This window comes from Phoenix dactylifera, chromosome 14 (genome assembly GCF_009389715.1).
Source record: "Phoenix dactylifera cultivar Barhee BC4 chromosome 14, palm_55x_up_171113_PBpolish2nd_filt_p, whole genome shotgun sequence".
Classification (NCBI taxonomy): domain Eukaryota; kingdom Viridiplantae; phylum Streptophyta; class Magnoliopsida; order Arecales; family Arecaceae; genus Phoenix; species Phoenix dactylifera.
Genome location: NC_052405.1, coordinates 9495190 through 9706430, shown reverse-complemented (window position 1 = coordinate 9706430; position 211241 = coordinate 9495190). Strand labels below are relative to the sequence as shown.

Here is a 211241-nt window from a genome sequence, read left to right as displayed (position 1 = left end):
CGAATCTTGGTGGCATTTTTTTTATTAAATTGCATATTTGGGATCCTCAAGTAGAAAACTTACGCAGCCATGAAACAACATCAGAAGTACAAGCAATCCTACATTTGATTAGGTTTTCAATCAAAAAATGTTAAACAAGAGATTTTTTTTTTTATATATCGCCACTGTATCAATAGACGACTCTGTCATGTATTTAGATTTAAATTGAGGATTTCTAATTTTCGAAATGTGAATACGAGAGAAAGGAAGGAGAAGTATTATTAAAAGAGAAGACTGGGACCTCGTGGCGGTGGTTGTTAAGAGTCGCCGTTACCGTCTTGGACGCAAGCCTTCTGGAAGCTTTCAAGCCTCCTGTGACGTGTGGATTGACGTCAGTATCAGACAAACAACCAACGACCACAATGGAAGAGTCTTAGATTCTTGGAAGTAAATGCTGTTCCAATTTCCCTTCCTCTCTGTCTTCATACCAACTACTCCATTTCGGCCGTCAAATTAGAATCCAGGATTTAATTTTTCAGACCAACTACTTGGGCCCTGCTGCCATCTTCTATTTGTTTATATGTTTCTTGTTTGATCTCCACTTCATTAAATATATATATATATAAACTTATAGGTTATAATTGACTGACGGTTGACTGCAAACCCAGTTCTATAAAGTGCAATAAAACTTATGAATTAGACACTTAGAACACAAGAACATAAAAAATGGGTTGCAACAAAACAGGAGAGAGGGGAGAAAAGGCGGAGGAGAGGGGGGGAAGAGAGACAGCAGAAGATATCCCTCTTCTCACTCCATACCAGATGGGAGGATTCCTGCTTTCGCACAGGTCAGTAACCCCAGAGCACTTGCTTGATTACTAGGATTCCTGTTTTATTTTTATTTCTTTTTGAGGAGTTGGAGTTGATATGATTAGACTACCTGATGACCATGTAGATATACTAGAAAAGGAGTTGCAGTGAACCCCAAAAGAATCTCTCTAGTTTGATGTTATGCTTTGGATACTGAGATTAGAGACTGCAGAATTAATTAGACTGCTCATATCTAGCATCCATGAATATGTTGAGGTGGATGCATGATGAGCTGGGATGGGTTCAGCTAGGAAAAATAATGCCAATGGAGGGTTCTTGGAATGGATTGAAGATTACTTCGGTAGATTTGATGAGACTGTCTTAGTTTTTCATGGTTTTGTTGTCCTGACTGCTCAAAAGTTGTAATCTGGAATAAGTCTTATTGTATAATAGTTTGTAATTGTGTTTAATGAATTAAAATCTTCTCAAGAGCCGAAACTTGGGACTTGTTTGAACTGAAACTTCGAATTTATTAATCTTCAGGGTAGTTTTGGCACCATTGACAAGGCAGAGATCCTATGGATATATTCCACAACCACATGCTATTTTGTACTACTCCCAGAGAACTTCCAAAGGGGCCTTTTTGATATCCGAAGGCACTGTGGTATCAAACACAGGCATAGGGTAAGATTTAGAGACCTCACAATGCTGTCTCAAAATTTGTTCCTGAGTCCTGATCATGTGATTGGCTCCAATTCATTTTTCCTTAATCTCCCTTATGTTTTGAAGGTATAAAGATATCCCTGGTATTTGGACTGGAGAGCAGGTGGAAGCATGGAAACCAATAGTGAATGCCGTACATGAGAAGGGTGGTATTTTCTTTTTACAGATTGGGCATATGGGAAGGATCTCAAATTATGGTATATATCCTCCTACATCTTCTCCCATCCATTAATCCTACCACATCTCTTCTCCATTCATTATATTTCTCAAACAAAATTTATTGCTTTCTGCCAATGCCTAAAAACTAAAATGACTATAATTTGATGAATCCTTCAATTCTCCCTTAACATTCTGTCTCATGTATAGGTTTCCAGCCTAATGGACAAGCACCTATCTCAAGCACTGATAAGCCACTCACTCCTCAGACTCCAGAAGATGATTTCTCCCCTCCTCGACGCTTGAGGACCGATGAAATTCCTCTTATAGTCAATGATTTCAGAGTTGCTGCAAGGAATGCCATTGAAGCTGGTGAGTCTTCATTTTGGTCACTCTGCATCATTGTTTGAGAACAATGCACATCCTTAACTCAATCATTCTCTGTTAAGTCCATTTGGTACCATGCTCCATCTCCTAATATGTGAAAGTGGACCTATAATACCATGCTTAGACTGTTCTCTCTATACAATCTTAGGCTTTGATGGAGTTGAGATCCATGCGGCATTCGGTCATCTACTCGAGCAGTTCATGAAAGACGGCATCAACGACCGAACCGATGAATACGGTGGAAGCTTGCAGAACCGCTGCCGCTTCGCCTTGGAAGTAGTTGAGGCAGTGGTAGATGAAATTGGAGCCAGTAGAGTTGGCATGAGATTATCTCCCTTTGGAGACTTCATGGAGAGTGGAGACTCAGACCCTGAGGGTCTTGCACTCTACATGGCTGAGTCGCTCAACAAGTTTGGCATTCTCTACTGCCATGTTATCGAACCAAACATGGAAGTTGTGGATGGAAAGCAGCAAATACCACATCTGCATCTTCCCATGAGAAAGGCTTTCAATGGTACGTTCATCCTTGCCGGGGGATTCGATAGAGAAGAAGGTGACAAGGTGATCAAAGAAGGTTATGCTGATCTAGTCGCATATGGCCGCTGGTTCATAGCTAATCCTGACCTGCCCAGGAGATTTGAACTCAATGCTCCTCTTAACAAGTATGATAGGTCTGCATTTTACACATCAGACCCTGTTGTTGGGTATGTAGACTACCCATTCCTTGAATCCTTGAAGTAGTGTTCATTTTTCTTATTTAGTGAATTGGATGGAGACCCCATAGTTTTCCTTTCTAATTTCCAAGAAAGAAACAGAGAATCAAATAAATCAATTGGATGACAGTGTTTGTGGTACCAGTTCCACAAGAACAGTTTACAAATACAAGTGCTCATAAATGTGCTGGCAACACTGCGAATTATCTTGGGAGCAATAGCTCAAATTTTATTTTACTTCAATTATTCTTATTCAATTTAAGCCTCACATAATCAGCATGTCATCTCAACTTGAACATAGCTCAAACTTGGAAACAGATATATCGTGGGATAGGCTATCTCCTTTTTTTTATGTATAATAATTAGATGCCCAGCATCTCGTTGGTAGGTGTCATGATCTGATCACGAAGGAGAAAGAATTCTCTTAATCCACTTGACTTGAATCTCTCAAAAAGATATAGAAAAAAATAAAAAAATTTGGCAGAAGTAAGACCTAAATTCTCTCTTGTTTAATTGATAATCTTAAACTAAGATACATGATCTCTATTTATAATAGTAAGATCTACACTTACACAACTTGGATCAGATTTTTTTTTCTAGTTCGAATAGGGCTCAATTTTCTAAAATAGACATGTTCAGTAAAAACAAACGCAAAAAAAAAAAAAAAAAAAATCTACAGGAGATAAATGTTGATTTTTATATCAACTCTTCCTTCAGTCGTTCACCTAATTCTTCCTAGTTTTGGAGATACGTTCGTTTAAATTGTTTAAATTTTTTTTTGATTTGGTCGGCCTACTTCATAGCCCAAACAATGAAATTTGCGTCTGATTGCTCAGTGCATCGCACCCTTTAGAGGATGGTGCCCTATCGTATAGCATGAAGAGTCACCATTTTTTTTAAAAGAAAAATATATCGATCCGATGTTGTAAGCTAAATATTGGTCTCCAAAATTTGGTATGTAATCCAACTTTTTAAGATAGCAGATCTTGCGACTCTATCCAATTTTATTTGTAGTGGTCAAATGGTCTGCATCGAATTCGTTGGTCCTTTGAGCTTAACGGGCCAATGAACAAGTATAAAAGGTCCATTTTCTACATCAGATCCTGTTGTTGGGTGCACAGACTACCCGTTTCTGGAATCCTCAAATTAAATTCCTTTGCCATTGAGGGCAAGAAATGAGTTGCCATTGTTTCAAATGTAATAACTTCAAAGGAAGAAACTAGAGACTAAATGTATCAGTAAGTTGAGAATGTTGTTTGTGATACATGAAGCAATAGATTTTTGTTCAGCCCTCTAGATATATATGTATCACCATTTTGAGGAGGGGTTTTGAGACGTGGCTTACAGCGTAAAAGAATACAGGATTCTGGAGTTTTAGAGTAGAATCTTGGAGTGGGCAACAGATTTTGGCTAAAAAACTGTCACAACCCAGGACCTCACCGAAAATGGCTAGCCGGAAGGTATTATTTGGGTTCTTCGATCCTGTATAAGTATCCAAGATCTACCCAGCGAATAACCGATGTGGGACTAAACACACGCCCGCACGGGTCCTGACATACTCTCCTTGTTCAAGCCCTAACGTCTTCGTCAGGCTAAGGGTTCAAATCTAATCACAAACAGCACGATTGGCCCGTGGTCAGCCCCAATGGATCCGTGTTGTAGTGTCCCCAAGTCCACATAAGTTATGGGTCGGGTTCGCTCTGATACCATTTGTAATAACCAGGATCTCATCCAAAATAGCTAGCTAGAAGGTATTATTTGGGTTCCTTGATCTTGTATAAGTACCCAAGATCTATCCAGCAAATAATTGATGTGGGAATAAACACATGCCCGCACGGGTTCTCACATACTCTCCTTGTTCAAGCCCTGACGTCCTCGTCAGGCTAAGGGTTCAAATTTAATCACAAAAACCACGATCGGCTCGTGGTCAACCTCAATGGATGCGTGCTGCAGTGTCCTCTAGTCTGCATAGGTTATGTGCCGGGTCCGCTCTGATACCATTTGTCACAACCCAGGATCTCACCGAAAAATGGTTAGCTAGAAGGTATTATTTGGGCTCCTTGATCCTGTATAAGTACCCAAGATCTACCCAGCGAATAACTGATGTGAGATTAAACACACGCCCGCACGGATCCTCACAAAAATATTAGAGGTTAATTATAACTTCTAGCTTTTTTTTTTTTTTTTTGGGTGAATAACTTCTAGCTTAACAAGTTTTATAAAAGGAATGGAATTAATAGTGCATGGAGATAATGAAGCAGATGAGAAATCAACTCGCCCTACTTCAATGGCCTACAAAGAAGATAGGCAAATGTAAACAAGCGGTAGCTAATGCTAGAATGCTCAAATTTCTTTAGAGGAGACCGGGCACTAGACATCCTTGTATTTTGTGTGAGATATCAAAGAAAAATGGCCGAGCATCTCTTCTTAGATACATCATATCGTCATGGTTAACTTATCATACATTCTTTTAAAGTAAAAGGCCTCTATCAAAAAAAAAAAAAAAAAAAGGTTCTCAAGGCCCAGTGAAATTTCTTTGGATCCTGTAAAGAGGATGGTTAGTATCACAACTCAAAATAAGGATGTTGTGGAGCAGATTCGGTACGATTAATAAAAAAATCAAAACTGAAATTAAAACTAAAATCAAAATTAAATAATTTTTTAAAATATAAAATTATAATTGTCGCCGAAAAAAATCACAAAACCAAAACCAACATTAAAAAAAAACTGAAAGCCATTAATTTTTTTATTCATTTTAAATTTTTAAATATATATAACTAGATTAAAAATATTATCCATAATTTTTATAATACAATTCATAATCTAACTAAATTTGTTGTATAATATTTTAAATTTATACAAAATATAAAAGATATTAAGGTGGTGTCGGATACGATTCCAATCGGAAAATTACTCAAATTGTAACAAAAATTACAACCGGATAGTTTTTAATTTTTAAATTTATCAATAAAACTATTTTTAATTTTTAAATTTGGTGAAAACCGCCCCAATCAATTTAGGGATGGTAAAATATTCAGATACCTATATTCTTTGACACCTCCGATTCGAAAGATTGGCATGGGGCTGTCCACCGTGGCAATGCAATGCTGTCTCACCATGCGGATGTTATTTATTTATATTATACTGTACCCATCTATCTTTTTTTTTTTTGGTTAAAAATAGGAGGGGAGTGGGAGGGGCAGAACCCCACCCGCGTAGCAGTTTTCACTGGGCCCCCCTTTCACCAAGAAATATTCAATGCGGATCGCAAGTTTTCGCGTGTCCTTTCCAATCCGTGGGAAACTCCATTGGATCATCCACGTACGAGTACGTCATTCCAGCGCCACCTCAGTACTGATGGAAGAAAAGCATATCCACATAGAGCCATCCGGGCGTGGGGCATGCGGTCCCTTAATTTAATCGACGCCTGCGCGTTTCGAACCGGACAATTTAGATAGAGTCCTAGCTTCCCACCAGGCTACCATTAGAGATGGGCACTGGGCCGGGCCGCCCATGGCCCGGCACGGCTCGGCACGAAGCGGGCCGTGCCAGACGGGCCGTGCCTAGCACGGCCCATAAAAGGGGGCCGAGCTGGGTTACCACTTTCTGGCCTGCGGGCCGAGCCCGGCACAGCCCATAAGGGCCTGGGCTGGCACGACTCGCAGGCCAAGCACGGCACGGCCCGCGGGCCAGCCCGGCACGGCCCATAAGGGCCTGAACCGGGCCTAGGCCGGGCTAGGCACGGCCCGTCACCCTTAAAATAAATGAAAATAAATTTTTTTTAATAAATTAATAAATATTGAAAACTAAGGATTTATTAATATAAAAGCCACCTTAATGGTGGGGGGTTTGGCATAGACCCCTACCAGTTTATTAATTTAAATCAAAATGGTACATGAAGGGAGGTTTGGATTTTGGACCTTGGTCTAACCTCCAGAACACAATAAAAAGGGAGAAAAAATAGAGATGACTCACTTTAACAATTAAAAAAATAAAAATGTACAATTATAAAAAATTAAGAAATCTTACTAATCATCAGTGATTCAGTATTCACTATTCAGTAGTATTTGTATCATCATCATCAGAGGATGTTGTATTATGTCCACCTTTATCTTGAAGTCTCGCCTCAGCATTCAACCAATCTTTGAAGCAGAGAAGCATCTCAACCGTTTCGCCAGTCATCCTACTTTTCTTTTCGTCAAGAACACGCCGACCTGCACTAAAAGCGGATTCCGATGCTACTGTGGACATCGGCACAGCTAAAATATCGCGTGCAATTGCAGACATAACAGGATATTGATTTTTAACACTCTTCCACCAAGATAATACATCTAGACTCTCTATTTGATTTTCATCATATGCAGACTGAAGATCATTGCGTAAATAAAATTCTAGTTCACTACTTAAAGATGAAGAAGATGAAGATGAACTTGAAGCATGTGTGTGTTTTCTCTGTGCAATGAATGAAAAAATAGATGATGAACGAGAACTACTAGAAGAAGAAATAGAGCTTTGTACGGAGAATCTAGATCCACGAATTTTTTCATCATATATAGCATAAATATCATAAAGAAGTTGTTTTACCTCAATTTTAGCAGGTTCAGGATCTTGAATCATATTTTCACAGTATGCATCAAGTAAAATTAGCACGCCATTCAATTTAACTCTTGGATTAAATACAGCGGCTAAGTTATGCATAGGACATGTCTTGTCCCAATACTCATTCCATTTAGATTCTATTTGTTCAATAATAGGCATTAAAACATCATCAAATCTATGTTTTGCAAATTTTTGACTAATTATATATGTTTGTTTTAAAAATGAACATGAAGTTGGATAATAAATACCAGAAAGAACATTAGTAGCATTATAAAAACTAAACAAAAAATCTTCCAAAATTTTTCCTTTATTCCAATCAGTTTCAGTCAATGTAAAGCCTAATTCACGATCATTAATATATGCACTTAATAAGTTTTTATATGGGTATGCATCATGTATCATGCTATATGTTGAGTTCCAACGAGTAATTACATCAAGTTTAAATTTTTTAAAACGTTTACCATGATTTATACATAATTCCTTAAATTCTTGAAGTCTTGATCTTGAAGCATGAATAAAAGCTGCATTTCTAATTTTTGAAATCACATCTTGAATCATGCCCATGCTTGAACAGAAAGATTTAAGATATGACATGCACATCTAATATGCAATAAATTTCCATTTAACATGGGATGCAATGAGTCTTTTAATAATGTAACAGCAGAATTATTATTAGATGCATTATCAAAAGTAATAGACATAATTTTATCATTAATATTATATGAACATGCAGTTTGATAAATGGCATTTGAAATTTGTTGCCCAGAATGTGGAAAATCAAAAACACGAAAAGCAAGAATACGTTTATTTAATTGCCAATCATTATCAGTGTAATGAGCAGTAATGGCAAAAAAATAATTACTACCTACAGATGTTGACCAAATATCAGAAGTTAATGAAATTTTTACATTTAAAGTAGAGAGTGTTTCAATTAAACTTTGTCTCATTGCTAAAAAGTTAGTCATAGCTACTCTTCTAAATGTACGCCTACTAGTTCTTTTGTAAGCAGGTTGTAGGTTTAATTGAACATATTCTTCAAAATTAAAAAATTCACATAAACTAAAAGGTAATTCATCCTTAACTATCCATTTTACAAGTGTTTTTCTTTGATTTTCATGATTATATGCAAAATTACCTACAAGTGATCCTCCTTGTATATTAAGGGTACTTTGAGCATGAGAATCATGTATCCTATGACTCTCTTGATGTCTTTTTAAATGGCCTGTTCCCCCACTACTACTACAACTATAAAGTTTGGCACATTTTTTACATTTTGTTTTCCAGACTCCATCAACCATAATTCTATCAAATTCATTCCATACAGCACTAGTCCTTTTACGAGAAGAGGTTTGATCTTCACTCGGTTCACTAGTTCTAGAGGAACTAGGAACATGGGGTTGAGGATTAGTTTCTTCTCTCTCAAAAACAGGAGGAATGCCAAAATGACTTTCCTCAAAAAATGACATATCTAAATTGATGAATGCAAAAAATAAAAACTAACCACAAGGAGAAATTGAGTAGAGGGTCAGAGGGCAGAGGTAGAGCCGAGATTTCTGAGCTTCCTCTTGTGTTCTCAACAGGAGTGACCTTCTCTTCTCAACAAGAACCTCCTTTTGTGTAGCACTTGAACACTTGCTAAATGCAAACTAAAAATTAAATTGCTAGAAGAGCACTTTAGAAGAGAGAAATAGTAGTAGTAGAGAAGGAGAGAATAGTTGGTTTGGTGTGGTGAGAATGAGGGAGGAAAGGGGTATTTATAGGACTCCAAATATTTTTTTCCCAAAATACCCCTCAAATTAGCCGTTTTTGGACTGTTGAGAGGGGTATTTTGGGAAAAAACCAAAAAAATAGCCGTTTGGAAACGGCTATTTTCTTCTCCCTGCTAGACGGGCTGTGCCAGGCACGGCCCGTAACGGGTCCAAACGGGCCGTGCCAGGCACGACCCGTCTCGTGCTAGGCACGGCCTGTAACGGGCAGATTTTTTCTGCCAGACGGGCCGTGCCAGGCACGGCCCGTTTGGACCCGTTACGGGCTGTGCCTGGCACGGCCCGTCTAGCAGCCCGTGATGGGCCGTGCCGGGCACGGCCCATCTCGTGCCGTGCCGGGCACGGCCCGCCACCCCACGGGCCTAGGGCCGGGCCGGGCTTAGATTTTAGGCTAAGCGGGCCGTGCCAGGCACGGCCCGTTTATTCTGTGGCCTGATGGGCCCGGACCGGGCCGGCCCGGTACGGCCGATGCCCATGTCTAGCTACCATCTTGGTGGCTACCAATCCATCCTTGCGGGCGTGACTGTTGCATTGATTCGGAAACTGTAATTTTTATTGGGCGTGACTGTTGCATTGATTCGGAAACTGTAATTTTTATTTTCTTTTTGGTAAAACGTGTCCACGAATGACGCTTGCTTTGATGGAATTATGGTCGTTGATTTTGCTCCGTCACTTCCCCATGACGTATGCGATGACGGAAGGGTCGAAGTAATAGACGGCGGCCATCGTGCGCGGATCTACGAAAGGAGGAATTGATAACGGAGAGACAAACGGCACCTAAGTCAATATGGTCAGTCTTGCTCGAGTGACGGAAGAGAACTTTGCCTTTGCGATGTTGTTCGAATATCGCTTAGCATCCATCCTGCTTCTCTATAAATACCACAGCACTCGTGGGAGGCAAAAGAAAGAGAGAGCGAGGAAGAGAGTCTTGTCTACATATTTTTTTTACCTTAAGATGGCCGCCATCCCTCTTCTGACTCCACACAAGATGGGAAAATTTGATCTTTCTCACAGGTCAGCATGCCCCTTCTTCATTTCTCTTCTCATCGGTGTTGTTATTGTAACAACCCAGGATCTCATCTAAAATGACTAACCGAAAATTATTATTTGGATTTCTTGATCCTGTATAAATACCCAAGATCTACCCAGCGAATAACCGATGTGGGACTAAACACATGCCCGCACGGATCCTCACATACTCCTCCCATTCAAGCCCCGACGTCCTCGTCATGCTAAGGGTTCAAATCTATTCGAATATAATCACAAACACCACGATCAACCCGTGGTCAGCTTCAATAGATTTGTGCTGCAGTGTCCCCTAGTCCACATAGGTTATGGGCCGGGTCTACTCTGATACCATTTGTAACAACTCAGAATTTCACCCAAAATGGCTAGCCGGAAGTTATTATTTGGATTTCTTGATCCTGTATTAGTACCCAATATCTATCCAGCGAATAACCGATGTGCAACTAAATACACACTCGCACGGGTCCTCACAGTTATACTGGTGAGAAATTTTTTTAGGGTAACATTGGTGAGAAATTCTATGTATATAGAATATTCAGAAGTATAAAAGATTTGTTGAGCTCTTATCATATAAACTAAACTTTAGCTTATTTTCAAATATTTTATAATAAAATATTATTTTTGTTTTCATTGCTCAGGGTTGTTTTGGCACCATTGACGAGATCAAGATCCTATGGCAACGTTCCACAACAACATGCTATCTTGTACTACTCTCAGAGGACAACTAAAGGAGGCCTTCTCATAAGCGAAGCCACTGGGGTCTCGGATACAGCCCAAGGGTATGAGATCCTATTAAAAATTCTAATTTCTATGATTGAATGGTTTAAAATTCTTCTCTTGATCTTCTATGTTTGAAGGCAAACAAAACTCTCAAAAGTCTAGTTCTCATTATTTCTCTACCTTTTCCCCCTAAATTATTTGTTAGATACCCGGCCACTCCTGGGATATGGACAAAGGAGCAGGTGGAAGCTTGGAAGCCAATTGTGGATGCCGTCCACGCCAAGGGTGGGGTCTTCTTTTGCCAAATTTGGCATGTGGGGAGAGTTTCTAGTTCTGGTATTGTTCTTTTACCACCTATGATGTATTTTTATGGTATTCTTTGAGAAAAGAGAATATATATATAGAGAGACAGAGAGAGATATATAGATATAGATATAGATACAGATATACTAGCTATATGCTCCTAATATATTTGTGGGTTGCATAGGTTTTCAACCTAATGGGCAAGCACCGGTCTCTAGCACAAACAAGGGGTTTGGACCTGTTACCCATCTCGACGGCAGTGTCCAAGAGTACTTTCCTCCCCGCAGATTAAGAACTGATGAGATCCCTTGCATCGTCAAGGATTTTAGACTCGCCGCGAGGAATGCGATCGAAGCTGGTAAGTTTTCTAAAAGCTCTCAGATAGCTATGTATAATCCCTAGAATTGAAAAAATCGACATCCGGAGCTATATCCATACAAAACACAACCCTGTTAGTGAGTATAAAGTTGGTATATGAAACATGTATCTTTGTCGATTATGAAACATGGCCCTGTCACGGGTATAAAGTGACCGTAGCATGAATATCTATGAATAATATTTTGAACTATGATATGACTAAATGACAGAATGATGATTTATGAATTTATTTGCAAAATAAACTTAGAACCATATTTATGAAATATAAATGATTTATGTATGCATGATTGGTTTTATGATTTGTTTTAATATATTGTACTATGAAATACTTTATGTTGTAATATTCGTCATTTTTCTTAAATGATGCATTGATATGGAAAAACTTATGCTTGATCCGATAAAATAGTGTAAGATTTACTTACTGAGCTGTGTCGTTCATATATCTCTATTTTTATTTTTTTTCTTGCCATACGAATAGAGTTGATAGGAACGAAGAATGTTCTAGGCTTGGACTTCATGCTAGCACGCTTAACAATTTTGTAGAAGAATTTTAGTATTTTAAATTGACTATGAATTTGGGGTTAATGATTTTCTGAATATTGAGAATTATGGGTTTAGTATTTATGTTTAGATTTAGACGCTCTGAACTAGTATTCTAGTATTGGTTGCATTTAATGGATAATGAAATTGGACTTTTATTTATTATATTTTGTTTAAGATGAATTTGGAAGTTAAATGAAATATTTGGCTTTGTTATCGTCGGTTGTACCGCTCGGTAGCATGGTTGTGTTATGTCACGGATTTGGGGCATGAAAGAAAAAGCTGGAGTTTTCCATGAATATTAGAAGGTTGCGTGAGATACCTAGAAAATTGTTGACAATTGATATGTGTGAACTAAAAAGAATTTAAAACACATAAATGTTCATATAAGAAGTGTTGTTAAGTTTCCCTAGTCAGTTGACCATGAAGGATCATCATCTCATGTAGGTTCCCCATAAGAAGTTAGATTCAGTTTACAAATTCACTGCAACACATGATTTAAGCATAAAGTTCTCTGCTGCGCTTGCATTTAGTACGTCTGAGAGCCCCAGTAATAAATATAAAGTTCTCTGTCCCACTTGCATTGAGTATGTCTGAGAGCCCCAGTAATCAAAATTCAGAACCATGCAAGCTTTCTAACCCTATAGTGACTGTCACTTTATCATGATTTTTAAGTTGCACATATATTGAAGTGGTGTACCACATATTGGCTAAATTTGGTGGAAGAGATTTTTTTTTCTCTGTTTTTTTGGGGGATGAGGGGAGGGGGTGTGGGGGGTTAAAGTGCTTGAAGAGTTATTAATGGAGTAGACAAAGTCTTAATTCGAAATTTAGCTATTTCACCTGATAAAGAAATAATTGCTTTAGAGAATTATTCTTTGGATCAAGTAAATAATGACATCTTTCTATATTCCTTTTGCCAACTTTAGTACATGCCCTACAGGGATTTTTTGGGATCTTATTGCTTCTTAATAAATTTACTGTTCCCATCTATGTTCTCTGTATTGGTGTTGCCCTGGACATTTCCTGAACGCTTTAGATGTCTCTTTGCCTATCTAACATGGTAATTTATGCAGCATGCTATAAGCCTTCAATTGATCATCATTCACATGGTAGCTGCACTGTCTTTGGACTAGTTTAAATAGTTAAACTGATTAGGCATCAATCTGATGGTATTCCACCATTCATATTATCAGATAAAAAAAGAAAAAAAGAAATTGGTCTTCATCCATAAAGTTCTCTCCAACTTATCATTATCGTTATTCCTTGATTCATAGGTTTCGATGGGGTTGAGATCCATGGAGCCCACGGATATTTGGTTGATCAGTTTCTGAAGGACCAAGTCAACGATCGGACAGACCAATATGGTGGGAGCCTGGAGAATCGTTGCCGCTTTGCACTTGAAATAGTACAAGCTGTGGTTGATGAGATTGGAGCTGACAGCGTTGGAATAAGGCTTTCCCCCTATGCTGACTACATGGAATCAAGGGATTCTGATCCAGGTGCTCTTGGTCTCTATATGGTCAATTCTTTGAACAAATTTGGGATCTCGTATTGCCATATGATAGAACCAAGGATGGTTAAAGTAGGAGAAAAGGTTGAAACTCCTCACTCTCTTCTTCCTATGAGGAAAGCATTCAAGGGAACATTTATTGTTGCTGGAGGCTATGATAGAGAAGAAGGCAATAAAGTTGTTTCTAGTGGCTATGCTGATCTGGTTGCATATGGACGCCTGTTCTTGGCTAATCCTGATCTTCCTCAAAGATTTGAGTTGGATGCTCCACTTAATAAATATAACAGGAGCACTTTCTACATTCCTGATCCAGTTGTTGGATATACAGACTATCCATTTCTTGGTTAAATACTTGGTGTGAGGGAGAATAGCAAATATGACATATATTACCATATGTTTGTTACTGATTAAGGTGATATGATAACAATAAATCATTTGTCTTGAGCACTCTTTGTTTCATTGTGCTTGTCCTTATGGATTTTGTTGCAGTTCTGCTTATATGCTATAATAATGATTTACCACCCATCTCCTTCTAGCATAACGGTTCCCTTGTTGTCTTCTGCATTTGGCTTCTATGTTACTGCAAAGAGGGCTGCCTCCAATCAATTTCTAGTATATAATTCCTTCTTTCTTTCTTTTGTTTTATTTTTTTTGTTGTTTTGTTTTGTTTATGTTTGTGCGTTTGTGGATATCCTGTGTGAAATAATCTGTTTCATACCGTCAAGTAAATGGAATATTGATTTCTGGTCTGTTTCATGTAACTTGCTCAAATATCCAACGCCAGATCCTCTATTGTAGTAATAGCTGCTGATCATATGGACAATGACTCATATAAAACGTTAAATATTTAATTTCCTCTTGCTTGTTAGCCTGGTCCTACATGAGGGATATTTCTCTCTATTTCTGACAATCTCAACAAGTCTGCTTTCTGCTCGTTCTCACTTTGGTTGTCTTGGGTATCTACCTTCGCAAATCCTTCAGCTCAGATTCAAGATCCTTCAATTCTTGTTCGGATTTTTCTACTTGGCATACTTTCTACCTTGCTGATTCTTCTTGGTTTCTTTTAATTTACTTGTTTCTAACTCCATTTATTTTGCCACAACCATTTAAGCATCCTCATCTCTGTGTCATTTTTCTTCTACGGGTAGTGTGCAATTTAAAATAGGTTTTGCCTAGAAGAGTAGCAGTGTTCTTTCACTTGAGTGATTACTTTGTTTCTTTCACTATTTCAACCTCCAGAAGTATAGGTTAGACACCAAATTTTTCGTCTTCGTTTTTCCAAGCATTAGGTATTGATGAAGCGTATAAGGAGATATTCAACTGAAAAATAGCGGTACAACTGATTGCAAATGTCATACAATATGGCTCATTAGTCAGGTATGCTTATAGTCATCAAAACTTGCTCGATGAGACGCGTTCCAATCCATTTAGTAGTCCCTCGACCTGTGAAGCATTATCTTTTAGACTTAGTGTATTAGATTACATGAATCCTCACCACTTTCATAAGCTAGGCTCAGGTCTGAGAAATCAGATGAAAGGAAACTTCGGTATATCAAATTCATCTTGTATCTCAAATTTAATTTTTGTATACTTCGAACCAAATTTAGTGGACATCAGCTTGTTGTGACTCTTGCTATTACAAAAGAGTTTTTGTGCTTTCTTGTTAAAAAAAAAAGATCAAAATGCGGGCTTAGTTATAAATTCGGGGTCCTATCATACCAGAAAGCGTCTTAAGTTTGTCTTGTATTGGATATGTCTTCGGGGATCAGTTGCCTTCCCTTACAGACTCCATGCTCAAACAGAGATCAGCCTGTCTTCTGGGATTCCTTCGGCAAGGAAGGCTTTCAATGGAAACACTAATGGAGTGTACAATGAACATGCTACCTGCAAGAGCAACCTCAAACTAAAGTAGCCAATGCTATCGGTAGAGGAAATAGGGAAGAGGGGGTTTTCGATTGTCTGCATTCGATTAGAAATTAGTGGTGCTAGGCTTTTTCTATGTATGCATTCTTGTTTGGTGTTTTCTAGTCAGTATCCATATCTATACTAGGTGATTATTTGTGTAATCCTTGTGCAAAAATTAACCCGTTCCTAAGCAGACATTTGTTCATTTCCTCTTTGATCATGATGTACCATTTGCCCAATCAGGCCTACTGAAAGTTGATGAGAATTGTGTCTATGCCACGTCGATATTCGATATAACTGCCATTCGAGACACGTTGCATGGATTTATTGATGCAATGCTCTAGACTAGGGAAGCATGCATACAGGGACCTAAATTGGCAATTTTAAAAAAAATTGGCAGAAGTAAGACCTAAGTTCTCTCTTGTTTAATTGATAATCTTAAACTAAGATTCATGACCTCTATTTATAATAGTAAGATCTATACTTACACAACTTGGATCCGATTTCTTTTCTAATTCGAGTAGGGCTCAGTTTTCTAAAATAGACATGTCCAGTAAAAACAAACGCAAAAAAAAAGAAAAAAAAAACCTAAAATCCTACGGGAGAAGGATCTTGATTTTTACATCAACTCTCCCTTCAGTCATTCACCTAATTCTTCCTAGGTTTGGAGATATGTTTATTTGAATTCTTTAATTTTTTTTTGATTTAGCCAGCCTATTTCACAGCCCAAATAATGAAATTTAGGCTTGATCGCCCAGTGCATCGCACCCTTTAGAGGATGGTGCCCTGTAATATAGCATGAAGAGTCACCATTTTTTTTAAAAGAAAAATATATCAATTGGATGTTGTAAGCTAAATATTGGTCTCCACAAATTTGGTATGTAATCCAACTTTTTAATATAGCAGATCTTGCGGCTCTATCCAATTTTATTTGTAGCAGTCAAATTGGTCTGCATCAAATTCGTTGGTCCTTGAGCTTAACGGGCCAATGGACAAGTATAAAAGGTCCATTTTCTACATCTGATCCTGTTGTTGGGTGCACAGACTACCCGTTTCTGGAATCCTCAAATTAAATTCCTTTGCCATTGAGGACAAGAAATGAGTTGCCATTGTTTCAAATGTAATAACTTCATAGGAAGAAACTAGAGACTAAAATATATCAGTAAGTTGAGAATGTTGTTTGTGATACATGAAGCAATAGATTTTTGTTCAGCCCTCTCTATTGTCGACGGCAGGCGCGAAATACCTCACAGGCTGCTTCCAATGAGGAAGGCTTTCAAGGGAACTTTTATTGCTGCCGGAGGGTATGACACAGAGGAAGGGAACAAAGCTGTGGCTGAAGGTTACACTAATTTGGTGGCCTATGGTCGCTGGTTCTTGGCTAATCCTGACTTGCCTAAAAGATTTGAGCTCAATGCTTCTCTGAACAAGTATGACAGGTCCACTTTCTACACACAAGATCCAGTTGTTGGGTATACGGACTACCCATTTCTCGAGTCTACTGCATAAAGATCTCGAACCTCTACGTTCTCTGTAATGATTTCTCCCATTGTTTATTTCTGAGGTGCTCACGATTTCTAGCAATAAAAAATGCAGTATGGTAGTTGTTTGAGAGCAGTATTGTGGTACTTTTGGTATGTAGGCCGAAAAACCCAATTAGGATTTTGGAGCCTTTAATGAGAAGGCTCCTCTATGTTTCCTATATATAGGCTAGGTCCTCCTCTCCTCTCTATGTGGTTGATAGCTTGCCCCATTGACGGCCATCTTTTGTGAGGAATAAGGAAGGAAAGTTCCAGCCGCTATTATTGCAGGTGATTGAAGATCGTATTCAATATGTCTTCCGCAGGTATATCTCTCAAACTTGAATACGGTAATTATGTGATTCTAAATCTTAGCATGTTATTATTTTCTTACAATTAATATATTGCACTTGAGAATTGCTGCGGTGACTGAGAAATCTTACTGCAAAATAACCACTCAGCAGTCTTTCACCTATCACGCAATGCCAATTCGAAGAAATGCAACGCCATTCAACCAAATCAACTGAGTGATTTTTCGAGCAACAACTCTGGGTTATTGTAGTATTTTTACTTCTTTTGCTGATGAGAGAGGGAGAGAGGCTCGCCAATTGTTAAACTAGAATCCAGGAGAGAAACATTCAAAATTATTTTCATAGTTAAAGAGAAACGTGAGAAACGCATTTTGAAAAATTACTCATCACATATACCAAGGCATGATGAAGATATCATTACAATAACATGCATTAATTAAATTACATGTTGAAGCCCAGTGAAATTAATATATAGATATATTTTAAGTTTCCTGTGTTGATTGATGCACTTCTTTTATTTCTCTCCTATGTTAGCTTCTATCCTAGTTGTTTTTAAATTGGATAGGTTCTAGGTGTTGCCCCCCATCCTGCATGTGTTTAAATTAGATATGTTTAATTCTACATCATCTAGCGTCTATGTATTAATAATGACCTTACATATTTTTCTCTACCCAACCCTCCACTATTCTAAGACCCATATATAGCGGGTTGACTAAACTAAACCCCTTCAATCCAGCTACGTCAAAATTAGATGTACTTGTCAAGATTTAAGTCAAGATCCTCCTTACTCTCTTTTTGGTAAATCGAGTTTATTAAACTAATCTAGAATAAATACAACTATAGGAATCAGCAAATAAAATATTACAAAATTCAGTAGAAATGTTTGACAAAGTCGTCTATAGAGTAGATCCAATATGATTAGCTTTGTATGATGCCGGTGATGTTTGTCTCTCTATAAATATGTGCGACTTTGAAAGATTGTAAAGCTATCCTTATTTTCTAGCAAACTTATCGCAGTGGATGAGAACAAATCTCAAAAGGAATCGTCGACCTAGATAACCATCTAATAATTGTTAAAGAATCTCCTTTAAAGATCTTGGCCAAATGGATCAATTTTGATGAGTATAAAAAAATTGAGTGTGATACTAATAATTGTGTGTTCTTGGAATACTTAAGTTGTTTTGCAAGGAAGCTAAATAAATTGGAAGTGATTTGAATGCTTGGAGATACATTAGATTTAAATTTTCTAGGTTGGAAAGAGTTTTTATAAGATTAGTAGAGTTATGCGGAGTTGAGTGGAGCCAACCTCTAGAAGACCACAAGCTTAAGTAGTGAAGTAATAAAATTCATAGTCTTAGAAGTTGACCCCAAGCATAGTGGAGTTGACCCCAATGTAGATCAGGAGTTGACCAGCACAAACCAGGAGTCAAACTCAGTCAAGCAGGATACGATCTTAGAACTACCACGAGGTAAAATAGAAGAGGCTGAAATTTTGGCACTTTAGAAGTCGACCCTTATAAGTCAAGCAGAGTTGAAATCGGATAAGATACTAGTATATTCATATCCATATTTATTTTGTTTGATGAATATAGATACGAATATAGATATTAGTGAGATGCAAAAATTTTATATCCATATTTGTTTTAAATAGATATGAATACAAATCGATACCGAAAATATGAATATAAATACGGATATAAGTCGGATAATTAAACTTTATGATCATAAATTCAAAGATATTACAAAGTGAATGATAAATCAAGTTAATAGAATATTAATATGATCATTTATTTTTTAAAAAGTTTATGAGTGCTATAAAAAATTAAACAGAGGTACGATTAGAATCGGATATTCGGATATAGATAAGATAATTGTTTGTCCATATCCATATCCATTTTTCTTTGACGACTGTGGATATGAATATGGATATTTGTTGAATGCTAAATTGTTATCAATAGCCAAATATTTTGGATACAAAAATAGAACTGAATTGATATTAATTGATCCACTTTCACCCCTAAAGTCGAGAATTGACTGCAGGAAGCCAAAAGTTAGCCCCAGGATGGCTATAGGGTAAAGATAGAAGATTGTGATTTTCAACCATTTCAGGAGTCATCCCGAGCTAAGCATAAGTCGACCCTAGCCTATCAAAAGTCAACCCTAGGTGATTTAATAGCCTCCAATGACTAATTTTAGCCCTCCAACGGTCAAAAGAACTCTTCCGAACTTTATTGAACATATAAATGCTTCCACATACAATTGGAAAACAAGAGTGAAGAGGATTGAAGAGAATTGAAGAAATAAAAAAGAAAAATAAGAGAACAAGTATCTAACATTGATTAACCTTTAACAACTACTCCTTGTACATCAAAACAAGATTTCTATTTGAAGTATAATGCCAAAAAAGTTTTCCTCCAGCAAATCAAAGAACACCTTATTAGTTTTAATTTATCACATAATACTTTAGATTTATACAAAATATAAAATATATTAAGGGTGGTGTCGGAGTCGATTCGAATCACGAGACCATTCAAACTGTAACCAAAATTAAAATCGAACCATTTTTAATTTTAAATTTATCATCAAAACTATCTTCAATATTTAAATTTGGTGAAAACTCCTCCTTTCAATTTGGGGATGGTAAAATATTCAGATACCCATATTCTTTGACACCCCGAGTTCGAAAGATTGGCATTGGGTTGTCTACTATGAGTCTATGGCAATGCAATGCTGTCTCACCATTTTGCGGATGTTATTTATTTATATTATACCGTACCCATCCATCCCTGAGGGCGTGACCGTTGCATTGGTCTGGCAACAGTAGTTTTTATTTTCTTTTTTGGTAAAACGTCTCCGTCAATGACGCTTGCTTTGATTGAATTATGGCCGTTGATTTTGCTCCGTCACTTCCTCATGACGTTTGCGATGACGGAAGGGTCGAAGTAATAGACGGCGGCCAACGTGCGCGAACCGCGAAAGGAGGAATTCATAACGGAGAGACAAACGGCACTTAATTCATCGGCACTACATGTAGGGCTGTTAATGAGCCAAGCTGCTCGGGCTCGGCTCGGTAAAAGCTCGGCTCGGTAGTCAAACGAGCCCGAGCCCGAGCCCAATATGAGGCTCGTTTACACTTGAGCCCGAGCAGCTCACGAGCCCAAACGAGCTCTAGTCTTCTACTGAAAAATCTTATTTCAGCACCATAATTCATAAAAATCTAATCACATAGAGAAAAATAGCTTGTTATCGAGCCCGAGCTTGAGCTCGAGCCCGAGATCGGGCTCGTTTTAGAGTTCGTAATTGAAACGAGCTTTACGAGCTCAAGCCCGAGCCTTTGCTTTGCCAAGTAAGCTCGAGCTCGAGCCCAAAATAGAGCTCGTTACCGAGCCCGAGCTTCTGTGAAACAAGCCGAGCCGAGCTCTCCCAGGCTCGGGCTCGGCTCGGCTCGTTGACAGTCCTTTTACATGGAGCTCGGTTACCGAACCCCCACTGCTATTAATAATATTAATAATAATATATTCATCTATCATTTAAATTTATTATTAAATATATAATAGAAGTTAATAATTACAATATTAATATACTCAACCGTCATCGAGGCTCATTGCTCGACAATTCTCAAATTCCCAAAGTTAATTCATTTCATGCAAGTCCGTATTAATATTACTGTATTCTCAAATTGCTTCCATAATTTATAATAGAAGTCACATGGAAGCCGGATTACAGTCATAATAAATTATGAGCATAGTCACATGGAAGTCGGACGGACGCTATTATTAATAATATTAATAATAATATATTCAACTATTATTAAAATTTATTATTAAATATATAATAAATGTTACTAATTTTAATATTAATATACTCAATAATCATCCAAGGAAGTTGCTCGACACCATCACAATAATCAATCATGGCGTCATGGGCATAATCACATGGAAGTTGGTCACCAAACAACCGCTACTATTAATAATATTAATAATAATATATTTAACTATCTTTAAAATTTATTATTTAATATGTAATAGATGTTAATAATCTCAATATTAATATACTCAATAATTACCAAAGCTCATTGCTTTGACACCATCACAATAATAAATTATGGGCATAGTCACATGGCAGTCAGTTATCCGCCGCTATATTAATAATATTGGTAATAATGTATTCAACTATCATTAAAATTTATTATTTAATATATAATAGATGTTAATAATCTTAATACTAATATACTCAACAATCACTGTAGTTCGCTGCTTTATATCGATTAAATTTAATTATTAAATTTAATATTTATATTTATTTTGTTTGACGAATACAGATATAGATATAAATGTTAGTCGGATGCAAAAATTTCTATTCATATGTGTTTTAAACAGATATGAATACAAATCGGATATCAAAAATATGGATATAACTCGGATAATTAAACTTATACTTTTTATAACAAAATAAAACTAGTTCCATCCCAAACACCTCTATAATTAATTAGAGAATGAACAGTTCCATGGTTAACCAAAACCATCTATTTTCATCAGATATGGAACATAAAATACTTTAAGGTTGCATTGGAGAGATCCGGTCCAAAATCAGAGACTGAATTGTCCATGATTAGGCAAAACCATCTATTTCGAAGTATATGGAAGATATAAGACAACCTATGATTTAGAGCAGGACCTCTCTAATTTAAGTATTTAACCTACGGTTTCAGATCCAAAACCGGGCCGGGCCGGGCCGGAACAGGACCCAGAAAAATTTCATTGATACCATACCCAGGCCCGGTCTGAACTACCAACCCCTCGGGTGTGGAGGTCGTTGCAGCACGTTGCCCATGGCGATACGGTTTCCGTGCGACGACCGGAGAAGACAAAAGGGTTGTACCGAAAAAAGAGAAGACGAAAGGAAGCAGGGCGAAGAAAGGCCAACTTTCTTTATTTTCTCATTCCTGCTATTGTGTTAGTCTCTCTTCTTGGGGAACGAGAGATGGCTGCAATTCCTCTTCTCACTCCTTGCAAGATGGGTAGATTCGATCTCTCCCACAGGTCAGTGAGCAGTTTCATCATTTGATATCTGGGATTTTTGGGCATTTCGATCCATGTTAGGTCGGAAGACTTCTTGTTCTCTATTTTGAATCTCTAGTTAGGGGTTCACCTTTCTCGTGTTCACGATAATCAAATTTTTTTGTACAAAAAAAAACAATAATCAAATTTTAGCTTTTTATCTTCTAAATAGGCTTTGATCCTCTTTTCTTCTTGAGGAAAAAAAGGAAGAAAGAAAATTGGACCAAGCAACACGAATTCAAGCTAAAAACGCTTGTAAATAAGCAAAATCTCCACCAAACCATAAAAAAGAAAGGAGGAGAAAAAAGGTCGATTCACCTTCTCTCAGAAGCATTTATCTAAATGAAAATAGTGCCGACAAAATCCATCAAGAACTTGATTAAAAAATGATGAATTTCTCACAGGAATGCTGTTACAGCTAAAAGCATCTCCAAATTATAATCCTATCCATTATACGTTGGTTTCTTTGTCTGCTCTATAAGTTGTTTAACCCAGGTTGCTATGATTTTTTTAATGTTTTTATTTTTTTCGTTTGGAAACTATTTAGGATAGTTTTGGCACCATTGACAAGACAGAGGTCCTTTGGCAACGTTCCCCAGCCTCATGCCATCTTATATTACTCTCAGCGGGCCTCCAAAGGTGGCCTTCTTATAGCCGAGGCCACCGGAGTTTCAGACACTGCTCAAGGGTAAAATCCTTCAGTCCCAAACTCGGTTAATTTTATACCTATGTCTTTTAATTGAAGATAATACTTCTTGATTTTTTTGTTTTAATGGCTGAGGATACAATCTTTTTTGCGACATTAGGTACCCACAAACGCCCGGCATTTGGACAAAAGAGCAGGTGGAAGCATGGAGACCTATTGTGGATGCAGTTCATGAGAAGGGCGGCATCTTCTTTTGCCAGATTTGGCATGTGGGAAGAGTTTCAAATTATGGTATTATATCTATCTGACCCTTCTACCTTTATCATTTATCTTGTACATCTTCTATTGGGTTGATGCAAACTCATAGGCTTAATCTCGAACACCTTATGTAATATGTTTGTGTAATTATGAAATACTTATTGATTCAATCACTTTGTCTAGCAAGTTCCAAATGTTTGAAAAAATCAAAAAATATGTTGACGACAATGTGGTTATTGCTTCTATGTCGCTTTCTAGTACAAGATGTGAAGTCGGAACTCAGCCAATACCCTTTAATAATAAATGATCATCTCTTTTGATATGCAGCCAGAACTCATGAGTTCCTTTGCCCTCTAATCAGCTCTTCTGTTGTAAAAAATATTGTTAAATAAACTCCAGATGCAAGCTACAGAGCCTCTTATATTTATCGCCAAAGCATACCTCCCATGAGTAAATTCAATGCTTTATACTGTGGATACTCCTATTAGTTCTCTTCCCAACTCCAGAAGCTGTTGTTTCCTCCCTCATTCTTCCATGCTGGTCCATGCTGGTTGTGCCATGCCATGCCAGGTGCATGTTGTCATGTGCCATCTGTCATTGCATGCAGGGGCTGTGCAGCAGTAATGAGCCAACTGGTCACCAGGACTGACACTGGTGCTGGCTTTTAAAACCTTGATTAAGTGTATGTCCATGCATGGCATTTTATGATTGCTTCAAGTATTACACTATTCAGAAAATTGAAACATACTGGTACCTTATATTTCATGGAATGATAAATAATTTGTTGTATCCCTGCTGCAAACACTCCCAAAACATTAATCATAAGCATCTGCAAGAGGTTATATGAATGCAGAAAAAATACAGAGAAAATTGTCTTGGTGGAGTTGTTCTGCTGTACTTCTTTGTAAGTTACTTTTGATAAGGTCCAGTTTAGTTTTCATCTGATGCGCTCATTTGCTTTGTTGTAGGTTTTCAGCCTAATGGGCAAGCTCCAATCTCATGTACTGACAAACCACTAGCATCTCAAGTGCGAGCTAATGGTGTTGACATTACACAGTTCTCACCTCCTCGGCGGTTGGCTACAGAAGAGATCCCTTTGATTGTCAATGATTTCAGAAATGCTGCTAAGAATGCGATAGAAGCTGGTAACAGTCATGTACTCCTTTCAGTTTAAATTGGTGATCAAGTTACTGTCAGATAGGAGAGCAAGTATTGTGAATGGACATGGAGTCTTTTGCCAAAACCCACTGTGCCCAACCTAAGCCAGGTTCCAACTTTGCAATCATCCCTCAGATCAAGAAATTAGTACAGCTTGTCGTAGGTAAAATATGCATTTATAGTCTGTCAATCCTTTGCCTCTTAAGGCTACCCATAGTACTCCATACCGTACCGAACATTTGGTGCGGTATAGAACGTACCATACCGTACCGGTTTGGTACTGGTACATGATAGGAGGGGCACACCGACACTTGGTACGTCGAGCCGGCCTCCGTACTGGATGTACCAATATGGTAATAGGGTGGCACTGGTACGGGGTCGAGTACCAGGATGGCATGCCTTGCAGCTACCTAATTCCTCTTTCATCTGCACATTGGAAAATGTGAAGGCCCGTCTGAACCTGATCCATTTGATCGGCCCGGCCCACGTTGGCCTGCACATGATTTGGGCTGCAAGCCCATGTGAGAAATGGCTCACACGACCGTGCACGTGGGAGTGGAAAGAATCGGACTCCGAATAGGGTCCTCTTCTTCCTCGATTCCATTGGGAGGAGGAGACGAAAGGAGGCCAAATCCTTTCATGTTTGAGCCGGTTTTCCTCTATATAAATGCCTCCCCACCCTTCTAAGCTCTCCACCGATGGTCATCAATTCTCCTTCTTTCTCTTTTTCCATTGAGTTCATGGTTTTCCGTGTGCTCGCCAAAAATCGGGGTCGTCGATGCCTCTAGAGTCGAGGTAACACTGTGATCTTTTTCTCATGACCCAGAACACGACCGACGACTGCGAAATCGATCGGAAATCAGACCTACTATTTTTACCGATCCTTCTTTCCCCTTTTCCGACCACCGCCACCGTCGGCACTCATTACTGAAGCTCTCGGCCTCTTCCCTGCATCGACCTCTAGCCGATGCCGTAGCCTCAGCCATCGGCGAGCGGGCTAGGATACGAATCCACCGATCCAAGAATGCCTCTATTCTGCTCCTATTTTTGATCATCCTCTCCCTTTTCAGCCGCCGGTGGCCGCCGCTACCTGCCACCACCTGCAATCGAACCTCCGACTGCATTGCTGACACTCCGGCATTAACCCTCACCATGACCACAACCACTGGTCCACTCCTTTTCTCTCTTGTTTACCGAGAAAGAAAGAATGAAAGAAAGAAAAAAAGAAGAGAAGAAGAAGGTAAGAGGAGAGATCTCTCTCTCTCTCCAAAAGACCTATGGATTCCAGTACAGAGTCTTGTCGACCTGATCTATGAACCCGAACTGACACTGCAAAAGGCTCTGATCTGCCCTGGTGCCCAGGCCGCCTATTGTACCGATCATCCTAGCCCTGTTAAGTGCCAATAAAACCCATTATTGATGAACCCTATCGAATGTCCTTGGCCCTAATCGAGCTTGTGCCTCATGATTTATTGACCGAGTTGCTTAAACCAGATCCGTGCGGTGTCGTCGTACTCTGTCATCCGACCAACTGTCTCCTTTTTTATTATTTTAATTCAATTAAAATCATCAAACGGTAATTAATTTTGCTATTAATATTTTTAAATAAGGTTAATTAAAGTTTGATAGTCTAAGGCGAAAGAAGAAAGTAGATCTTACAGTCTTTATTGTTTTTTCAAATTATCATGTTTTCCATGCATATGATATTGCCGACAAAGATGTTATATTTTCTTAAAATTATGAAACATCATATGTGTTATGAAAATTATGCTTTATTATAAAAAATAGTTTCATGAATGTTTTAATGAAAATAGCTTTGCTATGAAATATAAATTTGATCATGCCATTTAGTGTTTTTATGTATTTATGTGTATGTTTTAAGAAAAAGATATAAGTTTTCTAAAAGCTCTCAGATAGCTATGTATGATTCCTAGAATTGAAAAAATCGACATCCGGAGCTATATCCTTATAAAACACAACCCTGCCAGCGGGTATAAAGTTGGTATATGAAACATGTATCTTTATTGATTACGAAACATGGCCCTATCACGGGTATAAAGTGACTGTAGCACGAATATCTGTGAACAATATTTTGAATTATGATATGATTAAATGACAGAATGATGATTTATTAATTTATTTGCAAAATAAACTTAGAACCATGTTTATAAAATATGAATGATTTATGTATGTATGATTGGCTTTATGATTTGTTTTAATATACTGTACTATGAAATACTTTATTTTGTAATATTCGTTATTTTTCTTAAATGATGCATTAATATGGAAAAACTTATGCTTGATCTGATAAGCTAGTGTAAGATTTACTTACTGAGCTGTGTCGCTCATATATCTCTATTTTTATTTTTTTCTTACCAGACGAATAGAGTTGATAGGAACGAAGGATGTTCTAGGCTTGGACTTCGCGCTAGCACGCTTAACAATTTTGTAGAAGAATTTTAGTATTTTAAATTGACTATGAATTTGTGGTTAATGATTTTCTAAATATTAAGAATTATGGGTTGGTATTTATGTTTAGATTTAGACGCTCTGAACTAGTATTTTAGTATTGGTTGCATTTAATGGATAATGAAATTGGACTTTTATTAATTATATTTTGTTTAAGATGAATTTGGAAGTTAAATGAAATATTTGGCTGTGTTATCGTGGGTTGTACCGCTCGGTAGCATGGCCGTGTTATGTCACAGATTTGGGGCATGACAGAAAAAGCTGGAGTTTTCCATGAATATCAGAAGCAGCACCTGAGAAGCGTGAGATACCTAGAAAATTGTTGACAATTGATATGTGTAAACTAAAAAGAATTTAAAATACAAATGTTCATATAAGAAGTGTTGTTAAGTTTCCCTAGTCAGTTGACCATGAAGGATCATTATCTCATGTAGGTTCCCCATAAGAAGTTAGATTCAGTTTACAAATTCACTGCAACACATGATTTAAGCATAAAGTTCTCTGCTGCGCTTGCATTTAGTATGTCTGAGAGCCCCAGTAATAAATATAAAGTTCTCTGTTCCACTTGCATTGAGTATGTCTGAGAGCCCCAGTAATCAAAATTCAGAACCATGCAAGCTTTCTAACCCTATAGTGACTGTCACTTTATCATGATTTTGAAGTTGCACATATATTAAGTGGTGTACCACATATTGGCTAAATTTGGTGGAAGAGATTTTTTTTTTCTCTGTTTTTTTGGGGGATGAGGGGAGGGGGGTGTGGGGGGTTAAAGTGCTTCAAGAGTTATTAATGGAGTAGACAAAGTCTTAATTCGAAATTTAACTATTTCACCTGATAAAGAAATAATTACTTTAGAGAATTATTCTTTGGATCAAGTAAATAATGACATCTTTCTATATTCCTTTTGCCAACTTTAGTACATGCCCTACAGGGATTTTTTGGGATCTTATTGCTTCTTAATAAATTTACTGTTCCCATCTATGTTCTCTGTATTGGTGTTGCCCTGGACATTTCCTGAACGCTTTAGATGTCTCTTTGCCTATCTAACATGGTAATTTATGCAGCATGCTATAAGCCTTCAATTGATCATCATTCACATGGTAGCTGCACTGTCTTTGGACTAGTTTAAATAGTTAAACTGATTAGGCATCAATCTGATGGTATTCCACCATTCATATTATCAGATAAAAAAAGAAAAAAAGAAATTGGTCTTCATCCATAAAGTTCTCTCCAACTTATCATTATCGTTATTCGTTGATTCATAGGTTTCGATGGGGTTGAGATCCATGGAGCCCACGGATATTTGGTTGATCAGTTTCTGAAGGACCAAGTCAACGATCGGACAGACCAATATGGTGGGAGCCTGGAGAATCGTTGCCGCTTTGCACTTGAAATAGTACAAGCTGTGGTTGATGAGATTGGAGCTGACAGCGTTGGAATAAGGCTTTCCCCCTATGCTGACTACATGGAATCAAGGGATTCTGATCCAGCTGCTCTTGGTCTCTATATGGTCAATTCTTTGAACAAATTTGGGATCTCGTATTGCCATATGATAGAACCAAGGATGGTTAAAGTAGGAGAAAAGGTTGAAACTCCTCACTCTCTTCTTCCTATGAGGAAAGCATTCAAGGGAACATTTATTGTTGCTGGAGGCTATGATAGAGAAGAAGGCAATAAAGTTGTTTCTAGTGGCTATGCTGATCTGGTTGCATATGGACGCCTGTTCTTGGCTAATCCTGATCTTCCTCAAAGATTTGAGTTGGATGCTCCACTTAATAAATATAACAGGAGCACTTTTTACATTCCTGATCCAGTTGTTGGATATACAGACTATCCATTTCTTGGTTAAATACTTGGTGTGAGGGAGAATAGCAAATATGACATATATTAGCATATGTTTGTTACTGATTTAGGTGATATGATAACAATAAATCATTTGTCTTGAGCATTCTTTGTTTCATTGTGCTTGTCCTTATGGATTTTGTTGCAGTTCTGCTTATATGCTATAATAATGATTTACCAGCCATCTCCTTCTAGCATAACCGTTTCCTTGTTGTCTTCTGCATTTGGCTTCTATGTTATTGCAAAGAGGGCTGCCTCTTTTTTACCCAATCAATTTCTAGTATATAATTCCTTCTTTCTTTCTTTTGTTTTTCCTTTTGTTTTATTTTTTTTGTTGTTTTGTTTTGTGTATGTTTGTGCGTTTGTGGATATCCTGTGTGAAATAATCTGTTTCATACTGTCAAGTAAATGGAATATTGATTTCTGGTCTGTTTCATGTAACTTGCTCAAATATCCAACGCCAGATCCTCTATTGTAGTAATAGCTGCTGATCATATGGACAATGACTCATATAAAACGTTAAATATTTAATTTCCTCTTGCTTGTTGGCCTTGGTCCCACATGAGAGATATTTCTCTCTATTTCTGACAATCTTAACAAGTCTGCTTTCTGCTTGTTCTCACTTTGATTGTCTTAGGTATCTACCTTCGCAAATCCTTCAGCTCAGATTCAAGATCCTTCAATGCTTGTTCGGATTTTCCTACTTGGCATACTTTCTACCTTGCTGATTCTTCTTGGTTTCTTTTAATTTACTTGTTTCTAACTCCATTTATTTTGCCACAACCATTTAAGCATCCTCATCTCTGTGTCATTTTTCTTCTACGGGTAGTGTGCAATTTAAAATAGGTTTTGCCTAGAAGAGTAGCAGTGTTCTTTCACTTGAGTGATTACTTTGTTTCTTTCACTATTTCAACCTCCAGAAGTATAGGTTAGACACCAAATTTTTCGTCTTCGTTTTTCCAAGCATTAGGTATTGATGAAGCATATAAGGTGATATTCAATTGAAAAATAGTGGTGCAACTGATTGTAAATGTCATACAAATATGGCTCACTAGTCAGGTATGCTTATGGTCATCAAAACTTGCTCGATGAGACGCGTTCCAATCCATTTAGTGGTCCCTCGACCTGTGAAGCATTATCTTTAAGACTTAGTGTATCAGATTACATGAATCCTCACCACTTTCATAAGCTAGGCTCAGGTCTGAGAAATCAGATGAAAGGAAACTTCGGTATATCAAATTCATCTTGTATCTCAAATTTAATTTTTGTATACTTCGAACCAAATTTAGTGGACATCAGCTTGTTGTGACTCTTGCTATTACAAAAGAGTTTTTGTGCTTTCTTGTTAAAAGAAAAAGATCAAAATGCTGGCTTAGTTATAAATTCGAGGTCCTATCATGCCAGAAAGCGTCTAAAGTTTGTCTTGTATTGGATATGTCTTCGGGGATCAGTTACCTTCCCTTACAGGCTCCATGCTCAAACAGAGATCAGCCTGTCTTCTGGGATGCCTTCGGCAAGGAAGGCTTTCAATGGAAACACTAATGGAGTGTACAATGAACATGCTGCTTGCAAGAGCAACCTCAAACTAAAGTAGCCAATGCTATCGGTAGAGGAAACAGCGAAGAGGGGGTTTTCGATTGTCTGCATTCGATTAGAAATTACTAGTGCTAGGCTTTTTCTATATATGTATGCATTCTTGTTTGGTGTTTTCTAGTCAGTATCCATATCTATACTAGGTGATTATTTGTGTAATCCTTGTGCAAAAATTAGCCAGTTCCTAAGCAGACATTTGTTCATTTCCTCTTTGATCATGATGTACCATTTGCCCAATCAGGCCTACTGAAAGTTGATGAGAATTGTGTCCATGCCACTTCGATATTCTATATAACTGTCGTTCGAGATACGTTGCATGGATTTATTGATGCAATGCTCTAGACTAGGGAAGCATGCATACAGGGAGAAAAGGTCAGGATTCTCAGAAGTAAGAAGAAAGGAGACTGACTTAAAAGCACTACGGTAACCAAGGTCCAATACATCAAATTAAGTAGAGATGCCTCAAAAGGCAGAAGCAACACTGCAAGTAACTAAGGCCAAACTAAAAGGAAATTGATGATAACTAACAGCTGAAAGCATCCATAAATTCTTCTAGCTCCAACAAGCAAGATCGGTTCCCTTGAGAGCCCTTCCATCATCTTCAGGCCCTTGCAAGTTGCTGTATGTTCATCGGGTATGCGTCGGATTTCGACTTGGAAGAATATGCTTTCCGGGCATAGATAACATTGGCGACCTCTGTAGGGTGGAATGCGTCCCAAAACAAGTACTTGGTCCGATCAGAGCATGGTGTTTGATATGGTAGACATGTTATCTGCCCATTGTTCCGCCCGACACCGCAGCATCCCCTGTCGACCACTTTGAATCCTGCTCCATGACACCATTTTAGAAGATGATTATCCAATAACTTTGGCTTTTTGGTGATGTTTGGAACAGCAACTTACCATAAGAAGCTGCATTCGCAGCGATATCCTTCGAGGTCTGAAAGGTGTTTACATAGATAAACTTCGCTCCAGATTTCTGTTTGTTGAAGCGATTAACCATCTGAACAAGGCCGTTGTTGAAAATTGTGATGTCTTTGTTGATCGTCTCATTGCATTGGCTATTATTTCTGCCGTTGTTGCTGTTGCGGTTTCGGGCTAGCTCGTAAGGTATGCAGCCAACCTGCCCGATCCCAATTATCGCCACCTTACGTGCACCCAAGTTATATAATTGCTGAAACCAACGAATAACCGAATCATCAATGGTCTGAATGGTTAAGATGATGATGATGATGATGATGATGATGATGATGATGATACCTACCATTAATTGCTGCGAGTAGGCTTGGAGGAGGAGTGTTGCAAAAGTTGAGGGGCTGTACTCGTAGCTAGTAGGATAATAGAAAGGCATGAAATAGTTATTAAGGTAGTCATTACTTCCCATTCCCACAAAGTAGATGCATTTGCTTAGATGATCTCTCAGCTTAGTGGTGTTCCCCTTGAAGGTCCTCCTCATGTACTGCACTGTGTTGCGGAAATGGTTTATTTGTTCGGCAAAAGGGTAGTGCTGTCCCTGTTAGCACACAGAAAAACCAATTGATTACTTCTTCGATACATAATCACTGCGCTGATGAACTCTCAGGTTGGCATGGCTTGACAAAAAATTGTGCATGGCTATATATGGATTATAAGATGAGATTTCCTGCATGAGGCCTGAGATGTTAAAGGTAATTAACTGATCCTTTGTGCATTACTAAATCACCACCTGAAAAGAACTTATGCATTTATGGTCATTAATAAGATGCAGACAGTGTTGTAGAACCAAAGCAAATGTCCCCCAGTCTCATCGCTAATGCAGTATATATAATTTATACAGCATATAGACTCAACAGAGAGAGTGTGTGTGATTTGTCAGAGGATTACCAAATTGCTCCCAGTCTCAGATCTAAGGCCAGCAGCTCCGGATGCATAATTCAAGCCTCTGAGCACTTCATCCCCCCGAGCTGTTGCATATGGTGGAATGAAGCTTCGGAAACCTAGAAATTGTGCTGACATTATATAAAACAAACAGAAGTAAGACCAACATTGTTATGTAATGCATGGGCATGCGTGTGGCTAGTGAAACTATAGTTGATGCATGTTTGTACCTAAAATATCGACCATCGTCCGGCCATTAGTAAACCTCCCAGATGCACCCTGGGGGAAGTCGACGCCATAGGGTCTGTAGTTAGCCCTAGCGAGTGACAGTATGCCATTGTTGTTGCCATTGTCCACAAGTGAATCTCCAAAGATGAAGAAGCAAGGAACCTGAGGGTCTGTCGACCATGCACTTGTGGCTCCTACGAAGACTAGAGTGACAAATAACACTAGCTTGCCAAGGTTTCCCATGTTTTGGCCTTGGGCTTGTGTGAGGGACAAGTGAGGGGCGAGCACCATTTATATATCTTATTGGTGAGGGGCGTCTGGCCCACTCGTGCCATGGATCTTGATGAGCGTCGGTCCCAGGTTCGGAGAGGCAAAGAGCTCGTGAGGATGTTTGCAGTGACTAGGGGTGGTTCATGCATTTCCCTTACGTTGTAATAAATGGAGGTGGTGGAAATGAGAAGTGGAGATTGAGAAACAGTTCATGGTGCTTGGACTTCGCACTGAAGAAAGATTTTCCGCAATGGAATACTATGAGCATTATTTGTAAGTGGTGTAGATTAAAGAAGGGGTGCAAGTAATTAAACTCAAGATTTTATGGCTTAACAATATAACTAAATTGCAAAACAAAGTTCTTGCAACATTTCAAGGCATCTCAATCATCATTAATGGGGGCTACCTGCCTATGCTCTGAACTATTGATTGAATAATTATCCACCCCCCCCCCCCCCCCCCCCCCCCCCCCCCCCCCCCCCCCCCCTCTCCAAATAAAAAAGAAGAAGAAGAGAGAGAGCTAATTTGATGGTGCCTGGTTCGGTTATTGCTTGAAGAAAGATGATGAGCAAAGGCATATGGTTCATTGCCCTGGAGAAAATATCTGATCGATCCCATGTAGCATGGACTTACACAAACTACCCCATTGAATTACTGTAGACCCTCATGATATTCTTTGAGTCACAAAGATTGTTTTATTGATTTTTTTTATTTTTTTTTTTTGTCTTGCAAAACAGCAGGAAATCGAGAAAAGGTGAAAGACTGAGCATTGAGGAAGGTCTTCTTGTTGAATTTGATCAAGGGACCCTGTCAGCCAAGCTAACTACAGCCAAAGTTACTGGATAAGTGTATAAAATCTCTCGTGTTCTATTTTTTTGGATGTATACAAAAGTCATGGAGAAAAAAAAATCTATTTTAATGATTTTCAACTCTTGATCTGATGGTTAAGGAGAAAACTAACATTTTTTTTTCTTTTTTATTTTTTTGATGTAAACACCACTTGATTGTTTAGGCAGGGACGTAACTATTCATTAACAGTATTGAAGAGAAAAGATAGGACTTCACCCCCTACTTTGAAACCATCCAACGATTTATGAGCTGGACCGAAGTCCCTTGCTATAGCCATCTCTAAGGAAGACAAGTGCTTTTTCAGAAGAAAATGAATTTTTGATAAATCAGTGAAAATAAAAAAAATAAACTATGCACTAGAAATATCTTGGATACTTATATAAGACTTAAAAAAATTTAAATAATACTTTCCAACTAGTCTTTTTGAATGAGGTCTTGAGTCATAAGAATCCGTACTGACCTATATTTAGTCCCACATCTATCATATACATAGGAGATCTGCAAAAGTGGGAATCATAGTCCTAATTTTCAGCCACGAAGGAGCTAGCATTACTTGCAAGAAAGTATAAATTTGGAAAGATCATTCAAAGGAATGTCCCAGTTTTGACCATTACCTACTTTGTGTTTCAAGATCCACTCCAACATTAGGCTATAGACGATGATCATCTATATATGCTAGTTTTACCATCTCGAGAGATGCGATAATTCTATAGAGGATGCAAGTCGATATGTCTCTAGAATTACTAGTCTTGCACGACCAATTCAGAAGGTTAGATACTTCAGTTTAACCAAACTAATCCCTTTTGCAGTGGGTAAGACCCTTTGTCATGTTCAAGTTGACCGATATTTTGAGTTTTCTAGACGTTGTTCTAAAACTTCTCTTGTCCTTTTTTTTTTTTTTTCTTTTCTGCGTAGAATCTACATGGGAGCATGCATCACATCATATAGCATGTCATCGATCTATCAACCCGAAGAAAAGTATCAAAGCATGAGTGGAAGGTACCTATTAACATGAACATATGCATCACACCCAAATCTCTGTCTTTGAATCCAGTATTGAATCCAAGACCTTTCTTATTATTATTATTTTTTGGAGAACCGGCGTCCCACTTACACATAGATGTGAGTGCGCCACGAGAAATCAAAAGCTAAAACACGATCGAGACCTTGTGGAATGGGGCTACTGCTATTCTATATAAAGATCCTGAAATGATGAGCTGCGGAAGAGGCGACCCAGCTAAATTTGTGCAGAGTACACTAAACTAGCTAAACTAACCGCTGTTGATAAATGAGCCGTGCAGCTAATTTTGTGTTAAGCTAGCCACTATTATATCCTAACTTCTTAGTGGATCGGTTTGCACGCTCTCCAACCAACGCACACCCACCTCCCTGTCTTTGGCCCTTATCATGTGCAGCGGCACATGGTACCAACCAAAAAAAAAAAAAAAAGACAAAGTTTACTCCATAGCGACCCATAGCCAGCTGCATGGATGAATTGTTCCTGGGCCCCACCATCCCCTTCACGGCATGACAGCCTCCGATCACGGAGGCGTCGGGATCTTTGGCCACCGCCCTTCCGCCCACTTGACCGCCGAACCATTACTGCATATTTAAATTCAAATCTGACATGACCCTCCCCAGACTAGACCCAACTGAACCGGACCGGACATTACTAAACCCAGATGTTGGTATTCCATTATAATCCATTATAGTCCCTAATGGTGATTAAACCGCTATAGTTTGTCCGCATCAAGATTATTTTTCCAAACTAAAATTATGGTTTTTAAGTCAAGAATTTTACTATAATTTAACAGTTTTTCAAATTGAAATGATGATATTTTTAGCTGGTCTTTATTTATAGTATATATATAGGTCATACTTATTTAAAAGAAAAATATTTAGGTAGAGTAAAGGTTACAACTCGAGCATTTCGGAGTCGTCGCGAGCTGCCAATGCAAGTACGATGATTTAATAATGGTCATTAGTTGATTACCCGTTATTAATAAATAGAATAATGGACCGTCGGCGGAAACCGTGACGCTTTTCCCGGACTTCGGTCTAAAAGTTAGTTCCGGTCAGGTTAATTAAATGGACCTAGACCGACGCGGTCCAGGCGTCGTACTGTCACCCGGCGGTGACACGTGTGAAGCAAACAAAACATAGCTGGCTTTGTCTTCATGTAGGAGGGAGTTTTCTAGGGGCGTTTCGGGAATAGAAAAACAAATTAGTTTCCTTCTGGATACCATTCCTCTCAAGTCTCATCACTCGCTCGAAAGACGTGTGCGCTCGAAAGAGACTAGAGGCGCGCGCGCGCGAGAGAGAGAGAGAGAGAGAGAGAGAGAGGGAGAGAGGGGAGAGAGATGGCGGCGAGGAGAGCGGAGGAGGAGTACGATTACTTGTTCAAGGTGGTATTGATCGGCGATTCCGGGGTGGGGAAGTCCAACCTTCTCTCCCGATTCACGCGCAACGAGTTCTGCCTTGAGTCCAAGTCCACCATCGGCGTCGAATTCGCCACCCGCACCCTCCAAGTATCTCCCTAATACACGCGCGCGCGCACACACTCTCTCTCTCAGATCTTCTGCTGCTTATGCGATTTCTTTCTTGATTGGATCTTTTTTCTTTTCGTCTGTGTTTTTTCCGTGATGTGATGTTCGTTCTTTTAGTTTTTGATTTTTCTGAATAAGGATGGGTTTTGGTTCTGTCTGATCCTTGGTTTTCTTTTCTTTTTTTTGAATTGTGAGGATTCTTCAATTATCTGGATTTTTTCGGAGGGTTTGAGCGGATGATGTTTTTGGGTTGAATACCGCATTTTCTTTTTTCTAGGAGTTTTATATATTAAAAAAAGGTTTTCTTAGGTTCTTGGTGGGTTTCTTTTAGTTTAGTATTTTGTTGGATCATAGTATTCTGGCTTAAGTTTCTTGCTCTGATGCTGCAGATCTGGATGGGTTTTTGTTGGCCGTTGTTATGCCAATGTAAATTAAAATGTGTTTAATGTCTGGTGGCTGTTTGTGTTTGATGCTGGGCTGTTGTATAAAGATACGGAATTCCAAGATCTGTCTCGGTTTCTGTTGGATTTGTGCCTGAATCATGGCTAAGGAGTGTAAAATTGGAGAGTGTAAATAGACTCAGTAAGTAGGTATCGACACTCCCTTAATTCCATTAGTACATTATGAGTTGATCTCATTGGAGATCTGGATTTCGAATTAAATGTCCCATTTAGTTTGCTTGATCTTCTCTGGGGTTTTAGAATGATTGTTTGGTATTATTATAAGGTGGTGGAATTGCCTAAGGTGGTGATATTTTAACGACTGTGGCTCCATGTCATGAGCTCTGTTCGGCGAAATATACAAGAGCAATTTTATAAAGGGATATAAATTTTCTTTTGCCTGCAGCAAAATATTATATAGCATTTTAATTGCAGTAACCGACCATCTGCAGATTCAGTGGATGCATCTGAAATTTTCTCAATTGTTCTAATAATAAGCTCATTGGAGTTGTTACATAATTTCTTGCAGTCTCCTGACAGATTAACTTAGTATCACGTTGTTTGTAGTTGAACTATTTCAAGACCTTCCAGCCATCTATTTATATATCACAAAGCTTGGATGATTAAGATGTATTCTGACTTGGTCAAAAAAATACATTTCTTTTGGTTGAGTGATTCCTTGTAGTTTTTCAAAGAATAGAGTACTTGATATTTGTGCCTTTGGTGATGAGACAACAAGACAGTTAGAAGGGAAATGGAAAAAAGAATGGTGGTAATCATGAATGTGTTAATCTATAAGAGAAGAAGATGCGAGTTGGAGAGGTTAGCTGTTCTGCATTTGCTTGTGGAAAGGGAAGAACAAGATGAGGAATGAAGGGGTTGAACCTTCCTTTAGTGCCGACAAAATGTGTGTATGTGTCTGTGATTTTTTGAGGGGGTGCTAAAGAATATTATTTTGTATCAGTACTTATGATTTATTGGTAGTAAAGTCAAAAATGCATTATAATAAAGAATACAAGTATTTTGCATGTCAAGGCATGCACTAGTCATACATTGGCATATATATGTTTTTATACACAATAATTATTAATTTAATATGTATTTCATGTGGAAGTAATAGATTGTGCGTATAAAAGATAACAATTTAGCATTTTAGACAACTTTGGCTCTACAAAAAGATTATTTTTTGGGTGAGAGGTGGGTGGAGATATCAGAGACAATTAGTTTATTTAATAACAATGAAAAGGGAATCCTAATGGAGTCTAAGAGCCAAATATTGAAGGTGGCACTAGGGGTGGCAAAATATGACCCAACCCGCCAAATCGACCCGTGTTCGACCTGTCATAAACAGGTTGGGGTTTGGCCTAAACAGGTTCGGGTCGTAGACAAGTTGACTCGTTTAACCTGTTTATTAATTTGGTCGGATACATATTTTAGATGTATGACCTGTTTAACCCATTTAATATATGGGTCGGGTTATATCAGATAACCATTTATCCGTATAACCTGTTTAGGACTGATGGATAAGGGCCGCAAGGCCCATCGCGAGTGCAGAGCGGAGCCTATCGCGAATCGCGATTTCAAATTCTATTAGACGCTCGGAAGTCCACTTTCTATTAGAGGCCGTCAGATGTGGTATCCCAGCCCAAGCCGTGGACGAAGAGCTTCCGGTGGGCAGGTCCAGGTCAGCGAGGCAGTGGATCTCGGCAAGGGTGCTACTTCGAGAGGGGCTCCAGGAGCTTCCCAACGTCCTCCTCTTCGTCTGCCTCGTCGTCCTCCACGGCATCCGGAGGCGGTGCCGTCGTCCCACCGGCGCCGACGGCTGTAGCGGAGGAGTCAAGGGATTGGGGGTCAATGTCGTGGTTGGGGCGGAGAGGAGATCTTCCTCTTGGTCGACCTTGCACTTCTTGGTGGCCATGGAGGGAGAGGGAGGAGGCTTCGAAGCCATCGTCTCGTCGGGAAAGAGTTTGCTCTAGGGTTTTAGAATATGGACTTCCGGGCGTCTAATAGAATGAGTGCGAGGGACCTAAACAGGTTACCTATTTATTAAACAGGTTAAACGGGTCGGATCGGGTCGGGTTACCTGTTTATTAAACATGACTGGTTCAGGTTATAATTCCTGACCTGTTTAATAAACAGGTCGGGTTCAGATTTATGATTTTTTGACCCGACATGCATCCGACCCGACCCGTTTATGTCCGACCCGACCCGATTGCGACCCCTAGGTGGCACCAATGTAATCTTTAAGTAACCAAAGTGACCTTTAAATTCTTGGTCAATCGAAGTGGTGTTTTGCAGAATGCAACTAAAATGACAAGCAATGTATGGGTAAAAGAATGTAAAACACTGTAGGTCAATTCTTTAAGTGGTCAGATTTGGTATTTTTCTGCTCAAGATTTCTTTTTGTGAAAAGCAGGATTAAGATTTACAGTATGGTGAACTACAAGGACTTAGTTTGGATCATTATTTAAGTCATGGTGGTCTGAACTTTCATGATGGACCATTGCTTAAATTGCATTGACCACTCAAAGTATGGAAATTAGGGCGGGCTGTCATGTTATTGAGGAAGACCTTTTTTACCTGAAAAAGATAAAGATATCTGTAGTACAATTGTAAGAAAGAAAGAAAGAAGGGCATGTGGATTGTGGAGTCATAACATCATAACTGCCAAGCTTTGTCCCAATAGTATGGGATGGCTTTATGATTCCTCATTCACCAAACTTGGATTTGGATTTGTTTTAGAGTTTGACATACTTTTATGACCGGCTATCAACTTAATACCAATATTCTACATTTTTCATCTGAGCTTGGGATCAGCATCAGCAGTGTCAAGGTACATGCATGGGTTAGGCGACAGGCCTCATGCACACCACGTGAATAAATGACACTCCTCTTTTATTTTGCTTTTTTGCCCCCATGGGATTGAGATCCATTATATCAATAGTGGCTAACAGGCTAAGGTTAATATCCGTAAAGCATTGGATGTGTGGCATATGGCTGGCTGGCTACAATAATGGAAACTGTAAGCCATATTGAATTCTTTTTCGTTTTGAAGTATGTGGATCTGGATAGGAGCTATTGGCAAAGTGGAATCCATATAGTAGGTGACACATTGAACAATTCTATGTCTTGCACATCAAAAGCAATGATGAAGGTTTTATATATTTCTCCTTGTAAGCTAATGTCATCTGCACTACATAATGCTACTATTCCTCCTAGGATGCCTTTCAGTCTGAGTATAATTATGAATGTGGTGTTCTACCTGCTCTTATAATTTTAGCCTCTCACAAGTTTCTTATGAATTGGTGTTGTGCTGCCCTTTGATTGTCTTTTAAATCTCATTTTGGCTGTCTCTTCGCTCGATCACAATTAATGAGCTCAAAGACCTTGTTTAACATTTCCTGAAGGAAATTCACAATATATCCTTTGTGGGCGGTAAGGTTGTTGCTGGAGTAGGATAATATGGATAGGTTAGTATCAAGAAAGTCAGTTTTAGTTGACAGGCTGTTTTTGTTTCTATATTTCCTTTTGATCAGCAAGATCCCTTCCTTCTGATCATAATGTATATGATGTGACCAGTGTCCTGTGCTTTTCGGAATTAGTTTCTTTGAGTCTGGGATGCAAGTATAGCTCTCTCTGGATAATGCGTTAGGTTCTATGTGAGGGCTAATACTTTTTTGCTGTGATTTAATGTGCTTCTCCATCATGTGTCAGTCTCCAATATCCTTTTTTCCATCAACAGTCTGTAAATTGGAGATGTTTCACAATTACATTATCTCGATTTAAACTCCAACTAACACTCTACACTTTCGTTTATCCTTCCATCCTGACAGAGTCTTCATGCATGCACCTGTAGAAGAAAATTGACTGCTTGATCTCATTAATGATCAGTAGACCATACACCCAGGAAAGAAGTTAGTTTACTACAAATGGCTGCTGTTGCAAGGTTAAAAAAAAAATCACGTGTCAATCTTTATATTGTATTGCCATTTTCTTTACACAAATTTTTATGTTGGGCCGTTTGTTCTGATCCCAGAGACAACCAGGCGTGCAAAGTGCGTATAAAATAAAAATAATTCTCTATCTGATGGAAGAAGTTAAGAACTCAGCACTTCATAAAGGCTGAAATAAGCACTTACAAAGCTCTCATTGTGATGTCTTTGGCAGAGTATCCATTTGTCAGGTGTCCTTTAGCTTGTTCATCTGGACTTTAAAAGTTTGACATTCTTGCTTAGACTACATCCATTAATCTACGTAAGACAAGGCTTCAAGGATCTAAGGAACTGGCCCAGACCCCATTCCCTGCCATTAATCTTTGAAGAAGGTTCTAGAAATCTTGGACTAACCATTATCTAGATTTTTAAGTTTCTCGATTGGAATAAAGTATGTATGTCCTCTCTGTTCTTTTCCTTTATAGATATGAACGGCATTCAGGACTTCCGTTGAATAAAGCACATCAGAAAATCAACCATGCTTTGTGAATTTTTTTTTTTTTTTTTTGACTTTTGATTGTAAAATGATGAGAATAAAGAACAATGGCTTTAGCAGAGTACATCTTGAAGAAATTAGTCACCATAAATTCATTTTGTAACTTAATCAATAGTTGGAACCTGGGAACCTTGTGGTCTGAAAAGTGCCTTGATCTGCTAATGCCTTGATAACAACAGTGATCACGTTATCTTCCAGGATTTGATTTTGCTGAAATAGCTTGTAAAAAACTCAGAAAGCAATTTTTATGCATCAGAATTCCTTCTGAGTTTTCACGCCTTCTATTTTATCATTCAACATGCATGCAGAGAGCAGTAGCAGACCTGTCTCCAGGATTCAATTCATCTGGAGTTATTCGAGACTTTTTATGTTCTACTTTATGTGCGCATCTTCTTTATATTCTGTCTTGGTGGTAATAAGTGAAAGTGATGCATATAGGCTGTTGATATTCATCCTCTCAAGTTTGCCATGTGGTCATTATGCATATGATCATTTTGAGGATTGATATGTCAGAAGCCTATGATGAAGCTAGATTTGTACAATCATGTCTCTGCTGCCTTTGTTACCTGTATGCCTTAAATGTTTTTTTTTTCCTGTACCAAAACTATATCATCTTCTTGTTTTGCAACCCCATCAATTCATCTATGGATTTTGTTGTGATTACTTGTCTTCTCAGATACCTTCTTGAGGTTTTTAGTCTGCATATTTCAAGAGAATGCCTTGCATATTTTGAGTATCTCTTGTATTCTTCATCAGAACTGGAACATATGTTCTTTTGCCCCCTTTTCCTTGCCTAATGCTTCATTCTTTCCTACTCTAGGTGGAGGGCAGGATAATAAAAGCACAAATATGGGACACAGCAGGCCAGGAGCGATACAGGGCAATAACCAGTGCCTATTACCGTGGAGCCCTTGGTGCCCTCTTAGTCTATGACATGACGAAGCCCACAACATTTGAGAATGTCAGTCGGTGGCTCAAGGAGCTTCGCGACCATGCTGACTCCAACATTGTGATCATGCTCATTGGTAACAAAAGTGACCTCAGTCACCTCCGTGCGGTCGCCACTGAAGATGCGCAGAGCTTTGCTGAAAGGGAGGGGCTATCCTTCATTGAGACATCTGCCCTTGAGGCTATAAATGTGGAGAAGGCCTTCCAATTGATTCTTGCTGAGATTTATCGAAGCATCAGCAAGAAAAACATCTCTTCAGACGAGCCTGGGCAAGGACCTACTGGAGGCATCAAAGAAGGGAAGACCATCGCAGTCTCGGCATCAGAGACCAACAGTACCAGGAAATGCTGCTCAACATAGCATGGTGATTAGCGCCACCCATTCTTATGCGTTTATGGGATGTAAATTTTGGGATTTAAGCTTCTGGACTGTGTTTGTTGTGCTTCATTGGGGTCAGGTGCTTGCTTGAGGCTGCCTTCTTTTGTTTTTGTTGGATCTCACTGTACTTTGCTTTCAGTATTCTGTTCTATTCCTTAGAAGCATTGATGGATAAAGATTCTTCCCTGAAAGCGGTAAAATGTGAAAGGTTTACTATGAGATTGTTTTACATGGTACTGTTTGATATCAAGGAAACGCTCGCTACTTAGAGCACATTATACCGATTTATTCTGAAGATTATTGGTCTGGTTAAATTTTTTGCACGGAAGAATTCTTGCTAAATTTTAGTGAGATGCGATAAGCTAATTTAGCTTTCCCATTCAGAAAAGATACGCCCTAATGCCCATGGATTTGGTTTGTTGCCTAAAGCCCAGAACTAGCTTGCATGCAGATAGATGCATGTTCCCCCTGGTTACCTTCCAGGTTGTCCAGTTTCTTGGTAAAACGTTACAAAGTCATTGCTGCAATCGAGAACGTATACCTCTGGTTGTGAAGTAACGTGATTTCTCTAACAGATATGCGGCATGGGCTATTTTTATTTTTATTTTATTTTTTTGATGAAAATGGCAATTCATATAGCCCTAACATGAGTATATTCTACCAAATCAGAAGAAACCAAAAAATACAAATAGGATGGAAGCTCTACTGTGGATGTCCAGCGGAACTCTTCGGAATGCCGTGCAACATAGGAGGCGACTCAGTCTGCTGCTTTGTTCGCCTCCCGAAAGACATGTACTGCCTAAAACTCATCCATCTCCATAGCCAACCTGCGAGTCTCCCGAATAAGTGGGTAACCATCTCCGTACCTATCCGTACCTCGGATCAAACTATAACAATAGAAAAATCCCCCTCAAGGTACACCCGCTCAGCCCCGAGCACCCGCCTCGCATAGGATATACCGGCCCAAGCTGCCCACAGCTCTGCTCCAGCAATAGTGAGACCTATCATGCCCCGACCACCCGCTGCAATCAACCTTTGATAACAAATCCATCCAACCCCTCCTGACCTTCCATCCATCGCCACACTATCATCAAAATTTACTTTGAGATAACCAGGGGTGAGGACACCCAAGAAACAACGGACTATTTTTATCTTTTATTTGCATGCAGCACCCAACATTCTTCTAACATGTCGCGTATTGAACTTTTCTTTATTGATATTTTTAAATCGATCCAGAATATTGTTATTTATTTCCAAAACGGGCCTTCGTCCCCAACCCCCATCCGCGATCTCCGTCGCTCTCGGCATCTTTCTTGGTCACTTTTTGCATCTCCTACATATACCCAGGAGTCGCGGTTTACCATCCCTTGCAGCTCCCCTAAAATCTTCCACCAGAATCTCCTGCGAAGGCTGCAACAACTCCTTCAGTTTCTCATCAGAACCAATCTCTCTGGCCCCACCGTGACCTGCCGCGCCGAACAAATAATCAGTTCACAAGCTAGCTCTTACCTCCGGGTCAACGAGCGTTGCGGGGCTGGAAGCAGCTTCCAAAGACTCCAACTTCGTCTTCCCTCTGCCGTCCATCCTTGCGGCCCTAATCCCTGCCGCCATTGGATCGGAGGGAGAGGAGCCCAATCAAATGCTCTCCTTCCTGGCTCCCCGACCCCGGCTAACTTCGACGTTGCCACCGGTAGCCTCGTGCACGGAGCTCCATCCGGCAAGAACGGCAGCGATGGCACTAGGGAGCCCCGCTTGCCGTTCGTCGACATGCTGTGGACTGACAGATCACCAGCAATTTTGCCGGGGATGGCCAGGGCTGCATCTTTCGCGCCGAGGGAAGGATCATCTTCCTTCGTATGAATCCACCGTTCGATCATCGGCTTCTCACCTTCAGTTTTCTGCCAATGGAGGAATGACGGATTTCAGATCGCCTTGAGAGCCGTGAGGTGGGGTGATCCGATGGTGGTTTCGGGCGAAGGATACATCCCGATCCCTTTCGGTGGAGTCACCGCCTCCATCTACGGTGCCATTGCCATTGCCATTGCCAAATCCGTAGACTTCCCGAACCAGGTAACCTCTTGTCTGAAGATTTTTCTCTCCGCACTCTGCTCAAAACAGCCGAGCCGAGGCCCTCAGCCCAGGAAAGCCTGATTGGGCCAATCCCACCTCCACTAGAAGTGGGTGCACGGTAGCGTCGTCCTCGCCGGGAGGCTTCTCATAGCGGCGAGCCGTTGCTCGTTCTTTGGCAGAGTAGGGAGATCTCGATCAATTTATAAATAAGGACAAGGAGATGTTTAATATATAATATTGATCAAACAAAAATATCGACACTTGTTTTTATTCAATCCACATATTTTCTCTCATATTTCCCGATTCTTTGGTCTACGACGGTTTCAGAATCAGGAAATAGATTCTCTGTCGTTTTTTACACCGAGAATGCCTCTCCTATTTATCTTAAAAATACTTCATTATCTTTTCTCTGTTAACTTGCAAGCACTTTCTAATGACTTCACTTGTTGAATATAAATATTAGGCTATGAAGACCAACCAACCTATAAGGATAAAGGACCTAATTTCATCCAGGTAAACACTCAAAACACCTGGACCTGAAAGGGGAGAATACCTGGCCTCGCAAGGGACGAATACCGAGCATACATGATGTGGCTCATACTTGGTCCGGTCCATAATGAATATTAGCTGAAAAGAAATATTGCAGGTGATGATCCAAGGCTTCCCCTAGGGCATATAGTAACCCAAAAGTACCAAGAAAGAGTGTACTAGCCACGGATTTGGTCTCCTTTGCATTACTTAAAAAACTGGATGTAGACAGATCATACAATATCTTGACACTGGCCATTCAAAGTCTTCAAAGATGCAGAATGTGATGATACATCGCCTTTTCATGCACATTGCTTGCCTTTCCGCATGTGGCTGCCCTATACCGCAGAATAAGTTTTCCAATAAATGCCTAGCTGCAACAGTTGCTCTTCTGCTGAATAGGTCGGCCCTTCACCCGGACTGTGCTTGTGGAACTTGTGTTTGAGGTATGTTGATTTCCCATTCTGCACCAAAATGAGCAAGACAAGCACGGGAATTTCTCAAGGAAAAATGAAAACCGATGACTGGCGCTTGTTTAATGAATTATTTCTCTACAATATAAATGACATATTCACAGCACTGAACTCTTGGATATGGATGAAGACTGAAGCACACTGACAGAGATTACGATTCATGAGATTACCTTTTCTTAATTTCAGCAGACATGGTCAAGAAAGCTTGCTCCACATTGATCGAGTCCTTTGCACTTGTCTCAAGGAAAGGGATACCAAGCTCATCTGCAAATGCCTGCAAGGCAGCATTATAGAACCAATTGAGTCGTTGATGCGGAACAGATGATTTAGGGTAGAAAATATAAACAGAAAGGAGAGGGGAGGGAGGTTCTGGAGTCCACCAGATGTCAAGACAAAGTTTTCATTTCATATTACTCTACCCACAACAATAGAAATGAGGGTTTCATATATAGCCCCCTATGCAACTACCCATGATTCCCACAAATGATCATGTAACTACCCATGATCCCCACAACATCATGGATCACTATAATAGCTAAATACAGTCATAACAAGTCAATAACTAACAAAGATGAAAATACATAATAAATAAACGAAAATACACAAGAAAATAAAACTAGGGCGGCCAAAGTGTTATGCACGCCGGCGACGCCTATACACATGTTGGAAACGGTAGTCTGTGTCCCCACCAACTCCCCTCAGCTGAGAAGAGTTCGCCTCTGGCGAAACGGATGTCTGGTAATGTTCCAACAGGTCTGAAGCAAGTCGCTGAAGCTCATCTCTGCTAATCCAAGTATCATCTGACGGAGGTCGACCATGCCATCTGACCAGATATCGCTGATAACCACCGTGCTGTGTACTGACAATCTGATCGTCCAAAATCTGTTCCACTGTGTCTGTGATCTGCGGAGAAAAGGGTACAGGAGGCAAGGCAGGAGCAGTAGATATGTTCTCAAAGTTGGGTGTGAGGTCAGTGTCAGGCTCATTGAATGGGTTTGCAGGAATAGTTGTCGGACCTCGATAGGCAACTAAGTCTTCTACATTAAAAACTGGATTAATCCCAAAATCACTTGGAATATCCATCACATATGCATTAGATCCAATCCGTTTCAGAATTTTGTGTGGACCCATACTTCGGGCGTGCAATTTCCTAACGGTTCCTGGTGGAAACCGTTCAGGTCTGATTCTAATCATTACATCATCACCCACTCGAAATTCTTGAAAACGTCGACGTAAGTCAACGGCCATTTTATATCTCGCATTATTGATTTCAATTTTCTTATTAATTTCTTTATGTAAATTTTGCATGTGTTGCGCAAAGGACTCAGCAGTCTCAGAGATTCTATTGTTAGGTGCTACTGGAATAAGATCAACAGGTTTGCGCGGAACATAGCCTAAGACAATTTCGAAAGGGCTCAAACCAGAGGTCCTATTCACAGAGCTATTGTAGGCAAATTTAGCTGTGGATAGTAGAAGATCCCAATTACCCGGGTGGTCTCCCACTAAACATCGTAGAAGGTTTCCTAGGCTGCGGTTGACCACCTCAGTTTGCCCATCTGTCTGAGGGTGATAGGCTGTGGAATATTTAAGCTTTGTACCCATGAAATTCCAGAGGGTCTTCCAAAAATAACTAACAAATTTGACATCTCTATCAGTCACTATCGATTTTGGAAGCCCGTGGAGTCTAACGACCTCATCAAAGATGATCCTCGCAACTTTGGAGGCGTCAGAAGTCTTGGAAGTGGGCAGAAAATGTGCCATTTTAGAGAACCGATCCACTACCACGAGAATGGAATTATGCTTACTTCTAGTCTTTGGCAACCCTAACACGAAATCCATACTAATATCCTGCCAAGGACGATCTGGGACAGGAAGGGGGGTATATAAGCCAGTGTTTTGTTTGCGCTGTTTGGATAGATGACAAGTACGACACTGACTAACAATTTTTGCAACGTCTCGTTTTAAACTAGGCCAATAAAATCTTTGTTCGACCATATCAATGGTCTTATTCCTACCAAAATGGCCAGCTATTCCTCCCGCATGGAGTTCCCAAATAAGAAAATCTCTAAGGGATGTTTGAGGGATACACAGCTTGTTTCCTCGGAACAGGAAAGCATCAACCACAAGGTAGTCACTATTGTCCCTGGTGTGACTTTCTAACACACTAGCATAGATCTCAGCGAAGTCTGGACAAGTTGCATAATCGGCAATCATACGATCAAATCCAGTAACCTTTATGCTTACTGACAAAAGTAATGCGACACGTCGGCTTAGGGCATCAGCTGCCTTGTTGTCAATTTCTGCTTTATGACACAACACGAAGGTGTATTCTTGAAGAAATTCAGCCCACTTTCCGTGTCGTGAACTCAATCGTTTCTGAGAATTCAAGTACCTCAAAGCTTCATGATCGGAATATAATACGAACTCTTGAGGTAACAAATAGTGACGCCAGTGACGCAGCGCTTGTACAACTGCATAAAATTCTTTGTCATAGGTGGAATATTTTCGTTTGGCATCATTCAGCTTCTCACTGAAGTATGCGATAGGATGTCTTTCTTGGCTTAAAACTCCACCTATACCTAGACCAGATGCGTCACAAGAGACTTCAAAAACTTTAGTAAAATCTGGAAGGCGCATTACCGGAGCTTCAGTCATTCTAGTCTTGATCTCTTGGAATGCCCTTGAGGCCGCAACGGTCCAATGAAATTCACCTTTTCGGATACAATCCGTAATCGGTGCAGTGATCGTACTAAAATTCTTAATGAACCTCCTATAAAAGGTAGCTAGGCCGTGGAAGCTTCGCACCTCAAATAATGTAGTGGGTTCAGGCCATTCAAGAATAGCTTGGACCTTCTGTGGGTCTGCTGAAACACCCTCAGAAGACACAACAAACCCTAAGAAGATTACATGATCAGTCATAAATGAACACTTCTTAAGGTTTGCATATAGACTTTCTTCCCTTAGTGAATTGCAGACCAAACGTAGGTGTTCAAGGTGTTGTTCCTTGTTTTTGCTATAAATTAAGATATCATCAAAATAGACTACAAGGAGTTTTCCCATGAAAGGTCTTAATACTTGGGTCATAATTCGCATAAATGTGCTAGGTGCATTTGTCAACCCAAAGGGCATGACTAGCCACTCATATAACCCATCCTTGGTTTTGAAAGCTGTTTTCCATTCATCACCAGGACGTATACGGATTTGGTGGTAACCACTCTTAAGGTCAATTTTGGAGAAGATAGTGGCACCTGCCATCATGTCAAGCATGTCATCCAATCGTGGTATTGGAAATCGATATTTAACCGTTATCTTATTAATTGCCCTGCTATCCACACACATTCTCCAAGTGCCGTCTTTTTTGGGCGTTAGAAGCGCAGGCACCGCACACGGGCTAAGACTTTCTCGGATGAACCCTTTTTGGAATAGTTCATCAACTTGCCGTTTCAATTCAGCATGTTCAATCGGATTGAGCCTATAATGAGGTAAGTTCGGGAGAGTCGCCCCTGGAACCAAGTCTATGGCGTGCTGAATGTCACGCATAGGAGGAAGCTCATCAGGAAGGTCCTCAGGAAAGAGATCCTTAAATTCTTCCAGAACTTGACGAACTTCCTTCGGAAAATCTACTTGAAAATCAGGAACAACTTCTTTGGATACTAACACAATGATTATGGATTCTTGGGCTGCTGCTTTCTCAAATTCCTTAGGGCTAATGATGTGAAGGCGCTTTTCAACCTTCACATTTTTCTTTCCAGCAATAGGAGGTCTAGGAGGTAAAGGGTTTAGTCGAATTTTCTTTCCTTGGTGAACGAAAGAACAGGAATTGGATTTGCCATAAATGGTCACATCCAAGTCATAAAGCCACGGTCTACCAAGGATGATGTGTCCAACGTCCATTGGAATAACATCACACCAGACCTTATCATTATATTCAAAAAAGTTGATTTGGACTAGACAACGCTCAGTGACTGGTATAGCAGTTTTATCCACCCAAGACACATTATAAGGGTTAGGATGAGGCACTGTCTTTAACTGTAGCTTCTTGACAGTTCTTGTGGATACAACATTGACACTACTCCCACTGTCGATGATAACCTTACAGCTATATTCGCCACATTTGATATAAGTGTGAAATATGGATCGACGTCTCCAGTCATCATCTTCTTGCTTAGGTTGTGTAAGGACACACCTAACTACTCCTAAAGGAGTTGAACCCTCAAGTGAGCCGGGTTCCTCACCTTCATCTGACTCTTCAGGGTCTATCTCTGGTTCATGGACCAACTCATTCTCTTCATCATTTCTATCTTCTTCGATGACCAGTGTTTTCTTAGTAGGACATTGACTAGCTCTATGCCCAAAACCAAAACATCTGTAACACTGATCTCGAGAAATTTTGGGTGGTTCACTTAAAATTCCCTTATTCTTTTGATCATTAATTTTTGGGGACTCGGTCGCTTGATTTCTAATAGTAGGCTTACTCCAAGTATTAGTTTGACTACCGTGGGTGAACTTATAATTGGTCTCCTTAAGATCAAATCGCCTAAAGGTTGTCTTATTAGTATAACGCTCAATGTCTTGGACAAGTTGATAGGCATGTTCTAATGAATTGACCTCGCGTAGAATAAGCTCTTTTTGTAGATCATCTCGCAATCCAGACCTAAACCTAGAAAGGGTCAATTCCACACTCTCGCGTGCATCACATCGCATGAAGAACTCATCAAAGCGAGCGATGTACTCAGACACAGGTTTGTTTCCTTGAATCAGTCGTTGCCACTGATCTAACAGGCGACTCTTATAGGATGTTGGGAGATATTTTTCTTTTAACTTCTCCTTCATTTCATCCCAATGTATCACTGGGGGTTGTCTAGCTCTAGCAAGCATATTTTCTATTGTGTTCCAATGCAATTTTGCAGGACCAGTGAGCTTCATTTTTGCAAAACGAACTCTGCGATCTTCAGACAAGCTATACCATTCAAAGTAATGGTCCATATCAGCGAGCCAGTCAATGAAGACTTTTGGATCGAGACGACCATCATAACTTGGTGCATCGATCTTAATACTGCGCATTACATGCTCATCTGGTGTCTCACGTGGTCTTAAATAGTCCCTTTGGTGTTGTGGCCCAAGGCCTCTAGTGCGGTGTGGTTCAAACTCACCAAGTTCAGACTCTCCATCGTTGTGAGTAATTTGGAGGTTGGTGATTGAATTTTCAGCCATAGTCAAGCGAGTGTTCAGCCTAGTTTCAAGGTCAGTGATTCTTGCCCCTAATCTGGTTTCTAATGCTGCTATGGCATCTAACACCTGTTGGTTTGGGTTGGTCGACATCTCATGTGAGTAAGATGTACCGCTGCGAGTTGTCATACTCTAGAATTCAAAAATCTTAGATATATAATTAACATTCAGAATAAAATCAACAATCTTGAATAAAAGACGACTTTTGACAAGGTCTTGGTTACCTTCGAATTAGCACAGATGATAACAAAATATCAGGACCTTAGGTACTGCTATCCTTGGTTTGGATCATGCAAAATCTTTGCAGGTTAATCTAATGAAAGTGGGGTCCTTTAAATTGATTTGGGTTTCACCAGATTCAAGTAAAATTTCCTAGTTGCCGTTCGAGGATTTGAAAATAATTTGAAAGCTCAATATGTGTTGTCAAGGGGCATAGGTCTTTATAAAATTAAGGTCCTATCTCAAACCGACAACATGAAGTGAAAACAATAATAATCTAAAGATAAACTAGTTTATAGGGAAAGGCTGAAAAAAAATTATTTAAAGGAAAGATACGACCTCTTCTGACAGATCTGAGTCAGTGGATGAGTTTGGATGTCAGAGTGTAGGATGCAGAACCGGAGCTCGACGGTTTGTAGAAAATGCTGCTGAAAGATGGTCGACTGCGGATATCGTTGTGGAAGCCCAACTCACTGCAGGGTCTGGATCCAAGTACAGAGGCCTGAAAACTGGGCCCGCAAGTTAATGGGCGGGAGGATCAACTAGGCTCGCGTGACAACGGGCCAAGCACTGGGCCGGCCCGCTCACCCGAAAGCAAAATAGTGATAGGGGACCCGAAGCTTCGAGACTAACTTCGGATCCCTCTATCAATGGGGAAAAGGGCTGAGGGATTTGGGGGGGGGGGGGGGGGAAGAAAGAAAAGAGGAGCGATGTGGCGATCTTCGTTTTGGGGAGCGAAGGAAGCGGCGAGGGCGGACGATGGAGTCGGCAACGGAGGTGGAGGTGGTGGCGCAGGGGAAAGAGAGGCTTCGGTGAGATGGGAGGGAGAAGGGTCTTAGTGAGCTGAGAGGAAGAAGAAAATGGGAAGAACTCAAGGGTTGGTGGAGGGTGTGACTGAAGCAGCGGTATATGCGGTCGCGGAGGTGAGCGGCGTCGGCGAACGAGAGGCGGCTCGGCGGCGGAAGGGAGAGGCGGCTCAGCGGCAGCAACGGGGAACCCAAGAGGGGGAACCCACGATCGGTGACAGCGGCGGTGGTAAGAGCGGCGACAGCGGCGGTGGTGGCGTGGCAGCGATGCGTCGACGGCGGCAGTGGTGGCGGAACCCTAGATCTAGGGTTCTTCTTCGTCGGACGACAGGTACACTCTTTCTTTCTTTCTTTTCTTTCTTTTTTTTTTTGAATAGCACGTGCAAGTCACGTGCTTGCGTCTGGAGTTGTCACGTGTGATAGTCACGTGCGAGACTCACGTAAGGGTCATGCCCTTTTTTTTTTTTTCCGGAACGGATCCGGGTTACTGACCGAAGGTTAACGGGTTTGGAGCCTACCCGTTTACCAACTTAAAACTCTCCAACAGTTTCAAGTGAACGTGCCGAGATTTACGCCCACGGTTGCTGGCAGTTCCCGGCGGCCGATCGTGCCGAAGTTCACGCTAGCAGTGCGGGTGGATCTCAGTGGTCAGTGGTGATGGCCGGCGACCGGTCACCTGCTCCGGCACTGGGTCTCTTCACACTAGAAATGTCTTCCCGTCTCTCTTCGTGTGCGCGGTGGCCGGCAGGTGCTTCAGCGGGTCCGAGGGACAGATCTGAAAAAAGGGCAGCGATGCTCCTCTTCTTTTTGACAGAGGAAGTCACTCGTGGTCCGTCAGCACGCTCCGGCGTCCGGGGTCGGGTTACCGCGTAGATTTCGTGTGCCCACCGGAATCCTGGGATCCGGCGGTGCTCCGCCATACACTTTGTGGTGCTTCTGTGGAAGGAGAACCGGCTGAGAATGGATGTGGAAGACCAGCTGCAAAGGCTTCTGTTCTTTTTTTTTTGTCTGAAACCGAAAGGAGAAGAGACAGTAGGAACAGTGGAAGAGACAGGAGAGGGATCGAGGCTTTAGCAACAGTGGCAAGCCTGCCTAGGCTCTGATACCAAACTGATGCGGAACAGATGATTTAGGGTAGAAAATATAAACAGAAAGGAGAGGGGAGGGAGGTTCTGGAGTCCACCAGATGTCAAGACAAAGTTTTCATTTCATATTACTCTACCCACAACAATAGAAATGAGGGTTTCATATATAGCCCCCTATGCAACTACCCATGATTCCCACAAATGATCATGTAACTACCCATGATCCCCACAACATCATGGATTACTATAATAGCTAAATACAGTCATAACAAGTCAACAACTAACAAAGACGAAAATACATAATAAATAAACGAAAATACACAAGAAAATAAAACTAGGGCGGCCAAAGTGCTATGCACGCCGGCGACGCCTATACACATACTGGAAACGGTGGTCTGTGTCCCCACCAGTCGTCCCAAAGGGCCTGGTCAACAGGCAGCATTCTTCTGTCTCACTGACTTCCATTCATAACCCAATGGTACAACGACTCTCATAATTACAAGGTGCTGTAAGGATTTCATCAATATCTGAATATTATTATGGATGCTCGTATCTCATTAAATCCTATACTAGATGCTGTGGGGAACATAGCGTGCCAGACACATATTTGCTTTATTCAATTTCTTGCATGTCTCTAAGTACCTATTGTTTCCTTTACTATTATGTTCTTTTACTCCTTCCAGCCCTTCTAACAAATATGACTTTCATTAAAACCATGATCACATTCAACTGCTCAGACACACAAAAAGGAAACCATATGTCAAATCATCCATACTCGAATGATCTAATGTTAATGCCAATATGCAGCCAAAGAGCGGTGATTCAATCATTCAAGGGTAAACCAGAATTTAAACAAAAAAAAACAAAAAACAGACTTTATTTACAAAATCAAGCAACAATATTACCTTCGCCTTCTCTGTCTCCACAACTTTATTCTCAACCAAATCGCATTTATTTCCAACAAGAAGCTTGCATACACTGTCATTTGCATACCTATCAATCTCATTTAGCCATTGCTTGACATTGTTGAAGCTCTCCATCTCCGTAACATCATAAACAATCTGAAAAAGTTTACCGTCATCAGATCCAAGCAGTTAGTAACAAAAACTCATGATTTGATGGACTCCAAGGCACATATTAAATATATGTATTAAAAGAAATTCTTGATTTTGCTTAAACTAAGAAATTTGAAGTATATTGGCCCATCATTTGTGCAAACATATCATGTTTCCTTACGTTGAAATGCAAAGTACTAGACTAACAACAACACTTACAGATAATCCTGAAAAATCAAGGTTAGCACCCCAAAAATCTCATATAGGATGTCCTGCCAGAAGGCATGTGGCTTTATCCCTAAACTTGATTATTTGGGCGTTAACCTTGATTTTTCAGGCTGTCCATGAGAGTTGCAGCAGTTGCTAGCATTTTTCTTTTTAAAAATTCTAAAGAGACAAGTACAAGTTGCACCAATTTTGGTGTTGGCAGGGCTTACATGAATGGAGACCATGTGCACATTTTGATTACACAAACATCATCTTCCAGGTTGATGTAGTACAAGTTGGAACACTCATAATATGATGATAAATGCTTTGCAATTCCAAGCTGAAATTATGAAGCCTCTTAAGAAAGATTTGAACATCATAGATCAAGTCTTACAGAAGGAATTGCACGTACTATTGGTTGTTACCAAGGCAAAAAAAGAAAATACCCAAAGAAGCATGATGATTTCCTTAAAAAGATGAAGTTTGATGAGAAGGTGACCAGACTGAGAAGAAATTCTTACGATGATCCCATGTGCACCTCGGTAATAACTGCTTGTTATGGTCCTGAACCGTTCCTGTCCAGCCGTATCCCACTAGACAAGTAAAAAAGATTGTTACCATAGTAATATTAAATCAGACCACAAAGCTAAATATACATACATAGCAATTCTGTATGTCATCTCGTGAGAAAAAAATCATGTGCCCTATCCAAGTTTTTAAACTAACATAGTATGAAGTTCGGCAGGGACATGCATGAGACTAGTAGATCTTATCCATTTGCATGCAGTTGTTAGGAGCCTTTCTTGACTAAGCTACAGAACTAACAATGTAATCATGAGAAAGATTATACATGTTTACAATACTCAAACGACAAGGTTGTTGTTTCTCGTGCAAAGCTGATCTATCACATTTTTTATGCTAGAAAGTCATTTCTACGCAGCTGAGAAACTTGGGATAGGACTAACCAATTATGGTTACTATATACATCTATGGTTTTAAGATAACATAAGAAGTAGTAGTGTCAGAGAATCTATAAAGATTATTGAAAGGCAAGGTAATCAAGGGCACTTGTATGTCAACTTCTACTAGACTGGATTTATAGCATAGTGGTTGAGAATAAAACTGTTAACCATCAAATGCTGGATAGTACAGGACCCACTCAAACCCAACAACGCAATCAAATCTAACAGGCCTTGAGGCTTTGAGATAGGCATAAATGGTGCAGTGAGAGCCAAAAATCTGTAAACCAATCATGAAGTCATGCAAAATTGCTGATGGATATCACGAATGGGGTCACAGACACATGTACATTGCCATAAACTTCCCAGGCTCATGTAAAAGCAGAAAAACCATGAACAGATTGTAAATTAGGTGGTCTTGTGCAAATAGATGAATGGTGATAGATCTAGAATAGTAGCAGACAAAGAATTATCACTTTTCTATTGATTAATGTCTGACAATAGCAGCACAGAAGTCCCTCGTGACATGTCCGAGTAGGTGAATGCTGCTGGAAGATGCTGCAAAGCAAGAAACATAGGTATGATATCATGCAGTTGCACTCTTGAAAATGACCTTACTACCCAAAATAGCAGGTTTTGGACAGCGACTCCCACCTTTTATTATAGTTGATTTCGAACACAAGTTTGGTTGTTGAGAGTGGTCCAAACTCTCACCTCCTCAATCCCATTCCCAACCCCCTATCACCTTGCAATCACCCAATTTTAATGACATAATGACCTAAACAATATACCATCTCACCAAACTGCTTTCTGATGCATATTATTAATATTTTTACCGTAAGAAATCTTTTTGTAGCACAATTTATCTAATAATCCGAAAACCACTCACAATCTGCAACTTGATCGTTTTTCCATCCAGCTCCACCGTTCGAATTTTCTGCACATTATAACAATTTAAGATGAAATAGCAATATAAATCATTCAAATTTCAAATGAATAAACCAATGCAAATGTTGCATTACTAAAGGCAAATAAATCAACAAAACTTACAAAATCCACACCTATCGTGCTGATATAGCTATCAACATATGAATCATCCTGAAAACAAGTCCCAGATTAGCATGCCCCATTAGCATTACTGTTATAAAAATGGGATATGAATCTCCAAATCGAAACCCTAATTTCCGAATTCAGCGCAACTGATCGCGATCAAAGAAAACCACAGCCTAATCAAACCCTATAATTCCAACAAGAAAGAAGGATTTTGAAAAGCGAATTCTTTTGGGGGGCAGAACTTTCAACTCACAGCGAATCTGAGGAGGAGGCACGACTTCCCGACGGAAGAGTCTCCGATCAAGAGGAGCTTGAAGAGGTAATCGCTGCGGAGAAACAGTTGGAAACGATCGGATTAAAACAAAAGCCGAAAATATCCAAAGACAAAAAAAAAAAAAAATGGGAGAAATCGAGCGGAAATTGATCGCCGATCTTACTATTCGTAATTGCTCATGTCGACGGATTCGAAGGAAAGATTAAGATTTCTCTTCCGAGAGCTGTGCACCTGAAGTTTGGGATGGATTTATAGGGTTTGGTCGAGGGTTTTGGCATAGGAAAGAGGGAGGGGAGAAAGCAGTAGTCGGGGAAAAGCTCTCCCCTCTTTTCCGCCTGCTCCTCCGGTGTATACCCTCAAGTCAAGGGTACATACCGCAAACGACAAGCTCTATACGAAAATAGAACGGTCTGCAGCAAAACATTTATAAAAAATTATTTACTATTTATTAATTATATTTCTAAAATGCTATGGCACTCTAACATATATTTAGTAAATAAACTAGCAAAGTATTTTTATGTAACAAAATGACTATAAAGAACATTATCAGTATTATACAACAGAGCATAATAAAATATAATATGTATTAATACATAAATATATGATATAGTGTAATATTAATGTAATATAATATAATATTATTATAATATAATATTATAACATTATGTATTATAAAATAATAATTTAATATAATATTAAATTATTTAACATAACATATCAATATATTATGATATAATGTAATATAATATTATATTTATAGTATAATACAATAATAAATATATAAAATATTATAATTATTAGTGTAAATTAATTTTTCATCCTTCTAATGACTATTTATCTCTCTAACAAATTTTCTAGCTAGGTGATAAAATTGGTTAACTAATTACTAATATTTATTTTTTATTTATTTATTTATTATTTTATTTTATTAAAATATAGAGGGGTAGCCGGCCATGGGTGGTGGCCAGCATGGTGGCTGCCACCATGGGCAGCCACGAGCTCCCAAAACAAAAAAAAAAAAAGAAGAAAAGAAGAAGAAGAAGAAGAAGGAACAGATGCGGCGGTGTTGAGAGGAAGAAGAAGATAGAGAGGGGGGAGAGGATGGGTGAGAGAGGAAGAGGCGGGATGAGATTTTTGGGGAGAAAAAAGTGTGATTTAAATGGGGGTATTTTGGTCCAAAAAACAGCTTTTCGATAAAGCTGAAAACAGTATTTTCGGAAAGCTTGAAAATTTTATCAAACACTATTTTTTATCTAAAAGTATTTTTAGAGGGTCAGAAAGTACTTTTTGGCCCTCCAAAAGCTCCCTCAAACAGGACCCAAAACGTCCTCAAACCGTGCGTGTCGGTTGATCGCCAGGTATATGTTCAGCCTTTTTTATTTCTAGAAAATTTATGCAGAGTTTGATTATCTTTCTTTGGTAGATTAAACTTTATAAATAATAGGTCATGTATGTCCTATGAGCCGTATTTTAATTTTTTTTAATTCTATAATTTTGAAAATTTTAATTTCTTTTCTTCCTTCTTGTGTGTTTTTTTTTACTCTTTTTTTTTCTGCTGTGGCATCGCATTCTTCACAAATTCAAAGGATTCTCGTGAGAGGATGTGAAATTTTTATAGAAGTTGTTGAAGTATTGTAAACTAAGAAGTCGCATATACTTTATTGTCTTTCAATATTTCATCATATATATATATGCTGCTAAAGCGGAATCATATCAGACAAGTACGGATACACCCAATAAAAGCAAAAAACAAAATACTTCTGAGTGTATAGGGCAACTTTCCATCTCCAGCCCACAGGTACTACTGAAATGACTGGCTACATAAGCAGCCGCTCAGTCCATAGCCCCGTTATCTTCACGAAAAACATGCTTGGCCTGCAAGGCCCCTCCATCCTATATTTTTTTTTCAATTCTATTTATGAAAACTTTTCTAAAACTAACTTTTTTTCTCTCTTTTTCCTTTATCTTTTTACCCAAAATTTCTTTTCTTCAATAAAAACCTTTTTAATGGTTGTGGCATTGCATTCTAAATAAATTCATAAGATTCTCAGTTATCGATATAATGCTATCATCTTGGATTCATAAAAAAAGAAAAGGTGAAACTTTTGCAAAATTTATTTTAGTGTTATAAACTAAGAAGTCACATATACTTCATGCTCTGAATGTTTCCTTCTCTATATGTTTTTTTATTTACCAAAATTTTTCTAAAATAAACATTTTTCTCTCTTTCTCCCTTTATGTTTTTTAACCAAAATTTCTTTTCTTCTATAAAACCCTTTTGATGGTTGTGGTATTGCATTCTAGACAGATTCATATGATACTCATTATGGAAGTAGTGCTATCCATTTGGATTCATGAGAGAAGAAGAGGTGAAACTTTTATGGAAATTATTGAAGTGTTATGAACTAAGAAGTCTTATATACTTCATTATCTTTGAATATGTCCTTCTCTATGTTTTTTTCATAAATGAACAACCAATATCTATGATGATATTGTCCAATAAAAAGAACCAGCATCAACAAGCAATGCTGCAATCTCCTCCTAAAGAAGATTATTATTTTTATTAGTATTTTTCTATGCAATGTACCCAACTTTGTCTACACAAAACCGCCACCAACTCTTTTTGTGTCCTAAATCAACATACTCACATGGCCATGACCGAAATTCAGATGTCACTCTTAGACCATCATGCTTTTATATTAGATTTTCATCTTATATATACCATTTCTTTAATTATAATGATTTTTATAAGTTACATAATTCCTATAAAAGAGACTTGTAGTCTGAATTTTTCCTTGATAACTTATACTATTACGTAGTTAAATAGAAGGCTAAAATTCTGTATGTGCAGTGTGTGACTCACTCGTTTTTTTATAATGTTAGTAAACTAAGAATTATATATCTCTTATCATTATGATGCTTGATTTGGTACCAATTGCCACGCCTTTTGCTCTAGAATTTAATGCTTGTGTTTTGCTTTTTGCTCTTAACTATTAGAATGAAGCTCTTGATGTTAGATTTTTAAAATTGTTTTGGTCACTTATGTGTGATGGAGGCACTACTAAATGTCTAATTCTCACAAACTTAGACATTTGACATTTTCTAAGCCTTGATCAATTTTGCATGTCTAATCTCTCATCACTATGAGTTGAAGAATTGTCACTTTCAAGTAGGCTAACCTTGGTTAGCAAATTCATTTTGTTTGACTATTGGTTTGGCTAACAAATTACAGTCCTATTGTTCAATAAATGACAAGAAAAAAATGGGAGATGAATAATGAACTAGTCGCTTGACATGCTTCTTAAGTAAAAAAGTCTGCTCAATAAATTATAGTTATTGTTTCTTTGGAGTTGTTAGAAATGACCATTGCAAATCATATTCTTTTCACTGCATTCATTTCATAGTTTATAGTATATTGTCACATGAAGTCATCAAGATTAATTTATCAAATTCCATAACATTAATGGGTGGTAAAGTGTTCAGAGAAAGAGCTTAAAAGGTAATAATTATCTCTTCTCATAGCCTTTAAGGGTCATCTAGATATTTTCTGTTCTTACCTCATACCATATGTGAAAAGCTACAACTTGTGAGCATTAGAAGTCATAGTCTTTATGTACTCAAAAAAAAAGAAAAGGTCATAGTCTTTATATGAACTTGGGAGATAGAAATCTTGATTTGAATCACCATTTATTCTTTGATTCTTTACTTTTCTTTATATGGTAAATGATCCCAAATGAATAGGTGTGGAAGCTATAATTGTAAACCACGATCGAATCTATGGAAGCATTGGTTTATACATATAAAATTATTGATAATGATAAGATACGATACTTTAGTACTTACTTCGGAAATAAATATACTTCCACGTATCCTCATGAATCAGACAATACTATGCTATTTCCTGTGCTTGTATTGGTACTATTTACTTTGTTCGTTGGATCAATAGGAATTTCTTTTAATCAAGAAGTAATGGATTTTGATATATTATCGAAGCAACGACTGGAGTGGGAGAGTCAGAGTCGAAAAGAGGGTAGGCATGAAAGAGCTAAATTAGGTATGTTCTTTTGTTACATATGTTGATAAAATACTTACCTAAGTTTCAATTTTTCCAGATACAAGAGTGATGGGAAGAAAATACAACGGATACACTAATCAGTAAGATTGATGAAGTCGCAATTAATACAAATATAGCTAATTGGAAAGTAATAGTCATGTTTGTGATCCTCCAAGCTACCAAGAAATTTTTGATAATAAAGGGATCAAAATCTTATTCCAAAGAAATTCGTAAAAATGACTTTCTTTTCAAAAAATACTTCATTTTCGGAAAGACCATTAAACAATGAACTTCTTTTGAAGATTCCTAAGAAGAAATTTTACCAAACTCATTCCATCCACAGGTTGCAAGTGATTGCAAGTATATAAACTTGTGAGTCAGGTGTCATTAAATAATTAAACTTCCATTAGAGCATCTTGAAAAGTTATTCCACAACAAGTAGAGGCTGCAAATTGGTTGATGTATTTATGAAAGTTTTAAACTTAAGCAACACAAACTTCAAATCCGTCAAAAATTAAATTACTTGCCTTACGTCCTTAAACTATATAAAAATGACTTTATCTTTATGAGTTCTTAATTTAAAAAATAACCATAATTAGATTTTTTTAAAAAAAGTTTAGTACATGGTAAACTTCTAGAAAAAAAATTTAAATACTTTTTTTAGGGGAAAAAGCAACAAGTTTAGCTTGGATAGTACTACCTCTTACCTCAGGCCAATAATTCAACCTTATGGCGCGTCTCTTGCTTCAGTTTTCTTTTTTTTTTTTGAGATTTTTATGTGAGGTTTAATTAGAAAAATTATTATTATTTTTTAAAATGATATCTTAATATATGTGGGACCCTAAAAAATTTTGAGAAAGGATGAAAAAGAGATACTTCATTTAATACATAAAAGGTAATTATATTTTTTAAAAAATATTTTTAACATATTTTTTATTAAAATATTTTAAATCTAAAATACTTAGGAGAACGTGTCTCTCACGTGCGTACCAGTAAACGATTATTATCCCATGAATAGAAATCTAGTCCTGCAGCTCTGCAGTTAGGGTGGCCGATGTCAGCTATGCAGTCCAGGATGGTGAGTAGCGAGCTGTGAACTTTGGCTAGATATGACGATTTGGGTTGCACCCCAAGATGGCCTTATTTCTTTAGAAGGTCGCTTGGGGCTGCCTTCCGATGAGGCTCCTATTATTCGAGAAGGGCATGGGTGTTGCCCCCTAGTGCCCTGATGGCTAGACAAACGAGTTGCTAGATCATGCTATATTCCAGTGCCATCAAGCTAGGAGGAGCTGGAGACGAGCGAGATTCCCTGTGGAGCTTTGGTGTCATGCGAAGTCCTTTTTGCAGGTATTGGGACGTTTGGTGGGGCCTCGTAGACCAGACCAGAGGCGATGAGGGCGACTTATACTGCCTACCAGATATGGCTTGCGAGGAACGCTTGGACGTTTGAGGAGTCGAGCCCCACTCCGAAAATAGTGGTGAGAGCGAGGATGCTTGCAGTGGAGGCCCTTCAGGCGGACCACTCATATAGACCTTTGACAGCTCGGGACATCTGAGGCTCTACATCTGCTCGTAGAGCGTTCGGTACAGTGTTTTTTACCTAGGAACCCTCACCTCCAAGTTTCCTCAAGGTCAATTTCAATGATTGTGTCCTGCAGGGCGGTGTGAGGGGAGGTGCCGGCTTCGTGGTTAGAGGTCCAGACTCCAGAATGATTGCTGTTGGGGGCTCCCAGTTATTTGATACCTTGGTGCCCGGGGCAGAGCTGAGAGCGGCTTGGGCTGGACTGTATTCTGTGCGACATGCGCTACAGGCTAGGATGGTCCTTCTAGAGGACGACTCCGCGACGATTATCGAATGGATTCTGCAGGTTTCAAAGGGAGTTGGGATATTCAGGCCATAATTCAGGATGGGTTGGCTATTCAGGCATGGCATATTTTTTGAGAGGCCAACACTGCTGCTGATTTGGTGGCTTCCTTTGTAGCTCACCACTTGGGGGTACACCTTTGGGTGGGCGAGGCAGAGTTCGAGTGTGCTCCGAAATGTACTGCATTTTGACTTTTTTGATTGTATTCGTATATGTTTTGTACGATACTCCCGTTTTTAGTAAAAGAAAAAAAAATCTAAAATTAATTATTTCTCAGCCTATTCCCACCGGAGACTGCAGAGAAGTCGCAGGTTTTGTCTTTGTAACTTCAAAATAATCTCTCCCTTCCCGTCTTCCTTCGCTTCTCCTCGGCCTTCTTTTAGAATTCATGGCGACCGCCGCTCTCCCCCCCGAATCCAGTCCCGCCTCCAATGGCCTCCCCGTCTCTCTCTCTCTCTCTCCGGTCCCGGGCTCGAAAAGTGGCGGCTCGTCTCTGACCACGAGGGCGATCTCTATTAGCTCCATTCATGCCTCAGGAGAGAGTTTTAGCGGCCAATAGTATGCGGAAACGGCGGCCAAATCCTGCCCGTTAGCCATCTTCCACCCCCAGGTCTGCAAGCCGTTCCTTTTCGTTTTTTTCCTTTATAAACATCAATCATACAAGATGATACATTCCTCCTTAATCTGAAAGTTTTGAAGTAGATGTTGGTAAATGCAATCATTGGCGTTCCTTGATGCTCCTTTCTACTTTCTTGGAGATAAAAATATAATCTTTGGCGTTTTGAAACTTGTTGCTATTGGCAACGTAACGTCTTGTATAAATTTGAATCTCTAAACATAAAGAAGATGTTTTTTTGATATACTTACTTGCAAATTTCTGCAGATAAAGCCAAAATGAACTAGTGATGCTGAAATTCCCTTCAAATTAATATGATCATATTAGTTGTTTTAACTACATGCATCAGGCCTAGCAATTATTAATATCCTCTTATAGTGTCTGTGGAACCCCCAATAACTCCTTTTAAGATCCACACCCAACTCCAATGAAGCTACGATGCAGAAACATTGGTGTCACTCTCAGTCCATCATACGATTTTTTTGTTTATTAATTTTCTTTTTATTGATGTCCTTATTCATCTGTTTTGGATCATGACTTCTGGGTTATATAGCATTATGGAACCATGGAATTTTAATGGTCAATTAAAAATGTATTATTCTGTCGAACACTTTCCGTTGTTGCATTGTTGAACAGAGGACTGAAACTTGTACATAGTGTGGAATACCTTTTTTGTTACAATTATCATAATTGCTGAGTCATGTACCTCCAGTTTATATCGAAGACAACTGATTATGAAACTATCCTTTTTCCCTAGAGTGCAATATTTGCTTTTTTTTTTTTCTCTGTTCTTATTAGACAAAGCATAAAATATGTGGTCTTTGAAATTGGTTTTTAGTCCCTTATGTGTCATGGAAGCACTCATGAATATATGATCCTCTCACTGTTTGATACAGAGCATGTTTTTTTCATCTGGTTGATCAATTTCGCATGCTGCTCACATTGCTGTGAGTTGAGGACTTGTGCTTTAATAATAGGTTCGCCTTCATCACAGAACTCATAAATGTCCAGCCACTGGGTTTTGTCTTTATTTAGAATTCAACAAAATTTGATTTTGCTTTTGAGACATGTAATCAAATTGTCTTCATAGACTTGTTCAGTTTCCAACACCGAGTTATTAATAGTTCTAGTTCTTATGAGTGTGACTTGAAAAAAGGTGATGATTATGTCTTTAGTTATTTAATTCTATATAATGCTTGCTTTCGTTATTTTGCTTGTTTCTAATCCTTATCTATGATTGTTTGATGCTTGTGTCTTTGGTGATTGAGTATATTAACATGGCAGATTTCTTTTTGCAATGGTAATAATAGAAGGCTTTTTATCTGGTACTTTCCCTTAAAGAAAACACCCTCTGAGCTTTGCTGAGAACCATTTCCATATTCAACAGTTATCAAACTATCATTTTGTTAGGTATTCCAAGATTTTAGGTTCAGACAGGATGTCAAGAAACAAATTTATGTAACATATTTCACTGATCATGTGGAACATGCAATCTTAAATTCTAAACCCCATCAGAGTTTCTAGTTTCATATTGCAACATGTACCTATATGATTGGATTTTTATCAATTTGGCTTGCTTCTTGGTCTCTTTCGCAGCCCAAACTATTGTATCTATTTTTGTTCTTTCATATTTTATCCATGTTCGCAGCAACCACATGTAGGTTCAGATGTTTTTGTTCAATATCTCAACTTTCCCCATTTGTTTATCGATAAAATTTATTTAGTTTCTTAAGCTTTCTCCATGACCTTTGGCTTGAGTTTACATATTGTCATTGTAGTGCAGCTACTAATGTTTCTTTGGAAGGTTAGGAGGAATATGTGAACATGGTTAAGGAGGTAAGGGAAACTGTCCTTTAAAAAATAGTTATGTAAGAGGGGAAGACTGTTACGTCTAAATGGTTATATCTTCTTACATTTAATTATGGACGCTTATATATAAAACTCATAATATGGAAAAAAAGGTTTGATGACAACTACATTAAAGGAAATTATTTTCTGGATTATCCTATTTAGGTTAGAGTTGTTACATACTAACAATAATAAAGAAGGAAAGTTGAAACTATTAAAAACTTTAAAGTCTAATCCGATCCAAAAGGAGAGATAGCAAGTGCTTATGACCTTGGTAATTAAATGGTAATAAGTATTTATTAGCCATTTTATGGTTAACCAAGCAATGGACCAATTGCTGCAATATATCAGAGATTGTTAGCAACAGTAACAGCTAATGTCTTAGAGTAAAAATGCATAATATAACTCTAACTCAGATGCCCTATAGCTCAAAAAAGGCTATGCTTTTATCCTCCAAACCCTTATCTCTATCTTGTGTATTAACTGGTGCACAAGAATGTTAATGGATAAGTCTAGTGGTTATATAAACTACTGTTGCTTCGCATAGTGTCTTAAAATAACTAATTATTTACTTGATTTCGTCTTTGTGTTTATATTTTGTGTCATAAATACTTGTCTTCGGCATTAATTGAATGTTTGTTTTCTTCGATGCAGTTTACAATTTGTATCACTTTGTTGGAGGAGGGAAACTTTAACCTTAATGTTGAAACATTGTACAATACAAAAATTCACCACAATGAAGGCAAAATAGTTGCTATCAATTCTATTTGATAGTTGAATAAATGAATAATTATGTTAGTCCTAAAAAAAAAGATGACAAGAGTTTAGGATTGTTACATTTAAATTATGTTTGAGCACTTTTGAGATGTATGCTCAAAGACTTAGTTAATTTTGAAATTAGGATTTTTTTTTTGATTCTTGAATATTTTAATTAGAGAGAGAGACCCTTCTAAAATTCACATAGAAATGAAGTTTGTTTTCATGCACTGCATTAGACTCATAATATGGTGATGATAGAATCCAACAACCAGACCAGAGAAACAGATCTCGCAATAGACAATAGCAATTTTAGCATAAATATATTTAAAGGGTGCCAGCTAATGCAGTTTGTAAAGTGTTTAGGTGTTGGTACAAAGTACCAGGGTTCATCCTGGACTTTGGCTGGGATTTCTCTTATTCTAATTGCCAACTTTAGTTAGTATCTGCCAGCTTTGAATTCCACTTGGACTATGTATTTTCTTTGATATTCTTTCGTGCTGGTTCTTTTGCTTTGTTGTTGAAGGAAATTTTCGAAGAAACAATAGCTCTTTTCTTTAATTGCAACATCAGAAGTAGGTCTTAAAAGGAACAATTTAAGGATCACTGTAATGACCCCATTGTGGTTATGGTCATGAAAAGAAAAGGCTGTTCTCTGAATGCAGATCTAATTATCCTTGATGTATGACAGAAATCCTGGAGTGATCTTTCTGCCCCGGCATTCTACAAAGTCTAACTCTGTATGATATTCACTTGCTAATCTCAGCAGTCCTAGTCCATTAGCTGAGACCATACTCCCTTTAACTAGAAGTTCAATCATAAATGTGTCACCTCCTTGGACCCTTTTAGTATTCCAGCAATTCCTTTGTCACTATGCTAGCACATTTCCATGGTCATCTGATTTGGGTCTATCAATCTTCATTTAATCAACAGGGTCCAAGAATTTTAAACAAAATAAAGAGCTTAGAAGAAACAAGAAAATTTATATAGTTTGATGAAATGATTCTGGATTTTTACATCAAACAGTTGACTGCAAAAGATGGATCTTTCAGACATCTTAAAGATCATGACCTGCAGCAATAAATTTGTAATAAATAGCTAACTTTCTTGGGTAGAAAAATAAATTCTAACTTGCGGTAATTATTCTAAGCTAGATAATTGAAGACAAAATCAGCAAGGCATGTGAATTTTTAATGAAGAAAGAGAAATTCATATGGAGGTACGGAATGGAAGAAAATAATAAGCGAAATAAACCTCTAGTTTACACCAATCTCATCAAGATAAATGTGATAAAATCCATAACAAAATGGTGAACCCTTTGCATCAAGATCCAAATAGCCTCGTGCCCTTCAACAACAATGCTGAATTATAACCCAGAAAACAGTAGCAGTAAAGATCTCTTCCTACATCCCAAGCTCTTTCTTTCCTCCATCAGGGACAGAAGGGCATGTCCGAGCCAGTCCTGTGGCTGGGAATGATGAAATGCCTCAGCCTGCCTTGCTGCTCTTTCAGGTACCCCTCACACAAGAAGGTCTTCGAGAATTTGTCCTCCACAACTCGATCCACATCATGCACGAAGACGTCGGTCTCCCCCTCGCTCCTCGCCCTCGCAGCCATCCCCGCAGTGTATATTGCTCCCATCCTCCCTGGTGCCTCCGGGATCCACCCGGTGGGTGCATCCACCATGATCAGGTCCCACTCCACCTCAAAGAACACGCTCGGCATCCTCTTCAATGCCAGATGACACTTGGAGAATTTCATGTCGCCGACCGCGGTGCACTCTGGCTTCCTCCTCAGCTCCAAGAGATCATCTGCCTGGGTCACCTTGGTATCATACGTCACATGGTGTGATTCCAACATCGGGGACTTCTGTCGGACGATCTCCATCCATGACTCGTCTTCCTCGAGGAAGACTGTGCGGCCTCCATGGTTGAGTGCGCTCCACATGGCGCTGTCATGGCCGAGGCCAAAGACCAGGAGGTTGCACGGGGCCTTCTTTTCCAAGACTCTGGCTGTTACAGATATCTCCTCGAAGGTCTGCTGGGGAGTGGTGTTTGAGGTTGCATAGTGGATGATGGTGTTTGCCAGGGACTGTGGAAGCTTTGTGCACGAAGTTGCTGTTCCTACATTTGATGGGCTAATTTGGCTACTTTCTGTTGTGCTTGGTGGAGCTGGAGAAGATGAGTTGGGTCTTAGTAAGAGGAGGAGGAGAAAGAGTAGGACGAAGCCTAGGAGGAGGAACTTTAGGTTGAGGTAGTTTGGGACCTTGGCCTTCATGGTTGCCATTGAATGGGAAATTGGCTGCGTACCTTGTTTCAATGGAAGGAATAAGAGAAGAAATGATGAGAAGCTGAATTCGTTCAGGAAATTTGGGTAGGTGACATAAAGCTTTGGTGCTGATGCCTGTGTAGTAAGCTTGGGTTGATGAGAGGAGTCACTTGATCATTGCAGTGGAAGAGATGCACATGAAAAGATGACAAAGGCTTTGCTATTTGGCAAGCTTTGGCTATGGATGACGAGTTATATTTCTTTGTGTCTTGGGGGAGGATGGTGGGTGGCTTATGAACAAGGAGGAAAAGGAAGTTGGCTGAGTTGGTCTTTTCCGGATTCTTAAAGATGCAGCAATGGAAATGAGGAAATTGATGAAGACAGGTGACCCACTCGTTTGGTGAAGCAACATGTTTGGTGGTACAATTGCAAGATTTTTAAAGCCATGATACTGCAGGGCTTAAAAGAATCTCATATATGAAATGGTGGTACATTGGTAGTTGTAATCTGTAATTTAATAAGACAATACTATCTCCAATCGTATAGTTTTACATATTGAATCTGGCAGGGGTTTGGTTGAGACATTATGGAGATTAGACTTTAGTGCTTCTGCCAAGATTTTCTCCCAAATGATGAGAGATGGATGAAAAAATTAAGATACATGGCACAATATAGTCGTCGTTTGGGATTTATATAAATCTATGTGCAAAAAATTAAGAGACATGCACTGGCTTGAAGATGGTTGTTAGCCAAGCTCTGGAAATTAAATTTTAGGTAGCATATTTAGTTCTACTTTTGTATAGTCTATTCTTTAATTATACGAGTGAATCACGTTCCAATAGCTCGGACATAGACAGCTCATCTGTGATGGCTTGTGGGGTTACAAATAATCATATAAGAGAAATATGATGCTATAGCTCACTATTCAATTGCTGGTAGGACAAGGGGTTGTATACTTTGTGTAAAAGGACGGCGGTTATGAATGATTGTGTAAATGGAAGAATTCGTCTTCCTTCGCATGAATTCACTATTAGATCGTGCAATCGTGCAATAGCCGCTTCAAGATCTAAGCAGATGGATGAACGAAGAAATTTGAAGTGCTTTAAAATCTGTGCATGTTACGAATGTTTTTTTTTAAAAAAAAATTAATCATTCTTTTGCACGAAAGATACAACTTAAACCCTACTGAAGTAGATTCTCTTATGTACAGCGTGCCAAAACAATGAACATTAATGAATTATGACATTGTATCTCCCCTTAAAATGGGCAGTCGCATTGATGGTTCTAATTGGCTAGAGAGTTTCTTTATTCTTCGGAAAAAAACACATTTTCTTATGGAGTATCTAGCAAACTGGTAGTCTCATGTGAATCCCATACCATAGATAGGGCTGAGGCATGGCTTACATTGCATTATATAATATCATATATTAAGACTATCTAGGTCAGTTCCAAACGAAGAGTCAGGTTGACAGCCAGTCGTAAAAATAATCAAAGATTATTTTAACTAGAAAAACTTGACGAATGAGAATCCGTGAAACCAATTCTATTAAGTGAAAAAGGATTTGATGACTACGATTATGACATAACATCTTGTAGTGAATTTTCTTTGCCTTCTATCTTTTGTGTTCAAGAAAACTTCAGCTATCATACCAATAATCACAGAACTTGCATTTGTGTTCAAGATCTCTTTCTCTCTCCCTCATTCTCTCTCACTTTTTGCCAGGAATAAGTTCCGAATGAGTCCCATCAAAACTGCTGCAATCGCATCTACTACCCCTCGTATAGCAGCAAAAATACCACCATATCAATTTAATGTGAAATCTGGACTAGTAATTATTTCAATGAGCAACATCCACGTTCCACTTGCTAGCTATTAGCTTAATTCACAAAATTATCAAATAGCGTATGCTTGTGCTTGTTAAACCTAATATATATTGTCAACCCATTTTTTGTTATCTCATGTCTTGATTCAGTCTTGACGGCTTGTTGATCAAGGAAAGCAAAAATTCAGTCTTGATTCGGAATAGCAATTCGAAATTTTAGGAAAAGACTTGATTTGTTATCTCATGTCTGCAAGTTTTTGGATCAATTTATCATTAACATATCACTAAACTTAAGCTTTGATGGTATTGTCTCTTACCATTCGAGCAAGAGGTCGAGGGTCTAATTCCGATTGGAGTCACTCAAGTAAGTGGAGGTAATAAGGATAACAAGACGAGGATTAATCTTCTTATTTTTTTAAAAAAATATTATTTAACATGATACTAGAGCTCAAATTTGCGGGAGGTTATAAGTTCAAATCCCACCAGTTTACTTATTTATTTATCGCCTGTTATTCCAATTTTTGTCTGTTTCGAACTCAATAATCTCTCCAAATACATGATTAATTTAGACTGTATGTAAGGAGTATTGTATATATTGTTGACCTATTTTTTCTTCATTTAAACTTTTTAATTAAATGATTGCTAAAGAGCATCCATCTTTTTTTTGTTAGGGGAGGGACGAAGAGACCGGAGGTGTCACCAGAAATGTTTGTCATTGGAACTAGCAAAAGGAATGCACAATAGAATTAGAGGCGAGAGGGGATATGCAACTTTTTAGCCTAGAGATGGGGGAGGACTTAAAAAAGATCAACCTCCAATAACATCAGAACAGGTGCATTATTGCAGTCGTTAGATGGTTAGAAATTCGTAAGTTAATAACGCTTCAACACTTGTTTTGCACAATACTTCCATTATAACGAGGATGACGTCGCAACATGTACCTATAGATGTCCTGCACAAACTCCAAGGACTTTTTGTATGTCTTCCGTCTAATATTTTTCATAATCTCTCAATTTTTTCTTGAAACTTTTGTTTCCATATCTCTTGCAAAAATCTCCAACTATTCATCATTTGCAAATATCAGATTTCCAACTATACACCAACAAAATTAAAAGTATACATTCAAGCCTAGTACCACATGCATTCAAATCTAATCATAAGCATAAAGATTCTAATCACAAGCATCACAATCAGTCTATAGTCAAATAGGCTCATACTGCAATATCCTTAGTTTACGTGGATCAAGAGCTAGATCCGCTCAAATACAATTGTAATAATTCACGATTTCATCTTAAAAGACTAACCAGAAAGCCATATTTAGATTCGTTGTTCTTTTATAAGTATCCAAAATCTATGCAAAAGTTCTGGGCCATTTTCTTGGCACTTGAATTGCATAGGCTGAGCCTTAAAGTAATAACATAAAATTTACAAATACCTTCCCTGTGGGATGTATACTCGTGCATTTGGGGAGCATCAAATCAAACGTTCCACGAAAATATTTTTTTCTTCGGGTAGGAAGAAAACATCCATGTTTGAACAACCGGAAAAGCCTGCCGGTGGGTAAAACAACTGAGGAGAGAGTGAGAGAGACGTAGAGGAAATTGCCGTTCCACCAACCGAGCCAACAAACACTAAGGCCTTTAGCCAAAAAAAAAAAACAAACACTAAGGCAGCGAGTCTAGTTGACTGCCTTCCAGCCATTAGCAGGATAGTTTCATATAAATGAGAGCAAAACAGAGTATCGTACTTTCCTGTGTATTATAACTAATAATCATTTTATCTTAACGAGTTAAAAAATCAATCATTACTCTGGAACCTGAAAAAAAAACAATACCAAAATATAATAATAATAATAAGCTCCATAATTTATCTAAAATAAGAACCATCCTTTTGTGTTGATTTCCTTAACCAGTATTTTACATGACCTAATATTCTGTGATATTGACAAGTATTGGTGATCTATGCCCAGTTTTTTTTTTTTTTTTCCAGTACTCAGGATGGATCCAAAGCCAATGACATGGCACGGCTTAAGGGTTCTTTAATGGCATGATAGAGTAGTAGCACTGAAGCGGTTGCATCTGCTAGGAGACAATTAAGCATCATTTTTTTTTTTGAAGGAAATGGAGGAAGCAAAGTGCTTCCCCCAAGGAACAGAATTTATAAAGCAAGAAGAACAAGATTACGGAGTTTCAAAACAACCAAGGTGAATATTTGAAAGCAACAGGTTATAACCAAGAACAATTAAGTTGCCAAAAAGACCCCGCAGAGATTGGTTGCTGTCTTTGGTTTTCTCACAGCACAAGCTTTCCCACTGAGTAAAAGAGAGCAGGACTTTTTGCAGGGTCGCATTGATGGAAGATTGTTTCTGAAGAAAGACTTGAAAATTTCTTTCCAGCCAAATATGCCAGCAAACGGCCATTGTCAACCGGTAGAAAAAGTCCATGATTGCATAGAAAAATAACTTGCTGGCAGTGATCTTTCATACGTAAATTCTCAAAATATATGCATATGAAGGTAAAACATGAAATCATAGTTCGTCGTACCGATCCGAATCAGATAATATAAAATGTACCATACCGTACCGATTCGGCATTGGTATCTGATATGAATAGTGGCGTACCAACACTCGGTACGCCAAAAAGATTCCATACCATATCGTACCGATACAATACTAATATAATACCGGTATGGGATTCGATACTGAGATGACGAACTTTGCATGAGATAGATTTTTTTTTTTTAATCTATCAGAAGGAGCTAAGTGTCAAAATGCTAAATTTTCGCAGGCTCTCACTTGGACTATCAGAAATACTTATGAAACCTAGGGATGACTATGAAAAGTTTTGAATAAGCCCAACTCAAACAAATGAGGCTTGCACTGACATCCCCAATTAGCCCAAGCTAATGATTGATTACCGGATTATATGACTCAATCTATATGCCCACACAAATAGTCCATTATAGCATACGTAGCAAGCATGCTTCAAGCCTTGAAGTGCAGCTGGGAGAACATGGCAACATTTTGTACTTTTCGATGCCAACATGATTCTTATTTTCCCAATTATGACACACTACTTTGTTTTATTAGATAAATCAGCGTAAATAGGTTTCACTTTTTTGTTTTTGATGTTACCCGTGCCGTATCCTACAACATTATCATCAATCATTTCAAAATTTATGGAAGTGCATAAAAAAAATATGAACAGAAACAAGTAACGTGAAAATAAGGAGATGAAAAGCTAGGAGGCTGTTTGACGTTGCTTTTATTTTTCTTATTTTCTAAACTAAAAAAGTCAGTTTATTTTTAAGAATATAAATTTAATTGATATAATTAATTATTTTTAATAATATGAACATGAATACAACTGAGACGGCGACAATGGTGGTGGTTGCAGCAGAGGTTCTAGTAATGATAGCAGTGAACGGAGTGCTAGTGATGTGGCAACACGGGGCTTGGGGCAACCGCGAGAATGGTGGTACGAGCTTTGATAATATGATAGTGGTGGCAACAATCATTGTGGCAGCGATGGAGCATGGACGTAGCAGAGGTTATGGCGGCAACAATGATGTGGTGGCGCAGCACATTTGGCGGTGGTATTAGTGGAGACGGTAGTTATGGAAATGATGATAGTCGTAATGATGGTGCAATGACAGCAGCAGTAATAGTTATAATGGTGATGAAATTGGCGTCAATGATAGCAGTAAAAGAAATAAAATTTTTATCTTTAAAAATAAAAAATAAAAATAATAGCACCAATTGTGTTTTTTGTCTGAATTTATATAAAATAAAAAAAATAAAAAATAAAAGTGATGCCAAACAAATATTAAATATATCTCGTTATTTCTTGCTATCTCTTTATCTCCCTATAATTCATAATTTAATTCCCATAAGTTTCTTGGGTGTATCAAGGTAGTGATTTTTTCTTAGCGGCAACCATTTGTCATCCATCATATTTTTCCTTTTTATTTCTTTTTTTCTCCTTTAGACTCGTAATTACCTGTTAATGTGACATACACTTCAAAAGCAAATGTAATGTATAAACACTACCTGTGTCCTTCCGACCTACTAATCCGAAATTAACAATGAAGTCAGATAACTAATCATCAAAAAGTGTAGCTGCTTCAGATGCCAGAATCTTACTAGAAATATAAAATGCTCTTTCCCAGTTATGAAACCAGCGTTGCTTCCTCCACATTTTGAAAATCGTTTCAACACCGAGCTCTATATCAGTATTATCTTGTTACTACATCGGTATGCCTGGTACAGAAGCTAATTCGGCATACCAAGAATCGATATACCCTCCATACCGCATGGCAATATCAAATCAGTACGGTATGTTCCATACCGTCCGGTTCAGTATAGTATTACATATGTTGGTACTAAATGCTGTTAAACAGGGATTTATGTGAAAAAAATAAAGGATAATTTTTATATATTGTTGCCTTTCTTTATAAAATTTTGCACCTAACTTGCATTTTCCTGTGACACTTTATTAGCGACCGTTCCTTGTATCCATACACAGTAACACAGTGCTTGGATTATTCCACTATTGTTCAGTTATTCATAAACTTCCTTATGCAGGTGATTTGCAGAAATTTTCCCAAATAATTTTATTTTCAGAAAATGCAATGAACCGTGAATCTCATTAATCATTCATGAGTTTTTTAGACCATTTCTTCTTCAATCATTTTTATTTTTTCTAGCTTTCTTGATGTTTTGAAACATCCTCCAGCTTGAATGATTTTATATATGCTGTATGATATCTTTTGCTACTAACATTATTTTTGATATTAAAGCAAAAAAAAATTGCACTTTATACATAGAATCAAATTCAACGGCAGTTAGATTCAGGCAGCAGATGGTATTTGCCTTGCTGCTGATAAGCCTCCAAATGCAGCCAACCAAGCAAGTCAGCAGAAAACTCATTCAACAATTCAGTTCATCATATGCAACAGCCATCAGATCATAGCAGGGAAACAACGAAAGTTTCCACCAGCTCTTCTTTTCCAACAGGTTCCTCTTGCACTGAATGAAAACTGAAACTATGCTGTTTCCTTGGGTATGGAAGTGTCCAGCCATCGGTCGATGCAGCAGCACACGATATCACAAGCCATAGGTTCATACTGGCTATGTCGGCTTGTAGGATCATAGAAGAATTGAGCGCAGCATGAACGATGTAAACTGCAGAAGAGCATCCAATCAAGATGCCTTCTGATTGCCCTACAGCTTTTGAATACCATGATAATTTCACAATTGCAGTGCTTGATTTATAGGAATATGAAGTTTCTGACAGGAACAGAGGAAGAATTTCTGGAAAATATAACACATAAAATTGTTGATGAAATGTTTACACTTTACAGTGTATCTAGTTGAAATGTTACAAAATTTCATCCTATTGCCTATCTAAGTGACGGTGAAGGGCTCAATGGCATAGGCTACCTAGAAGAAGTGAATAGATGTATCAAGATGCCTCGCAACATGGCTCTTCTGAACTGATGGAACAAACAAAGGCTAGCTGCTGGTGGAGTATGTCTGAAATAAGTAAGACAGGATCTTCTTGTAGTCACCCAGTCTAAACCCAGTGTTAGGATCAATAAGATAAGGTACCTAGAAAACAGAAATATGTAATATCAGGATCAGCTGGAGTATTTGTTAAAACCATAATTTTATAGCCTTAACCCAACTATCCTGGGTCAGTTTGACTGTAGCGATCGATTCCATTAGCCTCTTTATGTTACAAATCAATCCAACTTACTACTATCGTAACAACTGCTTGATTAGTTTGTGAAACCAATTCCTCACAAGAAAGTTTGTGATACCAATTCCTCCAAAAAAAGTTTGTGATACCAATTACATTTATGGATGCATTTTTCTGGCTCTCCGGAAGTGATATTGCAATGGGTGATTGGCTTAAAAATAAAGCAAATGGTCTGCATGCTGGTCTTATGAATTCTCAGGTTGCCTTGAGGGAATTACTTTGTTTTATTATTACTGATGATTGCCTATCCAAACAAAAAATCCTGGCAGTAAGTATAATACACTGCAGCAGAAGGTTATAAATTTTGGCAGTCATCAATAATCTTATTTTTCTCTCTCTTTTAATGCCTTGTTTTTGATAGTGTACTTCCCAATTCATAACAATATTTTAGTTGATTAATCTTATGGTGATTTTGGCCCTTTTAAATAAAGCTCTTTTTTCCCTTTTCAAGATTTTCTTTTTCCTTTGAGAAGAAAGGAAGAGCAAAAGCCATGCCTAATTCATTGAGATAATTAAAAGGGATTTCTGTCTATTTTTTGGTTGTGGGAAGTTTTTAAAGGATCACCTCTTTAGAACCAGATGCCTTTAAGAGCAACTCAGAATTTGATGACCCCTCTCCCACATTATGGAGAATGTAAGGCATTTCCAATTCACACAGTGCTTCACGTACAAGCCTTGCATACTGCAAAACATTAAAAAGATTAAAAAAAAAATTGCAGAATCATGTCATGGTTGTTTTAAATTAGACAAAACAAACATAACTTTACCGCATTGTTTTCATATGAGAAAAGCTTCAACTTCTTTGAAGGTTCTAATCCTGCTCTGTGCCATAATGTCATTCCTCTGCCGGCTCGAAGAAGAGTAGGCACCCATCCTGTGAACAATGTGCTACACCACCACAAAAGAAAACGAATTTAGCTGTAGAAAATTCAAACCCCATATATTTCAATGTATTATATCGCCAATGGTACTTAGAGCAATGCAATGAACCATCAATTTCTGTCTGCGCTTTCATAGTGATGACAACAACTGAAACTAAAACATGTGAAGTAATTTAGTGATGTGGTATACTAGCAACTTGCTTAAGTTGCATGCTGACTTACAGAAATTTTTGTTTACAAGTTTCTCGATATCTATAATCTAAGAATGCTTTTGATTCATGTGAAAATCCAAGCAACACAATTTTCCATTTGGATGACTTTCCCCGCTTATTATAAGGTAATTGAAGAAGCATTACTGTTGCTTCAACTCTCACAACATTTTTCCTTGAATACAAAGGTTAGAACAAGCGAGTTTAGGCAAAACTCACTCTCACAGACAGCTTTGTAGGGCCAATAGGAATATAAAGAAAAACAAATTCAGTAAGGGTGCCCTGTTAAACAGTTTCTTCAAACATGCCTGGGCATATGGGTACTTCTGTAGGTATCAGCATCTAAACATATAGAATAACAAGTAATTACGGCATGACCTTTATGTCTTTCAACGATGCACACTTAAGAACCTTTCTCTTCTAGATGGGATGCCCCTCACAAGCTGCAAACAAGATCTATATAATTGTCTTGACTGTTCATTGGTTTTCTGGAGTGCTAGGAAGTTGATTCAGTAGCCTATGGCCTCAAAAATCTTTCTTCATCATGCTGAGGAAGTCTATAAGCAATACCACCACAGCTTCTAACACCTTTGATACCATTTCCAGCTTTAAAATATTTACTTTCTCAAATAAACTCCTCATGTTTAAAATGAGCATTTTTACCACTCCGTTCTTAAATTAAGTTTTTTTTTCCTAGGGATTATCTTAACTATGCTGTCTTCAGTTAGTGCCTTTCTTTTTCTTTTTCCAACATTTGAGTTTATTACTCGTATGTCAATGACATGCATATCAGTAGTAATGATGATTCCCCCTCTGCATCTCCAATGTTAATTTTATATTTTTAGACCTTTTCTTATCTCTTATCTCTAGAATTCTAGTTTGCCTTTTTTTACTCCATGGGTAATTGTTGTTATCAATAGTTTGTCCAAACTTACAGTGCATGCTCATCAGATTCATGCCCGGGTAAAATAGTGATGAAGCTTCCTGTGTTGATGATGTCTCACTGATGGAAAACCTTTCCTAGATCCTAATTGCTACTTTTAGCTGGCAGTGACTTGTCTACTTGACACTTTCATAGGCCACCATTGTAAATGAAATTACTAGTACCAGCTTTGTCAAAGCTCTTGCTTTATTCCCTGTGCCACTTTAGTTCACATTTTTTGGCCTCTTCCTAGGACCCTCACTAGGCTATTATAATTTTGCCTTGCCTCCATGCTCAACCTCTAAGACTATATTCCAATTGATTGAACTAATGATCTTGCATGTTATCCATGACTCCTTGCAAAGGTTGTCTGATCTTTCAAAGTAATATGTCGTTCCCAAATACTATCCTTGTACTGTAAAAGTGATATGCTACTTGGACAGCAATCTAAATGATTACATTCAGATGAAGCTTTAAGAGAAAGATGTCACTTTGTTACAAGTTACAAGCTTATTGCCAAGATTTTCGTTTTTCTATTTTCATCTAGAAGAAATTCATAAACTTCTTAACAAAGCACACATAGCAACAATGTTATTAGCTCTCGTGCAAACTCACAATTTATGTGCCACCAAGAGTATAAGAACGATGTTTAAGTTGTTGCTATACTTTTTCTTTTTCTTTTTTTTTCTTTTCTTCTTCTTCTTTTCTTCTTTTTCTTCTTTTCTTCTCTTCTTTTCATACTGCATGCACTTTCCACATGGGAGAATCAAGGCCTATTGTAATTGAATACTTTAGGCCATAGCATTCAATTAGCAAGCCACTGCACATTTTGACATTACAGCTCTTGCTTATCAACTTTCATATGATACGCACAGCCATCGATGAAACACTTTCGCTTCAATCCCTCAGTCTGCATATTGGGAGATTGTAACTTCAAAGTCATTTTCCATCTTTTCCTTAAATCAGAACATTTTGATTTTGAGAATCAAAATGATTTAGGAAGTATTTGGTTTTCTAAAGGATAAAGTCCAAAATTGGAAAAGTATAAGATGGCAGGAAGGGAGAAAACATGAGCTTGTAAAATTTTACTCAAACTACACATTTCTAACTTCATAATTTCATGGATTTTTTGAATTTTATTATACAACAAACACAAGTTGATATAAAACTACAACTTACAATTTTGAAACATATGCAGAATAAAAAAAAAATCAACCAAAAAGATCCCAAATGAAGGTCAATTAAGAAAAAGGAAAATCAATAAGCGTTGAGAAGCACTGTAAAGTGTAATACCTCTCTAGGAGCCCAAATGTGGGGTTTGTTCCTTGACCATATTGTTGGAATAGGTATTTAACTATATCACCTATACAAATAAGATATCATTTAAAAAGCACTTGTAGAGCAATAACTCTTGCAATTAAATCCATAACAACGACCTCATGGTGATAAAAAATGGCAGGATGAAGTTATTCGGAATTGCAAAGAGAAAACCAATGCAAAAATTTTTGAATAAGGTTTTCTTGGATTATATATGAAGCCACTCATAAATCAATTAAAAAATTCTGGCATTGGCTACAAAAATTGCTCAAACAAGAGATGCTTGTGTATTACTCATAAATGAAAAACAAACTCAGTTAAGGAACCTTGTGCTAAAGAACAAAATATCTGACAAGTAATATATGTCAACACAAATTTCATCAGTGAACTTTATTTGGAGATGGTTACATGTTAGAGGAAGAAAGTCTATGGACCCCACTCCTTAGTTTCCACCTCTTATCAAGGACAGGCACTTACAAGTTTAAAAGCTGCAAGAGTTTCTTCTACATGAGAAAAACATTTGAACAGCCATATCTAAATGGCATTCAAATTCTGGTGTCATCCATATATTTAAATTAGGACTTTTTGAAAATTGTTTCGAAAAAAAAAAGAATTATTGGATACAGAAGTACAACCTTCTGTATGATGAGGAAAGCCTTTAGCAGCACCGAGTGGTTGGAATAAATGCATACAAGCTCAACAGGAATGCTTGACTAAAAATTTTTACATTAAATTACAACCATGACCCAAAAAGATGTTCTAGCTTGATGGCTTACCACTTTCATACATGGAGATACCAGTGTTCAAGTCAACAAGAAACGGAAACCTGCAAGAAGACTTCTCAAAACTAGTAAGCTGGCAACTTCAAAATTTAGTGGTTTATACCAGTCAAACCTATTGAAGATACATATTGATCAGACGGGCATGCATAATTTAAATACTGATGCCAAAATCGGCAGGGATAAAACTCATCTGAGAACTGATACAAGAATATGTATTTTTTCACATCAGAGATTATGGTAGTATAATTTCATCACAGAGTTTTATCTCCACGAATAACATATTTCAAAATTTATTGAATAGACAAACCACAGAAGAACACATACAGCTCCTTTCCACCAATCTTTCGAACAATTTCTCTATGTCTTAATGATCCTTTTGGGCAAGGATACACCTGAATATAGTTCCACAAATAACCCCATCAGATAATATAGGAAAATATAGAAAAATGTGGACACAGAAACATATTATTTTCCAACAATCACTTTCATCAAACACCGCTAATCCAAGATTCTTGATTAAAAAGGCTGCTCCAGTAAATAAGCGTTCCTTTTGCTATCACATAACAAGAGCTCTTAAGTAAACCATGGAGTTTAAGAAATTGCATGCATTTGTCTTTAATTCATTTTTCAAGAATACAGGATTAAATTACTCTTTGTATGAAATAAGAAAAAAAAAATGAACTTCATTATCAACTTTTGGTACCTCTACAGAGAGATCCAGCTCAGTCATGGCCTCTCGGACTCTCCTACAAAAAGGGCATGCCTCTGTTGACAAATAATATTTAGAACATCCACTTGTGAATCATTGAAATCCCTAAAAGAAGAAGCAGTCTCTAGATTAAAGGCAACGATATCCAATCAAATAAGGCAATCCTAAAGTTAGAACTCCACATCCATATCATCTAGCAATGCTGCACGTAACCTTTGTGAATACATTGTAAAGGACCAAATGGAGATGAACAGAATCTAAGGAGATTATCTAGACCAACAAGCAATAATTTGAGAACTTGGAATGAATACAGGAGTAAATAGATTGGTGGTTGTAGGTAAGAAAGATAAACTTTTAAGAGCAAAAAAGAATGTTAATAATTATTATTTAGGCATATTCTACCACAAGCAAGATTGTAAAAGACTAAAACAGCAGCCATTGAATGAGATGGATAGTGCAATTAAGAACTTCAAATCTCCGACAAGGACACATATATAAACAGCAGTTAATTGTATAATCAAATAAGACATGATCAGATACATGGATGGTTGTCCATAGATGAGAGATGGACGAGATCATGGTATACTGTCCCATCGGTACCGGTGCATATTAACCATACCATACCATACTGGTACCTTCCGGTATGCAGTACAAGGGCGTACCAAGTGTCGGTATGCAGAACCAACCCCATACATATACTATACCAGGATGGTACCAATATAGGGTCCGGTACCAAAATGACGAACCTTGGATAAGATAATTAATTCTTGACTTAATAGCAGCCTATGATCTAGCAACAATAAAAACATATCCAAATAAACATTTTATGACTTCCAAAAATGGAAGCATATGTAGTAGATCAATTGTTTCTCCCGATAAATAGAAAAGGAAGCATGAAGGCTTGAAACATATATTAGGATGGTGTGCTTCCAAAAAGCAAATGAGGATCCATAAAGCTGACCCCAACTAGTTGGGAAAAGGCTAGATGGTTATCATTATGGTTATGGTTCTTCCACAAAATACAAAATAATAGTAGTGGATGTACACATTGAAACAAGAAAAAAACTCTGTATAACACGTGATTCTGTGCCAGATGGCATATTGAACCAACAAAAAGACTGATGAAGTTCATGAAGAGCTTGAAGCAACATACTTGGTCCTAGAATGTTAAATACCCTTAATTTTAACCCTACAACTAAAACCCCTTACGTCAAGTAGATACCGGACATCAAATAACATATAAAATCTCTTTTTCCCATCATAGGCAGATTGACTGATAGAAACTAACGCGATCAGTTTAAAGTATTGGTACCTTTAGAGCATGGTTCCATATTGACACATGCTTTGCCTGCCTATTGGTGCTAAAATAGAAGAAACAAGATGCTGTACCATGTGTTGGTAGTGTACAATACTTAGGCATATACGGTATTGACCCTTTATATTTATGGTATGATATAGTTGGTAATGACCAGTACTTAGTGGTACTTCAATCTATGCTCGACCCTATGCCCTATGACAAGGTTATGGTTTGAAGTAAGCATGTTGAAGCTGGATAACATGTAGATGGTTTAATTAATAGTGACATCTGGGAATATAAAATGAAAACCCAGCCATTAATAGGTCGAACCTGTACCCCAAATATTAATAGACTGATTAGACTGATCTGCCTCTCTTGCCAAACAAAGCTAACCAACAAGCTGTAAGTACATCAGAAGTTTCAGATGTCCAACCAGAAAAATAATGGAACAATTTTGGGTTAGTCAGCTGTAAACTTTCAAGTAAATGTCATCTCAAGGTGAATAGATATTCTTTGTTATTCTAGTAAAGTGGTACTAGGTCATTTGAGATTTTCCCTTGTAAGGATATCTCATTCAAGGTTTCCAAGGTACCCAATTTATGTTCAAGGATACAGACATAACTACCATTTTGTCAAAAACCTAGAACTAGAATTGATAGTTTATAATTTGAAGTCAGATATATCTTCGCCCTATCAAGTCAACAATATCTAGCCTAGTTCAGGTGCTCAGGATAACAGGACGATATATAATGTGAAAGTCATGGATGAAGCTGACTGTGGTTATGATGCCTTCCCTTCTTAGTAGATTGACCCTCTTAATTTTTTTCCAGATAACATGTTATTAAATTCCAATACACAAATAAGTCTAGGAATGCATTTGTTAATTCACATAAGCAAAACTGCAAGCAAGAAATCCAAGTCACAAATATTTCATGGGATTTCGGCCATCCATATAGTATTCCTATCTTTTGATTCAGTCGGATGTATCAGATGTGCCAAATAATAGTTCAGGTAATGTTTTGTTAGGATGTTTCATTCTTGATACAATAACTAACATGTAGCACATCATTATGTCATTTAGCTATCAAACTGGCTTCATTTTATGAGTGTAGAGTTAAAGTCAGAGCATGTTTTAACTGTAGGCTACAATTGAAAAAAAAAAATTGTTTTAACTATAAAACTATGTCCCTATAAATGAGAATCACAGTACAGCCATAATTTTAATCAGGTACAAAAGAAGAAAATCACCAAATTCATATAGTTGCAAGTGTAGTGGATTTGTTCTAGAGATGCCACTCAATGCTTTTGACCCCCATGGAAATCTTGCCAGACTAGATAGTGAAGACGTTGCAACCTGATAAAAGAAAGGACTGTAACCATTAGAAAATAAACCACAATCTGGAACAGCTGCAAGTCAATTAGGGCTTATGTATGTTAATCTAAAATCATGAGTAATATAATATGATTTGCATGGAGAAAAAGAACGGTGATAGTTAATAAAATAATGATGATTAAGGAATGGAGTTTACCTCTAGATATTCATTCCGCTCTTGAGAAGGATCTCGCCCCTGTTTTTAGTACATGACATTATGTTCACTTTTTAAAGGCATTTACAGATTCTCACAAGCACAAAACATGGAAACTTTTTTTAAGTTCAAGCATTAGACATCAAGATAAATCAACCACCATGATCTTGCTAGCCTGATGCCATTACAGGCTGAATTGTACTCTTTACTCATGGACATGCTATCACATTGGAAACTGCAATTGTCAATAAAATTGGAGCAAAAAGAATGCATGTTCCTCGGTCTGAAACACAACAGCAAATAAAATAAAATCATAAGGTGACACAAATCTGTAGGTAAACCTTGTTGAGAGGGAGATAAAGTAAGGCGGCCATCTTTGGGATTCTGGCATACACCAGTTTGTATTGGCATGCTGTACCATACAAGATTGGTAAAATAATGTACCTATACATAGTACGAATCTCAGTTCTGCCATGCCAGCACTAGCAATGTGCACTGTGTCAGCACAATATGGTACCATACAGTTAAGGTTTTGCCATTTTGGTACAGGTACCAGTACCCATAGCTTGAATAGGGCCATATTCAGCATTAAAGCAAGCCGAGAACATTCATGCAAGATTGCACATAAGAAAGAGCACGCAATGCAATACGATGCACCTTGGTCATGTCTGGATATGCAAAAATACTGGCATAAGCCAGGAGGCAGATGTACTAAGCTGCTATATATCATAAGCAGATATCTACCAACAAAAGAAAACCACATATGAAAATGCTTCAACTCAGATATTCAATCTATGTGGGAAAGTGTGATTGCATTCTTCACATACACTTATGCACACAAAATAACATGTTTGGTTCAAACAAAAACTAATATGCTTGCCACATATCATTAAAGCAAGTCCAATTGGCTAGAAGTATAGAACACTCTAGGACAATGACGAAAACAATCGTTATATGTGAAGGAAACTCTAGATAGAGTTACCTTTAGCTTTCTGAAATCTTCTTTTGGCTGTATGTTTGTATCTTTGTGTGCACTTTGTATTTTATTAGCGTATAGAAAGAGAATGAATGTTACAATTTCACTAGAGACCCACGTGGAAGGCTCTTACACTAAAAGATTTAGTTGAACCTATTTTGCACAAAACTAAGCAGCTCATCATATCTAATATTTATATAAATAAATTTCAATAAGAGACCAATTAGATATACTTTATAAAAAAGCTCTAAAGATAATACTAATCAATTTCTTCTTTTTTTTTTCAAAACAACAGGGTGCGTTCAGAATCATCCAAATGCAGACAAGAGCAGCACAATAGATGACAAGAAACCCTTCAGTCAAAAAGAAAAGAAAAAGCCAACCACCAGCAAACCCATAAATCTCACACATGTAATGAAAGCAAAGAACCGCCTGGTGCACCAATTACAAGCACAGAAAGTAAAAGAAAAATGAACAAGGCCAATATCATATTGAAGCAGAAGCCAATGATACGATATTGAGTCATAATTGGATTTTAATCAAACACAAGACAACAAAATAAAAGAACAAATGAACTCCTTACCCCAAATAATTTTAGGAGAGGGCAGAGTACAGACAAGAAGCTGTTAGCTGGGCTCTCAGCCTTCGTGGAACTAATAATTCTCTCCTCAGAAACTTGGATACTTTCTGTCAAATCACCCTCTGTTCTTGGAGACTGTGCATGAAATCTTCTTCTGGAGGACAGCAAGTTCCAACTCCCAGAGAATCTAGAGGACCAACATGGAGAATCTAGCTTGTTATGGGAAATCTTGGCGCACCGAAACGAAATCTTCTTGTTGGATTGGTGATGGAAAAATTCTAGGCGGTGAAGAGGATGGGGACTGGCCAAAGATAACATGATGCTACTTCGTTTCTTCCTCCAATTTGGAGCGCCAGTTTTCTGCTTTCCGGATGAACGCGTCCCTTTTGCCTGCATTATTATTCTGTTTAAATCAAAAAATAATCTAAAAAATAACATTAACCGTCCAAAAGAGCATCAACGGTCCACCACGGTTACCTGTTTTCCAGATTAACCAGTCAACGAGAATGGCATTACTTGCAATTCTAGAGAAATGTAAGACTATATTCAGAGAAGGGAAAGATCGCTATTTTGCCCCAAATCTCCTCGCCTTCTCCTCCCACCGGCACCGCCGCCTCCGCCGGATCCACCGTCGGTGCTCCGCCCCACTCCGACCAATCCACCGGCCAGAGAATCACCCTGAGAGCCCCAACACCACCCGCACTTTTGGGTCCTCCTTGGAGACAGAGCCCCTGCGCCCCGAACCCTCTCAATCTAGCGTTGGTGCTCCACCCGATTCCGACGACACTCGTTAAAAATGCTATGAACGCCAACACATGAGAAAGGAAGAAATTTCCTCTACGGTTAAACACAAATTTCTCAGAAAAATTAAAAACTAATTTTTTTTTGATGAAAATAAGATTTAGATTTTTTTTATTAACCAATAACAAATTGAGATACATAATCATTATTTATACTAGTTAGATTGTCACAATTCAGATTCTTTTTTATTTAAAAAAGAATACATTTTTTTCTGAAATGGATATAACTAATGAAAATAATCATAGAAAAATTAAAATTCTATAAAAGATAGATTTCGACCACTATATTTATATTTTCTTCAACTGTCCCGTCTAATTCTTCTGAATTAAGTGATGTGGCCGATCAAAAAAAAATTTGAAAAGAAAACTTTTGCTCCATTTGGCTGTTTTAAAACTCAAATGACAATTTGTAAGTTAACTGTGAAGTATACTTATTTTAATTTAAAGGAGATGTTTGGGAAAGTTTTCCTAGGATAATAATTTAATCATTCTATAATCTGAAGCATTTAAACTATGACAATGGAAGAATGAACTTGTCATATGGAGGTATTTGCTATTTGCCTACTACCAGTGCAATGTGAAGCCATGCTGATGGATAATAAGAGATTTTCCAAGATTGACGACGCAACAAGAATTGACAGTAGTAGTATGAAATTGTTGCTTCCTGTTATTTCTAGGATCCTGCACAAGATATTTGCCATTGTTGCCTGCCTCTGCATCCTAAATAGAATGAAATTGTTCTTTTGCATAATTTTCTGAGATCTAATGTTGTTCTGAGGTTTGAACAAGATACTCCAGTTAAGCTGCAGGCAAAACCAGCTAATCAACACTCAAATGTTTATTTATTAGCTAATAATCTTTTGAAAACTTTAGCCCAGATACATACCTACTGAGGGCGCACATCCCCATGTTATGAAGGATTCTGGTCAGGGTTTTGTGGGGTTGTAAATCAAGCAGAATTAGATTACGTGTTCATGCAACTATGTTATGGGTTGCTCCTGAAGCAGAGAATTCTACTGCAAGAGTAAAGAAGGTAGAGAATCAATAAAAAGCGATCAACTTAAAGACATGCCAAAAGACTCCATCGATCAAAATTTTACTGCTATTAATTTCTAAAACTGGCCATCTAAATGGGAGTTAACGCGCCGTTGTTTGAGGAATAGGTTGCTTCAGTTCACGCGACGAGGCCATAGTGGAAGGCACCATTAGATGCTTAGTACCTCAACATTTTGCTACCAGAACGAACTGAAGCTTGACTGGATCCTAATAATGCTGTCGATAATTTAAACCTCTTTAAAAGACCAACAAGAACAAAATCTGAAATGGCAATATCTCGAGTTAGATCGTATTGTTATCCACTCACAGGCCAACCAGTTATAGTAAATACACAACAATAAGATGACAACATCAAGTTATGTGCAGCTAAGAACAAGGAAAATATAAAATATAGAGAACTTTACCAAGATACATTCATTAAATTTTTGGGAAGATGAGTGTAGTTTACATGATGATATGCAACTGAAAATAGACCCCTCTTCTTTTAGCTTTCATAATCAATTTGCTTGGCCTCAGAGATATACACATGCCAAAAAAATTCCAAGTGACCCTGCCCTTGAATCATTCTCTTTGACAGTTTCCCCATAACTCAAGGCACCCATTAAATATACAATTGGCAGTAGTGCATCAAGTTTACAAGTTCTGCATCGAAAGCTGTAAAATCTCCTTCATCGTGCCATCATACAAATTTGACATTCAACATCCCTCTTTGCTGATCAAGAAAACTGTGGCTTTTGTGTTGTAGAATTATTCAGACGTGTGCAAGTTACTCTGCTTTACTATTATTTCCATTTCAGCAATGTAAGTCAAAACCAGCTCTTTTATCTTCTGAACTGCCATTCATGCTGCAAAAGAGTGCCTTCAGTGTGATCTTCTTAAAAGTTCTTCTTGGTCTTGACCTTATCGAGGCGTGCTTTGCGAACTGCTTGTTGGATCTGCCTCTCATGCTCTTTGAGCATGTCCTCAATGTTTCCCCCTGGTGGCATCAATGGCCCGGAGTAGTGAATTCTTTTGTTCTTAGTACCATAACCCTGAATCAGTCAAGCATTTTAACATTAGAACTCAAATCATGAAGGCTATGTGCTTGCTATCCTAAAAGCTCCAAGCTCTAACATGTTGAAAGGTTGAATCTGTGACAAGTGTATTGCTGACCGACTCTGGCAAAGTAGCCAGTGATGCAATTTGCAAGAGCAGAAATGCACATGTTATTGGTTCCATAATGAATGAACAATGTTCTTTATCATGTTTTAAGAATCACAGGTACGTGGTCACATGAATCTGTAACTCAGGGCAATGGTTCTTCTGCAGCACCATGTAATTCTTTAAACTTATTCTGAATTGTTTGTAGCTTTATGTCTGGTCAACTGGGTTTGGATAGGCTCTGATGGTACATAGGCTGAGACAATAAGTTTCTAAGGTTCACATTTCATAATCTAAGCATGTCAAAGCTTTGCTCTCAGGTCTATAGCTTCAGTAATTGCCAAGTCTAGCAATTGTCATTTAGATTTCAACATGAAATTATGTGCTAACAGAACTTACCATTGCTATTGAGTCCTTTCCCCCAACTCCATAGTCTTTCTTATGAGTTGAATAAGGCCTATCAAGCATCTGCTTCTCAGAAGGCACGGTAACATCAAGCCTACTGTATCCGTTTGAACTGCCTTTTGCCGCCACTGAAGCTGGGAAGTTGGGGTCAGCACCAGACTGAGGCCCATACGATCTCTGTGTCCTTAGCTGAGGACCATTTGGAACCCTCATAGAACCATAAGAACGACCAGGAACCATCCTGTGCTCATCTTTATGGACCTTTTTAGTCCATGAGTTTCCATATGCACCAGGATGACCAGATTGAGGGAAGCCATTCTCTACTCCTGAGGCAGGGTCAAGTGGGAATCCTTCCACACCATCTTCCAGTGGGCTGTACTTCTCAGTGGTGCTTTTCGGATTTGCCGGTGATTGTTGCTTCTGTGCCAGTGAAAGAACAAATAAATTGTGAACAAAACAAATTAAGCCTGAAAACCAACTTCCTCATTATGGATGAACCTATTAATTGATAACAGGAAGAGAAATGGTTGCTGTAATGTGCATGAGAGAGACAAGCACACACACAGAAAGAGAGAGAGAGAGAGAGAGAGAGAGATGCAAATTCTTTTATTGATTCTCCATATTAACATGAAGCTGCAGCCAATCTGGAAGCTAAATATGATTATAGACAGATGTTATTTCTCAAGGGGTTTTAAATCTAAGTAACATTTTAGTTTTTTTATTTACATGATGATGTTACGATGATGAAGAATTACATAATAAAAAAATGCAATGATACCTGATGTTCCAATTGCACTTGCATTCCTCTGGATTCTCCTCTTCCTGGCCTTACAGATTCTGATCGGCCACTGATGGCTGCTACTCTTTGCCTGTAAAGGGATATAGCATAAGAGGTGAATGGTTTCAACCTCAACTTAACTGGCATAAATATAGCAATTTTATTATTTCTAGTTCATATTAAGAGATGTTAGATAAGTTCCCCCCAAACAATAAAGCTTTCTCCATAATTAGTGTTGTCATAGATACAGTACCTCCTAACTTCTTCATTCCGAAGTTTGGCATCATACTCCTTACTGGGTGGATATTTGGGCAAGCTTGAGGGATCACAAGCAAGTGGCTTTGATCTGAAGAACTGAAAAGTAAAAGCGATCATAAAAGTATGAAATGGAGTAACAACACACAACAAAACATGAAAAAATAATAGATAATCCGACGACAATATGCAAAAGAAAAAATGTATAATATAATTATATATAACCATTCTTTGAGAAAATTTAGGATCAAGGAGACCATAAACAATTGAAACAGATTCATTCTTATACAAAATCATAGATGCTTATGTTTTGAAAGAGAAATGCAGGCAGTCTTAGAGGACTGATAAAATTTTCGCTCTACCATAGCATGTAGCAAACTTCTCAGGTTAAGAATAAGATAACATGGTATAAAGATCACTCCCACATTAAGAAAATTAAAATATTAGAAACAAAGATAAATGGCAGCCAAATCAATATTACAGAATGATATTTACAGAAGAATTATTGGTATTATATTTGTTCACATTACAAAACTCTGCAAAAAAATTACAGGAAGAAGCCAAAAAGTAATGCCTAGAGGCCTTCCAAACTACAGTTGAAGAAAACAACCCTGATTGAAATTGCAAGTTACAGAAAATCAGAACTTACTTCACTGTCAAGGGCAGAAGCTGCTGTTCCCCGATTCTCTGGTTCTATTGCAAGTAGGGAATCCAATAGTGCTAATGCTGAAGAAGGGAAATCCTTAAATGTCTCAGCAAAACAGCGTCGATATTGGTGTTGAGGTTTGAAAATAGTTGCATGAGGCAACTTGGATTTCTTCCAGTACTCATCAGATGGTGATCCACACAGCTTGAAAATCTTGTGCAGTTGCTCCACCTAAGAGTGGTTCAGCCACCAAGGTTTATAAGAGGATGACTATTGCTACAGCCAGCGGTAATAGAGGGGGAAAAACTTCTATGATAAAGAGATGAACATTTGTTTCACTGTTACCATCTACTTGTATTAAATTTTTTAAAAGAATATCAGAAAGAAATAACAGAAGAATATCTTATCTTAACTAGCTTCCTGATCTAATAACTAAGCATCTGCAGAAAGAGGGTATACCTCAGTTCTTCCTGGCATGATTGGCTTCCCAGCAAGCAATTCTGCAAGGATGCAACCAGCACTCCACAAATCAACAGCAACATCATACTCTATTGCACCCAGCAAAAGCTCGGGAGGCCGATACCACAGTGTTACAACACGACTTGTTAGCGGTTGTTTGTGCTCAGGATTGAAAATTGTCGCCAGGCCAAAGTCCCCTATTCTAAGGAGGCCATTGTTGTCAATTAGAAGATTTGAACCCTTGATATCTCGATGCAAAACCCCATGACTATGGCAATGATCAAGCCCGCGTAGTAGCTGTTGCATATAACATTTTACCTGAAATCCAAAGGAAGATGGTTTAAATGAATATGCGAGACCATGGAAACTATGTTAGAAGGATCGCCGAGGGTCAATAACTCATGAAACATTTTATTGGAGAAAACACCTGTGGTTCTGTGAACTTGATCCCTGGCATCGCTGTGAGTCCAGCAAGATCATGCTCCATATATTCGAATACAAGATACAAGTTGCATGACATTCGTGATGTAACTATACCTTCGAGCTTTATAACATTTGGGTGATCAAGTCTACGCAAAATATGAATTTCCCTCGCCATAAAGCGGACACTTTCAGGATCCATATTAACAAATCGCACTTTCTTGAGTGCAACAATTTTGCCAGTTTCAAGATCACGGGCTCTATACACATGACTGTAAGTTCCTTGTCCAATCTGCAAAGATAATTCATGATTAAATTCAGATAGTCATTGGCAACTAATTCTTGAACACTACTAAACTCAAGCCTTAACTATGGTGGCAAAAGAATTTCAAATCACTGTATAATTGAACCCAAATTAGCATTAATACCATAAGCATACAATAATTATTTTAAAATAACAACTTTAAGTCTGAAAAGATGAAATAATGAAACCCAGAATGACAATTCTATCAATGTCTCCGACGAGAATACAGAATGACAGTTTGCAACAATTTTGCCTGCATTATTCATTCCATTGCCACCAAGTGAAGTTTCCCTAACAGATATTTCAGAAGCAATATTAAGGAATCGCAGTGCATTTCTAACCAGTCACTGATTACATCATGACTTCTTATGACTTGGTATAGAGATATACATTAATTATATCAATTTCGCAATAATGATATTAGGTGCATTCGAATCTATATCATAGATGTTTCTATATATATTCAGCAAGATGACCTGAGTCAAAACAAAGTTATCAAAGCATAAAATAACAAAGTTGGAGTTTACAAGGATAGCTTCTTTTTTCTCTAATCCATACTAAGAAAAAAAGAAAGAAATCATGAAAATAGGAGGAACACAACAGACCTTATCTAACTTTTTAAAGGAATCTGCTCTCCGAGGTAGCCAGCCCTTTACTGCTTCCCCTGCCACAGATGTGAGCCAAGAAGGCCAACCTGCTGCTGCATGCTCCCCCGAGAACCCGTTGGGCACATCAACGATCCCCAAATTCGCCTCCCCCGCCTTGTCGCCACCGGCTGTTGAACTGCCATCTGGCCCAACATCCACAGTGGCCCGTCTCTGGTGCCCAATGGCTTTCCTCGTCCTGTCGACATTCACCGTGGCTTTCTTCGCCCCCTCATCCAGCATCTGGGATGCTGTGCTGTCTTCATTGTCCTGTGGCTTTGGTCTAGGCCTCGTCGAACCCCCATTATTTCCAACAACCACTTCGGCAACTGCTGCCACAACCTCCTCTTTCTTCGAAAGCGTGACGAACCGCTTGAAGGACTTGCTCCGATCTTTCTGCTGGGTCTCACCATCCTCATCTGTGCTTATACCTCTGGAGCAAATGCAGCCCATAAGCACGACTAAACACCACCTTTTTCCTTTGGTGCTGAAGCTTTGACACATTAAGTGCGGCAATGGAACTGCATCGCCCGGAGAACTCCTTGATGCCCAAAACCTTCGAACACACAACGACTCTGTTGGATCGCAACCCAAATCCCTCTTAAAGAAAGAGGGATTCCTTACATTCAACACGAACAAGCTCTAAAAACCCCTCAAAAAATGAAAGTTGCTACGTCCGATGTATCATAAATTTCAAATCTTTTCCAGATTCTTCAAAAACTCGATTCGAAGAACAGCCACTCCTACTCATAATCCTTCAAATTGAATCCAAAATAATCACAAAATCTCAAGAACCAAGATCACCAAGCACAAAATATGGATCAAAGACCAAACTTTGAGTCAAAACAAAGAACAGGAACCAACAAGAGCATCAATAACTCAATCCAAAGGCCAGATTGCTCTCAAGACCGAGACCGGAACCCGAAACAAGGGCTCCGACCGGCATTTCTTGGCTCAACTTTCATTATTTTTCTTACGGCGAATTCCTCCCCCTCGCCCCCCGTTCTTCTTTCTATTTTTCGCAAAACAAATTGAGGAAAATACGGACAGGGCGATAAATTGGATAGCAACTGCTGACAGAGAGATAATCGAAATTATAACTAAAAGGAAAATAAACTTCTTTCCCAAAAAAAAAAAATATTAGTCATTCCAGCAAAGAAGGAAAAGAAAGCAGAGAGGATTTGTCGGAGCTACAACCCTAAAATCCCGCCCGGCCGACGGATTCTTGTCCGTTAGATGTGCAGAGCCAATCCACAGATGAAATGAGTTGGAATCTCGAGAGAGGGAGAGAATTTTCAGGGAAATAGGGAGAAGAATTTCTTCATAAAAATTCTTAAAATAAAAATCAAAGAGACGGGCGCGGGGGAATAAGAGTGGAGCACGACCATCCCGAGGAGGGAGGAAAACCGGGATCAGTTAATAAAAAAACTGGGAGACCCAATTCCATTACCAATCCACTTCCACACCGTTGGCATTCTACATGGCAGTATCTAATAGGTTCTTGACACCATAATCGTGCAGGCCCTACTTGCATCGACGGATGGAGAACCCTTCGAGTAGTTTAATTGGGCTGCAAAGAGTTACTAGGTGTTAAGGTAACAGCGGGAAGAAACGAGGTCACCGACTGACGTGCGCGCCAACTACTTTGTTGTCAAAGAGAGTAACGGTCGAATGAGCAGCAGCTTTGCGGGAGAAATTTAGTGCTGCCATATGGGCTCGTTTGGTTCGCGGAAAGCATTTTCCTTCTTAGGAATATGATTTCTGGGAAACAAATTCCTAAGAAGAGGATGCCTAAGAAAGTACTTTTGGCATTTTTGGTTGACCATGGGAAAGTGACAAATTTCCAAGGTGATTATGTTTGGTTGGCCATCCACTTTTCTAGAAAAGTTATATATAATTCCTATTATGCCCTTAATAAAAATTAGGTTTTTAATGCCTTTTTAATGCTTCTTTAATGCTGAAGGGACTTTTTGGGAAAAAGTAAAAATGGAGTGATTCCTGCCTCATGGAAAAGTAACTTTCCCATGTTTCTCATGGGAAAGACTTTCCCATGAAATGTGGGAATCACATTCCCATGGGAATACACCTTTTCCTTCTCTCTCCTTTGAAAACTCCAACCAAACAAGAGGCATTTCATTACTTTCCCGTTGACCACACTTTCCCCCCTTCTTTTCCCGCGAACCAAATGAGCTCATAAACTTAAGCTGTCGGAATTACTTGTGCCCGCAAACATGTACGATCCATGCGCGCCAACTACTTTTTTTTTTTTCTTTTTTTTTTTATTGGTATACCAGCTGCTCATTCTAATTTCGCATGAGCACAGCTAGTTAAATTAATAAAAAAAATAACGTAGTGACGAAAAATAGAATTATACCGAGTGCAGAGAAGTAGTGACGAAGAAATAGAATTATGCCGAGTGCAAAGAATCTCTACAAAATATTAGGCAGCAAATGAGGCGCCCCAATCGACAACTCTATTCGCTTCATGATACACATGCATAGCCTATAAAGCACTACACTTCCTCAGCAGCTGCTGAATGTCGCCTAACAGCAGGTGCTCTGCCCCCGCCTCTCTTCTAATACGTACTGAATCACCATGGCTAGGTCTCCCTCAAGGATGATGCACCCAGTCTCTAGCACACATCTCCTATAGGAGAGTTTTTTCCACACTATCCTGAATTCCACCCCAAAAACTGAAATCTCGAAGGTACGTCGCCCTTCGTGATAATTAATCTAGAGTCCTGTCTCTGATAAGCTCGAAAACTTTCAGATGAATCCGGATCAGATCTAAAATGTAAGTTCGTTTAATAAGTAGATTTTAGACGTTGAAACCCAATCTAATCCGAATTTTTATATACTATACATGCCAAAGATCCATAGCCCGGCTGGTTCATCCAGAGATGAAGCTGGTTCACTTGCAAGGATGAGGTGGTTAGGCTTCCGCCACTTCTAGAACATGATTATTAAACATATCAGATTCAGATTATAATTCTTGACGTATTTAATAAACAGATCGGATTTAAATTTATGATTTTCTGATCCGATCTGCATCCGACCCGATTTGTTTATGTCCAATCCGACCCGATTACCATCCTTAAGTACGATTCCTCCTCTTGTTAACTATTTCAAAGCAAGACAAGGCACCACAGAGCAGGGCGGCGCAAGGATAAGGGTGGAGGGCAAAAACCGGAGGCAATGGCGAGGTTGAAGAGCGCCGAGTCCCATGGAGCGAGGCACTGGAACCTTTCCCTTGGAGCGAGGTTGAGGTGGAGGATGAGAACTAGATGGAAACCTTCTCTTCATTAATTTCGTCTTCTCTCATTGCGTCGAGATCGCATTCAGCAATGAGAATTGGACCAATAAAGGCAACCTTGCGAAGGACGAGAAGATAGAGAGAAGGCAAGGCGAAGGCCAGAAGCAAATAGCCATGGCAAAGGTGGTGGTTTTAAAGAGTGGGTTCACCTACTGTGATCTATGCAGCCTAATCGACTAGAAATAATTTTTTAACTGAAAAAAAAAAAGCTAGGCTAGGCCTTGACTAAATTAAGTTATATCTTGAGCTAATAACTGCTCACAAACTTTAATAACACACTATTTTTTTAAAAAAAAATGCAAAAAAAAAGAAGGAAAGCATGGGCTGAGCGGGACGGTGTGCAGCGCACCAAGTATTTCTATGGCCCACAATAGGAGTGGACTACACCCCCCCCCCCCCCCCCCCCCCCACCCCAATTAAATTATAGATACCAAAAACCAATATTTGGATGCTTCCAATTACAATTTAACTCTAAAAATCTAAAACTTAGAACTCCAACTGTAGTCACAATCTGTCACAATCTCAATCATAAAAAATTTTCTAATAAAAAATTCCCTCACCACTCCAATCGTTCTTCTCCCACTCCACGGCATCCTTGTAAGTAAAATAACATTATTATAATATATATTATTAGTAACAATAATATTATTATAGTATTATTATGATATAATATTATTATTATAATACTAGTAAAATATATTATATTTAATATTATTATTGTATTGTAATCTATAAATTATTATAATAATTATAATTATATAAATAAATAATGTATAAAATTATTAGTTTATAATACATATGATAATTATATGTCTAGATATTATAATATCAAATTATTTTTATATTGATATAATTATTATAGTAATTATTTTTATACTAATTAAATGATAATTTGATAGAATTTTTTGTTATAATTATAGAAATAACTCGATAAGGTAGGAACACTAGAGATCAGGAAGGATGGTCACCTCTTAAGTATAGAGGGCCTATTTCTTATCCTATAATTTATACCCATCTGATCCCCATCTCGGCTAGAGACCACGTTCTAAGGATATCGAGCCATTGCTTATTGAATTAAGAATTTATACATCGAGGGATCAAAATCAAACCATATATCTTATGCGTGGCAAAGATAGTACAAGATTCAGTAGTATATCGGTAATTAATTATTAAGTTTCAAAATTTCATATTTATAGCAAAGAGGTTGATATGTTGAGCCTTAACACCCCTCGCCATCCACCAGCCAATATATATATATACATGAAGAATAAACCTTGAGATGATAACCAATAATGAGTAAACTCAAGATCACAGACAGGGATTTTATAAAAGGGAAAGGAAACTAATATTAGAGAAAGCCATGATATTCAATTCTAATACTGTCTTTACTTCTTTGAGTAAAATAGGAATTCTCTGTGTTTGAACATAATTTTAGAACATAATTTTCAGTTCTGTGTTTGGCATCGTCCGGATTGTCTATTTCTTCACCAGTTAATATATAGATAAAAGACTACTAAAATATATAAGTTTTATTTTAAATACATCAGATTATAAATTTAAAAAATTAAAAGAACGAGGAGAAGATGAAAAAGAAGAAGAAGAAGCAAGGCGGCGGCAAACTTATTGCGCCATCGTGTCCAAAAAAGAAGAAAATCGATAAGAAAAATTTCATCTCACTCTTAGCCCCTGCTAAATAACAATGCAATTCTTTATAATTCCCACTTGCCACCTTCCTAAATGGAGACAACTTAAGACAAACCAAGTCATCATCACAAATATTACGAGTTAATTTAGATAAATAATCGACTAAGGCAAGCAATATGGAGATCTCCCTAACTTCACTTTCCGTAACTCAAGCCACCGTGCTCCCCGGCGGCCTCCATTGAAATCAGCTGAGCATCAACCGCTTTGCCGGAGTCCGACGCCGCTCTTTGTATCGACTCCGGCGACATGACAACCCAACCAGAGAAGGGGACGTGATCAGGGAAATTGAGACTGCTCGACGAGGACGGTCCACGTAGGAGGAACATGGCGGTGTCATAGGCGGCTGCGGCGGCCTGAGGGGTGGAGTAGGACCCCAGCCAGAGACGCTTTCGGCTTCCCGGGATCCGAATCTCCGACACCCACTTCCCCCACCGCCGGCGGCGCGCTCCCTTGTATTTTATCTCCTTCCCGGCAGCCCGGCCAGTTGAACCAGGGCTAGCGTATCCTTCAGACCGCCTCATGGGACCGGAATCCGACAAGCAGGTAAACGCCGGTCTTCGGTCTTTCAGCGTGGAAACCCCCCAGTTTTGTGGGAGGAATGCTTGGAACTGGGATCTATACATTTTCTTATATAGTAGCTTGCACGGGGAAAAAAGATGGGTCAACTCGTCAACGATGGAAGGATGGCCATGGATGTTCGCACGGATTTGTCAAAGATGAGAGGAGGAGAATTCACGGGTTCTGAAGCACGAGGGTTTTTACTTGTCACAAGTCAAATTGGAAGCTATAGTTATTAGTTATTTGGCAGTTGTTGATAGATGCTTATTTTCCTTCCAAAATGGATCATTTAGGCTTCGTCTGCGTCGGATTTATTTTTCAAATAAATTAGTAGTCGTTACAATAACTGTTTTAGCCATTATAACAGGAAATTAACAAAAAACAATCATCAAAATATAACATGTTTTTTTTTTTTGGATCATACCACTTTATATTAAATAATTTATATTTTTCATATAAAAATATTTTTTTTGCTGATATAAGATATGTAGATTTAAATTTAGAAAATATTAAATGAAAAATATAAATAACAGTCAATAGGTAAATAGATATGTAGATTTTGAAGTATTTGTATATAAAAATATTTTTTTTGCTGATATAAGATATGTAGATTTAAATTTAGAAAATATTAAATGAAAAATATAAATAACAGTCAACTGCTGATATAAGATATGTAGATTTTGAAGTATTTGACCCGTTTTCTGGTCTAAAAAATGCAGTGGGGAAAAGAGACTGAAAGGACGCTGTGGGAAACCGAACACCTGAATGAGTGGAGAGAAAGCAGGGATGCCATTAGGTTGACAAGCCATGGTTGAAACTTCGGATGGTTCAAATCTACCACACATGCTTGTTAAATTTGATGTGATGGACAAGCAAGGAAATGTTCCAATTTGAATGGGTTTGGATCGCATCCGGTTAATAATCTCAAGTTCGATCACACAACATCTTTGCACCAATCAAAAATAATTGATTGAGCAAATCAAAAATAAGAATAAGAAAAAAGGAAGTGAATCACACCTAACTAAGCTAACAATATTTGGTAATTGAATTCTCTAAATAATAATATGAAAATGAAGGCCATCCAAACTTATCTGAATTAATCCTCAAAGGGTATCTCAGGTTGAATTCAAGGCATGTGACTTTAGTAAAAGACAGAACATGAAATGCATAGTAATGTGACTCAGATTAAAATGGCATATGCGCTCCAGAAGTATTTCTATAAGATATGGTTCTAGTGAACTACAGTTCTATAGCAATATCTTTTTTTTTTAAAATGACAAATTGCTAGGACTGAATATTTATCCACAGTGTCTTCAAGTATAAGTTATGATAAATTGTAGAACTGCAAGTCATGTTAGCTTGATTCCAAGAAAATTTAATCATTTGCAAGATGGAGAAGGAGAAACCCAATTAAGCTCACATACAACTATAATTATCTTGAAGAAATATACTTGTTGCATTCTTCCCCTATGCAGCACACGTCAGAATAAAACATTATAAAGTTAAATTGACATCAAGAGTTTCTCTCCTTGCCATCTACACAGATGGTGCTGCCTTGATCTTATGTCATCTCCCAACAACCTAGATAGATTTACAAGATTGAGCAATGAGGAAGAGATATTGGCTCCTACAGACACTCAGCTACATTCATTGCAATTTTAATGATGATTAAATTTTATCTAGTCCCAGTCAAGCTAATCACTCAGCCAATTGACATTAGATGCTTTAACGAGGGTCATGCACGACCGGTAGTTGTATCTGTTATTTATCTTGGATTTTGCAGCCCTAAAAATCAAGGTATCCATCTTCTTATAGAAGAATTTGGAATACGCAAAAAATAATTTGTTTACAAAGAAGTGATATGCATTCACTCAACTGGGTCACTCGATCAGCCAAGAGCAAGCGCATAAATTTCATGAATGCCTACAAATCTCGTAATTATACAGGTCAAATGCATTTAATTGTGCTAAATATAATTAACAGATGGAGACGAAGCTCAGCAGAATGATAGGTTGATCAAGAGTCAAGGTCCATTTGCAAATCCCTGAAAAATATGATACTATCTTGAACTTCTAATTGCTAGGCTCACCATGCATGCGACTTAGGAAAGGGACTGCTTGTCAGGAACTTCTGCGAGGAAATCTTACAAAGAAATGCACAATCGGCATATTGTATTGATGTAACAGGAATGTGGCAGGTATCTTACAAAGAGAAATCAAAATCTGACCTACTTCTACATGAACACTGGAGATAAGAAGTTTAAGCCAGACTGGGCTTTGAGAGATGCATGTCCCTTGATTGATCTGTTTTCATACTTGATGTTTCTCTGTTAAGAAGGAAAAAAGGAAAAAAAATGACAACCCATCCATATGATACAACAAAGATAGCTTAAAAAAAAATAAAACAAAAATAAAAAGAAATAAACATTTCTCAAATAGACGCTGAACTGTTATCTGTTAAGTTTTTTTTTTTTTTTTTGCTTGCATAGTTTTATTTGATTTGAACTGTACAGCACATGTCACATTTATAAGATTTTGGAAGTACCTAAAATTTTATGATCATTAGTCCCGTAGAACTACTACTTACAGGACCATGTTAACAAGCTGTATGTAGTTAAGTCGATAACTTCAACTCATCAAGCTAAAGCACAAACATGAACTTGGCCTTAGCACCTGACCATGCCAATATTGTAATGACCTATGATAGATTGCCTATTAGTGCAAGCAATTTAATCTGCATTTATATTTCACTTCAAGTAACTGTCATTAGCACAGAGTAGCCCCAACCTAGAAGGAATTTGACATCAGTCTTCATCCAGGAAAATCCTAGAATATGAATCTGAACACTTAATCGCAGATGACTATTTTATACAGATCATATCGAAGGAAAACAGAAATTCCTTTCTTATATATGGGCACTATTTATCTTCGCACAGTACTAAAAGAGACTTAGGCCCTGATTAGACTCCTCTAATATTACAAAATTGGTGGTTGACCAACTTGACATATAGTCATGACCTCCTGACAACTAGAAACAGTAAACTTTGTTTTTTTCAGCAAGAAGTGAAATTCTCAAACAGACCTTATAAAAAGTACTTTGAACCATGCATAGTCACTCATCAATCATCGTAGCAATATCTTTAGTTTTTTGTCATTTTCATGCCTTTGCAGGTCATCCCACCATCTCTGTGCAGACGGACCTCCTTCTCATCAGGGCCCTTTAGAGCTTCGGTTAAACATTAGCAAGTAATCTCAAGCAATTTTTTCATTACTCAGTTCTTATAGGGCTATATCTAGGCATTCCCTCACTCTACATCCATCTCTATCTCTCTTGCATTCTTTTGGCCTACACTTAAATTCATGCATCAATTTAATCATATAGCTGTCTCAAAGAATTTCAGCTCATGCCCCATTAGCATGTGACAAGTATGCAACTATGACTAGATATGGTCATAACATTAATTCCTGTACATAATTAAGTGGTAATTTGTAAACTTTCTGCTAAGCAGGCAGTTTTAAAACTAGACCTAAACAATACAATCAAAGTACTAGTTCTGCAAATATTATTGAATGGTATCAAGGTGCCCAATATATAACCCTTTCAAGTGAAAAAAAAAATCAACATTCATGAGCCTAATGCAGAAAATATACCTTCTGAACTCATAAAAACCTTAAGTTTGTAGCACCTTCAGGAGGAATTATTAAGAATGTTTATGAAGAGCTGAAAGCCCTTGAAGCTGCATAAATGAAGTCCAAGAAACCTGTCCCCTTAAGGAGACCTTTACCAGTTAAGAGCTCAAAATCTATTAATAGTAGAAAGCCAATTGTAGCTGCTTTCCCATTTATCAATTCATTCTTTCCTGTGAAACCAAAACCTTCAAGATCCTCATCAACTACCATTCTCACCTGAAATTCATCAAAGCAACAGGCAAGAAAAGTAAAAATAAAAGAAAAAACATGAAGCATTTGTGGGAACCAGATAAAAAGACAACATTGATTGATTCAGTAGCTCTATTAAAACATACACTTGTTGCATGTGCACACTTGTGGAGCAACAGTCTTGCTATTCTTATTACTATCACTTGATGATCGATCAATTTCAGACATATAGAACCTAGAGTTGCAAAAGTATATGTCAAGGACCTTCAAGACAGGTCTGGGCTTCTTGTGGCATAAGGAGTATGAACCCGAGGTTCAGGTTACACCCAGTTCCAGAAGCATATGTTTAATGTGGTTGCTGAATATATTTCTATTGCTAGTCCAGTCGAGTGCAGAAACTAATTTAAAATCTCAAGTGCAGAAAGTAATTTAAACCCACCAACTTTATTCTTATTTAAGTTATGTGGTGCAATCCATTTTAATTATTTTTCAAAAAATCATAGCAAATTTCAAGGTGGTTTGTGCTAGAGCCGTATGACTCTAGAAAGCTCAAGTACATAGGATAATTACATGATTCATGATGAAACCGAACAAGATGAGCATGTCAAGCAGAGCCTTGCCCAATGTTCTGTCCCAAAGTTCTGCATACTATCTAGATAGTTACTGCAAACCCAGTAAAGGGACCTAAACAATCAAAACTAACAAAAGCAACAACATCAAACAATAACTAATTAGGTTTTTCTAATTGACAAGACTAGCATTACCTTCCACTAAACATTGAACTTCACATGTCAAAATAAAAAAATAATTCTTGCTACCAAACCATCAAAACTTTTAGCAACTAAACATGGATAAAATCGGCAATTAGAATCATGCACATTTTGCAAGTCATATGTCAGCATCCAATAAGACAAAGAATCTGGATGTTCTAACTTTAATATCTATGCTGTGACTCATTATATTAGAAGAATCAGTTGTACTTCTTGAAACAGATTATGAGCTTGTAAAAACTTAAGAAAACATGCTGAAGTAATAATTGAGATTAAAGGAAGACACCAGCTATAATTTATTTAATGAGAAAGTCGGAGCAAGAGGAAGAAAGCAAGAGATAGAGAAAGAGTGAGAGCATAAGTATTAAAGAAGTAGTGAAAATGATGAATCCAAATATATCGAGCAGAGAAACAAGTGGAGGATGTGATTTCATCTTCATCTCCTTCTTTTAGTGAAAATGACAATTTTGCAAATCTACAAGCTGATGCGCGAAATAATATGGAATGGAGGGAATTGTGACACCTAATAGTTTAGAAACAAATCAATGCTAGACTAAAGACTTCGTAAATGCACGAACATCATAAATATCTCATCCTTCTACTTTCCCATTGGACAATGACATTTTCTTCCATATTCCATTCATCAAAGAAAATAAGAAAAATCTTAGCCATGAGGGAAGTTACCTCTTCCACATTGACATCAGATGCAGTCAAACCAGGATTAGCTTTGCCGCTGAAAACAATTTCTGCCGAACCTCCAGCTTGGACACCTTTCATGCTGATATATATGTTCTCCCCATCTGTTTTCGCAGGGTACACAAGGAGTGTCCTCAAAGCTGGAGTTAGAGCCCTCAGAACAGGGTTTTTCGGGTACCAATCCTTTATCGCTCCAGTTCGAAGATCAAATATGCTATCTGTCGTTGGGCAAACAATACAACCATCCTGGAAAAGAATTGAGTAAATCAACATTTCCAGAAATAGACCAAGTTAATGACATGTATGTAAGATGATTCACTTAATTCTGGCAAACGATACATGTAAACTCTGGAATAATATCTGACAAAAGCTTTAAATAAGATAATCATTTGCACACCTCCACATCAATAGATGCTACTAAATCAACACCATCATCTTCAGACTTCAAAGTTAAAGAACTCTCCTTATGCATTTGATTTCCATATTAACTAAGTTACCAGTCTATCTTAAAGGAGAAAAAAAAAACAGAGCTTTTCTTTTTCCAAGAGAAATACATAACAAAGTTCTCGAAATACCTGAGTGAGCTTGGCGTTCAAAAGGCCTTCGCTGTAAGCCCCCTCGGCAGGGGACCGGTTCTCGATCGCAAAGATCTCATCTTTGTACCAGAGAAGCAAGATAGTTTCTCCATCCTGTATGATCACCCGCCGCTCCCCCTTGGGCAGCGTCGCCAATGGGACCACTGGAACCCAAGTCTCCCCATCATCCCCTCCTTTCGGAACCACTTCCGGCTCTCCTTCCTCGACCTTCGAGACCTCTGTTGCCTTGCAAGCGATCCTCTGGAGAGTGCTTACGATGGGCCGACGAGGAGGGAAGTGGTGGAGCTTCTGGAGGTTGATGGACGGGTGGTGGTGGGGACGAGGGGAGGCCGAGAAGAGCACGGCGGCGGCGACGAAGGACACCTTGGATGCCGTCGCCATGGAGGAGAGAGAAATCCTAACCCTAAGGAAGAGGGAGAGAGAGAAAGTGAGAGGATCGACGGGCTTCCATAGCCATAAGATGAGGATAAAGAAAGGAGGCAGTGTGGGGAGCAAAGTGGACACATATATACGTTTCTGTCCGGTTTGAGTCCCAGTCAGCAATTTGAGGACCAATTTGGCTTCCCTGGATTTACGGTGATTTTGGTCCTGCTCTTTGCCACATTTTGGTTCCAAATAAATTAGCTCAAAATGCATTCAATAAAATAAATATTTTATTTTTGCACATCAAAAAGTTAATATAATCAATTTTTTGCCGACTTGGCAGCTCTCGGTCTGCTGTTTAACAACCTTCTACATCCAACAAATACTCGTGTTTTCAAAAAAAACTTTTATTGTGTGATAAGAAAATTTTTGGTGTTCGTAAAGCAAACCTAGAATTACTTATACAATATTCACGGTTGATTTCACTTTAAATTTCAGATATATAATTTAGGTTAGAGTAAAAAAAACTTTAAATATTCACTATAAATACACTTACAATACAATAATATGCTGCAATATTTGGTATCTATATTTTTACCATTATATACTCAATGCTGTATTGAGAAAAGCTACCAATGACCACCATGTGGTTCTCAAAATCCATCATGTATCAACGGGCTTATAGGGAAAACTTGATTTCCATTTTCTACTTTGCAACTAGCCGGGGTAACACTAGGAAATAATCTTCATTTTCTACTTTTCGAATCTAGAACTTTTAGTTGCTAAATAAAAAGATGCAACCATGTTGGTTGATACCATAAGACCATGTAGGTTGCGAGGCATACACACATTTACATATGTTATTAACCCTCTATATGTGACATGAACTGCAAATATTAACAAACCCCTTTAACATTAAATCAATATCTAATTTCTGCATGGCCAAGAATATCAGTGGACTGGTAACGGTCCTTTTCATAGGACATATTTATGTTTATTCTTATCTGATGGATAATTTAAGCTGATCTCGGCATAAAAAAGTTGGACCATCTAATTAAGACCAACTACCATCTTATCCCACAAGAAAAAAAAGAACCACCACCACCATCCGGACCAGATACCTCAAACTAACTCCGGATTTATCCATTCCTCACTTAGCCATATATATAGTGCCTGCCCATGGCTGCAATTCTCCATCCGAGAGCCTCTTCTTCTCTCCACCCAAAAAGAAAAAGCTAAAATGGGTCAATTTGTAGAAGAGAAGGCTCTTGGTGATGAATGCCAAGGGAGCCTCGATGACCAGCTTTCGGTCTTCTTTGGAGAATACTTCTATGAGTTAGACCATTGTGGCGAAGATGATGGTTGCTTTGATGATGAGGACATGCTGCATTCCCTCGAGCGAGCTGAATTCTGGCGAGAGCAAGAGTGCATGCTTCGGGTGATTTTATTGCTTATCTATATATAATTCATAGCACATTCTATATCGTTATGTAGAATTTTCTAAAGATTGGATTATCTCTGATATGATTTCCATTTGGTAAGCCTTCTGTTCTATTAGGAATTATGATGTCTTTAATCTCTTTGTATAATGGAATTTTGATATGACTGGAGTTTTGGTATTAGAAGGATCAGCTCTCATTGCTTCTGTTGCTCTTGAAAGAAATTTTGTTCGAAGGACTGGTATTGTCGGTGTTGATTTTATTCGTCCCTGTGGAATTAGACAACCTGGTAGAAATTGGATATGTCACCTATGTCAAAATTTAATTTTGCTAGATTATAGAAGGTCTTAAGAGAGGATGTTAAAGAAGTGTTTCTTTTCTTCTTCTTTTTTTTGAGAAATGAAAGGATATATGACACAAGGTTCTACTTATCCATAATGTTCTACCTTTCACTAGAAATACTAGTCTTCCTCCCCTTTTCTTTTCCTACAATCAATGGATGTACTGATTTAAATTTTCCTTCTTACCTTAAATTACATGCTTAAGTCATTTTAAATTTAGGACATTCTTGCTCATAGTAGCATAGTGAGAACAAAGCTGCACCTGGACTCGACTCGAGCTGCGAACATGGCACGAGAGGAGGCAGATGGATGCAGCAGCTGCACACGCTGGGCTGTCGTCGACCGCCTTTGTGCCATGGGATATGATGCAGCACTGTGTATATCTAGATGGAAGCCAACACAAAGTATGCCAGGAGGTAAGAAGTTTATCACCAGAATTTGTCAGCAATTAATGTTGGAGATTTTGTTGTGAAGACAAACACCTTGTTGAGATAACATTCTGCTTCCCTGTCATTAGAACAATATTGATGGGGAAAGATAACATCATTTTACCAAGTAATAGCCATAAGGTTTTCATCCCCTTTCAGCAGAAACTTGCAATCTCAACTGCTTTTTTTCGATGTATTTTAGCTGGAGCAAAAACATCTGACAATGATTTGCAGGCTTCCACGAATACATAGACGTCTTAGTGCAGGAAGGAAATGAATCGCGCTTGTTGGTTGAAGTAGATTTCCAATCAGATTTCCAGATGGCAAAAGCTTGTCAGAACTACCGTGATCTAATAAACCTCCTGCCTGAAACATTTGTCGGAAAGCCCAAGCACCTCAACAGAATTGTGCACATCTTATGTGATGCAGGCAAAAGATCACTGAAGGAGAAGGGCATCCACATTGGCCCGTGGAGGAGAAGGAAGTTTGTGCAGAAGAAATGGTCTGCTCCTCATAAGAGGCTGTCTTTAGACCAAGAAGACCCTGGCATTTTGGTCTCATCAGGGGAAGCTGGAATGCCCATTTATGCATTCGGTTTGTGCTGCAATCTCCAAAGCTGACCTTCACTTTGCTACTAATTATAGCAGTGGTAGGTTGTGTACCACGTAGGTGCTCCCAAGGAGTGTGGGAAGAAGGCTCTTCAGAGGCATTGATTGTAACTATAGATGATCAGTAAATATAGATGATCAGCAAATATAATTGTGTAAATGAAAATTTTGCATCTTGTTTATGTTCACAACCATTTTTTAATCGAACAAGGGTGATGCAATGCAGATAGAAAGATTAAATAATCTTTTTCCCGTAAAAAAAAAACTATATATTTTCCTCGGGAGCACATATATAGAACCATAAATCTTTTTAGAACATAAATAGAGATATCTGTATATGTGGGCACATAGGACCGTAAATCTACAACTTATAATCATATAATCAGCATATTAATTTTATAATAAATTATAAAACTTGAGAGAGATTGATAATTATATGATATGTTGTCGACTGTTATTTTCATGCTTGAATCAAGTGCTAGGAGGGATTACCAGCATAACGCCCTCCATATATACATGACACATGGTGGAGAGTAGAAATGTTGGGTTTGTGAGAGTAGAGGAGAATCTCAGGAACAGTAGCATTTTAGAATTTTAGATGAGGTGAAGAAAGGAAATCTTAACCTTCATATTCCATTTGTATTCTTATATTTTTATGCTAAATATTATAAAACACGCACCAATAACCTTGGATGAAAATCCAAAAAGGTAATATTAAAATACACTATATTTGGTGTCTAAGACTCAATTGAGTATAATGTGCGTCCATACTTGCAGTCAGCGTACTACGCATTTACGAAAAATAAATAAGGAATAATGTAATTTATATTACGATTACTACTCGTTCCCTTGTCAACGTCAGCGTTTGTAGTCCAACGGTTAGGATAATTGCCTTCCAAGCAATAGATCCGGGTTCGACTCCCGGCAGACGCACTTTTTGTCAAACGACAGGAAGGAAAGGAGAGGACAGATTTTTCTGTCTCATTCAGGATATAAAACTTAATGAGAGAATGGACAGATTTTCTTTTTCCTATTGAGGACATTTTTTTCTCATTCAAGATCACATTGTGTTATCAGTTAAATGTACTCCACCAAGCTCCCCCATTTGCTTCCAGCTTTTAAGCAGCATAATCCTTTGTTATTCTTCAAGAGGCCATCTGTGTGAGCTTCTCTCACTTAACAGAAAATCACATGAACTGCTCAGTGAACAATCAGCAAATTAGGTGATCATCATACTTATTGAATATGCATTTGGGGTATTTTCAATTTCAGAAGATAAGATCACTCATCAAGTATAACTGCTACCACCCATTAAGGATGGATCGCAATAGCTAAGAGAATGATGGACTAAAAAACATTCCTCCAGATTTCTGGATGGTCCAGAAAGGGTTGCAGGTTTTTCAATAGTCCCACTTTGCAATCACAATCATGAGAAGGTTTAGATAATCGAAATTTTATTTGAGATAGTTTAGCTATGAAATCACAGTCTCAGCATTTGTGATGTATGATATATTACAAAAATGTTCTATAAACCAGCAAAGGAGGAGACTTCCATCACAATAGGTCAGCCAGCTGTGGAAATCGTTGCAGTATCCAAGTGACTCCCCTGATAATGACCTGTATGCTCATGCAGAAGAATTACCTAGTTAGACAAGCATCAAGATTGTAAGATGCTCATTGGACATCAAAGTACTGGTTATCAATGATGATTTTTATGCCAGTGTTATATGGATGTTTAAAGATCCTACGGCTACACAGAATAATATTTTATTTAGCTTAATACGAATAATATATGTTGCCACTGGGAACCGGCTTGATCCAAGCGCCGAGTTGATGGGTCGCTAGAGATCTCGGCTTGTCTGCCATCCAGATCAAAGAGATCGGATGGGGTCGCTGCATGACCCCGCAATGATGGTCCAGTGGCCGCTGTGCTCGATCAGGGATAGCCCCATTGAGGACCCACGAGTTGGCGTTGTGGCGCCGGCCGATCAGCGATGACCCCATCAACTCGGCACCCGGGTCGAGCCGGTTCCCAGCGGCAACATTATCCATGAACCTAAAATATAAGCAGAGAGTTCTCTAGTTACAATCAATATAAAAAATTCTATGAGAAATGGCAGAATGAACTAAAGGGGGAAAAGCAAAATTGGACCTAGTAGATTTGTACAGAGCAAGGTCAACATCAACATCGTCATCCAATCCTTTCCTCACCAAAATGGAGTCGATATGAATCATATGCAACTTGGGATGGCTCAATTGGCGGATCAAGCTAATTTTCAACTGCTACAAACTTAACGTCAACCCTATAAGATTCAGAGCGAAACTACTATTTGGTGAAGCTTTCATATAAGATGAACCTCCCATGAGGCCGAGAAGGCTAGTTGTAAGGTCGAAATGCCCTCTAAGGACTGGTGTGCAAATTGTAAGTTACATGACATAGATTAAAATCCAGCAGCTCAGTTTGACATATCTAGTCAATTAGTCATGACAAAAATGTAATTGATTTATTCATTTGATCTATGCATATTGTATTAAACTTTAGTTAGTGTTCAAGCATGTAAGAGACGATAGCAGTGTATGTTGTTGTAGTTAAGATATGATATCATACCAATGTCATCTCCCCAGGCTTTGTTGCGGGTTCCACGCAGTCACGTCCATAGCTGCATTTTGAGAACTTAATATTATCTATATGGCACATAATAATGTGTAAAGGCTTAATTGATATGGCAGTCTCATGAAAGATTAGATGCTTCAGTGACTCATGGCTGTTAAATTACAAACCATTAGAGAATGACTTGAATTCAGATGCTGGTCCAGTCATTAGTGAATTATCAGGGATCACTTTCAAGAGTGAAGACTATCATGTCCTTGTAGGTTACAGAACTGTGTGATTAATCACCATGCCAGTTTTTATTGAGCTAGATATGCACCTAATCTTTCCAAAAACAAATTACATCACTTTCTGAGAATAAAATAGTGCTGCTAAACAGGATTTACTAATAAGGCCAGACTTTATAATTCTAATGAGTACTTCAATGTGTAATATATACTTGACAGAAGCATCAAACAATAAGAACATAATTCAATAATTACTTGCTTCAATCTACACATCAATATAAATTGTGCAGATCACTCTGATGTCGTGGATAACAAGTTATGAAGATCATACCACAAAACTTTGTTACTTTAATTCTGTTAATAGGATAGGAAAAAGAAAAGGAAAAAAATCAAAGAAGTGAAAAATAATAACATTTACGGAGAAAGATGCACTGCAAATCAGAGAAAACACTATATAGGGTGATGTAAATAGCATAATTCTGTGTGCACGATGGCAGGAGATTCACTGATTTCTTGAAGGATCATTAGCTAGTTAGTTAGGTTATCCTGAGTACTAAAGTCAACTTACACTATTTGTCTCTTGCCATCCAATACTTCTGTACGATAAAAGCTGCATCCCTTGCTAAATGGGAACGGCCTGCTCTGCCACTCTGTAATTGTAACTAATTAGTTGCAACATGGAAACGAAAAATTATAATATAATTAATTTTTATGAAAGAGAAATTATTAAACATACCCAAGTGCCATGTAACTCCAACAGCTGATGTATCTTCACTAGAAATGTCATCAATAACAAATCGAAGGTCACTGCTGATAGATTCTGTAAACTTCTTGAAGAACTCAAGGATAGCCTGCATCATAATTGATTTAAAATAGGCAGAGAGAATCCCAAAAAAATGGTTCAAATATTGATTAGCTGATAACTAACTTCAGGCGACTAAATCTGCAGACAGCAGCAAGATACATGAAATCATTTTAGGCACATACTCATCTGATTTGATCATGAAATCTCTAACCAAATAATTTATTAATGGTGTAAGTTTTGCTTTGATTATTTACTTAGTCCTGTGCACCAAATTCTAGAAAGTTCACAGTTCTTCAATTTAAGCATTAGAATAGTTAAAAATTGTGGAGCACGATGATTTCTACCTTAAACTCTAAGACTACAGGAGTATAAGAATTAGAGTTGCGCTAATTGACAGTGTAAGAATATGCAACGAAGATTTGGGAGACTTGGGCAAAATTAGGGGCTTAGATTTGTGCCAAAGCATCTACAAATAGGTCAGAAAGTAAAATAGATCTACAAAGGTTGGTATCGATAATGAAAGTAGCCCTTGCTAAGAACAGCTGGCCAAGAATTTTGAAACAAGTAAAAATAGCTGAAACTGGTTTTTATTCATGCTTATCATTGTATAACAAAGCTGGCATCTGCAGTTGGCAAAGAAATTTTGAAACTTTCCGCTAGGCATTTTCTTGGTGCAACATTATTCAGCTCAACAGCCACGAATGGTACCTTTGTTTTGAACTAAAGATAAAGACAGGGACTCATCTACTTTTGTCGGCAGTCATGCGCTACTCTGATAACCCTTTAGACCTTCTTGCTGCAACATTATTGGATTCAACAGCCAAGAGCAATCCCTCTGCTTTGAATAAAAGATAAAGACAGGCGGTCATTTACTAATGTTGGCAACCATGGACTATTTGATAACCCTTTGAACCTTGTTTATGTCAATAGCCTTACTTATAGTCCACCTAAGACTTGATCATAGAGCTTTATATTAGTTATTGTTGGACAAAATGAAATAGTATCATGAAAAAACCTGGAAGAATCGAATTCTGAACATCATATTTTGAATAAATATTTCTATCAGAGATTAAAGAAATTTGGAAGCAGTCTCCATCAGAACCTAATAAATGACACTCAAGGATAAATTCCTTTCCCTGAACATAATTACGCAGCTGCCCATTGTCCATTTAAAAATCAACATAACTGACCAAGGAATCAAAACTAGAGGTTATCAAATTTGTTAGGATATTTAATTGTTCATAGCAGCTACTTTGAACAAGTTAGTTTTACCTTGCCAAACAACCTAATAGTACTCTCTTTACATATTCTAAGACAATGTTGACTCTATATAATACACAGGCTAGCTAGAGAAGGTGTGACTACAAAGAAGTTTTCAAAGAACTTGATGAGTAACAGTAATTGGATGATAAAATTGCAACCCAAATCTTATCACATTAAAGGGAAATGATTATAGAAAGAAACAAACTTTGGGTACTAGTACCCAAACAGCAATTTTTTTTTTTTTCGTTTCGCAATTTTCATCACAACTTATCAGAGGAAAAGAAATTTATAAGGAATCTTTGGTTTAACCTTGCGTCCAACAAAAGGCTTCGCGAAGACTAGATCCTCATAGACGCAGTCCTCGCTGATCAGTAGCTCCAAAGATGCAAGATCATGGCGATTGAACGCATCATAGTACGCTCTAACGGCATCTGCGGCCGCTGAGATTTGCAAAGGAGGGGATGCAGTAACTTGAGATTCTGCCGCGGCCGGGCTTGCTCGAACCCTAGTTATTCCATCTGGGGTTTCTAAGCCTCGAAGGGCCCTCAGAAAGGGAACCCTCCAATAGGGGCGAAGAAGAGAAGGAACCGAGGCCTGAGAAGAAGAGAAGGATCTCCTCCTCCTCCCGTCCCCCGAAAAGCTAACACGGGTTTTTAGGGGGTTTAGGGTTCCAAGATCCCGGAACGGGATTGAGGAAACCCTAGGGGAAGGGGGTGAAAGAGGAGGGGGGAAGGGAAACTGGAGAGAAGTGCAGCAGCTCAGCATCTCTAACGAATTCCCGCCGTGAAAATTATTAACCGTTATAAAAGGGTTTTCAATATATATATATATATATATATATATATATATGGAGGGAAAGGTCCAGCTATCAGATATGTGTGGCAATTACAGCCGTTCAATAAGAAATCCACGGTAGAGAGTACAGATGCAACCGGGCCACACCAGATTGAACGGTGTAGGAGGTGTTGTTTTAAGGAGAAGATTGGCAAAATCCAAAGATATTCCATTAAGATGTCATTTGGAACCAATACACCTGGAGGCTTTGGTGTTTAGGGAAAAAAAAAAAAAGCGGTATCAAACACACTGTGAGACTTGTGATTACCTTATTTCCAAAAAATTTAAAGTTCAAATCTTGAATATTAGTCAAAAAGTAATTATTTAATAGATAATTCTTTTCTATTTTTGCTTGACCGTCCATCATGAAAATATAAGTTTTCAACTTAAATACTCCCGATCTAGTGCTGAAATATATAATGCAACTATATTTAGAAATATAAGGTTTATAGTATTGTTCTTTGCTGTTATTCACTTCTTTTTATTTCTAGTCTCAGCACCAACACCATCTTCTTCACCTTGTGCCTCATGAAAGTTTGCATTATCGCATGTTTATAGTTGTCCGTTTTTAAAATGGACTTTTAAATTTTCTTATAAAAGGACAAAGCAGGAATTTCCAAACATATTCTACCATGTGATTATTTTTTTATTTTTTTTTACACACTAAATTATAGAACAGATTTTCATGTACTGCTAGTTTAGAAATTGAAGGGTATATAAATAAAATATATATGCATATAAATAAATCTTGTATGAAAGGTAGGTCATTTTATTTTTCCTTTTTTTCTTTTCTTTTTGTTTCTGCAATGTAATGTCATAGTATTTGATTTTGGATTAAGTTTTGAGTTTCATTGGTTTCTATTTTGGATGTTGTTGGTAGACATATAATTGGGAATCATGGTGGTGTATCAAATTTTGATTCTCTCTATTGATGCATCTAGGTAGAACATTATTGTCTGACCTTGCATCAAGATCAAATTGGGTTCTTGAACTTAAAATTTCTTTACCAACCATATCAAACATTTTAGTCTTATTTATTTGGATCAATTTATTAGATTCACTAGATATTCTATTTTGAATTATATGTCCAACCTTGATATCTAAAATAATTTTTAATTAAATTTTTGAGAAACCTTATGATTCTCTTCTACGCAAGACAAACAGTCTTGTTTTCCATTGATATTCTACGCAAGAAATCTACTCCTATTGTCTTTCTAAACTCCTATACCACTTTGGCTTAAGAGGTGGATGGAGGATGATCATCAAACACTAGCTCTTTACCTTACCAAGCGGTGTATTAACATCTTTTGGTTCTGATGAGATAGATGAGGCATTGATAGCTCTACTTACCTCATCACCCTCAATTAAAGTAGTAGCACTTGACATATAACTACGTTTGTTGCCTTTCTCTTCCACTTGAGACTAATACTTAGATTTAGCCCTACGTTGTGCATGGACAAAACCGATCTTTCCATCCACCACATTGTCTTGTTGGTTTGGAGGACGATGCTTTCTTATTTATTTGAGAGTAGAAAAGATCATTTCCCAATTTTTCTAAACAACATCCATTTTTGGAGACAACTCCAAAAGTGGCACCACAAAAATACTGCTTTCTTACACTGCAGATTCTATGCAAATTTTAACGTTTGATCGATAAGCATACTCCCGTCTTTTGTCTGCTGCACTCCTCCCGTTCCTCTATCTCCTTCTCTCTCTGTGCGAAACTGAGGACCTGAGGTACATCAATATAAAAACTTGGGAGTAGCTGCAATCAGGTCCCAACGGCTCACATAAAACACAAGCCAAGGGCTGAGCCGACCGTTGCTTCTTCGATCCCTCTCGGTTCCCAACTCGTTTTCTCCATGGATTGCAGAGCTCTGCTCTTCACCAACTCCTCAACGCCTCTCTTCTTCTCCAAAACCCCCACCAAATCGCCCTCCCTCCGATCCCAAACCTCTCCAAATCCTCTCCCCAACCCAACCGAGTCCAAATCCCCTGCACCTCCCCCCACCAAACACCTCCAACCACGCAAATTCTCCGAACGCGCCGCGTTCCCCAACTCCCTCCCCCTCCACTCCAAGAACCCGCACATCATCTACAGAGACATCCAACGTTTCGCCCGCCTCGGAAGGCTCCAAGAGGCCCTCACCATCCTCGACTACGTCGAGCAACGGGGCATCCCTGTCAACGCCACCACATTCTCTTCCCTTCTATCGGCCTGCTCCAGGCTCAAAGGTCTCACCTTTGGCCGCCAGATTCATGTCCATATAAGGATCAACGGCCTTGAGCGCAATGAATTCCTTCTTACCAAGCTTGTCCAGATGTACGCCACCTGCGGCGCCCCCAACGACGCCAAGAGGGTGCTCGCCGAGCTTGCGCCGAAGAGTGTGTATCCGTGGAATGCACTGCTCAAAGGAAATGTCGTCGGCAGCCCGCGTTGGAGCCGTGAGCCGCTTATGGTGTTCGAGGAGATGCGGGACGAGGGAGTGGATGTGAACGAGTACACCTTCTCCTGCTTGATCAAAAGCTTCGCAGGCTCGCCGGCTTTCACGCAGGGGAAGAAGGCCCATGCTCTTTTGATCAAGAATGGGTTTCTTAGTGCTTCAGTGCTTTTGCAGACTTCTTTGGTTGATATGTACTTCAAATGTGGCAGAATCCGGATGGCAATGAAGATCTTCGATGAAATTACCGAGAGGGACATTGTTCTATGGGGAGCAGTAATAGCGGGATTTGCACACAATGGGTTGAGGAGAGAGGCTTTGGAGTACTTGAGGTGGATGCAGAGAGAACGGATTGAGCCCAATTCAGTAATAGTAACATCGGTACTCCCGGTAATTGGAGAGCTCTCTGACCGAAAATTAGGACAGGAGATTCATGGTTATATCTTAAAGAGGTTCAGGAATTTTGGGAAAATGATTTTTATTCAATCAGGATTGATTGATATGTACTGCAAATGTGGGGATATGGTCTCGGGGAGGCGCATCTTCTATGGTTCGACCGAAAGGAATGCAGTCTCATGGACTGCTCTCATGTCGGGATATGCATCAAACGGCAGGCTCGAGCAAGCTTTGAGATCTGTTGTCTGGATGCAGAAGGAAGGGGTCAAGCCTGATGTCGTTTCGATTGCGACAGCTCTTCCGGTTTGTGCCGAGCTGAAGGCTTTGAGACCAGGAAAGGAGATACATAGCTATGCTTTGAAAAATTGGTTCTTGCCCAATGCCTCCATATCCACTTCCCTGATGACTCTGTACTCAGGATGTGGAAACTTGGAGTATTCTTGCAGAGTGTTTGATGGAATGGAGAGAAAGACTGTCATAGCTTGGACTGCCCTAATTGATTCATACTTAAAGAATGGCAACCCACATTGTGCTTTGAATGTTTTCCGATCGATGCGGATAGCTAATTTTAGGCCCGATTGCATTACCTTAGCTAGAGTTTTGAGCACTTCGGGTGACTTGGGAGCATTAAAACTTGGAAGGGAGATACATGGGCAAGTATTAAAGATGAAGGCAGAGTCAATCCCTTTGGTTGTAGCAGAAGTAGTGAAGATGTATGGCAGGTGTGGGGATGTTGAGAAGGCACGTAAGGTCTTTGATGGGGTCCAGTCCAAGGGATCGTTAACTTGCACTGCAATTATAGAAGCATATAGTTCTAACAATCGATACAGAGAAGCACTCAGTCTCTTTGATTGGATGCTATCGAATGGTTTCATTCCGAATCATTTCACTTTTGATGTGGCCTTAAGCATTTGTGACAAGGCAGGATGGCATGATGAAGCTCTCAGAATATTTGACGCCATGGTTCGGAAGTATGATGTAAAGGCCTCTGAAAAGCATTTTGACTGCATGATTGGCCTTCTTACACGGGAAGGTCGTCTTCAAGAAGCACAGAGGTTTATCTATTTGAAGTCAACACTATTTTAAGTTAACTACAATGGACTAAATCTTTTCACTGGTTGCATCAATTTTCTTGATATGGTTTCTATTTGTTATTTCTCATCTAAAAAAGGAAGTTGATATTTGTAGGTCTGATCACTGAACTGGAATGGTAAAAAGAAACACCCTGGATTTTATGGTCAATTTGTCAGGATACTTGAGTTGTTGCCTGAAATTCGTTAATTGCAGAATCTTTTGCACTGATTTTATCGTTAATGCGATATTTTGAATTATTTCAAATATAAGATAGCAAAATAATTAGATCTAACTAATTGCAAGCAGAATTACGGGTTGAAGATTTAAGGTTTTATACATGGATTGTTTAATTGCAAGCAGAATTGCAGGTTAATCTTGATCATGTAAGATATGACTAATTATGCTCAATCTTTAGCACTTTTCAACTTCCTAAGCTGCAATAAGAATTTAATCCAGAACTTTCTTCAGACATTTTTCTCTTTGCATGCTTCATTTCACAACCTCTAACTTCTGAAAACTGGTACTATGGTTGATTTTGGTTAACCTGACAAACATATATATATATATATATATATATATATATATATATATATATATATATATATATATATATATATATATATATATATATATATATATATATATATATATATATAATTTGAATTGCACCTTCATGCAATCAACTAACCATCATGCTTTCCAGCTGGTAGTCTGGTGCCCATACAAAACTTTGTTTGGTGAGGTTCAAAAGCGGCCACCTGACCTGTTAACAGAAATTTAGTATGCCACTGACAGAAATGAACAAAGGAACTAGTAGAGGGAGATTAGCAAGATGTGTCAACAGTAGAACAAAGAGAAGGAAGAAGAGAAATTTATGCACCTCTCATATTGGATGAGGCTTCATCACAGCATTAGTAGTCAAGAAACTCAAGTTACTCAGATGCCCGCAGTTGATCAACATCTCAGGATTGCTAACTTGCAAGAATAATGAACACTGGGTAATATTCCTTTAAAAAAGAAAAAGTAGCACCTAACATCAGAAAACGATGTAAGAATTAAAAAAAAATGCATGATAAAATATTACATACTAAATTAATAGAAGAATTTGTAGTTTATTGTCGAATAACTTGAAGGGCACTAGAACAACAACCCAGTTGACATTGTGTTCAAGATGTAGGCTAAATAACAAAGTTATCAAGTCTAATCTCATTGGATTGGTTGATCGACAACTATTGGTCCTACCGATCATAATAGAATATAAAGTTTCTAGATGGATGCAAGAATCATGACTTTTTGTTAAATAGCTTGATGAGAATTAGATCATCAATTCAGCTAACTAGGATCAAGTTTCCAAGTGAGACCACCAAGTATTTGAGTTCAACTGTTGAACAGGAGCTAATGATATTCCTAGTGATAATCTGGCCATGAACATGACCAAATGCCGAGTTAGATCCCAGAGTTTTGAAAGAAATATCAGAGCAGATCTGAAACTCATGAGAATTATTCATATGTTGAAATTTTAAATAATTAAAGAACAGAAGTAATGAAGAAAGATTGAGGGAATTTAAACACCAATCCATCAAGAACTGAAAGTTTCAGAGTGCTAATATGGAAATGATCCAGCTTATATTTATGTTGCAATAACAATTCAACTTGTGAAGATAAATTAATTGTGCTATTGACATAAATGACATAATAAATTTAGGCATGAATAGTAGAAATATGAATCAATACAGTAGAAGCGAAGAAAGGAAAAAGGATCTATTTTTTGGTGAATAAGTAAAAAAGATACTAACACTAACGCAGCCCTTGTGTTTGTGTAGTATTTTCTAATTATCTCAGGGCTTCCTCAGAGTCTAATGTGGCTTATACTCTGACCAATCCAAGTCGATGAACGACTCAGGCAAATCAGTAACAGTATTGTCTAAAATCTATTTATCTATATCTATATCTATATTTATCTTTCTATCTATCTATCTATATAAAACAGAAATAATGGTTGAAAAAGCTAAAAGGAGTACTGCTCCATTGAAAATATCTAACTTATCTTCAAAAAAGAACAAAATACTAAGCTCTCCTCCTTAACAATCAAATAGAGTGCCAGTTTCGATCGAAAAGTAGTCGAGTCAATTCTGGCATCGATAACAAGTTTAGTTAAAAAAACTTATCACGCTCGGCTAAACCACCGAGCTCTGGGCTAATCCTTGGTTCCCTCATAGAATTATTAATTAGCTCGTTCACCTTTGATTAGATTTTTTTTTTAGAGAGGTAACAGAGAGGTAACTGCAACATCAGCTTACTTATTCGGGAAAGGAAATGGCACCGTCCTAATAACAATTTTTCGAAAAGGAAAATGGGCGGCCTTCTTTCTTTCCGACCTTTTCATTGTAGTCCAACTACTTTATAGGAAAGTCAAGATTCCTGAGGAAATCAACCATTCTAGCGGAACGGAGATTCTCACTTACAAAAATAGTTTTTGAAAACTTTCACACATAAATTAGATCAAATATATATATATATATATATATATATATATATATATATATAGTAATAAATAAATAAACATATTATCAAATTCTCAATTGGATGAAAAAGAGATCAGATCAAAAGGCTAGAACTCAATCAGATCACATATATCATCAGAAAATCATGGTTGGGTTCCAAGCCAGATTACTTAGTGTTTGAGTTGGATCACTTACAAGAGCTGATGATTCTACGGATGATTGAACCAGGAATATGTCCCAACTCTGAGTCCACTCCTAAAAACATTGCATCACCATTACAGCAGCTTTACATGGTCTTCAATGGAGTGCAGCTGCATTGAATAGTAGAGAATTGGAGAAAACTTGTGCCGGTTCCAGCTCCCAGGGAATGAGCTCGCACAGATGAGACATGGCTTACGGCATGATTACGTTTTTCTGGCGGTGCCTCGAATAGATCCCAGACACAAGAGACAGCAAATCCAGCCGTAATGCTGCCCATTTGCTCCACAACCAATTAGGAGAAAGCTCCAGCTATCAAAAGATCTTAAGAAAGCTCCATCTGGATAGATAAGAAAAGGACCACCTTTTGAACATACTCCCCACGCTCAGTCAACGAGAAATTAGCGTGCCAAACTGCCAATACGTGCAGAATTATAATGATGAACAAGCATTCCGATCTGCAAGGATATGACTTATTTCAAGTTGGAACACCAAGTTTTAGAGCAATGTGTCACCATGACAAGAGCAATATGTGGCAACTTTATCATCAAACTAGCATAATTTTGATCTTTATTAATATGTAGACATAGTGTAAGCTGTTTTAGTTAGTAAAGAATCAGAGAAAATTTGTGCTGCTTCCAAGTTTCCAGACAATGATCTAAAAAACGGATGAGATAATGCTTATGGGATCATTACGTTTTACATCGACGGTGCCCATAAATTGAAATTCCTTAAATCTTTCTGATCTCATCATGCAATAGATATTCTCCAAAAAAAAAGATTCAGAGGAAGCTGCACTAAAATAGATAAAATGAGCTCCTCTAATCTATGTTCCTCACAGTCGTCAGCAAGAGTGGGGGCGGAGGGGAGGTGTTTCTTTTCCCTTAACACAGCAGCTACGAAGCTTCTTTCTCTCCTCCAGCAGCAAAGTGATGCCATCACACCATGGTCCCCATAGTTGCAATTAGAATATAATATCTAATACTATGGTCCCTCATAGTTTTATATAGGATATAATATCGTCACCACCCAGTTTTTGTTACTTTGCTTCAGATTCTGATGGCATAGCTCCTAATTCTGATGGTAAGATATGGCGGCACTGTTAGAATTGGTCGGCCTGCCATTTGCGTGGTGATTTGGTCGTAGCAGGATAAAGAACGCATCAATCACTGTTCCAACTAAATGAATAGAAAAAGGAAAATAATTTAGTGTGGATTCATTTGGTATCACCTCAATCATTCGATTGCACATCCTTTGAAAGGTTAAATCGATAAGATAGATAAGAGTACAATTGTGATAGAAGTTGTGCAATCATTGTTGCAAAAATAGTGAAGCAGAAAGGATGATAAAGTGTATGGAAGTCATGTGTGAACGTGTTTGATGCTTAGGAGAATTATTTACACGGTCCAACCACATCCCTCAAAATCGGTGGATGTAATAGGGCGAGATTTGGATCTCATGCGATTTGAGTGATGATACGGCATTTAGCATCCACCATGATAAAAAAAAATTCTACAACTTGGATTGTCTTGATTTCAGGTCGAAATGTTCTAAACTGAAAATAAGGATAAAAAAGCTATGTGTTTCTACTTAGCATTATGCCAGTATATGTAAGCATGTGACTTAAGCTTGCGTAGGCCTAACCAAATTCTGAGAGACACTAGATTGATCGAGCCAAATACAACTTTGAGACACAATTTAAGTTTTTTTTTCTTAAGAAAAGATACAACTTATGGTGTTCCCATGCTTAATAACAATGATTATTGAGATTAAGTTCGACATGCGACCAAAAAGGCCTCCCTATTTGTTATCATTATTTTTTCTGTCTTCATGATAGTTCTAGTTGAAGATATACCCCATCCATCTCTTTCTATTCCTCCTATATACTTCTCTCACTTCCTTGGCCTCCACCTCTCAGATAATATCAAACCCATCATGCACAAAGCATTGCCCACAGTGTTCGATGCCCCATTCTGATGGAACAAAACGCAACTGGATCAGGTCCGTACTGAACTGGACCCGGTCCCCATGGATGCTTTACTAGCTGGCTACATTGAACCCAGTCCCAAGCCCCCGTGTTTGGACCCATCCACACGAGTCCAAATCTTTAGCCCATCACTTTCCCAGATTCGTAGGCCCATGCCTGTCCTGCCACGTACCGCTCTCCCATCCGCCCACAGATTCAAACCCGTGCATCTTGCGATGGCACGAATGTTAAAGACCAGGTGTCCGCCAGTACAAACGCCTCTCAGCCCTTCGGTGGAAAAGCGCCACCCTGGCCCGGCCGCCCTGATCTCCCTTTGTAGCCATCTGATCCGTACGCCTTCTCCCCGTCTCCATCCGTGCTACGGTCAACCGCCACGTGCCGATCCCCACCTCCCCCGACCCCTTAAATCGGGACCCACGCGACATTCAAAGCTCACGCTGACACCCTCGTTAATGGACGCCAGAATGTGATCGCGACGCCACCCCCTCCCCCTCTTCCTTCGGTGATCCAGCTGTCTCCTCCCAGCTTAAAATAGCGGCTCCGTTGTCCCAATATCCTCTTACTTAAGACATCTCGAACGTTTATCCATTCCCCCCCTTGTATCCATCCGATTTCTCAAGTGCAATGCATGCGATCCTCATAAAAATTCACCCCAAATTATTATATTGCTCCTTTACGTAGCTACTCGGAAGCTCGCTCACTCTAACAACCTTCGCATGTGGCCAATAACACCGTCACCTCGCTTATATATACTCTCCACACCCTTACAGCCTTACTCCCCCAACGCCACCACGATATTCTTACACTCTCTGTCTCCATAAGCGCACGGAAATGGAACATGAGAGCAAAGTAGCCACGGCGGATGCCGGCGTGCCGGCGACGAACTACCGGGGAGTACGCAAGAGGAAGTGGGGCAAGTGGGTCTCCGAGATCCGAGAACCTGGCAAGAAGACACGAATTTGGCTCGGAAGCTTCGAGTCGGCCGAGATGGCTGCCGCCGCCCACGACGTCGCCGCGCTGAGGCTCAAGGGCCGCGACGCTCGCCTCAATTTCCCCGAGGCCGTCGACCAGCTCCCCCGGCCCGCCAGCTCCGACCCGAGCGACATCCGGTCCGCAGCCCTCGAAGCCGCCGCCAGGGTCCGGTTGAGGCAGGAATTCGCCCGGTCGAGCCCCGTCAGCTCCGGCTCGACGGCGTCCGAGTGGCCGTGGAATGACGAACTCGGGCTCGACTCGCCCAAGATGTGGGTGGAGCTGGCGGAGGCCATGCTGCTGGCCCCACCAGTCTGGTCCAATGATACCGGTGAGCTGGACGATTGGGTGCAGGGATCGCTGTGGGATCCGCTGTTGTAAACTGTAAGGGCAACATCCTTTAATTTTTAAGAGAGGGGATGGTTGGGTGTTGATTTGTGTTTGGGATATCAAAGATATCGATGTAGAAAAATTTCACGTGAATACAGGTGAATGTATTATTATGTTTGGAAAAGCAAACAAAGTGAATATTATCGTGTGGCATTATATATTTACTTATGTTCTACCATGACACTTTTATGTTAAGATATATGTTCCCGGTGCAGTACTAGCGAAGAAATTATAGAAGAGAGAAGAAATTAGGTATGTTCCCGAACGTAATAGTTCGATTACGATAAAGATTTACACTAAAAGAGATCTTTTATGGTGTATGCTTTTTACTGCAAAGATATGTACCCCTCTCGATGGCCGCCACGTTATTCAATCTCGAAGACAGATAGCTATCAAACATTTAAGAGCGACACGCACACGTAATCTGATGTGATCTGCAATATCTTGGCATGACAATTGTTCATCTCTGACTTTCACCAAATAGTATACAGCTCTTTTCGGTGCGAAACATCCGCCATAGAGGATCTGAACTTTCTAGTCTAACCATATCCATAACTTAAGCGTACAATAACACTCTTTAGAATCATGTCTACATTCATGTTTCATGTACCTGAACAATCTAGCAAAATTTATTGTTAAGGGCATATTCCCTTGCAAATGAATTATTTTGAAAGAGCTCCTACAAGATGATCAGCTCCCATGATGGTTCGCTGAAGGAGAGGTGGCACAAAGCGAAGGGAGGATGCTAGACTCTGGTATTCATGTGAGGCAAGCTCCTCCTTTGTTTCTTTTATTGCAGTAGAAGACAATATGAATTTATTAAGGTTCTTAATTGATGGCTATATTTGTGAAAGCTTAATATATCTGAGCACCATGCACTCAGAACCAAAGCCAATGATCGATGAAGTAGCACCAAACTTAGTTGCATGAATCATATGTTGTCTTTTTTATCCTCTGTTTTTATGAGCTTTGTTTCCTTCTGGCAAATGCTTCTTACGTGCATTTAGGTAGCCTTTGAATGCCATGCTGCCCTACTAGCCTGATATCATTTATGCGAGTGGGGAATCCATAATATTGAAACCCTTGTCTTGATTGAGAAGATGAGGCATAGCAAGGGTGATATAGGAGGAAATGCAAAGACCATTACTTGATAATCCTTGGTTCATTATGAGATAATGCAAATCATTTTGGAGAGCACTACATTAATACAACTTTTCACAGATGAGATTGAAAACTCCACCACAATAAAAATGGGTATCATCTTATTTTTTCTACATATTATTCTAAATGCATCTAGTCTCCCTTAATTTCCACAGATAGGGTGCTAGCTGACTTGGTAGAGTAATTGGATATCGACACCGGTGATCTAGGCGCAAATTATACCCTCTCCTAAATTCAGTCAGGCTTTCTCTCATTCTATTTTTTTTAAAGGGAAAAACTCTACTACCTATCTAAAATATCTATTTGAGAAATTCAAATTAAACAATGCTCGTCTTCTCCAAATGTATTAGCTTTTAGATTGGAGTTATTTTGCAATGGTAGGACACAAGTTATGTTTGCTATCAGTTTTAAGAGGTAAGTGATGGCACTTCTAGTGTTATTCTCAATATTTGTAATACAAGTATGAACATCCAAACATACCCTTACATGTCATGGATTCTAGGAATGTTATATTCCAAACAAGGGCAAATGTGAATGCTTAGAAGATACTCCAACTTTCAAACGAATAAAAAATAAATGATTGGACAGAGACACGTAACCAAGCCGCCTCCTCTTGGGAGACAAGAAGGTCTGGTAAGTCTTTCAAGTGTTAGAGATTAAGATAGAAAAACGCGTACAAGTTGTCACATCCATAAGATTATGGGATGGATTATTGTGTACTAATGACGACGGTGCAAATTAATTCAACTAATCTAAGGATTTCAATAGCCATTTCGATTATAAAAATATTTAATCATTATTAAACGTATCTTGAGATATTTGTTGGAACTCTTGTCTATGTTTCTAAAAATGTTCTGAATTCCAAGTATCCATTCGAGCCCGGTTCAGACCTAGGCCACTCTATCTCCCAAAACCCACCATCAATTATCTGATAAACTACAAGCATATATGGAACCACATATATGTGAAACAATTCAGTGGTTCCGAGGATTTTAGACCGGATTGATTGGTTCGAACCGGCTCGATTTGATCTCAACTTGGACCGGTCCAATCCGGTTCAAGAAATGCGACACGTGATGGTTATGGGGATTTTGGAGTTAGACTTGAGGACAGCTCAAGTGCACCACAACGAGGCGGTGTGACTTTTAGTCGCCTTTTAGCTGGTCAAAAAGAGTGGAAGTAGACATGCAGCGTGACCTCGTCTTATGATTCAAACCTACGGAACCTTTGATGGTGATGGAAGATTCGCAACCCGATCTGGAGTCGGAGAAAGAGCAGCTGGTCCGCACAGAGCAGGAAACAGCGTAATGATCGCTGTGGATGCCTACCATGTGTCCTACTCTGATGGTTCCCGCGCTTGGATGCGAGAACTCATTGTAGTGGTGATGGTATGATGTTTGAGGTCGATCAGATGATCTTTGGCCTAGTCTGCCGGTCTTATACGAGTGAAGCCTCTTGGGGATTGGACTATTTGAGGAAAGCAAATAGATTTATCCTTTAATTTAAAAGTCTATTTGGATGCCGAAGAGTACATGATACCTGGGTTAATACATGGAATGCTTCCTAATCTATCTATTCATAACATAAATATTTGAAATCCTATGTAAAATATTCCATTTTTCTTATTATAATAAAGTTATATATTTAGATTTTAATTCTTTTGCATCTTCATCGAGATCATGCGGATGCAAAGGTGATGCTATTTAGCTGTCTAATATTTTCATACTCTATTTAGCTATGGTAGGCAATGGTCCTCAATATATGCAGCAAAATAAGAATAAGATTGAGATAAGGACCACAATATAAAATGAACAATGGATCCCATGTACTCAACTTTTAGTTAGATGGAAGATTCAGTCTAGTAAACCTTATATGGATGAGGAAAGCTAATCACAAACACATATTAAATAAAAGAAGACATTTGCCGACATGTTTTTAGGATACAAAGTATAGAATCATGTGTAGCATTACTATTAATAGTTTTACAATTTTGTTATTTTCTAAATCCTTTCTTTTGTGGTTGATATCAAGTACCTGTTCAGCTTTTTTTTTTCTTGCAATTGAGTTTGACGAGCAAGGTTTTGAACATGTGCAATAACAATAGAAACTAAGTTGTGATTAGAACTCTTTCTAAAATAAAAGAACGGCAAATGTTCCTTTGCTTTCGTCATGTTTAATTATTTTTGCGAACTAGGAGATTAATGAGGGCTTGGCGATCATTTTTTCAATGCTACTGGTAAGATGATGACTATTAAAAGAATTTTGGACAAAGGATATGTATAGTTATGTAAAAACAAGTGCATGTTTGGCAAAATCTGAATTTTAGGTGATGGCATAATTTTGACAGAAAATATAACAACAGTATGAAAGAATGAATCGCTGCTTAGGAACAAGTATCAGGATAAAACGGCTCGATAATGTCACCTACAATTCAATGTACCAAAAGATGCAACCCATATATGTTGAGAATAAAATTGAATAGTTGCTTGATAAAAGTTCAAGTTGATAACTTTAAGAACAATAGTGATGGCATAACTTTTACACAGAATAATGAAAATGTATTTCAAGCAAGTGGAGTATACTACAAAAGGCTGCTCAACCAGAAGAATTTAAGATAATACAGGTTGATAACATTATTGTTATTCAATGTATCTAAGGATTGTAGCTCAAATATTCATGTTGAAGAATTTTAAGAATATATGTCATGACATAATTTTTCACAAAAAAAAAAGCATGGTGCATTTTGAAAAGATGATTAGAGCTTAGTTAGCTACTAGCTAACAAGTATTCATCATAAAATAGACAATATTAGCAGTAGATCAATGTATCTATGTAACTATGCAACTAAGAGGGTCAAGCTTAAGAGCTAACTTATACTAAAAATTACAACTTATCCAACTCATCCCAATTAAATTAAACCTGAGCAAATAATATACATTATAGATCTAGCATAGAATATGCTTTCTTTCTTAAAAAAAAAAAAAGAAAAAAGAAACATTATGTGTATACTTCCTTCTTCATAGATCAGAATGGCACCTAAAATATATCTAAAAATTCTTTAGAAAAGAAAAGAAAATAAAAACAAATGATAAAAGGAGGTCTATTTTCCAAAGAATTAATTCATTCACTATTGTACGCATTAGGCAAGAAATTCTTATTATTTTATTTATTTATTTGGTGTTGGGGATGGGGTTGGTTTGATGTGTTGGTTAAGAAATTCTAGATAGTCGTACTGTTTTATTACAAAAAGCAAAAAAATAAACTACTCGAATTCTTTTTATGAGATTTCTCTTCTCCTTTTTTTTTTTTTTGAAAGCAAGCTATATTTCTTTTATGGAACTTTTCTTTTGTTTTGGAGAGAAAGATATAATGTGAGTTGGATTTGTTACAGTTCCATCCTTGTCAAGTGCTAAACCTCACAAGTAGAGAAGCACCATGTGGTAGACTGAGATTAGATGAGCCTTGATGCCAACAACTAGGAGAAGCCCACGCAGAACCTTATTTTTCAAAGTCAAGCCAGCACCTTTACCTAATTTATGGAAGTGTTATAGAAAGAGGGAGTCCAAGCCACCTATAATGACTAGTGTGCAACATTTTTTTTCCTAGAGCTCCAACTATTTATTTCCAAATATGGCAAGTGAGATGCAGTCACAGTGTCACATGGTACTGTGTGATAAAAACTAGCCCTTCAGTGCTATTAAAAAATTAACTTTCAATGAAAATGATAAAACCATCCTTCTTACAGACCATGTAATGCACAGGGATATTTATATCATTAAATTGGTAAAAGCAACTAGTATTAGCAGGTAGTTATTGTAAGGTTATTGGTGAAAAGAAATTAAAGACCATTTACACAAAATACAAAAACTACAATATTATACATGCAAAATCAAAACTTTTGAGGGGTACTTATGCAAAATATACCAAATAGCCATTGCTTGAAAGTCTACGAGGCAAAATTGAGATCACTATATTTCACATAGAGTCTAGGTCAACATGTAGATGTTGCCAAAAAGTGGTGTTATATATTTGTTCATAGCAACAAATGTCAATGTACATATTCAATCTTTCCTCCATCATCACCAGTATCATCATTGTTATTTGAGTCTTTTCAAAATAATTACAGGTTGGTTATAAAGCACGACTTTAACCTCCTTTTAGAAGACAAGAAGGTCTAACTAGCCTTTCAATTTTGGAGTCATAGATCGAAAAAGATTATAGCAATTATCAAATCCTTTAAGTTTGGACTATGGATAGATTGTTCTCTGCTAATGACTAAGAAGCATGCAACTTAACTAATAAATAATTCGATAGCTTGTCATCAAATTCAATTGTAGGAAGTCTTAAAAATTTCTTAAATGCAATTCACTTTGCTTAATCCATTTGTCTCCAAAACAATGCTTATCTGTTTCTAGACATGTTCCACATTCCTAGAGTCCTTTTTTTGACCCGTCCGTTGGGTTAATTCTGGCCTATTTTGGGCCTAGAGGTCTGGTCGAGACTCTTTTATAATATTTTCTTCATTTTTTTTTTTTTGATGCTGCCATGAAATTTAAACTAGATTTGTAAATTTTTTCATTTTTTGTATAAAAAATAATGATCGGAGCCTTTACACGGCTTGATAATCATGTGTTACAAGCCGCAGAATGTTCTCTTACCTGGACCGGTCCGGTTCGGGAAAAGGGCACGTGATGGTTATGCGAATTTGGCAAGTGCGAGACAACGAGGAGATGTGACCCTGGAACAAGCCGAGTGAAAGGAGACAGATTGTGACCATTTCTTAGGCTTGAAATCTAGTTCTGTAACCAAAGAAAAAAAAAAACCACTATTTAACATTTTGATGGCGATGGGATTTTTTTTTTCCGAACCGGATCTTTGGTGTCGGAGAAGGATTGGTTGGTCCAAACGGAACATCAAACAAAATCATGACGCATGCTTTACCTGCCATGTGTCCGATTTGTCGGTGGTCCCGTTCTTGCATACGATAGATGTCGGAAACGTAATTTCGATGGTGTTCGAGGTGGTACAGCTTATATTTTTGCCTGGTCTCGATGATCATACGACCTCATTGGGGATTGGAAAAGCAACCAAGACCATGGTGATCATGGGGGTGGCTTGACAAGAATAATTAATCATTGACAACTGGGTCGATGTGGACTTGATTATTAGCTATGTAGACACGTGTGCGAATAGAAACTTTTGTTTTTTTGGATGAGGGCTGGCTTCAAGTAAACCTATTTAGATACGTCTACTAAGAGTAGTTGATGTTGGGTTTTACAAGTAACTGCTTCATAAGTTGGTCATCTATTTGCTACGCATAAATCAAAGAATATTACATTTAGATGATACATTGTATCCTTTCTACACCTTAGTAAATTGATAGTTTTATAAATATTTCTTGGGCTTATGTTAAAACATGAGCGATTCAATGTAAAAGTAAGAATGGAAGTATGGTATATGAGACTATATGAAATGAATGAATGACAAATATGTTACGGTCTTCCTATTTAATATTCTCTAACTAGAATATACATTTACGTTAGTCGGCAAACTTAATTGGATGTGATAGATTATGTAATTTTGGTATGATACAAGAAAATGCTTAATGATCCATTTATATGGTAGCAATCAAAAAGAGCCCTATATAAAGTAGTATTTCTTCTCTTCAATCATTGATCAATATTTATTTGATCTTCTTGTATGATATTCTTTTTTAGCAAGCTTGCTAACATTATGTTGATGAAAAAAAGGATAAAGATTTGAGTTTTATAATGTTCCTAAGATAGTTTTGAGTTAGCCAAGCAATGTTATTCGATATATGCAAGTAGTGAAGTAAATAAAGGTGTAAGGAGGATCTTCTTTGTATCATAAAACGAAAGAGCAACAAATTTAATATCATTATTTTCTTCTCTAATTTTTTGCCAATTGTCAAAAACAATGTTCCTTGGCCACTATTTACATTATTAGTGGTGCAAAGATAATTAGGTATGTAATTTGGATGGAGGATATATAAATATAAATGATGAGATTACTTTTTTGAAGAAAAAGGAAAGGGATGGTATATTTGAGTAACAAGGATAATACATGAATGGCTATTTAACAAAGGTACCTAAATAAAATGACTTGATAACTTAATGGCAATTCAATGAATTTAGGGATGCAACTTGGATGGATCAAGTTATGCTTAAAGGCCTGCCGGTGGACAACCAAATGATAATGAAACATTCTCCATAACCTAAATAAATGAAGCCAAATTAGGCCAACTCTGTATTTTTCAAACCAAAAATAGTTTGAGTTAGGTTATAAAGTATCTTCCCAACTCGATGGATTATATAAGTTTTAGAAGCACAATAAAATTAGAGAAATGCAAATTGAGTGGATCAAATTGAGCATAAGGGCCCACTCATACCCATATTTATTTGATCATATAAGGAAATTTAGCTTTTCGATATATAACATACGATCCCATTGCATATGGATGGCATCATTGTATCCTTGGAGTTTAGAAACCAAAACACTATTTAGTTGATTCAAGATGGGGTTTTGGGAGCCTATTATTGATGCATGTAGGAGTTTAATTTTCAAATCAAGACCTTCTTGAATCAAAAGTTGAGCTGATGTACTTATAGACAAACTATACTGGAGACAAGACTCCATCCTAAAAAAACCAAAATATCGACTAGAATCCTAGCAAAAACAAAAAGATGATCTTGGATTCTGCAAAGGGTAAGTTAACTCGGATTAAAATGAACTCTAATACAAAGCCTTGTACTAGAGATCAGAGAGGTTTGTGTAAGTTGCAAAGGGGTTTGTTTTTTATAATTAAAAAAAGAAAGAAGTGAGGCCACTATCTCCATTTCATGGACTTATTAGGCCTATATAACAAATACTTAAAAACTGCAATCCATCTATTTTCCCACTTTTTGGTTTTAGAGCAAATTTTCCTGGATCAATGTATATATGATAAACCCATTAAAACAATATTTGATATATTGTTTGCATAAACTTATATATACTTTCAAGGAAGAGGTTTATATGTATAAATAGTTTGAGAGAGAAATAAAAGGATAAGATCCACGTGGCATCTCCTTTCCCACATGGATGCTATCTAATCCAACAAATCGGTACCAATCAATTATCTTTGTTGTAAAAAAAGATCAATTTCTCTCAAAGTTCTACGAACATGGCTTAAACAATATATTGCAGTAAACACAAAAGTCTCAGATGATGGAATTATCAAGTTATGGCCCAAGAAAGAGAAGCACAAAGCTAGCTTACATGTGGAGTCATGTGTTCCAAGAGCCCTGCATGCAATTTTCAAAGCTGGAAGGTTAAACAATAGCTTGTACTGTCACAGGAAAGAGAAAGAATTGGTTCTTAGCCACCAAACGGTACATGTGTGCAACTTTCGAAGCCCGTCGCAAATTTCAGCTCGAGCTCCAGTAAGTCACCGTCTTATTAAACTCCGACGGCCGGACCATCAGTCCATCACTTGATAGGAACCATTCGTTCGGTGGTCCCTCTTCCGGTGTCCATCGGTAGATCAGATGGTGAGATCTAACGGCTCGAAGTGCACCGCGAAGGGATGGCTTTCTCGTAATTGAAGAATATCCAAGGGCAATTTTGTAAGAGAATGAAGCAACTACTTGGCTACTGTGCATCTCCCGCTTAGAAGGCCCAGTCTCTCGCTTGCCCAGAGAGAGAGAGAGAGTGAGAGAAACTGAGAGAGAGAGAGAGAGAGAGAGAAGATTTCCAGTATAGATTTCGATTTTGATCGAATTGGAGGTCCTCTTGAATCGTTTCTAAATTTTTAGAATTTGTGAGATCTCTCATCTGTGATCTTGGATCCACGTACTTCAATGCATCGGAGATTTCTTCTTCTCGATCAAAAGGTGCGCGCCCCCATCGCCCTTAATTTCTCGAATTCTCTTGATTTTTTCTTGAATGTTGGTGCGGGTGAGTGAGTGTTGAATCTGAGATCTAAAGATTCCAGGAAATGTAGTAGAATTCGTCGTTATTTGAAGCGTCACAGCTCGAATTCAGCTAATTTTCTGCCCGAACTTTTCTTTTTTGCGGTGTTCTCCCTAAATTTTTCGATCCGAACCTGTGATCTAATTTTAAGTTTGCAGAAACGTCCCGTTGTTGGAAAATTTTAGGGAGAAAAGCGATCGTTTTGTTCTATTTTTTGAACTCAAAACTTGGATCTGATGTCAGTCTCTTGTTTCACGCTGATCTAGATCAAGAATTCCAGTTTAATGAGCAAATCTGATAAAATAAATTTATATGGGAGGAGGAAAATGAGATTTAAACTGATGGAGCCAAGCATTTGAGCTACAGTTTGATGTAAAAATTATAAGTTTCGATCTCTGATTTCTGAGTTCTGTAAAAGTTTCTTTCCATGTTTGATTCGAAAACAATCCGAGAGAAGTATACCTTCTTGTTCCTTCTCAGCGAGTTTGGATCCTCTTCTCACTTCAATACCGTCCATCTAAATCCTTACCGTTCGTTCAGGTGAGACCCATTAATCAACGGTGTATAGTTGAACAGATGGTGGGACCAGAGAGTCTGATCTCTTTTTGTTCCACTGGTCGGCCTAGAATCTGTTATCGTGTCTGCATTTTAGGTAGTGGTGGCCCGCAGCTGATGTGTCAGGCCCTCACTGGGCTAAAGAAGGGGGTCCCAGGAGTATCGCTGTGGTCCCATCAAACCCGTCAAAGGCCAGGATCTCGCAATTTGCACATAAGCTCGAGGATTACCAGGCTTATATATTGAACATAAGAGAAAAGAGCTCTTGCACGTGATCAGTTCTGACAAGTGCGTGTTATTCGTTGCTTGGAAATAGCAATGGCCTTCATGTGGGTCTTCTCTTTGTGCGTGAGTCCTTCGGGCGTCCATCTCTCCTTCCACGTTACTTTCTGAAGGGATGGGATTTTTTAGGGATAAAAAGGTAGAGCTCATTAGCACGTCAAAACTTTACTGGTTCTGACTTCTGAGTCATGCTCAGGGCACGTGCATAAAGCTGCCTTTTCTTTTCAATTTTTTTTCTTCTAAAGATCAAAGCTGAAATGCTAAACTAACCGGAATTTTCAAAATCAAATTTACTATTGTTGATTGTGCATGTCCATCCATTTTGGTCATTTACATGCATCTCATTTCAAATTGTGTGCCATTTGGTCTTTTAGAAACATGTCCTGCATCCTTTTAGCACACTTCCGAGAAATGAGATGATGCTAGACTTATTTGTGAGTTTATCCCAAACATAAGATTTTGTACTTCTTGAACTAATGATCGGAACATGCTAAGCAAAAGTATGGCAAATGCTATGCTTCTTAGGATGTCGTGTGGTGGTAAATCTTGATATCGGAGATAGCAATAGTCTCAACGACGAAGATGCCGACTAGGCCATGTTATCATAAATCAAGATAGGGTGAATTGGATAAGGCGACCAATACTAGGGTTAGAAAAATAGATTGGCAATCGGTTGTCTGCCATTCTTCCTATGGTATCCCCATCAACCAACGGTCGAGATTTATTCTCTCCATCCATTAAAAAAAATTATGAAAAGGCATTGGATGGCTCGATGATGTAAATCTTGATGTCGGAGATAGCAATAGTCTTGATGACGAAGATGCCGATTGGGCCATGTTGTTGGAAATCAGGACAGGATGAATCGGATAACGCGACCAATACTAGAATTAGAAAAATAGACTGGCAATCGGTTGTCTGCCATTCTTCCTATAGTATCCCCATCAGCCAACAGTTGAGATCTATTCTCTCCATCCATTAAAACAAAAATTATGAAAAGGCACAGGATGGCTCGATAAGGTAAATCCTGATGTCGGAGATAGCAATAGTCTCGATGACGAAGATGTCGGCTGGGCCATGTTGTCAGAAATAAGGGCAGGGTGAATCTGATAATGCAACAAATACTAGAGTTAGAAAAATCGGTTGGCAATTAGTTGTCCATTAACCAATAGTTGAGATCTATTTTCTCCATCCATTAAAAAAAAAAAATAAAAAGGCATTGGATGGCTCGATGAGGTAACTATTGATGTCGGAGATAGCAATAGTCTCGACGAAGAGGATGCCGGCTGGGCCATGTTGTCGGAAATCAGGGCAGGATGAATCTGATAATGCGACCAATACTAGAGCTAGAAAAATCGGTTGGCAATCAGTTGTCTGTCATTCTTTCTATAGTATCTCCATCAGCCAACGACGGAAATCTATTCTCTCCATCCATTAAAAAAAGATTATGAAAAAACACAGTAGTAGAACCCGCAGAAGTGCACTAATATGTGCAAGACATGCTTAGGTTGTTTCTAAAGATGCAGCTCGCTTCCTCACTATTTCACAAAGGGTTTGGGTGGCAACCACCCTTGGCGAACAGCCCAACCCAAACAGACGAAAGAATTTTCGCGCGGGGAGGATGGTAAGCGGGGGTTGGATCAGATCCAATGCGCAACCCAACACAACTCAAATTTAAACAACCATTGTAACCAAGCTTTTTGAAACTGTTTAGCCGTTATCATATTGAGTTGAGCTATCAGTGCTTACACTATAAGCAAGTCTAAGGTGCCATTTCTGTAGCTGTCTATTTGTACATGTTAGGTGCTGGCAACATCAAGCTATAGCTCAAATGCCCCGAGGTGGTACACGCCGCTAGTGCATGTCCGAACGTACGGTACTTGGATGTCTGCTTGCATCAAGATACGTATCATGTATACTAGCTATAGCTATATTTGGTATCATTAATTTAAACTGAAGCAGTCAATGTCCACTAGCAACCATGGAACATCTGAGCACGGGAGCGGCTTAATGCGTTTGGAGCCTAAGACGAGTTCACTAAAAGAGATTTTTTTTTCTCTTTTATCTTTGAGGCCTTCGCAAATTCACTAAGAAAGATAATTTTTTTTTCTGTTTTGTCTTTGAGGTCTTATCTGCTGTAGTCTTCTTTAAGTCGGAATCTTAGGGGACCGTCTCTGCGCAAATGGTGAACGTAGACAAGAAGTTAGTTCTACAAAAATGTTTTAAAATACACGCAACCCGAATGTCAAGTAGCTGGTGCTTGTCGGAAATATCAAGTTATAGATAGTAACAGGCTACGCGTCGTCCCGGTTGACCTAACAAATAGAGTACGCGTCAAGTATGGGTTCCATCAGTCTTTTGAGGCTCATCTGTTTCGGTCCAATTAAACACCGGCCGTCCGTTGAGAAGGATCCAACTGATGGCCCATTGGGGCTTTGGGATCCCGCCGTCTACTCACTTGCACACCGTAGATCAGTTGATCGACGGAATCTGTGTGGCTGTCAGAAGTGGGCCCACCCAACTAGAGACTGGCCCACCATTGGGTTAGATTAGATCTAAGACCCATCTCCTCTCCCATAGTCCCATATGGCTTCGTGTGAGTCTCACGTGCGTTGTAGTGACGCTTTTCACCCCAGCGGAAGCAACGGTCACCCCTCTCTCTCTCTCTCTCTCTCTCTCTCTACTTGATAGCCAAGAAGGCAAGAACCTTCTGAGATGCCCATCCCGCAAGAAAAGGACAAAATGACCCTATAAGTTAGGCCTGTGGAGCCGAATTCCATTCATCCATCTCCCCACGATCCAACTACTTTTCTGTTCTTATTTATTTTACAGGCGTTAGATTTCCGGCAAACGTAATACGTGTGAAAAGGTGCATTTATTAATGTTACAATGGTGCCCAAATTAGTAACTTCATTCTTTCTCCCGGTTCTTGAAGCACTGCGTTTCTTTTCCGGCTGTTGGTGATCTCAGAGCTCTTCTTGAGCTGAAATCCTGGTGTTAGGGAAATGGGAGCCTAGTATTCGAAGCACAGGTACAAGGGCTTCAAACCTCTGGGTCTTCTTGTTTCAGGTTTTCAACCGTAGTTTGCTCCTGAGATCTTTCTTGCTCTCTTTTTTTCCTTTTTTTTTGTTGGTTATCTTCTTGGTGTCGAAAAGACGGAATAATACGACTGTTGCTATAGTTTTCCTTTTCTTGCTTCGGTAAGGGTTATGATGCAGAGGAGAAGATAAAATCTTTAATTTTAATATATGGTGAAGAGAAGTTGGAGACCAGAATTGTGATTTTTCTATTTTCATGAATGTTTCTTTTGAGCAGCAAGTTTTCTCTACTAGTTTCGTTCCTTTCTCCTTTTTTTTTTTATATAATGATTATGGCATTACTTGTCATTTTTATAGAGGAAATTTTGATCTTGTTAGTGTGGATGCAGAAATATTACCTTCAAAAATTTGATCGTCGTGCTTGAAGAAATTTCTTGTTTCCTTTGTATATTTGGTAAATTCACTGTTTAAAATTCTGCTTTAGTTTCTGGAAGCTGGAATCTGTTGTTTGCACTGTCATATGATCTTTTTAAGCTTTGCTCTTTCAAGACCTGGGTAATGGAATTTTGATATGAGGAGACAGGTAACAAGAATAGAATACATAAGTCACCTAGACTTTTGCCAAACTGGATATTTGGTGTGTGATGCTAGTATTACTTAGTTTGCTTGACAGAATTTGTCTCGAGAATATGCGGCAGTCAGTGAATGATCTCAATCTAAATCATCTTGAGATGCTACTTTGATATTAACTACAGAATGTGTTGGAATGACTTGACCAACTTTCTTAGCTTGTTCTTGAAATTTGCCCCTTTACAGTGGTTCTTTTATCCAAGGATTCTTGCTTTGCATAAGAAATCCTTAATAACTTGGAAGACTACATATGGAGAACTGAGATTCTATGTGAATCCTTCTTTTATCCTTTTCCTTTATTTATCTACTCGATTTGACTGAAACTACGACTTGTCCTTTTTCTCTTGTTGTTGTTTCCCATATTTACTTGAATTCCACTTTTGATGAAATCTAAGAATGCATAGTGTTAATCATTGAAACTTGAAATTGGAGCAAAACTTAATTTAGAAAAATTAATCTAGCCTTAAAATGCCTATCAGTTTATTGTTCAACTCTTTCTTACTGATGATTCTCTGCGTATTATCACGATTGATTCTTTAGTTGTTGATTATTTTCATAAGTTCATGTTAGTGAACTGTTCATGAATTTTCTGCTCTTTAAAAAATTATTCACTGTACCTGCACCCAATATATCTTTTTGTTTCTTCACATAAGATTTTCATTTAATTTTCAGCACTTCTCATCATTTCTCTTGCCAGCATAGAAGTGAATTTTGTCGGTCATTGATGATCTATTTGTGTTCTCCAAAAGAGACTAAACCTTTCAATATTTTTCCTCAATCCCTCTCTTCCCCCTTTTATATATTTGTGATAGTTTTCTACTGAAATTATCAAGAACAGAGTAAGAACTTGTTCCTGAAATTAGCTCATGTTACCTTGTTAACAGCTGATACATCTTACACCTATGGCTTTATCCTGGTAGAAAGGAAGGACATCTTCAGGATTTTTCATGATGGAAGCTTCTTATTATGGGTTTCTGTAGTGCAAACCATTGTGTAAGACCTGGTTGATATGATATGGCAACTGATATTGGTCAAACTTATAATGGATGGTCGCATGATAAATTGTCTGACCATGATGACTCTCAGGTACTTCCTTTTTTTATTAGGTAACCCAGTAATTACTAATTCTGAATATTTTGTCTATCCATTGTTTGGGCTTCTTAAAGTTGTTTTCTTCAACATAATAATTGCGCTATCATGTAAACTGCAGCTCTTTTTTATTTATTTCTTGATATTCTCAACATAGGAAATGCCTTCATTATAAAGACTGTTTCTGTGCCTTCAATATACTGTGGCTTTAAAGTAGTCCAATTTTTCTGAGCAACTTTAGTAAATTTTTCTTAGCTTAGCTCTAAATACCTTGATTTATATAGTGTCTTATGGTTTGTTGTAACATCGAACTGTTGTGGAATCTCACCTTCTCAATTATTTTAGGTCTTCTCTTGATGCAATGTTCTAATGTATTTGCACTCTAGAAGCTTTATGCTGTAGATTATCCAGATCTTTATCATGTTTTTCTGCAGATATCCTGCTTATTAAGTGATCATTTTCTGTGCAAAACTTAATGTAAACCAATAGCAGTGCAAGTATGTAACCTTTGGATTCTCCAGCAATTTCCTATATTAATCTGGTGGCAGCATTAGTGCAAAACTTTTGGCCATGTTGAAGATTGAGGTTCTTGTATCCATGACCTTTCAACTTTTAATATTTTTGTACATCATATCAATCAACAAAGTGTCAAGAAATTTATTTAGTTTTTGGGGTCCAAGATCATCCCATTAGGACTGCTAGCTCATTATATAAATGCACTATCTATAAGGGCATATTGTCACAGTTAAAAAAGGAACAGAATAATATGCTATACAGTAGTACATGTGCTATAATGCTTCCCCATGTCAACTCAAGTTAGATCAAACATCGAAGGTTTGCCAATAAGTCTGACAAGTCCGCATCATATGTGACGACATGACAAGGTCATCAAGCTTCATTTTCAAGAAGATTTATTGTTATGTTCATTGATCTTATTTCACAGAACTTTCTAAGTATAGCATATAATGGCTGGAATGCTAGGCAAAAGTTCATCACCTACTGATTAATAGCAAAGGCATAATTTGGCTCAAGTCTATTCACATTGTTCTGATATTTAATTCTTCTCACTTTTATAATGAAAGAGAATTTTGTTCCCCAATTTAATTACTGTCATAATGTTGAGCATGATCAATCATGGTGTGGATTAGCAATCGCTAATTTAGATGGGGAAAAGAGATCAAGAGAGCTCATGATCATTACGCCACATATTTCCAGGCTAGAAGACACGAATGGCATACAACATGTTTGAGGATTTGTAAGATGTGCTTCAGCTCTGGTTTGTTTACCAATATGATAAGTTGAGCAGTGACATAAACATTTAATGCTATCCAAAACTTTTAAGTTTAGACAGAAACCAGACTTTTTAGAGAAGCCTCATAAGATAGAAAGTCGACTACATGGAATTGAATTTGTTTGTGAAACCTACAGAAGAGTAGCATCGGCAGAGTTCACAGAAGTATAATGCATCAAACCAGGTAAGCCTAGAGCCATATGATGATTATATTGGATTATGGAAAGAATAGATGTTGCTAACGACAGGAAGGTTCAATACAAAGGACATGACAGACAATATGGCAAACAGAGAATAACTTATCTGTTGCTTTATGTGCGAGGGACGACTTTTGAAAGGAACATCATGCAAGTATTGACAGCATAGCCATGCTACCGAGCAGCAAGAAGATGGTCCATAAAGCTTGGTAGGACGGTGGGGAGGCAGAGTCAATACAGAGCATGTGGTTGTGCTAGAGGAGTGAATCTCTGGCATGACTACCTGCATTGAAGCTTCTTGTCCTGCTATTCCTCTGCCGATCAGTTGCTTGCGCGATATATATTCATCCATCCTTATATGGTGTCCTTTCTCCCACACACTACATGATTAGGCAGAAGTTCTTCTTGATAGGCAAGTGAATGATGGATCCAACACGCCATCAAATATTTTATGTGGTCATTTTCACAAACGATTTGTCAGTGTTCTAAATGAACATTGGACACGTCATCAAGCAAGTGATGCATGAGCTTAATTGACCATGGACATATAGTATTAGAGGATGTTGATTGTTGAGATGTATGGCAAGATATGGTGAAAGATGTTGCTATAGAGAATCAGTGATTAAATGTTGCCAGCTAGCAAAGGATATATTGTGGCTGGAGCAACAAAATACTGCAGGAGATTCTTCAGTTGATTAATCTACATATTGTTGAATCTTCATACCCTAGGTCAATAACTCAAAACACTTTGTTAGCATGTCAACCAACAGTTAGCCAATCTACGTAAGTGTAACTTGAATATGAGAATTATCTTGCAAGAAGGATCTGAGCACTAGAGTTTCTCAAGTTCTCAGAATTTTACTAGAAGGTACTAGTCAAAATTGCAATTTGTGGAATAGACAGGAATTGCATTCCTAATAAATCACCAAATTTACATTAGATACTGAACACCACATCTTCAATATAATTACTATTACTTATATGTCACTAAAATATTAAAGCTATCTCTTATTATGTGTCATTGCTAATCTGAATAAAACTTTGTTACTACATCGTTAAACAGTTTCTTGACTGAATGCTGTTGCTTTGGTCCAGTGAGGGGAATTCTAGATAATTATTATTTCCAGTGTTCTTATTCTCTCTTGCATTTTTGGAACACATAATCTCTTTCATTTTTTCTCTCTCAAGTTCTACCTGGTTTTTTATTGTTATTCCCTTGTTTATATTATCTTTCTGGTCTGACTCTAAACTTCATCCACATATGCATTATTACTTTTTGCTCTAAATTATGCCATCTTTAACACACTTTTAGGGTTTAAAAGTTACAGAAGCCTTGCCTGAATGAAGTATCCTCACCTTATTTCCTGTTTGTTGGTTACTTGGTGCATACATATGAAGCTCTAGATGTAAACCTGAACTTGCAGTGCTTTGGGCTTAAGCTGTACTTGGTCCTGATCTTCTACAATTCCTTTGTGCCTTCGCTACTCTGTAATAGGATTATATGGATAATATTATTATTACATGAGCTTGTGTATGTTTCCATTTTCTTTTTTTTTCTTTTCTTTTATGTAAGATCCTATATTATCATTGTTATCTTCTTTTTTTTTGGGGTTTGCAGGAAGTTTCCATGTCCCAAATGCTTGATCATGGTTCAATATCCTTTGGAAGATTTGCAGTTGAGTCCTTGTCATGGGAAAGAAGGTCGGTGTTTACTTGCAATAGACGTCAAGAGGAGCTGGAGAAATTCAGAGCTCCCGGTTTAGTTGCCCAAAAGAAGGCATTCTTTGAAGAGTATTACCAAAGAATTCGAGCTATGAAGGCTTTGCAAGAGAATCAGCAAACTGAGCTCCCATCGGATCATGGTGGTGATGATAGTATTTCTAGCCAAACGGGAGAGGAGGATGAAACAGCAACACAACTTGAAAGTCTCAGAAATGGAGTAGCAAATGCTAGCAATGCTTGCTTAAAAAAAGCTGCAGTTGGAGTTGCCTCGGAAAAAGGGAAAAGCTTCAATGAAACACTTCAAATAAAGGACTTGAACGATGAGATTGTGACACCATCAGAGAAAAGCTTGGAAGAGATTGAAGAGGAAAAGAACTCTGGCTATGCTCATCAGATGGAGACCTTGGATACAGAATCATCGGTGCATGTATCACTGGTAAAAAGCAAAGAAGAAATTGATCAGCATGAGCTCGGTGGACTTGATGATGGAGGGATTTCAAGGAAATATGAAAATTCAGCATGTGATGCCACTACTGTGGAAGCTTCCCAAAGGACTGCATTGTTTTCTGTAGATTCTAATCCAGAAAATTCAGAACATTGGCTGGTTGACAACACTGCTGTAGGGAAAATGAAGTCGGGTGCTAAGAGGCATACAGAGAAACGTGTATCAGTTCCGAAGGTCAAGAAGGTATGCCAAAGTTGCAATTGGATTTTTTTAAAATTATTTTTTGCTGGTTAATAGACCTAAAAAATAAATTTAAGTTGAATATATACCATTCCTAAGTTAATCATTCACAAAACAGGAAGAACCCAAAAAAAAGGAAAATGAATGAACATGAAGATCAAAATATCAAAATATTTCAAGTGCTTTAGATGGCCAACTGCGCTGCAACCATTGAAAATTCCATGTCAAGTATTTAATTCCAAATCCATATCTTAGTCATATGCCTTTTGTGATCCAAATGACTTTCATGATCACCATAGATCTCTATGATTGCTGTGGATGAGACTTTATGATGATTTTGGCATGTACCACACACAGACATGTGATTTTGATCCAGGGGCGGAGCTAGAAATCATCTTTTTGGTCAGGTGAGAAGGAGTGGGGGTTTGGGTATGAGCATGAGGGAGTCAGGTTTTCTTATTTTAGTTTCTGATATATTTACAGTAAACATTATCACAAAATGAGAAGTTATATACTATTACCTAAACCCTTTTGAATAGATCATCTTAATTAAGCACAAGACAGTTTTCAATATATGGCTAAACAAAATACGCTGAGCATCTTGTTTTAGGAATATCTATCAGTGATGTAGTGAAACTAAAATGATTTTGTTGGACCGCCGAACTGATACCGGAGCCCGTACAAGTCGGCAGACGGGTCGGTACAGTACTGACGAATCTTGTTTTAGGAATATCTATCAGTAATATAGTGAAAGTAAAATGATTTTGTTGTACTCAAGGTTCGCCGAACCAGTACCGAGATCTGTACCAGTCGGCGGATAGGTCGATACGGTACGGTAGGGCGTGCCGGTTCCGTACCGACACACCCATTTTTTTTAGTGGAGTTTTTCAAGTTGATTTAAATGGTAATCAATCTTTTTGAACTTTTTTAATAATTTTTTTATGGTTTTTTGATTTTCTTTTATGTTTCTATGATTTCGGTTTAACCTAAATGATGCAGCTTATTATTTTAAAATGATACAAAATATAAAATGATTAGTGAGATGTTACATTGTACAAGAAGCAACATGAAATATCCTCAAATCGAGTAATGAGGTAAAAAATATAAAATAATACAATCAATTACATATATTTAAAGTACAATATATATACCGATATCTAAAAGCTCGTCGAGTGGCGATGCCTTTCGTAGATATTCGGATCATCAATATAGTCAGGAGGCACATTAGCCTACGCTTCTAATCAAGCGGCGTTGTAGTTCATCCTATAAAGAACACGCTCGGGGTTATAAGCACTCTCGAATCTCTTACTGAAGCTCTGACTTTGAGAGGTGTCCTATGGTTGATAAATTGGCTGTGAAGGAGTCCATCCGAATAAGCCGACAGCAAAATTCGATTCATAAGATGCTCCAGACTATGTAGGGTAGATGCCTTAGATGCACCATATCCGTATCCATATCCATATGAGTCATAGGTTGCATGTGGCTGCGGATAATAGGATCCAGTATACGACTCGAAACTTGATACGTTTATGGATCCTACTCCACGTGTGAGTTTATCTATAGTTGCATCATGTCCTTCTGAATGACTTCGAGGAGCCCGTCTCCTATATGCAATTGGATCCGGACAGACTCCACAAGATCATGCACTATGGTCTCTATTTTGTGTAATACATAAACTAGGACTCGTCGGTGAATCGAAGACCACTTTGCGGCTATATCTCATAAACAGTGGTCTCATGTCCTCCACTCCTTTTCTAGCCAGCAGATCCATAACCACCAGAATTGCTACTCTTGATTTCTGAATCTGAGTGAACTGACTCCTCGACACTCTCTATTGGAGTTGTAGGTGTCTTTTGTTTTTCTTTTTTGGTGTGCTGGGCAGCTGCCTTCGTATCCTTTGTACCCCTCAGTGCATTCTTACCCTTCTTACCATCTTTGCTAACGGCCTTCCTGACTGAGGAGGTCCTCCTTAACTTTGGATCTGCCTTGCCACTTGCAGAACCGGAGCCTGATTCATAGTAAGAGGGTCCAAATCAAGCCCTATGCTTGGCCACCTTATCCTACTGCTACTGATCATCCAGGCTCGCCTGCATAGCAATCTGAATTTGTGCCTCATTATTTGGAGCAGACATCTCCTTTGACTTTCTAGAGTGATAGGAAGGTGGCTCTGCCACTCGGCGGTCCATCTCTGTCTTCTTAGAAATCCTCTTCTTCACTGCACTGAAATCAGTAAAGTGCTTCTTCATCAACTGCCAAACCTTCTATGGGCCACCAGCTAAATACTGCTTCAATCTGATTATCCCTCTTTCCTTGAGCTCTGTGTTACACCAGTTGCACTTCCAATGGTGCGACCTGAGAGCATGTGCCCATAATCCCAACCAATGTCATGCTCTGGCTTCTTTTCTCTCGATGACTCCATTCCTGCATGTTCATCAACTACATCAGCTTATCAATTATTTAAAAATAGCAAAAAAAATTTATGATGAAGATCTTTTTTTTTACGTTAGAAAATATATCTTATTTATCTAAACATAATACTAATTTTTCATATTTTTTTATTTATATATTTTTAATAATTTTTAAATTTAAAAATATGTTTAAATATAATAACTTCAGAAAAATATATTTTCTACTTTAGAAATTACTTCTGAATTATGTAATATGTACTACTATTTTTATAATTTTTGGTATTATTTATTTTTAATTATTTTTTAAATTTAAAAATAATTTTTAAATATTAATATTTAAAAAATTAATTTTAGCTCACATTCATCTAGAACCCAATAATGGATGCTACATATATTTTTCTAGGCCTGTGGGCATGCATCATAGGCTACATATTTTTCAAATTTTTTTAAATTTAGGCTTAGGCCACTGTGCGCATGATTGCATCAAAACTTGAATAAATGGAAATCAAATTTTGCTGAAGAGTAGCTTCCATGCCCCTAAATATGTTTCTGATTTTACAATTTCTTTGTAAAATTTTTATTTTTTATATATATTTCTATTTTTAATCTAAAAATATGTTTTAATTTTTAAAAATTATATAAAATCCGACAATTAAAATTTTTTATAACATCATGTAGATCATTTATAGATCTACAACATATAATAAAATCAAATCTAAATCAAAAATTTTAGTATGATCTCCCCTTATTTTGTAATTTTTGAGCTATTTTTGTAAGCCCCCCTTCCCAAAAAATTGAAGGACTGAGATAGGAGAAAGGAAGCATACCTTATTTAGGCTTCAATCTTCCTTCTGAAGTGCTGAATCTGTGGACTTTTCATCGTGAGGGGAAGGGAAAAAGGCGGAAAGCCTTCGCCACTTAGAAATGATGCTAGGAAGGCCTTCTCGGGCCTTCCCAACATCATTTTATCAGAAAACAAAGAAAAGAGGAGAGGGCCTGGTTCAGAACCTGGTCGACTCGGTGCGACCAAGAGACTATGATGGGGGCCTCTATTAAATTACTTGAGGGGTCTTAGAAAAAGGTGGGCCGATACAAGTTCTTTTAAAAGGTTTGCAAGCTTAATCATGACTTTGAATAAAGAAAAAAGTGTGCTGGAGAAAAAAAAAAAAGGGTTTGCTTTTATATGCTTTATTGTTTGATGATGATCCTCTCATATGGAAAGAACTTTTTTTATTGTAGTCTCCTAACACACCTTTTTTGTGCGTGTTCTTTCTTGTTTTATGCTTACTCTTGTTGTGGAAGGTCCCTTAAAGAACACTGGTAATTGGATGCTCGAAGATAAGTAGGACCAAAAAAATTTGCATACTTTGCATGCTTTGGCCAATATTAGCAAACCTAACAACAAGAATGAGTGACATAACTTTGTTCATGTCTTCTGTTGTGCCAGTGATTCAGAATATCTTTTCATCAATAATGGGGTTTAGAGGAGATATAGTTTATGGACAATCTCTACCTTCTTTATCTTGACATTCCATAACTTGTTGCAGTACCACCGGGAAAAAACCAAAAAGAAAAAGGAAAGAGGCCTTATTAAGTGTTGTGTTCTATTATTTCATCTCGTTCTTTTATGGAATTGGGTAGGAAAAGATCACTAAAAATAGAAAAACTATACATAATCATCTAATTAATTTATAAATATGTATTTTGGGCACTGACAAATTCAGCATTCTGGAATAATTTGGCAAGGTTAAGAAGTTCAGGATTTGGAAATAATCTGACAAATTCGAAAGTGTTAATTAATGGTTCATATAAAATAAGGATATAAACCTTATCTTTTCTAAAATAAAGAACCACAAGTGAAAATTTTAAGAGATGCCTAGAGAGAGCAAGAAATCTGCTACGGTTTTTGTTGATGGTGGAGTTTGGCCAGTGGCAGGGCCTTTGTAAGATTGATCAGGGTTCTGGTCTTTGTAGGATTGCTCCGAACATAAAACGTGTGATGAGATGTGGTTGTGGCCCATGGACGGTGGCCCATAGAGGATGAGAAGAAAGAAAAATGGAAAATGGTGGAGAGGAAGAAGAATAGAACGAAAGAGATGGTTGTGTATTTTTTTTCAAAATGATAGGACGTTATGTTATCGAATAAAGATTCATGATTTGTTCACGAGATTACAAAATTTATTATATTTGTGGTGCATTCGCAAAATGATATATGATTCACAGAGTGATTCAGCAAGGCTATCAATCAAGAATAATTTACATTTTTTCAAAAATTCAGCAAATTTGGTAGCTATTATTTTGAGTATAGTTTATTGGAGTAATTGATTTGATAGCTGGTGATAATACTTCTCCAAGGTAGTTTGTTAATCAAAGTAATTAATGCAGTTATTTTGTCAATAATTTCTTCACGAAGAGTTCTTACATGAAGCATGTCAAGGTTGCTAATAAAATCTGTTTCTCAAACAAATTAAAGTTATACTTCTAGATTGCATAAATACTTCTTTCAAATATAGTTAGTAATTATTTAGGGCAAGGCTAGTCAGATTTCATGCAATTCCTCTGTTTGTGTAATTACTTGCAAGCTTATTTGCTTTCCTAAGCTACCGTGCATTTTTCTTAATAGGAATCAGTTTATGGAAAAAGATGATAATCTATCCACAGATAGAAACCGTATCGTAGCGTCCATTGGATGATTAAGTAATTTCTTCGTCTAATCTGTTGTCAGGAGCCTGCTGCCTTGGTGAGAAATGGCCTAAAGTTGGACTGCAAAAGCAAATCAGAACTGAAATCAACTCAAAGACCAAAATATCCATCTCAGGGGACGATCAGCAGGACAGATAACAGTATAGTTTCAAGCAAGACTCATGCTGATAGAGTCTCAAGCAACTACAGATCTACCTCTGTTTGTGTAATTACTTGCAAGCTTATTTGCTTTCCTAAGCTACAGTGCATTTTTTCTTAATAGGAATCAGTTTATGGAAAAAAATGATAATCTATCCACAGATAGAAACCGTACTGTAGCATCCATTGGATGATTAAGTAATTTCTTCATCTAATCTGTTGTCAGGAGCCTGCTGCCTTGGTGAGAAATGGCCTAAAGTTGGACTGCAAAAGCAAATCAGAAATGAAATCAACTCAAAGACCAAAATATCCATCTCAGGGGACGATCAGAAGGACAGATAACAGTATAGTTTCAAGCAAGACCCATGCTGAGAGAGTCTCAAGCAACTACAGATCTACCTCTGTCGTTTCCCATAGACAACGTACAGAACTGCATTTTAGCGGTACTGTACCTCGCCCTTTTTCTTTTGCTACTGAAAAGCGAGCTGCCGTCCCTTCTGGCATTAGAGAAGGTACACAGAGATTGGATCCCAAAACCCTAAACAAGTCAGCACCATCATTAAATCATGCAAAGGATGTTTCAAATGTTCAGGTAACCTTTCCTTTGATAGTTCTGCTCCAGAGCAATGGAATCGATAATTCTGCTTCCTCCTTTGATGTTTTTTGTTTGAAGAAATCTTGCCAATTTTTGCTTCACTTCAGGTATTGTTGGTATTGTTGACGCCATCTCAAGACACAAATTCTTAACACTTCATGTTGTGAAATTATTTTTAAGAACATCTAAATGGCCTATGTTATATTTGTCTAGAAATTGCTTTGCAGTACTCTCTTTTCATTAAGTTAGAAAAAAAAAGTTCTTTTTAGTAGCAAGTTGCGAATGTCCTATTGGCTTGTTGAATCTTGTACTTTAGTGATTCTAATTTCAACATGGGTTGTAGATAGAAAGGTGAAAAGGTGCAAACCTATAATGGGTAGAGGTACATACAGCATAAGTTCTTATCTTGTTTGGGCTAGATAAGTCCAAATGGCTCCAGTTTAAGAACTTTGTGTTATATTTCATTGTTGTAAAAGCCTTTTATATATATTATTGTTTCTTTTTCTAGAATGTCATAATTATATGTCAAAACTGGTGCCAGTTTTGCATTCATAGCCACTCCATTTTCACACTTATTGGTCCTTCTGATCTAAAGCATTATAATAATATTGCCTCATCTGCATTTCTGTTGTTTTTGCAGGTTACTTCAAAGAAATCAGCCACAACTACTAGTGTGAAAAGTAGAGGATCAGAAAACAAAAGGTTGATTTTTTTGATGATTTTAGCAACCTTGTTGAAGGGTAGGTTACAGCTAATACTCACACCATTGTTCTGCGCCCTCTGATTTTGAATTTTTAGAGGCTCTGGAGAAATCAAAAGAATGCATTTAGCATCAGACAGCAAAACTACCGTTCTTAGGGGAGGAGGTATTACCATGCTTGGACCACCAAAGGCAAGGTATGGTACCTGCTTAAATCTCGACTTGCCGGAGTTGGCTATATTAGCTTTGAGTTATGGATATGGAATCTTGTGCTAGCACCATTTAGTCTTATCTTGAAACCGATGATTACTGGAACTACTTGGTTGACAGGCTGCAGATGAGAAAATTCATCTGCCCTTTTTGCTCTTTATTTTTTATATGAATAGCTAGTAGGACCTAAAAAAATGAAGTTACCTGGAAAGCAGGTCCATTAACCTTCCTGCTCGAGACAAGTCTGATACAAATGGTGGAACTGTCTCCAGATCCATAGATGCTGTCAGACGAAATAAAAAGAAAGAGGTAAAGTTGGCTAGCTTAGGCTGTTTGGTTGGTTCAGTGGTATTTATGTTTTCTTGTGCATTCTTTGGCAACTTCCCAATGGTTGCTCGATTCGGATAATATGTATCTCTGTGGTCAATCATGTATTACCTCTTATTAGTTTATATATAGCCGATTCTATCAATCTGCGGTGATGCTTATGGATTTTATTCTGCAGGAGAAATTTGTAGCAAGGTGCATGCCAGAGGTTCATGGTGTCAATACAAAAAGTTTTGCCCCTCATCTGACTGGAAATCTGAGGACAGAAAGTAAAAAGGTCTACTTCTTTCACAACAAATTAATTCCTTTAATGTTTAGGGATCTCTAGTTGGCAGTGTGATTTCGTTGTGGCACTACTGCCTTGTGTGTTTGCTCGGTAGATATTAGATGACCGTCAGGTGCGAGGCTGATATGCATTCACTCACCTGCATGCTATTCTTCCACTGATATTCTTGCACAGATGAGCACCCTAACGTTGACCAGGCATCTCTCTTTGCACCATGCATTATAGAAAATTATTTTGTTATTTGAATGCTGAACTATTCCATACACCATTAGAAACTATTACTTGAAAGAAAAATGCTGTATGTTCCAATATATTTCCAAAAATTTTCTCTGCACAGCTCATTTGCCACATTGTTCAAGGTGGCTGGTGCTTTATTCAACAACCGTCTTAAGAATTGCATGAATTCCATTAGTCGTGCAAATCTCCTTAAGACATGGGAAACCAGCTGTGCAGAGTTTTGGGCCCCCTTATTTGTTGCTCTTCTTTCAGTCAAGGAATTCAGAAGTGGTTGATCCTTCAATCTCAAGTCTTTGATACTGAGAGTAATTGTTAGTGGATTATGATATCCTGTATATGATGACTGTTGGAGGCTTGACAATCATTGCTATTGCCTCCAACATACCAAAGTATCTCTTCGCTCATGGTACCCCTATATTTCTACTGTTTTCTTTTCTAACAACACATCATGCTTGAAGAGGGCCAAATCACCTCAACGCTAAATTCTGCAGATGGTTCAATCATCTCAGCCGGGTAACCTGTTGGTTAATGGACGGAAGGCACAATTTGGTGATCTGTCATTTGATGGGAGGAGGCCAAGGTATTCAAATCTGCATGTATGAAGCTTCCTAAATCAAGTCCTGCATTTTCAACTTGGAATGATCTCTTCTGGTTTTTGTACAGGCAAATGATGCCCCAATGGCGATGACTTAGGCGCAACCCAGTCTCAGGACAATTTGCGCGAAGGCATTTGTGTCCCAACAAAATAAGCAGCATGTACAAAAGGATGCGAATTTAAATGTTCCATGGGAAATATGTATCATGGGAACAGTAGTTCTGCGGTGACGTTCTCATGGATTTCTGAGGTTGCTGCATTCAAGCGGTAGACATGGGTAGTGATGTAACCTCTGTTGTTCCACATATATCTTTAGGGATGGTGCATTATAATGGATCATTTCCCCGTTCAACGTAAGCTATAGTTTGATTGTGTTATGATACTAATCCATTGGCAGGAAGAGGATATAGACAGCAATCACTAAAGAGGTTTAGATGCTATCCAATTTTGCCATTCTGTGCTAATAGATGTGTTACGAAAGTTCATGCATGGTTTTGGTTAAAAATTTACTAAAATTGTTTAGAAATTTGGACTTGGAGTTTCAGGGTGGCAGAAGAGATGGAATGCTGCCCTGCATCACTTACTCGTTTGGACATTTGTTGCAGTTTTAATCATGAGATATCTCCTGGGACTGGGAGTTGACAACTAGGGAAAGGGAAGGTGGTGAAGAGTGGAATGAATGGTCGGTGGCTGGTGGCTGGTGGCTGCTGCTACTCTAATTTCCGGTGAATGTTAAATTAGCAGACAAAACTTCAGCTGTTTCTCCTGCAAATGCGACTATTTGCGCTGCCCGGTTTGAATATGGGAGAGGGAAGTTTCAGGATAAAGCAGGGTAAGTCCTGATTTATATTTGCATCAAGTATTCTTTTTCCCATATGATGATCGCATGCTTCCGTGATAAGTTGATGCTAATATGGTTTTTATTTTTGGTCCAAAAAGACAAATATATATATAGTCTTAATAGTTGAAATCAGAGCAAGATACATGGCGGGGGGGAAGTGAAGAGTGGAAAAGAAATAATGTTGAAGAAAGCAAGAGTGAAATAGGTTATTGTTAAAGGATAGCTTGTAAATAATCATACAACCCATTCCCATTCTAAGCTAAATTTGGGTCAGGATAGATTGGATTGAATGACAATGTTAAGACATGGAAAAGGTCTGAGTCATTTTTATTATACTATTATATGTTGGAAAGAAATCTCAACCATTGATCATTTTTCTTTGGTCAGGACTAAATATATAGTTATACAAACATATAAATATTCTATAAAAATATAAAATATTTATTATTTGTCCATTTAACGGGGTTTAGCTAGGCAAGGTTAAGGTTGGGCTTAGGTTGGATTGTAGGTCAATCCTAACTCAACCCTACTTAATGTTGGGTTGAGATTTTTGAGCCAAGGCGCAACTCATATTTATAAAATCTTAATATAATTCTAGAAAATGAGCAGGTCGGGTAGGTAGGTTTAGTATGAGCCCAATCTAAATTGTGCTTCTAGTCTATCCATAAGAACTTAAGATTGTCCTATAAGGTGTGTAAATTGTGAAAACAAGATGAGGGGATCATTGTAGTTTCAAGTACTACACTACGTAACAATGTGCAGTGATGTCTATCCGCTCTTTTGAAGATTTGGTACTACGAGGATGTGATTGTTTATAGCATACCTTGTAATAATAATAAACTTGGAGGTGAATTGAGGCATATTCCGACCGCTATACCTTTTTGCTTAGCAACAAGAGCTACAATCAATTTCCAAGACCCCAAAAAAAAAAGTCACGTTGGGAATCAAAACAAAATAATAATGGGAGGCAAGGAATTGGAACCGCAATTCCCATTCCGTTAATTTGATGAGAAATGAAATAATGCATGGAAAAAGAAATAGCAGTTGAATTCTAATATTTAACTTATCCAGTTACGCATTAGAATTAATCAATTTTATATTATTTTTAAATATACCAATAGTATTATTTCATATTTTTATATAACCATTAGTTAATTATTATTTTTTATATTATATATGTACTTCAGTGTTATTATGTTTATTTTTCTATTATTTATCTAATGAAATTTTTATTTTTTCCATTCAATTTATTTTGATTTTATTATTTAACATGATATTAGTAATATTATTTTCTAATATTATATTTTTATTAAATAATTATATATATATTAAATAAATTATTTTCTTTGTTATTTTAATATCTATCTAACTATATGTCTTTTTCTTTATTCAATGATATTTTTAACAATTTATATTTCTATTTTTATTTTTTTCCTAAATATGCATCGTTTAAGGCTCATTTGGTTATGTATGATACATAATACACTTCTAAATAATAGTTGATATGATATTACAATGTATACTATTTGATTTTTTCACTATTTTTTGAAATAATATTTTAAATTATATATTTATTAAATTACTTATTTTTAGTTATGTAAATATTAATTTATATGAAAGTATATTATTTATTACTATTTTATAATACGAATGCTATCAATTAGTTTACCAACAATATCTTCATTCCCACTTTCATGAGAATTGAATGACCATTCCTTCTATGCATGAGTGGAACTACTATTCCTTCAAATCAAAAAAAAAAATTATGCTTCTAAAGAAAATGTGATTCCATCATCTATCATCATACCAAATCCAGTAAACCAAATGCAAATGTAGTGTCCAGATTTTGGATTTGACTATTGGCGATGGATCTCCTATTATTCGGCCTGGGTAATTATAGTGTAGGTCCCTTCTTTTGCTTTTGAAAAAAATAATAACGACTTCCAAATAACCCAAGTCCGCGCATAGCTTCTTTGAAAGTAAGACTTCATGTGAAGTCTGAGTCTGTCCCTTTCCATTTGCATCTATCTTCTTACTCATCCACACTTATGCTACTGAGTAGGAGATAGAAATCATGGTCATTGTCCCTGTAGGAATCCTCTTCGAATGCTGATGTTTTCAGAAATATATTCCTGCAGGAAATATGGATTGAAGCGAGAGGGGTGAAGGAATGAGAGGGGTGAAGGGAAAAAAAAAAGCGAGAGGGGTGAAAAGGAATGAGAGGGGTGAAGGGAAAAAAAAAAAGCGAGAGGGGTGAAGGAATGAGACTAGAGAACATGAATAGGATCTGGCCACGGTTCTTTCCGGATTCAGATTTTGCAGTCCCCGCTATAGAAGAAAATGACCCTAGCACGACACGTCTCTCCAAAAAGTTGGAGGCTATTTTTTTTTTTTTAAGTTCTCTTTTGTTTAATGAATGGGATGTTTAAAAATATATAATATGAGTAATAGTTATTTAATTACATGTACAGCATCTACGTCGCAAAAAATGATGGAATGCAACATAACTTATAGTCGTAAGTCGAAACCAGAGGAAAAAAAAAGAGAGAAAAGAAATACATATTAATGTTTCCTGTCCATTTTTTAAAAAATCACTCATCCATCAAATTATGTATTTTTATATCCATTTTAAATAAAATCTTTTGCTATATTTTTGCAGTTTAAAAATAAAATAATTATTTTTTAAAAATATAAAAATTTGATATATATATATATATATATATATATATATATATATATATATATATATATATATATATATATATATATATATATATATATATATATAAAAGTTACACCAACTGCTTAAAAAATAATTAAGAAACAAAAGATGACAAAACAAAGGAGAAGAGACTCCGGGTGTGTCCAGAGGACCTTACCAGAATGCCGTGCGGTAAAAGAGACGATCCAGTCTGTAACTCTATTCGTCTTACGATTGTTGGTAATAATATTTAAAAATTATTTTTATTAAAAAATTTAAATTAATATTTGTAAGAGAAATTTGAAAACCTAGTTTATTTTTTTTTTTGTGAGATTTTTTTTTTTTAAAAAAGGGAAAGCAACACCAAACATGCAACTCACATTCTTAGTCCCCTCCAAACCCTGACGATGACGAAATTTAAATACAAATATTCCATGCAACAGCCAGGAGATTTCACCTCACGCTGTCAAATTCCATTTTATAGTCCACGTAGATACCTGGGAAAATAGCATTATCTCCTGCGTCATTCCCCACTTCCCGGTCTCCACGGATGGCGACAACTCACCATCGTTGGCCCACGTACGACCAAAGTGACTTTAAATTACTCGGCTGCCCACATTCTTCATCGTATTTACGAAGCCGCCCTTCCGATCTCGGCCGTCCGACCTCCGTTTGTTTCACGAAGACCGAAGCATCCCTTACCCATGCAAGGGTAAAATCGTCAATATGTATGCCTATCTGTCAAACTAAATCCGAACCAAGGTTTCGAATAACGCCTGATAACGGAGGAACCATTACTGATCGTTATGACTTTCAACCGTCATAATGATAACAGCTATTTCGATTTTCTTATAAAAAAAAGGCATTTCGGATTTATATGGACAAGTAACAAACAATAGTCAATAATAAAAAATTAACAATTTTGTTTACCTTCAAAATATTATTAATTATTATTTTAATTAATTATATATATATATATTTTCTTACTCCAAAAAAAGGTGAAGTCTTTCCGTCATATAAAGAGTTAGGATGGCAACAATAGATTTGGATATATTAAAAAATAAAATCTATTCTATAAATATCAATATATTATTTTTACTAAAAATATTCTATTTCTTAAAAAATGATTATGAAAGCACAATGTTTTGCTAATTAGTAAAGATAAATTTTAATTTTATTTTAACATCTAAATATCCTAATATCATGAAAATAGTTCAAGAAACCAAATATTAATGATCGTAACCCTCTAACATACGACATTGCAAGAGAAGCAATATGATTCCACACATTTTATCTTCCACTTATTCTCTGTAGTTGGAGACTAATTCAATATACAAGAATGTTGAATTTGATAAGTACTTTCTAATATGCCATTTAAGAAAATAAAATATGACATTGCAAGAGAAGCAATATGATTCCACACATTTTATCTTCCACTTATTCTCTGTAGTTGGAGACTAATTCAATATACAAGAATGTTGAATTTGATAAGTACTTTCTAATATGCCATTTAAGAAAATAAAATATGCTATATTACCGTAAAAAAAGTTTTTCTTTAGAATATAATATTTACAAAATTATTAAATACAAAAGTAACTTTTTTTTGTTGTTTTAGATCAATACCTAAAAACCCAATATATCATTGAAGTAGTTTGAGTCACCATATATATTTTGATTGCAACCTTTCAATGGCCCTCATTATGCTTATTCTCCATAAATTTTGAAATAACATATTTTTTTAAAATATGTCATATTCCTAAAAAAACTACAATCACAAACTTTTAAAAACTGCTAATGATAAAATTAGCATTTTTATTTATAAATCAACATTGCATTATTGGCATAACATGGAAGTAATTTAAGTCATCATATACGACAATTGTAATCTTTTAGCTTATGACATATATAAGGTGCTAGCTCGATTCAATACTTTTTATGCAGTTCATTTATTCTTCACGAGAAACTTTGCATCTAACATATTATTTTTTTTAGAGATTACAATCAAAATGAAAAAAATTCAAACCACATTGCAAGAAAAAAATATATATCAAAGTAGTAAATACTGCAAAAGGTTTTGTTATATGACTTCAAACAAAAAAAAGACCTTCAGTGGGTAGTAAATACTGTAAAAGGTTTTGTTATATGACCCACCCCAAATTAAAAAAAAAAAAGAGACAGCCGTAACGACCGTTAGTTTATACCATGGTTCGACGGCAGTATAGGCTTTTCCGCCTGCGGAAATAAAAGGCCGGGAGGCCACCTAGGCTCGGTTGGATTCCCGAACCTCCGCCCTGGTTACCGAACCCGACGACAGCTGGAGACAGCCTGTCAGCAACCCAACCTCTCTCCCCTGCTTCACCCTCACCCCACCCCCTTGCTTTTTCTTTGTTCCTTTCATTCTCCTCCCCTCACCTCTCCTCCACCCTCTCTCTCGCAGTCTCTCATCTCCATAGCTAGGGTTTCGATCTACGAGGACGAAAGCTACCTGATCTCCTTCGAGTCTCCTCGAATCCGGATTCCCGCTTCGAGAGCTCACGTCCGAGGCCGGCATCGCGGGATTTCGTTCTGTATCTCTCTTGAAATGCTCGAGATCGGGGCGTTCTTTCTGATAAGATCTCTTCGCCTCGGATTTTTGATCAAATGCTTGTAATATTGCTGGAGGTACTCGTGCTTGTCCCTTTGTTTCTATTTTTATATTTTTTTTCTTGGGTGAATTCGGTATCTGGTTCATGTTAAATGGTGGAACGTAAGCTTAATTTGTTGGGTTTTTTTTTTTTGTTCTTGTGATGCGATATCTTTTGCGATTTGTGGATATACAGCAGAGATTTGTATGATTCTATGGTTTTTGATGTAATGGGGTATTTTTTTTGGTTGAAGAAAAAGGTCTTTTTTAGTTATTCTTGCTAATATTCAAACGTAAAAATGATTTCTTTTTGTTTAAAGCTGTAGTTCATACTTTTTCGTTTGAGTCAATGAAGTAGTTCGTGCTTGGATTTAATGTGGTTTGCTTTGACCTCAAAGAGTTCATATATGGTATTGAAATTCTGGATGGTATAAAACTGCAGCCAAAGTTTGGTTTTTTGAGGTTTCAACAGATTCTTTAATGCAAAGTGTTATCTAAATAGGATTTTCTTCCTTACTTATTTTTATATTTTACAAAAGGTGACCGATGTCTGAATTGTCCTTTGTTATCGGTTTTAAAAATCTTTTTATAACATGTAGTTGCTGAATTTGAAATTGCTTCAGCACTCTTATTGTTCTCTGCTTTAGTGACTTCTTAGAGGAAGTATAAACTAGGAACAGCGATGTAGTAAGGAAATCAAATAAAAGTATAATCTTGTTCCTAATCTTTTCACTGGCTTAATTTGCGCCAATTATTGTGATTGCAATGTTTGTAGGCATAACTTTGTACTTGTTAGTTACTTAATTGCCAAGTTGAGTCTTGAGGTGGACTTTAATTTTCATGAGGCAGTTGATATTCCTGGTTAGTTATAAAAAAACCTAGGTTGTTCTTATTCCTGTATAGATATATTTAATGTGCATTTTTGTATGATGTTTCTAACACTGTAAATGCATGTGTTGTTCATCACCAAAAAAGAGAAAGAAAAAGGAGATTCTATGATAGTATAATGTAATCAAAGACCGTTACAATGTTGTTCCAGTGGTTTTGCCTTTTTGGTAGTTTTTCCTTTTTGCTAGTTTTTACATTAATCTCATTGGAATATATGTTATATTGAAGATGAGTGCGAAAAATGCAGCCCCTGAAGTATATTGAAGTTGTCTATCTGCTAACAATTGCTCTTTTCTTTTTCAATCTAAACTATTTTTCTATTATTGGAAGTAACATTTATCATTTAGTGTCTTTTAAATTGTAGCCTTTGTGACATTTCATTTTCTGTTCTATAGGGTTTCTGTTAAGTTTCATATGCACAAGAAATCTACTGCACGCAGCTCCATTAACAAGAAGTATTATTTCAAGGTTTTGGATTGAATGAAGCGGTGGGACAATTATTCTTTTGGATTATAGATGGTTATTGGTGGTTTGACAACTGAAGCATACTCTCAAGGATGGAAATAATGATTGTTGCACATGAGAAGGCTAGTGGTGCTTGATACAAAACAAATCTATTCCATACTCTTGAGGAGGTGGCTGATTTAGCCGTACCTGCGGGCAACTTTGGTATCCTTGCTGGCAGAGAGCATGCGTGGAATCTGTGTTTTGGGTGATGCCCCTGACCAGAATCGCTGCCGATGCAATCGGTGTGGTGACGATATCCCTCGTCTCTCTAACTGCTATTCTGGGCCTAGTCTGCATATATCGTTCTTTGTACTTCCAGTTACAGATCCGACGAAGAGGTTTTGCCCAGCTCAATTACTTTAATGGGCCTTGGATTGCTCGCATTGCTCTGATTCTAGTTGCAATTTGGTGGGGTTTTGGAGAGATTGTTAGGCTAACTTTTCTGAAAGAAAAAGGAAGTCCCTTTTCCAGCCAACCATGGCAGAAGAGTGTCTGCAAATTCTATGTCCTCTCAAATTTAGGGTTTGCAGAACCAAGTATGTTTTTGATGCTTGCATTCCTTCTCCATGCCGCATTGCAGAAGAGGCAATCGGACACTCTGAGCCAACGATGGAACAGAAAGACCATCAGCTACGTTCTCTTTTCTTGCCTTCCGATATTCATCATGCAATTTGTCCTGATTTTAGTTGGACCCATGTTTAATAATGAGAAGAGCAGCAAGAGAACAAAGATGTCAAAGTTCTTCACATGCACCTATTCTTTAACCAATGACAGCAGTGTATGCACTTATCCCTTACTGAGCACTATAGTTCTTGGGATTTTTTATGTCCTTCTGATCAGCTGTGTCACATGTGTTGGAACCCGGTTGTTGTCCTTGGTGATCAACAAGGGACTGCGACGAAGAGTTTATGTGCTGATGTCTTCAGTTATCCTCTTCCTGCCATTTAGGGTTCTCCTCCTTGGGTTCTCTGTCCTCCCCCGCCCAGGCAATTTGGTCTATGAGGCCATTGTGTTCCTAGCCTTCCTCATGCTGTTATTTTGCACCATGGTGGGGATGTGTATGCTAGTATATTTCCCTGTGGCCGATTCCCTGGCACTGAGAGACACAGGGCACATAGAAATTGAAGGAATGCCATTTGATGACTACTATTATGATGGTGCTTCTCTCATTGCTAACCAGAGCCATCAAGACACAGGTAGGAACTCTGATGCATCCACCAAGCCTGGCTCCATATCTTTTCGCACTATGATCAAGGATGAATCCCCACAAACAGAAGGCATAGGCGATGTTCGCTTCTTTGCTCGGGGTTCCCTCTACATTGGTTCACCTTCTGGGTCCCCCCCGCTCCCTGGCAGGCCCATGGTTCCACTTAGAGAAGTTCCGACAATCTAAGAACGATCTGCAAGTTTTTTTTTTTTTTCCTTCTCTTTCTGTTCTCTCAAATGATATCAGTTTTGTGGTAAAGAAAGTACTAATGTAAAGGTGTTTCTGGCAGTCGAACATTTAAACAAGGTTTGCTCATTGTTCATATTGGTATATTTTCAATTTTGTTGTGTTATTTCCTCTAATGTGCAGGGCTGTACTGTAGTCTTGAGTCTTGTGTAGGTGGGGAATCCCCGCAGCTATGTTAGACTGATGATAGGTCCAGTACAGGTGGTTGTGAGCTGTAAGCAGGTTTTGCTACAGTGGAAACTTTGGTCTGCCTGGATGTCGCTGAGCTGTATCTAGTGAAAGCTTGTTCTCTGAATGAGCTGTTTTGGGCATAAATGATTGACTCGCAAGTTGCAACTTATTCCAATCCTCAGTCCTCACCACCAGCAGAGCATGATGCTGGTTATCCTGATGATGAAATTCTCCAGCTTGATGCATATTCATATTATCTTATTCTTTTTTATTTTCTCAGTGATGTACTCAGGAAACTATTGGATGTTCATTCAATCATCATTATGCAGCTGGTTGTGCAATTATGCCATTTTTGATCTTGTGTACAATGTATGGTGGAAAATTTGCTCTGATTTTGTACGTTCACGGCATGGGAAGATGTAAAGATTTGTGTGGATGTATGTTGAATTTTACATCGGTTATTTGTTAGATTTTGAGTACTTGTACATGATCAAGAAATTTAAATAATATTCAAGTCTTAGGTTGTTACAAATGATATCAGAGCTACATGAAGATCCGTGCGGACGTGTGTTTAGTCTTATATCGGTTATTCAAATAATATTTTCTTGCTAATCATTTTGGATGAAGTTTTGAGTTGTTACAAATGGTATCAGAGTGGATTCAGTCCATAATCTATGTGGATTAGGGGGCACTGAAACATTGATTTATTAAGGCTGACCACAGGTCGATCGTGGTGGTGTTTAGATTTGAATCCTTAGTCTGACGAGGAGGCTTAAACAAGAAAGTATGTGAGGACTTGTGTGTTTAATTTCACATCAGTTATTCGCTGGATAAATGTTGGATATTTATATAAAATTAAAGAATCCAAATAATATTTTCACTAGCCATTTTGGATATAATTTTGGATTGTTATAGAAAATAGAAGGTGTGAAAAAAATGGCTTTTTAAACAAAAGGAATTAGCCTCACGATCTTTCTGCGGCAACTGATGTATATGATGCCAGCTGATTAGTGATTACCCTCAAAGGTGGAGGAAAAGGCGTGTCATGCCAGCTGACTAACACGCTAGAGTTCTGCCATGCTAATCCAGTTATATCCCCAAGTGGGATAAATACATTTGAATCCAAGACTTTGATCACCCGTTCTCTCCCATGTTTGCTTCAGTCTCCAGACATTGCTTCGTAGGAATGGCTACGCTGCAAGAAAATTCACTCTTCCAATGGCTTCAGACGGTGATGAGGTTTGTCCTGCTCTGACTTCCATATTCGTGGTTGCTTGATCAAAATTTAACTAGGTAAATTCATGTTTCTGATATTTTTTTTCATTGTTCAACTCCTAGGGCCCAACCTTGGTACCAAGAGAGGCATTTTTTTAAAAAAAATGTTCCATTTCCAATATTACATGCAGATTGGTGTTTCATACTGCAATCCTTTGTTGCACCGTTCCTGTGAATTGCACCTTGTCATGTAGCATGAAGTTTATTTGGGTACCAGGATTTTGCCCAATGGCATTCTGTATATGATGATGCAAAGAGATATCTTTCCCTTCCCCTCTCTGTGGATCATATGGTGAATGATCTAAGACCCAAATTTTCAATTAAGATTGTGGTTGAAGAAGTTTATCTCCAAATGATTGAGGGGCTAGATTTTGGGGGGCATGGTGAATTGAGTTATATGTGGAAAAATAACCACATCCAAATTCAGGTTTTCTGCGATGACATTTTTGATTCCTCGGATCATTTGATTTTGGGGCGTCCAAACTCTGGACATTTGAATTGTGATGTAGGTTTACATGCATATTAATGGAAGTATAATCTTGGTGAGCTCACTTGAGAATTTATATGGCAGCCTTCAAACTCCTCTTATAGGACCGACATTTAGCCACCAGGTTGCAACAGCGAATCTATTTGCAATTTGGATACATGCAAAATTAGTTGCAAGTTGCGACTTAATATAGGATAGTTTTGCAGCCTAGCGCCAAGTGGCAGCCAAACCTACTCACTTAAAACTTACCAAATCTTACTCAATACAGAGCAAAATACTATTCAAATATCAGTTAAAACAAATGATATAACTCAACCAAAACAAATTTTGCAAATCTTAATCTATACGTGGAAGCACAACATGTGTGATTGGCCGGTGCTAAAGATTACTGAGGCCTCGTTTAAAGGAGCTTTCGGAGGGCCAAAAAACGCTTTCTCGCCCTCCAAAAATGCTTTAAGATTAAAAAAGGGGTGTTTGGTAAAAATTTTGGAAAGTTGTTTTAGCTTTTCCAAAAAGTTAAAAACAGCTTTTTGGGAGAAGCTCCATTTTGGAGTTTTTCGAAAAAAATTCTTTAGGTCCCTGTCGGAAAGCTATTTTTTTGACCAAAATATCCGTAATAAAATATAACAATTACACAAAATATCCCTTTATAATTTTGAAAATCTGCAGGAGGACGAAAAATTAATTTACATTAATAATTATAATATTTTATATCTTTATTATTGTATTATACTATAAATATAATATTATATTACATTATATCATAATACATTAATATGTTATGTTAAATAATTTAATATTATGTTATATTATGAAAAATTTATCTATACTAATAATTATAATATTTTATACCTTTTTTATTATATTATACTATAAATATAACATTATATTACATTATATCATAATATATTTGTTAGATATATGCCCTAGAAGCCAATCTGGCTGACACATTATTAAGTCTGAGACATAGTTTTGTACTTGACTTTATTATTATTGAATAATAAATGGGCATCTTTTTCATTCATATTGTTTATATGTCTATGAATCGTCCAAGGAATTAATAATATGATGATACATATTCTCAAGAGTTGAGAATTTGAGCCATGTATCATTGGTGATTAATTTCTAAATGCTCCTGATCAATAGATCATCATGATGACGGTGATCGATTCGATGAGATCAGTGCACATATCGCTTTCCTTATGGATGGACGAGACTTGAGTCCACAGTGTAGGGACACTGAAGTGATAGTGCAGGTGCTTATTAGAGAACAAGGGTACTGAGCGTGACCAAGACAAGAAGTCACTTGGATGTCTATCCACTCGTCAGTGACTTGTTTGATGTTGTAGTAGTGTGACTGATCCTTTGACCTGCGGTGCTTCGGCTACTCACAGTGAGGTTATTGTAGTTTGACTACACATATACATGGTCTCTAGTCATATGAGTCCTTGTAGTGTAGATTGGCTGCAGTAGGTTCACTGTAGAAGTAGGGTATGCACCTACATGTAATCTATCGACCCTGATAAATGAGGAGTGATCGATCCTATGTGATTTATAAGACTGAGTTCGTAAGACCTTGGCCAGGACAGTATGTATAGTAAAGAAAGAGTTTTCCACTCTCGAACTTAAGTCGAATAAATCTAGACATATGACAGACGATAGGGTTTGACGAGTTATCCATGACCTCCGATCTGTAGAAGATCCACGATAGAAAGACTGTATCATACGATAACTGCACCTAAAGGTTGAAAGTGAATCCTAGGTTCTTCGGTGTTAAGCATGCGGTTTTTTTTTTTTTTTTTTAAAACCATGGCTGAACCTGATCGGGTTGCCTACGTACCCCTTCATAAGGGGGATCAAGCCATACGTAGTTCTTTTTAAGTTTTAAAACGCAGCGGAAAAATCGAATCAAACAATTTAATTCATGCATGCTTACAAGATCAAATCTAGAAATCAGCACCTTAAGAACACATAGGATTATGCCGGAATCGTTTAAACAATTATGCTAAAACTTTCATGCATGATTAACTATCAGATCTGAAACTTAAGAACTCTATTCCGATTAATCTCCGAATATCCATTGAATGGATTCTGGAGATATCTCCGTGAGGAGCCCCAAAAGAGGGTAAAACCTCGGGGAATCAGACCTAGATCTTGACACCATAATAAAAGATTAATGTAGGATTAATACCTTTTATGATGGATGAAACTTGTGGATCTGATCCTCGACTTCGCAGCCACGCACACGAATGGCCTCTACGAAAAGTCCACGCGAAGTTCCTGAAGAGATCCAATCCTGCGGAAGTGCTAGCTTGCGCAGAATTTCTTGAGGCTGAAATTTGATCTTCCAAACACTATCAACTTTTGATCCGCCTTCTTGGAAGAACTTGGAGGAAAGGTTTAAAGGGATTGAAGAGGACTTAGATCTGATCTAAAGACTCTTATCAGGGACCCCTAACACTAATGGCGCGATGGACTTAGAGGAGGAAGAAGTCAGCTAGATTGAATGCAGAATTTTTCCATGCATGAACTAGGGTTCCTCTCTTTTCTTTTCCCTTTTTTCTTCTTCTTTTTCTCTCTTTTTTCCTTGAATTCGACCACCAGATGATGGAGGTCCTTTTAATGTTGCTCTCCTACCTAACTTCATGCCAACCATCCCATATTTGTGGAGGATTTTGTGGGGTTTTGAATTTTGAATTCAAAATTCAAGTTCATGTGCCATTACATGATGAAGCTTGATCTAATCTAAACCATTCATCATGTTGCCACTTCCCTCTTTCAATTTCGAAATTCCCATGCCCCTAATCAGATTAGAGGGTCACGTGGTGATTTTGTGGTGATTAAATTCGAAATTCAACCTTAATTAGAAGTGAGATAAAGATAAGGATGGCATATGTCATGAAGAGAGAGAATTTGATCTTATCCAATTCTTTTCATGAATTTATCTCTCCATTTCGACCCATCTAATGATGAAAGAGGTCCCTGATGTTGCCAAGTGTCCCATGGCACCATTAAATAAATTAAATTAATTTTTAATCATATTAAAAATCAATTTATGGCGCCATGCATGGATATGTGACAAGTGGATTTCAAGATCCGAATAGTTTCAGATCAAACCCATTTAATTTAATTAAATCCTAACAATTAGAATGATTCAATTACCATGGGTTGAACCTAATCCAATTAGGTCAATCCCTAATTAAGCACAAATTTAATCTAATTTAATTTGGTCAACCTAAGTCCTCTTGATTCAGACCTAATCCAATCAGGTCAAAAACCCTGATTGAGCCCAGAATTGAATCTAATTCAATTTGGCTCATCCTTAGTCTAATTACTCAATCCAATTGAGTTCATTAGCAATCTAATTACTAATTAATCCTCTGATAATTACTTTAATTATTTTATAAGATAATTTGTCAATCGAATTGACCAAATTATCCCTGAATGATTCTTAATCATTCATCAGCCTTCTTGATCAATCAGGAATCTTCTATGCGTGTGACCTCATAGGTTCGAACCTAAGCCGGTAGTATAGGAACGACTTCCTACACTAATCGATGTGACCATCTAGCAATGGTACCCGACGTCCGAATAGGCCGAATATATGCGAAGCAAATATTCTGGAACCCTGAACTATGGTTACTGTATAATTCAATCCCTTTGACTCCTAATGCCAGGATGACTTAGAGCTCACTGTCAACCCTATAATTAGTACATCCATTATGTGATTAACTTTAGATATCCCGTGACTCCTCACTGAGATTACCCTGGCCAAGGTTTTGCTAAATTAATCACAAGACATTATCTCCTGTTTGCAGGAGGGGTCAATTCCATCTCGACTCACAACTGACTACGCAAGTACTTGATTGCACCCAGTGACCTTCCGTCACTGAATTAGAAATTCAGGTAGTCCGGTACCAAAGTACAGTGAGTTGCTTGCTAGTCACAGGTTGCGATCTCAGGTCAGAGGGCCAAACTTATATCCATATCCACTCGGAACATCTCTCGACAGTAGAGCGTTCCGAAATTGGTCACGTTCAGTGAAATGTACTCCTACACTTCACCTGTATGGCATACCAGTGTCTCCACACTCCTTGGTTAAGAGGACAACCAACGTATATGTCACACAACGACCTAATCTCGATAATGTTGTCGTCCTAGTAACAACATATCATTTGGTCGCGAACAAGTTTAAGGACTAAAAGATAAATCCTCCTTTATCATAACATAAGTCCTAAGGACTTCATCATATAAGAGTTCATTTGAAGATGAAATGATGAATAATGCCAAATAATACTTTATTAATTTATCAATTCATTTACAAAATTCAATCATCAATATGCTGACGATTGACATTTAGGATACAATTCCCAACAACTCCCACTTAGCCTAAAGCCAATCGGCACAGTATCTAATACCCATCTTCGACTTGTGTTCGTTGAACTCTTTGATGCCGAGGACTTTGGTAAATGGGTCAGCTAGATTTTCTTTTGTGTCAATTTTCTGAAGATCAATATCACCTCGTTCTATAATCTCTCGAACCAGGTGATAACGTCGCAGAATATGCTTGGTCCGCTGATGTGCTTTAGGTTCCTTTGCCTGAGCTATGGCTCCAGTGTTATCACAAAATATAGGAACTGGACCATCAATGGAAGGTGCCACTCCCAGCTCGGTGATGAACTTGCGCAACCATACGGCTTCCTTGGCTGCATCAGGTGCTGCAATGTATTCTGCTTCACATGTAGAATCTGCCACTGTATGCTGCTTGGAACTCTTCCAGCAGATGGCCCCACCCTTAAGAGTGAAGATATATCCCGACACGCTCTTGCTATCATCTTGATCTGACTGAAAACTTGAATCGGTATATCCCTCAAGTTTTAAGTCAGAATCACCGTAGACAAGCCACTGATCTTTAGTATTTCTCAAATACTTAAGGATGGTTTTGACAACCTTCCAGTGGTTGCTACCTGGATCAGACTGGTATCTACTCACTACTCCTAGTGAGTATGCCACGTCTGGTCTAGTACATGTCATGGCATACATTATAGATCCCACTGCCGAAGCATATGGAATTCTATCCATAGTCTCTCTTTCTTGAGAGGTTGTCGGACAATCCCTTTTAGAGAGGTTAATTCCATGGCCCATTGGAAGATAGCCTTTCTTGGAATTAATCATACTGAACCTTTTTAGTATAGTATCAATGTATGTGGATTGGGATAATCCAAGCAATCTTCTAGATCTATCTCTGTAGATCTTCATCCCTAGGATGTAAGATGCTTCTCCCAAATCCTTCATGGCAAATTGAGATGATAGCCAAACCTTTATTCCTTGTAATGCAGGAATGTCATTCCCGATTAAAAGAATGTCATCCACATACAAAACAAGAAATATAATAACTGAACCATTTGCCCATTTATAAATGCAAGGTTCCTCTTCATTCTTAATGAAGCCATATGATTTGATCACCTTATCAAATCGTATGTTCCAACTCCGTGAAGCTTGCTTTAATCCATAAATGGATTTTTGAAGCTTGCACACCTTAGACTCATCTGCAGATATAAAACCTTCAGGTTGCATCATATACACCTCTTCTTCTAAATCTCCATTTAGAAAAGCGGTTTTAACATCCATCTGCCAGATTTCATAATCTAAGTGTGCTGCTATCGCAAGCATAATCCGAATGGATTTGAGCATTGCCACAGGAGAAAACGTCTCGTCATAGTCAATACCATAACGTTGACGATATCCCTTGGCAACCAGACGGGTTTTATAGGTCTCTACTTTTCCGTCTGCGCCCCGTTTTCTTTTGAAAATCCACTTACACCCTATGGGTTTAATCCCTTCGGGTGGGTCAACTAATGTCCATACATCATTGACCTTCATGGATTCCATTTCGGATTGCATGGCTCCAAGCCATGCATCAGAGTCATGCCTCTGCATAGCATCCATATAGGTGATCGGATCCTCATTGTTTTCATCAAGTTCGACAGGATCCCCGTCCTGGACCAAGAAACCGTAGTATCTGTCCGGCTGACGTGGTACTCTACCTGATCGCCTTAATGGTGCATCTAAGATGGGTTCTGGATCTGATCTAATCAAATCTGACTCAACTAGTTCAGTAGATGGTGTCGGATCTTCTACATGTTGAACTTCCCTAAGCTCAACATTAGAGCTTTTAGTTCCTTCACTAAGGAATTCTTTCTCTAAGAAAACAGCTCTATTGCTTACGAATAACTTTTGTTCTTCAGCAAAGTAGAAGTAATATCCTTTAGTTTCTTTAGGATAACCAACAAAGAAACATTTGTCAGACTTGGGTTCAAGTTTGTCTGTCTTCAAACGTTTGACATATGCTGGACACCCCCAAACCCTAAGGTGAGACAGCATTGGCTTACGTCCAGTCCACATCTCATGTGGTGTTTTATTTACAGACTTACTTGGAACCTTATTTAGAATGTAGCAGGCTGACTCAAGTGCATATCCCCAAAAGGATATGGGCAGACTTGCAAACCCCATCATGGATCGAACCATGTCTAACAGAGTTCGATTTCTTCTTTCTGATACACCGTTATACTGTGGTGTACCAGGAGGAGTCCATTGGGAGAGAATCCCATTCTCTCCTAAATATGTCAAAAACTCATTGGAAAGGTATTCGCCTCCTCGATCTGATCGAAGAGTTTTAATACTCTTTCCAGTTTGTTTTTCTACTTCATTACGATACAATTTGAACATTTCAAATGCTTCAGATTTATGTCTCATTAAATAGACATAACCATACCTAGAAAGGTCGTCTGTAAATGTAATGAAATATGAATACCCACCTCTAGCATCTGTGCTTATTGGCCCACATACATCAGAATGTACAAGGGTCAATAAATCACTGGCTCGTTCACCTTTTCCGGTAAAAGGTGATTTGGTCATCTTACCAAGAAGACATGACTCACAGGTTGTCAATGATTCACAATCATTAACATTGAGGATTCCCTCTTTACTTAACCTGTTCATCCTGTTCTTGTTAATATGACCTAGCCTATGATGCCAAAGGTAGACATCCGTGACATTATCTATTCTAGGACGCTTACTTGACGTGTACATTACATTAACAAGTTGTGATAACAAGTAGATGCCATTGCTCAATTGTCCATTCATTACAGTAACACCATTCATAATGATATCACAAGAATATTTCTTTATTGAAATTTCATAACCGTTCATGGCCAAAAGGCCTACGGAAATTACATTCAATAAGAATGCAGGACAATAGTGACAATCACTCAAGACAACTACATGAGAATTGAAAACAAGTTTGAGATTTCCTAAAGCTAGAACTGGAACAGATCTTCCATCTCCAACATTCAGGAATCTCTCGCTGTTTTCAAATCTCTCATTGACCTGAAGTCCTTGCAATGAATTGCATATATTAAACGGACTTCCAGTATCTAATACCCAGGTTGAATTATCACATATAGAGAAATTACAAGGTGTTATCATATAAATACCTTGATCAGCAACTGATTGCCCTTTTCTCTTGCTTAGCCTGTTCGGGTCAAGTGAGGTAAGGTACTGAGGACAATTCCTCTTCCAATGCCCCTGCTTCTTACAATAGAAGCATTCTGCCTGACTTTGGTCATCCTTAATCCTTTTGGTCTGACTATGCTGAGTTTTCAGCTTTCTATACCAATTATTGAAGTTGGGACTAGTCAACTTGTCATTATCCAATAATGAGCGAAGTGACAAACTTGTGGCCATTTCTACATAAAAGAAAATTTGGCTATTAGTATATGAATTGACTAAACACAGTAGACTTGGACTTTAGTCTAAAGATACTCCCACTATTTTATACAAATTGGTAGCCTCTACCTCCAATTCGAAAAATTACTCCTAATTCTTTAGTGGGCACTAGAACCCAATAGATCGCATATAGGCCCGAGTGTGGCTCGGCTAACCCATATGCACCTATTGGTAGGTTCTAAACCAGTTGCTTCACCAAGCAACTTCTAGTGATAATTTTGCCCTAGGTTCTTCGGTAGGCGTGTGGCGCCTCCACCGAATACCCTAGTCAGGTCCAACCATTAAATGATAGGGTTAAGTCTAATCAACTAATAGACGACCAAGCCCGAGTGTGGCTCGGCTCACCTGACCGCCTATTGAAGGTACACTTAACTCATCATATATTGAATGACAATTCCAATGCTTGATAAGTACCAGGCGTGTCGCGCCTCCAATAATTATCAAAACATTGGACCCATTATCACCCAACTTAATGGAAGGCTATGACCTAGTTATCCCCATAACCATTTCATTTTAAGGACCTAATAATTTTGGAGGATTTCATAATTAGGATAGATGAGAAGATCCGGTTAGTCTAATTTCTCCCACTGACTTCACCAAATCAGATTAGACTCAAACCGGTTAAGGAGACACCTAAATCAGTCAAACTGATTTTCCTTATAGGCATGGGCTAACTCGAATCATTAAGTGATCCAATCAAAATGTGATTGACCATGTCGGCCAGGTAAGTGAGATCGGTGGAAGGGATATGCCATTAACTCGGCAAAGACGAATCAGTGCGAGTAGCTCCCAATTAAAAACCACCGGTCAAAACTGCCAAACTTACCTTAGACACCGACTGGTTAATCAATTTCGATTTGATTACTCAAATGACTCGGGCTACACCTCTGAGCCTAAATCAAGTTCCATCTTGGTCTAATCAAAGACATGGACTTGATCCATCTACAACTATTGTAAATTGATCTAGAATTTTCTTGACCTAATCTAGTTACTACTTAATTAGATTTGATCAATTAATTCTATTTGTCCATGTATGATTCTAACCTTAGGTCTAACCCAATCCTAGGAACTTGATTCAAGCTAACCCATATGCCCAAAGAATTATGCAATGTCAATTAATTGAGTTACAATTCTATTTCATAACACTTAATTCTCAATTAAGTTTAGACTTATGAAAGTTTTGATCATTGCATATTTTTTTTTAATTACATATTAATTACAATCTTTCAGTTCTTAAAACATATTTTCAGATCTGAGTTTTTGTAATTAATCACATGTAATCAGATTAAATTCATGTTTAAGTCATTATATTTAATGTTCATGCATCACATATACATAACAACATGAATTAATACAAACAACATACATCTTATGTATTTGTTTTTTCACTTTTATTTTCAGATCTGATTTGTTCATTAAAATCAGAGATCATATGAATCATAAATTTTATTTAGATCTAATCTAAACAATATTATGATTTCAGATTTATTTATGTTACAAATCTTAACACAAACATGCATCATATGCATTCAAAATTTCAGATCTAGTTAATCATGCATAATCAGCAATTAAATCAATCATAAAAAATACTTTAGATCTAATCTAAGCATGCTCATGATTTCAGATTTAATTACAAGAATTAAAACATAAAAGTTTAAACATGAACCTGGCTCTGATACCACTGATGGGGGGAGTCTCCACTCCTACATGGGTTCGGTCCTATTAAAAATAGGGTGACACCCATGTATACCTATCAGAGCACGCATCTCTATACGCCTCCGGACGGAGAGCCACGCTTCGTCACATGATCACGCGTGAGAGTTTCCGGAGATCGGTCACAACTCTTGGACCTTTGCTCTGATACCACTGAAAGTGAATCCTAGGTTCTTCGGTGTTAAGCATGCGGTTTTTTTTTTTTTTTAAAACCATGGCTGAACCTGATCGGGTTGCCTACGTACCCCTTCATAAGGGGGATCAAGCCATACGTAGTTCTTTTTAAGTTTTAAAACGCAGCAGAAAAATCGAATCAAACAATTTAATTCATGCATGCTTACAAGATCAAATCTAGAAATCAGCACCTTAAGAACACATAGGATTATGCCGGAATCGTTTAAACAATTATGCTAAAACTTTCATGCATGATTAACTATCAGATCTGAAACTTAAGAACTCTATTCCGATTAATCTCCGAATATCCATTGAATGGATTCTGGAGATATCTCCGTGAGGAGCCCCAAAAGAGGGTAAAACCTCGGGGAATCAGACCTAGATCTTGACACCATAATAAAAGATTAATGTAGGATTAATACCTTTTATGATGGATGAAACTTGTGGATCTGATCCTCGACTTCGCAGCCACGCACACGAATGGCCTCTACGAAAAGTCCACGCGAAGTTCCTGAAGAGATCCAATCCTGCGGAAGTGCTAGCTTGCGCAGAATTTCTTGAGGCTGAAATTTGATCTTCCAAACACTATCAACTTTTGATCCGCCTTCTTGGAAGAACTTGGAGGAAAGGTTTAAAGGGATTGAAGAGGACTTAGATCTGATCTAAAGACTCTTATCAGGGACCCCTAACACTAATGGCGCGATGGACTTAGAGGAGGAAGAAGTCAGCTAGATTGAATGCAGAATTTTTCCATGCATGAACTAGGGTTCCTCTCTTTTCTTTTTCCTTTTTTCTTCTTCTTTTTCTCTCTTTTTTCCTTGAATTCGACCACCAGATGATGGAGGTCCTTTTAATGTTGCTCTCCTACCTAACTTCATGCCAACCATCCCATATTTGTGGAGGATTTTGTGGGGTTTTGAATTTTGAATTCAAAATTCAAGTTCATGTGCCATTACATGATGAAGCTTGATCTAATCTAAACCATTCATCATGTTGCCACTTCCCTCTTTCAATTTCGAAATTCCCATGCCCCTAATCAGATTAGAGGGTCACGTGGTGATTTTGTGGTGATTAAATTCGAAATTCAACCTTAATTAGAAGTGAGATAAAGATAAGGATGGCATATGTCATGAAGAGAGAGAATTTGATCTTATCCAATTCTTTTCATGAATTTATCTCTCCATTTCGACCCATCTAATGATGAAAGAGGTCCCTGATGTTGCCAAGTGTCCCATGGCACCATTAAATAAATTAAATTAATTTTTAATCATATTAAAAATCAATTTATGGCGCCATGCATGGATATGTGACAAGTGGATTTCAAGATCCGAATAGTTTCAGATCAAACCCATTTAATTTAATTAAATCCTAACAATTAGAATGATTCAATTACCATGGGTTGAACCTAATCCAATTAGGTCAATCCCTAATTAAGCACAAATTTAATCTAATTTAATTTGGTCAACCTAAGTCCTCTTGATTCAGACCTAATCCAATCAGGTCAAAAACCCTGATTGAGCCCAGAATTGAATCTAATTCAATTTGGCTCATCCTTAGTCTAATTACTCAATCCAATTGAGTTCATTAGCAATCTAATTACTAATTAATCCTCTGATAATTACTTTAATTATTTTATAAGATAATTTGTCAATCGAATTGACCAAATTACCCCCGAATGATTCTTAATCATTCATCAGCCTTCTTGATCAATCAGGAATCTTCTATGCGTGTGACCTCATAGGTTTGAACCTAAGCCGGTAGTATAGGAACGACTTCCTACACTAATCGATGTGACCATCTAGCAATGGTACCCGACGTCCGAATAGGCCAAATATATGCGAAGCAAATATTCTGGAACCCTGAACTATGGTTACTGTATAATTCAATCCCTTTGACTCCTAATGCCAGGATGACTTAGAGCTCACTGTCAACCCTATAATTAGTACATCCATTATGTGATTAACTTTAGATATCCCGTGACTCCTCACTGAGATTATCCTGGCCAAGGTTTTGCTAAATTAATCACAAGACATTATCTCCTGTTTGCAGGAGGGGTCAATTCCATCTCGACTCACAACTGACTACGCAAGTACTTGATTGCACCCAGTGACCTTCCGTCACTGAATTAGAAATTCAGGTAGTCCGGTACCAAAGTACAGTGAGTTGCTTGCTAGTCACAGGTTGCGATCTCAGGTCAGAGGGCCAAACTTATATCCATATCCACTCGGAACATCTCTCGACAGTAGAGCGTTCCGGAATTGGTCACGTTCAGTGAAATGTACTCCTACACTTCACCTGTATGGCATACCAGTGTCTCCACACTCCTTGGTTAAGAGGACAACCAACGTATATGTCACACAACGACCTAATCTCGATAATGTTGTCGTCCTAGTAACAACATATCATTTGGTCGCGAACAAGTTTAAGGACTCAAAGATAAATCCTCCTTTATCATAACATAAGTCCTAAGGACTTCATCATATAAGAGTTCATTTGAAGATGAAATGATGAATAATGCCAAATAATACTTTATTAATTTATCAATTCATTTACAAAATTCAATCATCAATATGCTGACGATTGACATTTAGGATACAATTCCCAACAAAGGTTCATCATTTCATTCTGCTGGGTAGCCACTACATGCTGCTAGGTGTCACTGGTGGATGGTGAGACTCACAGGGACCATCTTGATGGTCGATGATCCCTGGTGAGTTGAGTTGGAATTGTTTCAACCCATTGAAAGGAGTTTTCAATGATATTGTGATAGAGATCGCAATATATCTCACTACCAGACAGAATAGAATTTATGGGGTCACACACATTAGAGGTATTGACCGATTCGATGGTTGAATTGTGATTGGGAATCACAAATAATCAATTTGATTGATAATTGGTTAACCCACTAAAAGTTAGTGAGTTGAAGAAGGAATAATTGCAATTGGATTGCAATTTAATTTAATTAATTGGACTTGATCGTGAGTCCTACTTAGAGTAGGATTCTTAGAGTTCTAATTGGATTAGGATTTCAAATTAAAATTAGAGTCCTACTTGGAGTAGGATTTCTAAAGTCCTAATTGGATTAGGATTGAAATTTGAGTTGTCCTAATTAGATTAGGAGTTCTTAAGTCCTAATTAATTTTAATCTAATTAATCTAATGACTCCTAATTAGATTAGGATTGAAGAGTTCAATTGAGTCATAGTTCAATTAAATCCTAATTAGATTAGGATTTGAAAGGAAAGGAAAAGAGGTGCACTTAATCCTATTTTGAATAGGATTGGACCCATGCATTAGACCCAATCCTCCCCACTTAATTTGATTAAGTGGGGGCTGATTTAAATGGATAAGAGGGAGGGGCGTACGCCCCTCCCTTTGGGCTTTGCGTGGAAGAAAAAGGAGGGGCCTACGCCCCTCCTAGCTAGCCATCTAAGAGGATAAAGATGAGCTCCTAAAAAATAGGAGCTCATCTTTATCCCTTTGGAGTTCAAAAGGAGGAGGGATTTCGGCCCCTCCTCTCCATGCTTTCCTTCGGCATTTCGGCAGCACACCACCCCCTCTCATTCCTCCTTTCAGCCGCAAGAAGAGAAGGGAAAAGGAAGCTTTGGCGTGGCCTCCTCCTTCCTCCTTTTGGTTCCACAGCAAGGAAAAAGAAAAGGCTGCAAAAGGGCCTTTAGATCTTCTTCCTTGGCTCTTCCTTCTTCTTTCTCCTCTCAAGGCAATCAAGAGTTGATTCAAAGGAGAGGATTTCAGCCATCAAAAGCCATCTTTGCAAGGAAACTAGCACCCCGGGGAGATACGAAAGTTTCGATCGGTCCTCTGCCTCGTGTGGATACCTGTAGAGGTCGGACGAGTGTGCGGCTTCAATCGAATCTCCATCAAATACCACGATCATCAGTTTGCGGTGATCATCTACCCGCACAAGATGAAGATATGATCTTCTTATAAAATGGTTTAAAAGTATTTAATCCTAATCTATCTACAAACGACGGTTTTAAAATACGTTCATGTGATGAATGGGATCTCGCGCATGCCTTTTCGCTGTGCATTGAATATTTCTGATATTTTCTGCAGCATGCATGGGATCCTAACAACATTGATATGTTATATTAAATAATTTAATATTATATTAAATTATTATGCTATAGTATACAATATTATATTACTATATTATAATAATATTATATTATATTATAGTAATATTATACTATATCATATATTTATGTATTAATATATATTATATTTTATTATACTCTGTTGGATAATAATATGTAATGTTCTTTATGATTATTTTGTTATACCAAAAGTACATTTTCAGTTTGTTTAACGCATGTTAAAGTGCCACATTACTTTAAAAATATAGTCACCAAATATCAAATGGGTTTTTATAAAAGCTATATTTAAGAAAGCTCTACTTCTAAAAGTTCTTCCGGCCTTAGCTCTTTAAAGTTCTTCCAGTCCGACCGCACCAAACACGTAAGACTCGTTTGGTTCGCGGGAAGCATTTTTCCTCCTAGGAATATGATACCTGGGAAGAAGATTCGTAGAAAGAGAATGCCTGGAAATGTACTTTTGGTATGTTTGGTTAAACATGGGAAAATGACGAATTTTCAGAGTGCTTATGTTTGGTTGACCATCCACTTTCCTGGAAAAGTTATGTGTAATTCCTATTATACCCTTAATAAAAATTAGGTTTTTAATGTCTCTTTAATGCTGAAGGGGCATTTTGAAAAAAAATAAATATGGAGTGATTCCTGCCTCATGGGAAAAACTTTTCGATGAAATGTGCAAATCATATTCCCATGGAAATACAATTTTTCCATTTCTCTTTTTTGAAAACTCCAACGAAACAAGATGCATCTCATTACTTTTTTGTTGACCACACTTTTTTCCCTTCTTTTTCCGCGAACCAAACGCGCCGGTAAGCATCAGGCGGGCTTATCATGTGGTTTCATGGATCAAACGGTCAATATTGCATCTATAAGAGCCAGCTCCTTGTATCTACCAACCACACGGCCCTCTTCTCCACCAGGGCTTCTAGGCTCGTCATCAATCTCGAAAAATACCCCCAACTAAATCTTCTAATTCCCTACATTCGACTCATAAAACGGGAGCAAAAGCTCGAGGGGCATTTCAGTCATTAGGTTCATAACGCGTGGCTATTTAAGGAATCGTGCCGCCGGCCCCGGATCGAGGGCTTCTTCCTTTCGGAATCGGTCATCTCGCCGTCTTTGTTAGGGAGGAGAGGAAACCCTAACCCTAGATCGATTTATCCGAGGCATTCTTGAGAGAAATGGCGACGTTCGCGGAGGCTCCGCCCGGCAATCAGAAATCCGGGGAGAAGATCTTCAAGATGAAGTGCGCTCAGTGCCACACCGTGGAGAAAGGAGCCGGTCACAAGCAAGGTTAGATCTCCCTGTCCGATATATGTTCTCTTCTTTATTTGAAGGCATAGTTTCTTTTTTTCGGGTCTCTCTCGGGTTTGTTTTTTCCAATGTCGATGCTTTTATTTTTTATTTTTATATTCGATTTTCTTTGATCTACCTTTGTTTCAAGGTTTTGTCGAATTCTCTTGAGATTCATATCGTTTTCCTTGGTTCTTGGTTAATTGAGAACTCGTAGTTTCTGATGGTTGCTGTCGGTTGTAATATATTGATATATTGCTGCTTCAATGTCCACTGATTACTCTTGAGATTGACATCATTTTCATGAGTTTTGAGAAAAATTCATGAACTTGCAATATTGATCCATGTTTGTTTCGAGATTCTGTTCGCTCTTCTTTCGAGTCATTCCATTTTCTTCTATGTTTTTGGATAATGTAAAACTCATAGGATCGATCGATGTTTTTTGGTTTGTTTTTTTAAATATTCCGTTGTCTCATTTGATTGTCCGAATTGATGCTTTCTTCCTCAGCTAATCTAAGCGATCAGGAGCTATGTGCAATATGCTGGTTCGGTTATGATTATGTAGTGGTCCGACCATCTTGTGATCTATTCGATCTTTTTTTGTTTTATTCACTGCATTGGTCCTATTATTTTCATTGTATAGTGTATGGATTTGGCGATTCTGGTGATGCTTCTTTAAACGTAATGGTTGTATTGATTTATTTACGAGCTTTCTTTTAAAACTGAATCGCATATCACTCTATAGAGTTTGTTAATGCTGTTGATATTATGTGGTTTGCTTGTAGTGGTATAGAGGTAAACCGTAATACATGATTTAGTTTATATCCAGAATGATGTTTCCTGGTATCATTTCCTTATTTGGATCTCAGTGGCAACTTCCACCTGATGTCTTGTATGTGGATGTGAAAGATACCATTAAGCGTGCAAATTTGACTGAGGAAGCAGAAGAAGGGGAAACCAAGTGAGATGGAAAGATTTTTTTTTTCACTCAGGATATTGTATGGCGCCTGTAGCTAGAGAGTTCCCTAATCGGCAGATATTAGTTTACTTGTGTATATAGTCGAACAAGCTCGTGCTTCAATTTTGCACGTGAAGGTTTCCCTGTAGTAGTATCATAAGTGTGCATATGCTTGATAATAGCTGTGTTCGACAAATCTTTGTTGCTTTGATGGAAATGAATAATTTAGTGCATGGCATAATTTCTGTTTAATATTTTATCTCTTCATTAATTGTACCATTTGTATCCTTTTGTCTTATAATTATTTTTCCAATATGTTTACCGTCTAATAAATCAGAAATGTGCTTAGAAATTTGACCAAAGTTCATCAATATTTGTAGGTCCTAACTTGAATGGTCTTTTTGGGAGGCAATCCGGTACCACCCCCGGTTATTCTTACTCTACTGCGAACAAGAACATGGCTGTGATATGGGAGGAATCAACTTTATATGACTACCTACTTAATCCTAAGAAGGTATGTCAGTAACCTAAAATCAAAACTATACATATGACGTAATATAATGCGTAAGCACGAATTTTTTTAGTGCTTTTCTGAAGAGTTATAGGGTGTGATGATGTTGCTGGGTATGATTGACTATTATGAGGTTTGTCCCTAACCTCAAAATGAAATTTAGGAGACTTGATTAAGATTGAGTGGCTAATTTGAGTTTTTAATTATGCTTGTCAGATGATTGAGATGGTTGGTTGTTTAGGTTCATAGTACTGATAAAGTGGAACCTGAATGTGTTTTTTTTTTGGTTAGATATGCAGTGCCTTGTGCAACATACCACTTTTCCACTAATAATAATTGTGTAGCTTTTCTTTTTTAATGTGGTTCGTTGCCAGTTACGTTCAACATTTCATTACCAACTTTTTTCTCTTGCTCTGAAATCCATGTATGTTGTTTGAATTGATTTAATTCTTCAATATGGTCTGCAACGCATCTCGTGTGCTGATTTGATTCAGCGAATAAATTACTATTGGCAGCCATTTCTGTGCCTTTTCTTGATGATTCTGCAAATCTTTGTTCTTGTGTTTTTATTGTTAGGCAAGTGGCCTGTATATATAAGATCATGCCTGGGAATATTTATGTCATGTTGGGGGATTCACTTTGTCTAAATCTGAGTCATATTATATTTGTGGGCCCTCAAAATGGCCGGGATTAACAAGGGGTCATTTACTACATTTGGGTGGGTTATAGATTTCATGGCCTTGTAATTGTTTGTTCAAGGAAAGATATAAAGGGTAACGGGGCCATCATAAATTGGCATGCCATTTTGGTGGATGATTTTGCACACATGTGCATGTATTTATGAAGTAATTACACATGTTTCTAGCTAATGTATGATTACTTTGAGAGCTCGTTATGAAAGATATAACGCTTCACATGGTATGCACACGTGCCTGTATTTGTGAAGTAATTACATATGTTTCTAGCTAAGGTAAGATTACTTTGAGAGCTCGTTATGAAAGATATAATGCTTCACATAGTATATTATGTATAAAACACTAACAAAACATTCAAGTAAGCTTGGGGTTTGTCCGATTCCTAAAGAACATAAATGCCATAATTAAATGCTGCATTGCTTGGTAAGAGTCAGAAGACATGGTGTGGGATATGTCAACATTTTTTAGTGGAAGCCAATTAAAATTTTATATGTAATTAACACTGTAAAAGCATGCACTCCCAATCTTCCTGGAGATGTATATAACCAAACACTACGATCATGGTGGAGCAGTTTGTGGGGCATAGAAGGCATGTCTTTTTAAACCGCGCTCTCTTGAAGGGTGATCTTTTTTCAATACTAGAAAGGAGCCCTGATTGCCTACTTCAATTTTGGTTTAACATTTTTTAATCATTTGCCTGACTTATCTTTCCAGCTCTCTGAGCTTTTCGAAAAGGTTAAAATACAACTCACGGACTCCCCCTTTTATGTGCAGTATATTCCTGGTACAAAGATGGTTTTCCCTGGTCTGAAGAAGCCTCAAGAGCGTGCAGATCTGATTGCTTATCTCAAGGAATCCACATCATCATAAATCATGTTTGGGTGGGAAATCTATTGGCTAATAAAATATCTGATATCCAATCCGAGCGGGAAAGCCAGGGATATGGTATATTTTTGTTTGGGGTTACTATTATTTGTGCCTCTTGCCGAGGCATTGTTTTGTGCAAGATGTACTCGTGCAGTACCTTTGTAATAACATTCTCAGCAATATCTTAAACAATTTTTTGGTCGCCCCATGAATTTGTGGATGGATCTTCTTCTGGTGCACTTTTTCCTTTTAAGTTGGTGGCGGCATGCTATGCTGTCTCTAGGATGATACAGATTCGGACGGTTGAATCTTAAAACAGTCTGGATTTCATTTTTTAAGGGCGAAAAGGTGTAATACATTTAAACCGGAATCGAATTCCTGACCTCTTGCCCCAAGTGACAAAGGTGAGACCAGCCGAGGACATAGTCGTGTACTTTTGTGCATTTTTTCATGGTGGATGATGGCCAATTAGGATTAGGTGGCTGCAGGACTTTAACCCTCATACGAGTTGGTTGGCTGGCTGCATGATTTGGTCCAAGGGAAAGGTTGATAGAGCTGAGTTGAACACTATAATTTTGCTACCCAAATAACTGAGAAAATAGGTAACCATTGATCTCGGAATCCTCCGGCTGTCTGGTGACCATACCTTGGCGATGTCAAATTGCCGTGGTTATGCATTATTAGCATATTTAGCATCATAAGATGTAATTGATCTGTCAAAATACACATATACCTTCTCATAGGTTCTTCGAGTTTTCAGTCTCTGGATTCGGCAAGTGTTTCCTACAAATCCGGGATTTATGATATATAAATTCAGAAAACTCCTAATAAGTTCTGCAAGCAGAAGCCAATGCCGGGGGCGGTAAGTAGTGACAGATTCTTTACAGGGCTTAATCACAGCACCATGAGCGTAAAGAAATTGAAGCCAAAGCCTTTTTGTTGCATTGTACATCTCTGATAAAGCTTTTTATATGGAACGATGTTCACAAACAACTGCCCTGTGAAAATTTGTAACTCAGTGATGTTATCTCTGGTGAAAAACTTAAAGTCTCGTCTTCTATTACTGTGGTCGTCGGATGAGGCCTGGTATCTGCAGAAGAGCACAAAGTGTCACATTCAAAGAAATATCATGATCAAATCAACAATTCATGCAATCACTGCTAAAATGATAAGGTATATTATCAATCAAATAGAACTAACATTAGCCCAATGAACCGACAGAATTGATACCACCACCACATTCAAAGCAAAATGGACCAAAGCTGCTCTGTGGTTCCAGATCCAAGTGCATGGTACAAGCAGAAAGTTGCTAATTGGAGGCATATGCCTTAGGAATGCATATATATATATATATATATATATATATATATATATATATATAGACGCACATATATGTACACACATATGTATATATACATATATGTACACACATATGTGTATATATATATATATACACACACACACACACATACATACATATATATAATTTGATTTTCACAATTTGCCAATCTGCCTATTTGCAGTTAGGGGTCATCTAGATCATAGTAGCCAGATCATATTCAGCATCCCATTCCCCAGTTGCACCCCTAATTGCCAAGACCAGAAAGTAAACCACCTTTCCAAACCTCGACAAGGAACACCATGCTATTGTACAAGTTTCTAGAGGCTTTCCCACAAATTATGCGGTTTTGAATGCTAACTTATATTAATTGTAATGGCTCTTTGAATACATCTCACAAGAATTCAGCAAGTCATGCATATGGTGGAAAGAAGTCGATCGCAATACGAGTCTATAAAAGTATAAATGGGGTAAACATAAAACAAGTAACATTTATTGACAAGCCAAGTTTCTTGGATATTAAATTGTAGATTTTTTTTAAAAAAAGCAAATTTTAAGAGGTTACATGTGAAGCAATCCCATGATTTTTTAAAGTTATTTTCCTAGATTTTTGAGCAATTGAAATCTTTTAAATGTACAAAGAAGTGATCAACAAAGTGATTCGTATTGTTTAGCGATATTGAGAAACTGTGAAAGTTGTAGGAACTTATAACATGTTTCCCTAGAAATAAATCAAAGTCATCATGGCATATCAATAAAACCTTCTGAATTTGTATAAATAAAGCTGAAAAGTGTGGACCCAAGGAAAAACAGATTAAAAATGAATAAATAGATATACAAAGTTGATATAGTTCAAACTTCGAAAACTTATATAAACCCCCAAGTCTCTATAGATTGATCAGTGTTGATTTTATAGAAAAAAGTACGTATGCCATATGTGTCACATTATTCCGTTCAACTGGTCAGTGGATTCATGGTTCGAAAATTTTTATGAAACTCAAATCAGATTCTGCTAATGAGACCCATATGCAACAGATAAGTTGAATCCATATTACACAGGTTAAATCTGTGGATAATATAGTTCACAGATATTGTGTAATGGCTTCCCAAAATATCATACCAAAGCATGGCAAAGAGTACCTCTTACCTGCATGCCAAGAGTTTGCAAGTTCGCCGACTAAAGTGTTTATTATTTTCTTGGGCATCCACAATGCCACTATTTCATACTAGAGGCACTATAGCATAATCGACAAAATTGTCAACTACCCGAATTATAACGATTTTAAAAATTTATGGACCTTGGAATATAACAGCATGTTCTGCCAAAAGATGTTAGCTCACCTGATTGGTTCCCACTCTTAAGAGCTTGCAAAAAGGAATATAACAACATGTTCTTTGTCCCAACCATTTGAAAAATTGCCTTATACCATGTGATGGGGGCAAAATGGATCATCCTGCCCAGGGCAAGGGATCGTCCCATCCCAGCTGGACAGACCACAACACCGACCAGCAGGACCTCGGTCGCATTCGGAACCAGCCCGATCTCGGACTCCGCCGAGGGTTCAGTTGACCTCGGCCGGACCTCTTCACTGCTACGACTTGTGGCAACCTCTTATGACGCTTATAATGACGTCCCGGGCCCGAGCTCGGAACGCCCTACTGTATCAGCTGCAAGCCCAAGAGCTCCTTCGACCACAGGTCTATTCGTCGACGCGCCCCGACCGAGTTCAGGGCACCCCTTATATTCGCCGACGCGCCTTGACCGAGTTCAGGGCACCCCTTATATTCGCCGACGCGCCTCGACCGAGTTCGAGGCGCCCTTATATTTGCCGATGCGCCCTGGCCGAACCTTGGGTGCCCTTATATTCGACGATACACTCCGGCCAAGTTCGGAGCGCCCCATCTAACAACGCGCCCCAATCCTCGAGCTCGGGGAACCTAACCTAGAAAACCTCGAAATCAGGAATGCTAGGCTGACCTCAACATCTGCCAAGCCGACCTCGCCAAATATATGATGCGATCTCTCATCGAGCTTGACCTCGCCCATGGCCGCATCCACGTGCAAGTCCACGCCCACCTACGTGGCCGTACATTACAATGCTACCGCGCCATGCTTTGTTTGCTGGCCAACGACAGCCAAGGACAACGCCATGCTGCGCCAGCCATACCCCGTCACACTCATCGATGCCTTACCATTCACAGGAATGGCCTACGCCGTGCACCTCAAGTAAGCTCCAGCTATGCGCCATCTGTCTAAAACCCATCTCCTCCCATGATGAGGACGGGCCATATCTCCGCCACCTGGACACCTTTACGATGACTATAAATAGCTCCATCATGTAACATTACGGAGACTTTTGGACCAACTAAGATCCATTCTAACTTGAGCGTCGAAGGGCCTCACCGGAACCACCAGTGAGGCTTTGTGTAGGTACACCGTTGCGCAGGAGGTGGCTCCCCTTTCTTCGCCCCAGCTGGCAACTCCCTCGACTCCCCCGGTGTGGTCACCCTCGGGCCAAATTTGAACCACAACACCATGTATTATAATGTTAAGATATATAGAGTCCTGCTGTATTTGTATGACAGATATGTTTAGTACCAATCCTTGCAATCAATAGTTCAATACATCATGTTATTGCACTGTCTGCTCTCGCATACATGTTGGTTGCCACAGCAAGCAATCAAGAGCAAGGCTAAAATCAGACCATCTTATTAAAACAGGGATTATAGCTATGGTCCTTGGGAGGGATTATAACTAGGATTATGGGAATGTGACCATCATGTCTCCATAGTAGCCACTTCAATCGCCTCAACCAAGACCGACTTTTCATGAATGATGATGAAACTGGTAATATCTACTAGGCTTCAATGCAAAAATCAACGTATCGCTGAATTTCTAAATTTTAAATTAGATATCATTTTGGACATTCAGCCATAATATTTCCTTCTTATAAAGATAAAAAGATTATCAACAATTACTTTAGTATTAACATGTGCATATGCATGTACATCCTAACTACTGATTTCAAATGTTCATTGTAGAGATAAAAAAGATGAGCACCATCACAAAACAATTTAAAATTCTGAAAATCATAACTTGATTGTTGAATCAACTCCTTACAGATATAAGGTTTGTCGTTGAACGTTAAGAATAGTGAAAATGAGAGATAAAATAATAAATATGTAACAATCTAATGTTATATTTTGAAATCATGTCAGGTTTAAGAGCTGTGGAGAATCTAGGAATAGAACATAGAAACTGGGATAAGGTACAATCATATTATGCCAAGCTGGTCTATCTTTGCAATTCCCTATGGAAAAGCCCCACAATTTGGGTCAGTAATGACTTGCATCATAATGTAGCATGGTATTTATTTAACCTTGGAATGACATTCCGTGCTCAAACAAGGGCATAGTCCTCTACTCTTGTTCTCCTACTTTTCTACTCAGAGAAGCAACCCATGCTATGTTGTATTTGACACCCATATAGTTCCCCAAGATCTTGTAGTTTCAATGTGAAAGCCCTCCTTCAAAAGGTCTCTGAAATTGTTATGTTCAGAGGCATATCCTCAAGCCAAGTGTCAAAACTCAAAATGATTTTCCAAAGAATTCTATAATCCATTTCCACTTCAAAACGAACAGGGTTTCACTAATGCAGTATATAACTTTGGCAGAAGCATTTCATCCTACAGCTAGGAGTACCTTAAATAAAGATATAGCACCTAAAATGAATTTTAAATGACCCAAGAAAAGTATTCAAAAATGGGTTCACAGCTGTACTGGCAAAAATACAAAAATGTTTAACAGGGTTACAGGATAATGCCAGGAAGAATGGAATCTGGCAAGATTTATAATCGCCATTTAAAACAAGTTTCAAATATGAGTACAGCATAGTTAATTAAGGTTTTAAACTGTCATCATAGGCAAACCCCTTTCTTTTTCATAACCAAACAGCAACCGACTTTCCTGTAAATAAATTATTTTAAGTGCATATTATAGTTAAGCATAAAATGAACCAGAGAAAAAATTTATATGGTCAATGACATGTCACTTTTTTACTAAAAAAAAAGGAGTTGGCATACCAAACATATGAAACAAACTTCCAGATATCTTCAACACGGTTATCATGAATAAGTGATCTTACAAACAGATCAATCTCAAACGACTTAATAAGAGGAAAGATATTAACCTCAACACCATGAGGGCCTATGCGATTGCGAGAGATAAAATTCAATATAAGTGAAGCAAATTCCTTGGGGACATCTTCCTGCAATAAACAAAGTTTAAGTGAAGAGGAGAAACAAAGATCTAAGCAAATTCTGTGAGCTTTGCATGACACATGCTCATGCACACTATGTACTTCCACTTATGAACACTCCATGCATCAATTGTTGCATATGGGGCCTATGGATTGTTGTGAGTGCATTATTGGATCACTACCTCTCATTACTGTATCTAGTACATTATTGCTATCTTCTGACACTTTGCTCTAAGATTACATGGTATCAAAGTCACAAAGCACCATCTTGGGAATCTTCATAATAACTTCAAGAACTACTATGAGAATTGCTCATCCTTTGCCAATCTCCCTATAATATGTGATCATGCACTATCATCACATTCCACTAACCTAATTCCCACAACATTGAAAATCTTAACATATTCTACCAGAAGAATAGGGATCTAGTTTGAGATCACTTGAGTTCAAATGAACAGTTTAATATAAGAAATGAAGCACATAAACCCACATGACTATTTCTGTCAAGCTTCCCTCTCTACTGATGAACAGTAAAGGAAGTAACCATCCCAAGTTCCTCCAAACACTAGGAGCATTAAACACCAGCAGAGGAGACCCCCTTCCCAGAACATACACAAACATACTCCCCACTCCCTTTTTACATCTTTACTGATCATACAACCTTTTTTTAGATAACACAAACTCCTCATCCTTCTACCGAGCACAAATACCCATTTAACTGCTCATACCTTTTTCTCCCTCATTTTACCTGCATTTTTGTTATTTCCAGATCACCAAAACACTTTGTTTCAATGCTTCCCTTAATCAAGTTAAACTTGAAACTTGAAATGGAGGAAGAAATGGATAACCTGTATAGCATGTCCAGTGTGACGGACAACCACCATTTGAAACTTGCCTTGCATTTGACCAATTGTAAGAGGCCTGTTGCAACATACTCCAATGAATCTCTCGTTTCAAATATTTAAACCTTACCTAAGCTTTAATTAGATATACAATTGCAATCTATTGTCTTTAAAAGAATATATGCATTTTTCTAAACCAACTTCATAGCTATAGTGTGTGAATGGATATAGCAAATATTTATGCAAACATGCTGCCTCAACCAAAAACATATGCAGATATAAAAAAATGTATTACACGAAACCTTCCTTGAAATATGTCCATATGAATGCGAATATCCAATTGTGATAGTGAGCATGAATTTCATCTAATGGACGTTTATTTTATGATTTATTTTTAGTCAATGAAGACAACCAAATTTTGTTAAGAATATTTTGAATTATGTTGTCATTAAATGAAGAATAATATTTTTAAGACTGTACAGAGCTATGTGAAAGTTACATGGTTGCATGAAGATGTTTTTCTTGACATCAACATATCAAGTGTCCTTGCAATGAATATAGGCTATAGGATTGGTGAAGTAAACTATCAAGGCTATATTTGGTGCAGGTTAAAGGAGGGTTAAATGCAATAAAGTTTCCTTTTCTCCACTTATTCCACTTTAACTTGCTAAATGCTAAAAAGGTAGCCGACTTATTCTAAGGGTAAAATAAGCATTTTAGAAAGTAAGTAGAGGCGTAGAGCTACTTTTTCCACCTAACTCTAGACTATTCTATTATATAAGGCATACTAGTTTATTCCAAAGTAAGGTGGACTAGTTTATTCTGATGGTAAAATAAAGTTTCCTTTTACTCCACTTATTCCACTTTAAATTTCTAACGCTGAAAAAATAGCCGACTTATTCTAAGGGTAAAATAAGCATTTTCAAAAGTTGGTTGAGTAGAGCTAAAATGCTAAACATGTTCAATCATTCTAAAGAACTCGAGTAATTCCACCAAGTTCCAAGATGGGTGAAAAATATATTATACCATTGTATTAGTTATTCTGAAATCTGACCCAAATTTTTGATGAATGGAATATGTCCTTTGGTAGGTCATTATGATGCTCTCAGGCATAAGATTTTCATTGCATACTCAGGAACTCAACAAACTAATAATGTTGGAAATGTTATGTGATATGAGCACACTTTGTTTTACAATGAGTATCCAGAAATACCCCACTTTAACATTTTTCAAGACCTCTTGAAAAAACAATTGTCAGGAGGTTTTAGGTCATATAGTGGTAGCCTGGTAGCCATAACATTTCTAGTGCTACCAGCATCAGATAACGTAGCAAAGAAATGAGAACAAAGATGGCCTTTGTGATGGGAAATGGAGGTAATTAAATCAGCTGCGATTTTTCAAGAATTTTTGTAACGTATGCAGTTTGCAGGAGTGAAGTTCAGGTTGGAAGCTGATGCAATCCGGTTTAAGGAGAAATAGATCGTACGAGAAGATAGATTTGAGATTTGTCTCCTGAAAATTTCCCTAGGATTATTTGTGCGTGAGGAGCACATGAATGGCATTTGTGCAGGGGCGGGGGGCGTTTTGTCAGTGGCTATGGTGGGGGGTAGAGCATGAGTTCCTATTTCCAAGTTGGAAGCATGATTTGCCGAACCCGGCCAACCCAGGCGCTCTTGAGAATTTTCCTAGGATTATTTGTGCGCGAGGAGCACATGAATGGCATTTGTGCTGAGGCGGGGGGTGTTTTGTCGGTGGCTGTGGTGGAGGGTAGAGAACGAGTTCTTATTTAAAAGTTAGAAGCATGGTTTGCCAAACAGGGCCGAACTGGGCATGGTTTGCCAAACCGGGCCGAACCGGGCCGAATGGTCCAGTTCGGCCCGTACCGAGCCGACTCGATGGGGGATCAGGTCGGTTCATCTAGTTTTTTCAGAACTGGCGCTCTGAACCGGCCGGAACCGGTCGTGAACCACACGGACTCGGTCTGAATTGGCTGAAATTGTGCCGAACCAGTGCGAATCGTTCGGTTCGCATCGAGACGGACTGGTTCCAAACTAGCCCCCCTCTCTTCTCTCTTCCTTTTGTTTTAAACTTAGAGTTGCAAAGGCTTGAGAAGTTTTTGATTCGGCACGATTGAAGGAGGATCCAACCCTAAATAAGGTATGTTTCCTCTTTTCAATCTCATTTTCTCTTTTTTTGGATGCCAAAAAATACCTTGAAATTTGCAAAATAAGAAAAAATTATGCCAAAATTTTTGATTTTGGCATGATTTCATGATATGTTATAAATTTATGGATACACAATCACATAAAAAATTTTAATTTTTAAATTATACATAATTTTTTAAATTTAAAAATATAATTTTGCATATAGTAGGTAAGCAAGAACATTAAAAATTAGACTACTTCTGTACTTATATAATTTTACTAAAACAATGATGAACTCTATCTGCAGCATACTACCTGAATCCGAGGTTTCAGTACACCGTACCTGAAATTGATATAGATAACAAACTTCTGGCCACTCTACGTAATATGATTTACAAGATGGAGCCTGATCTAGAAGTCACAACCCTATGTCTAGAAGAAGTAAGTTAACTTAAGTGAGATGCATAAGTTAACTGGTATCTTCAACTATTAACATATTATAATAATATTTTTTTCATAGACCAAAATATTTAGAGAGCATTGATAGCATTGATAGACCGGGTTGGCTCGGTTTGGCCCGAACCGGGCAGTACGGCCCGATTCGGCAATCCTTGCTCACATATATGTCTCTAACTTGGCGATGAGGGCCTCAAGGTCGTTAACATCAGCAGGATCAGGCGGAGACCTTGTCCAATGAAGTGTGAGATCCAGGATTGAGGATCCTCTTACCTACACAACACCCATAACATCCATCCTCTTAATATCACACAGCTCTCTAACTATAACTCATTGTGAATCGTTTGGACCTTGGCTTAGTTTATCTTGCCAAGTCTTTCACGGCAATTAGAATAGTTAGAATCCTCATGCAAATGGATTCCAAGAAGATCTGTTGGAGAAACATAAGGTCCCGGACACCTTCTGGCGTGCAATCAACTAAGAAAAATTATATTTAGTTCAATTGAGTGACTTAGATTATCATGAACTAAATCATAGTTCGTCTCAATAGATAAGCAAGCTAGTAGTTTAGTAAAAATCCAAGGATCAAAAAACACCGACATATCATTGCCAAATATTAGATGATCACTGAATAAGGGAAGATGTGAGCAGAAGATCGAGATGGAATGATGTAGATTAGGGGAAGTGGAAAGGACTTCGAAGAAGGCTTAAGACGGAGAAGGGTAATTTCAGCTTTTAGGGTGGCATATTAACGGCATTGGGTGGTGCATGGACTGCAAGATCACATTGGGTCAATGCAAATTGATCAAAGTAGAGGGCATGTTTCTAAAATTTTCCCTTATTTTAGAAAAATGTTCCAAATAATTTTTTTAGGTTTCATGATCACTTAAATCGTTTACAGAGCAAATGATTTACATCCCAACTCGTGATATTTCATACATGTTTTTAGAACTTGTGCATGTATCAATTAGTTAAGTTATGTATTTATTCTTTTTCCAAGTTGGAAATTAAAAAAAGAATATGGAGAGAAAATCCTGCAACCCTAGTTGTAGGAAATTCCTACAATCGGGTTTTGTGGCAGATTTCTATTTGTAAAAATTGGGCCAGCATGCAACACCAGTAGGTTGGTTTTAAATGGAAGAGAATCTTATCTAGATTTTCATTTGACCTATTAAAATTTGTTATGTGACCAAGTCGTCACTATTTCCAACAACTTGGTTAATAGAAGATCTGCTTTGATAAGTGTGTTCAAAAGCAGGCAGACAAATAACTAATCAGAACTACCAGTCAAAAGGCAACATAAATTTGTACAAAGGCCATAAAAAATGGACTTACAAGTTTTCCTGTCGATAAAATAAGTTATGAATTAAAGAAAAAATTATTGACATGGTTCAGTTCATGCAGGTATATTGGAGAGAACCTGTCTAGTCTGTCCGTTCCTGCTAATAGTAACAGCTTTGGTACTGGACATGATAAGAACTTCTCTGAGAGGCCCTCATACCTGGCAACATATAATGATTAGATTTAAAAATATTAAGGATCATGACAGCAAACTATGTAGGCAAGGAACTGATTAAAAGCAAAAAGAGCAAGATTCTTAGTGTGAGAAATCAGAACATTATTATCTAAAGAAATGGAAGAAATTGAATATTTGGTTTGCCTCTTATAGTTACAACTTACAAGTTCATATAATGCAGTTTTCACAGTTTAATATCAATTAGTTAGCGCTTCTTACCTACTTTACTAATATGCTGATGTGTGTGTGTGCAAGTGTAATATTTTCAAATCAAGCTACAAAATTCAGGTTTCCGGGTCACAATTCAAATGCCCATAGGCATAAAGGAAGCACAACAACATCATATGAACCCAAAAATTACCAAATTATACAGCAAGTAAAAATGATATTGGACCCACCAGCCTTTCCAGTATTTCTCTGTTTCTTCAAGAGGAGTACGGTATGTAAAACTGCAAATAAATCTTTACTGTCAGAAATATTAACTTTAGATACAAAACCAGACTGCATGAATTGCAAGGTAATAACTGTCATTGCAAAGTTCCCAAGGTAAACGCACATAAGATAAAGACACAGAAAAACCAAGTCAAGCATTGGTTGTAAAACATGCTTGTCCTCACCATTTCTTTGAATCATCATACTTTAATGTTGATGGAACGGATACACAGGCAGATTCAACATTTCTTAATGGGCCTGCTCTGACACTCCACTCAACCTGTGAAAATTTTAGAACTTCGATGCATCAAAGTTACAATGCATATAGTACTTTCTACTGTTATGTTTATGCATGCCAATCTTCACATATAAGTGAAGCAGAAAGTCATTTAACTATTTGTAGTCTTTCCACAGCACAGTGTGAACTCCACTGGCAAAGAATAAAACTGACAAAGTGATCCTGTTCCAAGGAGTGGTCACCTGGGTGCCTACCCCCTAGGTAGTAGATGGGCTTCAGAATGCTATGGCAACCCTTATCTAGACTGCTGTATAAGTATGCATGTATATGTAACATACAGGTATATATACAGAAATATAATATACAAATAGGTAGACATGCATGTTCATATATGTCCGCACTTATACACACATCCACAAGGAGGAAAAGGCATATAAGATCGGAAGCAAAAGATTAATCAGATTGCACTAAAGAGAATAAATATCACTCCAAGTATCAAAGAAGTGATTTTAAATTTCTTTTGGAAACTTTAGACTCGAGTTCAGCCTCCAGCAAGAAAAAACTAGCTCAGCAATCTCTACAGTGTACAATTTGAAAAAATACAATCATGGCATAATTATGCATGACTTTCATATGATTATGAATAATGTAATCGTACTATATGTCTACCACATATGCCTTCTGGCATGTTAAAGCATCTTATTGAAATTGGAAAGAATCTGAAAATACGAAGAAAAAAAAATGGATTAAAAAAGTAAGTGACTTTGGGTCATGAAGAGGCAACATGATAGGTCTATTGTGTCTGGTTACTTGGGCAATTAACGTCATGGAGTAACAACAAGATATATGAAGTTTGCTGTTAGAATTTTGTTCGGTTGCAGGAGTGCAATAATTGGAATTCTACTCTGCATTTCTGGTTGGTTAGATATATTTTTCATTTGTGGTCTTAGAGAGTTGCAATGACAGAATGAAGAGGGAGTGCGAGGGTGCCAGGCTGGGATAGCACAATGTAGAGAACTAAGATTTAGATGGGTTACACCTATTTTGGTAGTTGTACTCCTCTTGTTTCTTGATATTCCTATAATATGTGATGTGGAGAGAGAAAACTCATGGAGAGTGCATCAATCTGCTGTTCTAGGACATGGTGGATCTCTATAGAACATGCAAAAGCCAGTTACTGAATGTCAATTGGTTTGAAAACTAACACAAACAAAATTGAAACAGGCTTTATGTTTTCAGCAAGGAACTGGAAACAAGGGAACATATATTGGTCCATCAAGAAAAAAACACACAGAATGCAGAAGTCTGTCACATGGGAATACTATTGTGTGAGAACTAACAAACTGGCTCTCCTCTACAATGACATGCTTGATGTAGCACTAAGAAATGGCCTAGCAAATGAGATGACCCGCCATCCAAAAAACTGTTAAACAGGATGTCCTTCTAGGAACTAACCACCAATAAGTGGATGTGGTATTCACAGTGCATAGTGAAACAAGCATTGATGATCGATCAGGTTAAAGTTGTGCTGTTGTGGAAAAAACTAGTAAGCTCGATTGGAGAAGTTTAGTACTAAGAACTCAAAAAGAAAAAAAATAACATTAATTAGGAAATCAAATATATGAAAATTCATAAAAATGGTAAATTGACTATCAAAATGCATTTTGTAATTTGTATTCTTACTATTTAAAACACTAACACATAGTGCTACCAAAAGATGCTAACTAGCTTAGCTAAAAGGGTATGAGATGCATGTCATGCTGATGATGACGCCTTATCTTACTGCATATCATACTATTGGTTACGGTATGCGCCAACACCTAAACCTCTTCAAATCAAATATGCTCTAAAAATAACAGTACATATCAAGACATTATTATAGTAGTTCGATGACCATAATGTAGAAATAGGGATTCATATCGCAAGCTGGTGTTGTCCTTAACCTTCTTGTTATGATATTCTAAGCCTTACCAACTTGATGTTAAGAAATTTCTGGACCTAGAAATTCATTTCATACAATTGAAGGCATTAGAAATAAGCTCTGGCAATGGTACCCTACAGATTTCATAGTATTGAGCTTTAGGGAACAGCACAAGAAACTGAGTTTTGTTTTAACACAATGACATCATCCCCAAACATATGACACTCTACATAGGTGTCCTATCAAAGTATGTTTCTGAGCTAGTGACTGGGTATCTTGACTTACTAATATTTGTACTTCTACAAGCCAACTATTTGATGATAGGACAATTTAAAGAGTAATACATATAAATTGAAATAACTAGTGAAAAGATATCCTAGTTGATAGCATGCAATATAGCTTTTTATGAAATTAAATGTGCTTTCAAAATCGAGCCTAACCATAAACAAAGTATCATACTGTCATAACACAATAATAATGAAGAACATATGGAATAACAAAAAAGTAGCATACAAGTTCATAGAAAAAATTCATGGGAAACAGTTTCATATGTGATTCGATAACTTTTAACGGCATAGTACATACTGCTTTCTCCATGGTGAGAAAGTATTGCATTCGATTTGACAGGATTTTCTGCATATGGATCAATGATGCCATGGCTGTTCCCTGTTTTCGAAGTTTTTGATTCATGTAAAACTGATAAGAAATTAAAATCCAATAATATAAATATTTTAAGCATGAAATAGACCTCAACGACATCAACAACAACAAGGCCATGCACATTAGGCATCGCTTTCATTGCAGCTACATGCACAGCCACGGAACCTCCCATGCTGCCAAAAAGAATGTAAGAAAAGAGACATTTATTTAAGGACAGTATCAAACTCACTGTACGAGCAAATTTGATTGCCAACAATATCATAAAAAATAAAAAAAGTTGAGAATTTTCACTGTTATTCAGAAAAACACCGGTTAATTTACTACTTCATGGTATCTTTACCCCTGGAGGTTTTTGAGTCAGTCAATTCCCACTGCTTGCTAACCTGACAGCTCAACAAAGCATCGGGTGTATTTTATTTTTTAAGAAGCTTTTGAAGACAAAAGCAAGCATTTTGCAGAAGTAAAGAATAGGCACAGATCAGATTCAAACTCTGGAGACTCCACAGCACCTTTTGGTCTGAGAAGGCATTATGATTGCCAGCAGAACAGCCTTTCTAGAAGGATTTTCTGAGCTTTTCATTTTTCAGTATTTCTTGGTCCAAGGAACTTGGATGACCACTTTTGTACTTCTTTCTTTTTTGAGTTTTACTAAAATTTACTGCTTCCACAAAAAAAGGGTTCAATTGGAATTTGAATGTCTCGCACATGCAAGCTTATGTGGATAGCCTTGGGGATATGTTTTATTTATGGACCTTTCATAATCCATATTGATTCATAGCTTTCCCATAAAACTTTAAAAAGGCAGGTTACGAAGATCATATCAGCAATACCAATTTGGATACAATTAGGAATTGAATGGTTATAGGGGCTTACCTGCTTAAGTTTGTGCTAAAAAAACAACATGAGTCAAAACCAACTTTAACTCTTGAGTTCTAGTGTTCTAACGTTCTTGCATCTCTGAAACTTCAAAAGATGACTCGAATTTCGGTGATGAAAAGCAAAAAGACCGAAATTCATATGAAAGTAGGATGGTGCTGTTACCATAGAAAAACTGAGTTTGATTTCATGTAAAATAGCACAGAAAGAGTACTTAAGTTCTATGCCTGTATGAGGAGGTTTTGAAAGATACAGATTCAGTTAAATTGATGCTCTTCAGAGTATTATAAATGAGATTTGAAGCTTGGAGAAAGGTTTTAAACGGCTTTTCCTCAACCTAAAGTCTAGATCTTCATTAAAATGAATAATGAAGAACGGTTCGTAACATGAACCCCAAAGCATGCATTCATGTTATGACTATGGTGCATGTTATGAGAGGAGACATGCATTCAGTATCAATTATTTGTCATTGTTGAGACCTCCCACGTAAGTACACAGTAATTCTTGCATTATCTGTCATTCTGTTGCGTGTTCCCATTTTGTGCCCAAAATATTTCAAGATCCAAGTATCCACCAAAAAGTAAATCCAAATCATTTTTACAAAAGTAACAAAACAGCAAATTGCATTACATCTTTCTGAACCAAATGAAATTATCAAGTGCCTATAGTTTCACAGGTACTGTTAAGACACCCAGATCCATATCATGTCCTATTTAAATGACCTTCCTTCAAAAAATTGGTCCATGAATGGACTTCTTATTATAACACAAATTTAAAAATAAGCTGAAGTTGCAAAAACAAAAAATGCTGATAGAGATCCAATGCACACTTTTAGGAATAAAAATGATGTAATGAAGTTATAAAAGCCCAACCGGTTCCGCAGCTATCAAAGGCTCCACCAACACATATTCAAAATATAAAATGATCGAGGAAAGTGTTGACAATATCAAGACTTCATATGCAGTGATCATTTCATGGTAGTGCTTTTCCTAATACTAATCCTGCAATCTCAACCCACTGCTCGTTCATGACATGGAAACATGCCAATAAAAAACAAGCTTAATGAATCAATCTAAGGTTGATGATTTTTCAAACAACTTATGTTGATGGTGCTGAATAAATCGATTACTTTTTTTCAGACCAAGCCAAGCCATCTTTAGAAATTGTTCAAAAGTATCATGAAGAAAATGACAGAGAGACAAGTGTATGAAATATATATGTTGAAAAGAAAACTTTCAGCACTCTTACTATAATAGGAAGATCTGATGGTATAGTGGGTTTAGACCGTAAGAATGACAAAGGAGCAGTATACATTCACCTAGCTGCGCAATTTTTGGATATCGACTGCCCAACACTAAAGAATTTTACATAGTATTTTACAGCTAGCTTCATAAGTCTTGCTAAACAGACTCCTAAAAGCATGTCCAATAACAAACTAAACTATTATTTTTTAGTTTTCAAGTAAACCTAGTTTATGCATTTTATGAGAGAACACTTAAAGATACTATTCACATAAATCAAGGCACATGGCAATCAATGAGATAAGCATGATGCAGCGATCAACTCATAAAGATCAGACGATATTACACACTCGAAGAAGAAAACCTGTGGCCGACAAGTATAATCGCAGGAGGGGAATTTCCATACGCTGTCTTCAAAACAGCCAAAACATCATTGCGTAGAGTCTGTAAATTCAGATTGATTAGTTCCATTTTCTGATAACATACATTCACTAAAAATTCAGATAAAGCGAATTCAATGAGATTTATTATTAGAACTAATAGATAGAACAAGACAACAAAAACCCAAAAAACATTCAACAAGATCTATAAACTAGTTTGCATGCAATAATTTAATAAACTCAAATGGACATACTTCAATAGATAAGTCCAGATCATTGTCAGTGGATGACTTTCCATGCCCTCGCAGGTCCATGGCAACAACCCGAGCCTTTTCCTTGATTATACTAGCTGACAACGCAAAAGAAAGCCTGGCAAAAAGGAAGCTTAATTTCAACATAATGAAATTAATATTTACATGATAACCAGAAATACTTGTTCTTTATCACATATAGAACTTTGCATGTATCAGTACAGTAGAGGTGACTGGGCATCTACCACCATAACTTCGCAACTCAATAGAAACATGGTTTTATAGATAGGTGGAACAGGACGGTACCATAGGTACCATACTGTCGCAATGGGATCCATCACCCAGACAAGGCTCGGCTCACCATAACAAGGTGTCCCAGCTGACACGGCTCGATACCACCAGGTATAGACCTCGGATTGGCTGGTACAATGCTCATACTGGTCATCACAGCTGAATCGGATCAATATCAAATGGTACTGCACTTGGTATTGTTGGATCTAAGGCACCCTGACTAGGATACTCAATACAACTTTTTTAAAAGAGGATGGGGGTACAAGGGAACAGCTAGGTATTCCGATGCCTTTAGGCATCTCGTGAGGACCTTTTAACCCCAAAAAATGAAAAAGAGAGTGAGAGACAAAGAGGAGAGAGAAGGAGACAAGGAGAGGAAGAAAGTGAGAGAGGGGTCACTGGTGGATAAACAAGGGAAGGCACTCCATTTGGGTAAGGCCCTCAGATCTCTATTTTTTTTTTTTTGGTGCAAAGTTAGCAAAAATTGTAAAAATGGGAAAAATCTGCCAATTTTTTGCCTTTATTTCAATTTTGGATATGTTGTAGGCTAGACATCGCTTTACGACGTTGTGATTTTTATGTTTTCAATCAATATTTTATTTTTATGAATTATATATTTCTGTATTAAATATTAATGAAAAAATACATGGAAATCTAGACTAAAAAAATTGTAGCATGCATGCATTCATTATGCACATGCTAATATCTTTTTAAAGATATTTATAATCATTTAATTAATTTCTTGTCAAGAAAATAACTAAAAATTTCTAAGTTCCTCAAAAATCTAAAAAAATACAAGTAGATGTCCTAAAGTATCTCATGCATGTTGGTAATTTATGAATTTTTTCATGATTTTTGGACTATTATTAAGTGAAAATATTTAAAAATTTAAAAAAAGGTTAGCTGAATGTAATAAACATGGAACACGCATTGATAATTAACAAGATGAGTTCTAAAATTCCCATCATGTATTTTATTTGTAATTTTCTAATTTTCAAGTTATTTTTTAATTCTATTGATTAACAACATGGAAAATATTTAAAAATAAAAATATTTAAAAACAAAATACATATAATTCAATTGTTAAAAACATGGAAAATGCATTTGATAATTAATAAGAACTCTAAACTACTTATCTTGCATATTATTCATCACTAAAAATAGCATATTTTTTAATTATTTCTAAATAAAAAATTATTTATAAATCATAAATAATATGATAAAATTCTAGCAAACTGAAACATCTGCCAATGAATCATAGCTATAGTGGATCGCAAATCTCATCATATGCTAAAAGTGGATCTCCTAGTGTACCAGCTAAAGTGGATATATCGTTTCTTCCACTCAACATATCCTATTAGATTCGACTATGCACATTTATCGCCAAAAATTGAAGTATAGTGCTGCTTCGTACTACCCTAACCGGGATGACCGGGCACGAGTAAGAAATATATATACATCCGTAACATCAGAAGCCACCAGGTCATTATCCAACAAGTTATGACTAGTAAGAATGGTGAAATTATCTAAGTTGGTATAATTAGAGCTGGAAATGGGCCAGGCCATGCTCCTACACCAGCCTAGCCTGAATTATTTTTGTTCAAGCTTTGGGCTGGGCTTAGGCCTAAAAACTTTTGAAAAATATAGGCCTAAGTCCGACTCGAGACCAAGCTCGGGTCGACCCAAATCCAATTTGGTCGGCCTGGAGGAAAGCGATAAAATAGCTCCAAAGAGGGGATCGGGGCTGCTAGATGGAGGAAGAAGAGCGAGGGCACGGCAGCAGCAGCGGACTCAAGATCACCGTGGAGGACATGGGACCCCGGGAAGGGCCTGCGAGTAGGGCAGGCTCAGTAAGGGGGGTGAGATAGAGGGATCGGTGGTGGAGGCCATGGGACGGGCGAAGGCTAGGGTAAGGGTTCCCCATCATGTGGAGAGCTCTTCCTTGCTCACAAATCACCGCCCATGTCCCCCGGTGAGCTCGCCTGTAGCTATGCTACCCCCATCATCCATGATGATGGCATCCCCATCACAGTAAAGAATCAACATCTTGGTGAAAGCCACAAACTTGAAAATCGACTTCTAATGGGCGCCCCTCTTCGAACAGCTCCTTGAGAAGAGGAGTGTTGATGACCTCATTTTAAGCTTTGGATCTAAAGGTGGCGGTGTCATCACTGTCTCTGCTGCCTCAGCCGCCCCTGTCGCCGCCCCCGCAGCCAAGGAAAAGGAGCCAAAGGAGGAGAAACATTCCGATCGAGGAGGTTCGACAAGGGGGAAAGGATGGTGGATCTTGGTTTTCACAAAAGGGAGAAAAAACCCTAGTGGAGAACAGGAAAAGAAACGAGCTTGAGTTGGGGCTCCAATTCAAGCCTTGTCTGGGCTCGGGCTGGGCCAGGCTGGACTAAAGATATACCCGAGCCCAACCTAAAAAATATATGGGCTCTATATTTAAGCCCAAACTCGATCCACACTCTTTCAGGCCTAGCCCGTACGTAGCCTGACCGGAAGTCGACCTAGCCCAATGGGCCTCGGGCTGACCCAAACCCATTTCCAGCCCTAGGTATAATGTTCTAGATCCAGACTATCAGTAAGATCTGGATAGCCATTAACATTCTACATGGGAGTAGATTATTAAAGAGAGTTATCATGATTTTCTTTTTACAATACTATATTGTATTTCCTATTCTTCACTCATAAGTTCCTAGTTAATTGATCATTGAGTGTTAGTACTAATATCAACATTCAATTATCACAAAACATCCCTTAAAATTTTTAAAAATAAAAAACAATTTCACCTAAATATCTTCATCATGCACAAAAATCCAAAAAAAAAATCATGAAACTAATAATAAAAGGAATACATTTTTGGCCATCATAATATGGGACCAATACAAAGCCAGTATCATGCGTCGGTACAAGGTGACCCAGTACTGTACTAGTTTGGCCAAAATCCGGCATTTGGCTTGATACCGATTTTTAGAAACTTGAATAGAAAAATTATAAAGATAAAAGAACAAACACATTTTAATGAGCATATCTATTGATTATCTATGAAAAGATATCAGGTTGAACCAAGGTACGCGGTACCGACTGTACCGACGTACCGGTGGGCATCGGTACCGGTACGGTACCAAACCAAACCGAGCCGAACCGGTACTGTACCGATGGGGCTAAAAGCCAAAAAAAATTGGAGCCGGTATGGACTGGTCGGTTCGGGCTGGTACCGGTTCGGTACGGTCCGGTACCGAGTCGGTATGGGTCGGTACCGGTCGGTACGGGCCAGTACGGTTCGGTACCGAAATATGTAGTGGTACCGTACCGGTAGGATCCGGTACTGGTATGTACCGGCCGGTACCGGCCCGTACCGACCGGTATGGCAGACCATGGGTTGAACCTTGACTGATCATATTCATACCAGAAAGTTATCTTTTGATTCTCGATATTATTTAACCAAAATTGTATTTCAAAAGTAGAATTTTTTAGACCATGTTGTGATAAGATTAATTCTCATTAACACAATGTTGCTTCAAGACTTAGTGGTTTTTTTTTTTTTAATCAAAGGCTGTTGTAAGAAAGGATTTGAAAGGCTTGCAATGATATTAGATTTAACCCTTAGAAGATTACTAGAGAAGAATTGACAAGAGCAAAGCCGACTAATGGGTTAAGTTTTGGTGGTTATGGTTAGTTTTTTCGCTAATCTATGCAAATGACATAAATTACAATGTCCAAAAGAATCTGAAAGCCTGTCAAAGCAACACAACCATACTCCATACATATATGAAATCTATACATCATTTGTGTTTTAAAGTAATGTAGGGATGGGTATTCAATGCATTGGACCATTTGCCCTCTTTTTCAAAGTTCGTTCTATCTAAAAAGACATACTTGAAATGATGTTGGACTTGACACCCTTGGCTTGAATTGACGAGAAAAAAGTGGTACCATTATGACTTCACTGTATGGTCTTAAGGAGCGGAATCTAGTGTTATAGAGTAGACACATCAAGAATCTCAAATTTGGAGAACTTCAGGTAATAGCAACAATGAAGTCAAAACATAATACATATTGTTGGTCCGCCGCATGGAAAAAATTAAGAATCCATCACACAATTTATTTTTTCACATGAGTAGACACGTGTGTTTCATTCATTGTATGAATATCAAGTAGAAGGGAAAAAAAAGACAATGAACCTTTACATTAAAAAAATACAGCACAACTTCCCCACGGTAGGTTATTTTCAGTCATTCCTAGTTGTATTGTTGCAGCCTGATTTATAGAACAACCCACAGTTCCAGACTCTTGAAGTATATGACCAGGTTAATTGTCAAAGACCAAAGTTAACACCAAACATGCATCTTTAGCCATGTCATGAGGCAGTGGCTTTGGAAGTTGAACTTAGCTGTCTAGAACTGAACTGAGATCTATACAGTCATTTCGTATTTTAGGCTTCATGATAGAGAGGAAACTACTTATCAATTGAATAAGTTGAGATCTATAAATAAACAATGTAATGTCCATCCTGTACATCCAATAGTAAGGAAAAAGGTAGAGGCAAAACATATTCTCTGGACCTATATGTTGACATATACGATCTGGTCTGGCTTCTAACAAGCAGGCCTGTGATGCTAGCTTGTCGAGTGTCAACTATTATAAATATTAAGCCAATCTAGTCTAATTCGTGCTTGACTAATGACCCAATTACAACATGATGCACCAAATCAGATCCCATGATGATGCATAATCAGATTAGTGAACAAATCAGATCAAATATGTCAACACTTATGACCTTTAATCTTGACTCATCCCTGAAGATCACCATTCAAAATAAGACCAGTGGTTAATGCATTGACTAAGGTGCAGTCTAGATGCAAAAACATTCTAGCATCTGCATGATACTTCTCATGCAGATGGAAAGGTTTGAGAAGGGGAAGTGATGCGGGACAGCTAATTTAGAGAAGAAATTAAGAAGGGGAAGGAGGAGGGAGGAGTCTGGAGTCCACCAGATGCCAAAGCAAAAGTCCTTTTTTAATCCAAAATATTCTGCCCCACAGTAGATAAGGGGGTGCCATATATAGCCCCAATACAACTACCCATGATCCCCACAAATGAGATCATGTAACTACCCATGATCCAACGACATCATGGGCCACTACACTAGCTAAATACAATCAAACAAGCCAGCAACTAATAAAATACGAAAATACATAAGAAATAAATGAAAATACGCATGAAAATAAAACTAGGGTGGTCAAAGTGCTATGCACGCCGGCGACGCCTGTATACATGCTGGAAACGGTGGTTTGTGTCCCCACCAACTCCCCTCAGCGGAGAAGAGTTCGCCTCTGGCGAAACGGATGTCTGGTAATGCTCTAACAGGTCTGAAGCAAGTCGCTGAAGCTCATCTCTGCTAATCCAAGTATCATCTGACGGAGGTCGACCATGCCATCTGACCAGGTATCGCTGATAACCACCGTTCTGCGTGCTAACAATCTGATCATCCAAAATCTGTTCCACTGTGTCTGTGATCTGCGAAGAAGAAGGTACAGGAGGCAAGGCAGGAGCAGGAGATATGTTCTCAAAATTGGATGTGCAGTCAGTGTCAGGCTCATTGAGTGGGTCTGTAGGAATAGTTGTCGGACCTCGGTAGGCAACTAAGTCTTCTACGTTAAAAACTGGATTAATCCCAAAATCACTTGGAATATCCACCACATATGCATTAGATCCAACCCGTTTCAGAATTTTGTATGGACCCATACTTCGGGCGTGCAATTTCCTAACGGCTCCTGGTGGAAACCGTTCAGGTCTGATTCTGATCATTACATCATCACCCGCTCGAAATTCTTGATAACGTCGACGTAAGTCAACGGCCGTTTTATATCTCGCATTGTTGATTTCAATTTTCTTCTTAATCTCTTTATGTAAATTTTGCATGTGTTGCGCAAAGGATTCAGCGGTCTCAGAGATTCTATTGTTAGGGGCTACTGGGATAAGATCAACAGGTTTTCGCGGTACATAGCCTAAGACAATTTCAAAAGGGCTCAAGCCAGTGGTCCTGTTTACAGAGCTATTGTAGGCGAATTCAGCTATGGATAGAAGAAGGTCCCAATTACCGGGGTGGTCACCTACCAAACATCGTAGAAGGTTTCCTAGACTGCGGTTGACCACCTCAGTTTGCCCGTCTGTTTGAGGGTGATAGGCTGTGGAATATTTAAGCTTAGTACCCATAAAGTTCCAGAGGGTCTTCCAAAAATAACTAACAAATTTGACATCTCTATCAGTCACTATCGAAGTTGGAAGCCCGTGGAGCCTAACAACCTCATCAAAGATAATCCTCGCAACTTTGGAGGCATCAGAAGTCTTGGAAGTGGGTAGAAAATGTGCCATCTTAGAGAACCGATCCACTACCACGAGAATGGAATCATGCTTACTTCTAGTCTTTGGCAATCCTAGCACGAAATCCATACTAATGTCCTGCCAAGGACGATCTGGGACAGGAAGGGGAGTATATAAACCAGTGTTTTGTTTGCGCTGTTTGGATAGTTGACAAGTACGACACTGACTAACAATTTTTGCAACATCCCGTTTTAAACTAGGCCAATAAAATCTTTGTTCGACCATATCAATGGTCTTATTTCTACCAAAATGGCCAGCTATTCCTCCCGCATGAAGTTCCCAAACAAGAAAATCTCTAAGGGATGTTTGAGGGATACATAGCTTGTTTTCTCGGAACAGAAAGGCATCAACCACAAGGTAATCACTATTGTCCCTGGTGCGACCATCTAAGACGCTTGCATAGATCTCAGCGAAGTCTGGACAAGTTACATAGTCGTCAATTATACGTTCAAAACCAGTAACATTTATGCTTACCGACAAAAGTAATGCTACACGTCGGCTTAAGGCATCAGCTGCTTTGTTGTCAATACCTGCTTTGTGACACAACACGAAGGTATATTCTTGAAGAAATTCAGCCCACTTTCCGTGTCGTGAATTCAATCGCTTTTGGGAATTTAAGTACCTCAAAGCTTCATGGTCGGAATATAATACGAATTCCTGAGGTAGCAAATAGTGACGCCAGTGACGCAGCGCTTGTATAACTGCATAAAATTCTTTGTCATAGGTGGAATATTTTCGTTTGGCATCATTCAGCTTTTCACTGAAGTATGCGATAGGATGCTTTTCTTGGCTTAAGACACCACCTATACCTATACCAGATGCATCACAAGAAACTTCGAAAACCTTAGTAAAATCTGGGAGGCGCATCACCGGGGCTTCAGTCATTCTAGTCTTGATCTCTTGGAATGCCCTTGAGGCCGCAATGGTCCAATGAAATTCACCTTTCCGGATACAATCCGTAATCGGTGCAGTGATCGTACTAAAATTCTTGATGAACCTTCTATAAAAGGTGGCTAGGCCGTGGAAGCTTCGCACCTCAAATAATGTAGTGGGTTCGGGCCATTCAAGAATAGCTTGGACCTTCTGTGGGTCTGCTGAAACACCCTCAGAAGAAACAACGAATCCTAAGAAGATTACACGATCAGTCATAAATGAACACTTCTTAAGATTCGCATATAGGCTTTCTTTTCTTAGTGAATTGCAAACCAAACGTAGGTGCTCAAGGTGTTGTTCCTTGTTTTTGCTGTAAATTAAGATATCGTCAAAGTAGACTACAAGGAATTTACCCATGAAAGGTCTTAGTACTTGGGTCATAATTCGCATAAATGTACTAGGTGCATTTGTTAATCCAAAGGGCATGACTAGCCACTCGTATAACCCATCCTTGGTTTTGAAAGCTGTTTTCCATTCATCACCTGGGCGGATACGGATTTGGTGGTAACCACTCTTAAGGTCAATTTTGGAAAAGATAGTGGCACCTGCCATCATATCAAGCATGTCATCCAATCGTGGTATTGGAAACCGATATTTAACCGTTATCTTATTAATTGCCCTGCTATCCACACACATTCTCCAAGTGCCGTCTTTTTTGGGCGTTAGAAGCGCCGGCACCGCACACGGGCTAAGACTTTCTCGGATGAACCCCTTTTGGAGCAGCTCATCAACTTGCCGTTTCAATTCAGCGTGTTCAATCGGATTTAGTCTATAATGAGGCAAGTTCGGGAGAGTCGCCCCTGGAACCAAGTCTATGGCGTGCTGAATGTCACGCATAGGGGGGAGCTCATCAGGAAGGTCCTCAGGAAAGAGATCCTTAAATTCTTCCAGAACATGATGAACTTCCTTCGGAAAATCTATTTGAAAATCAGGAGCAACTTCTTTGGACACTAACACAAGGACTAGGGATCCTTGGGATGCTGCTTTCTCAAATTCCTTAGGGCTAATGATTTGAAGGCGCTTTTCAACCTTCACATCCTTCTTTCCAGCATTAGAAGGTCTAGGTGGTAGAGGGTTTAGTCGAATTTTCTTTCCTTGGTGAACAAAAGAACAGGAATTGGATTTGCCATAAATGGTCACATCCAAATCATAAAGCCATGGTCGACCAAGGATGATGTGTCCAACGTCCATGGGAATAACATCACACCAGACCTTATCATTATATTCAGAAAAGTTGATTTGAACTAGACAACGCTCAGTGACTGGTATAGCGGTTTTATCCACCCATGACACATTATAAGGGTTAGGATGAGGCACTGTCTTTAACTGTAGCTTCTTGACAGTTCTTGTGGATACAACATTGACACTACTCCCACTGTCGATGATAACCTTACAGCTATGTTCGCCACATTTGATATAAGTGTGAAATATGGATCGACGTCTCCAGTCATCATCTTCTTGCTTAGGTTGTGTAAGGACACACCTAACTACGCCTAAAGGAGTGGAACCCTCAAGTGAGCCGGGTTCCTCACCTTCATCTGACTCTTCAGGGTCTATCTCTGGTTCATAGACCAACTCATTTTCTTCATCATTTCTATCTTCTTCGATGACCAGTGTTTTCTTAGTAGGACATTGACTAGCTCTATGCCCAAAACCAAAACATCTGTAACACTGATCTCTAGAAATTTTGGGTGGTTCACTTAAAATTCCCTTATTCTTTTGATCATTAATTTTTGGGGACTCGGTCGCTTGATTTCTAATATTAGGCTTACTCCAAGTATTAGTTTGACTACCGTGGGTGTTCTTATAATTGGTCTCCTTAAGATCAAATCGCCTAAAGGTTGTCTTATTAGTATATCGCTCAATGTCTTAGACAAGTTGATAAGCATGTTCTAATGAATTGACCTCACGCAGAATAAGCTCTTTTTGTAAATCATCTCGCAATCCGGACCTAAACCTAGAAAGGGTCAATTCCACACTCTCACGTGCATCACATCGCATGAAGAACTCATCCAAGCGAGCGATGTACTCAGACACAGATTTGTTTCCTTGAATCAGTCGTTGCCACTGATCTAACAGGCGACTCTTATAGGATGTTGGGAGATATTTTTCTTTTAACTTCTCCTTCATTTCATCCCAATGTACCACAGGGGGTTGTCTAGCTCTAGCAAGCATATTTTCTATTGTGTTCCAATGTAATTTTGCAGGACCAATGAGCTTCATTTTTGCAAAACGAACTCTGCGATCGTCAGACAAGCTATACCATTCAAAGTAATGGTCCATATCAGCGAGCCAATCGATGAAGACTTTTGGGTCAAGACGACCATCATAACTTGGTGCATCGATCTTAATACTGCGCATTACATGCTCATCTGGTGTCTCACGTGCTCTTAGATAGTCCCTTTGGTGTTGTGGCCCAAGGCCTCTGGGGCGGGACGGTTCAATCTCACCAAGTTCAGATTCTCCATCGTTGTGAGTCACTTGGAGGTTGGTGATTGAATTTTCAGCTATAGTCAAGCGAGTATTCAGCCTAGTTTCAAGGTCAGTGATTCTTGCTCCTAATCTGGTTTCTAATGCTGCTATGGCATCTAATACCTGTTGGTTTGGGTTGGTCGACATCTCATGTGAGTAAGATGTACCGCTGCGAGTTGTCATACTCTAGAATTCAAAATTCCTAGATATATAATTAACATTCAGAATAAAATCAACAATGTTGAATAAAAGACGACTTTTGACGTAGTCTCGGTTACCTTCGAATTAGCACAGGTGATAACAAAATATCAGGACCTTAGGTACTGCTAACCTTGGTTTGGATCATGCAAAATTCTTTGCAGGTTAATCTAATGAAAGTGGGGTCCTTCAAATTGATTTGGGTTTCACCAGATTCAAGTAAAATTTCCTAGTTGCCTTTCGAGGATTTGAAAATAATTTGTAAGGCTCAATATGTGTTTTCAAGGGGCATAGGCTTTTTTAAAAGTAAGGTCCTATCTCAAACCGACAACATGAAGTGAAACAATAATAATCTAAAGATAAGCTAGTTTATAGGGAAAGGCTGAAAAATAATTATTTAAAGGAAAGATACGACCTCTTCTTGCAGATCTGAATCAGTGGATGAGTTTGGATGTCAAAATGTAGAATGCAGAACCGGAACCCGACGATTTGTAGAAAATGCTGCTGGAAGATGGCTGACTGCAGCGTCGTTGTAGAAGTCCAACTCACGGCAGGGTCTGGATCCAGGTGCAGGGCTTGAAAGCTGGGCCCGCAAGATACTGGGCCAGAGGATTAGCTGGGTCCGCAAGACGCTGAACCGGCCCACTCACCCGAAAGATTAGCTGGGCCCGCAAGGCGCTGAACCGGCCCACTCGCCCGAATGCAGTAGAAGGGACCCGAAGCTTCTGGATGGCTTCGGTCCTTCGGATCCCTCTGTGTGATCGGGAGGGGAGTTGAGGGAGACACCGGGTGAGTCGGAAAGGGAAGGAGCGATGTCGGAGGGTGGATCCCTCGTTCTGGGGAGCGAGGGGGTCGGCGAAGGCGGAGGATGGAGTCGGCAGCGGAAGTCGGAGGTGGCGGCACAGAAGAAGAAGGGGTCTTGGTGAGATGAAAGGGAGAAAAAATGGGAGAACTCGAGGGTTGAGGAAACGGAGAAGATGAAAGAGGGGGAAAGGGGAGGGTGGCGGTGTGATTGAAGCAGCGGTGCGTGGTCGCAGAGGAAAGCAGCGGCGGCGAGCGAGAAGGACCTGGCTGCGGAAGGGAGAGGCGGCTCGGCGGCAGCAACAGGGAGCGGCGACAGTGGCGGTGGAGGCGTGGCAGCGAAGCGTCGACGGCGGCAGTGGTGGCGGAACCCTAGATCTAGGGTTCTTCTCCGTCGAGCAACAGGTACGATCTGGTATCTTTCTTCTTTTTTTTTTTCCTCTTTTTTTTTTTTTTTTGCTTGAACAGCACGTGCAAGTCACGTGCTGCGTCTGGGGCGGTCACGTGTGAAATCACGTGCGAGGCTCACGTGAGAGTCATGTGACCTTTTTTTTTTTTTTTTCTGGGGCGGATCCGGCTAATGAACTGGTAACGGGTGAGGGACTTACCCGTTAACTGGTGTTTCTGCAACCTCCCGGCGGTTTCGGGAGGTGGTACCGGGCTCTGCGGCTACGGTTGTCAAGTGGTCCCTGTGACCTGCTGCAGTGGATGGCAATTGGTTACAAACCCCCTGACTGGTTGGAGAGATCAGAGGAGAAGAAATTTCTCCTTGCTCCTTCTGGTGATAGCCGATCGAGAGGGAGGTGAACAGAGACGTAAGACTCTTCCTCTTCTTCACACTGCGCGCTGGTCGTCGGCACTCATCATGCTCCGGCGTCCGTGGTGCAAAGTCTTCCGTGAAGAACTCGTGCGGCATACGAAGCAGGGGCAGCCTGTCCATACACCAGGTCTTTGGGGATTAGGACGGCTACTGGTGTACCGAGAGGGAGTCAGGAAGGAAATAGACTGACAGGATCAGGGCGTTGGCACAGAGGCAAAGCCCTGGCTGGCTCTGATACCAAACTGATGCGGGACAGCTAATTTAGAGAAGAAATTAAGAAGGGGAAGGAGGAGGGAGGAGTCTGGAGTCCACCAGATGCCAAAGCAAAAGTCCTTTTTTAATCCAAAATATTCTGCCCCACAGTAGATAAGGGGGTGCCATATATAGCCCCAATACAACTACCCATGATCCCCACAAATGAGATCATGTAACTACCCATGATCCAACGACATCATGGGCCACTACACTAGCTAAATACAATCAAACAAGCCAGCAACTAATAAAATACGAAAATACATAAGAAATAAATGAAAATACGCATGAAAATAAAACTAGGGTGGTCAAAGTGCTATGCACGCCGGCGACGCCTGTATACATGCTGGAAACGGTGGTTTGTGTCCCCACCAGGAAGCAGGGAGAGGAAGGAGATCATGGTATTGCAAGCATGTAAGCCCTGCAATTTCGAGATAGTACATTCTGATAAAAACCATTTTATCCCTAAAATTTAAGGATTACAAATTCGACGGTTGCCCTTAATTGGTCGACTTATTCCTTCTTTGGACTCCTTCCCTTCCTCCTTTTCAGCAGGCATGCTTGATATCTGTGGATGAGCAAAGCTAGCAACGAAATGTGGTTTAAATGTTTGTCATTGCCTAAATGTTGTAAAGCATCGAATTACTTAAATTGAATTTCAAGTTACCATGCTTTGACCTATTTAACTATCTAAAGCAGCAAGAGCTTCGCAATCAATTAAATTTGATTCGTGTTTAATTGTGGCCTATGAACAAGTCAATTTACCATATAACAGTCCTATACAAGCAGTAATTATCAGTTATCCATGCACACACACAGAGAAAGAGATGGATAGACGGACGGACAGACAAACAAACAGACAGAGAACATTACGTGGGCAACATAGAAACCTGATATCCTTTAGCCAAAAACAAGTCAGGCATACCCTGAATAGCCACCTCCATGTAGGCAAAAAACAACTGGCCCTTCTGATCCGGCCATCCAAATATGGAAGACCTAAACAATGAAATGGTGAAAAGAGAAAAAAAATAACTGTTATTCAAATCTTCATGCAATTAAGGAGCAAAAAGAAACAAAAACAATAATCACAATGCCAACAACAACGATAAGAATATTCATAAATTATAAAGCCTACTCACATTATTTGTTCCTGGAATTGTTACATATTCTTCTTTGTCGAAATAACTTGACCATTCTAAAGGCGCGTACTTTTCAAGTGAACTCCTGCACGTACATTTGATTATGGTAATACATGACAAAGTGCATCAATAAACAATTTTTTTATGAGCTCTACCCAGCAAAATGAATGATCATTGAATACATCCCAAGAGGTTTCAATTGTTTGGTGTACATTTCTAATTTGTTAAATAGAAGTTCTAGTAGGATATCATAAGATAGGTCGAACCAATTGGCAAGTTAATTGCAACCAATATCAATTGTGCCTTTCAAGGATCGCCAAACCGGTACTGGGACATGTACCAGTCGGGGACTGGTTTGGTACTGTATCGACATATGGTACAGTAAGATGTGCCGGCTCGGAACCGGCATGTCAATTCTTTTCAGCTTTGAAAAAAAGAGGAGCAAATGAGGTAGGAGAGGAGAAGCATACCTTATTTTGAGTTGGATCTTTCTTGAATCGCCTTGAATTGTCACATGTTTGGCCAAAAGTGGGGGAGGGTTGAAGAACACTTCAACGGAAGAGTTGGAAAAGTTCTCGGGCCTCCCAACTCAACACATTAAAAAGAAAAAGAGAAAGAGTTGTCTTGAACCTGAGATGGTCCGAACGGGAACGAAGCGGCCGATTTGGAACCGAACCCCACATCCGAACCAACCTAGTCCCACGCCGGGTCGGCTTGGTACAGGCCTAACCAGGTGGTTCGGCCCGGTTCGGCGATCCTTGGTGCTTTTACATATCAATAGGTAATTCTCTTTTTAGTTCTTGTGGCAGATACTTCCAAAAGTTTTGCCTGCATCAGCTTTTTCCCATAATGATGTAGTTATAACAATTGTATGATGACTCAAGAGACCAAGTCACAACTCATTTTGCAACACGTACACAAATCATTTGCAAGACAAACCCTGTCAAGCCAATGACCTGAAGTCTTTTCACTTTTTTGGAGAATTATATGTGTGGTATCATTATTAATTAGCCACCTTCCTTCAAGCATGTACAAGCACTACCACAAGACCTAGTTGGTTCAATATTTCATTTTTATCAAATTTAACATTTCATGACATATATCTGTTATAAAGTCAACAGCGAAACAAGTAAGTTCTTGTTTGTTTGATTTTAATATGTTGCATGGATGCATCCTAGGTGCTCTTACCTCCTAAAATTAATAAATTAGCTTGTTGACAAAGAACTTCGTGAATGATTATAAAGCACTGCTACTCACAAGGCTATGTGCTTCGTCAAGACAAATTTCATCAAATTCTCTCACAACTTTCATCCAGGTTTTCTTAAGTTTCCCTGCTCTTACATACCCTTCATGCAAAAATTTAAGATCATTATCAAGGGATCCTCCAGCCTCTTTTGCACATTCCAATACTATCTTTATTGGTCCTTCATCAATCATTCCTCTATTGACCCTGCAAAGATACTTCTTCTAATGTGCTCATTTCCAACTCCACCTTTGTAATAACACTGCAAATCCACCTGCAAATTGTCATCTGTCAAAGCTAGTCTATGTGCACAATCCATTATTTGTCCAACATGTGACCCTCAATTTAATTTATCCTAGGCCTTAGTAAACAGAAATGTTCTGAAAGAACTCTGATATTGGTATTACCCAAAAGGAAGACTGAAACTTCCTTGATTTCAAAATTATCTCTAAAGCATATTTTGCAGTGAGTACATCCTACGAAAGCTTTCAATTTATGGATAGGGAAATTGCAAGTCCCTTCTTGGTCAAGTATTCACAGTCCCGCTAATTTTAATCAAGAGATAGATGGCATATCAACAATAAGATATACTTTTGGAACCTCACTAAAAGGAAAGCATTTAGAAAACAACAACAACAAAGAGATGCATCTTAAGGCACAAAACAAAATTAACAGATACCACTCTGACTATTTTTATGTTTGTCAGCCATTCTAAGTCTCAAACTCTAGATACTCAGGTAAAAACCTCCCAGAGTTTTGTCAATAACCCAGGCAAGTTTCAAGACTGTCAGCAATGAATCAATCCAAATATTCTCAATTATCATCCGAAATTAATTTGACTCAAAACTTGTCAGTCCCAGAAGAAGAAGAAGACAAGGAAGAAGGTGGTTCTTGAAACTGTTAAAATCATATTTATCTTTTTTTATGGCAATAAACTCACAGTGTTGTTTTGCGGGCTTTCTTGTAGGGATAGTTTTCAAAGCCAAATTCGACATCATAGCACCATGTCTGCATGCCTTGAACCAGCCCATAATTCTTTCCTCATTTTATTAATGAATCAAAAGGGACACCAAAACAAAACCCTAGTTCACATCTCTAGCTCAATAATTTCTAATTGGAATCAACACATTACACGTTCCTCTAATCAGTAATTATGACCACATCAAAAGAGCTATTCTTTTTTTTTTTTTTGGTTAACAGAACTATTCTTTCGTTTACCAAAAAAAAGAGCTATTCTTTCCCAATTTGTGCAATCACTATGAGATCTCTGGCTATCTACAGTTCTCGAGTTTACAATCCTCTCAAGCTAGTGTAATCAGTTGATCTAGATACACGAAGAAAATCTTTTAACCCTTTTGCTTTCCCTATTCACCGTGGGAGTCTATCTAAACCTCCAAACCAAGAAATACTTTAGACAAATTACATCAACGTCCACCCGGACGTAATTTCTTGTACAATTCCGATCAGAATGAATTCTTGATTACTTTTTCATAACCAACGGCGCATGCCAGAATTCCAGCAAGAAAATAAACTTTGATTCGATCTCAAAAACCCCATTTCCGATCAATGGGAAAAGGCTATCACAAATATGAGGAATGAGGAAATTATTCTTACTGAGATGCGGGACGAGGAGGGATGGAATCCGGAGAGAAAGCCGAAGGAGATTGTCCTTCGGATCCCTCTTCTTGAAGCGGAGAAAGGTTCGAGGGCTCCATGGCTTCCTTCTGGGTGGCCCGACACCGAGTTCTTCGGTTCTTTTTGGTCGAACACGCCGGGTTCTTCGATGATGACGGTGCGTCGGCGAGATCCGGTGGGGAAAAAGCGGTAAGAGAAGTATGAGCACGAGAAGAACCGTCTAAACTGAAGCACTCCTATGATGACAACGATGATAAAAAATATTTCAAGAAACTTCACGTTCTGGCAGATGGGGCCCACAAACACGTGGCTTTCTATCCATTTATGCGTCAGTTTGTCATGTTGGTCTTCGTAGACTTTGTGTCCGAGGATCCGTGGGCTATCGCCAAGTTACAGGTCAGCACAGCGCGCATAGAATTTTTTACGCATACACACTCGAGACTCGAGACGACCAAGCCCAAACCCTCGCCTGGTGTTTATTGTGCAAGGGTTCGAGCTAATTGACCGGGTTTGGCCAGGGCCCAAAAGATGAACCATGCTTATAGATTTTTTTGGCCACAAGCTAGCCTGACCCTGTGTGACTGCATCGATTTGAATTTTGTATTCGACTCACCAAGGGGTTGGTGGATGGATTCTTTGGGGGGGGGCTACATAGAGACCAATAAATATATTTCTGTTTTCAGAAATCTGAAAAAGAAAAAAATTCTGTTGTTAGTTTTTTGGAAAAAATGACAGCGATACAGCCTTAATATCTTTTTCTTTTTTTCTCTTATTAACCCCAAGCGGCCCAGCAAAAACTGGGGCACATATGCAATC

General features: G+C 38.1%; 19 protein-coding genes, 1 long non-coding RNA gene and 1 other non-coding gene across 35 annotated transcripts; 12 read left to right on the top strand and 9 right to left on the bottom strand.

Moving 5' to 3' along the window:
* The first annotated feature begins 691 nt into the window (after positions 1-691).
* On the top strand, positions 692-2852 carry LOC103704760 (12-oxophytodienoate reductase 1-like). The gene is made up of 5 exons (XM_008788181.4): positions 692-827; positions 1333-1473; positions 1579-1709; positions 1879-2040; positions 2204-2852. The coding sequence occupies exons 1-5, from the start codon at positions 706-708 to the stop codon at positions 2794-2796; spliced, it is 1149 nt and encodes a 382-aa protein (XP_008786403.1). The 5' UTR covers positions 692-705; the 3' UTR covers positions 2797-2852.
* A 7214-nt stretch (positions 2853-10066) lies between these two features.
* LOC108510666 (putative 12-oxophytodienoate reductase 11) lies at positions 10067-17070 on the top strand. 2 transcript variants are annotated; one of them, XM_039133595.1, is made up of 6 exons: positions 10067-10147; positions 10798-10938; positions 11085-11215; positions 11367-11540; positions 13378-13782; positions 16840-17070. In XM_039133595.1, the coding sequence occupies exons 1-6, from the start codon at positions 10089-10091 to the stop codon at positions 17025-17027; spliced, it is 1098 nt and encodes a 365-aa protein (XP_038989523.1). In that variant the 5' UTR covers positions 10067-10088; the 3' UTR covers positions 17028-17070. The 2 variants fall into 2 exon arrangements, with proteins under 2 accessions (XP_038989523.1, XP_038989522.1); XM_039133594.1 differs by lacking the exon at positions 16840-17070 and having other exon boundaries at positions 13378-14127.
* A 5067-nt stretch (positions 17071-22137) lies between these two features.
* On the top strand, positions 22138-28976 carry LOC103704761 (putative 12-oxophytodienoate reductase 11). Its single transcript, XM_008788182.4, has 5 exons — positions 22138-22391; positions 22957-23097; positions 23216-23346; positions 24282-24458; positions 28206-28976. The coding sequence occupies exons 1-5, from the start codon at positions 22333-22335 to the stop codon at positions 28787-28789; spliced, it is 1092 nt and encodes a 363-aa protein (XP_008786404.1). The 5' UTR covers positions 22138-22332; the 3' UTR covers positions 28790-28976.
* Positions 28977-30764: 1788 nt separating this feature from the next.
* LOC103704762 (GDSL esterase/lipase At1g33811) lies at positions 30765-32710 on the bottom strand. Of its 2 annotated transcripts, none has more exons than XM_008788184.4 (5): positions 32462-32710; positions 32238-32362; positions 31639-31887; positions 31278-31548; positions 30765-31200 (listed from the first exon to the last, which is right to left on the bottom strand). In XM_008788184.4, exons 1-5 carry the CDS (start codon positions 32700-32702, stop codon positions 30977-30979), a joined length of 1110 nt encoding a protein of 369 aa, XP_008786406.1. In that variant the 5' UTR covers positions 32703-32710; the 3' UTR covers positions 30765-30976. The 2 variants fall into 2 exon arrangements, with proteins under 2 accessions (XP_008786406.1, XP_038989521.1); XM_039133593.1 differs by having other exon boundaries at positions 32238-32350.
* Positions 32711-35852: 3142 nt separating this feature from the next.
* LOC103704764 (ras-related protein RABA2a-like) lies at positions 35853-42665 on the top strand. Of its 2 annotated transcripts, XM_039133591.1 has the most exons (3): positions 35870-35888; positions 35919-36106; positions 41873-42665. In XM_039133591.1, exons 2-3 carry the CDS (start codon positions 35939-35941, stop codon positions 42359-42361), a joined length of 657 nt encoding a protein of 218 aa, XP_038989519.1. In that variant the 5' UTR covers positions 35870-35888; positions 35919-35938; the 3' UTR covers positions 42362-42665. The 2 variants fall into 2 exon arrangements, with proteins under 2 accessions (XP_026659518.1, XP_038989519.1); XM_026803717.2 differs by having other exon boundaries at positions 35853-36106.
* Positions 42666-45040: 2375 nt separating this feature from the next.
* LOC103704765 (ras-related protein RABD1-like) lies at positions 45041-56707 on the bottom strand. Of its 3 annotated transcripts, XR_003385202.2 has the most exons (9): positions 56501-56707; positions 56317-56389; positions 56061-56108; positions 55900-55947; positions 54498-54644; positions 54282-54391; positions 53695-53850; positions 45621-45724; positions 45043-45441 (listed from the first exon to the last, which is right to left on the bottom strand). XR_003385202.2 is itself a non-coding variant. In XM_008788186.3 (8 exons), the coding sequence occupies exons 1-8, from the start codon at positions 56515-56517 to the stop codon at positions 45348-45350; spliced, it is 612 nt and encodes a 203-aa protein (XP_008786408.1). In that variant the 5' UTR covers positions 56518-56696; the 3' UTR covers positions 45041-45347. The 3 variants fall into 3 exon arrangements, 2 of the variants coding, with proteins under 2 accessions (XP_008786408.1, XP_026659519.1); XM_008788186.3 differs by lacking the exon at positions 54282-54391 and having other exon boundaries at positions 45041-45441; positions 54573-54644; positions 56501-56696; XM_026803718.2 differs by lacking the exons at positions 54282-54391; positions 55900-55947; positions 56061-56108; positions 56317-56389; positions 56501-56707 and adding an exon at positions 55487-55641 and having other exon boundaries at positions 45041-45441; positions 54573-54644.
* Positions 45413-60108, top strand: LOC120113046. Of its 2 annotated transcripts, none has more exons than XR_005514814.1 (2): positions 45413-45423; positions 60003-60108. It is a non-coding gene; the product is annotated as an uncharacterized LOC120113046 (long non-coding RNA). The 2 variants fall into 2 exon arrangements; XR_005514815.1 differs by lacking the exon at positions 60003-60108 and adding an exon at positions 51108-51582.
* A 6526-nt stretch (positions 60109-66634) lies between these two features.
* On the bottom strand, positions 66635-68072 carry LOC103704766 (glucuronoxylan 4-O-methyltransferase 3). The gene has a single exon (XM_008788187.4). It carries the CDS (start codon positions 67760-67762, stop codon positions 66908-66910), a length of 855 nt encoding a protein of 284 aa, XP_008786409.2. The 5' UTR covers positions 67763-68072; the 3' UTR covers positions 66635-66907.
* A 6738-nt stretch (positions 68073-74810) lies between these two features.
* LOC103704767 lies at positions 74811-84914 on the bottom strand. Its single transcript, XM_026803720.2, has 10 exons — positions 84529-84914; positions 82973-83011; positions 82692-82797; positions 80141-80202; positions 79762-79829; positions 79432-79481; positions 78632-78701; positions 76094-76214; positions 75892-76008; positions 74811-75175 (listed from the first exon to the last, which is right to left on the bottom strand). The coding sequence occupies exons 1-10, from the start codon at positions 84841-84843 to the stop codon at positions 75080-75082; spliced, it is 1044 nt and encodes a 347-aa protein (XP_026659521.1). The 5' UTR covers positions 84844-84914; the 3' UTR covers positions 74811-75079.
* A 1856-nt stretch (positions 84915-86770) lies between these two features.
* On the bottom strand, positions 86771-92837 carry LOC103704866 (probable serine/threonine-protein kinase At1g54610). The gene is made up of 8 exons (XM_039133583.1): positions 91394-92837; positions 90492-90776; positions 90065-90382; positions 89609-89836; positions 88958-89058; positions 88705-88795; positions 87921-88346; positions 86771-87412 (listed from the first exon to the last, which is right to left on the bottom strand). Exons 1-8 carry the CDS (start codon positions 91934-91936, stop codon positions 87257-87259), a joined length of 2148 nt encoding a protein of 715 aa, XP_038989511.1. The 5' UTR covers positions 91937-92837; the 3' UTR covers positions 86771-87256.
* Positions 92838-96582: 3745 nt separating this feature from the next.
* Positions 96583-96969, bottom strand: LOC103704867 (ethylene-responsive transcription factor ERF019). The gene has a single exon (XM_008788341.1). It carries the CDS (start codon positions 96967-96969, stop codon positions 96583-96585), a length of 387 nt encoding a protein of 128 aa, XP_008786563.1.
* A 1989-nt stretch (positions 96970-98958) lies between these two features.
* Positions 98959-103420, bottom strand: LOC103704768. 2 transcript variants are annotated; one of them, XR_005514813.1, is made up of 4 exons: positions 102926-103420; positions 102339-102596; positions 100657-100911; positions 98959-99332 (listed from the first exon to the last, which is right to left on the bottom strand). XR_005514813.1 is itself a non-coding variant. In XM_039133589.1 (3 exons), the coding sequence occupies exons 1-3, from the start codon at positions 103325-103327 to the stop codon at positions 100717-100719; spliced, it is 855 nt and encodes a 284-aa protein (XP_038989517.1). In that variant the 5' UTR covers positions 103328-103420; the 3' UTR covers positions 100433-100716. The 2 variants fall into 2 exon arrangements, 1 of the variants encoding a protein (XP_038989517.1); XM_039133589.1 differs by lacking the exon at positions 98959-99332 and having other exon boundaries at positions 100433-100911.
* Positions 103421-104509: 1089 nt separating this feature from the next.
* Positions 104510-106332, top strand: LOC103704769. 2 transcript variants are annotated; one of them, XM_008788194.3, is made up of 3 exons: positions 104510-104747; positions 105330-105505; positions 105752-106332. In XM_008788194.3, exons 1-3 carry the CDS (start codon positions 104665-104667, stop codon positions 106135-106137), a joined length of 645 nt encoding a protein of 214 aa, XP_008786416.2. In that variant the 5' UTR covers positions 104510-104664; the 3' UTR covers positions 106138-106332. The 2 variants fall into 2 exon arrangements, with proteins under 2 accessions (XP_008786416.2, XP_008786415.2); XM_008788193.3 differs by having other exon boundaries at positions 105310-105505.
* Positions 106333-106986: 654 nt separating this feature from the next.
* On the top strand, positions 106987-107058 carry TRNAG-UCC. Its single transcript has one exon. It is a non-coding gene; the product is annotated as a tRNA-Gly (tRNA).
* A 493-nt stretch (positions 107059-107551) lies between these two features.
* LOC103704770 lies at positions 107552-111839 on the bottom strand. Of its 2 annotated transcripts, none has more exons than XM_008788195.4 (5): positions 111341-111839; positions 109700-109814; positions 109532-109613; positions 108734-108785; positions 107552-107742 (listed from the first exon to the last, which is right to left on the bottom strand). In XM_008788195.4, the coding sequence occupies exons 1-5, from the start codon at positions 111794-111796 to the stop codon at positions 107680-107682; spliced, it is 768 nt and encodes a 255-aa protein (XP_008786417.1). In that variant the 5' UTR covers positions 111797-111839; the 3' UTR covers positions 107552-107679. The 2 variants fall into 2 exon arrangements, with proteins under 2 accessions (XP_008786417.1, XP_026659523.1); XM_026803722.2 differs by lacking the exon at positions 107552-107742 and adding an exon at positions 107761-108181.
* A 1804-nt stretch (positions 111840-113643) lies between these two features.
* Positions 113644-115944, top strand: LOC103704868 (pentatricopeptide repeat-containing protein At1g71460, chloroplastic). Its single transcript, XM_008788342.3, has one exon. It carries the CDS (start codon positions 113728-113730, stop codon positions 115786-115788), a length of 2061 nt encoding a protein of 686 aa, XP_008786564.2. The 5' UTR covers positions 113644-113727; the 3' UTR covers positions 115789-115944.
* Positions 115945-121045: 5101 nt separating this feature from the next.
* Positions 121046-121985, top strand: LOC103704771 (ethylene-responsive transcription factor ERF038). Its single transcript, XM_008788196.4, has one exon. It carries the CDS (start codon positions 121297-121299, stop codon positions 121813-121815), a length of 519 nt encoding a protein of 172 aa, XP_008786418.1. The 5' UTR covers positions 121046-121296; the 3' UTR covers positions 121816-121985.
* An 8727-nt stretch (positions 121986-130712) lies between these two features.
* On the top strand, positions 130713-149078 carry LOC103704774 (protein WVD2-like 7). Of its 5 annotated transcripts, none has more exons than XM_039133585.1 (11): positions 130713-130877; positions 136343-136544; positions 139654-140445; positions 145576-145758; positions 145918-146283; positions 146927-146988; positions 147085-147183; positions 147412-147505; positions 147702-147800; positions 148538-148626; positions 148710-149078. In XM_039133585.1, the coding sequence occupies exons 2-11, from the start codon at positions 136473-136475 to the stop codon at positions 148732-148734; spliced, it is 1881 nt and encodes a 626-aa protein (XP_038989513.1). In that variant the 5' UTR covers positions 130713-130877; positions 136343-136472; the 3' UTR covers positions 148735-149078. The 5 variants fall into 5 exon arrangements, 4 of the variants coding, with proteins under 4 accessions (XP_038989513.1, XP_038989515.1, XP_038989512.1 ...); XR_005514812.1 differs by lacking the exons at positions 130713-130877; positions 148710-149078 and adding exons at positions 134529-134821; positions 148147-148452; XM_039133587.1 differs by lacking the exon at positions 130713-130877 and adding an exon at positions 134533-134821 and having other exon boundaries at positions 145921-146283.
* A 5482-nt stretch (positions 149079-154560) lies between these two features.
* Positions 154561-158172, top strand: LOC103704773. The gene is made up of 2 exons (XM_008788197.4): positions 154561-154844; positions 156090-158172. The coding sequence occupies exon 2, from the start codon at positions 156410-156412 to the stop codon at positions 157592-157594; it is 1185 nt and encodes a 394-aa protein (XP_008786419.1). The 5' UTR covers positions 154561-154844; positions 156090-156409; the 3' UTR covers positions 157595-158172.
* A 16115-nt stretch (positions 158173-174287) lies between these two features.
* Positions 174288-177903, top strand: LOC103704775 (cytochrome c-like). Its single transcript, XM_008788199.3, has 3 exons — positions 174288-174666; positions 176005-176138; positions 177605-177903. The coding sequence occupies exons 1-3, from the start codon at positions 174555-174557 to the stop codon at positions 177698-177700; spliced, it is 342 nt and encodes a 113-aa protein (XP_008786421.1). The 5' UTR covers positions 174288-174554; the 3' UTR covers positions 177701-177903.
* Positions 177904-178344: 441 nt separating this feature from the next.
* LOC103704776 (protein phosphatase methylesterase 1-like) lies at positions 178345-210633 on the bottom strand. Of its 2 annotated transcripts, none has more exons than XM_026803725.2 (13): positions 210405-210633; positions 207548-207632; positions 207334-207404; positions 194255-194369; positions 193967-194064; positions 191592-191676; positions 191429-191509; positions 188870-188964; positions 188651-188701; positions 188157-188237; positions 184143-184215; positions 183226-183303; positions 178345-178787 (listed from the first exon to the last, which is right to left on the bottom strand). In XM_026803725.2, the coding sequence occupies exons 1-13, from the start codon at positions 210503-210505 to the stop codon at positions 178758-178760; spliced, it is 1044 nt and encodes a 347-aa protein (XP_026659526.2). In that variant the 5' UTR covers positions 210506-210633; the 3' UTR covers positions 178345-178757. The 2 variants fall into 2 exon arrangements, with proteins under 2 accessions (XP_026659526.2, XP_008786423.2); XM_008788201.4 differs by having other exon boundaries at positions 193985-194064; positions 210405-210631.
* Between the last annotated feature and the right edge of the window lie 608 nt (positions 210634-211241).

Coding starts and splice junctions, on each gene's coding strand:
- LOC103704760 (XM_008788181.4), top strand. CDS start 706: ATGGGTTGCAACAAAACAGGAGAGAGGGGAGAAAAGGCGGAGGAGAGG. Junction 828..1,332: donor GGATTCCTGCTTTCGCACAG/GTCAGTAACCCC, acceptor ATTAATCTTCAG/GGTAGTTTTGGCACCATTGA. Junction 1,710..1,878: donor GGGAAGGATCTCAAATTATG/GTATATATCCTC, acceptor TCTCATGTATAG/GTTTCCAGCCTAATGGACAA.
- LOC108510666 (XM_039133595.1), top strand. CDS start 10,089: ATGGCCGCCATCCCTCTTCTGACTCCACACAAGATGGGAAAATTTGAT. Junction 11,216..11,366: donor GGGGAGAGTTTCTAGTTCTG/GTATTGTTCTTT, acceptor TGGGTTGCATAG/GTTTTCAACCTAATGGGCAA. Junction 13,783..16,839: donor AGGCTATGATAGAGAAGAAG/GCAATAAAGTTG, acceptor ACACAGAGGAAG/GGAACAAAGCTGTGGCTGAA.
- LOC103704761 (XM_008788182.4), top strand. CDS start 22,333: ATGGCTGCAATTCCTCTTCTCACTCCTTGCAAGATGGGTAGATTCGAT. Junction 22,392..22,956: donor AGATTCGATCTCTCCCACAG/GTCAGTGAGCAG, acceptor GAAACTATTTAG/GATAGTTTTGGCACCATTGA. Junction 24,459..28,205: donor TAAGAATGCGATAGAAGCTG/GTAACAGTCATG, acceptor GTTGATTCATAG/GTTTCGATGGGGTTGAGATC.
- LOC103704762 (XM_008788184.4), bottom strand. CDS start 32,702: ATGGGAAACCTTGGCAAGCTAGTGTTATTTGTCACTCTAGTCTTCGTA. Junction 31,549..31,638: donor CCTACTCGCAGCAATTAATG/GTAGGTATCATC, acceptor CGTTGGTTTCAG/CAATTATATAACTTGGGTGC. Junction 31,201..31,277: donor TGCGAATGCAGCTTCTTATG/GTAAGTTGCTGT, acceptor GTCATGGAGCAG/GATTCAAAGTGGTCGACAGG.
- LOC103704764 (XM_026803717.2), top strand. CDS start 35,939: ATGGCGGCGAGGAGAGCGGAGGAGGAGTACGATTACTTGTTCAAGGTG. Junction 36,107..41,872: donor TCGCCACCCGCACCCTCCAA/GTATCTCCCTAA, acceptor TTCCTACTCTAG/GTGGAGGGCAGGATAATAAA.
- LOC103704765 (XM_008788186.3), bottom strand. Junction 55,948..56,060: donor GCACGATAGGTGTGGATTTT/GTAAGTTTTGTT, acceptor TATAATGTGCAG/AAAATTCGAACGGTGGAGCT. Junction 45,725..53,694: donor TGGAGACAGAGAAGGCGAAG/GTAATATTGTTG, acceptor GCTGCCTTGCAG/GCATTTGCAGATGAGCTTGG.
- LOC103704766 (XM_008788187.4), bottom strand. CDS start 67,762: ATGGCAACCATGAAGGCCAAGGTCCCAAACTACCTCAACCTAAAGTTC.
- LOC103704767 (XM_026803720.2), bottom strand. CDS start 84,843: ATGTTATCTTTGGCCAGTCCCCATCCTCTTCACCGCCTAGAATTTTTC. Junction 82,798..82,972: donor AGCGGAATGAATATCTAGAG/GTAAACTCCATT, acceptor TTCTTTTATCAG/GTTGCAACGTCTTCACTATC. Junction 79,482..79,761: donor AAGATTGGTGGAAAGGAGCT/GTATGTGTTCTT, acceptor GTCTTCTTGCAG/GTTTCCGTTTCTTGTTGACT.
- LOC103704866 (XM_039133583.1), bottom strand. CDS start 91,936: ATGTGTCAAAGCTTCAGCACCAAAGGAAAAAGGTGGTGTTTAGTCGTG. Junction 88,347..88,704: donor AAGTGCAATTGGAACATCAG/GTATCATTGCAT, acceptor TCACTGGCACAG/AAGCAACAATCACCGGCAAA. Junction 87,413..87,920: donor GAAAGGACTCAATAGCAATG/GTAAGTTCTGTT, acceptor TGACTGATTCAG/GGTTATGGTACTAAGAACAA.
- LOC103704867 (XM_008788341.1), bottom strand. CDS start 96,969: ATGAGGCGGTCTGAAGGATACGCTAGCCCTGGTTCAACTGGCCGGGCT.
- LOC103704768 (XM_039133589.1), bottom strand. CDS start 103,327: ATGGCGACGGCATCCAAGGTGTCCTTCGTCGCCGCCGCCGTGCTCTTC. Junction 102,597..102,925: donor TGAACGCCAAGCTCACTCAG/GTATTTCGAGAA, acceptor ATTCTTTTCCAG/GATGGTTGTATTGTTTGCCC. Junction 100,912..102,338: donor CTGATGTCAATGTGGAAGAG/GTAACTTCCCTC, acceptor GATGAATTTCAG/GTGAGAATGGTAGTTGATGA.
- LOC103704769 (XM_008788193.3), top strand. CDS start 104,550: ATGGGTCAATTTGTAGAAGAGAAGGCTCTTGGTGATGAATGCCAAGGG. Junction 104,748..105,309: donor AGCAAGAGTGCATGCTTCGG/GTGATTTTATTG, acceptor TTTTAAATTTAG/GACATTCTTGCTCATAGTAG. Junction 105,506..105,751: donor AACACAAAGTATGCCAGGAG/GTAAGAAGTTTA, acceptor AATGATTTGCAG/GCTTCCACGAATACATAGAC.
- LOC103704770 (XM_008788195.4), bottom strand. CDS start 111,796: ATGCTGAGCTGCTGCACTTCTCTCCAGTTTCCCTTCCCCCCTCCTCTT. Junction 108,786..109,531: donor GATGGCAAGAGACAAATAGT/GTAAGTTGACTT, acceptor CTCAAAATGCAG/CTATGGACGTGACTGCGTGG. Junction 107,743..108,733: donor AGCCTGGGGAGATGACATTG/GTATGATATCAT, acceptor ATGAGCATACAG/GTCATTATCAGGGGAGTCAC.
- LOC103704868 (XM_008788342.3), top strand. CDS start 113,728: ATGGATTGCAGAGCTCTGCTCTTCACCAACTCCTCAACGCCTCTCTTC.
- LOC103704771 (XM_008788196.4), top strand. CDS start 121,297: ATGGAACATGAGAGCAAAGTAGCCACGGCGGATGCCGGCGTGCCGGCG.
- LOC103704774 (XM_039133585.1), top strand. CDS start 136,473: ATGGCAACTGATATTGGTCAAACTTATAATGGATGGTCGCATGATAAA. Junction 136,545..139,653: donor CTGACCATGATGACTCTCAG/GTACTTCCTTTT, acceptor TGGGGTTTGCAG/GAAGTTTCCATGTCCCAAAT. Junction 147,506..147,701: donor GACGAAATAAAAAGAAAGAG/GTAAAGTTGGCT, acceptor TTTATTCTGCAG/GAGAAATTTGTAGCAAGGTG.
- LOC103704773 (XM_008788197.4), top strand. CDS start 156,410: ATGCCCCTGACCAGAATCGCTGCCGATGCAATCGGTGTGGTGACGATA.
- LOC103704775 (XM_008788199.3), top strand. CDS start 174,555: ATGGCGACGTTCGCGGAGGCTCCGCCCGGCAATCAGAAATCCGGGGAG. Junction 174,667..176,004: donor AGGAGCCGGTCACAAGCAAG/GTTAGATCTCCC, acceptor CAATATTTGTAG/GTCCTAACTTGAATGGTCTT. Junction 176,139..177,604: donor ACCTACTTAATCCTAAGAAG/GTATGTCAGTAA, acceptor TTTTATGTGCAG/TATATTCCTGGTACAAAGAT.
- LOC103704776 (XM_026803725.2), bottom strand. CDS start 210,505: ATGGAGCCCTCGAACCTTTCTCCGCTTCAAGAAGAGGGATCCGAAGGA. Junction 188,965..191,428: donor TTCTCACCATGGAGAAAGCA/GTATGTACTATG, acceptor AAATTTTCACAG/GTTGAGTGGAGTGTCAGAGC. Junction 178,788..183,225: donor TAGGCCCTCATGGTGTTGAG/GTTAATATCTTT, acceptor GCTCTTCTGCAG/ATACCAGGCCTCATCCGACG.